The sequence below is a fragment of the Mesocricetus auratus genome, unplaced genomic scaffold (genome assembly GCF_017639785.1).
Source record: "Mesocricetus auratus isolate SY011 unplaced genomic scaffold, BCM_Maur_2.0 Super-Scaffold_100007, whole genome shotgun sequence".
NCBI lineage: Eukaryota > Metazoa > Chordata > Mammalia > Rodentia > Cricetidae > Mesocricetus > Mesocricetus auratus.
Window position 1 is genome coordinate 37,377,407 of NW_024429191.1, and position 284,817 is coordinate 37,662,223.

Here is a 284,817-nt window from a genome sequence, read left to right on the forward strand (position 1 = left end):
CCGACCACCTCGCTACATTCTCGGATGCAGGCTGCACAGCAGGTGTGACACCTAACCAAAACTTCTGGCACCAACTGGATCCACAGTTTTCCCAACGATAGTGGAAAATGTTGAGCCCCTTAAAGTGGCCCATGCAGCACAGGGCTCCACAACAAACACCCCACAGATATGCCCCCCCCAGAGGGCACACACTCCTGGGTCAACACTGAAAGCAGGGGAAGGGAGTAATGAGGTCCCTGGAGTGAGGCTGGAGAAAGGCCTGGAATAGCTCCTGGCTTGGGTCCCTATGTCAGGACAGAACTGGCTGGTTACTGAAACTCACAACCGCAAACATAAAAAATGAAACCAACCAGGCCAGCTTTGATATCTTGCTGGGCAGTGTAAGCATTTCCAGGAAAAGAAAACTGTTTTGGTGATTTTGCAACCCAGGCTCAGAGGATGACCTGAACTTGGGACTCTTAAGCACCTAGGCCTGCAGTAAAATGCATCCTGAGAATTTACAATCACACGAAATTGATTATGAACAGTTACAAAAAGCCTGTAGGCAGATAAGGACCACCCACAGTGATAGCAGGACATCAAAGGGACAAAGGTTGATGGTGAATTGCTGGTTACTTCCCACAGGACTGCAAAGCCCCTCTTGAGCTCTGGAATGTAAAATACTGACTCGAGAGTACTTATGAGAAGACTGTGGGTGAATTGTACATGTGTAGCAGTGCAGGGAATGTGTCCTAAGTGGATGCACCTGCTGGTAGCTAGATGACTTGCCATCAACTCTGTGCTCTACCCTTCCTGACCCATAGTGTGTGTGGATGGTCCAGGCTTTGGTGTGGATCAGGGAGAAACTGTCACAACTGCAGACTAGTTTGGGTGATACTTTTTTCCCCCTTGAGATACACACACAGTGACAGCTTGAGGTCAGTTGGTGCAGCCATATTTGATGGGAATGACAAAAATCATAAAGACAGCACAGCTGCTTGACAAAGATCCAGCAAAGCTGAGCAGCATGAGGGCTGCCATGACACTTTTGATTTTGATCTCTGAGTGTTGCATGCTTTTTTATATTAGTGCAACTTGGGAATATCAGATTGATGGAAATTTGTGTATGAATCATTATGCCTTCTCCCAGAAGTACTGCTTTTAAGTCTCCCCAGGAAAGTCCTGAGCATACTATCCCTCCCACTTTCATGGAGATACCCTTATCTACTCAAAGGTTTTCCTGATGCCTGGGAAGTTGTGACACACATAAAGAAGCCAGAGGTCTCTTTCTGAGGCTCTGAGATATCCTTGAAACATCTGTTCCTGTACTTATTCAGGAAAGAGATAATCAAAACAAAGGAATTTTAAACAGGCCAACAAGATTTGGTGGGCTAGAGGAGCTGGTCTCCGATCGGCCTGCCTCTTCCCACTCGATACTCAGGCTACTATGCAGCAAATGCAGCAACAAAGTTAGACTAGCTGAAGTTACCTCTGTTATATTGAGGGACAAAAATGGTATGGAAAGATGAAAAAAGAATGAGGTGTCAGGAAGTCCTTTTCTTAGAAAAGCTAACTTGTACAGAGTTACTGGCCAAGGAACAGCAGAATGCCATGATTAGTCTTAGAAATGAATTCCATAAAGATATATAAACTCCATAAAGACATAAAATGTAAACATTGTATCATGCCAGAATTTAAACAATAGCTACAGCAGCTTTGGCTTGAGGATTTTCCTTGGACACTCTTGACTATTAAGAGTTAATACATTGTTGGGGTCATGGCAATTTTCCCGGACTGGCTTGGAGGTTTTCTTTCTATGTAGTGTCCTTGAAGACACAAGAGCTACCAGTCTGAGAACAGGCTGTCATGTGTCTCTAGATTTTTAAAAACTGGGCTATGGGGTTGATGAGTAGAAATTACTGTAAAAGATAACTCTGTGTAGAGAGAAGCCTTTTCCTTGCCAGCCAATTTGGTTTTTCCCCACCAGTTGCCTGGGCTCTGCCATGTTGTAGTCCCTAAATAACACACAAGACGCTGTATTAATTATGAGGCTGTTGGCCTTGCTTGTTTCTTACTGGCTAGCTCTGACTTAAGTATTTAACCCATCTAAGTATTTCTCTTACTGGACAGACATCTTACTTCTTTGGTGGGCTACATGATGACTCCCTGTGTTTCTCCTCCCCAGAGTCCTCCTGGACTCCTAGTCCCACCTATCTTGCTTCCCTACTGGCCAACAGTGCTTTAATTGACATATACACAGGACTTTCCCATCATCTCCTCTTTTCCGTATAAACAAAAGAAAGGTCTTAACTTTAACATAGTCAAATTATATATAACAGAACAGTTATCAAGTAAGAACACAGTTACAATATTTTGTCTATCAACATTTAGCAAGATTTAAAGAAAATATCATCCATCCCATCCTTGTGAGTCCAAAGTTCTATATGTAGCTTATCTTTTATCAGAACTAAGGAAAACTATAATTATAACTATCTGTCTTCAACTCCATCAAAGACCACAGAAGGATAATATATAAACACTAGGATTGACAGAGACATCTTGCTGCCTGGGCAGTCACCTGAAGTTTCTCTGTAATGTTGGGGCATCTATCTTCAGCCCATAGGCCACAGTGTGTCTGGAAGACTTCTCAGCAAAGCAGGAAATTTCAAACTGTCCATCTGCATCTCCTGGGTCAGGGATGTTTTACAACTGCCAGTTGATGGCCATCTGTCTTCTTTAGGACAGAGAAATGTCCTAAACACACAGTCAGGTGTGTTATCTGGTCTTAGGCCTCTAGTCATGTACCCAATCCTTCGTTTAGCCTTATCTGTTGGGCTGCATTTTGGAAGCTTGGAAGTTTTCTTTTTCCTAATATTCTAAGATTTTGGACTTTTATTAATTTTTCCCATTTCCCTAGCCAGTCAGGTTTTGAGATTCTCCTACAACCTGACAGTCCTGTATCCCAGTTCCTTACCTCCTCTCTGGGACCTGGCCATTGCCAGGACTGGCCTCCAGCAGGTAGTGTTACACAGTAAGCCTTTCTTTCTTCTGAGAAAGAGAAAGTAGTTAGTTGCCTCTTAACTTGGAAAACATGGTTCTATTTGTGTAGCAGGGATAAAGAGCTTGAGTCACAATGAGATTTATGGCATAAACTTGCACAAGCAAACATGTATGCATCAGATAGCAGAGCACACCTGAAAGTCCTTGTTTGTGGATTGGTTTATTGCTCTTTGTTTGATTTTCATGTTCAGAAGCTTGCATTATATTTAATGGAGACATTGTTAAAATAAAGTGCATGGGGGACCTTAGCAGATTTCATGGCAGGTGAGGGTGACCGAGGTGGAGGGACAAACATGCCAGGCAGACAGAGCTTAGTGAAAAGTTTTATTAGAAAGGGGAGGGAGGGGGAAGGAAAGAGAAAAGAGGTAAAGAGACAGACAGAGAGGACAGAAGAGAAAAGGGAGACAGGAAAAGTCCTGTCTGCCCCAAGGGAACAGCGGGAAAGAGAGTAGGGGAGAGAGGAACCAGGAAAGAGAGCACAAGTGGGAAGGGATCTTTCTTTTAAAGGGGTCCTTTGCACCTATGTATAGACTAGGCAATCATGGAACCTTGGGCTGACCAGAGAGCTGCCTGAGTGCATTCTGCCAGGTAACAGGGGCAGGCCAGCACAATGCCTGAGTCCTTACAGACATTGTTTTATTTTGAATATTTTTATTAGCAAACTGAATTGCCTACTTTCTCATTCAAATTACTGTATTTTCTTTTTAAAGGTTTTATTTTTTTTAAATTATGTGTGTTGGAGTGAGGATTTGACTCGTGAGTAAATATGCCTGTGGAGGCCAGAACTTTTAGATCCCTTGGAGCTGGAGTTACATGTGGTTGTAAACTGCTTGATGTGGGTTTTGGGAACTGAATACCAGGCTTCCTCAGAAGTCATATTAACAGCTGAGCCATCTGTCTATCCATGATCAAATTATTTAGAAGGTTTGAAAATACAGTGTGTGTAAATGATTTCGTTTGCATGTGTAAAGCAAAAGTTAAATGGAATGGATAACCGCACGAGTAACTGGTACACAAATGAGAAAGATATGTTTTAGAAGCTGACACTGTTTCCCTGCAAAAGGAACATGGTCTGTTGATTTCTAAAAACTTTCGTTTTGGGTTTGATTCCTACCACCCACATGGCTCACAACTGCTTGTAATTCCAGCTCCAGATGTGACTCCTCTGGCTTCCTTGGGCACCTGCATGCACATAGTGCACATAAACACTCTATCTCTCACACACACTCTCTCTCTATATATATATATACACACTCTCTCTCCATACACACACACACACACCCCAAAAGATCCATTCAACAACTAATGCTCAGGAGACAAGTGACACACAGTGAGGCTCTCACAAGGTTACTAAAGAGAGTATAAATAAGTGGGAGTGCCGGGCAATTGCAAAGGCATACTGACTTATCAGGAAGCTTAGGCCACCTAGGACAGCTCTGGAGGGGTAGAGTACAATAGAACAGCTCAGCCCTGGAGGGAAAGGTATCCTGACTGAGCAGGAAGCCAGGCTTCCTGAAGCTGGGGGGTGGGGGGATGGTCTCCACACAGGATATAGCAACCCTGCTCCTCTCCTAGAGAGCCATCTTCCATCAAAAAGCTGTTCCTTTCTCTGCTACGGCCTTGCTCAGCCACTTAAGGGAATGTCCCAGCAAGTTTCTTCTGTTCTTCTGAGCCTGCTCAGTCCCTCCACCCCCTCAAGGGGACATCTCAGGCCGTTCTTCTGCCCTGCACTGGCAAATGAAGATCTTCACCTAAGACTCTTCATAAAGAGATTTATTTGGGAAGGGAGGAATCCAAGAGAGTGGCTGCCTCTGCCAGGGTGGTGAAGGACAGCCAGCAACTGAACAGGCAGATGGGTTTATATAGGGCTTCTTAGGGGTGGAGTTTTCCCAGGGAGAGGTTTTTCTGCTCAGGGATTGGTTAGTTTTCCTGTTCAGGGATTAGTTTAGTGGGTCAGGGGCACAGAAGGCTCTGATTTCAGGGCATACTGATGGGGAAGTCCTGTGTATAGGTCAATAAAGCACTGTTGGCTAATAGGGAAGCAAGATAGATGGGACTAGGAGTCCAGGAGGACTCTGGGTAGGAGAAACACAGGCAGTCAAGATGTAACTGCCATAGGGGGTAAGAAACCCATACCCTTTTCTCCAGTAGGAGAAATACTTAGATTGGCAGTTATGGGGTAAATACTTAAGTCAGAGATAGCCAGTAACAAACAAGCAAGGCCAACAGCTTCATAACTAATACAGCGTCTTGTGTGTTATTTGGGGACTACAACGTGGCAGAGCCCAGGCCACTGGTAGAGAAAAACCAAAGCAGCTGGCAAGGAAAAGGCTTCTCTCCACAAATAGTCATCAGGAGTGGGATCATGAATTTCCACGTAGAATGACAAAAGCTTTAAAGGAGTTTTAGAAACAAAAGAATGGAGAAAAGCATGGGTTCTTGGTAGCAGCATTTTTCTCAGGTGAGCTCTGTTTTGCCAGCAACAAGCAAAGACTCATGTGGCTCGCTTAAGGGAGTCTTCTTGGCTCAGCATAAGCAAAACAAACAAACAAACAAACAAAAATCCAGCAAGGTTCTTTTAAGAGGCTCTTCTAACAATTGAAAAGTTGTACATACAGCTGGAAGTGGCAGTGACCGTATCTCCAAGCCGGCAGCTTTTGCTAGATGTCAGCATGGACTGAAACAGTGAGCTGGAATCACGCTTACGCCCGCCCGCCATCTTGGAAAAACTGCAGTTTAAACAGCCGCGGTTTTAACAGATAAGACACGTGGCCAGAAAAACATAAAGATTTACAGTAAAGTCAGACTTGGATAAAGAAAAACCTCTAAAGGTTTACAGTGTGTTTAAAAATATATGTAGAAAACAGTCATCGTGTGCCTATAGCACAAAAAGGGATGCTCTCTCAGCCTGGACTCTTAGGGGAGTGCCTGGACCCTACCCAGAGTGAAATGACAGACTCTAGATATCCCCTATGTGGAAGGATTTGGCAATAGGGTGGGAGGGTGGGGGGGAAGGGGAGTGCAGGAGGAGGGGAGGAAGAGGGAACTGGGATTGACATGTAAAACAAACTATTTAAAATTAAAATAAAAAATGATAAAAAAATATATATGTAGAATTGAGAGAGAAAAAGAAACGACATAGTGGTAAATAGAGAAGCCGGCTGTGGTGGCGCACGCTGGTAGGAATTGCTCCAGAGGCAGAGGCAGGTGGATTTCCAAAGAGAAACCCTGTCTCAGAGAAATAAATAAAGAAATAAAAGTAAAAGAAATAGAGTAATAATAATAGATAAATAAATAAGCCATGTAAAGATGAAAAATACACAGAAAATCTGGATACTGTATGCTATTGTGTTTTTCAGTTTTTTGATTGCTAAGGAAGGAACAACTACTAAAGTACACTTGATAATAAATGCTGCTGAATTAATCCAACTTATATCTTTTAAAAATGCCTTGACTTCAAAATTTAAGTCTAAGGATATGTTACTTTGGAAAAGAGTTTTTCATTTATGTTTCTACAGAAAATGGAAAGCTATGGATTCCTTCCAGGCTTCTGTGGTTTGATGAACCAAGACCCCCGGAAGCAATGGCCCGAGTGATTCAACATCTAAAACAGCTAAGATGATACAGCTTTACAGATCACGAAAATAAGGGCTTTTACAGGTTTCTGAGTTTTGTCATGATCCCTATGGTATGAACAGCTCCCCCTTCCAGCACGAAGCAGTTTGGAATGAGCGACGTCCAAATCCCCATATTGTTTATAAATCTTTGTTTTCATTTGAATGGGGCTGCTTATAATTGGTTAATGATCCCAACCAATCTCTTTTTAAAGGAAAAAGGGGATTATGATATGGAAATGAATACTTTGTATTGGTATGGTTTTTCATTTATTGATAAATTCAAGGTCAATTTTGTGATGTGTATATTTCTCCTCTTGATTAAGTATTGTGTTTATAATAATCTTTTAAAACATAATGCATAATTAAGTACAGATTATAGATAGTTACTTATAATAGTCAGAACTTTTAGGTAGGTAAGTCAGGTTTTCTAGATATACAGAGATATATTTGAGATAGATAGTCTTCAAACCTTTCAAAGACCTTCAGAAAATGGCATTTAAAATGTTTTAGGGTTTTCTTGACAATGAGAAATGTCTGCTCCTGGCAGCACCAATTACGTCTGAGAGAAAGATGGGCATCGAAGAAACTCGTTATGGAGTTTGCTTTCAGCATGGCAAGATTAGCCATTTGGGCAAGAAACTGCTCTTGCCTGGACTACTTGACTGTTGCTGTATAAGCTGGACATGCAGGACCCACAGGAAAGTGACTGCTGAACTCAAACAGTCCTTCAGGGTTCCTGATTCATTAAAGAGTCTACAAGACTTTCTGCAGGACACAGAAAAATGACTGACAGACTGCTAATACAGATGGACATTGCTGTGGATCTTGGATCAGGTCCCTAGTCAATGCAAGTCCCTCTCTGCCCTGTCTCTGGAGTTTGTCAGTTTCCTCAGTGAGTGTGAGAGTCTGTTCCCTGATATGCTCAGGTTTCACCAGGCCTATGGTGTGTGGGAGTGGGGGTGGGGGATGACACACTGATGGCATGTCAGCATCTACAGAACAGAGAAGGGAATTATATAGAGCTGCCTTGACCCTGTGCAGGCACCTATGCTCCCCTCTTCCCTTCCCTCCAAATTGCATTTCCTGGAAAACTCCTACCTTCCTTGGTGGTAATATCACAGAGGTCTGTTGTGTAGCGAGCTGCCAGTGTGTTCGCAGCTACAGTGCTACCATATACTTCACAACGATCTAGGCTAAGGGCTAAGGATAAAAATAAAGACAAAGACAGCAGCTCATTCTTACAAGGAGAATGGCATTTATTATTACAAGGGTAGAATCTTATATACCAAAGTCAGGTATGGTGGAAAAAACACCAAGGTCAGAAGCCTACCTTCCCAGGAACCTCCAGCAAAAGGTGGGCCAAAAACAGGAATTAGCTTTTTAGACAATAAACAGGAACTTGCATGCAGGCCTTACTAGGAGGGGGGGCGAGAAGTATTTTACTAAAAGCTCCTAGTAACCAGCAGTCAACAGACCCCCATGGGGGAAGGGTACAACACTATTGTTTCTAAGTTAGGTCAGTGTCTCCAGCCCCCAGTCCTACTCAGAAGTCCATGTCAACTCTTTTTTAAATTAAATTAATTTTTTTTGAGAGCTGGTTTCTTTGTGTAGCCTTAGCTGTCCTGGAACTCACTCTATAGCCTAGGCTGGCCATGAACTCACAGAGATCCACCTGTCTCTGCCTCCTGAGTGCTGGGATTAAAGATGTGCTCCTCCACTGCCTGGCCCATTTAGACTCTTATGAAATGGAAATTTCCCTGTGGCCCATCAGTGCCAGGAGTCTGCTTCTTGTTCTTGCTCCCATGACAGTGGGGAGGCAGAGGCCAGCTATAAGCGCAGTGGCCATCCTGTCGGTATCCCCTGGTGCTGAATGCTACTCACACAGGAGAGAGCATGGGGAAGGTCCCGTGCCCAGTAGTCTCCTTGGGGTCACAGGATTAGAGACAGCCTGGACCTAGGGACATGTTATACCTTTTTTGTAAGTTGTTGTGTGTGTGTGTGCACCCATGTGGAGGCTATAGGGCAGCCTTGGCTGTTGTTCCTCAGATATTTTCCACCTGATGAAACGTAATGAGAATAAAAGTCCCCAACTAAGTCAAGGGAGTTTGCGATCAGAAGCTCAGACCCACGAGCAACTGCAACAGCATCACATTGGCAGCTGCTCCCTTAGCCCACAATGTAGGATGTGCTCCGGCTGTGGAATCCCAGAGCACAGGTGTGCCAATTAATTCTGCTTAACCAAATGCAGTCATTGTCTTCTCAAGGCCCTTCGTCCTCGAGATAACTTTGTATAAAAACTTAGTGTGCTAAGCAATCTTTGAACTATAAAAACTCTACTGAGACTTACAGCCTCAGGACTCCTCCTCCTCTCTTCTCAAGGCCTTCAAGTCTCTTGATAACCTCTGATATGCTAAGTAATCTCTGTAACCATGGGAACCCTGCGGATGGGACTTGCAACCTCCGGACTCCCCCCTCCCTTCCTGTTTTTCTTTAAAAGTGTCTTTTGTGGTTTGGGGCTTCAACTCTCCTGACAGAGTTGAGCCCCAGCTAGCTGGTTTTCTGGAAATAAACAGACCTTCTTGTACTTGCATTCGGTGTTGTCAAACTCCTTGAAGCTTTGGGGTCCTCTCTGAGTGGGCACAACACACCGTATATATGGAGTTAAGGTAATTGGCACTGTTTATTGAGGCACTGTAACTGGCTTGCCAAATAGACTAGGCAGGCTGGCCATCAACCTGTCTCCATCTTCCCAGCACTGGAATTACTAGCATATATCACCATGCCTAACTTTTGAGACCTGGGTTCTGGAGGACTGATCTCAGGGCCCTGTTGCTTGCACAATAAGCACCTTACTGGCTTCATCTCCCTGGCCTGTCAACTATCTGTAGACTGAGATCATCAGCCAGGAATACTCCAGGGCAAGGGCATCTGCCTGCGGTCACTTTCAGAGTGACAGAAGAGACACATCTCCCTCTGGTGCTCCAGGACCACAGAACCCTTATCCCAAGGCCCCTCCTTTTCCTGACTCCAGAGAGGTTACCCCACAGATTCCCAAGCTAGAGCAAGGCTTTGAAGGGCTAGAGAGATGGCTCAGTGGTTGAGAGCCCTTGTTCTTGCAGAGGGCGTGGGTTTAATTCCCAGTACCCATATTGTGGCTCACAACTGCCCTTGACTCCAATTCTAGGGGATCTGACAGTGTCTTCTGACTTCTGTGGGCACTAGGCATATACATGGTACATAGACACACATGCAAACAAAACATTCTTACACATAAAATAAGTAAATCTTTAAAAAGTGTTTTATTATTATTACTGCTATTATTATAAAGAAGAATGAGGCTGTGACTTACATGGACAGCTGGCCAGTGGGACCCACTTTGGGGACAAAAGCCCTCTGCTCATATTGTCAGGTGACCCAGTCAGCACAGCGCAGCTCTTAGCTCCACTCCAGACGTAAGCGTTGGGCCCTGCAGCGGTTTCTGAGACTGCCGCTTGAATCACAGACACTGAGAAAAAGCTACTGAAGTGGGGTGTGGGTGCCTAGAAACCTGTTCCAAGAAGGGGGCAAGGAAGTACAGGGAATCAACAAGCAGCCGGGGCGTGGAGGCGTTGCCACGCCGTGCTGCATTGGGCCTGTGGGAAGGTGCAACCGGGAGGACCTGTGCTCTTCCCACAGTGGAATCGGAGCGCCTGACAAGAGTTATGATTCGGAAACTTGGAGGAGGGGCTGGAGCTAGTGCTCTTGCTGAGGATCCAAGTTCGGTTCCTAGCAGCCACATGGTATGGTACCCACATCTCACAACTGCCTGTAACTCCAGTTCCAGGGGCCCCAACTGACCTCTGAGGGTCACGCATGTGTGTGGTGCCCATACATACACTTAGGCACACACACTGAAAGAAGAGGTGGGGGATGGAGGGAGGCAGGGAAGCCCAGACACAAGGAGTCGGTGAAACTGAAAGTTCAGGTCAGTAAAAGGTATCAGGGCCACCTAGAGTGCACGGACTGTGCTGACAACTGCATTCTCCTCAACAGCCAGTGTGTCTTGTTCTGCTAAACAGCAACTCAGGGGAAGCAGCTCATTCCCCTCTTTCTGGGTACCTTAGTGGTTCAGTGCAGGCTCCTGAACAAAGATGTTGACCAGACAGTGGCAAATGAGCTTATAAAGGAAAGAGAATTTTCTTTTTTTTCTTTTTTTGGTGTTTTCGAGACAGGGTTTCTCTGTATTGTTTTGGAGGCTGTCCTGGAACTCGCTTTGTAGACCAGGCTGGCCTCGAACTCACAGAAATCCTCCTGACTCTGCCTCCCGAGTGCTGGGATTAAAGGCATGAGCCACCAATGCCCAGCTTGAATTTTCTTTTTTCTAAACTTGGTGAAATGCACAAGGAGAAGGCAGAAGGAGGCCAGGTAAAGGTGACATATTCTTTTGGGACCACATGCCTTGATCCTGGCTAGATGACAGGATTGGAGCTGGTCAGAGAAGTTTCCGAGTAGGTGGAATTTCTGCACCTGGGCTGAGTGGGGTGGAGGGAGCAAGTGAACAAATGAGCAGGGCCAGCAGCCTCAGGGAGCAGCATTTGAAGGCCCACAGGCCCAGCCGACCAGGCTCACCGGGTCTCAACAGGGCGCCAACATCTGAGCAGGAGGGAGCTCCAGAAGAGGAGGCAGCAAGGTCACACTAGGAGGCCCTGACTGCAGCTTGGATGTCCCTGGTCCTGGGCAGACTTCCCTCCCCCGAGCCTGGCCATCCCACAGAACCCGCCCCGTCCCCGTCCCTGCCCGGCCGCGCCCCCACCCCCTCCAGTCTGAAGGAGAATGTGGAGCCTGCAGCTGAATTCTGAAAAAACCAGCCATTTCCAGGAACTGAAACTGAAAGCAGCTCTGGCTGCAGGCGCCGCCCCTCGGGGGAGGCTGGCAGAGCTACTGCCTACAAGTGAGGGGTTGAAACAAGGTCCAGAGTGGAGCAGGGTCTGAGAGGAAACCCAGGAGCTCAGGCTGCCCTTCAGCTTCCCCTCTTCGGTGCGCTCTTCCCAGGAGGCCCTCTGGCCTCGATCTCTTCCTCCTGACCATCTCGGACCTGGATTCCAGTTTTACAAGACTTCTGAGCAGGTAGGCGAGAGGCTCCTAAGGGCTGCTTAGCTTATTAACCAGTCTTGGGTCTGGTGTTTCTGTCAGGGATTGAGTGCAGGAGGCAGGGATCCTCCCTGACTGTCTTTGGACCCACACAGTACCTCGAGTTTTGGCTGTAGAGTTTTTCCAACTCACCAACAGACCGGGGCAACGTGCCCCTTTCTTACCTGCGTATCCCTGGTTTGTGGGTCTTCTGATGGGGCCTAGGTTAGAGAAAGCAGGTGGAGTTTCACTCAAATTCTCTGGGCCACTCTGTTGATGTTCCTTTGGGGCCAGAGTCTAGGGTCAGTACTTCCCACTGGCAATATTGGGGTGTCCTGGAATTATGTGTACTTCATGTGGAATACCCAGGGCCTAGGACTCCTGACTTGCATGGCTAGCTTCTTAAGTGATCTTTTTTTGTCTCTCTCAGTGGAGAAGCTGGCTCTTCAGCAGGGTGCCAGTGTTCATCTTTAGTCTTTCAGAAGACAGTATAACAAAACACAACTGGACAGAGCACAGCAATATAGAGCAGACCAATGCACAGTCACATAAACTGTGGGTGTGACTTTCTCATGCAGTTGTGAGGGTGCATTGCTTGTGTGTGTGTGTGTGCATGTGTGAGTAACTGTGTGCACAAACCAGTGTGCATGCTAGTGTCTATGTATTTGTGTGTGATTCAGAGGCTGGTGTTGGGGGTCAGGATGTCTTCCTCAGTCACTCTCCCCTTTATTTTATTTTATTTTTTTGAAATAGAATCTGTCTATGAACCTTTTGGCTATGCTGGCTAGCCAGCAAGCCCCCCCTGGGATCCTTCTATCTCTACATCTCCAGTGTGGGTGTTTTAGTTAGACATGAGCTCTTTCATCTGGCTGATTTTAGGTGGGTGCTGGGGTTTCAAACTCACATCCTTTTGCTTGTGAGGCAAGCACTTTCCTCATTGAGCCCTCTCTCTTATCCTCTTCCCCTAGAGTATTTAAAGAGATCTGGATCCCTATGGAGGATTATGGTCAGGGTTAGACCAGTCAGAAGAATGATCAGGAACTACCTTGTGTAATTCAAGACTTCTTTCTCTTCTTATTTCTCCCTCCCTCCCCCCTCCTCCCCCCCTTCCTTCCTTTCTTGCTTCTTTCAAACAGTTCGAGGAGGCTTTTTATTTATGTATTTTACATCTCTAGGAAAAGAATCCCAGGATTTTCTCTCCTGTATGTTTTTGTCTTGCTTTTTCATGGTCTATGAAGGCTGAGGTTGTCAGTAAAATGAAGCCAAACTGATGGGTTGGGAACAGATTGTTTGGCCTTTTTTCTCCCTAGGTCTTTGAGTTGTACATCAAATTCAACCTGTCTATGAGGTTCACAACAAATTTCCCAGCTCTGTGATCATCAGTGACTTAAGATTTACCAGTGTGACCATCTTCATCATCAGTTAGGAACAGAATGGTGATTTAGAGCAGGGCCTGAGGGGGACCTGGCATTTGCCTCTCTTCTTAGCACTGTTGATGCTTTTGAGAGCATCTGCCGGGGCATTCATGTGCACCATGGCAACGGTGTGGAAAGGCAGAAAGAGCTCCTTGTTTGTTTCTAAGAATATATTTCTCCATCTGTAATATCACTTTTGATATTACAGGTGTTGCAATATCACTTTTCTGATAGGTTCTGAAGAAGATCATTAAGGCCCACCAACATAGACCTTCACACTGCATGAAGTTGAAGGGAGAAGGAAGAAGCAGAGGAGCACCAACCCAGAGATCTGAGTTGAGACTAAGGAGCCTTCACCCAGACAGCAGAGAGCTGTGAGGAGAGCATCCCATGGATTCAGTCATGATGTGGCCACCCAGGCTCTGGAAGGTGGGTTGCACGCTTGCCCAATGCATGGTAAGAAAACTGAGACTTCAGAACCTTGTCTGGTTTGTAAGGAGCAGGGTGAATCTTCAAACACAGCTGATCCCTTCCATGTGAAGCTCATGTTCAGGCCCAAAGACTGCTGTGTAAGAAGCAGCAGCAAGTGCTTGGGAGGACAGTGGGACCCATCCCAGGAGGGGAGCAAGGGGAGGAAGTGCCAGGAAAGGATTGAGAGGAGGGTCCATCCCAGGAAAGGAGAAAGGGAGAAGCCACCCCTGGAGGGGGGTGGGGCCACCAAAGGAAACTCACATCACTCCGAAGCTGTACCTGGAACTGGCCCCACAGGTGGAACAGTAGGCCTTATACGGCAAACACTTGGGCACTTCAGCATTAGGACAGCAAGTGTTCAGTTGCTTCACGGGATCCCAAGGGGTGGGTCTGGCTGGGAGCTCTTCATGATATACACTGTGTGGATTAAAGAGGTGGTCTTGAGGGCTGGGTGGTGGTAGTGCGTGACTTTAAGTCCTACACTTGGAAGGCAGAGGCAGGCAGATCTCTGTGAGTTCAATGCCAGCCTGGTCTACAGATTGAGTTCCAGGACAGCTAATGGTGTTACACAGAGAAACCTTGTCTTGAAAACAAACAAATAAACAACAACAACAATAGAATAAAAGAAAGAAAGAAAGAAAAGAGATGGTCTTGAGTTTTGATGTTTTTGTTTGTTTGTTTACTTTCTTGTTTAATTTTGAGACAGGGTTTCTCTGTGTAGGCCTGACTGTTCTGGAACTCAGAGATCTGCCTGCCTCTGCAGGGATGAAGGGCATTTACCACTACATCTGACTGAGTTGGTGATATACACAGAAAGGATTAGATTTTCTTTCTTTCTTCCTTTTTTTTTCTTTTTTTGAGAGAGGGTCTCAAGTAGTTCAGGCTAGCTTCAAACTTTCAAACTTGCTGTGTAGTTGAGTATGCCCTTAATTTTCTTATCCTCCTGCCTCCAACTCCCAGATGCTGGGAATACGTGTGTATGACATCATGTCCAGTTACTATGGCATGCGGGATTGGCCCCAGGGCTGCATACATGCTAGGCAAACACTCTCACCAACTGAGAACACCCAAGCTTCTTGTGCTTAATTTTTAAAACATTGGTGGTGATGCACCAAGAAGAGTTTTGATTTCTAAGCAATTCCTCCTTTTTTCCCCCTTTAAAGGAAATAAGAGCTGGTGTATTCTGGAGCCATTTTGAGTTATCATGGCCCAAGAATAAAGATTTAGGTTACCACACATTCATGTTATACCATGGAAGCTTCGTGAAGTTTCTTTTTTTATAGTTTTATAGAACAAAAAATAAAAGTCATAGATCAAGGTAAATTTAAAGTACATTGGTGGGGACATCAGAGAGGCAGCTACAACAAGATAGGGAAAGCTTTTCTATGATGTTGAATACAAGCCACTAGGTCTCCCCACCCAACTCTCATCACAACCCTGACTCACAAATGCTTCAATCTCGTGGTAAGAATATTCAGCCAGCCCCTGGTTACAGAATAGTCTGGATCCTCATATTAGTACCAATGCCACCACATAGGGACACACAAATCTTGCTGCTTATTAAGAATCAGTAGGTTTGGGCTGGAGAGATGACCCAGCAGTTAAGCACACTGGCTGCTCTTGCAGAAGACCTGGTTTCAATTCCCAGCACCCACGTTGTGGCTCAAAACTATCTGTAACTTCCCTCTCAGGGGATCTGACACCCTCTTCCAGCTTCCGAGGACAGGAGGCACACACATGGTATACAGACATATATGCAGGAAAAATATGCATGTATAAAAAAAATCTAAAATCAAACAGACAAAAAGACCTGAATCATTAGGTTATTTGGGAAGTTTGGTTTGAGCTGTCTGCTGAAATTGATGGGTTTCAAGTGTTTCCTGTGCAGGGAGTTACTGATGAATGGTATCCAAATTTCCATAATATGACTAGAAATAACAAATTTCGTTGGGCTGGGGAGATGGTTCAGTCAATAGAGTGCATGAGAACCTGAGTTCAATCCTCAGAACCCACATGAGAAAAGCTGGGCATAGGCCCACGACTTTAATCCCAACATTCAGTGGAGCAGAGGCAGGTGAATCTCTGTGACTTTAATCCCAACATTCAGTAGAGCAGAGGCAGGTGAATCTCTGTGACTTTAATCCCAACATTCAGTGGAGCAGAGGCAGGTGAATTTCTGTGAGTTTAAGACCAGCTGGGTCTACAGAATGAGTTCCAGCACAGCCAGAGCTATACAGTGAGACTCTGTTTAGAGAAAAACAAAAAACAGAGCAAAACAAGTAACACAAAAAGCATACGTATGGCAAAATGGATTTGTTTTTTTTTTTAAGATTTATTTATTATTACATATACAGTTTTCTGCCAGAAGAGGGCACCAGATTGAATTATAGATGGTTGTGAGCCACCATGTGGTTGCTGGGAATTGAACTCAGGACCTCTGGAAGAACAGTCAGGGCTCTTAACCTCTGAGCCACCTCTCCAGCCCCCGGCAAAATGGATTTGTAATCCTAGTGCTGGAAGATCTCTGGGACTCCCTGGCCAACCAATCTAACCTAATCAACGAACCACAGGTTCCAGTGAGAGACCATCTTGACAAAGGCTAGAGAGAAGGAGCAGTGGTTAAGAGCACTGGCTACTGTTCCAGAGGATCAGGGTCCAATTCCCAGCACCCATGAAAGCAGCTCACAACCACGTATAACTCCAATTCCAGCAAAGCCAACACTCTTTTCTGGCCTCCTAAAGTGTCAGACACACATGTAGCACATATATACACATAGGCAAAACAGCCATACACATTAAAGTAAAATAGTTTAACAACAAACAAGAAGAGAGGACTCCTCAGAAATAACACTTAAGATTGATCCTTGGCCTACCCCACCCCCCACGCAATACATACATGCACATGTGCGCAATGCAGACACATACAAACACAAAATTAATCTTTGCTTTGGAGGCAAGGTCTCACTATGTAGTTCTAGTTGGCCTGGAACTCGCTGTGTAGGCCAGACTGGCCTGCTGAAACTTGCAGAGATTCACCTGCCTCTGCCTCATGAGAGCTGGGGTTCTAGGCGAGCACCACCACAGCAGGCTGAATATTTGACTCTTAAGGAGAAGCACAGTGAATGGCTGGCTGTGGAGAGCTGGCTTTTGTACGGGTCAGACCTGCCTACCCACTTTCCCACCAAGGGACCCAGCTCATATCCATCCTGCAGCACTGGTTCAAGCATCTGCAGTGCATCTGTGGGTATGCCCTGTGAAGGGCTGTGCGGCTGCAGAGCAACCCCATCCCGGAGGACGGTGCCACACTCTGTTCAAGTGAGGTGCCTTTGCTGTCTCAGTGGCAGATCTGAAACCCATGGCTGGGGTGTGTGACTTCTGTGGATTCCTGTGTCATCCTGTGTATTCTTGTCTCCTTCAGGGTTTTCTATCCTTCATATACGTGGTAAAATCCTTCTTCATTCCATCGTCTAAATCCATCACTGCCAGTGAATCTTTCTATACCAATCAAATCCTTTACTCTCAAGAAGTCAATGAGAGAATTGCTCAGGCAGTGAAAGAGGGGAACCTGTGGAATGTGATCTCTATGGTCAGAAATATAATAATGCAGCGTAAGTCTAGCAACCCAGTAAAAATTGTTGTGACTGGAGACTCCGGCAACGGCATGTCATCCTTCATCAATGCCCTTAGGCTCATTGGACATGAGGAGGAGGATTCAGCTCCCACTGGGGTTGTGAGGACCACCCAGAAACCAGCCCTTTACTTCTCTTCTGAGTTTCCCAATGTGGAGTTGTGGGACCTGCCTGGCACAGGGGTCACATCCCAGAGCATGGAGAACTACCTGGAGGGGATGGAGTTTGACAAATGTGACCTTATCATAATCATTGCTTCTGAGCAGTTCAGCTCGAATCATGTGAACCTGGCCAAAGCCATGCAGAGGATGAGAAGGAGGTTCTATATCGTCTGGACAAAGCTGGACAGGGACCTCAGCTCAAGTCCCCTCTCAGAACCCCAGCTACTGCAGAATATCCAAAAGAATATCTTGGAGAACCTCCAGAAGGAGGGGGTGATGGAGCCCCCCATATTCTTGGTATCCAACTTTGAGCCTTTGTCACATGACTTCCCAAAGCTTAGAGACACCCTGACAAAAGACATCTCTAACATCAGGTACACAGATTCCTTAGAGACCCTTTCTGGCATCTGTGACAAGAACATCGACCACAAGGCCTTCTCTCTGAAGGAAAACCTGCACTCAGAGCACCTGCAGATGACTGTGAGCTACTGTGGTACTGCTGACCTCCAGGAGAGTTTTAAAACCTACCAGAAGTCCTTTGGTGTGGATGATGGGTCACTTCAGCAGTTGGCTCAAAGGACAGGGACATTGGAGATGGGTCACAGGGCCATGCAGTTCCAGGACTTGCACAAGATGGATTGGAGGCTGAGACTCTTGATGAGTTTTCCCGTGTACACGTTCTTCAAGCTTCTTGCATACCGGTGCTGGTTTGGCTTGTGGAACTTTGTTGTCCGTAAATTCAGACACCAGAGACAGAGGCTCATCATTGAAGTAGTTGCTCAGGACACCAAGAACTTCTTGAGGAGAGCCCTGAAGGACAACACCTTCCCTACTGAAGTCCTTTGAGGAGGGTCTGGTTTACCTTCAAGTGAAATTCAGGCTGCCTCAGGGTATTCTTTTTTCTTAAGGCCCTAGCCATCCACCAGAAATCAAGAACTATGGCAACTCTTTGTAACAAGACTTAGTATTGTTAGAGAAGTTAAGGAATCACTCATCTTCCTACGCTCAACTCTAATACCCTGTTCCTTCAAAGAACAAGTATCTGCCAAGATAATCAGCCATGTTTTCCTAGCTCATCATACAGCTTTGATGCTTTCAGTTTTCGTGCATGTTTAAATCAAATGGTCCCCTCCAAACAATTAAAGTTGCTTTCATTACTACTGTTTTATTCTTATCTTTCCCTAGATACCCCTGGTGGTGCCTCATCTGGCACAGGATGGCACTTAAAAATTTGGAGGGTGGAGAGGATGGTAGAAATTGTACCTTAAAATGTCCTGCGTGTTGGGGCTGTGTGGGCATGTGTGAATGCATGTGTGTACATGTGTGAGTATATGTGTGAGTGCATGAGTGTGGTTGCATGCATACCACAGCATGTGGAGTTTGTTTTGTCCTGCAGCTTCTAGATTCTGGGGATTGAAGTCAAGTTGTCAGGCTTGTTGGCAAGCATTTCCTGCTGAGCCATATTGATGACCTTGTTGCTAAACAGTTATCAGTGTTCAAGGAGATCACCAAGGGTATTGATCCTGTCCCAGCACAAAAAAGAGTGACTTCCTCAAGGTCCAGACATCAAAGTCCTTATATATTTTCTTGTGCTACAACAAAGTCCGTCAGGATATAGGCTTGGGCAATAGGGAAAGATAGCAACACAGGAGGTTCTACCCCTGACCCTCTGCAGATTAAGTTACCAGGCAACACAGGAGGCTCTACCTCTCCCACTGACCTTTTGCCCTGACAGCTTCCTTGCAGCTGTGGTCATCACCCCCATTCCCTCCACTCCTCACATCCTCCTACAGCCCTTAAAAACCCCTTGGAAAGAATAAAGTTTTGTCACCTTGATCAGAAACTTGTCTTGCTGTCCTTCCTCATATCTCTTGTCCTTCATCTCTCTCCTAGGTGTCCCCCAGACCCACGTTGAATGTCTCACGGGTCGGGATGTTTGTTCTGGATCCTGGTAGTTCCCAGTGGGTGACCCAAGTTGGTGAGGCCATCACAATGGCAGGAGCTCATGTGGAAGAGACCAGAACATAAAAGATCCAGGGGCCAGGCTCTTTTTTTATTTAAATTAGAAACATGCTTGCTTCACATGTCAATCTCAGCTCCCTCTCCCTCCTTTCCTCCCTTGTCCTTCCACCATCCCCCAGTCCCCCACCCAATCCCCACACCATTCCCCGGGGAGGGTGAAGCCTTCCATGGGGGATCTCCAGAGTCTTGTCATTTCATCCAGGGCAGGACCTAGGCCCTTCCCCACATGTCCAGGCTGAGACAGCATCCCTCCATCTGGAATGGGCTCCCAAAGTTCATTTGTAGGCCCTGGTAAACACTGATCTACTACCCAAGGCCCCAGAGATTGCCGAGGCCTCCTCACTGATACTACATTCAGTGGGTCTGGATCAGTTCCCTGCTGGCCTCTCAGCCATCAGTCTGGGGTTCAAGAGCTCCCCCTTGTCTGGTCTGCTGTCTTTGTGGGTTTCACCAGCACGGTCTTGACCCCTTTGCTCATCACTCTTCCATCTCTGTCACTGGGTTCCAGGAGTTCAGTTCAGTGTTTAGCTGGGAGTATCTGCATCTGCTTCGATCAGTCCCTGGATGAAGGTTCTAGGATGGCATATAGGATAGTTCATCAACCCTATCATCAAGGAGGGGCTATTAGTGTAGTCTCTCCACTATTGTTTAGTTTGCCAGTCGGTGTTAATCCTTGTAGATCTCTGGAAATCTCACTAGTGTCAGTTCTCTCCTCAAACCTATAATGACTTCCTCTATTATGGTATTTCTCATCCTGTTCTATTCTTACCCCGACTCAAACTTCCTGCTCCCCCATGTCTTCCTCTCCACTCCTCTTCTCTCCCTCTCTTTTTCCCGGTTCCCTCTCTCCTTCCCCCCATGTTCTCAATCTGCTCAGGAGATCTTGCCTCATTCCACTTCTCTGGGGTATCATGCATATCTCTCGGGAACCTCCCTGTTTCCCAAACTCACTGGCAATGGGATTGTAGGCTGACATTCCCCTGATCCATGTCTAAAATCCATATATGAGAGAGTACATGCCATGTTTCTCTTTTTGTGACTGGGTTACCTCACTCAGAATGGTTTCTTCTAGTGTCATCCATTTGCCTGCAAATTTCAGGATTCCATTGTTTTTTTCCGCTGAATAGTACTCCATTGTGTAAATGTACCACATTTTCTCTATCCACTCTTCAGTTGTGGGATATCTAGGTTGCTTCCAGGATCTGGCTATTACAAATAATGCTGCTATGAACATAGTGGAACAGATATCTTTGTTGTAGGAATGGGCATCTTTTGGGTATATGCCTAAGAGTGGAATTGCTGGGTCTTGTGGTAGACTGAGTCCTATTTTCCTGAGGAATATCTATACTGATTTCCAAAGTGGCTGTCCAAGTTTGCACTCCCACCAGCAATGGACGAATGTTCCTTTTTCTCCACATCTTCTCCAGCATAAACTGTCATTGGTGTTTTTGATTTTACCAATTCTGACAGGAGTAAGATGGTATCTCAGAGTTGCTTTGATTTGCATTTCCCTAATGGCTAAGGATGTTGAGCACTTTCTTAAGTGTTTCTTGGCCATTTTAGACTTCTCTATTGAGAATTCTCTATTTAGTTCTGTACCCCACTTTTTAATTGGATCCTTTGGTGTTTTGGAGACTTGCTTCTTGAGTTCTTTGTAAATTTTGGAGATCAGCCCTCTGTCAGATGTGGGCTTAGTGAATATCTTTTTCCATTCTGTGGGCTGCTTTTTTGTCTTGTAGGCTGTGTCCTGTGCCTTACAGAAGCTACTCAGTTTCAGGAGGTCCCATTTATTAATTTTCGATCTCAGTGCCTGTGCTATTGGTGTTATGTTCAGGAAGTGGTCTCCTGTATCAATTCGTTCAAGAGTACCTCTCACTTTCTCTTCTAAGAGGTTCAGTGTGGTTAGATTTATGTTGAGGTCTTTGATTCATTTGGACTTAAGTTTTGTGCATGGCGATAGCATAGACATGGATCTATCTTCAGTCTTCTACATGACAATATCCAGTTATGCCAGCACCATTTGTTGAAGATGCTACCTTTTTTCCATTGTATAATTTTAGCTTCTTTGTTGAAAATCAGGTGTTCATAGGTTTGTGGGTTAATATCAGGATGTTCAATTTGATTCCATTGGTCTACCTGTCTATTTTTGTGCCAATACCACGCTGTTTTCGGGACTATAGCTCTATAATAGAGCTTGAAGTCAGGGATGGTGATGCCTCCAGACGTTGCTTTGTTGAGTAGGATTGTCTTGGCTATCCTGGATCTTTTGTTTTTCCATATAAAGTTGAGAATTGTTCTTTCAAGGTCCGTGAAGAATTGTGCTGGAATTTTAATGGGGATTGCATTGAGTCTGTAGATTGCTTTTGGCAGGATTGCCATTTTTACTATGTTGATCCTACCTTTCCAAGAGCATGAGAGATCTTTCCATTTTCTGGTGTCTTCTTTAATTTCTTTCTTTAAAGACTCAAAGTTCTTGCGATACAGGTCTTTCACTTGTTTAGTTAGTGTTACCCCAAGTTATTTTATGGCGTTTGTGGCAATTGTAAAGGATGATGTTTCTCTGATTTCTTTCTCAGCCATTTTATTGTCTTGTATATAGTAGGGCTACTAATTTTCTTGAGTTGATCTTGTATCCTGCCACTTTGCTGAAGGTGTGTATTAGCTGTAAGAGTTCCCTGGTAGAGTTTTTTGGGTCACTTATGTAAACTATCATATCATCTTCAAATAGTGAAAGTTTGACTTCTTCTTTTCCAATCTGTATACCCTTGATCTCCTTTTGTTGTCTTATTGCTCTAGCTAGAACTTCAAGTACAATATTGAAGAGGTATGAGGACAGGGGACAGCTTTGTCTTGTTCCTGATTTTAGAGGAATTGCCTTGAGTTTCTCTCCATTCAGTTTGATGTTGACTGTTGGTTTGCTGTATATAGCTTTTATTATGTTTAGGTATGTTCCTGTTATCCTAGATCTCTCCAAGACCTCTATCACGAATGGGTGTTGGATTTTATCAAAGGCTTTTTCAGCATCTAGTGGGATGATCATGTGTTTTTTTTGTTTCTCAGCTTGTTTTTATGGTAGATTATATTGATGGATTTTCGTATGTTGAACCATCCCTGCATCCCCGGGATGAAACCTATTTGATCATGGTGGATAATTTTTCTGATGTGTTCTTGGATTCAATTTGAGTATTTTTGCATCAATGTTCATGAGGGATACTGGTCTGAAGTTCTCTGTCTTAGTTGTGTCTTTGTGTATTTCAATGTTATTGAAGCCTCATAAAAAGAGTTTGACAAAGACCCTTCTGTTTCTATTGCATGGAATACTTTGAGGAGAATTGGTATAATCTGTTCTTTGAATTTCTGGTAAAATTCTGCACTGAGGCCATGTGGCCCTGGGCTTTTTTTTGTTGGGAGACTTTTGATGACTGCTTCTATTTCCTTAGGTGTTATAGGTCTATTTAAATTGTTTATCTGTTCTTGGTTTAATTTTGGTACATGATATCTATCCAGAAAATTGTCCATTTCCTTTAAATTTTCAAATTTTGTTAAGTATATAAATATGACCTGATGATTGTCTGGATTTCCTCACTGTCCGTTGTTATGTCTAACTTTTCATTTCTGATTTTGTTAATTTTCATGTTCACACTTTGCCGTTTGGTAAGTTTGGACAAAGGATTGTCTATCTTGTTGATTTTCTCAAAGAACCAACTCTTTGTTACATTGATTCTTTGTATTGTTTTCCTAATTTCTACTTTATTGATTTAATTATTTTCAAAGGCCCATTCTTAAGGGAAGCAGCTGAATCCTAGAGAACGTGCATGATTGGTCCCTTCCTAAAGCAATGACACTATGACATAAGTATCTCTCTAGAGCACATGTATGTGTGTGTATGTGAGAGACAGAGAGAGAGAGAGAGACAGAGAGAGAGAGAGACAGAGAGAGAGAGAGACAGAGAGAGAGAGAGAGAGAGAGAGAGAGAGAGATTGCATTGTATGTGGGTGGAGATGGAACAGGTCCCCAGGCCTTATTAGCACAACTGATTCCATGATGGAAGTCCATTCAGGTCTTAAAACTCAGCACATAGACAGCACCATCTGTCAAAGACCTCGTCTGTCAAAGTAATAGTTCTGGCAAAGTCTCTAAATTCGAAGACTGGGCGGTGTTAGTGCATACCTTTGATCCCAGCACTGGAGAGGCCGAGGCAGGCAGATCACTGTGTCCAGTGAGACCAGTCTGGTCTACAAGAGCTAGTTCCAGGACAACCTCTAAAGTCACAGAGAAACCCTGCCTCGAAAAACCAAACAACAACAACAAAAAAGTCGCTAAATTATTAACCGTGATATTTGGCTCCCATAGTTCCACTTCTGGCTAGTGATCGCCCCACCCTCACCCCAGACAAAGTTTTTCTGTGTAACAGCCCTGGCTGTCCTGAAAGTCACTTTGTAGGCCAGGTTGGCCTTGAACTCAGAGATCTCCCTGTCCTCTGTCTCCTGAGTGCTGGGATGAAAGGAGTGTGGCACCATATCGGGCCTGGCTAACTATTCTTTTTTGTTTTGTTTTGTTTTTTCGAGACAGGGTTTCTCTGTATTCCTTTGGCTGTCCTGGAACTCACTTTGCAGACCAGGCTGGCCTCGAACTCACAGAGATCCGCCTGCCTCTGCCTCCCGAGTGCTGGGATTAAAGGCATGTGCCACCAACACCCAGCTAACTATTCTTATTAACTGAAGTATATTAACCCAGGATACAGTTTTTGTGCTTAAAAACTCACCCTGAGAAAGGCTCCTGGCCACTCTGGGATCCTGAACACACAGTACTGTCAGTGTCTAGCTGATTGACTTTGAGGACATACAGGATGGATGTTCTGCTGCCTATGTGCTCAGGTGGGCCGTGCTTCATATGTTCTTCAGTAAGAAGCTTTCAGAAGTTCCTTTTCGCCCGGCGGTGGTGGCGCATGCCTTTAATCCCAGCACCCGGGAGGCAGAGGCAGGCGGATCTCTGTGACTTCGAGGCTAGGCTGGACCGACAGCCTCCAAAACAATACAGAGAAACCCTGTCTCGTAAAAACAAAACAAAAAAAAAAGTTCCTTTTCTTTTCGCTGCTGCTGCTGTTTTGAGGAAGGGTCTCATGTATCCTAGGATACAGTGAAAGATGACCTAGAATTTTTGATCCTCCTGCCCCTACCTCTCAAATGTATGATTACAAGTTTGTGTCATCACGCCCAGTTTAATGCAGTACCAAGGATGGAGCCCTGGGCTTTGTGCAGGGAGAGGACCCTGCCTCACACCCCCAGCATCCCGGAGCTCTTTACAGGACATATTGCTTACCTGCAGAGGGAAGTGCGCTTGGTCCTATTTTCTTTTTATTTGTCATTTGAGACAGGGTTTCACTATGTAGCCTTGGCTGTCCTGGAACTTTGGACCTTTACCAGGCTGGCCTTGAATTAACAAGATTCACCTGCTTCTGTCTCTCAAGTGCTGGGATTAAAGGCAAGTACCACACATCTGGCCATTAATTACATTTTTAGTGCCCCTACTTGAGAACAGATATGGAAGAGGGTCCACTCTGATCCAGGGGTAATAGGAAACACCTCTGCCCAACAACCCAGGTCCTTATCTGCAGCCTGTCAACTGAAATCTCTTCTCTTGCTGCTGATGGATGCCTGGAACTGACTCTGATACAAGGAAACATATTCAGAGAGCATGCTCGTTTCCCTGTCACCAACTTCCTAGAAGTGTTTAATTCTGAAAATGGTGCTTGCTAGGAGGTAGGTCTGCTCTTTTAGACAGTAACTTAAAACTCCCTCTCTTTCTCTGTCTCTCAGTGTGTGTGTGTGTGTGTGTGTGTGTGTGTGTGTGTGTGTGTGTGTGTAAGTATCCACAAAGGTCACAAAGGTCAGAAGAAATGTCTGGCTCTCTGGAGCTAGAGTTACAGATAGTTGTGAGTGGCTGATGTGGTTGCTGAGAACTGAACACTAGACTTCTGGAAAAGTAACAAATGACATTAACCCTTGAGCCATCTCTCCAGCCTTGTGGACACTTAACTTTGGATTTTCGCAATTTTTCCTGAAGATAGGGGAGACAGTGCCTTTGAGTTACAGGCTAGTGTCCCAGAACAAGGCAGGGAACACTAACCACCCTATGATCTCAACCCTCATCGTGGGTCCGTAAGCTCACACAGAAGAGCAAGGGTGGTTCATCTAGATGTGCCCTCTGGTTCAGGGACAGGCACAGCCCAGCCTGCAGGTGTAGGCGGGCCTGGCTGTCTGCAAAGAGTACTCCTGGGCTGAAGGGACTCCCCCAGGAGAGGCCCTGGCCCATCCCTCACTGTTGTCTACTATTAAAGCACATTTAGCAGCCTGGGATAATTTTGTCCCTCAGCTGTTTGGTCACGCAGGGCTTCCTAACTCCTTACTGACATCTGTAGTTTCTCCGAAAGGCAGCAGGAAAGAAACTGCCGTTGTCACTCTGTTATCATTCTATTCTGTTTTATTTGTGTCACCCTGCCATCATTATTTTCCTGTCTACAAATGCCCTACATAGATTTTTTTAAAAAGATTTATATAGTTACTTTGTATACAGTGTTCTGCCTGAATGTATGCTATGCCTGCATGTCAGAAGAGTGCACCAGATCTCATTATAGATGGTTGTGAACACCATGTGTTTGCTGGGAAGAGTAGCCAGTACTCTTAACCCCTGAGCCATCTCTCTCGCCCCACAGACTTTTTGTAAAAGAAGAATTATTTTATTTATGCATATATGTCTGTGTATGCCTTGGTATATGGGTGACTTCAGAGGCCATCAGGAGTTAAAGGCAGGTGTGAGTTGCCTGACATGGTTGCTGAGAACTGAACTCATGTTCTCTGGAAGAGCAAATAAGTGCTCTTAATGTTGAGTCATTTCTCCAGCTACCTCCAACCCCAAGCAGGAGTGTGTGTGTGTGTGTGTGTGTGTGTGTGTGTGTGTGTGTGTGTGTGCGCATGCATGCACTGCGCGCGCACTAGGGTCTCTTGTATCCCAGGCTGGCTTCCAGCTATGTATTCATAGATGGTCTTGAATTCCTGACCCTTTTACTTCTACCTCCGCTTGTGTGCTGGGATGAGATACATGCAGCTCCCCTCCCCAGTGGATTTTGTTGTTGTTTCAAGATATGGTCTTTCTATGTAGCTATGTAGAGCAGGCTGTCCTGGCACTCATAGAGGCTTACCTGCCTCTGTTTTCAGAGTGCTAGCACTGAAAACATGCACTACCATGCTGGGTTCATACCCAGCTTTAGGTGGCACTGAGGATAGAACCTGTTACCTGTGCATGCTAGCTAGCTAAGTTCTTTGCCACCTAAGGCATATTACCGTCCTAATTATTAACACACATTAGTTGCATAAATTAATGAGCTTCACTATGAAGTATCCCCAGGGGCATGGTCATGCCCAAGTGCTGCCCTCAGATTAGAATGAAGACGAGAAATCTGTGGAGAGGTTAAAGAGCTCTTGGGGATCTCACAGGCACTGCAGAGCATGGAGCCGCTGCTTCTTTTTTTTTTTTTTTTTTTTTTTTTGGTTTTACGAGACAGGGTTTCTCTGTATTGTTTTGGAGGTTGTTGGTCCAGCCCGGCCTGGAACTCACAGAGATCTGCCTGCCTCTGCCTCCTGAGTGCTGGGATTAAAGGCGTGCGCCACCACCGCCCTGCAGAGCCGCTGCTTTTAATATTTCCCAGAGACTCAGTCGACCTATTTTGGGTCCAAGGCATGTGCATAGTAAAGTCACCCGTACTCAGATCGCATACACAGACATACGTGCATAAATAAATGTATGCACAAGCATGTGTGTTGTGTGAGGTAGGAGTGGCTGACTGCATAAGCATGAGGACCACAGACCCTAAGTTCTGGGCTGGGTGCTCCAGGATGTTCTGGGAAGGAGAAGCAGGCATCCAGGGAATGGCTAAGAGGGTCCTGGTATGGTGCTGCTGTCTACTGGAGGCCACCCTGGGCTGAGGCCGGAGGGAGGATGAGGCTTGTGTGGTGGTGGGAAACATCTCTCCTTGTGCTGGAACAGCAAGACAGGGGCTTGGAGGAGCTCAGAACAGCCCAGAGACTGAGAGAGGGAATGAGAAGCCAGGGGTTGTGAGAAGGTAGTCATGCCACCTGGATACCCTCTGGATCTGGTATTTATCAGCTTGTGCTGCCTTGCCCTGAAAACACCAAACCTGTTCCACCATGATGTAAAATATGGATACGGGCTCAATAGTTACAATTCCTCTACCCCCAGGGTCATCAGTAGCCAGAGTACAGTATCTGAAGAAAGATATTACCTAGTACAGTGGAAAATGATCATGTGATTAGAGTAAGTGTGAGTCAGGCACTGTGTCTCCTGAACTCAGGAGCGACAGCAGTAGAGGCATGACATTTTGGAGAGGGAGTAGACGCACTTATAGTAGATTAGAAAGGCTGGCTCCCTGGTGGAGGGGGTCATGTCTCTGTGCTGAGTGGTGTGGCAGGAAGCAAGTGAACAAGTGTGCAGGCCCAGCAGCTGTGTGAGCAGTCTTACGAAGGGTCTTCAGTTCTCTAAATGCTTCGGGCCAGGAGAGGAGGCACCAGGAGGCCCTGACTGTAGCTTGGATGTCCCTGGTCCTGGGCAGACTTCCCTCCCCCGAGCCTGGCCATCCCACAGAACTCGCCCCGTCCCTGCCCCGCCGCGCCCCCCCAGTCTGAAGGAGAATGTGGAGCCTGCAGCTGAATTCTGAAAAAACCAGCCATTTCCAGGAACTGAAACTGAAAGCAGCTCTGGCTGCAGGCGCCGCCCCTCGGGGGAGGCTGGCAGGGCTACTGCCTACAAGTGAGGGGTTGAAACAAGGTCCAGAGTGGAGCAGGGTCTGAGAGGAAACCCAGGAGCTCAGGCTGCCCTTCAGCTGCTCCCCTCCTCGGTGCGCTCTTCCCAGGAGGCCCTCTGGCCTCGATCTCTTCCTCCTGACCATCTCGGACCTGGATTCCAGTTTTACAAGACTTCTGAGCAGGTAGGCAATAGGCTCCTAAGGGCAGCTTGGCCTATTAACCAGTCTTGGGTCTGGTGTTCCTGTCAGGAATTGAGTGCAGGAGGCAAGGACCCTCCCTGACTGTCTTTGGACCCACACAGTACCTCGAGTTTTGGCTGTAGAGTTTTTCCAACTCACCAACAGACCGGGGCAACGTGCCCCTTTCTTACCTGCGTATCCCTGGTTTGTGGGTCTTCTGATGGGGCTTAGGTTAGAGAAAGCAGGTGGGGTTTCACTAAATCTCTCAGCTACTGGCCAGAGTCCAGGATCAGTACTTCCCACTGGCAATATTGGGATGTCCCGGGATTATGTAAACATGTTGGTTCTTTATTCAGAGCACAGAGACTGGGACTCGAAAGATTGCAGTTCTAAGTAAACTAATTATTTTAAAAACTGTTTTTGTGTGTGTCTGTCTGCATCTGTGTGCCTGTGAAGGTCAGGGGATCTTTGTGGGGCTGATTCTTTCTACAAATGAACTCGTGTTGCGAGGCTTGGTGGCAAGTGTGTTTACTTGCTCAGCATTTTCACTGGTCCCTTTAAAACAGACAAACCAAAACAAACCACCAAAAGAAGAAAATCAAAACAAGGCAAAAAACAGTTCAAGTATTTCATCTGCCCTGGAGAAACTGGCGCACCGTGGGCCCAGGTCAGTCTTTCATGGGTCATTACAACATGTGTGTATGTGTTGGGCGCCTGTCAGAGCATGTATGCTGGGTCCAATACTGTTCCCAATAACCAAAGCGGTGGATCACACTTTCCTGGGATAAATAGCACCTGGCCCTGGGAATTCCCTGTGTCCCTTAATGGTGAAGAAAAGAAGGACAAAGTGAGCTTCGAGGGCCCAATAGGATCTGTGTTCACAAAAGTCCTTGACAGCTCAGAACCGTAACTAGTCCAGGCTGGTTCCCACTTCTCTGCGAGCCCCTTTGGGAGGCTCAGGTCCCTGGATGAACTACACAGAGTCCTATGTGGGCATTCTCTTCGTCAATGTGATTTTTCAATGTTTGTATTTTTAGCTGGGTGAGGTGGCTCACACTTATAAGCATAGCACTTGGGAGGCGGGGCCAGAAGCTTCAGTTTAAGGTTACATAGTGAGTTTTAGATTAGATGTAGAGTTTGGGCTATATTAGACTGTGATTTACATTTTAAAAGGTATACTTTTTATTAGTCTATAATAATTGTATAAAATAATGGGTTGTGCGCCAATGAGCTGGCTCAGTGGGTGAAAGTGATTGTTCCCAAGCCTGATGACCTGAGCTTGACCTCAAGGACGCACATGGGGGGAAGGAGAGAACTGACCCCCACGAGTTGTCCTCTTACTTCTACATGTGCATCTGGCACGCTCGACACACCTTCAACACATATAAATGAGCAAATGTAATAACAATGTTTTTTATAGTAACAGGTTGCACGATGGCATTTTCACATGTGGATGAGGTCAGTGTTCATTACTGTCCTTGGCTGTGGTCAAAATCCCGTCCGGGAAGCAAGTTAATGGAGGAGGGCTTATTGTGGTTTATGGTCAGAGAGGATGCAGTCCAGCAGAATGGGAAGGTGTGGCCACAGGGGCTTGAGTCAGCTGACTGCAGGCATCCACAGTCTGGACACAGAGAGGTGCATGCTGGGGCTCAACTTCATTTCATCTCTTTGACTTTTTTTTTTAATAATTTATTTATTGTGTATCAGTATTCTGTCTGCATGTATGCCTGCAGGCCAGCAGAGGGCATCAGGTCTCATTACAGATGGTTGAGAGCCACCATGTGTTTACTGGGAATTGAACTCAGGATCTCTGGAAGAGCAGCCAGTGCTTTTAACCTCTGAGCCATCTTTCCAGCTCCCTCTTTGTCTTTTTATCCAGTTCTGGACCCCACTTTTAGTCTCATCACTCCGGAGGAAGAGGCAGATAGATCTCTGAGTTTGAGGCCAGCCTGGTCTACAGAGTGAGTTCCAAAAAAGCCAGGGCTATATAGAGATTCTATCTGAAAAAAAAAATAATAATGGGTCTGGAGAGATGGCTCAGAGGTTAAGAGGCTGTTCTTCCAGAGGTCCTGAGTTCAATTCCCAGCAACCACATGGTGGCTCACAACTATCTGTAATGAGATCTAGTGTTCTCTTCTGGCCTGCATGCATACATGCAGGCAGAACACTGTATATATAATGAATAATCTTTTTTTTTTCAAGACAGGGTTTCTCTGTGGCTTTGGAGGCTGTCTTGGAACTCACTCTGTAGACCAGGCTGGCCTGGAACTCACAGAGATCCTCCTGCCTCTGCCTCAGGAGGGATTAAAGGCGTGTGCCACCACCGCCCGGCAATAAACAAAAAATAAAATGAAATAGAAGTCAACTCAATCCAGTAGAGTCACATGTAGCCTCGGTGAACCATATCGAACAACCTCTCATCCGTGTGTGTGTGTGTGTGTGTGTGTGTGTGTGTGTGTGTGTGTGTGTGAACTTGTGCATTCCTGCATGCATGCATAAGTGTGAGAGCATTCCCTGGCTTCTGTGAAGTGGACCTCTTTCTGTATGTTAGGAAATTCCTGAGTCATGGCTCATAGGTTCTTGTTCTCCTCCCAGGCTTGACTGTTCCTCTCCAGTGAATTGGCTTGTAGGGCTCCCTTCAGAGGCCAGGAGGATCTGCTCCTCATTCTCCTGGATCTCTGATCCATGTTCCCAGGAGTAAACCAGAGATACCAGAGATATATATTGAACAGTGACCTTAAATAGGGAAGTGTGGGACCACTTGAACTCCAAGTTGAACTCTTGGCAAAGCCTTGTCAATGTCTGGCAGCTGCCCACATGAATACCTGTACAGGATTCCTCTTGGTATTTTGTCACAGGAGAAAAGTAACTAATCTAGTAATCTGCAGAAAACTATGGGTTTAGGAAGTTGCCCACAATTCACCAAGACAGTTGCTTTGGGGACTCAGGAGGGGTGTCAGCCTGCTCTTTCCATGTGGAGACTGCCCCTGGGGATTGATGAACAGAGGAGCCTGGGGAGCAGCACTGTGCTGCAGACAGGACAGCCCATCCCAGAGGATGAGCAAGTAGGCAGAGGATGCTCCCACTGTGATTATGGAAAGCAAAAACCAGTACCAAAAGACTTAAGTATGGCTGAGAAGCACCTTCACAGACAAGAGCCCTGGATTTCTAGGGTATATGGTTCTAGTCATCACACTGGACCCATGAGTAAGTCTGGCAGGGAGCTCACTCTCTCCTCCCTCCCTCCCTCCCTCCCTCCCTCCCTCCCTCCCTCCCTCCCTCCCTCCCTCCCTCCCTTTCTCTTTCTAAAGACAGGGATCTCTTTGTAGCCCTGGCTATCCTAGAACTCATTCTGTAGACCAGGCTGGCCTCGAACTCACAGAGATCACCTGTCTCTGCCTCCTAGGTGCTGGCTGGCAGGGAGCTCCTTGAAGGACAGAAGAGATATGTGAGACTCACAGGAAATCTCTCAAATATGTGGTGTTGAGTTTCAAATGGTTTTAGTCTTTCAAACACACAAAACAAGAAAATAATACTTCAAGAAAAAGGGCCATATCAGTGCTCATGACTGTGGAATTGCCCCCACCTGTCCCACCAAGGGCCTTCATTTAAGAACAGTGGGATGAGGGTTATGCTGCTGTCCTGCATCATGAGATTTGGTGTGGTCTTGTGAAATGGTTGGAGCCCTGTCCTCACACTGACACGTCCAGGTGTCCATTCCAGAAGGCCAACACTGTAGTGTTTGCATGTGCCCTGTATAGGTTTATGCATTCATTACACATCCTCCTTTTAAAAACTTTTTTTTTTGGAGAAAGTGTCTTGTTATGTAGCCCTCACTATTTAGCCTGGAAGTCACAGACATTCTCTTGCCTCTGCCTTCCAGTGCTGGGTTTAAAAGTATGCACCACCATGCATGCCTCTGGGGCTGGAGTTACAGGAGATTGTGAGTCACCTGATATGGATGCTGGGATTCAAACTCACATCCTATGGAAGTGAAAATAGTGCTTTTTAACCCCTGAGCCATCTCTCCAACCTCCACATCCTCCATCCTTGGTGTTGGAAAATATCTTTCCCAATCCTTCCCCACAAAATGCTTTCAGTCTCATGGCAAGGATTTAGTCAAGAACAGAAACATGATTGAATACCCCATCATAAGTGGGACAGCTATATCGTTTTATGAAGCACCCCATGGCTCAAGGAATATTTTAGAAGAAGACATGGATTTTTGTAGGGTGTCAGGTTCCTGTGGGTCTGTGGACGTCACTCATGGATATTTTAGTTTTTACAGCTGCAGGGGAGTCAACCTGTGGTGAACTAACAGACTCTTACTTTGCAAAGGGATTTTTTTTTTTTTTTTTTGGTTTTTACGAGACAGGGGCAAAGGGATTTTTATTGTTATACAATTCATTCCTTTAGCAAGTCAATCTTATCTAATCTCCCCAAAGAGACGAAAGCCAAAGCAATTCCCATGGTACAGGACATCTCAGTTTTCTGAGTCCTCCCACAACCAAGTTTTGCTTAGGCTTCGAACCTTTAGGGAACTCTCAGATAAGATCTGCATACTTCAAACAGAAGATACAAACATAAGAGGAAGCAATCACAAAAAGCAGATAAAAGCTAGGTGCTAGCACTCAGGAATCAAACCAGCTGCACGTGGGCAGCATGTAAAAACTGTAGGGTGCGTGCGTGCGTGCGTGCGTGCGTGCGTGTGTGTGTGTGTGTGTGTGTGTGTGTGTGTGTGTGTGTGTGGTGTGTAGCCACTGATAAGATGCACATGCTGCTGTGAGCCAATTCTCACACCTGCTTTTGTAAACAATAAATGAAACTCACTGGGCCACAGAAATAAAAACTCACAAAAAACTAAGAACCTACCATGAGCGTAGAAGCGGGCCAGGTTGGGAAGAGGAAAAACATCACTGGAACAAGAGGAGGACTAGAAAGGTTAAAGGGTAGGGGAAAATATAATAAAGGCACGTGATGTTCATGTATACAGATGTCATAATAAAACCCGGTATTATAACATTAATATATATGAAAAATGCTGAGCATGGTGGTGCATGCCTTTAATCCCACGATTAGGGAGGCAGAGGCAGGTGGGTCTCTGAGTGTGAGGTCATCCTGATCTACAGAGCAAGTTTCAGGTCTGCCAGGGCTATAAAGAAATCTTGTATCAAAACAGAAGCAAAAACAAAAAAATACATGTGCTAATAAAAACATTAAAAAAGAAATGTGCAGAGAGGAATTTCAGTGTCTGTGTTAATAAGAATAGCAGCAGTGGTAACAGACAACCCACACACGGACTTATAATTGGTGGAATTATTATTATTTTTAATTTTATGTGTATGTGTGCCCAAGTTTCTGTATGTGCATATGTGCATATGGGTACTCTTGGAGTCCATTAAAGGGCTTTGCAGTTCCTGGAGCTGGAGTTACAGGTGGGTGCAGGAACCAAGCGCAGGTTCTCTGCAAGAACAGCCAGTGTGCTGGGTGGTGGTGGCACGCATGGGAAGCAGAGGCAGGCCGATCTCTGTGAGTCTGAAGCCAGCCTGGTCTACAGAGCTACTTCCAGGACAGCCAGGGCTACACAGAGAAACCCTGTCTAGAAAAACCAAAAACAACCAATCAAAAAACCAACAGTACTCTTAACCGCTGAGCCATCTGTCTAGCCACAGATGAGATTATTTGGAAAACATGAGGCTTCGCTGTTGAACCTGATGTGTAGCAGTGTATTAGTTATGCCTCTACTACTGAACACCACTGGGGAGAGTAAAAACACTTTTCAGAGTGCCACAGGAATAAACAGCCACTGATGTAGAAGGATGAGTGAAAGGAAGACCTGTGGGTCCTCCAGACAGGGAGCTGGCATGGGCTCTTCCCAGCTCTGAGTGCACTTCCTTGGTAGTCCTGACAACCAGGAAGGGGTGAGTAAGAGAACTGCCTGACATCCCAGTGCTTAGCTTTGGGGTTTAGTGTTGCAGTAACAGCTAGAGAGCTATCCTTACCCTCCAAGAATGTGCTCATGCACAGGAGGGCTCAGCTAGCTCTGTCTGTAATCAGCAGGCCTTGATGTAGGATTGGCTGTGGATCTGAAAGCCTGGACAAAGAACTGGGTTCCCTGTGGGTATCTGTATTTACAGCCATCCTAACTCCCTTCCTAATGTGTCTGCAGGTTACTCCATTGCTCACCAACATGGAAGAGGAAGTTGGGTCCCCCAAGGATAATCAGCAACTTACATACTTCTCTGCTCCTGCAGTCATTGACAAAGACAGCATTGTTTTATCTGTAGAAGTTATCAACAAGGTTCAGATGGTTGTGAAAGAAAATGATTGGATAGAACTGGTCTCTGAAGTCAAGGATATCAGAAAGAAAATATCAATAACCACAGTGAAAATTGCTGTGACTGGAGACTCCGGCAACGGCATGTCATCCTTCATCAATGCCCTTAGGCTCATTGGACATGAGGAGGAGGATTCAGCTCCCACTGGGGTTGTGAGGACCACCCAGAAACCAGCCCTTTACTTCTCTTCTGAGTTTCCCAATGTGGAGTTGTGGGACCTGCCTGGCACAGGGGTCACATCCCAGAGCATGGAGAACTACCTGGAGGAGATGGGGTTTGACAAATATGACCTTATCATAATCATTGCTTCTGAGCAGTTCAGCTCGAATCATGTGAACCTGGCCAAAGCCATGCAGAGGATGAAAAAGAGGTTCTATGTCGTCTGGACAAAGCTGGACAGGGACCTCAGCTCAAGTCCCCTCTCAGAACCCCAGCTACTGCAGAATATCCAAAAGAATATCTTGGAGAACCTCCAGAAGGAGGAGGTGAAGGAGCCCCCCATATTCCTGGTATCCAGCATTAAGACTTTAGCACATGACTTCCCAAAGCTTAGAGACACCCTGAAAGAAGACATCTTCGGTATCAGTAATGATGACTTCTTAGGAACCCTTTTCTCTATTTGTGATGAGACTATTAATGAGAAAGTAGAAGGCATTAAAGGGTACATAGATGCAGATACTCTATGCAGTCGTTATGAAATCTTGGATCCAGATAATCTGGAAGAGTGTGAGAAAGTCTTCCAAAAAATCTTTGGTGTGGATGACAAATCCCTCCACCAGGTGGCTCAGACTATGGGACAGCCAGATGCTTTTTACATGGATGCCAAGCAGTCCCAGGTTATACAGATGTATCCACAAGATGGCTCGACACTGTCTTGGCTGTATCATTCTGGATCCCAATTTCTCTTTATAAGACTTGACTCTGTCTACTGCTGTTTTAACTCTAATTATTATAGACACAAGCAACAGAAATGTGTACTTGGTAAAGTTGCTGAGGAAACCAAGAAAATTCTGAGGAAAATCCTGAAAGATTCCATTTTCCTTCCTGAGGTCCTCTCCCCAGCTCTCTACCCTACATCTACCCCCAGTTGAGCTTACCTGCCCTATGGGTTCCAAGTTCCGTGAGGTCAATAGGTCTTCTTTCTTGATGGGTGTTCCCCTCAGGAAACACCATAATGGATTTTGCTTTGTACCATTTGTTTAACTTTATTAATTGAACTATCTGTGTTTCCAATACAAGAGACATTTCCTTTTTCTTTTCTTTTTTGAGACAGGTTTTCTCTGTATTGTTTTTTGGAGGCTGTCCTAGAACTCACTCTGTAGATCAGGCTGATCTTGAACTCACAGAGATCAGATTGCCTCTGCCTCCTGAGTGCTGGGATTAAAGGCTTGCACCACCAATGCCCGGTGACATTTCCTTTTTCTAATTACACAGAATTTCACGTTTGCTACATAGTCACCTTAGCACCTATGATTCATATTGTTTCTCTTAGAGGCCTCTTGGTTTTCCCTAATCTCTTTCCCCTCTCTTCTTCCCTTTCTTGGGAAGTGGAGCATCCCTTCTGGAATGAGGAAGAGCTTGTTTTGCCCATTGTCTGGAAGCATGGCTAGTAGAGAGGCCTGTTCTCTGACCTCTTCTCCATGTGTAAGGAGAGGGGAATTAGTCTCATTGGTAATAGGATTCACAAAGTGCTGCATAAAAGAATTCCAAGTCCCTGGCACTACCCCTAATGGTGTCATGTCTAGTCATGGCCCTGCACACTCTGTGCGCCCACAGTCTCCTATTGGGTTTGAACTTCTTCAGCCACCCCTGACTCCACAGGTCAAACCCCTGTCTAGATACACAGGCTCTTCTCCCTCCCACAGGGAGTTTTCCATTTCGCTCAGTTTGTGTGTTTTTGTGTTTACCTAGGACAGACGCTACTCCATGTTCTGCCACATCCTTCTCTCAGTCCCACTCTCAACAGATGTCAGAGTGTTGTCGGCCCAGTCTTGTAACGTCTCACCCCTGTGCCCTCCATTCTTTCTTTTCAGAACACTAAATACCTTCCCACCTCCAACCATTGCCACTGCCACATCCCAGCATGCGCACCTTCATGCCACTTGTTCCAGAAAGGGCTTATTTTTGCCTCATAGTTTGACAGTGCAACCCATCATAGCCGAAAGTCATCACAATAGGAACGCAGGGCAGCTGGTCACATTGTGTCCACAGTCAGGAAGCAGAGAGGGAGAAATGAATATCGTTCCTCCTTTTCATTCAGCCCAAGATCCCAGCCCATAGAATGACACCATCCACATTCAGAGTGGGCCTTCCAGCCACAAGGAACCATGTCTAGAATCTCCATCATTAATGTGCCCAGAGGTCTGTTTCCATTGTGATTCTAGATCCCGCAAAATTGACATTCAATATTAACCACACAGGTACTGTGATAGCAGAGGGGTATATTTGAGTTTTATTGACTTATAGTGGGAAGAAGGTTGGGTGTGGCTCAGTAGTACAGTGCTTGCCTAGCACATGGGAGGCTATGGTTTTAATACCCAGAAAGAAATAAACAAATCAGTTTAAGACGGAAAGAAAATGTAACTGTATTTGTTGAGAAAAAAGCATCAACTGTATCATCTTGAAGGCACAAGTACTTTGCAAAAAAACATCACTTAAATGTAAAGGGGAGGTCTCCTTTATATGCTGGGGGTAAAGATGGGGTGAACTAAGAAGTCTCGGTGGTGGTGGGATTGGCACTGAGGGTGAACAAAGCTCTCCCCTGCCTCACTTCCTCCTGCTCATTCTCTTGTTAACATAATTGGATAGACTCACAGGAAAAGTCTGCAAATGTTGGGCCACAGCCCCACGGGGTCTCTGTGAGTTGCTGGTCAGCCTACAAGTGCAACCTGTTTTCCAGTCCAAGTGCTTCCTGTTTTCTAGTCCTGGCTTACTGCCCCGCCTTGACCCCCTGACATCAACATCTAGCAGGAGGAAAACATGTTGTCTTCCACCTGGGGTTTTTCCACTGTGCTGTAAGCCTGTATATAAGACTGCTCCCTCCTACAAGAGAGAGACCTCTCAGCACTTGCAATAAAGACATTCTCTCTCTCTCTCTCTCTCTCTCTCTCTCTCTCTCTCTCTCTCTCCCTCTCTCCTGGCAATAAAGGCAACACATGCATTCTCTTAGTACAAACTAGTACAAACAGCTGGACGTCTTGTCTTTCTTTTCTTGATACTTTGGACTTGCTTGTGGTGCAGTGGCTTATGCAAAGAAGTCGCAGTTTTGTTTGTCATCCTGATGATGCTCAGAGGTCACTTTTGAGGTCAAGTTTATATTATAGATTATGCTACAGTGTGTTCACTGTGAGAAAGCAAGCTTGCACTTTAAAGTAATATGACTGTTACTGCTATGTGTTTGTCACAGGGACTCTAACTCAGCTCCAGCACTGAGGAAACTGATGTGCAGACTCTGATTCACTGTGAGCCTGCTGGAAAAGCAGGGTGTAAATTCTATGTCTTAGAACATAGATGTAGTTTTCTCTTTGCTAGGTGTATATACATACCTATCTATATCCAGATACAGAGATATATGTACATGTTACATATTCATCATATACATATATTATGTATTGCATGTAACATGCATTAGTGTTTATCATAAATTAGTAAGAGTATATTACATAAACATATGTATTTTTTATAACTTTGTACATGAGTACTATATTTATATCATTCCCACCCTTCCTTCCCCCACATACTCCTCAGGTATTCCCCCAAATGTTTTTAATAAACGATTTTTTTGGAGACAGGGTTTCTCTGTAGCCCTGGCTTTCCTGGAACTCACTCTGTAGACTAGGCTGACCTTGAACTCCACCTGCCTCTGCCTCCAGAGTGCTGGTATTAAAGGTGTGCGTGTTGTTAAAACATTTAGGTTTATCCAGTAAGGAGACACAGACCACGACTCAACGATCCCACGTGGAGTTTATTGGTGGACGGGGAGGGAAAAGGGGAGCAGAGAGAGAGAGAGAGAGAGAGAGAGAGAGAGTAAGAGCAAGAGCAAAAGAGTAAGAGAGAGTAAGAGAGGAAGAGGAGTAAGAGAGAGTAAACGGGCAGGGGTCAGCCCCTTAAAGGGGTCCTTTGCACCTGCCTCGTTCTCACGGAACTCTGGGCTGGCCAGAGTGTTGCCTGAGCGCATCCTGCCAGGTAACAGGGCAGGCCAGAGTAATGCCTGAACCTTTCAGTGCGCCACTACCACTCAGCAATAATGGATTTTTTAAAGATATATTTTATTTGTGTGTGTGGGGGGGGGTCATATAAGTAGGGATGCCCAGGGAGGCCAAAGGCATTGAATTCCCTTCAGCTGGAGTTGAGAGGCAGTTGTGATCCTGAGGTAGGTGCTGGGAACAGAACTTGTGTCCTCTGCAAGAGCAGTATACACTCTCAACCTCAGAGATCCCTCTCCAATCCCTAATCGTGGCTTTTTAAGGATACAGTTTCAGGGCCTGGGGAGATGCCTCAAAGGCCATGCCACTGTATAAGCACGAGAACCTGAGTCCGATTATCTAACACCTATGTAGAAGGCCAGGTGTGGCAATACATGCCTATAAGGAGGTGGGTGGAGATAGACTGATCCCAAGTTCTGTGAGAGACCTTGACTCTGAAAATAAGGCAGAGAGGAAGAGAGGAAGAACACACACACACACACACACACACACACACACACACACACACGCATACACAAACAGAGGCACACACACACAGAGGCACACACACTTTTTTTTCCTCCAAATTTCACTTGTTACATCAGAAGTGTCAAAATCTGTTTCCACAACCACCGAGGCTCCCCACACAGCAGACTTCTCTCCCCTAACCAAATCCCAGGGTCTCTTCCATCTTTATTTACCAGTGAGGAACTGACACAAATAAATAAACTGGGTGCAGGAGGCTCAGCTAGTCCAATTGTAAGTATTTGCGTTTACTCTTAGGCATTACCTCCCTGGAAAAGACTGTTAGGCTTTAGCACGAACACACAGCTACTTTCAGTTACAGCTCCAAACAAACCAGAACGAGCTACAGAGTCAGTATGAAAGAGCTCTGATTGCCCAGGAGCCGGAAAGCTGCTGAGTGTCAGATTTACAGAGCTTGGGAGTGCGGTTCTGCTAGAGGGACAGTTACTTCCGCAGAATTGACATGTCCCCTCCTGGGATGCTCACAGGCTCCAGAAGTAATCAACATCCACAAGGCCCCTCTCCACAAAGTTATACAAGTAGTAACAATTTTGGAGCTGCCTGTCAACTCTGGGGATACAGCTTTCATGACCCGCTGACCCATGCTGGGTTTGGTTTTTCAGTGATGTAGCCTGCCTGAAACACTGGTTTTTGGCTTCTGTAACTTGCTTATTCAGACACTCAAGGACTACCTACCTAGTCTTGGCAGAGAAGAATAGCCTTGGCTTGCTTGTGCAGATGGTCCAGCCCTTCTTGGGGTTTTCCCCTTTCAAATTCCTTCTCTGACTGTTTCACATGGCAATCTCAAGTTTGCCTCAGAGACAGCTAGCAGTAATCAATAAATCTTTTAATTATAATTGAATTGATCCTATAGTCTTTTCTCAGGCGTCACAAACTCCACAACATTTGGAAATCACAGAGTGACCCCAGACTCAGGGCCAGGGGTCCTGGGGAGTCCGAGACCTCTGTCTAAGATCTCCCCCAAAATAACTCCAGATATGCCTGCTTAAAGAATCAGAACTGAACTTGTTAAAATTTGTTAATATTCCTGATCTGGCCCCGCCCACCCGGCGTCTCTGCACCTGTCAGAGCCGGCTCCAGCCATGGTGCTGCCCAGAGTTTTGTAAGTTGGCAGCAGAGGCTCAGGACTTGGCGCAGGTCCCGATGGCGGCGGCGGTCCTGGTGGCGGCTGACCCTGCACCCGCGGTGCCACAGGCAGCGGGGAGCGGAGGTCCGACCTCGCTCCGAGACTTCTACTGGCTGCATTCCTTCCTGGCCGGAGGTATTGCTGGGTACTGTGCCAAAAACCACAGTTGCTCCTTTGGATCTAGTAAAGGTCTTATTACAAGCTCACAACCACCATTACAAACATTTACGGGTACTTTCTGCACTGCGTGCTGTTCCCCCAAAAGAAGGATACCTTGGACTGTATAAAGGAAAGGGTGCAATGATGATTCGAATCTTTCCCTATTGTGCAATTCAGTCCATGGAAGTTGAGCATTACAAAACGTTCATTACCACAAAGCTGGGAGTTTCTGGTCACGTGCACAGATTGATGGCTGGATCCATGGCAGGCACGACAGCAGTTATTTGACTAACCCTCTTGATGTGGTTAGGATGCGTCTAGCCTTCCAGGTGAAAGGAGAGCACACCTACTCAGGGATCATTCATGCGTTCAAGACAGTTTATGCTAAGGAAGGGTTTCCTTGCATTCTACAGAGGTCTGATGCCTACTATATTAGGAATGGCTCCATATGCGGGAGTGTCCTTTTTTACCTTTGGTACCTTGAAGAGCGTTGGGCTTTCCTATGCTCCCGCCCTGCTTGGCTGACCTTCATCTGACAACCCCAACGTCTTAGTTTTGAAAACTCAAATAAACTGACTTTGTGGTGGTGTTGCTGGAGCAATAGGACAGACTATATCCTACCTATTTGATGTGACCTGTTGGAGAATGCAGTTAGGAACAATTTGAAAAGTGCCTTACGATGCGGGAGACCATGAAGTATGTCTATGGACACTATGGGATTCAGAAAGGGTTGGCTTATCTCTGAACTACATCCTCTGTATTCCCTCCCAAACTGTGGCTTTCACAACCTATGAACTTAGGAAGCAATTTTTCCACCTTAACTAAAAGAAAAAGATATGATGAATATTACCTTAATTGTGAGGGAAACATTACTTGAAGGGGACGCTGACCCTGTCACAGGAACCACTGGGGTTTTGATATTTGATTTCTGTTGGTTTTTAAATCATAGATCGAAAGTGCTGAGCATAATTTTGTTTTTGTTTTCTTTTTGGTGGGATCTAGAACTTACTGTGGAGACCTGGCTGGCCTCAGACTTGTGGCTATTCTCCTGCCTCTGCCTCCCAAGTACTGAGATGCTAGGCATGGGCCACCATGCCTGCTCTAACATACTTTTTAATGCCAAACACTATACCTTAGAACACTGACAAATCATCTTACACTGGTGGTGGTAACCTGTTGATTATTTGAAAGTACTATTTGGAAGGAGAGGTAGGTTGGAGTTCAAGAGATTGTCATTAGTTTTATCACACTTAACTGTTATTGTGGTTATTGTGGTGGGGAGGGACTAGAACCAAATCTAGGGCCTTTTGCATGCCAGGTACTTGTTGTGTCCACTAAGCCACATCCCCAGCCTGTAATTATGATAGTCTTTTTTTCAGTGCTGGGGGAATTGAGGCCATGGCCTTGCACATTCGCAGCAAGTGCCATATCCCCCCTTTTTTTAGTGAGGTGCTAGGGACCAAACTCATGCATGCTGGTTGCACACTACCGATGGCCTACACCCCAGCCCCCTAACACTGCTGGTTATTTACCCCACCCCTCCAGCCTTCTGTTCCTTGTGCTGGGGAGCAAACTCAGGGTCTCTCTCGCCTATCTCGGTAGATAAGCACTCTACCTCTGAACTACATCTCCAGCACTCTGCCATTATTTTGTAGCATCATTAAATCAGCAGACTTAGTTTATTATAGCAGAGTGAGAAGTGAATATTTAAGTTCTGTGAAACATAGCCAGCAACAAAGTTGTGCTCTTGTTATGTTTCTTTTTAGAATTCTTCTCCAGTTAATAAAAGGATACCCTTTCCTCCATTGTTTTCAAAAGTTTTTCTTTATTTTTATTTTCCTTTCTTTGGGTGTCCCGACCTGTAGGACGTCAACCTGGAGCAAGAGACCTAAGGACCAGGGATGGGGACAAGAGACACGAAAGAAGGGCCACAAGACAAGTATTTGATCAAGTGGCCAATTTTTATTTTTCTCAGGGCTGTTAATATACTTGGTAGAGCAGGAAAATGGGAGGGGGTGAGAGGGTTGTTTTGCGCAGCAGGTGTGCATGTAGCAGGGTATTGTTTAAACATATAGAGCAGGATATTGGCAAAGTAAAAAGTACAGGAGGGAGAGGAATGGGTGGGCTAACGGCTGTTGTCTAGGTGATGGTTAGGGCTGGCTGGGTTTGGACAAGCTTTCTGGGTCATGATGTTCCTATGCTCTACCTATGCTGTTTCTCTTCTGAGTACCCCCAGAAGGCTCCTTTGTTAAGGCTAAAGGCCAATTACGCAAATCTTTAGACTTTAGAAAGCACAGGTTTGGCTCCAAAAGATCAAGGTACCTGAGGGGCTCCCAACATTTGGGGATTGAATCTAGGACCTTGTACATCCCAGCAAGTAGAGGCAATAATAATGAAAATTAAATATCTCTGCTATTAAAAGGAGAGTAGCATTGTAGATGTTTATCTTAAATATCTTGATGTGTACTAGAAAACTTAAGTGGACCATGAATATAACTGAAGCAATGTTTCTAAGATATTATGTCAAGATACAAGTTCTTCCATGTAAAGTAAATTTAGCGTGTTATACTCCTAAGTGTAAATATAAAACATGCTTTGATTGTTACATTTTAAAGAAAGTTGTTTAGGATATAAGGAGTCTGATCATTGTGTTAGAGCACTTTTTCTCTTTTGCTGTAAGCATGACACATGGAGTAGAAGTGGTAGACCCTCTGTCTTTAGAGGCAGCGATTTGTAGAACTGATGTGATTTTAAGACATTAAATCTAAGCTGCTAATGTTATTTCTGCATTGTGGAGGATCCTAAATAAGGATGGCATAATAAAAGCCATCTTAATATTCCTACTGTATTCTTAGAGACTAACACTTAGTTAAGTTTCTATGTCTCTGTGTCTGCTTATCCTCCTGTACAGCACATTTTCAAGGCCTGCACTCCAGACTCCCCCACCCTTCTGCCACCTGGCCTGCAGTCCAGACTCCCCCAGCTGCAGACTTGTGTCCTTGGAACATACCCTGCCAAGGAGAACTTCTGCTCCCCTGCCCTTCTGCTACCTGCCCTACTTAAGCCCTGTTGGTACTTTCAATAAACGAGACTTGATCAGAATCCTGTCTTGTCTCCGTCTCTCTTGTCTCTTGTCCCCCCATTCTCACTCCCTCCCCTAAGGTCCCCGTTGACTGACCCTACGGGCTGGGGCACTGCATTTTTTTTTTTTTTGCCTGTAAAGATTTCTTGTCATATCTTGGTAAAAATTGGATGACTTAGTTTCATTTTTATAATCTTTACTTTAAAAATGAACCTGTACTTTGTGACTTTAAGTGTACCAAGAGTAGGGATAAATCCGTTTATAAAGTTCTTTTGTATATTTTAATTTCTGGACCATACTGTAGCTAATTATTCCATTCAATCTTAAGGTAATTTAAACCTATAAAATAAATATCTCAGTTATATTATCAAGAAAAGAGAACTGAAAATATTTTTTAAAAATATTTTTAAAGTAAGAAATTGCATAAGATATTAAAAGTAATTTTTTTATCCTTGAAAAAAAAGTTAACATTCCTTCAAAAGGAAAAAAAAAGATTTACAAGGTCCCCCAAACACCCCTTGATTATGCATCACTCCTTCCAGCAGGTTGTATGATCAATCTCTCAACTATAGGTGCTGCTTTTCAGCCCTGCTTATCCCTGTGCTCATAACAGACCCAAATGCACTGTGCTAATGAACATTTTAAGGATTTCTGAAGCCACCTGAAGGCTCTGGCAGGCCTTGCCCTTCTCCCCCATTCCCTCAACCTTGCTAAAAACTGTTAGATTACACTCCTAAAGCTAGCCCCCAAGGTTTATTGGCCACTTCCTCCTCCTGAGGCTGACTATCAAGTTCCAGCTATCAGAGTATTGAAGTCCAGCAATCAAAAGCCCCCTTTGGCTCACTTAATTAACATTATTGTGCCCAAATTCTGAACCCCAAAATCACCAAGAGGCCTATTTCAATGCAAAAGCAAAGAGTCTTTTATTGTAGATGTTTAACAAGCCAACCCCATCAGCTTGGGCCCTTCACCCCACCACCATGGCGAATGGCTGGAGAAAGACCCCAAGCAACCTCGAGGCAGGGACCTTAAAGGGCAGCGTAAGGGGAGTGTCTAGAGGTATGAAACAGTCTCAGGATTGGAATCTGTTGGCTACTGGCAGGGCCTGTTAACACCCCTTTGAGGCCCTAACAGGCAGGATTCAAGATTGAGTTCTCTCATAGGTACTTTGAGAAGGGGGGGATGTAGTGACCAGCTTCCCCATTAGCTCGGGCCCTTCACCCCTCCACCATGCTGCTCCTGTCCCGGTCACTAGGAGGTCAGATGCCCTCCTTGTGGCAAGGAGCCAATCAAAAGTTAGCTGGCAGGGCTGTGCTTTATGGACAGTGCACAACAGTGACGTGCAGAGCATAGCAACCACCCTGGGAGGACCTAAGGGTCATAACAACCAGTTGACCAATCAACACAGGGCGGGTCACCCAAACCTGGAAGCGCACCAATCCTGATTAAAATTAAATACCTCCATTCTATCATGGAGTTTCCTGTTTACAAACTTCCATTTTCCCGTGGGTCTCCCTTCTATCCAGAGGCAGGCCTTTGTCCTCTGGGACAAACATCCCTGCCTCATCTCTCTTTTTCCCTCCCTGTCTCCCTAGTTCTCCATCTCCTGTGTTTGTTTGTTATTCCCCTGTCCCTCTGGGGTAAATAACTCTCCTCTGTGCCAAGAACTTGGTTTTAGGGGTCCTAAGCCTGTACTTTTCTGCCTGTGGCCACTCAGAGGAGCAGCAGGAGGCAACTGAGTTTCAGGAGGTCGGTCTGCCAGGAAGCAAAGCCCTGATGGGAGTCTCAGATAGGCAGGTCCCTCCCCAGGACTTTGGCTCCAGGATGTCTCTTGCTTCCGCTGTGCCTTTTATGTTTGCATTCCTGCCCTGCACAAAAGCCAATACAAAATGCATCGAAGACATTAATGTGAGACCTAAAGCTTTGAAACCACTAGAGAAAAGCAGGGAAAAACATGTCAAGAGACAGGTAAGGACTTCAGGGAAAGGACTCCAGAGCTCAGGGGATCATGTGAGATTTGTGGAGGGGGAGGGTATGAAAAGGCTGCCTGGCATCCGGAGAGTAAAGGGACAGGGACAGAATGGGAGAAAAGCGTCACAAGGTATTTGTGTGACAGAGGGTGACTGGCTCATCCAGGGTTTATCAAATTGCACACATTCGCACACACAAACACATGCACACGCCACACAAAGACATCCTCTCCCACACACCCACATACATATGCACGTGTACAAAAACAGATGTGTGCTGAAAAGACAGCGTTTGTTATGAGGCTTATTTTTGTACAATAATCTAAACAAGAATAAAAGCTTTGGGCCGGGCGTTGGTGGCACACGCCTTTAATCCCAGCACTCGGGAGGCAGAGGCAGGTGGATCTCTGTGAAGACAATACAGAGAAACCCTGTCTCGGAAAAAAAAAAAAAAAGAATAAAAGTTTTGAAAACGAAAAGATGAAACAAAAGCCAGGACACGCGCACTTGTAGATGGCCTTTCTGCTGGGTGACGTATCTTTTTGTCCCATCACAATTCTCTCAGGTATCTGGTTCCTCAACTGGCATGCTATTTCCTGAAGGACTCTTAGCTCGGAAAGCTGGCACTCCACCTTCCTCCTTTCCCTCACCTGTTCATAAATCTTTAGGTATTCGGGGCTCTGGGATCCCAACGCTGAAAGGCTGTGTAGATTCCATCAAAGGCACTTGCAGCTTATGGACAAACAACTACAAAAATGCAACCCCAGCCTGTGTCTGAAAATGGTGATGGAGCGAGACGCTCCCCCTAGTGGAATTATTAGCAACCTGCAGAAGGAACTCTGATCTGAGCTCCGCTGGTTTTCATTTGGGAAATCTGATATAAATAATTCCGTTTTCAGCTGGATACTTTCCCACTCTTGTCTCTCAACAATCTGTCCCCTCAAAATCATGGTTAATTAACCATGGTTTGCTTTGGCTCCTTGTGACAGGCGACTTACTGAGCAGGGGGAGACAATGGCTGAATGGAGACCGTTTAAAAAACAAAACAAAAGAAAAAAAAAGTCTGTCCTTGGCCAAATCTGCTCAACATAAGGAGAAGTTTTGAAAGTGTGTATCCCTTAAGTACATGCCACAGACCTTCAGACTTTGTGCAGAGGTTGTAATATTATTGCTTATTTGCCAGTCAAAAGTAAATGACTTACTTTTTAGGTATTTACAAATAAGTGTATCTCAAGGCTGGAGAGATTTCTCTTCCTCAGGAGCCACATCAAGTAGCTTATAACCAGTATCAGGGAACTTAACATTCTCCTGGCTGTTAGAACTCACTCTGTATACCAGTCTGGCTTCGAACTCACAAGAGATAGGTATGCTTCTGCCTCCCAAGTGCTAGGATTAAAGGTGTATGCTGTCATCACCTGACTAACAACAAACTTCTTGATAAGAAATATTGAAAGTGCCATGGGCCTATCTTAGCCAGGGTCCATGTTGATGTCTGTGGCTCCTAATACCTTTGAAGGTCATGCTGATGCCAGGGGTCTTGTTAATATCCAAGGGCCACACTGCCATGGGGCCATGCCAATTTGAGTGGCCTGTACTGCCTGGGGCCATGGTGACATCAGGACCGCATGGTGAGGAAGACCATGCCTGGGTCTGTGGTCCTATCACAGCTGATGTCTGTGTCAATATCCATGGCCCATGGTAACATCAAAGGCCACATGGATGCCCAGAGTCTAGGCTATAACCTGAGGCCATGTTGGTGCCTGAGGGCTGTGCCACCCCCTGGCCCTGCTGATTTGGGTGGCCTGTGCTGCCACATGGGGCCATGGTGTCATCTGGGTCTGGGCTACTGCCTAAGGCCACGTCTGGGTCCATGGCCCAGCAGCAGCCAGGGTCTGAGTTGATGTTCATGGCTCCTGGTTCCACTGAGAGCTGTGCAGATACCTGGGGCCTGAGCAGCCAGCTGAGACCTTGTTGGTGTCCAAGGGCCTTGCTGCCACCAGGGCCATACTAATCTGGGTGGGCTGTGCTGCCACTGGAGACACGGTGATGTCCAAGCACAAGGGTCAGGTCTGAGTCTCTGCTCCTGCTGCATCTGGGGTCTGTTATGATATCCATGGCCTGTGTTGCCACAGGAGGTCATAGGAACCATGTGTATTGAAATTCAATGGCTGTGCTGGGCCTGGGATGTAATGAGCATTCTTCTCACCAGCCTGGTCCCAGAGCCATACCAGTCCCAAATGAACATGCAGGATGCTACATTAATTATGAAGCTGCTGGCCGTTTGCTATGGTTTCTTATTGGCTAGTTCTGACTTAATTATTAATCCATAACTGCTAATCTGAGTATTTCCTTGTGGTCTTCTCTTACCAGAGAAAGGGTCTAGACCTCTTACTTCTCTCACTTCCTACATGGTGACTGTCTACTCTTGACTACATTTCCCAGAATCCTTCTCTAATCCTAGTCCCACCTATCTTGCTTCCCTATTGGCCAACAGTGCTTTATTTATCAACCAATAAGACAAACATATACACAGAAGGACTTCCCCCCTTACTGGGGTATCTGGCCTTGCCCCTTGCTGGACACTGCAGCAGGAGAGCAAGTTCCATCCCCCATGGGAGAGCTGGATCCCCACACACTCTGGAGCAAGGGACCCACTCCTCATCATTGTCGTGGGAGAACTGACCCTGATGGCATGGGCCTAGGAGATCTGGCTCTGCCAGCTCAGCTACCACCCAGACCCTCATCCTGGGTCTTGGGTTGGCCCACCCTTACATCTGCTCCATCTGTGACCTGCTGGAGTGTGTGAAGGGCCAGGTCCTGCCAAACACTATCAGGGGATCTCCATGACTTGGGGCAACAGCAGAATATCCAAGAGGAGTTTTGGTGAGAGTCCGTGAAGATGGTGTGTTAGAGGCCTTGAACCTTGAAATGAACATGTTGTGGGTGGGGCGGATTAGACAATATACCGTGTGACACATGGCAGCTCCAGACAACACTAGGATGAAGAGGTGTTGGAAAGACAGAGCAGTGAGGTGTGTTTTGTTGTCATTGTTTGTCTTCTTTTGAATTGATTTTGGAGGGACTTTTTTGGGGGATGCTGCTAGGGTGAGGGGAGGTTATGGAGGGATTGGGTGGTAAGTGGGATTGGGGTGCATGGTGTGAAACTCCCAAAGAACCAATGAAGAATTACATAAAAGTATTGAAAGTGTCTAGCTTAGATATCTTTTTAAAAGTTTAAAGGTACACATCTTTATATACATATCACATAGCATGTGTGTGTGTGTGTGTTTGTGTGTGTTAGTGTTATTAGCAACTGAAAATATTGACCCGTGATCAGTTCCCTGGACCCCATATGGCAAGAGAGAACCAACCCCTGTAAGTTGTCCTCTGACCTTCATTCATATGCCACAAACAGGTGTCCCTCAAATAATAATAAATGTAACAAAACAATGCACTTCAAGTGCTGCCATCTCTCCTGCCCCAGGCTAGATTTCTAAGGAGGAAACAATGCCTCACATGCATGAATATTGTCCTAATGTGCAGTCTGAAATGACTTAAGATTACAGAAAGTCTCCACCATTTGACTGGCTCCCTTTATCTAGCTTGCATAGATGACCAGTGTCCAACTATCAAAGCCAGGGAGTAATGTGTATAAATACTGCAAGCTAAACTACATGTTTTTTCCAACCTTCATCAGCTGTTCTAGTGTTCTCTTTTGTAAGACTTTTGGTGTGTGTCAAGCTAGCATCACACCTCACATTGTCTCACATCCTTGGTCTGATATAACTCTGGGCCTTCTCTTGTCTTCCAAGGCCCTTATATTTCCCAAGGGTATACTCAAGTGCTTTGTAGAACATTGCTCAATTTCAGTCTGCCAGTTTGAATTCAGGCTGTGCATGCTGGACAGGAGTATCATGGCACACCGTATTGGGAGCAGGAGTGTTGGGGGAGAGAAAGATTGTGATGTCAGTATCTCTAGTGGCACTGAGGCTCGTCAGTGCTGGGTAAACTCAGGTGCTCTATAAGAGCAGAAAGTACTCCTAACTAGCAATCTCTCCAACCTCATTAGGAGAGCATTTTTATCAAGCAAATATGAGCTTTGCAGCTCAGCCCTCTGAGTAAATGCACAGCAGATTATCTATGTCCCCATGGTCTGACAGCTATGGGCAAGTGTGAGATAGCTAAGGTCAGGGAGCTTTTCATCACATGCTAGGATATCTGTATCTTTCTGTCTCTGCCTTAGAGCACAGGTCATGCAAACAATGGCAAAAACATTTCTGTAGGGAAAAGGGACCAGTCAAAGAAACACACCCTGAGCAGAGCCAAAGAAACACACTTTAGCCCTGCAACCAGAACTAAAGAAATGTACCCTGACCCTGAAACCAGTGCCAAAAGAACACACTTTGTCCTTGGAATCAGAGTCAGTGAAAGAAATGCACCCTGGCCCTAAAATTGGAGCCAAAAGGCTAAAAAGGACCAGAGAAAGAAACACACTTTGGCTCTGAAACCAGAGCCAAATCTGACCCTAATCCTGTGCAGAAAACTAACCAATCCCTGAGCAGAGCTCTAGCCAATCTGAGCTCAGCACTAAAATCTGACCAATCCCCACCCTGGAAGCCCTATATAAACCCTGTGTCTGTTTATCTTGTGGCTGTTCCTGCTACCCGGCTGTCCTCTGCCACTCTGGCAGAGGGCAGTCACTCTCCTGGATTCTTCCCTCCCAATAAACCCCTTGGGTGAGCTTTGGGTGAAGATCTTTTGTGGCTGCGGCGATGGAGCAGAGGCAATCCTGGGCAGAGTAGAACAGAGCAGAGCAAGCAGGGCTATAACACTTGCCGGGGAAACCTTCCCTTGGCAGAGCTGAGTTGTTACACTACACTGGGTGAACATCCCCAGCTGGAAGACCCTGTCCTGCCAGAGCAGAGCCGATACACTGCGGAAGCCTTTCCCTGAGGCTGGGCTGTAAGCTGCTAAGTTTACTGCAACCTGTGGTAGTCCTTGGCTCCCGAGCTCCAGGATACCTTTCCACCTGAGCTGTGTAATTATTTTACTTTTTGATACTCGTACAAGACTTTGGTTATCTTTACCCAGACTCAAATACATACTAAGGCAAAACATTTGTTTGAATACATTTAAATAAATAAAATATAAAATACAGGTCTGCAAACATGTACAATTACTAAAACAAATACTAATTTACAGGACATGTAGGCATAATAGAATACATAAAATACAGAACCGTGATGGGTGTAGGGAAAAGGGACCAGCCAAAGAAACACACCCTGAGCAGAGCCAAAGAAACACACTTTGGCCCTGCAACCAGAACCAAAGAAATGTTCCCTGATGACCCGCGCTACCGTCTCGCCAGCAAGAACGACGCGGCACACTTAGGATCCTTCTGCAGAACAGCTTTAATGCGTCTTGAGAGGGAGAGCATAAGCTTACAGAGCGGAGACCCGGGGAGCGAAAAGCCCAACCCTTATATAGCTCAGCAGTCCCTGCCTTGGACGTGTCATCTCCTGACTGGCTCCTGCTAGTCAGCCCATATGACGCCACAGGAGAGGCAGAGAGTAAGGGATAGAAAAGTAGCAGGCACATGCGCACCAAGGTTGTTTACTCCGACAACAGATGTCAGCGCCATCTTGTAACGGAGAATGTGGGGGCGGCTCCCTACACCCTGATTGTTGGCATTTGGGGCTGGATGGGTCAGGTATTATGGCACTCAGGAGTCACAGAAAACTGAGTGTTACACAGCTCAGGTGGAAAGGTATCCTGGAGCTCGGGAGCCTAGGGCTACCACAGGTTGTAGTAAGCTTAACAGCTTACAGCCCTGCCTCAGGGAAAGGCTTCCCCAGTGTATCAGCTCTGCTCCAGCAGGACAGGGTCTTCCAGCTGGGGATGTTCGCCCAGTGTAGCAGTTTTGCTCCGCAGGAGGTTTCTCGGTCGGAAGTTGCTACAGTTCAGCTCTGCTCCTGGAGAGCCGAGTGTAACAACTCTGCTTCTTTCTGCTCTGTCTGCTTGCTCAGCTCTGCCCAGGATCGCCTCTGCTCTGTTGCTGCATCCACAAAAGATGATCTTCACCCAAAGCTCATCCAAGGGGTTTATTGGGAGGGAAGAATCCAGGAGAGTGGCTGCCCTCTGCCAGAGTAGCAGAGGACAGCCGGGTAGCAGGAACAGCCACAAGATGAACAGACACAGGGTTTATATAGGGCTTCCAGGATGGGGATTGGTCAGATTTTAGTGCTGAGCTCAGATTGGCTAGAGCTCTGCTCAGGGATTGGTTAGTTTTCTGCACAGGATTAGGGTCAGATTTGGCTCTGGTTTCAGGGCCAAAGTGTGTTTCTTTCTCTGGTCCTTTTTAGCCTTTTGGCTCCAATTTTAGGGCCAGGGTGCATTTCTTTCACTGACTCTGATTCCAGGAACAAAGTGTGTTCTTTTGGCACTGGTTTCAGGGTCAGGGTACATTTCTTTAGTTCTGGTTGCAGGGCCAAAGTGTGTTTCTTTGGCTCTGTTCAGGGTGTGTTTCTTTGGCTGGTCCTTTTTCCCTACATTGACCCTGAGACCAGTGCCAAATGAACACACTTTGTCCCTGGAATCAGAGTCAGTGAAAGAAATGCACCCTGGCCCTAAAATTGGAGCCAAAAGGCTAAAAAGGACCAGAGAAAGAAACACACGTTGGTCCTAAAACCAGAGTCAAATCTGACCCTAACACTGTGCAGAAAACTAACCAATCCTTGAGCAGGAGCTCTAGCCAATCTGAGTTCGGCATTAAAATCTGACCAATCCCACTTTGGCAGAGGGCAGCCACTCTCCTGTATTCTTCCCTCCCAATAAACCCCTTGGAGATGAACTTTGGGTAAACATCTTTTGCGGGGGCCCGCAGCAAAGCAGAGGTGACTCCGGGAAGAGCAGAGCAGGCCTGTAACACGTTTTTTTGCAGGGGAAACCTTCCCTTGGTAGAGCAGGGCTCTCTGCTCTCCACTCTCAGGGAGCAGAGCTGAACTGTAGTAACTTCCCCTGAGAAACCTCCTGCTGAGCAAAACTGCTACACTGGGTAAACATCCCCAGCTGGAAGACCCTGTCCTGCCAGAGTGGAGCCAAAACTTTGGGGAAGCCTTTCCCTGAGGCAAGGCTGTAAGCTGCTAAACTTACTACTATAACCTGTGGTGGTCCTTGCCTCCCGAGCTCCAGGATACCTTTCCATATGAGCTGTGTAACACTCAGTATTCTGTGACTCCGGAGTTCCAGGAAACCTGTCCAGATCCCACCGAAATGCCTCCAAGGGGCCCAGGAGAGAATACAAAACTAAGTCATCAGTGATTGGCGTCAAAAGCACCACAAAGCTGCAAATGGTCCCAGTGATGTCACTATAGCTAGAGAAGACAGGTCTCGGGTCTCAGGGAATGTGGTACTCCCGAAGCACTTGGCATCGACACCCTTCTGGCACTTCTCACAGCGGGTGATGGTCTGTGAGTGGCAGAGGGCACACCGGGTCCTCTTGTCCTGATGGACAATCCAGTGTCCAATCATATGAAGCGGCTCTCAGTTTCCACCCTCCGGCTCCGCCTCCTCGGTGAGGAAGTGTCCACATTGCTCTCCAGATACACGCGTACCACGCACGTACCTGCGGAAGGCGAGGAGGTCCACCCGCGTGTCCTGGCAGCGCGCCCTGTACAGCTGCCACGCATTGTTGAGGGCTGTGTCGATGACGTAGCTGACGAAGCTCAAGTACCACTTCATGTGGCGAAATCTTCACCTTGTACTTGGCGATGTTCTGGTCCAACCGGTTACCCCGTCTGGCCTTCTGATAGAGCTTCACCAGTGATGGCTGGTGGACCTGTGCCCGAGCTTTGGCTGCCCCCAAGCGGCGGCTGGTCAGCCTCACTGGCGCTGTGCCCACCGCATTGGAGCAGATGTTCACCACGCGGTGGTTGTGCCAGCAGTACACAACGATGTCCTCGCTCTTGTCCACCTTGAAGTCAAACGAGCCCTTTTTTCATTTTCCTCAGTTCTTTGGGATCCTTGAGGAGACAACGCTCAGTTCTGCACTCACAAACCGTTCCTGTGACCTTCACCCCCTTTTCCCTCAAAATGGACATCAGTTTGATGCTTGTAAAAAGACCTTGTCAAAAAGTGTGTGATATGGCAGGCCATGCTCCTGAAGTGCGTCCACAAATCTGACCACCATACTGCCTCCTATATCCAAGCCCTGTTCTGGCTTGGTGAACAGATTGCCCTGTGAAGGTTCAAACCACACTAGGCAGACTCTGCTGGTCGTTCCACCCCACATCTTGTAGCCTAGCCGGACTGGCTCCCGAGTGCAGCGGCTGGGACCGCTGGTGCCCAAAGTATTCACAGATGAATTCACCAAAGCTGTAGAACTCTTCCAGGGACGCATGCTTCTGGAGGTTACAGTTCATACAGACGACAAGGGGCCTGACCTTGGCAAACCTACTGCTTTCATTGAGTTCACTATTACCTGCAAAAGCAGGTATGAGAAGATCAGTTCAAATTTGTCCCTTCTAATAGCATCAACCACAAGGCGATGTGAGTCAGGAGTTGTCTCCCAAAAGAGACGTACCCACTTAAAATCAAGATGCCCAAAACACACTTCAGTTCCTGGGCTGTGAGATCGAGGGTGATGTTTTTCTGTAGAGCATAATGGTTGGCTTCATTAACAATGAAACTGATTGTCCCATCATCAAAAAACAGTTCCAAGAGGCCCACAGGACTCAGCTCCTTGGTTTTGAGGTCCTCTATATGAGGATCTGAGGCTGTTCAGCTACCAAAGTCTGGCCAGATGTCTCTCTTGGTCCAAACCCGTTGAGTCTCCACTGCTGACTTCCACCTTCTCTTGGCTGGCTGCAGCTCTGACTTGTCATAGTTCCCCCTCGTGGTGGGTCTGAGTCCTCAGACACGACTGAAGCATGCAGCACCCGGTCAGGCAGCTGGGCACCATTCCAGCCACTGTCTTCCTCCCAGAATCCTCGTCAGTGAAGTCCCCAGAGTCGTTGTCGGGAGGTACAATGAAAACCTCCCTGTGGCTGCCAAACTCATCCTCCTCAAGAGCGCTCAGGGCCTCAGCCTCCTTAACTGCTGAATAAAATTCCAGGGGCTGAAAAGATAGCTCACTAGGTAAAGGCTTACACAGGCCTGGCAACGTGAGTTTGGTCCCTGGAATGCATGTGACGGTAGAAGGAGAAGAATGACTCCACACGGTTGTTTTGACTGCCACACACTTGGAGTGGCACTTATATACCACTCCAGCACAATACCAACATGACAAAAATCTCCAGACATTTTGATGTGTTCCCTGGCATGGGGGCACAAAATCATCTGACTTTTCTGTGAAGATGCAATTGTTCTGCCTTAGAATTACCCAATTTGGCAACCATGGGCCACAAGTCTCTACTGGGCACTTGAAATATGGCTAAAGATGCGAAATTTTTAATTTAACTAGCCACACATGGTTAATGTACTAGACAATGAAATTCTAAATGTACTAAGAACTTATTTTGCGGGCTCAGTGGTTAAGAGCGCTTGCTGCTCCTCCAGAGGACCTGAGTTTGGTTCCCAGTGCTAATGCCAGGGGTCTCACACTTGCCTGTAACTCCAGCTCCGGGGAAGCCAATGCCTCCTTCTGGTTTCTGTGGCACTTGCAAACACACACACACACACACACACACACACACACACACACACACACACACACCCCACACACACTTTAAAAACTTTTTAAAAAGCCAATCATGAAAAAGCTAAAATTTTAAACTTTTTATTTGTAAGTATTTTATTTGAGGCAAGGTCTCATGAAATCCAAGGTTGAACTTGAACTCACTTTGTAGCTGAGAGGTACCTTGAACTTTTGATCTCTTTGCCTTTACCTCCCTGTGCTGGGATTACAAATATGTGCTACCACGTAGTTAAAAGTTTTTTTGTTTGTTGAGATAGCGTCTCTCTCTCTAAGCCTGGCTTTCTTGGAACTCACAGTGTAGACTGAGCTGGTTGGAACTCACAGAGATCTGCCTGTCTCTGCTTCCTGAGTGCTGGGATAAAATGTCATGCCTTGGAAAAAATTTTAAACTTGTGAAAAATGAATGAACCCAGTATAGGGAAGTTGTTTTTTTTTGTTTTTGTTTTTTTTTGGTTTTTCGAGACAGGGTTTCTCTGTGGCTTTGGAGGCTGTCCTGGAACTCGCTTTGTAGACCAGGCTGGCCTCGAACTCACAGAGATCTGCCTGCCTCTGCCTCCCGAGTGCTGGGATTAAAGGCGTGCGCCACCAACGCCCGGCGGGAAGTTGTTGTTTTTAAAGAACGTAAAAGTAAGAAAAACGAATTGTCCTCGGCCTTTCTACGTTTCTGTAGTAGGCAGCCTCTATGATAGCCCCAGTGCTCATTCCCTTCCTGGTGTCTACACCATGATGACCCCACCCTCCTGCTGTCTATGCCCTGGTGTGAGAAGGGGGACTGTATAACTTACTTCTTTCAATCAGAATATGGCCGTGTGGTGAGATGTTACTCTGAGAAGAGGCCAGAGAGACTGGCCTGCTATACTGTCTCTGTCTCTACTGAGCACTTTGAGGGAAGCCAGCTACCACAGCTAAACTGTCCCATAAGAAAAGCCTTTGGGACAAGGACCTGAATCTTGTCCCTAGCCAATAGGCAGAGATAACTGAGGCCCTCACTCTAACACTGAACAGGGACCCAACTCCAGAGGAACTATGAAGAAAATGACTGGAAAATTCTATTATATTTACAGCATGACATAGCTCTCAGTGACAGAGTGCTTGCTCAGCATGCATGAAAGCCCAAGTGTATCCCCTGTACTGCAAAGTAAATAGTAATAATGGTAAATTTAAAAAGAAATCAGGAACTTTCCTGTTTATCATGTGACAGTCACAAATAGAAGTTATCTGTAGCAAATGTAAAAGATTTATATTTTGGTCTTTTAAAGAATCTAGAACATGCAGAGGGGGAATTTCCAGCAACTATCAAGAAAAAAAAAAACCCAAGCAAATCAACAATACAATTGGAAAATGGACAAAAAGATTTATGGGGACAAAAGAAACATAAATGTGAAAACACATTTCATCTCCTCTACTCAGGAAATGAAAATTAAAACCACTAGATATTATTTTAGAGGTACAAAATTTGGGGAAAAACAAAAAACAAAACTCTAAAGGCCGGTATGACCAGGACCCGGAAATGGATAATGAGAAGCTAAGCAGAGGCTGCAAGGCCACTGAATAATGAGCTACGCTGACCGTGCAAGCTGAACGTCGAGCACCCGACCGAGCCAAAATCCATTCCACATATTTAAGACCGGGTTTCCCAACCAGGCATAGGAGCTAGGTAATTTTTTGTGTGTGTTTGGGGCGGGCCTCGCAGTTGTGGGAATCACGAAGCTGTCTTGTCAATTTCAGGATGCCCAGCATGTCCCGCACTTGACACTAGATGGCAGTAGCACCCCAAAACAGCTGCGCAGACACTGTGGGGTCCCTCATCACACCTTTAGAGAATCCTCTCCTAGAGGGAGTACTGCTCTACGCTCAGGGCAGGAACAGGAAGCCAGATGTAGTCCAAATGGCTTACAGAATGGATGTAGTGGATACAGTAGGAAAGGAACGAACCTCAGCTACACAAGCCATTGATGATTCCAAAAATACACTATGGTTGGAAATGATGTAATCCCAGTACTTGGGAGGCTGAGACAGGAGGATTATCATGGGTTCAAGGCCAGCTTGGGCTACACAGTGAGTTAAAAAAAAACAAACAGACAAACAACACCATCAAACATCCTCTTGCTTTTTACAAGGACCAAAACGTTAAACAAAACCAGAATCATATTCTCTGGAAATACATACAGATCCACAGTGAAACCATCATGAAAATGATTAAGTAGAACTTCAGAACTGAGCCTCTATGTACTGACTGGTTTTGTGTGTCAACTTGACGCAAAGTAGAGTCATCAGAGAGGAAGGAGCCCCGGTTGAGGAAATGCCTCTATAAGATCAGGTGTAAGGTATTTTATCAATTAGTGATTAATTCAAAAGGGCCCAGCCCATCTTGGGTGGTGCCATCTGTGGGCTGATGGTCCTGGGTTCTATAAGAAAGCAGGCTGAGCAAGCCATGATGAGCAAGTCAGTAAGCAGCAGCCCTCCATGGCCTCTTCATCAGCTCCTCCCTCAATGATTCTGCCGGGTTTGAGTTCCTGTCAATGAACTCATTGAATGGCAATGTGGACGTGTGCCTTCCCCCCCCAACTTGCTTTTTGGTCATGGTGTTTCATTGCAACAGAAACCCTGACTAAGACACTCTAAGGGAAAGGTGCAATCGTGGCACCCCTTGAGTGTTGGCCTTTGTATCAGGATCAGTTTCTTCTGAAATGACATTTACTTGTGAAGCAGCGAGGGGATACACACCCGTGGAACACATGTGGAGGTCAGAGGTCAGCTGTCGGGATTCAGTTCTGTCCTTCCGCCATGTGGGTCCTGGGAGCCAGGCTTGGTGGCAAGTGTTGTAACTCCCTGAGCCGTCTCACTGGCGCTGAATTTCTACTCCTGTCTCAGGACCCATTCAACCGCTCCTCCTTTCCATAGACCCCCAGCACAGGGCACAGCACAGGGACACTTACACATGTGACCACACTGAGTCACTATTGCCCAGTGGGAAGCCTGCGGCCCCACACAGCACTGGGAAGGGTACATCAACCTGTGGAGAGATTTCACAAAGGTAAAAGATGACAAATATTTAAGAGTCACCTCCCCGCTCCACAGTCCCCAGGAAAGCGTGTGCCCGAGTTACTCAGAGTCTGGCCAGCTGGCATCCTGCCTTTACTCTGCTCTGCTGCTGCCTCTGCTTTGCCTGTCATCAATCACACTTAAACTTCCTCGTGGCTTGTGGGAAAAGCCGTCATGCGATTAAAGCCCTTACACACGCCCCCAGTGGCCTCCACTCATCTGAGCATGTCTGTGGGGCTCCGGCCTCTTCTGTGCTCACTTTTCTAAGCAAGTGCCAGGCCTCTGGGAAAGACCTTGATTTTCCAACTCTACCCCCTCTGCCACATAAGCCTGGTGAAAATGTGGACTATGGAACCCCAGCAAGAAGCTGGGCAACATTGACAAGTCACTTACCGCATCTGGGCAAATGGCACCCACTTTTCCTGGGCTGTGAAAACAGGGAGTCTATGTGTGACGAAGGATGATGACATGACTTCACGGTGTAGGTGACTGCTTCAGATCCCAACCTCTCCCATGCAATGACAGAAGTCAGAAGTGCTCTGAAAGCTGAGTTGGCCACACACTTTTTGGCATTGCATCCTGAGCAGACTTAAGGTTCTTCATAATCTCTACCCCCTCCCATAACTTGCTTTAGACAGTCACATGTGTACTTTGAAACACTGTTTGATGATGAGGTGCTTTGGATGAGTCTGGTAAAAGATACCTGACCGTCTCCCCACTTCTAGTCGTGTTCAGGACAGGGAGTATGCCCTGTCTTTTATTCATTGGCTCATGCCTTTTCCTCTGCTGTGCCCAAGGCAGGAGATTACTTGCCAACAGGCTGCTTGACAAGCCCCAACCAGCCATTCTGCCACAGCCTGTCCCGGACACCTGCCCAGGCACAGTTGAATCAGGGTTGAGAGTGAGAGTGCTGTGAGTTTGGGGGTGTCACCTGGCCTGGCCTTAGGAATGCGTTTGCTCTCAGGATTTGTGGACAGCACAAAAGGGCACCCTGGATGGAAGCTCAGAGTAAAGGGGAGGACTGGTGAAGAAGGGGTCTTTAAAGACTGGTGGAGGTGATGGAAGGGAGGGGCAGAGCCCTGCAAAGCACAGCGCAGAATGAAGGGCAGGGAAGATGGGAAAATGGGTGGAGGATAGAGCTGTTCCAAGATCCAGTGGCTGTGTGTAAGTGGTGACTCGTGAAACCTGGAGCCTCAGGAACCATTCTGAAGGGTCTTAGGGAAAGGAAATCAGCAACTGTGCTGTTTGATCCATAAACTTCTTCAAGGAGACAGGGTATTTTAATGTAATTAGATACCCCCACCCCCACCCCGAGTAGGGATTTCAACAAGGCCTGTACAAGTTTGTTGTTCTGTTAAATTAGGCAGTTTAGTGGAGGGCTTCAAGTAATCTGGGCGAGTCAAAGATAGATCTTTATAAACTTGTTTTGTAACATTCTTTTAAATTGGGAAAGTTTCTTAAAATAAAATATTATTTTAGGGCTGGGACTAGAGATCAATTGGTAGGATGTTTGCCTAGCATGTACAAAACCCAGCACTGACTAAAGTGCACTTGGAGGCAAATGTCTGCAGTTCGAGAACTCAGGAGGTAAAACAGAAGGACCAGAGGTTTAATGAGTCTGAGGCCAGTCTGGTATCTAACAAATAGAACAATAACAAAAAAATAATTTTAAGGTATTTTATACCATCAATTATATTTTCACTATCAATTACAATACAAACAAGAAATAACTAGCTGGGTGATGGTAATACACACCTTTAATCCCTGCACTCAGGAAGTAGAGGCAAATGGATCTCTGTGAATTCGAGGCCAACCTGGTCTACAGAATGAGTTCCAGGATCTTCCACAGAGTGAGTTCAAAGCCATCCTAGTCGACAGAATGAATTCCAGGATGGCCAGGACTGTTACACAGAGAAACTCTGTCTCAAAAACTGAACAAACAGACACACACATACACAACAAAACACCCACCCCCTCAAAAGAAGAAAGAATTATGATGTCACGTCTGCTGCGCGGCCTGTGTCCGAGAACGTGCGGAGGGTGTCGGGGATTGACAACACAGAGACTCGTTTAACGATATAAAGAAAACTTTAAACAGGCTCCAAAAAGGTTTAAGAAAACCTCCTAAGAAAAGCTCCCACCAGAGAAGCTTTTGCTCTCTCCTTTACCCTGGCTGGTTCTGCTCTGACACCAGAGGTGGATGTGTGTGGGTTTTTGAAGGTGCAGTTAGTCTTTGGACAAGGTCGAGGTCAGGGCTGTTTTCATGGGAAGGCCTTTTCCAGGAACTTATTGTATCGTTTTTAGTAAACATGTTTTTACTAAACATTGCCTACAGCTGCCTACTCCCAGGCAGAAGGGGAAGTGGGTCTCTGCTCAAGGTCTGGTGTTCCCACATTATGACATAATTGAAACTAGAAAAACAAAAGTATAAAATCCCGAGGAAGCTCCAGGGCTTCAAATGGTTGTTCTAATCATATAGAAGTTCACTGAGAAATAGACTTTAGAACTGGGCTAGTGTTTGTTGAGTGGCTATATTAATATAGCTGTGTGACTTTTGTGGGTTTATTATAATAAAGTGATTTTTTCTTTTTGGTTTTTCAAGACAGGGTTTCTCTGTGGCTTAGGAGGCTCTCCTGGAACTAGCTTTTATAGATCAGGCTGGTCTCGAACTCACAGCGATTCACCTATCTCTGTCTCCTGAGTGCTGGGACTAAAGATGTGAGCCACCACGGCCCGGCTACAATAAAGTGATTTTTAATTATAAAGGCATTGTGCAAATACAAATGCCTCAACCCTAAGTCATGTTCAAGAGGGCTCAAGAGAGTTTTGGTTAACATAAGTGCCTTCCTTTTTTCAAATTTCTGTATCAAAGAAAACAAGGGGCTAGGTACAGTAGCACCAGTCTATAATGCCAGCCTTAGGAGGTCGAGGCAGGAGAATTGAGCAAAGTTCAGCCTGGGCTAGCAGGTGAGACCCAGTCTCAAAACAATAACCGAAAAAGGCGGGGTCGAGCAAAGACCCTCGCCTACGGAAAAGCAGACTCAAACCAAGCCTGATACGCCTGAGTTCACCATTAAGGGACTTAAGACACGCTCTGCCTCCATCACTCTGACCCAAGCTCCATCCTCCTTTCACAAGACCCATCCCGATCCCTCCCACTTTAGCTTGTACCTCAGCCTGACCGCGCCTACTTGACACACCCCAACCAAGTAAGAACGCTCCTGACTCGTCCACAAACCAATTCATCCTCGCCAGACTCCGGCTCCAGCCAGCCATCCACACCCATCATCCCCACTCCGCCTCAACCCGCCCCGCCCATATCACGCCCCACCTCAGCCTGGTCACCAGGACTCTGTCGGCCCTGCCATCGACCTCGCTCACAGATCTATCACCCTAATCTGGCTCCTCCCCTCAGGCCTGTCGCCGCAGCGTCCCCTGGTGGCACTCGGAGCTCAGCGTTTGCGGGTCCATTGTCCTGGTCTGGGTCCAAACAGTCCACCATCCACGCACAAGCAATGACAGCGGACGACTTGGGGAAGGCATCCGGGCTCGCCGCTGCCGCAGCACTAAAGCCAGAAGCTTGCTTGGAGCACCGGCTGGGCGACACCTTCCTGGTTGGCTCAGATTGCAGCCGCGATAACTGTTAACAACTTCTGGGCTCACCTCTACGCCACGCCCCCACTAGGCCAAGCCCCCAGGACAGTCACGCCTCCTACCCTTGCCATCATCGATCAGCCAGAGCACGGCCTCCCAGGTGCCTAGAGAGGATCGTTTTGCATCTACGACCTGGACCACCTGCGGTGTTGGCCCAGAAGCTTCTTCAGTATCTCAGAGCGCGAATACTTTTAGTTCAGGCAATGATACTATAGCATCACCTGGGAAGAAGGCGGAGCTGAGGATCCTGGACCTCGCTCACATTTCGGACCTGGAAGTGTCAGCAGTCTGAGCCTAGCAAGGTTTGGAAGTGATTGTGAAGAAAGCGAATGTTGACCGCTATTGGCGGGTCTCTCAATCCCCATACTCAAAATGTCCATGCTTGGGTAATTATTCCCTGTCAGGAGCCGTTTTCTTCATTATAGGTAGGGTTGTCAAACAAAATAAAGTGAGATTTGTTTTTCTGACAACTGTGAGTCTCCATATACCATCTGGCAACCCCGTTGGTTTGTTTAAAATACAGTGATTAATTATAGGACGTGGAGCACCCCAGGATTCTGAGAACTACAGTTATGGTAACTGTTCCTGTCCCTTGGAAATCAAAAGTCCAACCTCAGCCCAGGCTGCATGAGAGTCGCTGCTCTGTTAAGAACGTTATCCCATGGAATCCTGCCATGAAGTATATAGAGGAGAACTTTACGGCTCTGCTAAATGTTTTGGGTTATTTAAAAAGAGGATCAACCTACGTTAACACTGAAGAAGAGGACCAGTGGCAAAGGCTTAGTGTTTGTATAACTAGAGTTTAGGAGACAAACACCCGAATTCGGTGGTCCCAGCAGATTAGCCTTGGCCGCTCACCCCCATATGCCTTTCATACACCCCCAGCAATGCTGTGATGATGAAAGGCAGAGGGAGAAAGGTTCCCCAACAGAGCCACATTGGGCAGAGGAACAGATAGATACAGGGGCCAGGGACCCCAGTTCCATCTTTGGGGGGTACTACATGAGCCTTTGGGTTCTTGTTTTTTTTTTTAATTTTTAAAGTTTGATTTTATATTCATGACTGTTTTGCTTGCCTGTATGCATATGCACCACAATGATGCCTGGTTAAACCCTTTTAACATACCAATTTGCGTAACACAATGATCACCACCAAATTACTCCTAAATTATTCATTTTTAATTGCACAGGTCCCTGAGCTTCAGTCCTTCCAACAGAAACTTCTCCTCCTCCCAGAGGAGGATTTCCCTATGAGTTGACTCCCTCTCCCGAAGATGAGACTCTCTCTCCACCCTCCTCCCCATAGTCCTTGTTCTTTGATTCTCCTTCAATTGTTCTTCCTGCTTGGAATGCTTCCTGACATTGTTCTAGGCAAGGGCAACAAAAGCAAAGAGAGAAAAGTGGGATTGCTGAGGAGATAACTCAGAAATGGAGGCTTGCCTAGCCTAGCTCCCTGGCTCAAATCCCCAGTACTACAGAGAGAGAGAGAGAGAGAGACAGAGACAGAGACAGAGACAGAGAGAGACAAAGAGACAGAGACAGAGAGAGACAGAGACAGAGACAGGCAGAGAGAGACAGAAACAGAGAGAGAATATATGTATGTATGTAGGCATGTATGGATGTATATATGACATGAAAATAAAAGTAAAACGGGTAAAAACTGAGACTAATAGGTGGGGGAGAGGTGAGAAAAGGCATTATGGGGGTTCTGGGAAGGAATGTGCTTGACATACAGCATATACTTGTATGGAAGTCTAAAGAATAAAATTCAAAAGATAACACATATTGGTGAAGATATAAAGAAAAGAGAACCCTTACAGTGGTTGGTGAGAATGAAGTTATAAAGAAGAGAAACCCAAGCCGGGCGTTGGTGGCGCACGCCTTTAATCCCAGCACTCGGGAGGCAGAGGCAGGTGGATCTCTGTGAGTTCGAGACCAGCCTGGACTACCAAGTGAGTTCCAGGACAGCCTCCAAAGCCACAGAGAAACCCTGTCTCGAAAAACCAAAAAAAAAAAAAAAAAAAAAAAAAAGAAGAGAAACCCAATAGTGGTTGGTAAGAATCTGAATTAGTAGCCATTGTTGACAATGATATGGAGGTATCTTAAAAGATTAAAATATGACTATGATTCAGCAACAGGACACATATCCTAAGGAAATAAACTCAATATACAGGAGAGCATCTGCCTTACCATATTCATTGCAGCATTCTCAGAGCCAAGAAATGGGAATAACCAGCACCCATTAACCAAAACATAGTTAACAAAAACGTGGTACACAGGAGCTAGGAGATGGCTTCGTCTTCAGGGAGCTTGTTCTGTAGTTATGCGAGTGCAGTCATCCCTGCAACACCTGTAACCGCAGCTCCCACAGGAATGGAAAACTGGAATATTGCCAGAGCCTGCTGGCTTTCAGCCTAGCCAAAATGTGAGCCCAGTTCAGGCTCTGCCTCAGAGGGAGAGGCAGAGAGTGATGGAACATGACACTGATGCTCTCTTCTGGCCTCTGTGTGTAGAAGTAACCTGTATTCTCATGTGCATATGCACACACACACACACACACACACACACACACACACACACGAGCACGCGTGCATTAAAAGAATAGAAAATGTGGTACACATAGACAATGGAGTACAATACAGCCTTTTAAAGAATGAACCTGTCATCCAGGAAATGGCGAGATGGAAGCCAGGCTGGTCTGTAGAACGAGTTCCAGGACAGCCAGAGCTACACATAGAAACCCTATCTTGGTTAAAGAAAGAAAGGAAGAAAGAAAGAAAAAAGGGAAAAAGAAAGGAAGAAAGAAATTGTCAACTGTGTCAAGATGGATGGACCTGGAGGACATTATACCAAGAGAAGTGAGCCAGGCACAGAAAGACAGACACTTCACGATTCCACTTCATGAAGAATGTTTAAAAGGCTGAGCTCATAACCATGGAGTCAAATGGTAGTTGCCGTGGATGGGGGAATGTGGAAGACTGGTCAAGAGGTAGAAGGACTTCAGACAGGATAACCGTGTTCTGACCTATTGCTCAGCTCAGTGGCCACAGTAAATGATACGTATGGTGCACTTAAAATTTGCTGGGAGAGTGTCTTAGTCTGTCTTACTTCTGTCCACACTACCACAGATTGGGTAATGATAAAGAAATTAGGGGTGTTAGGACTCACAGTTCTAGTTCTAGGCTGAGAGTGCCTCATCTTGGTGTTGACAGACCTAAAGCGTTCCATGGTGAGAGACAGGGCAAGAGATTTAGCCAGACTGGTTCTGATGTCAGCCACTTTCATGATGATCCTTTCACTTATTAATCAACTAATTGCAAGAATGGATACTACTTAGGGCCAAACCTTAATCTCCTCTTAAAAGCTAACTTTGCCCCCCTTAATAGCCAGTAATGATGCTGAGATTTCAGAGTTTCCGGGATGACTCATTCAAACTCATGTGAAGGGCAGAACTAAAATGTTCTTGATGCAAAAAACCTGATTCGTGGATACGTGCGTGAGAATGGTGATTGATTAAATGTCGAGACCAAGTCAGGCTTACCCAGCTTGTAAGCACAGCCCAACATAAAACCATAGAACTGCTTAAAACATTGTGAAGGGAGCTTTTTTTTAAAAAATGGATTTCAAAATAACTCACTTGCATGATACTCAAGCATAAACCTTGACGATAAATGATCATGTTGCAATCTCAAAAGTTTGGACACTCCTCAGACAATCCATATATCCAACAGACACAGTTAATATATGAAATTTTATTTGTCGCCAGATTGTAAATGTACCCCTTAACTAAGGAGCTGTGACAGTTGATGGCTTCTGGGGAGGGAGTCTGTTTTTCTTAAGGGTGTAGCTCCACACCCAAGAGTTATAGTCAGCACAAATTAGACTCTGTGGTTATCCAAAAAAGGAAAAAAAAAGATGAAGACATGAAATTGAGGGTAGGGAGATGAAAATGGATATGGGAGGAATTAGGATGAGTAGGGGGTAAATATGACCAAAATGCATTGCATGAAATTCTCAAGGAATTAAAAAACGTTACATTCAGGTAGGCAATGGGGAGAGACGGGGGGGGGGGGTCCTTTTATGACCTGGCTTATGCTTGTGGCCTTTTAGCAGGTGAGGGGCCACATGGTGTGGGGTACTAGTCCAGGAGGCCTGAACTCATTAGACACTGCCTCTTAGAAACTTTGGCTATGAGAAATTCTCTTTCCCTCCCTGCTCCCCATCTTCCTTCCTTTTCCTTTAAAAAAGTTTGATTGTCAACCTGGCAGTTGTGGCACATGCCTTTAGTCCCAGCACTTAAGGGGCAGAGGCAGGCAGATCTCTGTAGTTCCAGGCCAGCCTGGTCTACAAAGTTACACAGAGAAATCTTGTCTCGAAAAATCAAAAAATTTTGATTGTCAAATAGATTTGTTTTAATTTTTTATTTACATGCATGTGTCTGCAGAGGCCAGATTCAGTTCTGGGAACTGAACTTCAGTTCTCTGGAAAAGCAACAAGTGCTCGTAACTGCTGAATTATGTCTCTGGCCCTTCTGATTTTTTTGTTTGTTTGTTTAAAAACAGGGTTTCACAGCCGGGCAGTGGTGGCACACTCCTTTAATCCCAGCAATTGGGAGGCAGAGGCAGGCGGATTTCTGTGAGTTCCAGACCAGCTTGGTCTACAAGAGCTAATTCCAGGACAGCCTCCAAAGCCACAGAGAAACCCTACCTTGAAAAACAAAACAAAACCCAAAGAAAACAAAGAAAAACAGGGTTTCACATGTATCCCAGGCTGGCCCTGAACTAGCAACCCCCCCCACCTGCACTTCCCAAGAGCTATGATAAAAATATAAAGCAAAACAAAAAACACTGTGTCTGTGTGCCATACAGACATACTTTTCTATAAATCTAATTTTTTTGAGGGACTAGAAAGATTGATCAGTGGATAAGAGCATGCACTGCTTCTTCCTGAGGTTCTAGGTTGAGGTTCCAGAACCTACGTCTGGCTGCTAACAATTGCCTGTATCTCTAGCTCCAGGCAATCTGATGCCCTCCTCTGATCCCTGTGGACACTTCTTTTGTACCTTAAAGTTTCAACTGATGTGATAAAACGTCACGACCAAAAGTAGCTTGGGGTGGAAAGAGTCTATTTCATTTTACAGCTTGCAGTCCATCATCCAAGGAAGTCAGGGCAGGAACTCAAGGCAGGAACCTGGAGGCAGGAACTGAAGCAGAGGTTATGAGGAACACTGCTAGCTACCTTGCCCCACATGGCTACCTTAGCCTGCTTTTTATAGCACTCAGCACCACTAGCCCAGGGATGACACTGCCCACCATCAATTAAGCAAATGAACCATAGGCTTGCCCACAGGCCAATTCAGGACATTTTCTCCTTTGAGGTTCTCTCTCAAAATTTCTCTAGGGGCTGTAGAGATGGCTCAGTTTTTAAGAGTACTTGTTCCTTTTGTGGAGGACCAAGGTTCTATTCCCACAGGCAGCTCACAACCATCTGTAACTCCAGTACCAGGGGATAACTTTTTCTGACCTCCAAGGGCACCAGGCACAGATGTAGTACAGAGATATGCACATTAAATAAAACAATCAAAATGACTCTTGCTTGTATCAAGTTGGCATAAAACTAGCCAGCACAACTCATGTGCACAAACCCCCTCTACAAGAAACACATAAACAAAATATTTCAAAAGTAAATTGATTATGTGTATACATCCATGCATATGTCTCCATTTAAATGAATAAATATGATCTAAGGATTTATCAAAAGTCATTCAACACACCATGAAAGCTAATTAAAATAAGCAAGAATATAATTTAATAAAGTTATATCATGTCTGGCTGCCAAGCCACCCTCATGCTGCAGAGCTGTGCTTTCTTGAGACTGTCTCATTAGCTAATGTGTAGAAAGTATATTCCTCTCATTTTAAGTTCCCTGTTGACTGCCTTCATTATTGTAGGATGTAAACACCAATTACAAAAAAGTTTCCCATAAAACCCCCAGGGAGGATCCCAAAAGGCGTGGGTTAATGAGGTCTTGTTATACTGCTCCCTCTGCCCCTGCCAACACTCCCCGTTCCCAGAAAGCCAAGCTGAGCTCCACAGCCCCACCCATTTGCAAGAACCAGCAAGTGTCAAGAGGCTAGGATGGGCTCATGGGAAGGTGGGCAGTTCTTAACTGCCTAAATGCATCCCTCTGACTTGGAAACTGGATCTCTCAATCCTCACCCATCCCAGTGCCCAAGAAAGATCTTTCCTAAGGTAGCTGTACTTTATACTCAATACCTGAGTTGGCTATTATTTGAATCCGATGAGATGAGGCTTTCAATAGAGCAGGAAGATCTCCTGAAGGAGGCCAGAAAGTAATGAGTCCCTTGCTACTGAATCAACCATCATTCTCACTTCTCAATGAGGCCAGAGGGTAATTAACCCCAGAGGCAAGGACTCACTCAGGTGGCCCCATTAGGATTGATCACAGGTGATAGTATTTCTATTAATGGGCACACTCTCAATTATCAGGCTTGCTATAGCAATAGTGGTAATTCACACATGCCCTATGTTCACTCCTGTACTCTGTCTCTATGCTAATTTCAGGTAATCCTCCTGAAAGAACTGGGACTAGCCTGTCTTCATCACTTTCCTACTTCAGAGATGAAGCAAGTTGGAATAATTTCAGCCAGGTCTTTGACAACCATTGGTGGCACAAAATTCCTTAAGAAAGATGGTAGCCACAAGTTCACAGAGGTCCTCAAGATCAATGGACTTCTGGTGTGAGCCCAATAAAGACTGTTTGTTTAAAAAAAAAAGATGGTAGCCTGCAGTTTATACACAGGCTTGTCTCCTGTGAGGAAAAATCCTGTGCTTCAACAGCATACTGTATCACAGACCAGTTGCAATGGCTGGTTGTGCCAACTGCCACTGCCATATATAGCCAGGACTGCAATGGGCTCTTTTGCTTCCCTTTAAACTGAGTTGCCTCTCTGAGTGGAAGTCGGAGCTCTGAATGCTGGGACTCGGAAGGGAGCTGGTCTCTGCTTCCTTCCTTATCAAATATGTAAAGAATGAGCTGGGGGGGGAAGCAGAAGTAAGGTAGGATTATTTTTACCAGGCATTGTCCCTTCAGTGGAGAAGGAGTGGGAAGAATTTACCTGCATTAGTTCCAAGACTAATTTAGAAGGAGTAAATTTCTGGACAAGACTGGATTTAGGTATGACAATGATAATGGCTTTGTTGTGCAGCAGTTTCCTCAGAACTGAAGCATTCCACCCAGAAAGAAGCTCCTTAATCCTAGAGAAGTTCAGCACTTGGGTGTCAGTGGCAGGCAGATCTCTGTGCATTTGAGACCAGCCTAATCTACAAAGAGAGTTCCATGACAGCCAGGGCTGTTACACAAGAAAGCCTGTCTTGAAAAAACAAAAACAAACAAACAAACAAACAAACAAAAACCCCCAAACAAAACAAAAATCCCAACAACAACCACAAAAAACCCCCAAACCCAAAATCTAGGGAAGTTCTAACGAGAAACCCACTGAGACCTGAGAAGTAAACAATTCACAAGTCTCAGGAAATCCCTAAAACTTATGATATTTATAAGTCTCTCTATCCTAGAAAGATTCCAGTAGAAGGGAGACTCCCCTGCCTGTTGAGCTGCCTTGACTCCTGCAGAGCACTAGGGCTCATGAGTAGTCACCCATGCTGGGTAGTGGGGAGGGCCTTTCAGTGATGCAACTGTCTTTGAGTCATCTATACTCTTGTAAGTAACCCCTCACTTACTCTCTTGTTGATAACTTAATGAACTCACTGGTTCATCAAGTCAGACTTTAGTGGTATTGTTACTTGGATCTGTTGTTGGAGTGAATAAATGTTCATTCCAGTGATGTAACAAAAGAACATGAATTTGGTGGCTTAAAGAAAAGAGGATTTACAAACGTCTTAAAATTCTATCCATCAGAAGTCAGGGTGTTGGCAGGCTGCGTTCTTTTTTTTTTTTTTTTTTCCAAGACAGGGTTTCTCTGTATTGTTTTGGAGGCTGTCTTGGAACTCACTCTGTAGACCAGGCTGGCCTCGAACTCACAGAGATCCACCTGCCTCTGCCTCCCGAGACCCTGGGACACAGCATTGCTTCCTTGCCTTGTATTCCCTACCACCCTTCTCCTTCAGGTTTATACTTGGTTTATCCTCCACCTGCAAAGCCAGCAGTGTGGGCTGAGTCATTGTCACACCCCCACACCAGCTACTCTTCTATTTCCTTCCATATTCAAGGACCCTGTGATTACATCTGGCCCAACCCAGGGCTCTGAACACCACGTCTGTAAGTTCTGCTGATAAGCAGCCTCAGTTTTTGTGCAGCCTTGATCTTCCTTACCATGTTAGGAAACACGGGTTCTGGGGAGTAGAATGTGGACAGTATGGGGAGTCACTCTTCTGTCTACCACAGGTGCCACAGTGCATCAATGGCCTGGGGACCACTTTGAAATCCTAGCCATGGATTGGAGCTCACTAACCTTCTATACATTTTTTAAGGGACAGTGGGAGCATGTAAAAATGTGCTTTACCTTTAAAATGTGTCTAGCTTCTCACGAATTGTGAAAACGGCCATTCTGTGGCTGCCAAAAGCAAAGAAGCCAAAAAGCAGCCTGCAGTCTCGGGAGTTGGCATTAAGGTGGGTGTGGCTGCAGGGACACTTACAAAGTCATTAGTGAGTAAGTGTGACTAAGGTGGATGATTACACTTAAATGGTGCGGAGGAGACTGTAGGCTACAAATACAATGCAGACAAGCAAGGAGCTTAACCAGGCCTTGTAATTACTGAAGCTGGTTCTGTAAATTTTTTATAGAATAGTTTTTCAGTTATAAGTGTCATAGACATTCATTATAAAAAACATACACACCCATATATATTTAATATGTATGTGTATATCATGCAACAACAAATATATGTTTATACACATTTATATATGCATATATATCAGAGGGCTAACAGATATGTATAGAATGAAGTCAGGTAGCAGTTAAGGTGAAGTAACCCATTATCTTAACTTACAAAGACTTCCTTAATGAACTCCTAATGCGTGAGTCGTGTTTGTATTTTTTCTAGGTTTCTTATATAAATGTGCTTGTTCCATAAGGTGCTGTGAGAAGTGTTAGAGTGAACATGGGTGTACAATATGTGTACCCTGGAGTGGTGTAGCTGGATCACACAGTGCTGCCATTTTTGTTTGTTTGTTTGAGGAAGCTCCAAATTGATTTCCTTAGTAGTTGTACTAATTTGCATTTCTGCCAACAATACATAGGGATTATTCTCCTCCCCTGAATGCTTGTCTGTCTTGTCTTGTCTTTCTCTCTGTCTCTTTTAAAAAAGATTTATTTAGCTAGCCATGGTTCCAAATGCCTTTAATCCCAGCACTCACAAGGCAGAGGCAGATCTCAGTGAATTCCAGGGCAGTCAGGAATACAAAGATCTATTCATTTCTATTTGATGGGTATGAGTGTGTGTGTGTGTGTGTGTGTGTGTGTGTGTGTGTGTGTGTGTGTGTGTACACCATGTGTTTGTGGTATCTGAGAAAGCCAGAGGTGTCAGATCTCCTGAGATTGGAGTGACAGATGGTTGTGAGATGCTATGTAAGTGTTCATAATAAAACTGGGGTCCTCTGCAAGAATAGCAGGTTCTCTTAACCACTCTCTAGCCCTTGTCAGAGTTTCTTGTCTGCCTTCCTGATGACAGTCATTCTGACCTGAGTGAGATGGCTCCCAGTGTAGTCTTGATTAACTTTTCTCACCTATTTATTGGTCATTTGAAGAAATGTTTAAAAAGGTTCAAGATTCTTAGCCTTTGGGAAAATGTAAGTGAAAACTGCACTGTAATATTTGAATTTCTTGTTTTTCTAACCATATATTCAGCTCATTTGTCCATTCATTATTATTGGTTTGTGCGTTGTTGTTTAATTTTTGGGTATTAATGCCCTGTTAGGTTTGCAGTTTGTGATGATTTTCTCCCACTCTGCAGCTGTCTCTTGGCCCTGGCGATTGTCTCCTTTGCTGTTAAGAAGCTTCTTAATTTCATGCAATATCATTGCCAACTCTTGAGGTTATTTCCAAAGTTACTGGAGTCCTTTTCAGAGCATCTGACTATGCTTACACCCCCAAAGTTGTAGTTCTTACATTAAGATCTCTCTCCCTCCCTTCCCTTCCTTCCCCTCCCTTCCCTCCCTTCTTCTCCTCCCTTCCTTCTTCCTTCCTTCCTTTCCTACTTTTTGGGACAAGGTCTTGCTATGTAGACGAGGCTGACCTTGAATTCACAGAGCTCTGCCTCTGCCTCATGAGTGCTGAGATTAACAGCCTGGACCACTGTGACTGACATGTTGTCTTTGCTCCATTTTCCACTGAGTTTTGTGCATGGCGAGAGACAGGAATTTGTTTTCATTCTTCTAACCCAAACTACGTTCCTCTTTTGGATGCGGTAGCCCATCTCCACAGAACCATTCATAAAGAAAGTGCTGTTTCTACAATGTCTGTTTTTGGCTTCTCTGGGGAAGCGATGGAGGATGTAACCACGCATCTATTCAGGGTTCTTTGCTCATTGGCTTTGTGTGCTGTGCCAGCACCTTGCTGGTTTCCTCACTGCAGCCCTGAAGTGTAGTTTCATGTAAGATGCTGTGATTTCCACGGTCTGTTCTTCTACTTGCGGTTGCTTTTGTTATTTAGAATCTTCTGGGCTTCCATGTATGTTTTAGGATTGCTTTCATTTTCTTTGAAGACTCCTTTGTTATTGGATTTTGAATATTGCACTGTATTTTCAGATTGCTTTTGATAGTATAACCTGTTAATATTAATTCTGCTAGTTTATGAGTGTGGAAGTTCTTTTCATCTTCTAGTGTCTTCTTCAATTCATTTTTTGTTTTATTATCAATTTTCACTGTAGAGGTCTTTCACTTCTTGGCTAGGTTTATTTCTAGATTTTTCTTTCAAGGCTATTGAGGATGGAATTTTTCCAGATTTCTTTCTCAATATGTTCCCTGTTGGAATGTAGAAGAGCTTCTGGCTCCTGGAACTTGGTCCTGTTGCTTTGCTGAGCACTCTAAGGGTTTTCTGTAGGAGTCTTTAAAGGCTTTTAAGAATCACATTGACTGAAAATAAAGAGAATTTGACTTCTTTCTTACTTGTACTTTAGTTTTTATTTTACCTTATTGTTCTGGCTAAAATATCTAGCATAATACTGAATAAAAACTAGGAGAAGGGACACCCTTGACTCACTCTTTTTAAAATCTGCTGAGAAAACTCATATTCCACAGTTGTTGGGAGGAATATTCTGTAGATGTTATATAGGTTCTTTTGATCTATGGTAAACCTTACTTCTGAAGATTCATGGTTGATTCTATCTATCTATCTATCTATCTATCTATCTATCTATCTATCTATCTGGCATATTGAAGGTACCTGCTATTGTTGTATTTGGATCCATCTTTCCTCTCTGTTCAGTGTCTGCCTTATGAAGTCTAGGGCGATAATGTCTGGTGTGTATATATTTGCAATTGCTGCCCCTTTTGATAAATTGTTCCCTCTGTAGCATGTAGTGACCTCTCCACCTTTTTTGACTAATTTTGCAAGTGGATACTCTTGCTTGGCTTTGCTTCCTTTAGCTTGGTATATCAACTTCCATTCTACCCAGTCTGTGTGTACCTTTGCCAGTGAACTGTGTTTCTTGGAGGCAGGTAGTTGGATCTTGTTTTCAGTCTCATCAGCTAGTCTGCATCTTTTAATTGGATAATTAAGACTACATTTAGGGTTATTATTGAGATCCTGTAATTTTCCTGGTTGTTTTTCTGGTTGGGTAGACAATTGTTGGTGTATATTTATTTGGCCAAGGTCTTGCAAGGTAGTGCTACGTGACCTGGTACTCACTATGTAGCCCGTATGTGCCTCAAACTCACAGTAATCCCTCCTGAGGGCTAGGATGCCCAGCTGAGCCACCACCGCCAGCTCTCTTTTGTACTTTCTGATTCTATTTCTCTCTTGGTCTCTTCAGTGAAGAAAGGGGGAAGGGTTGAGCTGTGGTGTGAGCACCTGGACATGGACTTGCCCCTTCTTCCTCTGGTCCAGAGCTTCTTGGAATTCTATGAGTGACAGTGGTGAGGACAATGGGAGTTAATTTCGTTATTTGTAAAAAGTCCCTGAGGAGCTGGGGTTTAGCTCAGTGCTGGAATGTTTGTCTAGTATGAACAAAGTCCTGGGTTTGAACTTTTACACCTTCATTTAAAAAAAGTGAAGCTCTGGCTTCAATCCCCAGTACCAAATAAACCCACCATAGTGGTCCATCCTTGTAATCCAACTACACAGGAGGTAGAGGCAGAGAAATCAGGAGTTTCCCAGCATCCTTAGCTACACAGACAGTTTGAGGCCAGCCTAGGCTACATTAGACCTTTTTCTCCCACCCAAAAAAAAAAAAAAGGTGAAGTTTTGAAACCTGGGTCTACGTATCTGAGGCAACTCAAAATCATGAGGGCATCTCAAAGTTCATGCAGACTCCCCATTCCAGGCTCAGGCTCTCTGTGCAGCCCAGCTTTCTGTCTCCGCCATCTATCTCAGCATGCTCCTTTCATGCCTCTGCCTAGACTCCACGTCTCTGCTTTTCACTCCTGCTTGGCCAACCCTGCAGTTATCACAGCAGCACTACTTCACGAAACTCACTCTTGAAACAGCAAGGATAAAAAGAAAAAATGACACCCAATTGTCTCCCTCATCCCTGGGTCACAGTTTTATTTTAAGATTTGTTTTCATTTTTATTTATGTGTGTCTCTGCATGAGTTTGTGCACACAGGGCAGATGCTTGCAGAGGCCAGGAGAGGGAGGGCATCAGATCCTCCTGGAACTGTAGTTACAAGCAGTCTTGAACCACTCAATGGGGGTGCTAGGAAGAGGACTTGGATCCTCACAAGAGCAGCCAGCTATCGTAACCATGGAGCCAACCCTCTAGTCCCTGAAAGCCAAAAATAAAGTGATGGTTCAGTAGATGATAATGATATATATTTGTGCTATACCTATAGACATTGAAACTATGTTTAAAAAATATATATATTATGGCCGGGTGGTGGTGGTGCATGACCTTAATCCCAGTACTTGGGAGGCAGAGGCTGGTGGATCTCTGTGAGTTCGAGACCAGCCTGATCTACAAGAGTCAGTTCCAGGACAGCCTCCAAAGTCACAGAGAAACCCTGTCTTGAAAAACAAAAAGTATATATTATTTCATATTCTTCATTAGTCATTTTACTGTTGTATCAGTGTTCTTAACCCCATAAAACAAAAACAGGACCTGTTGAGAGTGTGACCTAGTAACAAATACTAGTGTAATTAACAAACGATACATAAGGGAATAGCATATATAATACTTTTTGGCATTTTTTTCTGGTCTTTTCTGGAAGAGCTTTAAAATGACTTAAGATGGATATTTGAATTTTGTATGTGTGCCTGTTCATGCGTGTGGGTGTGCATGTGTACAGGTGTACATGCATGCAGATGTGGGTGAAGTCCAAAGGACAACCTCAGGGTCCATAGCTCAGGGCTACCTATTTAGTTTCTGAAACAAGATGTCTCATGGGCCCAGATCTCACCAAGTAGTCTAGGCTGACCATCTACCAAGACCCCAAGACTCCTCCTGTCTCAGCCTCCCTAGTCCTGGGACTACAAGAGTGTGTGGCCCCTTGCCCAGGCTTGTTTTCACTTGGGTACTGGGGCTCTAACTGATCCTCCTGCTTGTGTGGCAGGCACTTCACTAACTGAGACATCTCACCAGCCCTGATATTTAAATTCTGTGGATTATGTTACTATACTTTGTGCTTTCTCTAGTCTCAAACACTTACCCCTGAATGGCGGAACATTTTTGAATCTGTGGGAGGGACACCCAGATGCTATCTTACCCTGACCCACTGTCACAATTATCCCTTCAAGTGTTTCTTACATTAAATGTGTGTTTTGTTTTTTGTTTGTTTTGTTTTTTTGAAACAGGGTTTCACTGTGTAGCCTCGGCTGTCCTAGAACTTGCTCTATAAACCAGGCTGGCCTCAAATTCGGAGATTCACCTGCCGTTGCCTCCTGAGTGCTGGAACTAAACCTGGCTCTCTTCACATTATCATTTAAAACTATTTTTGGATGTCTTCTGTCACAGCAGGGTTCCAGACACAACTAGAAACTTTTTTTTTTCCAGCTGTGATAGTTTGCCTCTTATTTCAACACACAACTTATGGTTTAGCTTTACCAATCTTACCCAGTCTGAGTGCCATTTCCTTCCTCGTGATATGGAGATTAGGCTGCTGAAAGGTGACAGTGGAAGAGATAATGTGGCTGGGTGAGGTGTGGAACGAGGCATGTGTGTGGTTTAGCGAGGACCATGAGGAAGTCTAACCTTGGCACAGAGAACAACCAGTACCCAGGCTCAGAGGTTGCAGCCTGCCTGAACCACTTAGTGCCCTGAAGGAGGCCAGAGCAGAGGAGGCTGAGGAGCAAGAGGGGCCAAGGCATGTGGGCCCCCGTCCCTGACTTGTCCTCTTGCTGAGCGAGAAGGTGAAGCAGGCGAGGGCAGCCCAAAGTCGCATTCCATGGCCTAACATATTCACAAGCCATCCCTGTGGCAGCTTTATGCTTAAACTTGCTTTCCCCTTCCAAACAGGTCTCACTGAAAGCAGAGAGGTGAACACTCTTGGATGTGCTGGGTAGGAAAGCCATGCAAGGGCAGGCCACACCCAAGATTAGTGACAGAGGAATGGGGACAGCTGCTGCCAGAGACACTTGTATAGATGCCCAAGGCAGAAGCGTACTAGCTTGAAATCCCCAACAGAGCTCAACCCCAGGTAAAACTAAACCACATCTGCTTCCTCCACACACGCTCCTCCACACACGCTCCTCCACACATGCACACACGCTCCTCCACACACGCTCCTCCACACACGCTCCTCCACACACGCTCCTCCACACACGCTCCTCCACACACGCTCCTCCACACACGCTCCTCCACACACACTCTTCCACAGGTGCCTCCACTGCAGTAGCCTCCTTCATACCACATGAGCCTCCTTCATGCATACTTGGACCACACATACCTCTGTCATGTGCATAGCCTACCACATACCCGCCTCTGCTACCGACACCACAGCCTCCAAGCATTCCACATCATCTCTAGTCACAACTTCCTAATACTCGGAGTTTCCTAATTTGCTTTGATTTTCTGCTAACAGGATCAGGGATGCTTCCCTCTCTATTTGTCTTCATTCCACTGCAGAATGGGCCCGTTGTCTGCTTCTTTACTCAGCTGTTAATTAAGTCTGTTTTCCAGGGGGAGATGAATGCATGTAACAGGGATGCTGGACTGGTGGGTTTCTTGCCCCTCATGACTCTCCACGTGTGCAGATAGAGGCTCCTGTAGGCCAGGACCCGTCTTTTCAGTCATTTGATAAGAACTCTCCTGTGGGGCTGGAGAGATGGCTCAGAGGTTAAGAGCACTGACTGCTCTTCCAGAGGTCCTGAGTTCAATTCCCAGCAACCACATGGTGGCTCACAACCATCCGTAAAGATATCTGGTGCCCTCTTCTGATGTGCAGACGTACATGGAGGCAGGATGTTGTATTCATAATAAATAAATAAAATCTTAAAAAAAAAGAACTCTCCTGTGCCCACACTGTGGCTGACACCAGGCCTTCCAGCCCAGTAAGAGTGCAGTGTCCTTTGCATTTCTTCCTGCCTCCAGGTCTCCTGGAGGCGTGCAGGGGGTTTGTTGATCATTTACTCAATCAGTTCTTAGTGCTAGTGAGGGACTGTGGAAGGAGGGAGAAGGTCCAGAAAAATGAGAATTTTCCCCATAATCCCCTTTGCTAATGAGTCCTTTAGGCTGCTCTAAGGGAGGGTTCGAGGATACGGGTCAGCCTAGACACAGGTGGGCAGTTCTTGCAGTAACTCTGCGGAGAGTCAGGGTCTCACTATGCGGTGGTCTGGAGAAGGCAGTGGGAAGGAAAAAGGCAAGAGAGGTCAAGAGCAACAGGGAACGAGCCAGGTGGGGGCCATGACCCCTGATGAGGAGCCGTAGCAGGTAGGAGGAGAGGGAGATCAGAAGATGCAGACATTTCATGAATAATCCCCAAGGCAGTTCCAAGGCTTGAACTTCACTCTGGCTTCGCCGGTACAGGGCTCGCCGGGGCGGGCGTGTGGAGCTGTAAGTCCACCACTCCGTGTAACCCTCATTTGCAATCTTCTCCGGCCAGCGTCTGCCAGGGCAGGGAAGCCCCAGCCTCCACGCTCACTGTCGCTGTCTCTAGAAAAGAAGCTTGCCCAGGGAACTGGGGCCTGCCAGGGAGGGGCTCGCTGGCCCAGCTGGTCCTACTACCCACCAGTCTGGCTGAGTCCTAAGAGGGGGAAGGCTGCCGGCCCTCTTGTCCTCAACAGGGCTGATTTTCCAGATGGTTCAGCCTCATGGAGGATGAGGCTCACTGACCAACCGTGGGCCTGGAGTGCACGCGAGTGGGGGTGGGGCGGGTGGGAGTAGGGGTGAAGGATGGGGGTGAGGGTGGAGGATGCAGGATGGCATGCGAGTGCTGAAATTCCAGCAGCCAGGAAGGTGGGGCCAGGGCACCCTGAGCTCCAGTCATGGGAATTCCCAGTGAGCCATACCAAAGTCAGTGATGCAGGGAGAGGGACTCACCCTTGCCTTTGTCTTACCACCGTGACAGCCACCCCCAGACAGTGATCGCCTCTGTGTCCCTCTCTTCTCTCCCCTACTGCCGTCTACTTTCATTTCTGAGATCAGCAATCAATTGTTTTGCCAACGTACTAGTCTAAAATAGGATTTGAATAATCGTGAGTGAATGAATGGAGAAACACACAGTGGGATATGACTAAGCCCTGGACAGGAAGGAAAGTCTTTCACATAGCTGAGCGCTGCGGACATTCAACTAAGGAAAACAAAAAGTCTCTCTCTCTCTCTCTCTCTCTCTCTCTCTCTCTCTCTCTCTCTCTCTCTCTCTCTCTCTCTCTCTCTCTCTCTCTCCCCTCCATCCTTCCCTCCCCCCTCTCTCTCTCACACACACACACACACACACACACACACACAGAGTCTATTTGTATAAGGTGATGCGAGACAGACATTACTGCAGAGACACTAAACACCATTGATTTGTACACTTAAAAATGATTACAACAGGGACTGGAGAGACGGCTCAGCAGTTAAGAGCCCTGGTGGCTCTTTCATTGTACCTGAGTTCTGCTCCCAGCACTCACAGTGGGCAGCTCACCACCACCTGTAACTCCAGCTCCTGACGCCCTCTTCTGCCCCGTGTGGGCACCTGCATTCTTGTGTACAAACATACACACAGATATACCCACACAGAGACACACAGACATACACACACGATTCAAAATAAGACAGATCTTTTTAAAAAATGCATGAAACAGGGCTGGAGATGTGGCTCGGCTGATATAAAATGCTTGCCTAGCACGTATGAAGTCCAGAGTTCCATCCCTAGCGCTGCAAAAGCAGGCATGGTGGCACATGTCTGGTCTCCCAGCACTCAGTAGATGGAAGCAAGAGGAACACTAGCTCAAGCTCATCCTAGACAGACAGGAAATTCAAAGGCTGGTCTAGGCTACCTGAGACCTTGTATAAAAAACACATTTCAAGTTATGTATATTTTGTTGCAAAAACATTTATATTTTCCCCCATTCCTCCCTAATGTTCAGCTTTCTGTCCCGGTCCCACCAGGGGAACAGATGTGTCAAAAAAGTCAGCGGTCACACTAGGGGCTTTCACTGGCCATCTTTAATCTCACCCATAGCAGACAAGGTCAACAGTGTCAACTGATGCTCACTGTCCACATTAGCTTTCTGTTGCTGTGACAAAACAGTATGACCAGAAACAATTGGGGGGGGGTTATTTGGCTTATACTTCACCATTAAAGTCCATCACTGGGAGATGTCAGAGCAGGAACTCAAGCAACAGCAGCAGCAGCTGCAGGGACCAAGGCGGGAAAACTGCTTACTGGTTTGCGTCCCTTGCCTGTGCTCAGCCAGCTTTCTTCTACAACCAACGCCATAAGCCCAGGGGTGGCCCCACCCATAGTGGGCTGGACCCTCCCACCTCAATCATCCACCAGTCAAGACAGTGCCCCACAGACCTGCCCACAGGCCAGTCTGGTGTAGGCAATTCCTCAGTTGAGGTTCCCTCTTCTCTGGTGACTCTAGTTTGGGCAAATCGGTAAAAACTGACAAGCACACTCTGATATGTCACGTCATGTCGCTGGTGAGAAGTCAACGCTATCTTCAGACTTCACGATGCCAGCTCCTCGTTGGCGTTTGTTTGTGCAGCACCTCTGGAGACTCATGCTGGAAGGCAAGATGTGGCGGTGTGGCCTGTTTGAACGGATGAAGACAGTGGGTGGCTTGGAGTTGGGGGTCCAGAGATAATGAACAGGGCTTCCAGGACACAGATGCCTTGGGGCAAAGTTCCAGAGTCCTGCTCCTGGGCCTCATAGACTTGGGCAAGGGCTTCCCTACTCAAAGCTCCTGCTGCCACCAGGGAGGTGAGAAATTCTGAGGGGCTGCCCCCCAGGGCCTGCCATTCCCAACCATCCTGGTCCTATGGTATCCCTGTGTACAGGAAACGTCACAGGGAGGCAACATGGCCAGTCTCTGATATCCCTGCATATGGAAAAAGGGAAGTACAGGATGGTGGCAACCCAGGAGGGCCTGGAAGTTGGGCCAAGGACACAGCTATGGCAGGCGTGCAGGATGGTGAGGAAGGATAGCATCAGACTCCAATCACCTGAGGATCTGGGGATCAATGGAACCAAGGCACACATATGTCTGTGCCTTGTGTGATATCCATGACCTACCCATTGGGAAGGGCAACCTGCTGTACAGACTACCCATTTAATTAATATCACCTGAAATGTCCTCACAGTCACACCCAGAAATATGCAGGTAGATGGCTAGGTCCACTCCAAATTATGCAAAGAATTAACCATCCCAGAGAGAAGCTGCCATGATGATATTTATACACTTGACAGAAGAATCTCTGAAACTGTCTTTAATCCATCAATGCCCATGCTGTCCTGTTATCGCGCGGGAAGCCATATTTTAGGTTATTATTTCAGCTGCATGTCACAAAACAGCCAAATCTCCTTGTCTGTTATGCCACACTGAGCTCATGCCACATTTTGACGCATGAGCGTGTGTGTGTGTGTGTGTGTGTGTGTGTGTGTGTGTGTGTGTGCTCGCGCGCGCATGCGCACATGTATGTACATGCACGTGGATGCCAGAAGTTGTTGTTAAGTGTCTTCCTTCATAGCTCTCTACTTGATTCTCTCTAAAAAGTTTTTTAATGTGTATGGGTATTTGGTCTGCACGCAGCACTCACAGAGGTCAGAGGGGGTGTCAGATGCCCTGAGACAGGAGTTACAGAAGATTATGGGCACAAGGAATCCAATCTGGGTCCTCTGGAAGAGCAGCCAGTGCTCTTAAGTACTAAGCCATCTCTCCAGCCCCCATCTTGTCTTCAGAAGCAGTCTGTAACTGAACTTGGAGTTCATTGATTTAACTATGCTGGTTAGCTAATGTCTCCAGGGACCCACCTGTCTCCACCTCTTCAGCGCCAGGATGCAGATGTGCGCCACCACACCCAGCTTTTAACGTGGGTGCCAGGGATGAAACCCAGGTCATTACACTTGCACAGCAAGTGCTCTTATGCACTGAGCCATGCATGACTGCAGCCTAACCATGGCTGGTTGCAGGGTTGCTGTTTTGATTGCTACTGTGTCCTCACAGAGCCTCTGCCGTACTTCGCTGTCTTCTTGCTTTCAAGTGAGATTGCAGTGGCTATCTTTCTTCCTGTCTGATAGCTCTATAATGTGGAAGCGCTACTTGAGAATTCTTGTTTTCATGAACACATGGCTATTTTCATAAGGCCAATAAGGGGCTGTCCTCACCGTAAGAGGGCAAAGCTGGAGATGTCGCTTACATTGCCATCGCTTGGATGAGAAGAATGTATTTGATGATAACTCACGAAGTGTGGTACGGGTAGGCAGATTTAAAGAGCTAAGCTTGACTCCATAGAGTTTATACTTGCAAAAATGGGTGTGGATTTTACCATGGAGTAGGGAGGGGCATCACGAAGCCCCACCCCTCCTTGAGGACCTGCCTACACACAGCTAATGGTTTCTGGAAAAGAGACATTTTCGTTAGTGGTGTAGCAGCTGGTAAACTGATCATTCCTGCAAGCAACCCTAGTGAAGTTCACTGGTCCACAAAAACAAACAAACAAACAAACAGACATGAGTAGAAGAGGGACTAGTTGGGAAGAGGTGGGAGTGGGGACGGGACAAACAAGGGTGAATATGATTAAGATACATTATATACAAGTGTGATAATATCGTAATAAACCTGTTATTATGTGTAACTAATATATGCTAATTTTTAAGAAGCTAGTTCGAAACCTGCTTTTCAGAATTCCCAGCATCTCAGGTGAGTAGATTCACTTCCTGTGAGTCCCAAGCCCCGGGAGTCTTTTGGAAAAGAATCACCCAACCTACCAACACTGAAGGAGAAACCTAGGGGAGAGTCCTGGGCTGGGTGTCCTGGCCTCAAGAGGCTTTGCAAAAGCTGATCTCAAGTCCCTTGTGTGACTTTGCAATAAAGTAACGTTGGAAAGGCCTGTGAGGTTAGCTGCCATTCTTGATATGTTCCTGAAAACAAACAGAACTGCCAGGTGTGGTGGCCCCTGCCTGTAACCCAAGCGCTCAGGATGCTGAGGATGGAGGACCGCTGTGAACTTCTGGTCAGCCTGGGCTATCGAGCGAGTTCCTGGTCAGCCTGAGCCACAGAGTGGGCTCCAGGTTAGCTTGGACTAGGGTAAGATTTTGCCTCAAAAAAACAAAACGAAACAAACAAACAAATAAAAACAAAAACCCCACAAAACCCCCCAAAAACAAGCAAGTAAACAAAAACCAGTTGCCAAATACAATGAAACTAGACCTATTTGGTAAATAAGAATGACCTTGTATTGGTTATAGAGGTGATGGAGGCTAGAAAGATGGCTCAGTGGTTAAGAGCCTGTGCTGCCCTTTCAGAGGACCCTAGTGTAGTTCCCAACATCCACATCATATCAGGCAGCTCACAATTGCCTGCAACTCGAGCTTCAGAAGGTCTGACGCCCTCTTCTGGCCTGCGTGGGCACTGTGTTTATATGCGTATAGCCCCAAACAGACACACATGCATATTCACAATTAAAAACAACGGAGCTGGCCAGGTGTGGTAGCACACGCCTTTAATTCAAGTACTTGGGAGGCAGACACAGGTGATTTTTGAGACCAGCCTGCTCTACTGAGTTCTAGTACAGCCAGAGCTACATAGTGAGACTCTGTCTCAAAAACAAAACAAAACAGAATAAACAAATAAATAATAAAATAAAATGAATAAAAATGATGAGACTGGACAGATACTTCAGTGGTCAAGAGTGCTTGCTGGACTTACAGAGGACTCAGGTTCAGGTCTTTCATAGGACCTGAGCTCAGTCCCCAGCACACACATCAGGAGCTTACAAACTCCTCTACCTCCAGTTCCAGAGGACCCAATGCCCACTGGCCTCCAAAGGCACCTATCAGCATATGGTGCACACAAATGCACGGGCACACATACAGCTACATACACACATAATAACAAATCTTTTTTAAAATAGTGTGACTGTAAGCAGAAATTGTATGGTTCAGTGGAAAGCTACGGGTCTTCCATGGAGTCTCTGTTCATGTAGCTTCCTTTGGAGTCTGGTTCCTGTGCTCCAAGCTGACATTTCCAGTTTCTCTCCCCACTCCTGATTTGGAGTCAGTTCTGACCCAACACAATAACTGCCTGCTTATCTGTCTGTCTATCATCTATCAAATGAGAGTGGATGCTGTCGTTTCCTCCAAGTCCTGAAAGCTGATGCTGGGTGACTTGATTGAGGCTTCAAGACCTCATCCACTCACATAGGTGAGCCTGCTGCTCTGGGGGCACTTGGAGAACTAACAGGAACCCTCAGCACTATGTCCAAAGTGTGCCTCTGCTACCCTCACTCTGACCATTGAAAGATGCCTAATAGTAATCTCACCCAGCTGTCCTCTGTGTTCAGCAATGCACTGTTCTCCTTTTATTTTCATAGAAACTCGCCACTTCATGAAGTTGTCTGTAGCCCATTAAATGAGAAATTGACTCATATTGTTTAAAAGAAAGATGTCTCCTCTTAAAACAGGGGACTTGAGCTCAGGCTGTGCCCTGCTCTAAGTTTCTTCTTATGCAAAACAGTGATTTGTTTTTCAAATGCTGCTCCTTGCCCTATCAGGAGGCAGCCATTCGTGTGTCATCGTGTCGTCCCCCCCCCCCCCGCTTTTTTTTTTAAAGACAGGTTCTCATTATGTTGCCTTGGCTATTCTGGAACTTACTTTGTAGACCAGGCTAGCCTTGAACTCATGGAGATCCACCGGTCTCTGCTGGGATTAAAGGCATGAGCCACCATACATGGCTTTGATTACATTTTGAGAACGAGGGTAACTCCACAGCTGGGTGGACAACACCATGTGTTTGGTACCACCCATATAGCACAAGCTGATACATGACTCTTTCCTAAAAGTACAAATGGTGCCAGATTGGGACTGTAGGAACACACCTGTGTATTAAGATTAAGTAGAAAACCTTGACTTGAGAATTTAGTGGACACACAAACTCCAGAAAAGGTGCAAAATGCTCACCTGGACCCCACAAAGAGAAGGGTACCTAACACTTTAGAAGCCCCACCAACTTGCCAAATGACCTGCTGGTATGTGTGTCAAGTGACTTTCAGGCATAACACTCTCCACTGTCTCAGGAACTTCTGCTCAGCTTCATCTTGTGGTAGACATGGCCTAATGAATTGTCATCTGCCTGTTTGCTTGCTCATCCATCTGAATCTGCTGTCTACCTGTCCATCTGATAGTTTGTCTGAATGTAGATGTTTTTATCCTGCCTGGTCCTGCAGCCATTCAGTTCCAAAGAAACACACAGAGGCTTATATTAATTATAAACTGTTTTGCCTATTGCTCAGGCTTATTAATAACAAACTCTTACAACTTAACTCATAATTCTTATCTATGTTTAGCCACATGGCTTGATACCTTTTCTCAGTAAGGTATTCTCATCTTGCTTCCTCTGTGTCTGGCTGGTGATTGCTTCTCTGTCTTTCCTCTTCCCCAAATTCTCCAAGCCTGGTAGTCCCACCTATACTCCCTGCCTGGCTACTGGCCAACCAGCATTTTATTAAACCAAATGTTTACAGGTCTCACTCAGTAGACCTCTGTGTTCATCAATGCACTGTTCTCATTTTATTTTCATAGAAACTCCCCACTTCATGAACAAGTTCACTTTATAGTGAACAAGAACATTATCCCACATCATCTGAACCTGGTCTTACCCTTTATCTCCACTGCCTCTATCAAAACACCTCAGTCCTGTAGTTCACAAACTGTGGCATCTTGAACATACAGAACTCTGTCATGCCTCCTGAAACCCCCTTTAATTCTGTCTTTCAGCCATCTGTAGTCATTCTGTAATCTACATACAAATATCAGATAGATGATAGATAGATGATGGGTAGAAGGATGATGGATGAATGGGTTGGATGATGGATGGATGTGTAGATGTATTTACTGTGTTATATACTACGTGGTTTGAAAGTTAATATTAATCATTAAGATTGTAATGAAAAAACCTGTGTTTGTCTTGGTCAGGTTACCAGGGAAAGCTGAACTGTTTGGCAAGTTGCTGGCAATGAACCGAGTGTACCTTATGGATTTATTGTTAATAAATGATCAATAAACCCTGACGTTATGGAAAAACACAAATGTGTTTGTTTTAGGCAGCATGCTTATGGCTGGGGGTGCCAACGAAGACTCTCCTCTTTGACCTAACAAGTCTGAATCCTCTTACCCTCTATGCCTCTTTTCATCATTTTCTTTTTTGTTCAATTTGTATGTGTGTGTATTCATGTTACTGTGTGTACATGCATGTGGAGGCCAGAGAACAATCTGTGTGTCATTCCTCAGGAACCACTGACCTTACTTTTTTTTTTCTTTTGGTTTTTCAAGACAGGGTTTCTCTCTGTAACAGCCCTGGTTGTCCTGGAATTTGTTTTGTAGACCAGACTGGTCTCAAACTCAGAGATCCTCCTGACTCTGCCTCCCAAGTGCTGTGATCAAAGGCATGTGCCGCCGCCGCCACCGAAGCCACCATCACCACCACCACCACCACCACCGGGCCACTGATCTCACTTTGAGGCAGGCACTCTATGTGGCTGGGAGCTCACTAAGAAGCCTAGACAGGGTAGCCATCGACCCACAGAGAGCCATGTGTCTCTTCCTCTCCAGTACTGGGATTCAAGCCTGCACCACCACTCCTGCCTTTTGTTATTATTTCATGTACTAACAGTGTGTGTGGGGTGAGGATGAGTGCCATACATGCGCGTGGCAGTCAGAAGACAACTTTGTGGGTTAGTTCTAGCCATCCATCTTCACCTAGGAATGAAACTCAGGTCTCAGGTTTGTGTCACTGGGTGGCAAACACCTTTGACTGCCAAGCCATCTATACTGGCCCTGCTTCTGATTTTTTCACGAGTTCCTGGAGATTAAGTTCAGGTTCTTGTGGTTGCAGAACAAGCACTGTAATGACTGATATATCTTCCTAGCCTGCTCTCCCTTCTACCTACATTCTTTCCTCCTCTCCACCTCCCATTTTCCCTCCACCCTCCCTACTGTCCTTTTCTCCTCTTTTCTCTTTTTCTCCTCTCCTCTCCTCAGCTCCTCCCTCAATCTCTCTCTCAAAATTTGAGACAGGGTCTCATGTATCCTAGGCTGGCTTTGAACTCAATCTGTAGTTAAAGATGACTCCTGATCTCCCTGCCTCTACCCTCCAAGCACTAGGATTCTAAGCATGAGCCACCATGCCTGCTTTATGCAATGCTAAGGACCAAACCCAGGAACTCCTGCATGCCAGGCAAGTGCTCTACCCACTAAGCTATACCCCTTGCTGTATTAAAAATCCAGTCCAGTCTCTACTGTACCACAAAACCCCATTGCAGGGTAACAAGAGGATGCAATGGGGAAAGGATGTTGCTTACACAATGTTATTGGGAAAATGTACTTCTATGTGCAAAACAGTAATGAGCTGGCAATCTCCTTCCTGAATGCTTACACAAAGGAGATAAAAACACCACCTCTTCTTTTTCTTTTTGTTTTGTATTTTTTGAGATATGGTTTCTCTACATAGCTCTGGCTGTCCTGGAACTCACTATGTAGACTAGGCTGCATTCACCTGCCTCAGCCTCCTGAATGCTAGGATTAAAGTCATGCACCACGATTCCCATCTTGAAATTATGACCTCTTAAAGATGTCTGCCCTGAAATATTCATTGCAGACCTGTCAAAATAACTGAGCTATGGAAATAAACCTCAATCAACAGATGAATGGATAAAGAAAATATACCAGTTATACCCATGATATCTATCTATCTATCTATCTATCTATCTATCTATCTATCTATCTATCATCTATCTGATATATCTAAGCATATGACATATATCTATGCTTATCTCTCCATGCATACACATGTTCATGTACATGATACACACGTACATACACATATATACAGGCACATATGCATAATGGATTTTTCTAGACTGGGTTTCTCTGTCCTGGCTGTCCTGCAACTTACTCTATAGTCCAGACTGGCCTTTAACTCACAGAGATCTGCCTGCCTCTACCTCCACCCAAGTGTTGTGATTAAAGGTGTGTACCATGACCTCCTGACATATAATGGACTATTTTTTTAAAGATTTTATTTATTTACTATGAATACAACATCCTGCCTCTACGTATGTCTGCGCACCAGGAGAGGGCACCAGATCTCATTACGGATGGTTGTGAGCCACCATGTGGTTGCTGGGAATTGAACTCAGGACCTCTGAAAGAGCAGTCAGTGCTCTTAACCTCTGAGCCAACTCTCCAGCCCCCCATATAATGGACTATTAAACATGAAAAAAATAATATTTCCTGAGCTCATTTGTTTGTGAAATGTATTTTAAAATCTCCTAAATCTCAAACATATGGTGATAGAAAATGACACAATGGTTCTCACTAGTGGGGCAAGGGGAAGGGAGAGGAGGTTAAAAGTTATATAATAGGGGCAGATAAGATGAACAAGTTTAAAGATCTAACATACAGTATGAGGGCCAAGTTCATTACATTGTAACAGGGATTTTTTTGTTGTTGTTGAATAGATTTAGCTGTTTACGTCACACACCACACAGGATGTAACCCATGTAAGATGACAGACAGGGAATGTTACCATGCCCCCAGAACAGTATGTATGAACCTCAAATCCACAAAATAAATTTTATTTGTTAAAAAAAAACATTGTAAGATGCTGAATTGATGGGCAAGATGTTCCCTCTGGTGCAATAGTGGCATGGCAGTTTTGAGAGGAACTAACTGCCTTCTGGTTGGCGATGAAACCTGCTCACCTGCAGGGATTTCATGCCTGGTACTGGTTAAAAACTCCATGACTGGGGAGATCAAAGGCCACAGTGGGGAACTTACTATAGTTGTCATGTTAAGTGGCCGTGCTTTCGAACTTGCTTCTGAATCTTTAGGTTTACATCCATGGATTTGTGTTGTTCTCAACTTTGGTCAGAGAAGCTTCCTTCTGCAGTGACTAGTGAATAATGCAGACACTCATGACTGGTCAAAGAGTCCAGTATCAGTAACTGTGAGTGCCCAGCTGTGGAAGGAACATCTGTATCAACCACTGTCCTTCCTTTGAGGAAGAGGAGGTAGAAACAGTCTAAGAGCTGGTGGATGGGGAGCTGTGAAATGGGGGCTTCTGGACATGACACGCCTATTGAAATCATCAACCCACAGCACTTTTGGGGGCCTGCAAAAGACCCGCACAAGACCAAGCCAGTTGACATCTCAGTATGGCTCCTTGGTGGAGGAGCTTTCGGTCATTGATGGTGCTGAGGGGAAAGAGCACTCCCCTTTAGGGAGATGGGTGCTGGCACACAGCCAGTGCCCTAGACACACACCTATGCACATATAGATGGTACTAATGGACTCGGGAGGTTATTAATAACAGTGACAAAGGTGGACCTGAAGTTGGGTCAGAGGTGGGGTTGGAGCACTAGGAAGTGTTAGACAGAGGCGCTGGAAGATACAATACATTGTATATGTCTATGAAAATTTGAAAGAACAAATGAAAATTATATATATACATACATATATATATAATGATAACATTCTCCTGAGTTAGCTCTGCCGTGCAGTCTTTAGTAAGGGTCATTAATAGTTTTTATTTAGTAAGAACCAGACTCAGAATTAAGAAAGACAAGAGCCAGGTTGCCCCCATTGCTTCTAGCACCACATCTGCCACGAGAACACAGCTCTGTGTAAAAGGGCAGAGACAGACCCATGGGAGATGGGACCATTGGAGGCGCAGAGCAGGCTCAGGCTCGGGCTGTAGCCCCTTCCACCCAGCGGACCCTCTGCTGTGCCACCGTCTCCCAGGAGACACCTCAAAACTGCTAGTCATGCTAGAACACTCTCTCCTTATGCAGCTTCGAGAAGGGAAATACCAGGTGCAAAGGTGGGGACAGAAGCATCCCCACAGGCACAGCAGGTCACAGCAGGACATGAGGCTACAGAGCCTAGGACTGGGTTACTGATGGTCGGAGGCAGAACTGAGGACCCACCCCCACCCAGCGGCTGAGGTGCCAGGTCCTGCTGAGCCACTGCCGGGCACACCCTCTTGCACCATGCCTCTGCTTGCATCAGGAGAAAAGCTTTGCCCTGGATGTCACACAGAGGCATACACATCTGGTCTGATCCCACCCTCTTCTCTGTTCTTCTCCAAACTTCACTGGCAGGGCCTGTTGGCAGACCTGGAAAGTAGGGACACACCAAGGGAGCCCAGGGTTTTTCATGCAGGCTATGGGCTCATGATGGAGGAGCACAGATGGTCACTTCCTGGTCACAGATGACCTCCACACCCTCCTCAACATTGACAACTTACCCAATCTCTGGCTCTGAGGACATGGATGCTACCAGCCCCAGGCAGGCTCCCAGGTAGGTTCTCTTGCCCTCTTTTCCAGGATGGAAGACCCTGGAAATAATCTCTCTCCCAGCTTGTCTGCCACCCTAGAAGGGTGTGCTTGTCTCCACTGCCTGTGCTAGGTCCCTCTTTGCCTGGGCACAACAGCCTAAGACTAGTTTCTCGGTAGCAACTAGGCAGGACACCAGGACACAGGAAAGTGAGGGTCCCTTTGGGGTGAGCCCTGACTTCAGTAACACAGGATGGGACCCATCTCTCCTTCTGCTATGTCATAGGAGTGAGATGGTCTAGAGTCATTCCAAGGAGGAAGAGGAGGAGAGACAGAGTCAGAGACAGGGAGACAGACACAGAGACAAACAGAGAGAAGGGAGTGAGCTGTGTGTCCCCCTTCCCTGGGCAACTCTCCATTTTCCTGGGTTTCTGGTCTCTCTGCCTTCTCCCTTATCTGTATATTTTCTCCCGCCCCCACCCCATCCATCACGATGCTTTTGAGCTTCTGCACTGTACATGCAGTGCAGGCCCAGACTCCTGACCCACATACGGACCTGTTGTGCCTTACCTGGCTGACTCTGTCCAGGAGGAACCTGGGCTCTGCTCGGTCACAGTGTCTTTCTGTGTGCAGGGCATGGGTGATACCCACATGGCCAGCGGAGTGGGTGCAGAGGCAGACTCCGGAGGTGCGAAAGGAGAAAGGTGGGCTGCAGGGGCGGGGAACAGTGCAGGCTCCCAGCACATTGAGGCAGGGCTACCCACAGCTCCTCATCCCGATTTTGTGCTTCCTGTACTCTTAGAGGTTCTACTCACAGTAAACAGACTCAAGGGTTGGGAATAGGGGACAGCCGCCCCCATGGCATTGCAGAGGAATCCTTACCCCAGCTGCCAGCCCCCCCCCCCCACCCCGTCAAAGAATAAACAGAACTGCACATGGTGGTCCACACCTTTAATCCCAGCCCTGGGGAGGCAGAGGCAAGAGGATCACCGTAAATGTGAGGCGAGTATGGTTCCCACAGGGAATTCCAGGTCTAGTGACACAGACCAGGTTATGTAGACTCTTTCTCTCAAAGAAGGGGGAGGATGTGGCTGGAGAGATGCTCAGAAGTTACACACTTGCTGCCTTTTGTCAGGATCTAAGTTTGGCTCCCTGTATCCACATTAGACAGCTCACAAATGCCTGTAACTCAGCTCCAGAGGACCTGACACCCTTTCTGGCTTCTGTGGACACCCATACACACATAGCATATACTCAGACAGAGAGGCAGATGGACCTCAAGACAGACCTCATGATAGACCCCAGGACAGACACCCTCAGATAGAACCTTAGGACAAATCTGGAAGCTAGACATTCAGGACACACCCTCAGATTGACTCCCCCATCACAGGCCCTAGCACAGACCTTCCTAGACAGATCCCTGAGAGCAGACATCCTGGGACAACCATCCACAAGACAGTATCTTTCACACAGAGATCCATGCCAATCTTCCAAGCGCACGGGGACGCCTCTCAGGAATTTCTTTGTTACTGCTGGTCAGAGTCTAGTTTAGGAGTTTCCAGGTTCTTGGCATGTTATTCAGAAAACTGAAATAAAGACACACAAAGTGAAGAGGAATTTATTCAAAACAAAATGGTAGTGCAGGTCAGAATGTGCCCTCAGAGAGCTGTGGGCCATCTGAGTGAGGGTACTCAAGGTCTGAAGTCACTGTTTGGGGCTTTCCTTTTATGAAGTTCAGTAGAAGGAGGAGTTTAGTTGCTAGGCGGTGTTGTGTGGGTGGTTCTTTGTTTTGATTGACGGACTTGGGTTATGTAAGCTCACTATGCATATTCTTTCCCATAATGCATCTGATTCTAATCATATTTATGCCCAATTATGCCTAGGTATAAGATAGTACATAGCTTACTCAGGGAACAGTTTGTCTTGTTATGCATGTCACCCCAAACTGGTCTTCGGTGACTCAGCCTATTTCTCTTGGTTTCAGGATGTGTTCTAGGATATGTATAGACACGGGGCATTATCAGGGATGGCAAATAAGAGGAATTTATTTCCATTGCTTGAAGCAGGTATACATGAAGCCTGGCACAGATGGGGTCCTGGCTTGCTAAGCTAGTCCCTATTTCCCTATTTGTGTCAATCTCATGTTGACCAAACTCTGCATCCCCAGGGCAGCATAATCCCGTCCTACAGATGGAGCAGAGGACAGATGCCCATAGCAGATGTGATTTCCTTTGTGGTGCAAGTGATAAGGAGACTTGGCAGCCCTGGCCTGAAGATAATCCCTTGCGTCAAAACACATCCCAGTTCGCACTAGAAGCATCCCAACACTACCTGACATTCTATTCAATTATTATATTTTATTTTTATTTCTTCTACCATTGCCTTATTGTCTGTACACACCCATGTGTGTGTACATGTGCATGTGTGCTCATGCAATATACACTTTTTTTTTTAAAGAACTGAGTTTCATTTAGTGCAATCTGTCTTTGAACTTGACATGTAGCTGAGGCTGGCCTTGAACTTCTGATCCACAGAAGGCTTCGACCTTGTGTCTTAGTTAAGGTTTCTATTGCTGGGATAAACACTATAACCAAAAGCAACTTGGGGAGGAAAGGGTTTATTTCTGCTTACAGCTCTTAGGTCCATCCAAGAGGAAGGTGTTAGGTCCACAGGAAACTCCAGTTCCCCAAACTCTAAAAGGCAGTCCAAATACCCGAGAAATGAGCTCAACCTGGATGATAGGAGGATTTCTGGCAGTTGATAAAACCTAGCCTTTCTCAGGAACTTGTGAAACTGGTTCCCACCTACTAAAGGAGTCATTTCTCTTTCCTCTGGCAGAAGGGACATATGGCTACTTGTATTATCAATTAGCACATCAAAGCACATACTGGCCTCCAGGCTCCTTTTGTATCACAAAAACCTGTTACACCTTTCAAAGTCCATGCTGGTATCCTAGCTCTTCTCAGCTCCTTTTCTACCCTAACCCCACTCCAGCTCATGCCCCCCAGCTTCTCATTCTCCTTATACCCCTGCTATTCTTGCTATGTGCCCCCACCCCTGTCTGCTTTGCTCCTGTCCCCCTCACTATGTATTCTCTGTCCCCTGTTTCTCTCCCCTCTCTTGCAGATGTCCCAGGCCAGGTCCAGTCTGCTGGCCGTGTTTCTCTTTCTGCTCTGGACTCTTCCAGATGTCTCCGGCTGCTCTCTCTCTTATATCTATAATAGAAACCTTTCCCATGGGGTGGTCATGTCATCAGTTTATCCAGAAAGCCACGGCAGAAACCTGGAGACAGGAATGAAGCAGACTTCGGAAGAATGCTGCTTATTGGCTTGCTCCCGATGGCTTCTCAGTCTGCTTTCTTACACAACCCAGGATCACCTGCCCATAGGTGGTATCACCCACAGTGGCTGGGCCCTCCTCTACCAATCATCAATTGAGAAAGTGCTCCCACAGACTTGCCTACAGGCCAATCTGATGGAGGCATTTTCTCAGTTGAAGTTCCCTCTTCCCAGATACCTTGGCTTGTGTCCAGTTGACATAAAAACTAGCCAATACACCTTCCAAGTGCTGGGATCAGCCCCCACTTTTGAACCTAGGAAAAGCAGTGTGTGTGTGTGTGTGTGTGTGTGTGTGTGTGTGTGTGTGTGTGTGTATGCTCAGGTGGGAAGGCTGGAAGAGGCTGTTGAATATTCTAATCTATTGAGCACCATTTTATTCCCTTGAGACACTGTCTCTTACAGAACCTGGAGCTAGAATCCAGCCAGTGAGCCCCAGTGAGTCACCTTCTGTAATACTGGGGGTCACAGGTGCATACAGCAACATCTGGCTTTTCACGTGGGCGCTTTGGATTTGAACTTCCGTCCTTATGATTACACAGCAAGTGCTCTTACACACCAAGTTGTTGCCTCAATCCCTGAAAGAAAAAAATTAAGCCAAGCATATATATTTCTAATTGAGCACTTGGGAGCCAGAAGCAGGAGAATTAGTAGTTTAAGGTCAGTCTTGGCTATATAGTGAGTTTGGAGCCAGTCTTAGCTACATGAGGCACTGTCTCAAAAATTTTTAGAAATGTAATTTTAACGTTAGCATTGGGTTTACTTTTATGGTTTAGAACTGGCTTTTGAAATTTTTATAGAGCATATACTGCCCTGCACTCTTGGCGGCACACTCATGTGACTACCACTCAGGTGACATTGTAGAGAATTTCTCCTAGGCCCAGGAAGGTCTCCCATGTCTGGTCTCAAATAATCTTCCAGAGATCAGCCCTGTGATCACTTCTGTTGTTGTTAGAGATACAGTGACCCTTAGCCCAGCTGGCCTGGAATTCACCGTGTAGCTCATGCTGACCTCAATCCCATGGAGAGCCTCCAGTCTCTGTCTCTGGAGTGCAGGGATGGCAGTGTGAACCTCCAGTGGTCATATTATCTCCGTTCTCAAGTCTGTGGGGAATCGCTATAGCTATGTCACCTGATGTTCTAGTTCGCGGTGTTGCTGGGGTCCTCTGGAGACTCTCAGGTCACTGTAGGAAGCAGACTGCAGTGTTGTCTTGACCGGCACTATGTCTGTCTCTGATGATCCCCTCCTGCTGTAGATCTGTCTGATTAATGAGCATGGGAGGTAATTAAATTGGAATAGCATGAGATAGGATTTGAGTGCCAAAACTCAGAGCCTGGTGATGTTCTTGCTGGATGGAGTCGAGCTTCAGGAACCCTCATGGCTCTAGATTTCAGAGGACCAGAGCACGGCTGTGCCAGAGCAAGGCTGTGCCGGGCACCAGGTGCCTGTGCTTGTATTTGCTCTCTTCACCCACCTCTGCTTCCCACCAGGTCCAGGCTCGCTCCTTCTGCAGGTGGTGGTTCTACAGGTGCACCAGCCTTTACATAGATTCCACCACACCCCCAAGGCTCTCCATCTCCCAAGGGGAGAGACAGAGAAGGGTGACAGTTCTCAGAAGGGCTCCAGGAAAAACAGGCTCAAGTTCTGGAAGCCAGAGGTGTGTCAGAAGAACAGCACGCATCAGGGAGCACCAAGCAGGAAACGAGCTCAACCCTGGAGTTTCTGTTCCCAGTGCCCTGGAGCACTGGAGGAAGAAGGAAGAGGTGGCCTTTCAGGATGAGAAAAATCTAAGAAGAGGGGAAGGATGATAGTCTGAGGCTAGACTGGGATACACAGTGAGCTCCGGGCTAGCCTGGGCTACATGGTGAGACCCTGTCTCAAAAAAAGGGAAAGAGAAGAGGGAAGAGAGAGGAATGGATGGAAGAGAAGACACACATACACACACACACCGTGCCTCCTATGACAGAGTTGTGATTTGAGTCTCAAGACGGGAAGCTCTGAGGTGGGAGCGAGGCATGCCCTGACTGCCCATCCTCAGACAGACTACAGGACCTGGAGCCAGCTGGCCCCTGGAGACCCGAGATCCTAGGAGCTCCCTAGCAGGCCAGCGCTTGGGACCACATTCAGTCGTCCTTGTCATTCCCACTGCCCAGCTCTAGACCCAAGGTGACTCTAGCTTCCAAACCAATAACAGAAATGAAATCACCTGCCAGGTGTATTTTGAAGTGGACAAAGAGACAGAGTTGGTTTCATTTAATTAATTTATTGTTTTGTTTTAGTGTTTTGTTTTGGTTTTTTTTTTTTCCAGACAGGGTTTCTCTGTGTAGCTCTGGCTGTTCTGGAACTTGCTCTGTAGACCAGGTTGGCCTTAAACTCACAGAGATCCATCTGCCTCTGCCTCCCAAGTGCTGGGATTAAAGCTGTGTGCCACCAATGCCCCACCATGTTTTAGTTTTTTTTTTTAAAGACAGGATCTCATGTATCCCCACCCTGGGTTCAAACTATAGCTGAGAACCATGAATTCTTGGTTCTCCTGCCTCTACCTCTCAAGTGCAGGGATTACAGGTGTTCACCACCTTGGCCAGCTGCTTTTTTTCTTTTTAATTGCACATAATGATCACATATATTCATGGAGCACAGTGTGATAATTTAGTATATAGTACAGTGTGTAATCATAGGGCAGAGGCAGTGTTTTCATCCATTTACACAGTTACTGTTGTTCAATATCTTTTCAAATTCCCCTCTTCTTGTTCTTTACAAAATGTGCAAGAAAGCCAGGCATGGCAGTAAACGTCTGTGGTCCTGTCACTTGGAAGGTTGAGGCAGGAGGATGGGGAGTTCAGGGCTAGTCCAGGCTACAGAGTAAGACCCTACCTCAAAATTAAACTAAAGCTGGGTGGGCATGGTGGCTTGGCCTGTGATCCCAGCACTTGGGAAATGGAGGCAGGAGGATCAGGGACTCAAGGCCAGCTTTGGCTATCTGAGATACTGTCTCAGTAAACAAACATAGGAATGTTAGTTAGGTGGTCGGTTAGTTACCTTATTGTAAAACACTAGAACCTTTCTTTGCCCTCTTTCTCTTTTTATATATATGTGTGTGTATACACACACACACACACACACACACACACACACGTATGTTTTATATAAGAATGTTTTGCTTGCATGTATGTCCTGTGATCATGTGTGTGTCCTCTCGTCATGTGTGTGTCTGATACCCATGCAGGCCAGAAGAGGGTATTGGATCCTCTGGAACTAGAGTTACAGATGGTGGTGAGTCCCTTGTGGGTCCTAGGAATAGAACCTAGGTCCTCTGCAAGAACAGCCAGTGTTCTAACTAATGGGCCACCTCTCCAACTCCCCATTTGGTAGATTTTTTTTTGCTGTTGTTTTTATAAGACAGGGTTTCTCTGTGTAGTCCTGGCTGCTTGGAACTCCCTCTGTATACTGGGCTAGCCTCAGATTCTAAGATCTGTCTGCTTCTGATTCCTGAATACTGGGATTAAGGTGTATGCCACCATGCTCAGTCATTGGTATATTTATTTTATTTTATTTTTTGAGGCAGGGTCTCCTGTAGTAACTTCCAGACCAGCCTGAGCCGCTTTGGGTGAGGCTTTATTTCAAAGAAACAAATGGATTCAGGGTATGAGATTTCCATGTCCTGTTCCCCACTTGCAGACTTTAACCATTCCTCCAACAAAGTCATTAAACATGTAAACACAGTATTTCTGTGGCCACATAAGGCTTAGAGTTGGTGCAGTGTGGCTAGGGCAAGCATGGCTCCTGACTCCAGCAGACACATGGGTTTCTCAGTAGTCATCCCACAACAGATACAAGCCACACTCTTTAAAGTCAAGGGTGGGTGGAGGGACGCTAGGGCTGTGGGCCTGGTGTTGGCTTCACCTTGTACAGTTAATGCCTGTGGTGGCCTGGGCCACCACAGGCTTCCTGACTCCATTCTTTTTTTTTTTTTTTTCTTGCAGTAGTTGGAGACTGTGTGTTGTTTTGGTAGCTCCTGGAGCTCAAAGATACTTTGTTCTCCTCTGCTGTGTTCTGTAGTCACCCTGTTGGCATGGCTCTCCAGGGCAGGGCAACTGACAGGAAGATGAGAGCAGGCCAGTACAAACTTCCTCCACTCCGGAAAACAGCTCAAGGTAGCTGTGTTTCCCAGAGGGCCCAGCCTTTTTAAAGGGATGGTTGCTGGGAATTGGAAGCACCACTTTCCAGCAATACAGCAGCGCAGTAAGGTGATGGGTGCATACCATATGTGTGTGTTACAGTATCATCCTGAATCATGCGCATATGTACAAGGAATAAATGTAAATAAGTGCATCCCAAGGGGGCAAAGAGGGAAAACCCCAGACTTCCGGTTTCAAAGTTAGAATCCACTTCCTTAGTCCTAGAGATGGGGGAATCCAAGGGGTGGAAGGAAGGCTGGGCTCTGGTCACGATGTGTGTGTGTGTGTGTGTGTGTGTGTGTGTGTGTGTGTGTGTGTGTGTGTGTTCATTCCTCAACGATAATTAGAAAGTTAAATGCCCAGTGCACAGGTTCACAGAGGGAGTCTGGAGTCAGGCAGGCCCCGAGGAAAGCAGACAGAAGGAGGTTGTAAAGCTGAGTTGAAGGATGAGCAATGACAAGTCCAGACGAAACCCCAGCCCCTGACCCTGGCCCCAGGCCTGGTGTCTGTGCCGACTGCAGAGGCTGGAGGACAGCCTCTGTCCATGTGTCCTTCCCTCTGCCTGCTCATCCATCCCTTTACCCACCACCTTGCCCTCTGTTCACTCCTCCACACCCATATTCCTCAACTGCGCTGAGAGCTCCTAGGAGCCACTCTGGGCAGACAGAACTGATTTCTGATTCACGCCGGATAAGACAGGTTGAGTAATTATCTAACGTACCGAGTACTAGCATTGGACAGGAGCACAGGGACACGGTGATGGGTGGAACGGGGTGAGAGAGCAATCAGTCATACACAGGTGGCAATCCCTCTGCCTCCATTTTCTGTAATGCTACTACATGTTTCAGTGGTAAACTATGTTCCTGGAGAAAGGTGCCAAACTGATTTCTTTCTCTGCCAACATGGGGAAAGATGCAGAGGAACAGCCTGTATTAGTCAGCTCAAACTGTATTGGAAAATTATTGAGTATGGCATGTCTCCTAGCAGATGGATGTCTCAACAAAGGTATTGCTGATGGGCCTTGGTCTCTTACAGTTTCTCATCATGTCCTCATGGGTATTGCCTTTCTGTGTGGGCATCCCTGGTGTTCCTCTTAGGGTTCACATTTCCTCTTCCTTTTTGAAAATACAATATTATTATTATTACTTTTTTGAGAATTTCATACAATGTAGTCACTGTTAACACCTCTTCCTGACTTCCCAGACCCACTCTCTCCTCCCACCCCCACTTCCTGTCTTTTATTTTAAGACACTATCTCAAAGTAGATGTCCTGGTCCTTTGACTCTTACAATCTTTCTACCTCCTCTTTCTTGAGCAGTAGCTGTAGGGACTGTGTTGTAGATGTATCAGTTGGGGTTGGGTACCTATAATCAGTTGTTCTCCTCATTGTGACCAGCTGTGGCTTCCTGTAATGGTCGCTGCTATAAGAAAAAGCCTTTTTGTTGAGGGATGAGGGCGCCACTCGCCTGTGGGTCTAAGGATGAGTATTTAGGATGCACTGAGAAATTATACTGGTTTAGGAAGGAGGCAGTACTAGTTCTCTTGTAGACTCCATGGTCTACACACTTCTACTTCTTCTGAGGACAGCACACTGTGGAAGTCCCACCCTCACAGCTTCATTTTACCTCAGGCATCTTTCCAAAGGCCACTGTCCCTAAACAGAGTCGAACTGTCAGGTCTTGTGGGTTAAAGCCTCAACATAGGAGTTTTGGGAAAACACAATCCCATAACACAGACAATAGCTTTGAAACCAAGAGCTCCAGTACCACAAAACACACATTTTTGATGGGCTCTCAGAGAGAAGGTGTGGCCTGCCTCTTGCACAGCAGAGCCAGAATTGACAGAAGCGCATCAGAGGAGAAGGGTGAAAACACAGGCTCACCGCCAGGCAAACTCTAACTTCAAGGAGCCGTGTCCATCTCTGAGAGGCAACCCTGTGAAGATCTTTTGGGTCTGGGAACCTGGTGACCTATCGCGCACATCTTGGGGACTGTTGCGTTACTATATAAGGTTTCAGGCTTCGAATCTTCTGTCTTTCACAGTGGTAGTGAGTTAAGGGTCTTCACGTTGCAGCAGACAGTCTATCCACCTCAGATGGTGGTGGAAATGGGGAAAGCCAATGTGGTGGGCAGGTCTACCTCATTTGTGTGCATGGCAGTCCCACTGACTGAGGGGAGGGAAGGCACCTTGGGCAGACATGCACATGTGTCACTCCCTGAGAGGCTTTGGTACCTGAGGGGCATTTGTGGGCTAGCAGGAAGAGTGGCAGGTAAACTTGGGAGGACCCGTGACTAAGGCTGTCTTTGGTAGGGGAGTGCCTAGTATGTTGCATCATAGGTCCAGTGATAAATCTTCTTCAGATCAAGGCTTATGGCCAGTCCTCCTTCATCCCTAGTCATTCGCCTAACTGCCATATCCACAGCTATGTTCCCAAGCTGGCTGGCTCTCACCCTCCTGTCTGTGCTGAGCTTGGACACCCAGGCCTTCAACAGCCAGCTTGTCAAGTGCTTTGAGGATCCCCGGTACGAAGAGCTGCTGCAGCTGGCTCGAAATGGACTGGGGCAGACAGCAGAGAGGAAACAGGTGGTGGTGATTGGAGCAGGCATGGCTGGGCTCACCGCTGCCAAGATCTTGCAGGATGCTGGCCACCAGGTATGTGGTGGGGCAGGGGAGAGTCTCTTGTGGGAAGACTGAGCTTTCAACAGGGAGGTAGAAGACCAAGCGGTGGACATCCCTGGGGACTTGGGGCCAAAATGAAGCTCTAGGGCTCTGGGGGAGCTGGGGTTGGAGAGCAGGTAAGCTCACCCAGTAACAAAGAGCAACTTTTAGAAAGAGGCAGGATGAGCCTAGGGCTGTAGCTCAGTGATAGAGTGAGGCGCACCCTGTGTTTTCCATCCCAGCACTGAAAAACAAAAGAAAGAAAGAAGGAAGGAAGGATAGAAGAGAGGGAGGGAAGGAGGGAGGGAGGGAAGTAAATCTGGGTTTGCCACAGGGGAGGAGGGTGTTGTATGGAGGCTATGTGACAAGCCTCATTGACTTTATTAAAGAGCTGCCTGTCTTTCCAGGTGACTGTTCTGGAGGCCTCAGGGCGTGTAGGTGGCAGAATTGAAACCCACAGAGTTCCTGGAGCACACTGGTACATAGAGCTGGGTGCCATGAGGATCCCTGTCAACCACAGGTACTCCTGAGAACGGTAGTGGCAAAGGGGGAAGGCTAGGATGAGGACTGTCACACCACAAGGACAGTGGGTAGAGTTCTTTCCTGGAAGTTCAGGGATTAGGGTCTAACCCAGCTGATTTCACAGCCCTAGTGCAGCCCAGGAGCATCTCCCAGTCTCAGGGCTTAATCCAAGTAAGGAGGTAACTGTGCGAGGTTGACTGCCAGGGAGGATAGGTTGAGGGTCATAGAGACAGGTGGTCCAAGATAAACCTGCTGGATAGTCAAAAGCAGCCTTCTGGGTTTGCAAATGATGGGAAGCCTGGTATCCTTTCAGGAGGTTCTTTCTGAATGTGGGAGAAGTTTGGAGACGTTCAGGAGTGGTGAACACAGCCTCCAGGAAGGATGGTGCCACAGACACACTCTGCACATCACCCCTCATTGTGCCTCCAGGAACTGGAATGTTCACATTTGGCAGTGTGAAGGTTGCAGGTTCCACGCAGAGCGGCAGAGATCTCAGCCATCATGGAGGGCCACTGGCAGGATGTCCAGCTCCCTCTTGGCCTTATGGCCTCTAGTCTAGTGTAATGACCAGGGTGCCCAGCATCCCTTTCATGGAGGAAGGCCAGGGATGGTCTTGGTGAATCCAAGGGAGGCAGGAAGTAGGCCCAGGAAACAAGAAGGGCTGTTGGCTCTCAGCCTGAAGTTTCTGGCTCCCTTCACAGGCTTTCCCATGAGCTCATCAGGAAATTTGGGCTGATGCTAAAGGAATTCTGCCCCTGCAACAACCAGACCTGGGTGCTGGTGAACGGAGTTCGGCAGCGCTCTGGAGCAGTGCAGGCTGACCCTGGCCTGCTGGGTTACCCAGTCAGAGCTGATGAGGTGGGGAAGACGGCAGAACAGCTCTTTGATAAGTCGCTGAGGAAGGTAAGGCAGAGTGGAGAGCAGCTCCCCTCTTCCCTCAGGGCCACCCTTCACGAAGTTCCTCTGATTCCCCAGGGAGGAGCTTTAGGGAATCCCAGATCCTTGAGTGCAGGAAACCTATACCTGGTTGACCATTACTGGCCTTCACTCCCTCTCATGACTGTCCTGTGTCAGCCACTGGCTCTGCAACCAATATATATATATATATATATATATATATATATATATATATTTATATATATATACACACACACACACACACACACATATATATATATATATTCTCAGACTCCAGACACCTGTGCATGTACAGAGATGTACAAAGTAGCTGCCATGAAATTATCATGCTGGGACCCGGTTAATTCCAGAGAGAGCCCTACAAATTCTGGGTTTGATGTGCTGTGTGACTCCAGGCAAAATACTTGCTGGCTCCCTTCTCTCTTCTCCATTATTCCCAGAGCCTCTTGTTTTCGGATTGCTGTAAGGATTAGGTGACAGAACCTGTGACAGTGATAAAATAGTGGTAGGTACAGGACCAGTGCTCCCTCTACAGTTGTAATGATTGATTAACTAATGATTGATTAACAGTTTGCCGAGGAAGAGCAGTTAGCACTCTGCCCACCCAATGTTTTCTACCTGGCCCAGCAGTGACATTGCCTTTGTCTTCTCTGACGACAAGGAGGTAGACTTCCCATGTATAGGAACCTCAAGGCTAACAGAGGAGCCTGGACACCTACATTTTGTATACTTGGTGTCCATTCAAGAAGATGTGAAATTCCCACCATCCCAGATTTAGGATACAGTTTCGGAAGCTAGGATTTATACAAAGTGTCACATACACATAGGCTGTTGAACAAGTGTGGTGCATGGGGATGGATGGGGAAGGGTTGACAATCTATATGGGCTGATGCTCACCATCTGTCTTCCCTGTCTTCTTCCCTCCCAAGATTGTGGAAGAGCTGAAAAACAGCAGCTGCCGTGATGTCCTGGAGAAGTATGACTCCTTCTCCACCAAGGTCAGTCCTGAGACCTCATGGCCCATTGTGCCCTGAAACCACACCAGTGAGAGAGTTACCTGGGGCATATTGTGCTGCAATTTACTTTTTTAGCTTAACTGTCTGCCCTGATAGAATGCACGCTTCATTAGGGGAGGGAAGGAGGGAGAGAAGGAACTAAACGGAGACTCTAAGGAGGGCAATCAAGGCCACTTATGCAAAGCTTGCTGTATCAAGGGGTCAACTATAACACAGAGTCAAAGGCAAATATATATAGTTGTACAAAAATCACAATGTTTTCTTGCATGAACCAAGATGGCTACAGTATCACTTGGCTACATACTCTGGGGATCACTGCTATATGCAGGTCACCACTGAAGAAAACATCTTTCGTAACACATGACCATAGTGAACAGCAGGAAAGGCTGGGCTTGTGGTATAGCCCAAAGGTGTAAGAACTGATCTGTCAAGTGTGAGGCCCTGGGTTCAATCCCCAGGACTGCAGATATAAAAACACAAGGAAGGTTCCAGATGGGGTCATATTGGAGGCTGTTGGCTCGTGGGTGCTGGAGCCAGCTCACTCATGGGCCTGGGGAAGGCAGAGTGGTAGGCATTCTCCAGCTGATCCTGAGAGAGAAGCTGATTGCCGTGTCCAGGTCTTGACCATGCTAAGTAGGCTGTGGTTTGCCTCTGAGGGCTGCTTGCTTCCCATGTTGGGTGGATCAAAGCCTGTTGTCATATGTGGTCTGACCATTGTTTACTCAAGTGTGTGAAGAGAGAGATTAGAGAATAGAGACAAGTCAGAGATCACCAGGACCCACACCCAGTGATCACACCCTCAGACTTGAGGCAGAGATAATCTCTTTGACCCTTGGTGTTGAAGATCCTAACAGATCCAGCATGCTTTCGGGCATTCTGGTGTTGCTGTTCCTAGGATTTCATGGCCCTGCTATTTAACCTCTGGTTTATACAAATATGTTGAATAGGGGCATTTTCCCCAACCAGTGGGGAACCAGACATCTTAGCAGATTCTTTCAGTGTCCGGCCTCTAGCCCGGCCTGTGCTAGTGACAGAAAACAACGCAGCCCCAGGCAAACTGGATGGCCACCCACTCTGACTGGTGAAGACATTCCAGCCAGCTTTGTCATGTCCATGCTGGCTATATCTAAGACAATGAAGAGACAAAAACCACAAGTCACAATCAAGGCTACAGGTGCAGCATGAGCCAGCTCGGAGGTCACTGGCTGGTGGAGAGGCTGGGTTAGCACAGCAGGTGATGTTGCAGGGCTGGGAGGTCAGGATAGGTTGAGGAGATTTTGGTACTCAGGTTCTTCCTACCCTAGTCTTCCAGAGAAACCAAGCTGGGTCCAGAGATAGGCCTCAGTTTCCCCATAGGCAAAGCAGGAATCCTCACCATTATTTCGAGGATTACATGAATGAAAGGCTGAGTATGGGCTGAAAACTGTACCTAGCGCTAGCTATTTCCCCTATACAGGGAACCAAGGGATCATGTCCGGACACATGTACAAGGCAGCCTTGGGACCCAGAGGGTTCACACTTGTCCTCCTAACCTGTTCGGGTCTGTCCTTTGCTGTCCCTGGATAGGAAGCAAGGCACCATGTTAACTCCTTATACATTCTCATCTGCTTGCCTTATTTCCTCACACTCTTGGACAGGAGTACCTGATCAAGGTGGGGAACCTGAGCCGTGGCGCTGTGCAGATGATCGGCGACTTGCTGAACACAGACTCTGGCTACTACGAGGCCTTTACAGAGACCTTGCGTGGCATCATCTCCTTCTTCCAAGAGCCCCGGTGAGAAAATGGTGCAGGGACAGGGGGTCACTTGTTACTGATGAGGATGATAGTGAAAGGAGGGACCAGAAAACCAAGAAAAAAATCCCTCCAAAATGGGGAGCCAGGTGTGGTCCTGACACTACCTTTAGTCCCAGTACTCAGAGGCAGAGGCAGAGGCAGGGGGATCTCTGAGTTGAAAGCCAGTCTCAAAAAGAAACAACAAACAAACCAGGGAAAGAAGGAAGGAGAAAGGAGGGAATCCTGACTCCAAGACTCTCAGAGTCATTGGAGCGGATGGAGGCGTTAAACACCTAGGGTAGATGCCTTCTGATACGCTGCCTACCCCAGGACCCCACTCTGAGAACCTCTTGATAGACTAATGAGTGTGAGCCTCATCTGTTCTGAGACAGGGACTGTGGCCTCAGCCCTGCTTCAAGGGACACTTGTCATCTTTCAGCTCAGGAAGACTTAACAGGGATGCAAACCTGAGACTCCAGTCACCACCTCTGGTCACTGGACTGGCCATGTGATCTGCAGCATATAAAGATAAAAGGGCGCCAGGCAAGGTGGCGCACACCTGTAATGCTAGCACTCACACGAGGTAGGGGTGGGAGGATCTCAAGTTCCAGACCCAACTTGTCTCAAAAAACAACAACAAAAAGATAAAGATGAACTGGCTTTATAATATATATATATTTCAGGACTGAACTGAAGTGAAGCCCGGGGCATTGATTTATTTAGACACTCTGGTCTTCTGGCAAGGACTCCTGCCTTCTTATCAATTTGAATACAAGCTTTCAGGGAGCATGGGAGGAAGGGTGTTTTAGGACAGACTAAGTAAAACAGCTCCTGAGTGTTTTGCTACTTTCCTTGAGTAGCCCCTGAGGGCATTGTGGAAGGGGCTGAAAGAACCCTGAGCCAGGGCTGGGGTTCTGGCTTAGTTGCCAGACTGCTTATCTAGCATGCATGAAGTCCTGGGTTCCATCCCTTGCACCACGTAAAACTGGGAGGAGCAGCCAATGCTTGTAATTCCAGAACCTGGGAGGTGGAGGCGGGAGGATCAGAAGTTCCATTTTTGTCAGCTCGTAAGTTTGTCAGTTTATGACCAGGCAATAGGAGGTAAGTGACCCAGAGGAGAGGGCTGTGTGAGCTCAGAGTAGATGCACGTTTCTGATTTGGTACCCCAAAGCAGTGCCTTTGTCTAGTTCCCTGGAGCTAATGGACAACCTGCTTATCCTTGCTCTTTGCCAACAGTTTGTCCCTTTAAAATATGGCTGGGCCATGCCCATGAAGGGACTGAGGCACTGTGCAGTTCCAACAGCCTGTCCTCTGAAAGCCCTGTCCATCAGCCCACTCATCTCCCTCTCTGCTGATTCACTCTTAGGTTTGATGAAATCGTCGGTGGCTTTGACCAGCTCCCCCAGGCCCTACACAATTCGCTCCTCCCAGGAACTGTCTGGTTCTATTCGGCAGCAGAGGAAGTGGAGATGTCTGGAGACTGTGTCCACGTGACCTACAGGACACCTGACCCTCTGCAGCCCAGGGCCCGGCTGACTGCAGATTTTGTGGTGGTAGCCACCACTGCCAAGGCTGCCCGGCTCCTCCGATTCCAGCCGTCTCTCTCTCTCAGCAAGCAGGATGCTCTGCGCTCCGTCCATTACAACAGTGCCACCAAAGTGATCCTGGCCTGCACACAGCGTTTCTGGGAACAAGATGGCATCTTCAGCGGAAAGTCTAGCACTGACCGGCCTTCCCGCTTCATCTACTATCCCAACCACATCTTCCCCAATGGTGTGGGGGTTGTCCTAGCATCTTACACCCTGGATGATGACTCCACGTTCTTTACAGCCCTGGACCACACCCGAGTAGTGGACATTGTTCTGGATGACCTAGCTGCTATTCACAACCGAAACAAAGAAGAACTCCGTGCCCTCTGTCCCTATTCCTCCATCAAGAGCTGGAGCCAGGACCCCTATTCCATGGGTGGCTTTGCCTTCTTCACCCCTTACCAGTATGTGGACTATGCCCAGGAACTCAGCAAGCCGGAGGGGCCCGTCTTTTTCGCAGGTGAGCACACAGATATGCCCCATGGCTGGATTGACACGGCTATCAAGTCAGGGCTCAGGGTGGCAAAGGACATTCAGGAGGCTGTGGACTTGGCTTTGACAAGGAATCCCAGACACACAAAAGAACACTTCCCCAAAAGTGAACTGTAAACAATCATATGGACCCCAGGAACTTGGGTGACTCCAAACAGGTTTGTCCATCAGGAGATGATGCAAAACCCACTCTCACCCACCTTCAGAAATTTGACCCAAGGCCCATAACTGGATCCCCAGAATAACAGACTGCCATGACCCCTAGATTTATGACAGTATCTCAGGAAGAATGTGTGGCACAGAGATAAAAGCAATAAAGCAATTGTTGAATTCAGCTATTACTGTTTTATTTTTATTTACAAATTTTTAAACTTAAATTTAATTTTTTCATTGTGTGTGTGCAAACATGTGCAAATGTCGTGGTTTGAGGCATGGAGGTTAGAGTGTAACATTGGGGAGTCAGTTCTCTTCTGTGGGTTCCAGGGGTTGAGCCCAGACCACTGGCTTGGTTACAGGCATCTTTAACGTCTGGGCCATCTGGCCAGCCCAAGTGCTTCATGACATTCTAGGGTCTCTAAATAATTTTACAGTTGAGTCCTGAGGGCAGGTGAAACCCTTGCCTTTCTTGGGCCTCTTCCCAGTGCTGGGATTAAAGGTGTGCTCCACCACTGCCCAGCTCCATGACTGAATTTTAAGGGAAGTTGAGATGTTGGTCACTTGAGGCCACTGTGACCAGCACTGTGCTCTATGCTTTCTGTGTTGTTCCAACAACCTCAGTAGACAAATTACAATAGTGTTGTTCCTGTGATTTTCAGGGTCAAGACTTAAGCCCCAATAAGTCAGGCTTGTCTACCCATCCTTAACAGACTGTTTAAGGAGACAAATAATGGGGCCAGCAAGATGCCTCAACAGGTAAAGGCACTTACCACAAAACCTGATGACTTGAGTTCAATCACCAGGCCCCAAGGAGTTGGAGAGAACTGACTCACAAGTTGTCCTTTGACCTCTGGACATGACCCTGGAACATCTCTCTCTCTGTCTCTCTCTGTCTCTCTCTGTCTCTCTCTGTCTCTCTCTGTCTCTCTCTGTCTCTCTGTCTCTCTCTCTCTCTCTCTCTCTCTCTCTCTCTCTCTCACACACACACACACACATACCCTGGAACTCCATGTTCAGAGGATCCAATCCATTCTCTTGGCCTCCACAGGCACTGCACGCATGTAGTGCATGTCCATACATACATACATGCAGGCAAATACTCAAATACATAAAAATACCTTTAGAAAAGACAGAGTAAGCCAGGTATGGTAGTGCACACCTTTAACTCCAGCACTCAGGAGGCAGAGACAGAGGAATCTCTGAGTTTGAAACCAATCTGGTCTACATAGAGAGTTCCAAGCCTGCCAGGGCTACATAGTGAGACCCCGGGAAAGGGGGAGGGTAGTAATAGCTTAAAGCAGAGAAAGGAGATTTATTCAGTGTAGCCACACTGGGGAGAATAAAGTCAGTTCAGCTTCAGGGCTGCTGATAAAAGCGTAAATAGAAGGCACCAGGTTTGCATAACTAAGCAATCCTGTCAAGGTGTGGCCCTGCCCACACTGACCCATCAATGTCTCAGCTCTTCCTGGGAGACAAGCTCCCTCTCTGCCTGGCACCAGGCTTTGGCTTTGCCCTCTCCCTTAGGAGACATGGGAGGAATTCCATTTTCTCAATAGTTTAATGGCCAAAGGGAGGACACCCAGGCCTCTCTGCAGAATACCTTCATTCTTACCAGAACCATCTAGCTGTCACTGCAAATCCTCAGTTCTGTCTTACTCTCCTTTGTACTCATATAACTAGTAATTCACATTAGGGACCCGTCACAATGAGTAGGTTAAGTGTTTGATGAATACAGTGTCTCAGAAGGCACAGGGCTGCATCCCCTCCCTGTCCCCAGACCCAAGAGGGGGAGTGCAGAGATGGCAGAGTTGATGCTGATGATGCCTTTTCATCAGAGAGATAAGAAGATGAAGGGCGTAGAGGTGGGTGCGTTCTAGAGGAGCCCATCATTTGGCAGTGACTTGGCCTGAATTTTGTCCTGAAGGGAACTCTTGGGGTTGTGAGTTAGTCTCCCTGAGGGTCATAGGAAGAGACCAGGTGGCTACATAGTGAGGTGACAGTTCAAAACCAAAGGCAACTAGGCACTGTCAAGAATCTGCTGAGATAAAGTTGGGCGGTGGTGGCACACACCTTTAATCCAGTGCCTTATTTTCTCTTTCCCTGCAGAGAGCAGTGAGCTGTGTCCTCCACTTCTGTAGTTGGGTCCAAAGCAGCTTAGGAAAGGTAGGGTCTAAATTATAGCCCATCACTGCAGAGTTGCCTAGGCAAGAGCTTGAGCACCTAGTCATAGTCCAGAGCAGAGAGACAAGACCTGGAGAAATGGCTCAGTGGTTAAGAGCACTTGCTGCTTACTCATGAAGACCAGAGTTTGCTCACCTGGAACCATGTTAGGTGGCTCACAAACACCTGTAACCCCAGCTCTGAGGGTCAGCACTCTTCTGACGTCTTTGGGCACCTGCACACATATGTGTACATACATCCAAGAATACACACACTCGCATGCACGTGCGCGCACACACACACAGACACACCCAAAACAAAACAACATGAGGCTAGAGACATGGCCCAGTGGTTGCTCTTGCAGAGGACCCATGTTCTGTTCCCAGCACCTACATGGTAGCTCACAACCATCTGTAACTCCAGTTCCAGGGGGGATCCAATGCCTTCTTTTGACCTCTGAGTGTACAAGGCATGCTCATGGTGGACATACCTACCTACCTACCTGCCTACCTACATATATACATACATGGAGACCAAACACTCATACAATAAAATAAATAAAACTAAAAATTTTAAATAAATAAATATTTTGAAAAATCTTTTCATAAAAGAGCACAAAGAGAATAGATGAATGCTTGCTTTTTGCTGAACAGCTTTCTCTGTTCTTAGAGTTCAGGGCCCCAAACCAGGGAGTGGTGCTGCCCTCCTTCAACTGGGGCTTCCCACATCACTAAAGTAATCTCCAGTAGACATGCCCACATGAGTTGTTCAGAGAGGCCTTGGAGCTTCTTACAATACAGCTTCTTGTTACTCCTCTTGGGTGTCCAGAACTCCTTAACAAGACCCTGTTGCTGAAGACATTACATGCTCTCAAGATAAGTTACAGGGGAATTAACTGGAACTGAGAAATCAAATCTGCTGGCCAGTTTTCATAGTGCAGGAAGGTGCAATGCAGAAAAAGCATCGATGGTCTCACCCAGCTGAGAACCCTATGAACTAAACTGCCAGCCTTCTGGGTAAGACGTGCCTACTAGTGCAGTAGTGGCAAGACTACTGTGGGGCAAATCAAACTCTCTGATAGGTTTTGAGGCCTGCTCCACAAGAAGGAATTCATGCCTGGCCTTGTAAACTCAGTTAAAAACCTATGACCAAGGAGGTGCTGTGTCCTAGGCAGAACTTGCTACTGCGATTTAGCCGAATCAACACAATGCCAAGCTGCCTTCTATGTATTTACATTCACATTCATAGACAAATGCTACTCTCAGTCCTAGAGAATCTTTTAATGGACGGTGGTGAAGGCAGAGACACATGGCTGCTCATGGTGCTGAGAATACGTGGTGGTTGAATGCTCGGTTCTAAACAGCGTTGATACCACCCCCTCTAACAATCAAAGGGAACAATGCGGAAGAGGGGGTAGAAAGACTGTAAGACCAGAAGACATGGGAAAAGGCTGTGAAATTCCCTCTTCTGAGCATGACATAACCATTGCAACCCTGGTCTCAAAGCACAGTGCTGACTGCAATGGAAAAGCATAAGGCTGGGCCCGTACAAGATGTCAGTCACAGGTTAGGGAGGGGCCGTGGAACGCTATATCTTCCTGTTGAACAATGGGGTACTGATGGATTCTGGGGGTGGGGCAGAATTGTCTTCAGTCTTGTACCTACTGATAAATCCACCAGGCTCTAAGAACACTTTGAGACACATGGTCACACAGCCCTAGTTAAACTCAAGGGTAACAACATAACAGAAAGGCGTGAATGGGAAAGAGACTTGGGGGTGGCAATAGCTGTGGGAAGGAGGGAAGAAAGGACCAGGGAGTAGTTGGGGTGCATTATATGCACTATGAAATTGTCAGAGAGCTAAATGAATAGACTAGTTAAGGGGGAAATAAGGAACTGCCTTCCTAAAGTCTTTCAAACACAGCTCCACTCACAGGGCCCAGTAGGCCAGGCCAGGTGACTTCTCTCAGTTGCCATGAAAATATGCCAGCCCCTTTCAAGGGAGTGATTGTTTATTAAAACTTTTATATCAACTCTGATCTGGTAAATTATTTTGCCCCCATGCTCTGGGTCGCTCCACCTTCAACAGTCTCCTTGGATTTCACCTTGTGCCTATTACACAGTGCCTAGTAGACAGATCCCTGTGTGCTGAGGTTACCCCTAAGTAGGAGAAGTCATTGTGAGGGAACCAGCTTGTTCCCTCCAGCAATAAGGACTTCTTCGAGCTGTCCTGCAGAACCAGGGTGCATTACGGATCAACCAGACCACACCTTGATCTCACTTCGTGCCCCACTTCTCCCCCATTTAACCCCAAAGCTCAGTGCCCAGGGATGGGCTGGAATGCTCACCTTCCGCCTTCCCCAGACGTGCACTTAAATTTGTGTTTTATTATTTAAAAATATTTTAGATTATTTTTCTATGTTGTGTGTGTAAAACAGAACAGTGGTAAATATGACTGAGCAGGTATCTCTATTGTAGGATGCAGAGTCCTTTGGGAATACATCCAAGAGTGATGTGGTTGGGACATGTGCAAGTGTTTTTGTGAAATCTCCATACTGGTTTCCATAGTGACTTATACCCCCACTACCAATGAGTAATGGCTCATTCTCCCCACATCCTTGCCATCATTTATTTTCCTGATAGTCATTCTGACTGGGGTGACATGGAATAGTTTTAATTTGCATTTCCCTGATAGCTAAGAAGGTTGAACATGTCTAAAAACTTTTATTGGCTGTTTGTATTTCTTCTTTTGAGAACTCTCTGTTCAGTTTTTTAGTCTATTTTTAAAAATTGGGTTGTTTGTTTTCTTGTTTAGGTTTTAATTCTTTGTATATATTGATCCTCTATCAGATGTACATCTGGCAAAGGTTCTTTCACATTCTGTAAGCTTTTTGGCTGTAGAGAAGGTTTTCAATTTCATGAGGTTCCATCTATCAATCCTGGCCTTATTCCCTGAGAAACTGGAGTCCTGTTTAGAAAGTCCCCTTTTCTGTCTACGTCTTGAAATGTTTTCCCTATCTTTTCCTCTATTATTTTCAGAATTTAAGGTCTTAAATTAAGGTCTTTGGTTCATTTGGAGATGATTTTTGTGTAGGGTGAGAAGAAAAGGTCTAGTTTCTTCTATAGGTAACACCCAGTTTTCCCAGTACCATTCACTAAAGAGACGGTCTTTCTCCAATACAGACTCTTGGCATCTTTGTGGAAAATCAGGTGTATGGGTTTGTATCTAAGTCTTCTATTCTGTTCTTTATATAAAGATCTGTTTTCTGTTTGTTTCAGTACCATGCTGTTTTGTTACTATGGCTCTGTATATTATATCAAATCACACTGTAGTGTAATTTGAAGTCAGGTTTAGTAATGCCTCCAGTGTTGTTTTTTGCTCAGGGTTGCATTGGCTACTAAAGATTTTTTTGTGTGTGTTTTTAAAAATAAAATTCAGATTCCCTTTCTATTTCTGTGAAGAATGGCATTATGATTTTGATGGCAATTGCACTGAACCTGTAGATGGTGTTTGGCAAAATAGCCAGTTTTGCAATATTGATTCTTCTGATCCACGAACATGGGAAGCATTCCCATCTTTAGAGTCTTCTTGAATTTCTTTCTTGGCTGTTTTTAACATTTTCGTTGTAGAGATTTTTTATTTCATTGGTTAGGTTCATTCCAAGGTATTTTAAAAAATTGAGCCAATCTTGATTTCTTTCTCAGCATGCTTGCAATTGGTATGTAGGAGGCTCCTGATTTTTGTGTTAATGTTGTATACTGCCATTTTGCTGAAAGTGCTATCAACTCTAAGTGTGTCCTGGGGAGTGGTTAGGGTCTCCCATGGATAGAATCAGACCACCTTCAAGTAAGATACCTTGTTTCCTCCTTTCCTTCTTGTATACTTCTTATTTGTTCTCTCTGACTGCTCTGGGACCTCCAGCTTTATACAGAATAGGAATGGAGGAACAGAACACTGATTCTAGTGGAAAAGCTTTATGGTTTCCTCCAGTTAGTATAATGGTGGCTGCAGGTTTGTCACATGTAATCTTTATTATGTTGAGATATGTCCCTTCTATTCAGTATTTCCTTAAAGCTTTATCATGAAGCAATGTTGGATTTTGTCAAAAGCCTTTTCTACATCTTACTGAGATAATCACATGATTTCTGTCCTTGTCCCTTTATACAATGTTTTATATTTATAGACTTGCTTATGCTGAACCATCTCTGCATCTCTGGAATAAAGCCAACTTGATCGGGGAGAATGATGGTTTTCATGTGATTTGGAATTTGATTTGCAAGTACTTTGCTGATAATTTTTGCATCCTATCCCCATCAGAGATGTTGGTCTATAATATTTGTGTGTGTGTGTGTGTGTGTGTTTGTCTGGTTTCAGCAACAGGGTAATAGTGACCTATTAAAAAGAACTTGGAGGTGGTGCTTCCTTTCTGTTTCTTGCAGGAGCTTGAAAAACACTACTGTTAGGTCTTTGAAGGCCTCATAGGATTCAGCAATGAAACCATTAGGACCTGGACTTTATTTAGTTAGCCAATTCTTTTATTTATTTATTGAGTTAGGGGTCTCACTCTGTAGCCCTGGTTAGCCTGAAACTCACTATTGTAGACCAGGCTGGCCTTGAACAGAGATCCAGCTGTCACCTCTGGGTACTGAGACTAAAGGTGTGTGCCATCTTACCCAGCAGATTTTTTTCATTTTCAATCTTACTCTTTTCTAGGTTAGTCAGGTTGATATCCAAAGGCCTCTTAGATCTGAATTGCCACACTCCTTGGTTTGGGAAAAATTCTACTATGATTTCATTGAAATGTTATTACAATGCTGTTAGAATGGAATTCTGCTCCTTCCATGGCCATGCTTCTTAGACTTGTCTTTTCAGTGTCCTTCCACCTAGGAAGCACTGCTTACACTTCCCAGGTCTTGTACCTCATCGTCCAGCTGTGCTAGCCTTGATCTGTCCTACTGGCGAGGCTTCCTAAAGCATCTTATTTAATTTATTGTGGCTTTCTTTCATCTCCAGTATTTCAGTTTGTTTTTTTCTTCAGTATTATTATCATCTCCTTGTTGAATTTCTCTTTTTATTTGCTGTGTTGATTTAATTTTTTTCACTTCGTGTTTGTGTTCTCTTGAAATTTGTTCAGAAACTTATTTATGACTTCTTTCGTTTCTTCAAACATAATCATTATTTTTTTAAAAATGGGATTCAGTTCTACCTGGAAATCAGAGTCACAGCTGCTCTATTCTGTGTGCCATACCAGGCAGGGGTACATCCAAGGCACAGGGCACAAGGCAAAACAGGCAGGCTCTAGGCTAGCAGGTGAACTCACTACGTAGCCTTGACTGGCCTGGAACTCGAGAGGTAGACCAGGCTGGTCTCAAACTCAGAGGAATCTGCTTGCTTCTGCCTCCCAAATGCTGGGATTAAAGCTACCACCACACCTGGTCCCTGGGAAGCCAGTTAAGTCCTGCTAGTAATAGGTCGGGGATGTTGGATGGGGGGGTGATACACACCTTTAATCCCAGCACTCCAGAGGCAGAGGCAGACAGATCTCTGAGTTGGTGGCCAGCCTGGTCTACAGATCGAGTTCCAGGACAGCCAAAGCTACACAAAGAAATCCTGTCTCAACTGCCTTAGCTCTCCCACCCAACCCCAACCCCCACCCAAAGAAGAAAGAAAAAAAGAAAGAAAAAAGAAATGGGTTTGGAGGTATCTTGGCAAGACCAAAGTTTTACTGTTGCAGAAGGGTGCAAAGCTATGGCAAAGAAAGCAGCAAGCTCACTCCGGGTCCCCGCTGGATTTTTAACTCCTAGCACAAAGGGGTCAGAGCCCAGCCTCAAAATCTTATACAACTGGCTAATTTAAGCAGTGCAGTTGATAGGCACTGCTCGACCTTGATCACAGAAAGCAGAACACTGTTCGGAGGAATCATCGACAAATGGTGGGTTTTTCGTTTTTGTTTTTGTTTTTGTTTTTAAATGGTGTGTCTGGGTGTGGAAATGATGGCTCAGAAGTTGCAGAGTTAATTCACTAGCACAATACCTATGTCAGGCGGATTGTAATAACTCCAGGGGGCTCCTGCCTGCACATGTACATATCATCCATGTGCATGTACGCACACATAGTTAAAATAATTTAAAAATTTTAATGGCATTTCCCTTGTCTTATTTAACCCTGGTAGAAAAGACGGCATAGGTTTCCCACAGTCTGTACAGTCCTAGGCGCACAGTGTACACAACACGGATCTGCAGAGCTAGAAAAGGGGCCTCGGGAGAAAGGAATATTTTGATTGATAGCAACAGAAATTATGATAGAGGCTCACAATCTTATGAAGATGGTGAAGAAGTTAAGAAGATAAACACGTGAGGCCTGGAGACATAGCTCACTGAGAAGCACATGTCTACTACTTGGAGGTTTTTGGCTGAGCCCTAGCACTGAGGGGAAAGGAGCCTGATATTTAGAACGCAAGTGTCGCCTAAAAACTTGCACTTGTTAATACAAACTATTTCCGCAGGCAATGGAAATTCCTGGAATGAAAAGCATGAACACCGTGGACGGCGCTATCTACACAGCCAGGAGGAGCTTGAATGTGGCTTAGTTTTGACTGAAATTTTGCACTAAAATCCCAAAGAATGTAGGAGGACAAGCTAATGTCAATGTCCTTTGGTGTCGTGTGAAGTAACAGTATGCAACTTTCAAATGGTAGGACAGGGAGAAGGACAGCTGTGGCTATTTAGCTATCTGTCATCCGTCTATATGTATGTGTGTCACCTACCTACCATCTGACTATTAATCACCCGTTTATCAGTTATTTATTACTCTTCTATTAATCTTTTTGCTATCTTCCAATCACTATCATTCATTTATCATTTTATTTATTTGTTTGTTTATTTATTTATTTATTGGTTTTTCGAGACAGGGTTTCTTTGTGTAACCCTAGCTATCCTGGAAGTTGCTCTCTAGACCAGGCTGGCCTCGAACTCAGAGATCCACCTGCCTCTGCCTATGCACCACCACAGCCCGGCTCATTTTATATTTATTTTATTATTTATCATTTAACTAGCATTCATTTTCTATCTGTCTGTGTGTCTGCCTGTCTATCTTCTGTTTGTCTATCATCATGAATAATCTATCATCTGTCTACCTATCTTTTATCTGTTTTTTATCTTCAACAATCTATCTTCAGAGAGGCAAAGAATGTGACAAAATATTGACCAGCATTGATTGTAGGTAAAGAAAACACCAGTGTTTGCATCACTGTTTGAATTATTTCTATTTATTTTCTAACTCGGAAGGCAAGCGCTGGCAGAGGAGCTGCAGTGAGGGCACCCTGGTAGCCCAGAGAATCACAGTTTCGAGCAGGAGCCGGGTCGGCAGGGTGTGCTGCTTTGGGTTGTCGGAAGATACTGTATTTCAGCGTCAACGCCAGGTTGGCTGGTCTGCTGGTGTTCACAACCTTAGTACTGGTCTCTGTTAAAACAGAAAGTACAGACCTCTTATGCATTTTTATTTCTTAAGTGAACTGTATTTTCCCAAATAGTGGAACTTCAAAAACATAAAGAAAATAAAATAGAAACTTCCCTGACCGGGAATCGAACCCGGGCCGCGGCGGTGAGAGCGCCGAATCCTAACCACTAGACCACCAGGGAAGGCATGCTGAGCTTTCTTTCTAACGGCACTAGAGACTAGATGACGACAAGGCTGACGGGTAACTGCAGTTAACCCAGGGAACTGGCACCTAGGCAACCTGGCGACTCGCCGCCCGGGAGGACCTGACAACACCAACAGATGAAAGAAATTTTTGCAAGGGAGGAATAGCCTCCTGAGCGGAGGAAAATAAAAATAAACACACCAAAAGGTACATGTGTCAGAAGTGGGATTCGAACCCACGCCTCCATTCGGAGACCAGAACGCCCGGAGGGAAGGCTCACGCCTTGAGTCTGGCGCCTTAGACCACTCGGCCATCCTGACACCTGAGAAACTGCCGCTTCTTGCTTATCCTGAAGCCTGTGCTGTGCGCGCTCGCTGCTACGTGCGCGGGCCCTACATTGTCCCTCCCAGTTGGCTCCAGCGTCCAACAGTGAGCGAACTTCACGCTGTCGCCGCCTGTAAACCCAGAAATGCGACGCGGGAGAGAAGCAGGCAGCTTGGGGCAGCAGCCGTGGACCGCAACGTCACCCTCGTTCCCCTGCAAACGCCCTCAGCGTTCGGGGTACATCCGGAGGCCAGACTGGGAGCTCCGTGCTTCCCTCTCTGAGCGACCTGGGTTAGGTGAGCGTCGCTCCACCAATGGCGACACAACTCTGAATGCGTTAGCTTGCCAAGGGAAGGCCCAAGACCTCCTGGCAGAACAGTCCTGGACAAGCCGGAGGGTGGCCCAGTGAGTGCCTTCCACCCATGCCCCCCTCCGCCCCGCCCCCGCCTCTTCCTCCTCCATGTAATCCCAAAACTTATTTCCCTTTGCCCTGGTGAAGTGATGATAATCAGTACAGCTATTCAACTCCCGAGAAAACAAACAAGCAAACAAACCAGTCAACCACCACCAACAAAACCACACAAGGCTATGAAAGGGAGAGGGCCAGAACTGCTGCGGAAGACCTACTGAAAAAGTTCCTATCGAAAAAGTATTCCTCAAAAATAATATGCGCAGCAGGACGTAGCCTGCAATCCCACTGCTCTGAGATGGAGGCAGTGGGATTGGTTCAAGGTTATTATTCCCAGTGAGTTGTGGAAAAGCGAGACCTTGTCTCAAAAAACGAAATGAAGCAAAAGACCAACAGAGGATCCTTCCAATCACACACACACACACACACACACACACACACACACACACACACACACACACACACATTGAGATTTCATTTAATTAACGAATGACGCTAAGGAAAAATACCCTGCCCTGTTCAAATGAAGAAGGCTGTTCTATTCAGACTATCGTAGAAGCAGACAGAGTTAAGGCAAAGACAGCCGGGGGTTGTAGCCAGGGAAATGGTGGCCAGCGTGGGTGGAAAGGTCTTAAGGGCAAATGTCAATCAAGGGCAAGGGGGCTCCCACTAAAGAGGCCCTACGGAATTCTTCCAAAAACCAAGCCAAAGGTTTGGACGTCAAAGGTGAGGGATGATGACAAAAGGCTATCTCTTGGGCAGGGGTAGGGAGTTCTCCATAGACTAACCCAGGAGGGTGGCTAGTGCCAGAGACAGGTGGTGAGGGGCAAGGTTCAGGCCTAGTCAGAGAAAGGGCTCACAGGCGCGGAATTACAAGTTGGTTAATGATGGATTTGTAGGACGTTAAAACCACACAGAGGAAAGTTTTACGAGGTTAAAAAAAATAACACATGTACCCAAATTAGTGAATAAATAAATAAATGGTGTAAAGAGATTGCTGATAGATTCGGGTGAGTTCATGTCCCCGTTGTGATGTAATAAGTGATGTTTGACTGCTTAACCTTTTACGGCTTCTTTGAAACATCTATGTATGTATGTATGTATGTATGTATGTATGTATGTATGTATGTATCTATCTATCTATCTATCTATCTATCTATCTATCTATCTATCTATCTATGGTTTTAGAGACAGGGTTTCTCTGTGTAGCCCTTGGCTGTCTGGAACTTGCTTTTCAAACAAGGCTGACTTTGAACTCACAGAGATTCTCCTGCCTTTGCCTCCCCAGTCAGTGCTGGGTTTAAAGGCATGCCCAACCACCTCCAGGCAAAACTGTCTTTTTAAAAAATGTTTTTTAATGCCAGAGTAAAAAATCTATTTATATTATACATTTATTGGTTGATTTGAGACAGGGAGGCTCTCTCTACATAGCCCTCTCCACAAGTCTCGAAACTTATTAGGTAGATGAGGCTGTCCTGGAACTCACAGACATCCTCTGGCCTCTGCCTCCCAAGTGATTGGATTCAAAGTGTTTGCCACTGTGTTTGGTAACCATGCCTGACTGCAGGGGAGAAAACTGGATTTAAAACATCTTAATTTAAGAAATTATATAGGGCTGTGTCTGGGTGTGGGTGTGGGCAGAAGCTCAGTTGCCCTCAGAAACCAGAAAAGGGTATTAGGTCCCCTGGAGCTAAAGTTTCAAGTGGTAGTACCAGGAACCAAATTCTGTAAGAACAGAAAGTACTCCTAACTACCTGGCCATTCTTCCAGCCCCAGGAAGACAGTCTTTTAAAATTTTTTTGGAGACAGAGTCAGTCTTTAAAAATTTTTTTTGGAGACAGGGTCTCACTCTATAGCTCTGGTTGGCCTAGAACTCCATATGTAGACCAGGCTGGCTTGCAACTCTCAGAGATCCATTTACCTCTGCCTCCTAGGTGCTGGGATTAAGGTGTGCACCACCACATCTGGTAAACATCTTTAAAAATAAAAAGTATTATTTTGTATGTATGTAACATGTGTGGACATGTGTGCCATGGCTCATGTCTGTTCTCTCCTTCGACCCTTATGTAGTTTCTAGGGGTTAGACTGAGGCCTCCAGACTTGCTCAGCAAGTACCTTTCCCTGGTGAGATACCTCACAGTTTATGATGAGGGTCTTGCACACTGAAATAGTCTCCCCAAACATCCATGCTCTAACTACTGGACTCTATGAAAACTGCTTTCTGTAGCAAACACTTTGCAGATGATTGTTTGGAGCATTGAGATGGGGAGATTATCTGGATTACCCAAGTGGATTCTATGCTTAAAAAAGGCAAAGGAAGGCTTGCCCCAAAAGGAAGCCATGTGATCATGGAGTCAAAAGCTGATGTGACATGGTCAGAAATCAGGGAATGCTAGGAACCACTGGAAGATAGGAAAGGCCCTGTCAGCACTTGGTGCTGGTCTTCTGACCTCCCAAACTGTAAGGGAGGGAACTTCTGATGTTTTGAGCTGTCAACTTCGTAGTGATTTGCCACAGAAAAGCAGTCAATAGTGCAGGTGGCTTGGAGTGAGGTTTGTGTTCACTGGTGCAGCTGTTCACTGTTGATATCCTTGTACTAGGCAGTACCCTCAATTTTTTATCTGAATGAAGTGTATTAAGTCAGTTAACCTTGGAGGGTCAACTAGGCAGTCAAACGAGTTTGGAATCCAAAGAGGGTAGCCAGAAACAAAAACCTGTGGGCCATCAATGGGTGACCTAATTAGATCACCCCCAAACATGATATCCAAAAGAGAGGCTTGCCGGGTCCTGAGCTCGGTACACTCCATCCTTTGATAACAGAAGAATCCAAGAGAGAAGAAAAGCCAGCGAAGAGGGAGGAAACCAGCGGTGGGTGAAGTCAGAGAGTGAAGCTGAAGAGAAAGTGAGAGGAGGAGAGAGCTAACGTTTCCTGCAGCTTAGGGCAGAGAGGAAGCAGAATGGACACTTTATTTAACAGCACAGAGGTCTGTAATCCCAGCACTTCTGAGGAGGAGGCAGGAGTTCAAAGTCACCTTGGCTACATAGTGAATTGGCGATCAGTCTGGGCAACATGAGACCTTGTTTTAAGCAAATAACCAAAATAGTAACCCTGGAAAGCCCTGTTGCGGTTGCTGGATGGAAATAACTCCATCAGAGCCATTTGTAGCTAATGTGAAATGAAAGCATCTGCACAGAATCTAGGCAACTTTTTGAAGGAATGTATTGATAGTGGCAGGTTATGGGCTGCAGCTGGAGGGTGGTCTACGGTTCAGAAAGGACACTTCTTGACTTCAGGCGACGGATACTGCAGTTCGCGTTTGCTTTGTGGCAAATAAAAGGCAAAGATGCTAGTAGAAAAAGGAGTTTACAGTCGGATCTGGTAACAGTCACACAAGACCAGAGATAACTACAATTCCCGGCAGGTTTTGCGCGGGGATCACGGCGCGCAGGCGCAGGCCGCTGGCCTCTGACGCTGCAGCCTCCGACGCCAATGGGGACGGTTTCTTCTTAAAGGAGAAACAGTGGCGGCGGCGCGCGGTGGGCCCCAGTCTTCCCCGGGCTCTCGGAGGGAGCACGCGGGACCCGGAGGCACACGCGCAGTCTAGGCGAAGGCGGATTGGGGCGGGCAGGTAAGACCCCAGCGTGGGCCAGTGCTGGGCGGGCGTCCTCTGCATGGGAGGCAGTGAAGAGGCCGATGCGCGGCTGCATGCAGACCCCACCACCCGCGGACAAGGAGGGCAAGTTTCCCAGTGGAGGTTTCTTGCCCCTGCCTGCGACTCCCGTACCCCGAGTGTCCACCCTGGCTCTAAGAATGGGTGACTGGATCCAAGGGCCGCGAGTGCTTTGGAGGCAGTGTGGTCTGGCCCCCATTCAGCGCAGACTGAGCTGGGGCTGTGACTGCCCAGCACATCCCGACTGCACCACGTCCTCCCGCAGGCCCGGGTGCGCATGGCCTCTCCGGTGGCAGATGCATCCCGCCGACGGCGGGAGAAGCGTAGGCAGCTGGACGCGCGCCGCAGCAAGTGCCGCATCCGTCTGGGTGGCCACATGGAGCAATGGTGCCTCCTAAAGGAGCAACTGGGCTTCTCCCTGCACTCACAGCTCGCCAAGTTCCTGTTGGACCGGTTAGGGGCCGGGAGGGACTGGGGTGGGCACCGAGGCAGAGCCCCCAACCTGTTCTACAGCCTTGGGTTTCTCGCTTAGGCTGGGCAGGCTGCTCCTCCCCTCGCAGCCCCAGCGAATAGGAGGTTTATAGGGTTGGCCCCATAAGTCAGTGAGTGCCTGGATGAGGGTGGTTGGCTTCCTAGATTCCGAGCTCACCCCAAGCTCTTCTCTGGCAGGTATACTTCTTCAGGCTGTGTCCTCTGTGCAGGTAAGTAAAAGATGGCAACAGGCAGTGGTGATGCCAGTTCCCAGAAACTTATGCCCCAAGAGAATTGGATCAGAAGTTTGGGAAAGGGAACCAGCCCGAAATAACTTAGTGCTGCGGCAGCCTTTGGGAAGGATGTGTGCCTAGACTTAAAGTCAAACCAAACCAAACAAACCCCAAACTCTGCAGGGACAGGAGAGATGGCTAAGTGGTTAAGAGCGGGTGCTCTCTGGCAAAGGACCCAAGTACATTTCGTAGCGCTCACGGCAGGGGCTCACAACTGCCTGTAATTACAGCTGCAGAGAGATCCAACACCTCTGGTCTCCAGGAGCACCTGCATTCATGTGCACCCTCCCCTCAACACATAAAGCTAATTAAAAATAAGATTTTTTTTACTTTAAAAAAAGATAAACCAGATTTGGGTTTAGAGGGATTAGGATTCTCTGCGTGGCTTTCTGGGTGAGAGGGGTTTCCAGCCTTGTATGACTGTATCATCTTACCTCCAGGTCCAGAGCCTCTGCCCCCAAAGGGTCTGCAGTACCTGGTGCTCCTGTCTCATAGGCACAGCCGGGAGTGCAGTCTAGTGCCTGGCCTTCGGGGGCCTGCAGGTGGCGATCGGGAGCTTGTGTGGGAGTGTTCGGCGGGACACACGTTCTCCTGGGAACCTTCTTTGATTCCGACACCTGCAGAGGTGCCGAAGCAGCACCCCCTTTCACACACTACTGAGAGGACCTGGTGTTCAGGGGCCAGGAAGAAGGAGCCTGAGGGTGAGTAGAAAAGAAGGGTGGAGAAAGCAAACGGCTTTCCAATCTTCTCTGGTCATAACTAGTTTATAAAAATGAGCTTGTCATTTGTTCAGTTATTGGTTGAGATAGGGTCTCATGTAGCCAAGGAGCCTTGAAGTCCTGGTCTTGCCTCCACCCCTAAAGTGCTGGAATTACTAATAATGATCCTTTCATGCCAGCAAGGAAATAGAGTCTCCCATGGGCTGTTAGGTATACAAAGCGAAACCGCAGAGTGACGGTATGCTACCTTTGACAGAGGCTGGAAACAAGGTTTAAAAGAGAATGCATTTGTAAAAAGTACCACCTGGCAGACTAGGTTGCCACTGGGAAGAAATTGCCCTCAGTCTTTGAGCACAGGCCTCCTCTTATGACCTGCTTGTGCCAACAGGTTTGGAATGTGAACAGCATGAAAAGACTCAAGAAGCCAGGCTGTCCAGGTGAGGATGGGAGGTACGGGATGGGACAGACCTGCAGATGTAGGGAGTGCGGTGGCAGTTTCTCAGGAGTGTCTTTCTTGAGCATGCAGGGACGTAGAATGCCCATTGGAGACCTTCCCAGCCCCGGGAGAGGAGCAGGATGTGGAAGAGGATGAGGATGAAGAGCCGCTCAGTGATGCCAGCCCATGGACCTACAGCTCCTCCCCAGATGAGCCAGTTGGGATTGAGGGAGGAGGCTGAAGACTGAGAGAGGGAGGAGGCAGCTGGCCCCTGATAATTCAGAGATGTGTCAGCTGGAGGGATGGATTTGCTGCGGGGTGGACAGGGCAGATGTTGGGGAAAGTGAACTGTAAGCTTTGAATTGGCAATGTGGAAAAGGGATTCAGTCAGGCTCTGGGAGAGGCTGAGGGCATGAGAGCCTGCTGTGGGAGCTGGAATCTTTTCCATTTAGGGGTTAGGGCTTAGTTAGGGCTGACTAATTGCCCAGAGGGATAATGCCCTCCTCCTCCTCCTTCTCTTTCCAGCAGTGAACCAGATGTTTCTAAGCCACCTCCGTCGCCTGCTACCCACACACCCAAGGAGGGAGAGACCCCGCCAGTGCCTGCAATTCTCCCTGGCCCTTGTGCTGTTCTTGCCTCTCTGGGTTCTACAGCTGCTCTGACATCAGAAGCTGAGGTGCCCCTAGAACTCAGTAGGACCCCTCAGGCCTCTGTAGAGCTGCAAATGACCGAGTCTTTGGACAGGTAACCTGATGGCTGAGACCGAGAGGGCAGGGGTGTCCTGGGATGTGTCACTCTTGAGGTCCTTGGCGGCTCTTTGCTACCCATAGCCCTGGGAGTCAGGCCCAGTCTGCTCCGAAGCCCACCTGGGATGAGGAAGGTGCCCAGATTGGGCTCAGGAGAATGAGGTAGGACTGGGGAGATGGGGCTCTGGGGAGGGTCAGGAGTGAGGCAGAGCAGGTGAGAGTCCTGCTTTCATTCTCCCCACAGGAAAGCTGCCAAAAGAGAGCTGATGCCCTGTGACTTCCCTGGCTGTGGAAGGATCTTCTCCAACCGGCAGTATTTGAATGTGAGGGACACAAGTTGAGGCTTGTGTGACCACTGGGGTTGGGGGGGTGGGGAAAAGATACCCCTGGGCTGAGGTGTAAATTTGGCTTAGTTGTAGTGCAATTGTCTAGCATGTACAAGGCAACACACACAGCTTTTGGTGTAGAGGCGAAGGCCCAAGCTCCATAGTTGGTAACGGCCTCTGGCCCCAAGTATAGGGAGGGCCAGAGAGACGGTGAGGTGTAGGTGAACAGGATGGACCTGAGAAAGATATCTACAGGTTAGATGTGAGCCTTTTATGCAGCAGACTGCAGCAGCTGCTCGCACTAACTATGGAAACACAGGGTTAGGATGCAGGCAGCATTCAGGAATGCATGCTCTAGGATGTGACTAGATCACCTAAGAGGGACTTCCTCGTTGGGAAGTTCAGTTCTAAGCACCATCTGCCAGGTGGGGGCGTAGCTCAGTGGTTAGAACATCTGCCTGTCATATGCAAGGTCCTGGATCAGAACCCAAACTGGAAAAAGAAAATAGAAAAAGCAAACAAGAAACTCCCCAAGCCTCCAAAGAACCCTTTTCCCTCAACAGTGCTCTCTTCTGGGAGCCTATGAGGTCTGTGTATTTTCAGAACAGGTATAAGAGAAAACCCCACATTGGTATATATAAATAGCATAACCAGAGACTACAGCATATACTAATGTGGGTCATCATGTCCACCTAAGCTATGTTCCTTCCCAGACAGACAAGGTAGGATACACCATGAGTGTCATGCGGACATTGCAATGATGGTGTGCAGCGGGTAGGCATCCAGAGGGAACAGACGAGGGCAGTCAGTGGTCAGGGTGGGAGGGCAGTTGTGCTGCTCAGGGCGTAGGTGAGGGTGGGGCCAGGAAGGTGGCCCAGACAATGATAGACCTGTGGTGAGGAGACAAGGGTGGAAGAGGAGCCTGCCTGCTCACCCCGCTCAAGTCAGTCTCCTGGGGAGTAGCCATTCTTTTGCCTCTTATCTCTGTCCCCCGTTCTTAGCACCACAAGAAGTACCAGCACATCCATCAGAAGTCATTCTGCTGCCCCGAGCCAGCTTGTGGGAAGTCCTTCAACTTTAAAAAGCACCTAAAGGAGCATGTGAAGCTGCACAGTGGTGAGTGCTGGGACCCCTTCAGCTCCCCTGGGAGGACCGCATCCCTTAGTCCCCGTATTGCCTCCTTGAGATCATTACTAGGTTCTGGGTAGCCTGACCCTTGTGAAATGTCAATTCTAGTCATGTAGGACCATGAAGAGATGCGAAAGAAGGGGAGGGTAGACAGCAGGAAGGGCAAGCTGCTTCTGTGGCCTGAGGAATAGAGGGTAGCACATGTAGGAAGCATCTGCGTGTTTCAGGGATGGAGAGGAGGCCGCCAAGGCCGCAGTAAGAATGATGTGCTTTCTACTTTGGAATGAGACCATTGTGAGGTCTTACACTGTGGGGAGATAGCTGACTGCCAGAGATGGCTATAGCAGCTCTGTGGAGAATCAGGGACCACAGATGAGTAGAGATGGGTGTACCCTCATAGTGATGGCTTGGGTTTGCCCATCATAGTTGGTGAGCAGTGGCTGAGGCTCCTATGAGAGTGTAAAAGGGCTGTGTGAGAAGGAGGGGTGAGCCAGGGTGGGACTGGCAGGGAGAGAGGGTGACTAAGAAGATTCCAGCTGGGGCAGCTGGGTCATTAGACCCTGAAAGCAAGGAAAGGGGCTGGTGGCATAGGACTCTAGGTTAATATGTGTTAATTAGAAGTCAAGATTTGAGTATAGGGTTTATAGAGTCAACAGAAATCTGTCATGAGCATGTGTGTAATGTTTGGATTCATGGGGCTGGAGTGTGCTTGCACAGGATGGGAGGGAGGTCTGACATGGTGCATCTGCCTTCAGAAGGTAGGCCGGGGGGGAAGAGAGGAAGGCAAAAAATGTGGACTGGAGGAAGCAGGTGCAGAAACTGCTCCAGTAAGGAAGGAGAACAGGTTGATAAAAACTGCAGGCCAAGGAAGGAGTGGGGACTAGATAACAGGACAGTGTTATCTAGTGACAAGAGCTTTCCTCTGGGGATGGCAGCCAGAGTGGAGTGGGTTCAATGCCAAGCAGAGCTGAGGAGGGAGAGATGCAGGAGTGCTGCTGGGCAGATGAGCAGAGGAGTGAGGTCTCATATGGAAGGCTAAAAGGTTAAGGCGCAGAGTGGGAAAGGAAGGCTTACTGACATCAGGGTGTGTGGAGACTTTGAGGAGAAGAGGTGAATTCTGAGAGACACGGGGAAGGCATCCACATATTCACATTATATGAGCAGGGTACTAGGTAACTGCTGGATTTGAGGGGCAAGAATGGTACTGGAGGTGCAGGCACTCTGAGAGGAGATTGGGGGTTTCCGGTTCTGCCAATCCCTCTCTTCAGTGAGGTAGCTGAGCAGTAGACGCCAACATGCAGGTGTTTGTGAAGACCCTGACGGGCAAGGCCATCACTCTTGAGGTTGAGCCCAGTTACACCATCAAAAATGAAGACTGAAGATAAGGAAGGCATCCCCCTGACCAGCAGACTAATATTTGCTGGCAAGCAGCTGGAGGATGGCTGCACCCTGTCACCTGCAACTTCCAGAGAGAGCCCGCCTTCCACCTGGCACTTCGCCTTGTGTTGGCATCATCAAGCCATCCTTTCGTCAGCTTGCCCACAACTGTGGCAAGATGATCTGCTGCAAGTGCTACGCATGCCTGCACCCCGTGCAGTCAACTGTCGCAAGAAGTGCGGCCACACCAACAACCTGCATCCCAAGAAGAACGTCAAATACAGCTGTGGCAATACCTGGCCCATGACGCTGGGACCAAATAAAGCCCCCTTCCATCCAACTGGAAAAAGAAAATGGTACTAGGAGCGTTGGAGAGAGCAGATGCTCTTCGGGCTTCTGGATGGTGGCCACTGCACAGCTCATCAATGACAGTAAAGACCATGGGGAGGGTTGACTATTCATGCCCCATCTTAGAGGTCAGGGATTAGGTTTGGGTTGAGTTGGATTTTCACCAAGCAAGTACTGGTAAGGGACAGGGCAGATTGGTAGTGTGAAAGGCCATAATGACAGCTGTGAAAATGCAGCTGAGACGGGAAGGCGCTGGAAGAAGGTAGCAGGGACAATGGATGGTAGCCTGGAATCATCAGATTGTCACACAGGACAAGGCAGGAGGAACTGGTTGGAAGCGGGATGCTTGAAATGTTTAGGTGGCACGGTGCTTGGGAGTGATGTCTGAGTAGGTGGAGGAGGAAGTGACGAGGGTACAGGTACAGTGCTGCTGTATGACAGCAGATACGGAGGACCTGAAGCCACAGCTTGTGGTGTGACAGGGAGTGATGGAGATAGCATCTGCAGGTGATGGCCAGGTCTTCAGAGAGCTGGTGAGATAGTCTGAAGGGTACCACAAGAAGCAAGGACAATGTTTCTGTAGGCATTTAGGTTTAGTGGCATAGGAGAGGAACCACAGCAGCCTGAGAGCTGTGATCAGCAATGACAGTGACAGCAAGTGCTGTTGGGACCCGCAGGTTCAGTAAAAAACTGGCCACTGGCACACATGGCACTGGGGGTGGCAGGTAGAATATGCATGCACCTTGAAGATTTCTGGTTCTGGGGTATCCTTGGGGGTTGGACTGAAACCCTAACTTCTGCTCCAGGCTTGTATGTGGCTGCTACTTGGTTCTTCCTGTCCACAGAAGGCTCTAGCTCTCCACTCATTACTCCTTTGACAAAGACAGCCCAAGGCCCCAATAGGGAGGTATGCCTATGCCCTAGGAGACAGTTGGAGCTAGGGACTAAAGGTGACAAGAATGCAGTTTTAGATGCCCCATTGTCTCTCACTCAGTTTTCAGGACCAATCAGATACAGGATGTCCAGATGCTTATTAGGACACAAGACTCCTGAGCCCCAGTACTCACCTGTTGGGGATGGTGGGCTAAAGCCTGAAGATAGATGACTGAATGTCCCTTGTGTGCCTACAGATACCCGGGACTACATCTGTGAATTCTGTGCTCGCTCTTTCCGCACCAGTAGCAACCTTGTCATCCACAGACGAATCCACACGGGAGAGAAGCCCCTGCAGTGAGTGCCAGGGGCCATGGAGGGAGCTGTTATCTGGCAGCCAGAAAGTGGGCAGCAGAAACTCCAGGGAGGTGAAAGTGGACCAAGGCTTCTTCTGTTTCTGGCTGCAGGTGTGAGATATGTGGGTTCACTTGCCGTCAGAAGGCCTCTCTAAACTGGCACCGACGCAAGCATGCAGAGACTGTAGCTGCCCTGCGCTTCCCTTGTGGATTCTGTGGCAAACGCTTTGAGAAGCCAGACAGTGTGGCAGCTCACTGCAGCAAAAGCCACCCAACCCTGCTCCCCACACAGGAGTCACCTGGCTCTTTGGAGTCTAGTCCCAGCATCTCTGCTACTGAACCTCTGCAATCTCCGGAGGGGGCAAGCCTTTCCTCCTCTTCTGACTCTAATCCTGCCCCTTCAACAGCCAGCTCTTCACAATCTGGGGTACCAGACCCCAGGGATGCAGAGAAACGTCAGATGGTGGTCCCCAGGAACTAGGTATTAGGAGTAAAGTTTAAGGTAGGGCATGACTGGGCTCCAGATACCTTGCTTTAGCCTTCCTCAAGGAAACAATAAATGTTTTTTGTTTTTTTATACAAGTGTGGGCAGAGTATATGCTTTGGTGCTACAGATTTAAGATTCTGGGAATCTTTTGAGAACAGGATGTTAGCTGTGCCAGAATGCAGAACCCCGTGCACATGCCCAACTTCTTTCTAGACCTTTCTTGTACAGTGTAACATCTGCCTTGGTTTAGGGGCAGGCTGGACCAGGAGGCAAATGACCTTCTCTTGTCTAGCATTTGTCTCTGGTTGAGCCCTGCAGTTTGGTCTTCTGGCATAAAACCAAGCCCTACAGTAAAACAACTGATCTACAGTGGCTGGGCTTTTGAGAGGACATGACTTGTCAATGACTTAATCCTTTGATAAGTTCATAACAGAAGGTCTATTAGGCAGTGAGGCCAGTCCCTGGGGAAGTGCCTTTGAAGGGTAATCTGGTTCTGTATCCTTCCCATATTTCCTTGCCCTGAAGTAGGTAGCCTCCCATGCCTTTCTGCTTTGCTTCAGGCTCACAGAAGTGGAACCAGTTGACAACAGAATGACACTACTGAAACCACGAGCCAAAATAAATTTTTAAGTTGATTTTCTCAGGCATTTTGTTACAGCAATGAAGAAACCATCACCAAAAGGGATGAGAACTTGAAATTCATTTTGACAAAGGAGTTCTTGGTATCACAAACCCAAATAAGTAACAATTTCACCAGCTATAAACAGTCATTGACCGATTCCAGACTTTACATCCTGCCCTTGCCCAGGACTCCAGAGAACTTGTTTCCTTGTGCCTTGAAGCTTCATCTGGAAATAACGTTCTTTTGTTTCACATGTCGTCAATGGGCTTTATGAACCCACACAATCTTGGGCCGCATCCCAAGGCAAACATTTCTTACCTGGCTAGAGAAAACTGTCCCAAGAGTCATTTATTGGAAAAAAAAGTTACTTCTTTGTGTGTGCGCACATGTGCCATGGCATATGTGGGCTCAAGGGGTCAAATTCAGGTTGTCAGTTGGTGCCTTTACCTGCTTTTACCTTTTCAAGGGAGTAACTTGCAACAGATCTCAGACCTTTAATGAAGGGAGCTATTCTACCCTTCCATACCATACTCTGCAACTATGTGTCTCAAGCAAGAGAAAGTAGGAGCGATTAACAGGCAGATGCAAAGATACCTAACTGACCAAATAAGTTGCCTGAAGAGCCAGGAAAGAAACTGAGCTCAGGCCCACACAACAGAGATCAGAGTGGCAGCCACAGACCTGGTTTGTCTTGGACAGGAGTTTGGTTTTGGCTTCCTGACTCCTGGTATTCAGGGTTGGGGAATACAAGGGTGGATGATGGAAGAGCTAGTTGGGATCTCGGTTTGGAGGCAAGCTAGGTGAGCACCTAGCAACAGCAGGAGGGCTGGCTTCCTTGAGGTGAATGTGTGTTCACCCAGCTACCTCTTAGCAAGTTTCCTGAAATGGAGACATTAAAAGCCCTGATTTCTCCTGTTCTGTCGGCCCTGTGAGGGCAAGGGGAGGACCCACTGTCACCTCAGTGACTACAGTGGTGGTGGTAGTGGCTGCCATTGCAGCTGCTCGAGCACGTCTGTGGGACCGCTGGTGCTGTGACAGTGACCGGCCGTGGCTAAAGAATTTGCCACACTCTGTGCACTCTGCTGTCCGCTCACCCAGGTGTGTTTTTCTGTGCAGTGCAAGCTTGGAAGCAACACTGAAGGACTTGCCACACTCTGGGCACTTGTGTGGTTTATGGCCTGCGTGATTGCGCAAATGCACATTGAGGTTGGAGATGCAGGTGAATCGCTTGCCACACAGCTCACAGTGGTAAGGCTTTTCGCCAGTGTGTGTGCGTAGGTGTTTGGTGAGGTCCGAGCGGTCTGTGAAGCCTCGTCCACACTCTGGGCACGGGAAGGGCCTCTCCCCTGTGTGGCTGCGCTGGTGCACCACAAGGTCATATCGCTGTCCGAAGCCCTTGCCGCAAGTGGGGCACACGTGCGGTCGTTCACCCTGGTGGCTGCGCTGGTGGCGCAGCAGTGTGGAGCTCTCACTAAAGCAGCGTCCGCAGTCGCTACATGAGTATGGCTTTTCCCCAGTGTGCGTTCGCTGGTGCCGCACCAGCGTGGCACTCTCCAAGAAGCCCTTGCCACACTCTGGGCACTTGAAAGGCTTCTCCCCTGAGTGCCTCTGGAGGTGTCGCGTGAGTGTGGAACTCTTGCTGAAGCTCTTACCACACACACTACACTGGTGAGCCTCAGCGCCAGGATCGCTGAGGCTGAGGACTACGTGGATGCGGGAATGATTCCTCAGCCCAGCACTGCTACGGAAGGCCCGTGGGCACTGTGTACAGTGGTGGAGCGGGCTGGGGGGAGGGGCAGTCTCAGTCTCTGGAGGATGCGCCCGTGCCAGGTGAAAAGGAAGAGCACTCTGCCGGAAGGAGCGGGTACACAGTGGGCAGCGGTGGGGCTTCTCAGGTGGGTGCTGACGGACCCGATGTAGCAGCAGTGCAGGGACGTGAGGGAAGCGACGGCCGCAGAGGCGACAAGGGCAGGTGCGGCTACGCCTCCTGTGCGTTCCTAGGTGCAGGTCCAGCAGGCTGTTGTGATTGAAGCTCTGGCCACACTCACTGCAGACGTACAGAGTCTGGCCAGCATGGGTCTGCCTGTGTGCACGCAGGTCTGAGGCTCGAGCACAGCGTTCACCACACTCTAGACAGCGGAAACGCTTGTCACCACCGTGAGCACGTTCATGCCGCAGCAGCACTGCACTGTACCGAAAGCTCTTGCCACATACACTGCAGGAATAAGGCCTCCCCCCAATCGCTGCCAAGCCAGGTGTTGTGAACATGATGTTCGCCCTTTTCAGCCAATAATTGGCAGTTTTAAGGCCTGGAAAATACCAGAGGGAAAAGGCTGTGGTCTTGAACACTGGTGGACAGATTCTTAGGTCTCTTCTTTCAGTAGACACCCTCGCTGTCCCAAAGGCAGGCAGCAGCAGAATTCATCACCGTGATCTCTGTAGAGAGGTCACCCTCAGTTCAGCATTGGCTGCAACAGCTCTGGCTGGGGACATAGAAAAGGCACCTTGAACTCTCTAGGCCTGTATTAGCTAGTGTTGCTCTTAAGAGAGGAAAGCCACAGAGTCCCAAAAATTCAGAGGGGTGTCTCTGTAGTGCCTGGAAAGGAAAGAGGGACTGATCACACCTGTCCAGGAAACAAGCAGGTATGGATTTCAAGGAGTGTGTATGGGTGGTGGTGGGGGTTCTTTGCTAGAACTAGGAACACTCAGCATTGCTGGAGAGGCCGAGAAGGAAGTACTCAACCAGTTTTCCAGTGTGATTTAAGCCCCTGGGGATTTCTCATTGCCTGGCATCCTCCTTGGTCATTTCCTAATGCATCCCCTATCTACCAGAAAATAGGTCTGGCACAATGGGTGCCACGGCTATACTGACTCATACTGTATGCCCTGGGCTAGTGACAAATCCCAGACCCTGAGGGAATAGTCATTTAGTAAAGACAAACAGTTGAGAGATCAGTCAGCCTTTGTTTTTATAGGCATGGGACATGACACAACCTCTAGTTAAGTGTGCTCTTGGATCATCTAGAAAAAGCAAACAAAATGGCCAGCAGTCATTTTCTTGTGGGAAATGGAAATGTACCCTAAAAGTCCAGTGATGTTGGTTTGGCCGGAGAACCCATGGACTGGGCATCTATTTCTATATGTAAGTGGAGTCAAGTGGATGCAATGTTTGGCCAACAGCAAACCTGGGCAAACTCTGCATCTGCTGCGTCTCCATGACTGGTGAAGGACCACCAGGGAAATGTTCCTCTCGTTCCTTTTCTGAAGGAAGGACTTTTTAAAAAAACTTTTGAGGCAGTATCTATCTATATAGTTCTGGCTGCCCTCAAACTTAGAGATGTACCTGCCTCTGCTTTCCCAGTGCTGGGATTAAAATGTTATATCACCACACCAAGCTGAAGGAGTGTATTTCTTAAATAGTTATTTCCAAGTATCAAAACTGGGGCTGGAAAAATGGCTCAGCAGTTAAGAGCACAGGCTGCCCTACCCAAACCTGGAGTATTTTAAGCCCCAGACACTTTATTCAAAGGCAGTTTTTAAGCCATGCAAAGCATGGGCACCTTTACAGCCACAGAGCAGAATTCAGAGTTAATTTTTTTTTTGGTTTTTCGAGACAGGATTTCTCTGTATTGTTTTGGAGGCTATCGGTCCAGCCCGGCCTAGAACTCACAGAGATCCGCCTGCCTCTGCCTCCCGAGTGCTGGGATTAAAGGCGTGCGCCACCACTGCCCGGCAGTTACTTTAATTTTAATATTTATCTTATGTTTATTTATGTGTATGCATATATGTCTGTGTAAGGATATATACATGAGACTGCAGGTATCCAGAGACTAGAAGAGGGCATCGGATCCTCTGGAACTGGAGTGACAGGTAGTTCTAAGACACTTGAAGTGGGTGCTGGAAACGGAACTTGGATCCCATGAAAGAGCAGTATGTACTCAAGTTCTGAGCCACCTCTCCAGCCTTTATTTTTATTTTGGAACCAGGTTCTTACTATGTTGCCTTGGCTGGCTTTGAACTCATAGAGAACTGCCTGCTTCTACCTCCTGAGTGCTGGTCATTTAACGGAGTATTTGCCTCATGAGACTAAAATCCAGTAGCTGGTTTCAAATGTCCAAGAACAACACTCTGACTCTGAGAGGCCGGCACCTCTCAGCCAGTGCTCATTCTCTCCTAGGCCAAGGCTTCCCAAGGAACATGCCAAAGGAAAGTAACCCAAACACACAACACATACATGCATATAAAAGGTGAAAACAATTCCATCTCTTCCATATAACAGACATATAACAGAGTGTCGGGTGTAAGCTTGCTGTTGGACCTTTCACATCTCTTCCTTACCTCATCCCATTTCATGAGCAAAGAGGTCTGTTCCTGGGTTAGAAACCTGTAAAAAAAATATTACAATGCTTAGAATACTTAGAAATCACCCTAAATATCACTGGTCTGAGAATGAGTCTTTTTAAAAATTATTGACTCTTTGGGAGTTTCACATCATGCACCCCAATTCTGCTCACCTCCTGGTCCCCCGATTTCATCTTCACCCCTCATACAACAAAGTAAGCAAGCAAACAAAGAAAAAAACAAAACCTTTGTTTCTCCTTCTTTCTTGCCTCTCCAACACCTCTTTATTTGTTCTGATGGCATTGGAGGGTTTCGTGTGTCATATAGTATATGCCTTTGTCCCTTTACCAGCAAATGTTCATTGCAATGAGTCACTGGTCTGATTCAAGGCCGATGGTTTCTGGTACACCATCATCACTGAGTTCCTAAGGCCTACTGAGGTGACACAGGCCACAGACATCTATGAAGACTCCAGCTGCAGCTGGACCATAGATTCGACATGACCCTTGGTGGCAGCTTGGGGATGGACGACATCCTGGCTGTGGGTGCAAGGGTTACTCAGGTGACCGCCAGACACCACCAAGGTCCCAGGTTGAAGCCCCAACCCTGTGTCTCTATGTGACCTTTGGTGGCAATACAGGCCCCAGCAGGGGTAGGACCACAGACCCCAACATGGTCCTTGGCAGCAGCTAGGTACGGATGTCACCACTGCCCCAGCAGCCTCGGCCAGCAGCCATATGGCCCTCAGACATCAACATGGCCTTGATGGTAGCACAAGCACTGTACATCAGCACAGACCCAGTTGCAGTAGGGCCACAGACACTGACATTACTCTCAGCTGCAGCTCTGGCCCAGATGTCACCATTACATTGAGAAGCAGCACAGACCACTCAGTTCTGTATGCATCCTGGCCCTCTAACACCAACCTGGACTCAGGTGGCTGATCTGACCCTGGGCATCCTCATGGTGCTTGGTGGCAACACAAGCTATGTGTCAATCCGGACCCTCGCTGTATATAGGACCATGGAACCAGACATGGTCCTTGGCAGAAGCCTGGGACTGGATGACACCATCCTTGGTGAGGGCCATTATGCTGATGTGGAAAGACCACAGAAAGTACAAATCAGGAGAGATCAATTACGAACTCTTCATGATTTTCAAAAATTGCTGGGAGATATTAACTGGCTACAGTCCACAATTGGGCTGACAAGTCAAGAACTAAGTAATTTATTTCAAACCTTACAAAGTGATAAGGACTTAAATAGTCCAAGAAAACTATCAGCTGAGGCTGAGAGAGAACTGGCTCTGGTAGAAAAGAAACTACAGGATACGCACATGGATCACTTGGATCCAGAGCTTGATTGTGTTCTTGTTATTTAACTTTCTATAATTCTCCTACTAGAATTCTGATGCAGAGAGAAGATAGTATCTTAGAATGGACATTTTTACCACACAAAGAGTAAAAAAATTAAAGACCTATGTAGAAAAGGTTTCTAAGTTGATTCTGAAAGGCAAATTAAGACTTCACCAATTAGCAGGAATAGACCCAATTAGCAGAAATTGTGGTACCTTTTATAAAACCTGAAATTTCCTTATTATGGACAGAAAATGAACATTGGCAAAGAGCTTGAAGTAACTTTTTTGGGAGAGATTAATAACATATATCCCAAAAGCAAGAGACTTCAGTTTATAAAGAGAACTAACTGGGTCCTTCCTCACATTGTATGGGGAACACCAGTTTCTGGAGTCTCTACATTCTATCCTGATGCAAACAAACCGGGAAAGGCTGGCTACAAATCAGAAAATTTAAGCAGTGACTAAAGCCCTTATGATTCTGTCCAAAAGTCAGAATTATATGCTATTTTTCATGGTGTTATTAGATTTTCCAGAGCCTGACACTCGATATGCAGAATTGTTTTACATATTGAAACTGCTGAACTTACTCCAGATGATTCAGAATTAACTTTGTTATCCATTCAATTACAAGAAATAGACAGAAATAGAAACTATCTCTACTATGTAACACATATCAGATCCCATATGGGTCTACCAGGCCTTCTAGCACAAGATTCTTTTCTTTTTTTTTTTTTTTTTTTTTTTTTTTCTTTTCAACGCGAGCTAACCGACGGGAATCACACCGCCCCAAGACTCCTCCTGAGGCAGTCCCGCCGCCAAACCAGCGGAGCCAAGCCGGCCCGAAACCGACGGCGCCCCCCCGGGAGCCCGGGAAGACCCAACACGAGAGACTACCAACGCCGCCGCCACCGCCGAAGACCCCCGAGCGGGAAGTGGGGCCCCGGCACACGTCCAGCGACACGCCGGGCACGACCGACCGTCGTTCCCCAAAGGCCGCATCCGAGAGAGAAGTCAGTCAGTCCCGCCACACCCGGAACACCCTGGCCCCGTGGAGGGGAAGGTCACCGATGATCCCCAAACGTGGGAACGCTGCCGCGTGGAGGAGGACGAGGCGGCCCTCCATCGACGGCACAAGCACGAGCGACACGCACGCGTGGACGCGCAGCGGCATGTCCGCGCCGCGGGAACGGCGATAACGGGGACGCGCGGGAGGGGCCGTTCGCGGCGGGCAGGAACCGCGGGACCTAGGGGACGACGTGTGGGACCCGGGAGCCCACCACCGCCATACCGTTCCCCCGCCGGTCCGCGGCCCGCGGCGGCCCTCGGGGAGGCGGGGCACCGAGGCACGCGGGCGTGCACACACGGTCCCCCCTCGCCCTCTCCACACCACGGCAAAAGCCACGTGGCTCCAAGCGACACCGGGGTGACGACGACAGCTCTGCCCCGCGTGATCCCCCTCGGACTCGGAGCGAGGAGGCGCGGGCCGCGGTTGACGAGAGAGAGGAGCACAGACGCTCGGGGCGAAGCTACGCGCATCGGGCGGTCGGGGCGAGCAGCCGGTCGGGTCGGGGGACCACGCGGGAGGGAACCCCAAGCAACCCGAATCGGACACAGCACGCCCTTTCCTCGGATCGCTAGAGAAGGCACTTTTCTCATTGAGGGCGGGACGGAACCGACCCGACGAGCCCCCAGCCGCGGCGGCCAAGAGCGGCGCGTGCTTGCGGGCACGGAGGGGGGTCTGCGGCATCGGTAAGGCTTTTTTTTTTTTCGTTCCGTGGGCACACATCGAGCATTCGCGGACAGGAGGAACCAGGGCCAAGAAAAAGGTCCCCCTAACAGCCGGGCCTCTGAAACACACCGCCGGGTCAACGGCGATGAGTCAAGTTAACAAGGCTTAAGAAGGCTTAAGCGAAAAGGCCGACCGCGACCGCTCAGCCACCAAACCGACGCACGAGCCTACGGGAGAAGGCACACAAGTACGCGGCGGGCGCTCACCCAAAAACGTGAGTCTCCAAACACGCCAGGGGCGCGGGAGAACCCACACATGCAAACGTCACACTCCCCCAACAGAGGGGGGAGGCACCGCAGAGCCTCTTCTACCGCTCTCCTCTTTTCCTCGACCCCCAAGGCGAAACCGCCTGGCAAAAACCAGAGCGGCAAGCACCCATCCGACCGCAAACCGGATCCGAAGACGCACGCCACCGCAGAGCCAGACCGAGCACACGGGAGGCAGCACGCCGGGGAGCGGGAAACGACGCCACCGCTCAGAAACGGGCACCTTTGGGGTCCAAACCTGGAGCGCTCCAAGAGCACCACGAGGATGGCGAGCGAGGCACACGCACATGCCAGTCGGGAAAGGCATGCAGCACGGCAGACAGGCCAACCCCTTTTTCCCCGGTCCGGGAAGGAGGGCCAAGCGCCACGGGAGCCCCACGAACCACAGCGAGAAGTGCGTGGGGATAAAGACAGGGCTCAGACCGGATAACCGCACCCCTGCCTTCCACACACCACACCGAGCGGTGGGGGAGGAGAGGCGAGGGGCCCGCTGGCAGAACGAGAAGAGCGGCCGCCATTCACCATGAATGTCCGTCCCTCGCCTGGCGCGGCTTAGGCTCCGGCCCGAAGAGAGTTTGAAGGTACCACATCGATCCATGAGTTCTAGCACAAGATTATGATAAAATTATCAGCTAATGGCAGGAAATATACTAGAAGCCTCACAATTTCATAAGAAACATCATGTTAATAGCAAGAATTTGAAAAAAAAAACTTTTTTGGCAACAAGCCAAAGAAATTAAAGGAAATGTCTTACTTGTTTTTTTTTTTTTTTTTTGTATAACTAAACTTCATTACCTACAGGAAGTAACCCAAAGGGTATTCAAACAAATGAAATTTGGCAAATAGATGTGTTTCATTTTGTAGAGTTTGGAAAGTTAAAACATGTACACCACACCACAGATACATACTCTGGATTTCAATGGGCAACTGCTTTGAGTTCTGACAGGGTGATTCTATAATTGCACATTTATTAGAAGTTATGGCCATCATGGGGACACCTGTATAAATTAAGACTGACATTTGTCTCCAGTAAAATGAAAGATTTTTTTGCATATTACAAAATAAAGCATGTTACAGGATAACAATCCTAAAGGGCAAGCAAGCAGTTATAGTAAGATCTAATCAAACATAAGAGGTGTAATAAAGACCCCCAGAGATAGAACGCACAACGCTTTATTAACTTAAAAATTTCTAAATGCTAATGAGAAAGGAACAACAGCTGTGAAGAGACGCTGGGCGGTAGAAAAAAAAAAAAAACGGAATCAAATCAGCCTGTATATTTTTTTTTTCTTTTTTCGGTGTTTCGAGACAGGGTTTCTCTGTGGCTTTGGAGGCTGTCTTGGAACTAGCTCTTGTAGACCAGGCTGGTCTTGAACCGCCTGCCTCTGCCTCCGAGTGCTGGGATTAAAGGTGGGCGCTACCACTGCCTGTATACTTTAAAGATGCGTTTACCTCAGAAATGAAACCAGGATATGTATTATGCTAGGAAAGAAGTTTTGCTTTTGTTTCCACAGGAGAAGAAAACTTATGGATACCATCTAAATTGATAAAGATTAGATCTGAACAAGAGACCTCTTAATTAGAAGAGTTCATCAAACAGCATGACCATTCAATCTAAAATAGCTTGTAAGACTAGCAAATGATTTTTTTTTTTTTTTTTTTTTTTGGTTTTTCGAGACAGCATTTCTCTGTGGCTTTGGAGGCTGTCCTGGAACTCGCTCTGTAGACCAGGCTGGCCTCGAACTCACAGAGATCCGCCTGCCTCTGCCTCCCGAGTGCTGGGATTAAAGGCGTGCGCCACCAACGCCCGGCTTAGCAAATGATTTTCATTTGATCAGATGTAACTTGCCAAAAGGGAACCTCCCCAAAGTTAGGGTTGAGGTAGGGTTTTGTTTTTGTGTTTCCGGGTGAATGAAGGCATCTAACTAAGGAATCTGAAGACTACTGGACAAATGAGACATCTGAGGAAAACGGTCGAATCATCCAAAGAAAATGTCCCAAGAGAGAGAGTAAATTAGCCTATTGGCGTATCACATTTCTAACAGGATAAAAGTTCATAAAATTTCCCAAATATTTGTTTCTGTCATTCTCTACAGATATAAAGTACAAATGGCTTTTCTGCAGTCCCAGTTCAATTAAAAATTAAAGCTGGCTTTGGAGTTGGAGTGTGGCTCTCTCTTTTTCTAAACCCAAGCATGCTTGTCAAAGAAAATCCAAAATCTCTGTCTCATGAGAAGAGCCACTTGACACGGGACAGAAGAAAAATCAAAATTAAGGAACTATTCTATTGCTACTAATCTCATAATTCTTTGGTTTTACTTTGATTCTTTAAAACCTTCCTTTCTTCTTTTTCTTTCTGAGATAGGGTTCCTCTGTGTATCCCTGGCTGTCCTGGAACTTATTATGTAGACCAGGTTGGCCTTGCAGAGATCCACCTGCCTCAGCCTCCTAAGTGCTGGTATAAAAGGCATGCAACCACCATTGCCAGTCCAAAACTTTTCTTAAAGTATAAATATTATCTCAAAATTTGTATGATTAATATATTTACATATTTAAGCTTTTTGTTACTATATTAATGGTCATATAGAGTACTAACTATAAACAAAGGCTTCATCTAGCTTCCTGTACATGATTTTGGGTTATTGATATTTGTTATTGTTTAGGAGGTTGGTTACAAGTTGTTACTGGCAATGGTCAAGAAAAAAGCAAACAAAGGAGATTAGAATCAGGGATCTTGTTCTGAAAAGAAAATGGGGGAATATAGAAATGACAGGATAAAAGTGTATATTATTGAACCTATTTTTAAAGCAAAAAAGCAACGATTAGTCTTAAATATTTTACATTGGTATGGATTTTTATATATTGATACAAATTTTAGGTTATTCTTGTTATACTGCATACATGTTTAAGAGTAGAAACATGGATACAGTATAATACAAATCTAAGGCTATTTTTGTTAGAATCTACTGTACCTACATTTCTACTCATTGAAGGTATTGTACATATACAGCTCATTCAACAATGTAACGTAAATTTCTAGTCTTTGAAAGTCATTAGAAACTAGGATAATAAAGAAATACAGGCTAGTAGTTAGTCACTTACTACAATTAAATTTGTAGTCATGTTAGGTATGTTTTCAAGGTCAAACATATATTTTAGATAGACAGGTGACCTTCAAACACTTCAGAAATCTATAAAATAAGGTGTTTAAAATGTTTTAATAACATAAGGTTTTTTTATGACAATGAGACATTTCTGCTTCTGGTAGCACCAATCTACTTCAAGAAAAGGATGATGGGCATCAAAGAAAATACACGGAGTTTGCTTTCTTTGTGGCAAAAGTTAGCCACTGGGCAAGAAACTGCCCTTGCTTTGACTGCTGACTGTATGGTGTCCAAATTGGACAAGCAGGACACAGAAGAATGTGAGTGCTGAACTTTGCTAAGACAAGATGGGACAATCCTTCAAAATTCCTTCAGAAAAGTCTATGAGACATTCTAAGTCTATAGGCTGAAGATGGATGCCCCAACATTATAATTGGGTGGTTGTTCAGGAAGCCAGTTTTTTTCTGTCATTTCTTAGTTTTAGAGTTGTTTACTCTGCACTTCTTATTTACTCGTGTAATATATCCTTCACAGGTCTCTGATGGAGTTGAAGACTAGGTAGTTTTCCTTGTTACCAAATTCTCACAAAAGAGGTGTAAAGTGTGTAAGACTGAGAGACATAAAGAGTTTTGAGTTGGCAATAAAAGTTAGGATACAAAGTAAATTAAGTACACCACTTTGGACTCACCAAAATAGGATAATGGAGTATTTTCTCTGAATTTGTCAAATGCAAATGAACTGGACATTGTTAATGTAATTCTTACCTGTATCTATTTATATATGTTTATAATTTTACTATGTTAGTTAAAAATCTTCCTTTTCTTTTTTTAAGACAAAAGGGAAGACATACGGTGTGATACTCTGACTGTGCTCTCTGGCAAATAAAACTTGGCTTGGACTCAGAGGGTGGAGCTAGCCACTAGCCAACCAAAACTAACCAGAGGTTTTGCAGGATAGTAGACAGACAGGACAGGAAGTAGTAAAGCAGGGCAGAGAGGGATCTTAGCCCTTCTGGAAGAAGGAATGGAGCAGGCAGGAGAGGACTGGTAGCTTCTCTTCTTCTCTATTCCTTCAGGTTCTTTCCCCGGTATCTGATTCCTGAATTTTCATTGATAAAAAATATAATTAGAATAACGCTCACCCAAGTTTCAGGTACATTAATCTTAGGGCCGTGTCCCAGGAAATGAAACTCAAATGACGGACAGGAACTAGGAGGAGGAATGTGGACTGTGGCTCTTTCTAGGGAAGTGATTCTTCTGTTGGATTCTTTCTACCTCTGGGAAGCAGAGAGATACTATTGTCCTAGAGGTACTATGATCCTGACACCTGAAATTAGGTAGAGGCCAATTACCCATTCTTTATTGAATGGTATGTGAGTAGAAAGCTTTATGACCAGTGTGATATATTCAAGGAGCTGGCAAAAAATAGGAGTGACGAATGCTTTCACCTCAAGAACCAAGTCTGATTGATCGTGATTCAAATACAAAGTTCTTCTTTTACAAAGATTGTGAAATCTGGGAAGGTTAGAGATTAGTATGTAAGTAGTGAGAAACTATAGACATCAAGAGCTTATCTTCTGTCTGACAAATGAGCAAAACTGAAGGCTAGAACTCTCAGAACAGGGAAAACATGGAAAAGACTAGTAGGTCTCTTGTACCTTTTCTAGGACTACCAATGAATTGGACACAAGTAACACACTCTAGGCTGTAAAAAAATGATGTGTAATCATGTGTCAATTGACAATGTGATGAGTCCAGAAAATGTGGGCTTGTCATTGTGAATATCACAAAATTTACTTATACAAACTCAATTATGACAGTACCAAGTGACTGAATCTTAAATTATCACCATACAAACAGACTAAGATGCTTTATGGCAAGTAGTTGCATTAGTCTAGTATCCAGCTCTTTCAAATCTGTCTCTTTCTCTCCTCTGTGTGTATGTGTGTCTTGGATAGCTGAGTTGGGATTATAACCTGTGGAGTTCCCTGGAAAAGCTACATATATGCAAAGTAATTAGAGCCTGCATGATTATGAAGACTTGGGAATGCAGCAGATAGAGAGTCCAAATCATCTTGTGTCATCTTTAGCCCTTATAATAACCATTCATCACCCACCTCTGCATCTGACTTAAGATCCTTCACAATGTATCAATTTAGGAGACTGTTATCTTCTAACTTAGAAGCTAAGTATGTCACCAGATAGTACCTAAAACCTATAACATGGGCTGCTAAGATGGCTCACTGATTTTTAAGAGAGCCTGCTATTCTTGCAAAGGACCAAACTTTGGTTGGTTCTGAACACCCACAGAGAGTGGCTCACATGCCTGTAACTGCAGCTCTAGGGGGCCTGATGCTTTCTTCTGACCCCCATAGAAGAGTTCATGAATACACATACACACACCCAACCACATAAATAAAGATAATTCTTAAACCAAAATCAGTCTTCCCATTCCTTTTATTGGCAGGTTTTCTCATCTGCTACCTTTATTTTAGGTAATACTTGTTTTGGAGACAAGGTCTCATGTAGCTGAAAGCTGTCCCTCAAACTTGCTACCTGATCATGGTGGCTAATAACATGATACAGGAACTTGTTTCTTAAATTTTTCTTTCTTTTTTTTAAACAAACAAACAAAAAAATCCAACTGGCTGGGCACTGGTGGCACACGCCTTTAATCCCAGCACTCAGGAGGCAGAGGCAGGAGGATCTCTGTGACTTTGAGGCCAGTCTGGTCTACAAGAGTGAGTTCCAGGACAGCCTCCAAAACAATAGAGAAACCTTGTCTCGAACCCCACCCCCAAATAAATAAATAAATAAATAAGCAAACAAAAAATCCAACTGTTACTCTGAGGCTGTAAGACTGGTAGGGGTGAAAAATTTATCTTGGTTATCTTTTTTTCCAAGGCAGGGTTTCTCTGTGTAGCCCTGACTGTCCTGGAACTTGCTCTGTAGACCAGGCTGGCCTCTGACTCAGAGATCCAGAGTGCTGGGATTAAGGGCATGTGCCATCATTGCTCCATCATCTCCAATTGGCCTTAATAGTCATTTATCTCTCACCTCTGTATCTAACAGTCTTTGAACCATCAGGTAAAGCCTTTGGAAGACATTAACTTACACCATTAGCTTCCACTAACCTGAAAGCTAAGACTATAATCACATAGCATCTAAATCTTACACTAATTCTACTGTAGCCTGCCTACATCTCACATTACCTTTGAAGAGTTTCGTTTTATGTTGACAAACCTGCTTAGAAGGACCAGAAAGGCAAGCTTCCAAACTTTGGCTTTCCATGATTAATTGTGCGACCTTGAGAACAGGCTTTAGGTTACCTGTCCTTACAACCTGGGATAACTCAACATAGGAAACCAGCATAGTTTTCTATGAAAACAGAAAGGTCAAAGCAGCCATAAACCTGAGAACTGAAGTTGTGCAGCACTCGCGATTAACTCTTTAGGACCGTTCTTACTTAGGCGGGCCCTGAGACGGAGGCTTAACTTACTGGCCGACAGCCTGCCAGGTCTGACTTTCTCGCTCGGCCCCAGAGCCCTTTTCCATCGAGTATGGAACGCGGGCCTTCCCTAGCTACAGGCGGGTGCTGGCGCCTGGGTGACCTAAACTGCGGGACGCGTAAGCACTGAGGCAACACGGCGCGCAGCACCCGCCTCCTCAGGTCTCCTGAGGCTGTCACTACAGGCCGGTGGCTGTAGTCGCCCCGTGACCCGCTCCGGCAGGCAGACGATTTCGCGGACGCGCGGCCGGACAGCACGGCCGTCCCGAAGCGGCCTGCACAGGCGCACTGGTCCGCCGCGCGTGCGCCGCTCGTCGCCCTCCGGTCCGGGCCGCTTGACCCGGGGTGGAGGGGAGACGGCGGCCGTCGAGGGTCGCGGCCCTGCCCGCCCTGCCTTGTGGCCCTCAGACCCCTCACCAGTCACCGGAGGGCCGCTCCAAGCCGCGTTCGCCTCAACGCGTTATGGACGGTGCTGGACTCAGCGTGCGGAGGAAGGGGAGGGTGCAAGCAGGGCGGGGCCAAAAGACAGCATGCTGATTGGCTTGCTCTGCCTGCCCCCGGTCATCACACTGCTGTTGCTGGTGCATCGATCCTGCGCAAGCGCACTATTGACCTGACCTGGCGACTGTGTCACTTGCTATGCTCAGTTAACCTGCCTCCCGTTTCAGGTGCCCATACGTGGGTCCCTTCCTGCCATTCGGAAGAAAGTGCGCCGAGCTCAGGGACACCTGGAAATGGGTCAGGGCCGTAGCCGGTTACTCGAGGGAGGTCATTACCAAGTTAGTGCCTTCCTATACAGTGAGGCCAGACCGGATGTCGGCTATCTTGACTAGTCTTCCCCGTAGATTAATGACCTGCCCAAGAGCACTCACTGCCAGGGACAGCCGTACTCCTGTTCTGCTGGCCAGGTGCCTCAGGCTTAGACATGTGTGAGTGGAGATGGCTCCCAACACTGCAGAGCAAGGATGAAAGCAGTCTAGGACCCTAGGAATGCGGCTCAACCCCAGACCGTAAATCTCTCAGTTGGCAGACTGTTGGACTAGTCAAGGTCCAGAGTTTATTTACCAGCACCACATAAAACGCGTCGGCGCTACGCAGACTTGAAAATTCAAGTACACCAAAAGTGGAGGCAGGAGGATCAGAATTCAGTCATCTCTTGCCTCTGCAATTCCTAGCTAGTATAGTCTCCCTGAAACTTGTCAATTCTGTAGGACTGTCAATTCGATAGGATGTAACATCACCTGAGAACAGTCTCAACGACGACTGGCTTGACACCTGGGCAAGTCTGTGAGACATTTTCATGGAGGTACCATTTCATGGATTGGGTTCTGCACTATGCAAGTGTTGAGACGTCACTGAGAAGGCAGAAACAGATATTTATGTATTAGGTCTCCAAATATTAGATCATCTGGGACCTGCCCAATGATCTTCAGACCCTCTGAACAGAATGCTGCATAACTAGAATCATTATGCAACACATTTTGTTTACATATGCTAGCAGAGATCATCAAAATTGTACACGGACACCCCCACTTTTTTTTTTTTGCTAGTGTTGTGTATCTACTAAGTAAAATGATAGTTCTTGTCTAATGTGGACCAGAGAAGACAAAAGGTTAGATACCAGCTGTAGAGCAAGAAGAGTGGAGCAAGGAAAGAGTTCTAGGAAGTAGAGTTGGTAAAGATTTTGGGAGAGCTAACAAATCATGGGACCCCTCTTTTTCAGTAGGGCAGGACGTGAACCCAGATCCTTAAATATACTTGGCAAGTGCTCTATCACAGAGCTACATCCTCAACTAACTTTTCACAAGCTTCTACTGGTGCCAGGGTGTCTGCACATGGCTGGCTAATGGAATATAAATAGAACATCACATGCCCTGTCCCATATCCAAGAGTGTGAGCATCCCTCGGTGGAAATGGCAGAACCAGCTGCATCACACGAGCCCTGTGAATGTAGGTTTGCTGTTACTACTGTGTAAGGGTGGAATCCAGTTTTATTCATCATGTTACCACATGCCTAAATATGTTTTCCATTATGTTTCAATTTCAGTTCCTCATGCCAAACATGTCTGCCTCCTGCTTCTAATTCTTTTCCAAATAACTTGATAGTGGTCAACTGAGTTTCCAGTGGTGGAAAGAACCAAGTAAAGTAAAATCCAATGTAACAATTTAGAACTAGAACAGAAAGACTGGGTTAACTTTGTCCTGAATTGCAGAAAACCTCAGTTGTTTTCTTTTTTTTTTTTTTTACAGAATGAAGGCTTTAATTAATGTCGTTATTAATGGGAAAGCACATCAAAATAGATTTCAGGAAATTAAAGAAGATAAGCAAAACCTACCAATAACATCAACAATACAAGTGATTCTAATGACTTGGCAATTATCTTTTAAATTAAGTCAGACAGTAATCTTTTTATGAAAGATTTTCAACTGTCTATGTGAGTGGGTGGGTATGTGCATGTGCACTGACTCTGCTAGTGCTGTAATTGTGAGCTTCCTGACACGGGTTGCTAGGAACTGAACTCATTCTGGAAGAATAGCATGCTGCTTTTAATTGCTGACCCATTTCCCCAGCTCTTAGACAGTAAGCTTAATAGAAACTGATTGGGTTCCTGCTGCTTATAGGGTTTGTTCAACTTCAAGGTGTCAAACACTTATTCCAACACAAAGACTAATGTTTCCTTTTACACCTTTGCAAGTAAACTAACTGTGAAGAACTACCATAAATTAGACAGGTAAGCACCATGAACTTGGTGGGAGGATATAACATTGCTAAGGTATTTAAAGATCGGCCCCTTTGAAAACAAACTTAACGGGAGTTCTTTAAGGATGAAATTAAGCAAATAGTAAAGTTGGGGAAAACATTATGTCCCAAACTAATGTATACACCAATGTTTACAACACTGAGGCTAGGGTCATGGCAGTTTCCAGGGTTAGAGTATGGGGAAACCATCTCAAAAACTTTCCAACAACTTGCTACTGCTGCTGCTAGCCCTCTAGGGTCCTTCTTTTCTGAAGCTCACCTGACACAGTTACACCCCCCCTCTTTCTCTCTTTAATGTTTTAAATTTTATCCAATTTTAAAAAATTTATGTATAAATGCATGTGCATCACATGCATTTGGTGCACACAGAGACCAGAAAAGGGTCAGGTCCCCTAGAACTGGAGTTACAGAAAGTTGTGAGCCACCTTGTGGGCTCTGGGAATTGAGTCCTGTCATAAAACAAATCAAGTTGTTAGGGTTGCACAGCAATGCCTTTATCCATTGGGCCTTTCAGCAGCCCAGACCGTTGTCATCTTTTATTTCCCTCACAACATACCCTGAACTATCTTCATTAAAAATTAGTTTTTTGCCGGGTGTGGCAACTCATGCCTTTAATCCCAGCAGTTGGGGAGGAGTCAGAGGCAGTCAATCTCTGTGAGTTCCAGGGCAGCCAGAGCTACAAAGTGAGACCCTGTCTCACAAAACCAAACATAATAACAACAATAGCAACTAGTTTTTCTTGGGCTGGAGAAATGGCTCAGTGGTTAAGAGTATTTGCTCTTGCAGAGGACCTGAATTTAGCACCCAGCACCCACATGATGGCACACAACATCTGTAACTCCAGTTCTAGGATATCCAATGGTTCTTTTGGCCTCTGAAGGCACCAGGCATCCATGTGGTACACATACACACATGTAGGCAAAACACTCCTAACACAGAAAATAAACAAAATCTAAAAAGAATTTAAAAACTAAAACTTGCAACTTTTGCAGTGCTAGAACTGAACTAAGAACCTAGGGCCTTCCACATGTTGTGTCCTGTTGACAAGTGCTGTATCCCTGAGCTGTATTCGAACACTCCATTTTTTACTTATTTTGGAGACAGTATCACATTGTTGCCCAATGTGGCAATCCTCCTGCCTTAGACTCCTTAAGTTTTAGGATTCTGGGTGTACACAACTCACTTAGTTCTTTCTTTTTACATTTGTGTGTATAGTCGAATGTGCTGACTCATGGCAGTAAGAACTCTCCTCCACTGTTTGGGTTGTCAGATCTGGCAGCCGGTGTCTTTTAACTGATGAGCTATCTCCCCAGTCCGTACCTTTTTACCTTTCCGGAGGTGAGTGTGTGGTGGGGGTTGAATCAAGGGTCTCAGGCATGCTAAGCAATCAGGGGGTTACATCCCCAACCTTTGAGTGGCTATTTACAAAGGTAGAATGGAAGGAGAGAGCTGAGAACTGAAGAACTCCTGCACCTGATATTTCCACCCAAACCTATGTGCTACGAGATAGCCAAATCTGCCCAGGTTCTTGGGAGGCAGAGGCAGGTGGATCTGTGAGTTTGAGGCCAGCCTGGTTAATAGAGTGAGTTCCAGGAGAGGGGGAGGAGGGTGGATGCAGGGAGAGGGAGGGAGAGAGGAAGAAGAAGGGAGAGAGGGAGGGAGGGAGGAAGGAGAGAGAGAGAGAACACACCAAATCCTACCATGGTTTCTAGCACCAACAGTCCTATCCCTAGGATGACCCAGCCCCTTATGTCCCATTAAAATGCCTGTCTGAGAAACCTCAATGCTGTCAGGAGAGTGTACTGTTTATTTTGGGTAACACCTGGTTGCCAATAGCAGGTTATCGACTGACTTTTCTTATAGCACTTACTAAAAAACAATTTTGAATCCATCCTTTTTCCCTTTATGATAGTGTACGTTATTTCTTACACTTTAGGAGTGTCCTTCTCAAAGAGCCAAGGGCCATATATATCTTTGCAATGTAGTCATTAGGAAAAGACAGGCGGATCTCTGTGAGTTCGAGGCCAGCCTAGTCTTCAAAGAGGGTTCCAGGACAGTCTCCACACCTACAGAGAAACCCTGTCTTGGGGGGGGGGGGAGAAAAAAAAAAGAAAAAAAGAAAAAGAGAAGAAAAGGAAAAGACAGGGTCTCCATCTCCTAGTCTTGGAGACAAGAAAATGATTCTTTGGTTTAACTTTAGTCGGGTTTCTGACCTCTTTTCTAGGCCTACCTTTGCGTAGTCAGGCTCCTCAGTATAGACATAAGTCTTCCAGGATTGTATTCAGCAAGAATCCAGTTAGGTTGGCTTAACAAGCCCCGTTTTACCCTACTTTTTTCCTCTTATCAATTTTCTATACACTGACTCCAATACTGATTTTGGCTACAAATTTCATTTTGTTCACGCTGTAGTTGGAGTCCAATCTCCCCCCACTGTACTAGCCCCATATCTCGTTCTACAATCCTTATACAGTCTTCCTTGTCATTTTTTAACAAACCACATAATACTTTGTAACACGGAGCAGAATCCTAACGTAACTGCCAACTAGAAGCACGCTGACCTTATAGCACCGTCAGTGACCAGCCCTGTAAATCCTCACTTCTCTGACTACGGGACCCCAGCTCTCTTTCTTCATTCACATTCCCCTTAAAGCACTAGAAGACCCCCTACACAAACAGAAATGCAGTTCTTGACTAAACAAAATCTTTTCTTAACCGCTTCATCAAACACGGGTTGTGTTCTACAGACCCCAAGGTGCGTGCTTCATCTCCAGGGTAAAGCCTGATCCGGCTGAAGCCGCCAGGCTAATGTACCAAGCAAACACTCCACCTCGCAGCTCTTAACCTCGGTCCTTCTTGCCTAAGTAGCAGGGGCACCCAGACCACCCATTTACGGAGTAGGGAATGATACACTGGGCGAAGTTCGAGCCTCCACGTCCTCTTGAAAGCGAGCTAGCGTTGAGATCCTCGACATTCACGGCGTAGCTGGAATCCGGTGAGGCCCGCTACTTAGCCGGAGCGATGGCGCCAGCTGCAGGTATCGGGAGAGGTTTGCTCACCTTTCCTGACCCAGTCCGCCAGCACCACCAAAGCGAGAGAAACCACCTTTGTTATGATAACGACTGTTGTTTTTATAGCAATCCCTAGAGAGCAGAAGCCACCGAAACCGGAAGTCTGCAACACCACTTCCTGTTTACGACTGGAAGTGACAAACTACTACAGCCACAGCCTCTATACCGTAAAGCAAGATGGCCACGCTCTCTTACGACACTATTGCTAGCCCGTCTCTTGTCGGGAGGGACTGTAGGTCTCCATCACCCGCTGTAGTTTTCCTCGGAATCTCATATTCATGCATTCATCTCACTTAGACTCGGTGGGGATGAACTGGAAGCTAGGAAAGGCGACGTTGGAGATAGAGTAGCGCCATCTTGTACGGACGCTGAAAGCCAGCATTCCGGGTGCTGAGCCCACACGGGGCAATGTTTGTCAGTGACGATGGGAGGGATAGCGTTTTTACGGGATGGCGTATTTCCGTTTCCTCTCCGCCTGGGCGTTTTTGGTTGGACAGTCTTGTTGCGGGGAGGGAGGGGGAAGATTGTTTGCTCCCTAGACGTTCCCCGCACAGCAAGGTAAACTGAGGTAAAGCCGGGAAGGGGAGTTTTTGCTTTTGGTCATATGGGATGGCTGGGACTCAGACCTTGGGACTGCGGCAGAGTGAGGGGTTGGAGCCTGGAGGCTGAGATGGTCCGCAGGACTGGTGAGGCGGGGTTGAGGATTAGAAGGTGAATTGCTAAGCCGGAGAGGGTGGTGGGGGACCGGCTGAAGAGAAAGAGGGTGTGGATGAGAGGGTGGGGGCTCAAGTCTGGGAGGGGCTGGAGCGAGAGGAGCAGGGACAGGAGCAGAGTCGGACCTAAAGTCCTTGAGGCCTGAGGAAAGAAGTTGAGGTGGAGACAGGTCTGACCACACAAGTGTGTGTTGGGGATTCAGAGGTGTCTTTGGGAGACCCAGGACCTGGAGGAGGCTTCTGGCCGAGGTTCTGATGCTGACATCATATGTAACTTGGCCTTTGTTTCTCCTGCAGCTCCCCAGAGGCTTGTCTCTTAGCCTCTGCTCGGACTTAGCCTTCTCTCCATCTGCCACCACAGCCTGGAGGCGCTTGCCTCCACCCTCCCGAATGGTGCTCCTCTTTGCAGGCCTCGGCCCAGGATCCAGGCCCCCTTTGCTCCTTGGTTCGGAGCTGTTGCTGCTGGGGTCTCTTGGTGGACTCCCTGTTGTGGGGTGTGAAGAACTTTTGCACACACGAGGCTTTAGTTACAGGGACCTTACCAACACTTTGAATCTCAGCCTCTAACCTGGCTCGAGGCTCTTCCTGTGCCCCTTATTTTCTGCCTTTGAGAAGAGGAAACCCTTCTGTTTGACACCCAAAGCCCAGGAAGCCTCAAGCTGGGGCCCTGGTCCCAGCATGTCAGCCCTCTCTTGTGCATAGGGCTCTGCCCTCTTCCAGCCAGCATGGCTGATTTCAAAAAGGCTCCGGGGGGCCGAGAGACTCCACAGGGGGAACTGCGACCAGAGGTGGTTGAGGATGAAGTCCCTAGGAGCCCTGTCGCAGAGGAGCCTGGAGGAAGCATCAGCAGTGAGACCAAATTGTCCCCTAGAGAGGAGGAAGAACTAGACCCCAGGATACAGGTGAGAACACTGAGTGGAAGGGGGGGAGGGAAGCCCAGATTCCAGACTTGCAGAAGAGCTGACAGAGAAATGAGGCCTTAGACTTACTCTCTCAGGGGGCTGGGATGGAGAAGGAAAACAAAAAAAGTGCTGACGGGAGAGTCGGGACCCTGCCTGAGTGCTTAGGATATACTTTAGGGCCTGAAACCGTTGCTCATTCTGAGTAAGTGAGGGCCTGGTAGCCCAGATATCTTGTATGTACTGGAGTGACTGAGATTGGGAGACAGTTTTGACACTGAGTAAGGGGATCTTTCCATTTTTTCTGCCTTCTCATCAGTGTCTCTCAGAGTCTAGCTGTGAGACCTTTCAGGTATTTAAAAGGCACTATAAGCCTTGGACCTGTAAGGAAATTCCTGTCTGTATGTCTTCTCTCTCCTCTCTCTCTCTCTCTCTCTCTCTCTCTCTCTCTCTCTCTCTCTCTCTCTCTCTCTCTCTCTCTCTCTCTGTCTCTCTCTCTGACCCTTCCTTCCTTCCTTTCTTTGTTCTTTTGTTTTTGTTTTTGTTTTGAGCAGGGTTAGCTCTGTAGCCTGTCTGGGAACTTGAGTTTTAGATCAGGGTGGCCTAGAACTCGAGATCTGCCTGCCTCTGCCTCCCAAGGGCTGGGATCGCAAGTGTGCACCATCATGCCCAGCAAGAAATCTCTTATATTGCAAGTATTTTGACCAGTTGGGATCAGTCCCTAATGTATATTTTTAGATCTTAGAATTGTGGATTTACCAGAAGAATGGCAGAACAATTTATTGCCATGGAATATGCCAAGTCTAGTTGGTAAGACAGGAAGATGGTTGTGTAAGAGACAGCAGGGAAGGTATGAGGAAGCCTGGGCATTGTGAGGGAGATGAATGGCTAGGTTACCTGTAGTGTTTTAGGGTACTGTCTAAGGAGGACTCTATGGTGAAGTGTCTTGAGCAGAAGATGGCCTGCATGTGCTTCTATGTTTGCCGCCCAAGTATGCCATTTGGGTAGGTTGTATCTCTGAGGTTCTGTTATTTTGGGCAATGATTTAGCTCCTTCTAGGTAGCCAGAGCATCCTAGAGTTTGAATTCTTGGGCTTCTCTGTCAACAAACCTTACTGGGTAATGACAAGGAACTGCAAAAAAGCCAAGCTGGTCCTGTGTGTGTGTGTGTGTGTGTAAAAAGGTTCCTCTTGGGCTGTATGTGTGATTGTAATGGAACATTGGTGACCCATTCTTTTCTGGCATGAGTCAGTAATTTATTTCTGCTGTAGTTTATGGTACTGAATTGAAAACAACTCAGCTTCTCTTGCTCATTCTAAAGCCTTGTTCTCACTGAGAAACTACATTAAAAAAAAGTTCAAGCAACTTCAGCCTCATGATTTGTGATTTTTTGAGAAAGTTAACTTCTTTGAGCTTCAGTTTGTCTGTAAAGTGTGGGATTTGATTTGTCTGATTTGCACAGCTCCCATTCACTGTGCACAGACGTCTCGAATTCTTTTACAAATGCTTTTGCTTGTTTTGTTTGGTAGACTTTATAGATTGTTAAGAAGGAGCTCTCTCTGTTCCTTGAGGAGAAGGGCATATGACACACTTCTTACACCTTCCTGAAAAACCCCCTGTTCTGCTCCGGAAAAGCCTTCTCTCCTGGCTTCCTCCGTCAGCCTCTTGTTCTGTGGACTTTCCCAGGAATCATGTAGGCAAGGGCACACTGATGCTGTACTGCCCCAAAGGTAACCACCAGAGTCCTCAGGTAAATATAGTCAGATAAAGTAAAAACCGAAGTTCTGCCCTGTAATGATGGCGCTGATACATTTCTGCCATCACAGTTCTGTCAGGTGGACTCTGGGGGTGTTGGAGTACCCTGAGGATGCGTGAGGTCTGCTTGGCCTCCAGGGACCTTGCAGTGTGACTAGTACTAGAAGGGCAAACTAGACCCTTGTTTCTCTTGCTAAGCTGTACAGCGCTTAGTGGAGGGTTGTAGGCTGCCCAGGGACAGCCTGATTTAGTGACACAGGCACAGACAGGTCAGTTCTTCAGCCTCTCCAGGGATTTAGAGTTTGCCATGGAACAAGCAACCTGATGGTGGAGGCTGCAACATTTTGTGTTGTTCTGGGTGCCGAGGAGGTGAGGTTGTGTGTGGTTGAAGTTTGCTTTAGTGTTGATAGTGAGCCATATGACGTGTCTTGAAAATGTGCTTCAGCCCTTTCAGGGAGTGTCTGTTTAATGTGTTTCCATTAACAGATCCATCAAAATCCACTAGGGAGTTTTAAAAACCATTTTCATTTACTCAGCTGAATAGGATAAGACGTGAAATCAAAGCACAGGCAGGGCTGAGTCCACTAGGCAAAGGGTAGCCCAGAGGCAGGGCTCTGACCAATTTGGGAATTTTTGAATTTCTCGGAGATGCTTATCCTCAGTGTGAGGCTTCGTGGCTGACAGGCAGGTAGCTCATGTATGTTGTCTGGTGGGATGTCTCTGGAAGTAGACGAGCCCGTACCTGCCTGTAGTATGTGTTTACTCCTTCAGAAAAGGCTGTGTCTCCATCAAGGCTTAATTGGATCATTGGAGTTCCTCAAGTCCTCCAGATTTTGGAAAGGGGGTCTTAGTCGATGGAAGTGGGGTGTGTTGGTCAAAGGGGTTAATGTTGCTAGGATGGGCCTGGCCCGCTCTCCAGTTTTCTCTGCCTCTTTGGTTTTTTCGTTTTGTTTTTTTTGTTGTTTGTGTTTTGTTTTGGTGAGATAGTGTTTCATGTAATCCAGGATGGCCTTGAATTTACTATATATATATATATATAGCTCCTGCTGACTTTGAACTTCTGATCCTTTTGTCTCTGCATCCCAAGTGCTGGGATTATAGGTATATGCCACCATGTTTGGCTCTCCTTCCTTTTTGATGGATACCTTTTTTTTTTAAAGCTATGTTGGTCACACTTGCTTTACTCCCAGTTCTTCAGGGTGACTTTGCAATCTCAGCGTCCTCATCTTCAAGTGTTGGTTTAAAAAGTACAGTCATCATCATCGCAGCACTATTTATTCATCATTTGCTTGGGCCTTTGGTGGTTTGTGGAAGAGGACCAGGAGCATCCATGGGTGGAGCAGAAGCGTTTGTAGTCAAGCACCCATGCTTTGACTCAGTGGCTTGGCATTCTGGGAATGCACTCAGAGTGCCCCAAGAAGGTCATCCTCCTGCTGGCTGCTGGCTTTCTGATGGATGATGCATGCTGACTCAGACCCTGTCCTCCCTGAGTTCCATTTTCGCTGAGTGCCAGGAGTTCCTGGTGGAGCAGGCCAAATGGAATGTGTTGCTGACTGCCCACAAACAGCAATTTGGGGGCTCAGTGGCTTCCCACTGTGCTTTGCCATGATGCTTCAGCTTGGCTGGTCCTCCCTGCTTACCACATCCATCCTCTGTGGGGGCTTCTCTTTGTTCTGTTTGAGCTTGTGAGCGATAGTTAGACCTGTCAGTAGGCCCCTCCTCTCTCTCTCTCTCTCTCTCTCTCTCTCTCTCTCTCTCTCTCTCTCTCTCTCTCCCTCCCTCCCTCCCTCCTTTCCTCCCTTCCTCCCTCCTTCCTTCCTTTCCTCCCTCCTATTCTTCCTTTCTTTTTTTGAGACAGGGTTTACTTGTGTAGACCAGGCTAACCTCAAACTTTTGAGACAGGCTTTACCCTGTAGTTCAGGCTGACCTTGAACTTGGGATCTTTCTGCCTCAACTTTCCAAGTGTTGGGGTTACAGGTGGGTACCACTGTAATTGGCAGCAGGTATTTAATTTTTTTTCTTTTTGATTGCAAGTGGTGCCATTTCCTATAGTTGAGCTATTGTTATTGATATGTCTGCCTCTGCCTTCCGAGTGCTGGGATTAAGAGCACGAGTCACCATACCCAGGCCTGTTTTTACTTTTTAAAGGTGAGGTTGATAGTTCAATGTGGTGGTGTACATTTTTAATTTCAGTACTAGGGATACTAAGCCAGGAGGATCAAGAGTTTTAAAAAATGGCTTTTGGAAAACGAACCATTCCATGTAAGCTCACAGTATTGTTCTGTGACTGGCTCTATCAAGGACAGTCATCTCTATTCATGGTTCTTTTGAGGTAAGTTATGTACAGTTTCGTGCCCTTGTTCCTAGTTCCACTGTAGGCCTCTTCATTTGTATTATTATTTTTATTTTATTGGACGCATGGGAGCAACTTCCTGTACTTTTAGTTTTCCAGTATTTTTTCAAAGTGTACACTCTTGGATAAGTGAGCTCTTTTATTCCAGCTCCCCACCACCACCACTGGGTTGCTAGAAGGGGCAAGCAAGGTGAGTGGTAGCCAACATCACATCTATGCTGATGGGACAAGATGGTGGAGTTTCTGTTCAATGCCTGCCATGGATGAGCAGCAGGCAGACTGCATGGACTGGTGGAGGCAGTGCCTGGAGCTGAGCACGTGCCCTGTGGAGCCTGTAGCTTATGTACCTAGCATTTCCAGATGCAGAGCCCTTGGCACAGCCCAGCACTCTAAGGAGTATCCTCAGATCACCAGGATCTGGAATTGGATGTATTTTCTTAGGCAAGGAGAAATGATTTGTGGCCAGCACCCTTCCCAGCTCCCTGCCCCATTGCTAAAAGATGTAGGTGATTCCATGCTTTTCTCTCAGACCCAGGGACCAGTGAGACATTCAAACTAGTAGGTCTAGTGATTTTTCCCTGAGATTCCTCCTTGCTACTACGAGATCATTGCACTGGGGGCTTCTGAGATGACTTAGTGGTCAAGAGCATGTTTTGCTCTTACAGGGACCTGAGTTAAGTTCCCAACATTCTGTTAGGCAGCCCATAACCACCTATAACTCCAGGGGAATTTGATGCCTCTGGCCTCTGCAGGCACCTGCACTCACATGTGTACCCCTTCCCCCATACTCATAATTAAAAAAATGATAGATAAGGAAAGTTGTAATGCATTGAATGGTATCTGGCCAAAAAACCTTACCTGGTGATCAGCCAGCAATCCCTTGTGTTTCTGTGTCCTGCATTTCCTTGGAGTCTTTCCCCTCTTCTTCCACTTAGAACATAGTACATAGCTTTTACTTGTGTTTCTGTGGTCCCTCCAAGCTTTCCTTCCATTGCTCAGACTTGCTGTCTAGCATCACAGACTGAGTGGCCCCAGGCATTGCTCAGACTTGCTGTCTAGCATCACAGACTGAGTGGCCCCAGGCTCTGGGGACTTGCTTTGCCATTGGCATCTATTTTCTGCTCTTCCTATGGTGCTTGTCTCACTGATCTTTCTTTGTGCCTCTTACCTTGTCTCCTTGGAGCACGTGCTCCTCTTGCCCTCTTGTTGGGAAGATGTGCTCTAGGCATCTTATCCTGGCTTTCTCCTGCCCAGTAGGTGACCCTGCTGCCTATAGGGCACCGGTGACCATCTTCACACAGGTTTACTGTTGCTGAGAGCCTTTTGCTCACTGATGTGAGTCACCACCTCTGTGTGCTCTGTGTTCTACATTCTTTTTAAAGATTTATTTATTTTATGTATGTGTTTTGCCTGCATGTATGTATGTGGACCATGTTCATGCAATGCCCTTGGAGGCCAGAAGAGGTCACTGGATCCCCTGGAGCTGGAATTGGAGATGGTTGTGAACTACCATGTGGGTGCTGGGAATTGAACCTGGTACCTCTGCAAGAGCAACAAGTAGTCTTAAACCCTGAGCCATCTCTCCAGGCCCTGAGTTCCACATTGCTCTCAAAGTACTGAGCAGTGAGTGTGCAGTAAGCATGAGCTGAGGGAGTGGCCTCCTGGCCCAGGCAGGAGAACCCTCCCCCAGCAAGAAGAAGTGGTGTGTCCTGGTGGAGAGTGAGGCTCACTGCTGCTTGCTCTGTGTGTGGTAGTACTGCATTCCCTGAACTGGAGTTCCTCATCCTTGCAGTGGGGTCTGATTACTCGGTTAAGTGGAACGGTGAAGATTACATGAGACTCTCCTCCGGCCTACACAGGTGCCATTGGAACAGTCCCTCCTGCATTTCTTAGCCCTTTTCCAAGTGACTCACTTCACTCCCCAGTCTGCTGGAACTTTCTCTCCGTTTTTCTCCCTGCCCAGTGTAGTGCACTCAAGGCTGCTTGCGTCTGTTCTAACTGACACCCTTGTTTGGCAGGAGGAGCTGGAGCACCTGAACCAGGCTAGTGAGGAGATCAACCAGGTGGAGCTACAGCTAGATGTGAGTGTCTCATTCCTCACGCCCTTGGGTTGTCTCTGGAGATGTCTCCAGTTGTGTTTTCCTAGATTGAGACTGATAGAGAAGTGGATGTGACTGAGAAATGAGGTTCTGAGACCTGGATGCCTGCTTCCTATCTTCCCTTCCAGGAGGCCAGGACCACTTACCGGAGGATCCTCCAGGAGTCTGCAAGAAAGCTTAACACACAGGGCTCTCACTTGGGGAGCTGTATTGAGAAGGCCCGGCCCTACTATGAGGCTCGACGACTGGCTAAGGAGGTATGCCAGTGTTGCTACTGCTGTGACAAATACTAAGACCTTAGGGGGAGGAAAGGGTTTATGTAACTTACAATTCCAGGTCACAGTTCATCATTGATGGGAGTCAGAGCAGCAACCTGAGACAGAACCATGAGGAACCCTGCTTGCTGGCTCACTTGAAGACTTATACTCAGCTAGCTTTCCTATATAGTCCAGAACCACCTGTTCAGGGAACATGCCACATATAGTAGGCTGGACCCTTTTACATCAGCAGTCAAGTCAATGCCCTACAGACATGCCCACAGGCCAGTCTGCTCTGGGCAATCCCTTAGCTGAGATTCCCTAGGCTGTATTTAGTTGACAGAACCAAGTAGTAGGGCCGTTTGACCTACAATCAGAGAGGGCTTCCTGCAGGGTCTCTCTGGACTCTCCAGTCTGTGTATAGAGTGGAGAATAATAGCCTGTGAGTTGAGGAGGTTCCTACAGTTGTAGGAGATGGGTTCAGGGGGCTCAGTGGATAAAGGCACCTCCTCCTGTGCCTGATAACCTGAGTTCATTCACTGGGATCCACACGGTGAAAGGAGAGAACTGATTTCCTGTGTATTGTCTTCTGGCCTCCACATACATGGTGTGGCGATTGTGCTAACACACGCACATACGTGCACGTATTAATACGTAAGAAAATGGGCTCATGGTCAGTGGTCATGTGGAGGCATTGGGTCTTGCAGGGAAATTTGTTCAGTCTCACTAATGACTTCATTCTTTCCATCCTTCTCCCTTTTCTTCTCTTCTTCTTCATTTCTCTCCCCTGTCCTACCCTCCCCTCTCTATTTCCTTGGGCTGGGATCAAACCCAGGGTCTAGGGAATACCAGACAAGAACTCTACTGCTGAGTTCCATCCACAGGCTCCACCTGCTGATGTTTAGATGTCTTCTGTGTTTAAATAGTTAGGATTCAGGGTGTATCTAGAATATCCACTCTGGCATCCTACTGTTTTCTCTTTCTTTGTTTCTCCCTCCCTCTCTTTCCCCTCTCCTCCCCTCCTCCTTTTGGTCCTTCCTTTTTGAGACAGAGTCTCTCTGTGTAGCTTTGGTTGTTCTGAAACTTTATTGAGACCAGGCTGGATTCAAACTCAAAGATTTGCTTGCCTCTGCCTCCTGAGTGCTGGGATTAAAAGCTTGGGCCACCACACCTGGTTCAGTAATTCGACTACTGTTTTTTTGTCATTTATTATATTAATATTTATGATTATTAATGGGAATTAAATGTGACCAATATGGTTTCTATACTATATTATCCACTTAGATACATATTATCACTAGGCTATATTCAAATTTCATTACAAAATTTCATCCAACCCTGCCAGTTTGCACTTATATTTCGCATATGTGAGCCACTTCTTAGTAACTTGCATTTTTTCAGAGTTTCATTTTGAACCAAATTTACATTTGATGACAAAAGAGAATTTCTAATTATATATAAATTAAACAAAATATAGAAATAGTAAGGGGAAAACTGATGTTCTCCTCTATTCCTCTCAGCAGACTATTTTTTTGCTCTCCAGATATTTCTTAAATTTGCATATATGATAGATTTAGCTTTAAATAATATAAGTTGACAATTAACATTCATTTGAAAACAGACACATGAACAAACTGTGCTTGGGAATTTTTACTATTATTTCTTCTTGAGTTTATAAAATTTTATTGACACTGCCAAATTTGGTAGCGTTGTCTTTTTCTATTAAAAAGCCAGCTCACGCACTAGGGATAGATCTTGGTCCCATTCCCCCAAAGGTGTGGGGAGGAAAGGGGGGGGAGAACTGGTGGGTATGTAAAATGGATAGAAAAATAAAAGTCCTCATTTATTCTACAATCTCTAATAAAAAGTTTGACTTGATAATTTATGGCATTCACTTGGTCAAATGTGCAAATTGTTCCTGTTTTTTAGAGGCATGCAGGAGATTGATGAGGTTGAATGAGAAGTCTGATTTTTTAAAAAGTATATCCATGTAGTATTTGATGAGTTGAACTGATTCCTGATTCGTGTGATTGCTTAACCCTGTTTGAACCCAGTGTATATCATACCAACTCTTAAAAGCCAGGGTGTTAGTTCTTATGAATGTGTTTCTTTGTATGCTATAAACAACTAAACATGTATTTTTCCCTTTACTATTATTTCTATATTTTGCCTTTTTTAAAAAACTTTGTTGAATACTTTACAAAAACAGTGTCATATAATATGTGCTATCTTTGTCCCTTCATCTTATCTGTGTTACTGTGTTATGACATAATAGCAAAGCTGTAGACAGTCACCTTCTGGGGATGACGTGTTTTGTGGGGCTGGAGAAATGGCTCAGTTGGTAAGAAGTGTTTTGCTATTGAGTCACACCCTTAGCTCTGTGTCATACTTTATAAAGCCCAATAGCTATTTTGAGACAGGGTTTCCATGTAGTCTGTTCTGGAGCTTATTATGTCAACCAGGCTGGCCTCAATCTTAAACTCACAGAGATCTGCCTGTCTCTGCCTTCTGAGTGTTGGTATTAAAGGTGTGTGCCACCATGCCCAGCTGTGCTGTTTCCATTTGTAAGACATGTTCTTTTAATTCATTTCCTGTAAACCTGGAAGCTTGGGTTTACTTCCAGGTTTTTGCATGGCTAGTACTGGTTGAATATCCTTTATCTTAATATTTTGGATAGAGGATGTATCAAATGTTAAACTGATAACAGATGCTGTGCTTGATCTTAGCCAGTGAGCTGAGAAGCAGTCTTTATCTTAATTTTGGGCTAAGAAGTAGATTTTTCCCCCCAGATTTTGGAATATGTACCTATATATAATGACATACCTTAGAACTGGCAATCCAACCCAAATAGGGAATTCATGTAAATTTGATAAGCATCCTCTACATATAACCTGATATATGCAAATTTTTATTTAATAATTTTGTTTTTTTTTGTTTGTTTGTTTTTTGTTTTTTTCGAGACAGGGTTTCTCTGTGGCTTTGGAGGCTGTCCTGGAACTAGCTCTTATAGACCAGGCTGGCCTCGAACTCACAGAGATCCGCCTGCCTCTGCCTCCCGAGTGCTGGGATTAAAGGCGTGCGCCACCAACGCCCGGCCAATAATTTTGTTTTTATATATGTGTATACATGTTGGTCTGGCTAGATTTCATGTGACCACCATGCACTGGCAGTATCTTCTTTTCTAATCTGTCGAGTATTGCTTCTTTGATGGCATCTATCCTTAATGTGGTTTGGGATATGAAGCTTGCATTATAAGTGGGTCTTCCTCTTTCTCTTGTCTTGAGGGATCTCATGGGTGACTGGGATCCTTCAGGGCTCTCCATCCTGATGGTCTTCTTCGCACAGGCCCAGCAGGAGACACAGAAGGCAGCATTGCGCTATGAGCGGGCTGTGAGCATGCACAATGCGGCACGGGAGATGGTCTTCGTGGCTGAGCAGGGTGTCATGGCTGACAAAAATCGACTGGACCCTACATGGCAGGAGATGCTCAACCATGCTACCTGTAAGGTAAGGGGCTGCTGGGAGGTCCCATTCACTGCTCCTCCACTCTCCTCTTTCCTCTGGGTGGGGCTGACCCATGAGCTTCTTCCTGGCAGTGACTCTGGAGTCAGTATTTACGTGTTAGGTTCAGCCATGTGATTCCTTGTTCCTGTTTCCAGGAAGTTTACCTTCACTGGTCTTGCATTCTGCCAGTGTATCTTGGAGGTTTAATTTATGTACCATTTCCAGGCTTCTAAAAGTAGACTGGGAATGGGGACACCCTGGCCTGGGCTCATTCTGCCTCCTTCAGTTTGTTCATGGCTTGTGTTAGCTCCTGGGTAGTGAGTGACTGTGTCTTTCAGTTTTTGGAATGCCTAAAGAAGACACTTTGTCCTATTGGGGCCTTATGAATGGGTGTAGGTATGCTGGCTAACCATAGGAATGGGGGCACCCATGAGGGTGGCTGATTCTGGGAGACAAGGGAGTGGAAGCCTTTGCCTGTCTCCTGGTTACATGCTGTTGTGGGCTACACACAAGTAAGGAGAGTGTGGAAACTAGGAGAACCCAGCCTGCCTTTGTGGCTTTCCACAGGCAGTGCCTTCTGCCCCTGACCCTTAGCCATTGGCACTGAGGGGCCCTTCAGGATTATTTGGCTGCACATTCGCAGTGTGCTTGAGGGCATTCAGCCATGCTTAGGGAATAAGCTGGCTGTAGCACCCTTCCATGGTATCTGCAAAGCTGAGTGGCAGGTCATACAGGTGATGACAGGCGAGACAGTGGGGAAGAGGTCTTTACAGAGGCATGTGCTTCAGATCTGTGACCAAAAGAGATGGTAAGAAGCTCTTGTTGTCTCTGAACACCTGTTGTCACTCTGTAGACAGCAGGGATGGAGGAAGGGTTTTGCAGACAGTGCTATTCAGCTTCCTCCAGGGCAGTATGCATATTGGCAGCCTAGGGCTGATCCTAGGGATGTATGTGTGCCAGCTCATTGATGTGTGTCCCCCTCTCAACCTGGACCAGGTAAATGAGGCAGAGGAAGAGCGTCTCCGAGGTGAGCGGGAACATCAGCGTGTGACTCGACTGTGCCAGCAGGCTGAAGCTCGGGTTCAGGCCCTGCAGAAGACCCTTCGACGGGCCATTGGCAAGAGCCGCCCCTACTTTGAGCTCAAGGCCCAGTTCAGCCAAATCCTGGAGGTACTAAGCGGGGAGAATGGGCAGGTAGAGAGCGTGCTGGTGTGCTTCTTTGACCAGTGCTGGGGGCTGATGAGGGTACAACCTTGTTAGACTAGTCAATACTCAAAATGACCCTGCAGGTGTGGTAGGCCGGGGTGAGAGTTTGGGCTGGTCATTTGATCGAGAAGAGCAAAGGTGAATGAGGAGAGTGAGAATTGATAGAAGCTGGGAATGGGGGGAAACCAGTCAGATGGAGAGGAAGAAGGGAGAGAAAGGGAGGAGGAGCCAGTGGAATGAAGACCTGGGAGAAATGCTGGGTGGGACTCAGGTCAGGAGGGACATTGAGAGGGTATAGTAGAACTGGACAGAGTATTGCAGTTTAGAGGTGCCGATGACATCTGGGGCCTCTGGGGTAGGGGGCCTGACCTTAGGGAAGAGTGCTGAATGGGTTCAAGACATCTTAGAGGTCACCTGTCTTCCTCTGCAGGAGCACAAGGCCAAGGTGACAGAGCTGGAGCAGCAGGTGGCACAGGCTAAGACCCGCTACTCAGTGGCTCTGCGTAACCTGGAGCAGATCAGCGAGCAGATTCATGCCCGGCGCCGGGGCTTGCCTCCTCACCCTCTGGGCTCACGGCGATCCTCCCCTGTAGGGGCTGAAGCTGGGCCTGAGGGCATTGAGGATGGGGACAGTGGGATTGAAGGGGCAGAGGGTGGGGGCCTGGAGGAGGGCAGCAGCCTTGGGCCTGGTCCAGGCCCAGATACGGACACACTGAGTTTGTTAAGCCTTCGCACCGTGGCCTCTGACCTGCAGAAGTGTGACTCAGTGGAGCACCTGCGTGGCCTCTCGGACCATGCCAGCCTAGATGGTCAAGAGCTGGGACCCCAGAGCCGGGGACGCCGGGGAAGTGATGGTGGAGTCAGAGCGGGCCGGCACCAGCGCAGTGTCAGCCTGTAGCTTTGTGGCCAGTGTGCTGGCTTGACTTCTACTATGGACAATCAGGGCCCCACAGGCCTTTTTCTCGAGTCCTGGCTGCCCCAGATTTGGTCTGCAGCCTTCCCTGGGCAAGGTCAGCTGTGTCTCAGTCCTGTCTCCCTAGCTTTCTCACTGTTGCGTCTCTCAGGAGGCAGCTCTCTCTTTGCCTTACCCACCCAGAAGGCTTGCGCTCTGGCCCTGTCTCCTCATCCCCTCCTGGCACTTGAGTCTCTCTGATGCGCTGATTTCCTCTTCCGACCTGACCTCTATCTGTCTGGCTTTTCCCCTCAGGGAACTTGGTCTAGAAGACACAGAAAGGTCACGTGAGAACCCATGTCCTAGCCCAAGTGGTTGGACAGGCCCTCACCTGTTGACTACTGGCACTGTCTTCCCAGAAGGCACCCTGGGTGCCCTGGATATGCTGCTGAGTCCTGGTAGCCTGTGCTCTTGTCCTGTCCTAGCCTGCCTGTGAGCAATGTGTAAAATGTCCATGTGCCTCTGGAAGACACTACCTTTGTCAGTGCACCCCTTGTGACCTTAGCTGCTGTGCTGTGTCCATAATTCAGTGTCAGGTCGGGGAGCCAAACCCTGTTATCAACGCGGCGATTAGGACCAACTCCAAATGGCCCCTGTCTGTGATTTGTCTCCAGCTGGGCTGGGCCCTTATCATTGCCAAGGTGCTAGTAGGTCCCTGATGGGGTCTATGCTGGAGGGTAGAGATGTGAGATTCTCAAGGCTGAGACCTTGCCCCCCCCCACCCTCCCCCTCTTGTGGCTCTGGGCTTGCTTTTTTTTTTGGTGGAGGTTGAACTGGAGCGTGGCGCCCTCCTCCAGGGTGGCATTAGGGAACTTGGTGCTCAATTGCTCTCTATCGCTCTTCCTCACACCAGATAGTACCTACTCCAGGAACCTTTTGGGAAGTGCTTTAAGCATGGCTGCAAAGCCTCCCTTGTTTGGGAGGAGTTGACCTGACACGAGGGGTCCCGACCTCAAAGATCAGCTCTGGGTGCTCATGCTCCTAGGTTGTATGAAGGGAAACCACAGATCTTGGTGCCTTGGAGGAGCTGCTGACCTGGAGGATGGGGAGAGTGCTCACCAGGGCTGGGAGAAGAGGGCCCATGTCTCAGATGGGGTCTCCCCGTTTTCAGGTTTGAGGATGGTCACAATGAGAACCTGTGGGGTTTGAGGTGGCTGTTCAGAAAGAACAGGCGAGGGCACGAGTGTGCGAGCGAGTGCATGTGCTGGCGTGAGTGGGAAAGGGTCAGTCCTGGGTTTATTTAAATAAAATAGTTTGTAACACTGATGATTACTGTCTGTTGAAAGAGAAATGAGGGTGAGATAGAGGGCTCTTTAGACCATGCAGTCAAGAAGTCAAGACTGCACACACCAACTAAGAAGAGGGAAACACACGTAAGTGGACAATGCTTGGGAGCCAGCGCCCAGAAGGGTGTGTTGTGCAGTAATGAGTGCCGGGGGTGGGTTTGCTGCAGAGGACCTGCATAGTTAGAATGGCCACTGTCGGAGCTAAGATCCTAGATAGTTATTATGGCACATAGAATCCTGGGTGTATCTGCACATAATCATTAAGGAAGGGGAGGGATCAAAGTAGGGACACTTGATTATTAAATACAGCATTGCACTGAATCTTGAATTTCCAGTAGACGTGGTCTCTGTCTACTGCAATATCATGACACATTCACATAGATAGTGAATCCTGAGTTGGAGCATGTCTGATTATAGGTGGGAGATGTCTGAGTGCATTTAGACAAGGATGGGAGACACCTGTGAGACATCAAGTAAATTGTGTTCACAAGGAGCCATGGAGGTGAAGATTGGGCTGGAACTGAGTCTTGCCACTCCCAGTGCCTTGTAAACAGATGTGGCCCACATCTGTAATTCCATCATTCACGAGGAGAAGGAAGGAGGATCAGAAGTTCAAAGTTACATTCAGCTACATAGTGTGAGGCCAGCCTATGCTACATGAGACTCTTAAAAACAAAGTGATCAAAAGGCTTTGTGCTTTGTTACAGGGAAAGCATGTTAGCCTTTAGAGCTGGATGTAGGTGAGCCCAGGAGAGAAAGAATTACCAATGTGATGGGGCTTTGGTGGCAGGGAAGGGCAGGTTGGGGGCCAAAGATGAGAGATGCAAGCAAAACAGTCATCCTGTGGACACTGGAAACCCAGGGTCATTGGGAGCCAGTACAAGTGAGCATTTACTGTACCTTTTGACAGGCACAGTCCATATCTTCCTTTGAGGCCACCTTCCCTGATCTATCAGGAATACCGTGAGTGCATGGTTTACACCTTTGGGTGGACAGACTTAAAAATTCGTTGTCTTCATTGAAGGTGTGGAACAGGGTGTTCCACTGGATGTAGTGAAATAGTTACTGTAGTTAAGCTTAGTGAAGTATTTGTGTGGTTATATTCTCTTGTTTTTTTTTTTTAAACAAACTAAAATGACTTGTAGCAAACTTAATTCTAGTTCTCAGGAGTGAGCTTTTGAGATGGTGCTGGGGATGGGCAGGAGCCTCAGAGGAGAATGCTTGGGCTCTTTCCTTGCAGTTTGTTCTTGGCTTAGTCACCTGCCAGATAAGGTAAGTGAGCAGAAACCAGGAAGGTCAGAAAAGTGTTTTCTGCAAATGAAAAGACCAGCCTATTCTGAGGTGCTCCCCCTCAGCAAAGCCTGTAAAGGTGTGCTCCAACTTTGCTAACAATGGTGCTTTTTACTTAGCCAGTGTATCTCTAACCGGACACACCCATTTGTGAGGTCTCACCCTTATTTCCACACTGTCATGCTCCACATGCAGCAAGCAGAAACCACCTGACATCGGAAGTCCCCTTGCATTTTGAGCATGACTGCCCTGATGGTCTGTGTGCACATGGATGAGTTACTCAGCTCTCAGTCCTGAACTGGAGAGGACTGGACTAGGTAGCAAACCTCAGGTAGTCTAAGGCACCGAAGACTAGACCTTGTGGGCATTTGATGGTTGATGTAACGTAGTGAATGTGGTCATGCAGAGAATGGGGATGGGCAAACTGGGAAGACAAAGTCCAGCTTGGAGTAGTAGCGGCTGCTGAAGAGTCAGCTTTTTTTGTGTGAGGCGATGCTTGCTGGCATTGAGTGTTTCCTTTCCTGGGGTGGACAGGTGGTACTCACTACACAGTATGGAAACAAACAAACAACCAGTTGATATGTTGAAATATAACTCGGAGGAAGGGGTTGTCAAGTTGAGTTTCTTTCCTAAGTAGGAAAGAACATTCTAGACCTAGGATGCATTGAAGGAGCAGGGCCCTGGGGTTGAGAGAAGGGGATTTCACCTGCTACCTCATTGTCCAGGCCACAGTCTATCCTTTTTACTCTTTTAAATAGATAAATGTATTTTGAAACAAGAAGATATTGTCTACTTGTCCGGGGAAAAAACACCACATAAATACTTTAATCCACAAAACATGAAAAACATTCAGATTGCATATTGCTACTAAAATGGCTAACTCCTGGCTACCCTAGATTAAAAATATAGCTGAGGGGAAATATTTTGCAGGCATCGGGCATTCTCTTTTATAGTACTGGGGATTGAACCTGCTGAACTCAAGTGATCTACTGCTGAGCCACACCCCACTCCCTACTACTGATGTATACCCCATGCCCCATCACTGAGCTCTGCACTCATTCTGCCTAAGCCTTTATGTTAGGAAAACACTTGGAGTTCAGATTCCAAAAGTAACACCTGCTTATAAAAAATCCGAACAGGACAGAATGAAATAGTGGAGGACCCATGAGTCTCCTCTATGGCCCATCTGTCATCCTCATGAAAAGCCACATCTTTGCGTGGTTTATTTGGGTCTGGGCTTTCCAAATCTTTTCTTCCACGCAGATGCAAAGTTCACCTCCATTTAGCTCACATCACACACTTTTGTAACCTGCAATTACATTTCATGTCTTTGACATCTTTACATGTTGGCGGCACAGTCGTCTATCTTTAGACATCCCTTTAAGGTTGCGTGTGGGGAAGCTGAAGCAGGAGGATCAGAGTTCAAGATCAACATTGGCCACACAGTGAGTTAGAGGGCTACCTGAGCTACAGGAGAACTTGTCTTAACAAACTAAAACCAGGGGCTGGGGAGACGGCCCAGCAGTTAAGAGCACTGTGAATGAGTGTGTGTGTGTGTGTGCACGCGCGCACACACATGCTGGGGTGGGGAAGCAGCATACGTGCCACAGCTTGTGTGGGGAGTCAGAGGGCAACCTGTGGGAGTGGGCTGTCTTCTACCATGTAGATCCAGTTTATTGAACTCAGGTCTTCAGGTTTGGTGTCTCTAATGCTGAGCCATCTCACTGGCTCTCCTGGTAGGATGCTAATATGCTTATATATATCTACAGTCTCAGTCATCCTGATAAATTAATAGGTGGTACCCCCTTTGCTCCCAGGAGTAAGTCATTTATCAGCATATGTCCTGTGGGTGGAGCAGGACAGATGGTTTCATTGCTTATCCTCCCAGGTACAATGGAATAAAAAACTACTTACCCTCTCGTGGCAAGGCACAACCTGAAAAAAGTTTTACACTGTATTGGAGTGACTTACAGCAGGACACAGGCTGAAGTTAACACATAATATTTTTTGTGAGATCGCCAGAAAATGTCTGGGAGTTGTGAGACCTGCCTGACCCGAGGTCATATGTATTCTGGCTTTAAGCCTAGTTAATTGTCCTTTAGCATTTTTGCTTGAAAGTACGTTCATATAAGAGAAATATTAACCCTCTGCCTTCAACTTCAGACTAAATGTTAATCGTGCTGCTGTCTTAGGAGGCTTCAACTAGATTCAAGAGCGAAGGTCTCTTTTTCTTCTCCATATTCCTATAAATCTCCCCACCTTTCTATCTTGCCTTTGAGCCTTAGCCAGGGTTTCTATTGCTGCAATGAAACACCATGGCCAAAGAAACTTGGGGAGGGAAGGGTTTGCTTGACTTACACTTCTACATCACAGTTCATCATCAAAGGAAGTCAGGACTGCAACTCAAGCCAGAGAGGGACCTGGAGGCACTAGCTGATTTAGAAACCACGGAGAAGGGCTGCTTACTGACTTTGTAACTCATGACTTGCTCAGCCTTCTTTCTTAGAGAATCTGGGACCACCAGCCCAGGGATGGCCCCATCCACAATGGGCTGGGCCCACCCCCATCAATCACTAATTAAGAAAATTGGGAGCATGAGGGGAGGGGAGAGGGAGTTAGGAGAAAGAGAAAGGAAAAAGAGGAGGGGAGAGAAGGACATGAGGGAAACGGAAGATAGAGTCAGGGGAAGAATAGAGGAGAGCAAGAAAAGAGATACCATAATAGAGGGAGCCATTATGGTTTTAAAGAGGAATCTGGCACCAGGGAAATGTCCAGAGATCTACAAGGTTGACCCCAACTAACAACTAAGCAATAGTCAAGAGGCTCCCTTAAATACCCTTCTCTAATAATGAGACTGATGACTATCTTATATGCCATCCTAGAGCCTTCATCTAGTAGTTGATGGAAGCAGAATCACACCCACAGCTAAACACTGAGCTGAGCCCCGGACTCCAGTTGCAGAGAGGGAGGAGTGATGAGCAAAGGGGTCAAGACCAGACTGGAGAGACCCACAGAAACAGCTGACCTGAACAAGGGGTTGCTCATGGAACCCAGAATGATAGCTGGAAAACTAGCATAGGACTGTTCTAGACCCCCCTGAACAAGGATGTCAGTTTGGAGGTCTGGTTAATCTATGGGGCCTCTAGTAGTGGATCAGTATTTATCCCTAGTACATGAATGGTCTTTGGGAACCCACTCCACATAGAGGGATACTCTCTCAGCCTAGACACATAGGGGAGGGTCTAGGCCCTGCTCCAATGATATGACAGACTTCGAAAATCCCCCGTGGAAGGCCTCACCCTCCCTGGGGAGCAGAAAGGGGATGGGATGGGGGGGTTGGTGGGGGTCAGGGGAGGAGAGAAGGGAGAGGGCACTGGGTTTAACAAGTAAAACAAGCTTGTTTCTAATTTAAATTTAAAAAAAAAAGGGAAAAAAGAATAATGCCCTAGAGCTCCATCTTATGTAGGCATTTTCTTAATTGAGGTTCCCTCCTCTCAGAGGATTTAGTTTGTATCAAATCGACATAAAACTATCCAGTACTCTTAGGTTAGCTCATCCAAATTTTATTTTTATTTATGTATGTTTCTGTGTGTGCCAGAAGAGGGCACCAGATCCCTTGGGACTGGTTTACAGGTTATTGTGAGCGGCCCTGTGTAGGTGCTGGGAACTGAACTCACATCCCATGGAAGAGCAGCACACATGCTTAACTGCTGAGCCGTCTCTTTAGCCCTCGTTGGACTTTTTAATTGACATTTTGAGTTTGGGTGGCAGAACCTAGCTGGTTGAGGCTGTCAGGTTCAGGCTTGATGGAACTCTAAAAATAAACAAAAACCCTGGCAACAATTGAAGAGAATGCAAAGTATGTTTGTGCACCAGCAGGGGAAGCGAGCCCCAAGACATGTGTGATTAGCTGGTAGAAGATTCCTTAGGGAAACGCCTAGTGACCTGCAGCATAAACGGTGCCAGTACTGTACACAACCACACTAGCTTTATTAGCCTTGCTTATCTTGACTTGCCTTAGGTTCCTAGGTGTGGGGCTGTTTCTGGTCCTTACTGAAATTCTTCAGCTGTTGATAGTCAAGAGGTTTATGGATCTGGTGTTAGAGTTTTAGACAGGCCCCACCCTCTGTTGGCTCCAGTGGTGTTTGGTATCTGATACTGTAACAGGAAGTCAGACCCCATGAGAGAAATAGAGTATGCAGTATACGGAAGGTATGGGGGCAGGAATCACGTTCCTGGGACATCTTTACAATTCTTCCTGGCTGCTCTTCCAGAGGACCTGAGTTCAATTCCCAGCAACCACATGGCAGCTCACAACTGTCTTTAACTCCAGTTCCAGGGGGATCCGATACATTTACACCAATGCACATAAAATAAAGTTAAATAAATTATTAAAAAATATGAGGTTTTATTTATATACTTAGGGCTTTTTATAAAAAAAGATTGCCAAAATTAAAAACAAGCAAACAAACAAACAAAAACATTTTCCCTGGAAAGAACACTTAGGAAGAGGACCAAGAGAATGCACCTGGGGATTTGCCTGTCAATTCCACAAGTCACATGCCTGGAACTCAGCCAGCTTGAAACATGCCATTTTCTAGTCAAACAAAATGCAGTTGCTCAGTATAGAACTTTCATGTTTTGTGAGATTTTTATTAACTATTTCATTTTATTATGTGTCTTTTATCTGCAAGTATATCTGTGCCCCATGTGTGAGCAGTGCTCATGAGGCCAGGCCAGAAGAAAGTGTTGATCCCCTGGAACTGGAGTCACACATGGTTGTCCCCATGCAGGTGATGGGGGCTGAACCCAGGTCCTCTGCCAAAGCATCTCTCCATCAGTTTATTTAAAAAGGATAGATGTGTGTAGGTATGTGTATATTGTATGTGTCTCTCCCCCTCTCTCCCTCACTCTGTGTGTGTGTGCGTGCGCGTGTGCGTGCATGTAGGGCATTTGTACATGAGTGTGGGTGTTTTCAGAGGCCAAGAGAAGGCATCAGATGTCCTGGAGCTGGAGTCAGAGGCAGTTGTGAGGTGCCTGATGTGGGTGCTGAGGTTCCAAGCAGGGTCCTCTGCAAGAGCAGAGAATTCTCCTAACAACGGAACCATTTCTCTAGCCTCTGTTTATTTTTTAATGAAATGTGTTAGATGTCTCTGTTATGGATGCAGAACATACTAATATTATTGGTATTTTAACACACACACATATTTTGAAGTTTTGAAAATTTAGTTGTGTTGTCAAATTTGGTATAAAAAAGCTTCCCATTGTACTGTGTTGAGAAATTAACAGATGTATTGGTCTAGACACAGTTAAACACCCCCCACTGCCAGAATAGAGCTAATTCAAGAGGCACTAAATACTTGCCATATCTATGTGGGCTTGACTACAGAAGCTAATATTCCATTTTCTAAATAATGAAGAAAACATTGCTGATCTCTGGAAGACTCTCAGGCTGTAAGACGTCTGTGCCACGTGGGATGCATTTTTTCAGAGTTGAACATCCAACGCCCACAGCGCAGTGATCTGCAGCCCTCAGCTGGGAGCTGCCAGGAACGGAGGCCTTGCAGGCTTGCCTGCACCCACTTGGAGTTGTTTTCATGCTCCCTGGGCTGGGGATAAAACAAGTGAGTTTTCCTCGAAGTGCTGCAGGTGCTTGCTGTCCTCAAACATTCTAGAGGATTTTCTTGCATAAATGCCTCTTCATCTGCAGGCTGTACCTGTTCAGAGATGGCCGTTTGGTTGTTGGTTAATTTCCCCTGACTCAGCTGACCTCCCTTGGGAAGTGTGTGCACAGACTCCGACACTGCTGTCGCACACATGGTGCCCACCTCTGCAAACAGGGGCTTTAGTGGCCATGGAGTACTCGTGCCAGGTACTTTGAATTCCTTTCATCCCTATGAGCATTTTTGAGGACATTTGAACCACAAGATAGCTTTGGAAAGGCTTTTTTTTCCGAGGCAGGGCTTTTCTATATTGCTTTGGAGCCTGTCCTGGAACTTGCTCTTGTAGATCAAGTTGGCTTCGAAGTCACCGAGATTCACGTGCCGCAGCCTCCCGAGTGCTGGGATTAAAGGCGTGTGCCACCAATGCCCGGCTTGGAAAGGTCTTATGATTTTGGAAAAGTCCACTCATGTTCTACACAAGCCAGATGGACATATTTGATATAAGGAAAAAAAAAGACTTAAATTGGGTTGGAGTTGTGCACCAGAAGCTAGTCTGAACTCTGGACACACCAGCAGCTTTATTGGTTCTGGATCAAAACTCAGATGTAAATACCTGCTCTCTGCTTTCCATACCACCAACATCATGTGTTGGTGATTCTCACACAGTTCCTAAAGGAGCACTATAGTCCAGAGGAAGTTATTCCAGTGCTTCAGAAGGTACTGGAAGCTGGGGGTAGATCCCCTTCATGTTGCCTGCCCTCATTGGTTTTTCTGGTTATTTTTTTCTTTAGACCTGCTAGCCCTCCACAATTCTCCATTCTAGCTGTTGCCTTTACAACAAACCAAATAAAACAACAAAATGCAAACATTTATGGCCCCCAAATAAAACTCTTGAACTGTTGTAAAGTTTCTAAATTTATTTTTTTTTCTTCCCTCCTTCCTCTTCCTTCTTTGCTTGGCTTTCTTTCTTTCTTTCTTCCTTCCTTCCTTTATCTTTTTTCCTCCTTCCCTCCCCTTCCTTCCTCTCTCCCTCCCTTTCATCTCCCCCTCTCTCTTTCTTTTTATTTGAAACAGGGTTTCCCTGTGGAACAGCCCTGGCTGTCCTGGAACTTGCTCTGTAGACCAGGCTGTCTAGAAATCAGATCCTACTGCTTCTGTCTCCTGAGTGCTGGGATTAAAGGTGTGAGCCACCATGCCTGACTTTGGCTTTCTTTCTTAAAAATTATTTATTCTCTCTGCTGCCCCCCCCCCCCCCGTGTGTGTGTGTGTGTGTGTGTGTGTGTGTGTGTGTGTGTGTGTGTAGTGTTGAAGTCACAGCACATGTACAGTGGTCAGAAGACAACTTTCAGGAGTCAGTGTGGTTCTTTCTTGCACTTTTCTGAGGTAGCATCTCTCAGTACTTGTTGCTGTGTTGTGTACACCAGGCTAGCCGACCTACAAGCTTCTGGGAGCTTCTCAATGTCTTTGCCTCCCACTTTGCCATAGGAATTCTGGGATTACAGATGCATGGCATACGTCCAGCTTTGTATGTGGGTTCTTAGGAATGAACTCAGCTCATCAGGCTTGTAGGACTAGCATTTTTACCCCCTAAACGGTTTCTCAGGCTTTTCCTTGTTTTTCTCATGTAGACCGGGCTGCCTCAAATTCATTATTAGGAGAGGTTAGCCTTGAACTCCTGACCCTCCTACATCCATCTCCCAGTGCTGAGATCCCTAGCCTTCAAGCTCCATTCCTTTCTTCCTCTTCCTCTTTTCTTCTCTTACAGAATTTCTGCGTAGCCCAGGGCAAGCCTCAAATTTGTAGTCCTCCTGCCTCTGCCACTGAGAGATGGAATTACAGGCATGGGCCACCATACTCAGACCTGAATTTCTTTTTTTTCCAATAGATTGCTTATTTTATTTATTGTGTGTATTTGTGTGGGTGTGTACTTGAGGTCATAGTGTATGCATGGTGGTTAATGGACACCTTATAGAGTCTATTCTCTTCTTCTGCCATGCGGGAGCTAGGATTGAACTCAGGTCATCAGTGTTGGCAGCAAGTACCTTTATCTTTGGAGCTATCTTGAAGGCCATTTTTTTATATTCTTCTCTCATATATTGCATCCAGACTGCAGTTTCCCCTAACTCCCCTCCCCTAGTCTCTCCTCCTACCTCTCCTCTCTCCTAGATCCACAGAAAAGAACAGGCCTCCCAGGGACATCAACCAAACACAGCAAAACATGCTACTATAAGACCAGGCATATACAGTCATATCAAGGTTGGATGAGGCAACCAAGTAGGAGGAAAAGGGTCCCATAAGTAGACAAAAGAGTCAGTGCTCCACTCCCAATTTTAGGAATCCCAAAAGAACACCAAACTACTCAGCCATAACATATGCAGAGGACCTAGGCCAGATCCTTACAGGTTCCCTGATCTCTGCAAGCCCACATGAGTCTGGTCAATTGATTCTGTGGACCATGTTCACATGGTGTCCTTGTCCCTACTAGTTCCTCTGATCCTTCCTGTCCCTCCTCCACATGATCCCCTGAGCGCCACCTAATGTCTGGCTGTGGGACTCCCATCTGCTCCCATCAGTTGCTGGGTGAAGTCTGTCTGGTCTCTTTGATGAGGATTCTGCTAGGCTCACAGAACACTGCAGGCAGGACAAACTGTAGGTTGAAGGTTTTGTGGCTGGGTTGGTGTTCCAATCCCACTCGAGACCTTGACTGGTAATAGAAGACGCTGGTTCAGCCTCCGTGTCCCCCATTACTAGGAGGCTTTGCTAGGGCTATTCTTGTAGATCCCATGCAGTTTCCTTGCACTAGGTTTCCACCTCATCCCAGAAATGCCCCCTCCCCAATTCCAGTTGTTTCTCTCAGCATTTATTCCCCCCACCAAGTGATCCCTCCTGTTCCCAACTCTACCCATTCCCAGTCCACTCACAAAATCTATTTCCCCTTTCCAGGGAGACCCTCGAATCTGCCCTTAAGCCAGGTGGATCTCTGAGTTTGAGGCCAGCCTGGTCTACAGAGAGAGTTCCAGGACAGTCAGGACTACACAGAGAAACCCTGTCTTGGGGAAAAAAAGAGGGGGTGTGTGCTGCTTGAGGGCCAGTTCTAGACTTCTTTTATAGGAGTGTTGTTAAAGACAACACAAGTAAAAACAGCAATGCCGCCAGTCATCACCATTGGAGCAATAGGAAGGTAGTGTATGGCTTGGAGACAGACCAGGCTCATCCACCCGCCTTTGATGTGGTATCCATGTGACTCCCACACAGGGTTGCCCACAGGTGACAGAGGAGGAGAGCTCAGAGCCACCCTTCTTCTTTCTCACCCCCTGCCTCTCCTTGCTCCTCCCTGGCTCCCCACCCCCACCCTGCCTCCCACTGTGAAGTCTTCCTTCTTCTCTTCTTTCTTTCCACCCCCCCCCCAACCTCTGTGGCATCCCAAGGCACCTGGGGCCCCACCCTGTACTTTCTTCTGGAGGTTCTGGTGCCTGGACCCTGGGATCCGAGCAGGTGCAAATACAGCTGTTACCTGTCCATGCCTTCTGGGTTTGGAGGGTGGGTCCAGGTTGGGCTTCTCGGCTGTGGAGCTCACATTTCCTGGGAAGGGGAGGTGAGTATTTATGGTTGTCTCAGCACATCTTTCAGCCTCCTGTGAGGGAAACAAGCTCTTCCTGTTCTCTGACTTTGGGCCCCACATGGGAAGACCGCCCTTGAGAGGACACCGGACTTCCTCCTGGGCTCGGCTCACCTGTCTCATTTGTTCGGGATGTGCGGCCAATGGCAAATTTGCTTCCTGGACTATTTCATAAACGAGCAGGGTGAGGCACATCTCATTTCTCCCTAGGTAAGTATAAGTGAATTTAAAACTCACCATTTTTACAGATTATGAAGGTGTGACTCATAGAGCAGTGAGCACATGGGAAATAAACTTCCACATTGGATTCCAAAGAAGCCCGTGGCACTTTGCACATCATCTTAACAGCTTGTGAAAAGAAGCAACAAAGAGACTCAGATAGGGCTCAGCAGGTGTGAATATTGACCCTGTGACATCCCAGCAAGCTGGTGTTCCCTCCCTCGTTGGTGCTCTGAGCAGAAGCCCTCTTCACCAGTGGGAATTTTAAATATTTTATTTTATGTATGTGCCTGAGAGAGAGAGAGAGAGAGAGAGTGTGTGTGTGTGTGTGTATGTATGTATGCATGTGCTTCATACATGTGTAGGTGTCTATGAACCTATAGTCTAGTTGGAGCTTACTGACGGATATTGTTGTCTTGATCTGGTGTAGGTCTTGGGTTCTAATCATAATCCTAGTGAGTTCAGGAGTATGACAGCTGTGTCGTGTCCAGAAGACTGCATTTTATAGCACTCCTATCCATCTTTATTTTTTTAAGATTTAATTACTTCTATTTTGTGTGTATGAGTGTTTTGTCTGCAAGTATGAATGTGTACTGTGTGCATAATTGCTGCCCTTTGAGGCCAGAAGGTGTTGCTTATAAATTCCAGCACTCAGGAGGCTGGGGCAGGAGAATTGTGAGTTCTGAGATAGCCTGGGCTACATAGCAAGATGAAACACTGTGTCAAAACAATTACAATAAAAAGAAAATCCTCTCTAGTGTTCACTTACTTGTAACCATAGTTATACTCAGTATTATATACTTTTGGTAACCATAGTTTTATGCTATTATGGACTGTTGATAACCATAGTTACACCCTGTACTATATGTATCCTGTTAGAAGTCATTTCTTTTCTTTCTTTGTGCCTAAAGACCTAATTGATAATGAAAGTGTAAAAGCCTCCAGGAAGCTCCACAGCTTCAGAGTGGTCATTCTGACTGTATAGAAAATGTTCACTAAGACAATTGGAGTTTCGGACTGGACAAGCGTTTGTTTGAGAAACTGCCTTAATCTAGCTGTGTGATCCTTTTATTTGTGATTTCATTAAAATAAAGAGATTTATTCTGATAGGAGTTAACTTGAACCTATAGGTGGGGATAGTGGTCCTTACTGTTCAGAAAAGCCTCCCCGGAAACACCTTCCTAGCCACAGCTAGAGGTGAGTCTCCTGGGTGGTTCTAAGTCTTGTTGACAATGAAGACTGACCATACCAACAGGGTGACAAACAATGGAAGTTTACTTCTCACAGCCTGGGAGACTGGAACCCCAAGAGCAGGATGCCAGCCTGACAGTCTGTGGTGAGGCCTCTTCCAGGTTGTGAACCATGCACTTCCTGTTGTGTATCTCCCCGGGAGAAGGGTACTCATCTGGGTTTGCTTTTGTAATGTCCCCACCCTCATGACCTAATTGTCTTCCAAGGACCCCCACCTCCGAATGCTATTACATTTGGGGCTAGGGTTCCAGTATATAAATTTGAGGTGATTGTCTGCCATGAATCTATCTACCAGATTGCTTCCCAATGACTTTTCTCAACAATCTGCTCTGTTACCCTGTCTGTTTCTAGAGCATCCTTAAGCTCAATGATCTCTCAACTTTGTATGTAAGAGAAGTTTGTACTTTAGAGGAACACACACCTTTAGTCCCAAGAAGGTCTGACTCTTTCTGATGGCTGGAGTCTTTCTTTCACTGTCTCCTATCTCTCGGACACATGAAAGGGATTCTAGAATTTGGTAGAGAGATCTGGAGGTCAATGAGTACTCCTTTTCACATCTATCTGTCTGTCTGTCTATCTATCTACCTATCTATCTGTCTACTTATCTATCATCTGTTGATGTGTGGGCACTCGGATGTTACAGTGTGTGTGTGTGTGTGTGTGTGTGTGTGTGTGTGTGTGTGTGTGTGTGTGTGTGTGCCATATGTGTGCTGGTGTCCTTGGAGTCCAGAAAAGGAACTGGCTCTCCTGGTGCAGGATGTACAGGTGGCTGTGAGCTGTCCCATGGGTGCTGGGAACTGAACTCAGGTCCTCTTCAAGCCATCTCTCAAGTCCTGTTTTTATTTATAGGCTCACCCTCTGTGCCTGGAAACTCCCATATTCCTCCACTCTCTCCTCCTCTTCCTCCTCCTCCTCTTCCTTCCTCTTCCTTACAAAAGGTCATTTGCATTGAAGTGTATAATGTACTTTGGGCATATTCTCCACACACCTTAATGTACTCTCTCTCCACTCTATCTTTTTTCCCTGAGGTACAATTTAGTTCCCCACCCCACTGCACTCTGCCCCACCTTGACATGTGTGTGCTCATGCGGGAGCTGGGAAGCTCTTTCTGGACATGTGAATCAGTAAGTGGAAACCACAGCTTTGAGGCAAGAAAGCAGGCAACGTCAGCCCTTCCTTTCAGGTCCCCAAGGTACCTGCACCTTCTACCTAGGGTTTCCTTGATGGGCCATCTCAAGGAAGCAGCCTGGTGTTGCCACTCTGCCATGCCTTGGAACCGTGGTCTCTCCAGGTCACCTTCAGTGACGTCCTGCGTGATACACGGGACCTGCACCTGTGCATGCCATCACCAGGCTGCCTGCTGCTACCTCCCGATCTGACTCCCCGCTTTTTGGTAAGCAACTGCAAGCCTTCTGATGCACCTTGGTCCTGGACCTCCATGCTGTGGCACTCTTCTGAGCTCAGGTTTAGACTCCCCAGACTTTGTTTGGTGGCTCCCCTCACCCAACAACCAGCTCTTCATTTTTTTAGGCTCCTGAAAATGGGGCTTCCACAGTGGTTTGTGGGCCCAGCTGAGTCGCCTGCATCTTCCCAGCCTCAGGCTCAGACCAACCCTGACAGGCCAATTAGACGCTCCACAGAAGCACTTGACCCAGATAGTGTTGGGGCAGAAGCAGCTAGAATATACCCAGAATGAGTTATATCAGGTCCCTGGCTCTACTCATAGGCATTCTGGAACTAGAGTTCATGTAAGAAAATCATATGCTTTTATCTTCCCCTGTGTCTGGGCTCTTATAAGTAGCTTCATCTGGCAAGTTCTTGGGGGCTCCTGAAGCCAGGAGAAAGCCACACGGTTGATTGCTCATTCTCTGGTGGGTCGCATCAGAGCATTGTCTCCCGTCCAGCTCAGCTCTCCCACCTCCAGGCCCTCACACTTTGACTAATGTTTCCCGGCCATTGCATGTTGTCCAGGAAGAACATATTCAGATGACTTGGCTGGCTGCCAGGCATATGACTAGTGTCATAAAGAGGGACTGAATGTTTGCTGAGTCTTATTTCCTCTTCCGCCTTTGCACGTCACAGGCCTGTCCTTGAGAGATGCCACCTGTCCTTTGTTCTTGTGAGACCTTAGACACCCCAAAAGATCTTGTTATGCTGGGTGTCAGGATGCTGGAAGCTATAAAAGTGGTGAGTGAGCCTAGGCAAGTGTGACATCAGCACAGCTCTGCGTTTCATTGGCCCGTGTCTATTGGCACAGTATCAGGAGTGGGAACTAATAATGTTCCTCACTCAGGAGGATGGTGATTAAGACTTCCAACCAATTTCTCTTTCTCTGTCCACTCCTCTTAAGGATGAGGAAATTGGCTGTGACTCCCTTCACTAGACTAACCTATGTCAAAAAGGCTCCCTCGTTAAGAAGAGCTTTCCTTCCCAGCCCAGAGCATGACGCCCTTGGCCTCGGTGATTGCAGTTACACAGCTGTTTCTGCCTTTGCTTATTAGCTCCTTCCACTGCAGGTCTGCATCCTGCATCTTGAGGTTTTAGAATACAGAAACACATTTCTTACCTTTGCAGATGCAGTATTATGGTACCTTCATAGCTGTTGCCAGTAGTGTGGATAACAAGGGAGACCAAGTTTGACATCAATGGGGCAGGACTGTACAATGTATCCCAGGTCCCACACTCTTCAGCCCCTGCTTGGATCTGAGAGTACAATTTTCCCCTTAGAACTGGGACGTGGATCTGGAGCAAGGGTCATACCAGCCCTTCTCTGGATCGCCTGATGTTGACTCACCTCTTAGGCCCCAGTCAGAATTCACCCCAACACGTCTTCTCCCTGATCCTCCAGGCTGGCCTCTGGGGTGGGCTGTATTGACAATAACACTGTATTAACCCACAATACACTCCAGGCTGGCCTCTGGGGTGGGCTGTATTGACAATAACACTATATTGACTCACAATACACTCCAGGCTGGCCTCTGGAGTGGGCTGTATTGACAATAACACTGTATTAACCCACAATACACTCCAGGCTGGCCTCTGGAGTGGGCTGTATTGACAATAACACTGTATTAACCCACAATACACTCCAGGCTGGCCTCTGTGGTGGGCTGTATTGACAATACTTAGAGAGAGTGATTCAAGAGGATGGAGTGGCCTCAGCATGTTTGTGGAGGTATGAAGTGGAGGCAGAGACCGTAGGAAGGGATGGCTTTGAAAGTCCTTCAGTGGAAGGATTCTTCAGTTTTGTTCTTAGCTAATTTTTATTAAGTTTGTCTCAACATGCCTCTATGCTTACTGGAAATGTGTAGCAAGCTGGTCGAGATGTTGCCCTAGATTAGCGGACTAACTGCATCTTTGTGTGTGTTTGTGTGGTGGTTTATTGCAGGACACAGACAGCAAAACCCATCTGAGAACAGCCTATGCCAAGAGACCTACCACTCTTCTACCAGCTCCCCCACTTATCACCACACCCTTCCATGACGAGGTACCATTTCACCTAGGGCACCATAAACTAGATTGCAAGGCTCTTACTGGGGATTTCCGAAGGTGGCTCTCCATGGGTTGGAGTCCCAGGTTACTATAGTGGCTGCATTATAAATCTAGAGAGAAATGCAGTTAGTGATTCACCTCCCCTGTCAGTCTTTGGAACTGACTGTAAGCAAATGCCACTCATACAAAGATTAGGGGTGGGAGGACTGGGGAAGCATGGCATGCTTCTTAAATTCTCCATAGAAGCCTGTGGACTATGCCATGAGTTGTTGGCATATATGTTGGGGCCACTGTAGAACATCGAGAGGACCCAAGCTGGGTCAGTCCATTGTGTAGTGGTGTTGATGGGTCTTGGGGCCAGGGTTGTGGGGTCGTGAGCCGGTTGTGATGCTCAGGCTGTGGTATGCAGGCTGTGATGTATAGGGGTATGGTATTCAGGTTGACGACAATCTCAACACCATTCAACTTGTAGAATGCAGGGCTGTGGCAAGGCTGTGGTGTGCAGGGCAGTAGTGTTCAGGCTGTGATGTGCAGGGCTGTGGTGTTAAGGCTATGGTGCTCAGGTTGGTGGGTATAGGATTGTGGGGTACAGGGCTGGGGAGTTCAGGTTGCGGGGTACAGGGCAGTAGTGACTTGAAGTCAGAATCCTTGAATATCTATTTTTTCTGTACAAGGACTAGTATGATCTCTTTCATGGGTAGATGGACTGGAATAAATCATTCAAGGGTGGCCTCTCAGTCTGACTTAGCGACACCTGTCCTTCCTGCACTCATGGAAATGATGCCTGTACTTCCAGGTGAGACCACAGACATGAGCAGACGTGGCCAGAGTGACTAACTGCAGTAGAGCTGCTGGTGACCCACCTTGTCTTTAGATAGCCAAAGAGGAAAAATGAAAATCCTTGATATTTTAAGAATAATTTATTCTTTTTTCCCCCCAAGACAGTGTTTCTCTGTGTAGTCCTGGCTGTCCTGGAACCTGCTCTGTAAACCAGGCTGGCCTCTAATTCAGAGATCTGCCTGCCTCTGCCTCCCGAGTGCTGAGATTAAAGGAGTGTGCCACCAAAGGTGTATGTGATACATTCTGGTCACATTTATATCCTCTCTTCTTCCCACACACCCACCTCCTGCTTTCCCCTCTTCTCATCAAGTCCTTTTTCACTTTTGTGTTTTTTGGTTTTGTTTTTATTTTTTTATAAGCCCATCAAGTTTAGTCAGACAACTCATGTGGGTATGGGTGTGACACAATCCACTGGAATGTGAGAAAATCACCAGGGCTATGTCACTGAAGACAATAACCTCCTCTCTCCAATCAGCCCTCTACTGCTATTAGCTTCCCTGGGTGGGATTGGGCCTCACAAGACCCTCCCCCATTCATAATTGAATGAAAAACCTTGGTTTTGAGACCTAGCTTTTTCCCTCCACATCTTTGAGGTTCTGGAGGCCTGGTGTCTCTCTTTTTCAGAGCTGTTACCTGCATACCCAGAATTGTTACCTGCATACCTAGAGCTCTTACCTACATACCTTTTGGAAATACAAGGTAGTTTCCTATTGCTCAGAGACCCACCATGACATGAGCAGGGAAAGAGGCAATCTGACTCCCTGAGTTGTTTCCATAGCCACAGGAAGCAGAGAAGCAAGGATTGACAGTTGAAGATGCTGTGGGTGGGGCACAGAAGGGAAGAACCAGGTTTTTGGGTCATCCACCTCTGTTATCCACCAGAGTCTTTATGTATGTATGTATGTATGTATGCATGCATGCATGTATTTTTGGCTAAATTAGACTGAAAGAAGTAGGGAAAGGATCCTGGGAAGTGTTTCCAAGGAAATTCCCCTTTGGAATTGGAGAATCATGAGACTCCATTAGCAAGTAGGCTATAGATGACCCCCTTGAAGGGACAGTGACTTGCGTCTACCTGTCTCCAATAGTCTTTCAGGATGAGTACCAGGTAACTGCGTGATGACCTCATACAGGACGTGGGGAGGGGTTCTTCCTGAGGATGAGCTTGGACGTGTGAAGCCAAGGGATTTGGCCAACGTCTATGACACCATGAAGGCTCTGGGGAGAGGATGGATGGTGAATCCTAGGACATAGCATCTTCCCTTCTCCAGATTCCTGCTGCAGAGCAAGGGTTTGAGGACAAATGAAAAGAATTGAGTGTTCACGTATGTTGTGATAATTTTTGTAAGACTTTACTTTTAAAAAGATATATTTTTATATGTTTGTGTGTATGCCTGTCTGTCTCTGGTCTTTGCCTGCCTCTCTCTCTCTCTCTCTCTCTCTCTCTCTCTCTCTCTCTCTCTCTCTGTTTGTGTGTGTGTGTGTGTGTGTGTGTGTGTGTGTGTGTGTGTGTGTGTGTGTGTAGGTACTCATAGAGGCCAGAAGTAGGCATCAGATGCCCTGGTGCTAGAGGTACAGGGAGTTTTGATTCACTTGACATCTCTCTATTCCCAGGAGCTGGTGCATGAAAAAGAAATCAAGCAGAGGGTGCAAGGTTTCTATATGCTTTGACCCACTGTTAACCTCCCCTTCAAAGGGGACACTCACCACAGGTGAGAAGTCTACGTTGATTTACATAACATGGCAGCTGACAGTCATAGTACAGATTAAGGTGCTGCAATAGTGTGCCTTTTTTTCTCCAGTGTACATTTTTGTTGGACTGACAGCCCCCCCCCCAAGAATGAAAGGCTGTGAACTCTTAGCTCTGGCATCTCTGAAGGATGGCTCGAGTTTTAGAACTTGTATATATCCTCCCCGATCAGAAAGATCAGAAAGGGTTGTTGGGAATCGCTGGGACAATTATTTCAGCTTATAGACGAAGAGTCTGAGGTCCAGAGAGGGTCAGCGGTGTTTCCAGGACCATGCAGTTAACCAGAGCCTGAATTTGGGGGTGGGTGGAATGCTCTTCTCTGCATTTTCTTGAGTGCTGGTGAATTACTGCAGGGTGATCACTGTAGTCACCTGCTGTGTGATGTCTAGAGGGTGAGACATGGAGAATGACATGCTGGAGAACAGTCAGGTGTTTTTTTTTTTTTGGAGGGGGAGTGGATGACCTGCTCACCTCACACCAATGAGGAGGTGGGGTGTATGTGGGTTACCCTTGCATTCACTAAAGTGAACCCTAGAGAGATACACAGGCATTTCCAGATACCCAGGCTTATGGCAGGTGGGTCTGAAAATCAGGATGGCTTTCAAGGACCATGGTTGCCCCACCCCATGCTGCCCAGATCTCCATTTCCCTTGCCCTTTGACCTCTGACAATGCCTGTCCTTTTCCTGCTCCCGGAAGAACCTGTCTTTGAGGAATTTCCAAGGGCTATTTAAAGTTGGTGGCAGGGTGGAGGAGTACCTTATTCTTCCTTGAGAGAGAAACAAAACTAGTTTTCCTCCTGCTTCTCCTTTCATGCCCCAGAGACTGTCCCCACCCTGCCTCTTCTCAAAACTCTAGAATCTTCCCTTCTCTTGTCTTTCAGAGAGAAGGAAAAATGTAAAACTGTGTGTCACACTTAGTACCTTCTGGAGTTCCTTAGTGAGGGGGCAGTTCTGTCATTGCTTGAAATTCCTTTCATGCTGCATGACATCTGTTTCACTAACATATCCAACAACTGGCCCAGTATAGTATCAAGGCTCCTCCAGGTACCCATGCCTGCATTTAATAAATGACTGATCACCAAATATGTAAGTGTGGTAGTGTGGCTCAAAACTACCCCGTTTCTCCTTTCTTTAGGTGGCCACTACTAGACAAGTTAGTAAAACTTCATAATGTGCCCATCTCATTGAATCTGTGAGCTTTGGCTTGTCTCGCTAGATCAGGACTGTATTCTCAAAGCCTGGAGACCGGATCTGTCAGTGTATAAATGGCCAAGGTTCTCCTCAGCTGTGTTATAGTCAGTAGGGACTGTGGGGGTATGTTGTTGGCAGGAGGTAGGCTGTGAAGATGCAGGGGCAGATCTTAATATGTTATGCACTGTGGCAACAATGATGTGGTAGGAGCTGAGTCAGCCTCAATGTACACAGAGATGCTTAATGTTTTAATCAAACACATTTCTTCTTTAGGAAGTATGTGGTTGGTTTATGCAGTGGCTTAAATGAGAGTGGCTCCCATAGACTCATGTGTTTGAATGCTTAGTCATTAGGGAGTGGCCCCGTTTGAGAAGGATTAGAAGGATTAGGGGGTGTGGCCTTGTTTGAGTAGGTGTGGTCTTGTTGGAGGAAGAGTATAGCTGGGGGTGGGCTTTGAGGTTTCAAAAGCCCACACTGGGCCCAGCATCTCTATCATTCTCTTGACCTGTAGATGAGGATGTAACTTTGAGCTACTTCTCCAGCACCAATGATAATAATGGACTCCACCTCTGCAATTGTAAGCAAACCCCCAATTAAATGTTTTTAAAATGAAGAGTTGCCTTGGTCATGGCGTCTTTTCATAGCAATAGAAAGATGACTAACACATAAATATTTTTAGATGTAGGAGTTGTGTTGTTACCACTCCCTCTCAAATTCATGTCCTCTTCTTTATTACTGTTATTCTCTCTCTCTCTCTCTCTCTCTCTCTCTCTCTCTCTCTCTCTCTCTCTCACACACACACACACACCATGGTACATGTGTGGAGGTCAGATGACAACTTCCAGGTATTGGTTTTCTTCTTTTGCCATGTGGTTCCCAAGGATTGAACTCAGGTTGTCAGGTTTGGCAGTAAGCACCTTTTTCTGGCTTAGTCATCATAGAGATTAAAGTGTATATTTTAGATGCATGCATATATGTGCACCATGTATGTGCCTGGAGGACAGAAGAGGGTGTTGGATGCAGCTGCTGTGTGTCACCCAACATGAGTACTGGAAACCAAACTGAAATTCTCTTCATGAGTAGCAAGTGTTCTTGACTACCAAGTCATCTTTTGCTGGCCCTAATCTGTGGATTGGTGTGTTTAATTCATTCATCCTCGCATCATACTGGACACAGGTGGTATGCACATAGAAGAAGGGAGTGTCTTGTTTGCACTTCTCTGGAATTCAGCTTCTGCAGTATGGGATGTGCTACATCTCCCCACTCCACAACTAGGTTGGATCTGGGGAAGCCGCAGCCATCTTGGTGTCAGACTTCTAGCATGCAGAGAATGAGAAGGAGTTGGGGTGGGGTGGGAGTGAGTTGGGGATGGAGTGGGGGTGGGGTGGATGTACACTCAAGGCTGCAGGTACTTCTGCTCTTACAATGTTTTGCTAGACTTTCTTGAATAAATATTCTTTAAAAATTAATTGATTTACTGTGTATGTGTGTGTGCTTGGGAGTGACCCACCTACATGCAGGTGCCTATGATGGTCAAAAGAAGGTGTCAGATCTCCTTGGAACAGTTGTGGGTGCTGGGAACTGAACTCCAGTCCTCTACAAGAGCAATATGTGTTCTTAATCACTGAGCCATATTTTCAGCCCTGAATAAATACTTGTTCATTACAGAATTTTGCTTAGCTGGTTGTCAAAATGGTTTTCAGCAGTTCACTTATTTCAGAGGGCGGTCTGTGTGCTGCTTCAGAAAGGGAGTCCCCCTTCTAGAATATTGGCTTCATTTGGAAATTGAATGTACTGGGCTATATAAGGTGTGCTAGTCACAGTTATCTAAAGGAACAAAATTGATAGAATGAATACATATATATTAAAAGAGGATTTATTAGATTGGCTACACAATGTGACCTAGGTAGCCCAGTAATGGCTATCTCATTCTGGAGAGGTTGAGAACCAGCGATTGCTGGGTCCATGAAGCTGGATATCTCCATACTCCCCACCTGTTACTGAAACTGGAGGGTTCCTGGAGAGCCATTGGGCTTCAGTCTACTTTGGCGTTGAAGAGGATAGTGCTTATATTGGTAGAGGAATGCATCAGCAATAGGGTAGATGTACTCACCAGCAAGAGTGAGGACAAGCAGGCAAAAAAATGTTTCCATGCCTTTTAATCTGGGCTGTGCCAGAAGCCCTGATTTAGTGTGGGTTTTCCTGCTTGAAATAATCTGATCAAGAAAATCCCCCACAGAAGTGCTCAGTGGCTTGAGTTTTAATTGATTCCAGATCCAGTCAAACTGTCAGCAGTGATCAGTCAACACAGGCCATTTTCACAAAAGTATATGAAGTACTTTGAGCATAGGACATCCTTAGCACTACCTCCCTCTCTCATTTCTCTCCCCTCTCCTTAGCTCCCCCTTTGTTCCCTAGACCATCTCCTTTCCACTTTAATGTGATGTGTACACACATGATTTCAGGTATCTATGTAAAATTTAGGTCCACACATGAGAGAATATGTGTGATACTCATTTTTTTTGAGACAGGCTTAATTCGATCAGTATGGAAATCAGTATGGAGGCCCTTTACATAACTAGTAGATGTATATAACCCATCTACAGCACTGCTGCATATCTACCCTAAGAACCCCAAGTCAATGTCACAGGTACATGCATACCAGTGTTTACTATAGCACTTTCCACAACAGCTTTGTTAAAGAACCAACCTAGGCGTCCAGAGCAGAGGAATGGGTAAAGAAAATGTGGGTTATGCACACAGTTGAAGCTTTTCCAGCCATAAAGAAAAGTGAAATCATGTTGTTTGTAGGAAAACAAATGCAACTGGAGATGGTCAAATTAAATGTTATTGAGCTATGTATCTCTCTATGTGTCTATGTATCTACCAATGTATCTATCTATTATCTATCTATCTTACCTTTGTTCTTTCTCTGTGAACATTTCAAGAACCTTTAAACTCACTTTGAAAGGCCTTGCATACTAGTGTCACGCATGTGTGGTCTACACAAAGCCAATATCCAATATCAGTGACCATTTTTTTGGATTCAGGAGAGAGACAAATAAAAGACAGAAATGCAAAAGGAGCTGCTGGCTCTGGTGGAATAACACACCTAAAACTAGACTAATAGAACTGGCAGCACCGTTGGCCATCACCCTCAGAAAGGCTGGAGGCAGGGTCTTGCTCTGAGACAGACAGCCTCCGATGTGGTACCCATGTGGCTCCCTTCCTGAGTGGCATGGCAGTGGTGAGAGGACAGGGGAGGGCTCAGAGCTACCCTTCGTTCTCCCCATCCTCTGTCTCACCTTGCTCATTTCCAGATTTCTTGCCTGTCTCATTCTATGGAGCCTTCATTCCTTTCTCCCTTCTTCTCACTTCCCTAGGAACCCATATGCCATCCCAGGGAACCAAGAACTTACCTTTGGCTTCCTCCTGGAGTTTCTGATGCCTTGACTCTGGAGAATGGTCAGTTGCCATTGCAGGCTGTCATCTAGTCTTCGTCCTTTGTCAGTGGCTTCTGGGTCTGGAGGGTGGGAGAGAGAGTTAGAGGACATTTGGATGCAGGCCAGTGCCCTTGGCAGTGGGGAGTTCCTCACGTGGGAAGAGTATTCTTGACACAGCATGAAAGGATGTTGGAGTCTTGGACCTGAGTCACATGTCCCATTGGTTAGGTTTGGTGGAGTCTGTGGCCAACTGATTATTTTCCAATCTACCTCACAAGTAAGGGGTGATAAGATGCTACACATTTTCTCTCAGATAGATACATTTTCTTGTTCCTCTTTATTATTGTCATTTGACACATAACAGCTATACGCATTTATTGGTACATACAAATTGAGATTTTGCTGTGTGAATATGAAATGTAACAATCAAAGGAAGGTAATTGTTATGCCCATCAACTCAGGCACTTATTATTATTTATTTCATTATTGTTATTTAATTATTTATGTGTTTGGGTGTCTCAGAGGCCAGAAGAGGGGGGTTCTGGAGATGGAGCCGCATGTGCTTTGGGTTACCATGACACTGCTAGGAACTGAAAACTGGGTCCCGTCAGAAAATGCTCTTAACCACCAAAGCTATCTCTTCAGCTCTGACCATTTCTTTGTTTTGGGAACCTTTAAAGCCTATTTGTTTAACTATTATGGGATATGCAATCACTGTGAACTCCACTATTCCCAAATGCCACTGGACTCCAGGACTGATTCTATACCTGACTTTTCTAGTCTCACCTCCTTCGTGTCCCTTGTAAACTCACTAGCCCATATTCTACTCTGTATTTCCTTTATTTTTCCTAAATAGCCAGTATCTATCTATCTATCTATCTATCTATCTATCTATCTATCTATCTATCTATCTATCCCCAGCATAATAGTTTTATTCATTATTTGGGAACTTCACACAATGTACCCTGATCAAACTCACTTTCTATTCCTCTCGGGTTCACCCTCCTTTTTTCCTTTCCTCCCCCAAAATTTGCCAAGTTCAATTTGTATTGTGCACATATACTCATTGGAGTATCCCCTTAAAGACAGCTGAGTCCTCTACTCCCCCTGTCATCAGAAGCTATCAACTGTGAAGAGCTACACTTCAGCATCCCTATCATGATTTTCAAGGACTCTTTTCAGTGGCTTCTTGTCTAGACTGTTTCTTTTGGGGGCATGGGGAAAGGTTGTGACAGATGTCTTCAGTGTCTCTCTCTTCTCAACTATGTGTCTGCAGTCATTGGTGTCACTGTAAAAGAAGCTTCCTTGCCCATAACAGCCAGCATCGGCACAAATTGTGGACTTCCACATGGTTTCCAGTAGCAGCAAAGACCACAGATACTCACATGGTGTCTGGCTGCAGCATGGATTACGGACCTCAACATGGTCTCCAGTGCCATCCCTGATCATGGACATCAACATGGCCACCTGTGATAGATCTGATCATGAACATCAACATGGTCTCCTGTGGCAGCCCTGATCGTGGATGTCCCCCATGGCAGCATGGATCATGGACATCAGCATAGCTTTGTGCTACTCTATATTTCTATAAAACCAATTTGGTAAGTTCCCATGTATGAGTGAGAACATGTAGTGCTTCTTTTAGTTAATACAATTCCCTTCATTTATGTTGCCACAAATGTCAGAATTTCATTCCTTTCCATGGCTATCATTCCATTGTGTATATACACTACTTTTTTCTAATCCCTTCATTGATGAGTGACCATGTGGGAACACCAGACCTTGAGCAGAGACCCACTTCCCCTTCTGCCTGGGAGTAGGCAGCTGTAAGACAATGTTTAGTAAAAACATGTTTACTAAAAATGATACAATAAGTTCCTGGGAAAGGCCTTCCCACAGAAACCGCCCTGACCTTGACCTTGTCCAAAGACTAACCGCACCTTCAAAAACCCACACACATCCACCTCTGGGTCAGAGCAGAACCAGCCAGGGTAGAGGAGAGAGCAGAAGCTTCTCTGGTGGGAGCTTTTCTTAGGAGGTTTTCTTGAACCTTTTTGGAGCCTGTTTAAAGTTCTCTTTATATCGTTAAACGAGTCTCTGTGTTGTCAATCCCTGACACCCTCCGCACGTTCTCGGACACAGGCCACGCAGCAGACGTGACAATTGGAGGTCCCACTGAGATCGTGAAAGCGAGGTAAGTGGACGGGGTTAAGAAACTATGGGGAATAGTTCCGGGAAGCTAGAATCATTACAGTATCAACTAAAAAAGTTACTTAAAGGACATGGGACTGCAGTCAAGTCTAAAACCCTAGAAGGCTTTCTAAAATCGATCGAACGAGCCAGTCCATGGTTCATTACTGGGGGAAGCTTAAATATTCCAGATTGGGAGGAGGTTCGCCGTGATCTTCATAGACTTTTACGAAAAGAGGGATCTGAGTCCTTGCCCCCTACGACATTCTCCTTATGGATATTAGTGAGGGGAGCACTTTTGACAGATAAGGTTCGTCACCGCCAGGTAGTTCAGGACACAAAAGAGGCTTTTTTAGAGTTACAAGAGACTGAGACTCAAGCCTCCTTGAGTTCAGGGGCAGAGAGTGATGATGAAGAGACTGTGACTGAAACTAGAGGCTCCATTGTTAGTGAGGATGAGGAGGAGTCTCTTAGTAACAACAAAAAAACGGGTAGAGGTCTCCGGGCACGACCCAAAAAGAAGGACTCCGGTCAGAATCGGTTATATCCTTCTCTATCAGACCTAGAAAATGGAAGTAGCTCAGACTCAGACTCGTCACAGTCTGAAAAGGAACGGTTACTTGCTGAGATCGCGGCCCTTAAAAAAGAACTAAAAAAGATTCTAATTAAGGAAAGACAGGACAGGGAGAGAAACCCTTCCCCATACTCTGAAAAAAGGGACTCCTCCTATGAGATAACCCAGTCCTTCTCGGACCTGGAGGGAAGACCCAGAGGAGGGGTCCAATGCTGCCCGGTGGTGGCCCCAGTAATGGAAGTTCCAGATCCGAACAATTCTGGACAGGTCATTCGGCATCATAACCCTTTAAATTTTAAGGATATAAAACAACTTAAAGAGGCAACTTTAAATTATGGAGCACAGGCTCCATTTACACTTTCCTTAATGGAATCTTTTGCGTCTCTTAATTTGACACCTGGCGATTGGCAGCAGCTTTGCAGAGCAGCTCTGTCGGGGGGAGATTATTTGATTTGGAGAGGTGAGTTTCAGGAAAGATGCAGCCAGACAGCCCAAAGAAATGCACAGGCCGGACAGCCCCAGAGAAATGTGGAGATGCTTACTGGGAGTGGTCAATACGCCACCATTCAGCAACAAATACAATATGACATCGCAGTCTATGCCCAAGTGGCAGCAGCAGCCCAAGGGGCTTGGAAAGCATTGCCTTCCAAGGGAGGAGGGGATCATCTGTCCAAAGTCCTTCAAGGACCTTCCGAACCTTTTCAAGACTTCGTAGACCGTCTCAGTCAGGTAGCAGAAAGAATATTTGGGGGCATTGGGCCTGCGATGCCAGTCATAAAGCAGATGGCATTTGAAAATGCAAATAAATATTGTAAGGAAGCCCTTCGCCCCTATCGCAATAAAAGTCTAAATGACTATATCCGGATCTGTAGGGACATTGATGGGAACTTCATCCAGGGCCAAGTGTTAGCTGCTGCTATTCGGCCCCAAGTGGGGAAAGAAAGACCTACTCTGGGAGGGAGAAAAACATGTTTTAGCTGCGGTAGGGAGGGACACTTCCGTAGAGAGTGCCCTCAAAATAGTACTACGGGTCTCAAGGGACCTGGTTTATGCCCCCGTTGTCGAAGGGGATATCATTGGGCCAATAACTGCTACTCTAAAACTGACCGGGAGGGAAATTTCCTTTCTGCTAATAATAATCAGGGAAACGGGAGGAGGGCCCCGCCCCAGGGCCCCAAAACCAATGTGTACGGGGCAATGACCCCTGCTCTGGGCAGTGGCAGGACTCATTTTCTCCCCCAGAGCAACCCCTTCATATCTCAGACCTCCTTAGAGCCACCTCGGGGAGTGCAGGATTGGACCTCGCTCCCTCTGCCCGGGCAATCCTAACACCGGAAATGGGGATCCAGGCCCTCCCTACTGGGGTGCATGGGCCATTGCCCCCAGGCACGGTCGGACTACTTTTGGGACGGTCCAGTACTATTCTTCGAGGCATCCAGGTACACCCCGGTGTTATAGACCAGGATAGTGAGGGGGAGATTAAAATAATGACATCAGTGGGCAGTGGGGTTGTTGCCATCCCTGCAGGAGAACGGATTGCTCAGATACTCCTTCTCCCTACAGCTCCTTGTGAGGCTAGAAAAATTAAAGAGAAAAGGGGCAACCAAGGTTTTGGACGTACCGGCCCGGCAGCATTTTGGGTAGCCACTATGGAGAACCGCCCCCAGCTTACATTAAAGATAGAAGGCAAGTCCTTTAGGGGCGTCTTAGATTCTGGGGCAGATTTTTCTGTCCTCTCAGATAAATTCTGGCCCCCCGCCTGGCTGAAAGAGGAAGGGACAGTGACCCTCCAGGGAATAGGACAGGCTGTGCCCCAAAAAAGCCTCACAATCTTAAAGTGGCAAGACTCTGAAGGCCACACAGGGCTTTTCCAGCCATATGTTTTGCCTGGCCTCCCTATTAACCTCTGGGGACGGGACCTCATGCAAGAAATGGGAGTGGTCCTCACCACTCAGGCACCCAAGTCCAAAAGCAGGGGCCCCCAGATGATGCAAGGGAGGGGCTGGAGCCCGGGGAGGGAACTAGGTAAACTAGAACAGGGAGAGGTTTGCCCTGTGGCATCCCTCCCTTTGGAGACCAGGGCCCCAGGGGATAGGAAGGGTTTTGGCCATTTTTGATGAGGGTCACTGTTGAGCCGACAGCCCCCATACCCATCACATGGCTATCAGATGATCCGGTATGGGTAGAACAGTGGCCCTTACCAGCGGAGAAACTAAGGGCGGCTCACCAGCTAGTTCAAGAACAATTGGAGGCAGGTCATTTGGTTCCTTCCACGTCCCCTTGGAATACCCCTATATTTGTAATAAAAAAATCTTCAGGGAAATGGAGGTTACTACAAGACTTGAGGGCCGTGAATGCGACCATGCAGCCTATGGGGGCTCTGCAGCCTGGCTTGCCCGTGCCTGTGGCCATTCCTAAAGACTGGCATTTGATTGTCATTGACTTGAAGGATTGCTTCTTTTCTGTTCCCTTGCATTCTCAAGATAGTCCTTGGTTTGCGTTTAGCCTTCCTGCGATTAACTTTAGGGAGCCTGCCCTTCGCTTCCAATGGGTGGTGCTCCCCAAGGGATGGCTAATAGTCCAACTATATGCCAGATTTATGTAGCTGCCTGTTTAGATCCCCTCAGACGTAAGTTCCCTGATCTTTACATTATCCACTACATGGATGATATTCTTTTGGCCGCGGCCGAAGAAAGACAATGTTACATAGCCTTTGCAGAGCTACAGGAACTTCTGGAGGCCCGCGGATTTATTTTGGCTCCTGAAAAGATCCAAAAGAGACCCCCTTATACTTATTTGGGTCTTCAAATTCAACAAACTGGCCTCCGGCCACAAAGACTCCAAATTGATTGTTCAAATTTAAAAACACTTCATGATTGGCAGAGATTCTTGGGAGAGGTGCAATGGTTTCGCCCTTCTCTTTCTATTAAAACAGGGGCTCTTAAAGCGCTTTATGATATTCTGCCTGGAGATCCTGCTCCAACTTCCCCTAGACAGATTACCCCAGAGGCCAGGGAAGCCCTACAATTGTTGTTAAGAAGTATAGAGCAAGCCCACCTTTGGCATATAGATTATGGGCAGCCCCTTGTTCTGGTTGTACTTTCATCTAGCTTTTCGCCCACTGCCGTGTTTTGGCAGACTGGTCCTATTTATTGGGTACATTTGTCAGCCTCCCCTAAGAAGGTAGTGACCCCTTACTATGATCTCATTTTACAATTGTTGTGGAAGGCGCACAAGTTTAGCATTCAAACCTTTGGAAAGAGTCCTGATAAAATTATCCTTCCTTATGGTAAGGAGGAGGTGGAACATCTACAGATCTTCCATGATGGGTGGACCCTGTTTATTACATCTACAGGCGCCCAGTTTGATAACAATTATCCCAATAGCCCCTTGATGTCTTTTTTTAAACAACACCCTGTGATCTTTCCCAAGATTTTAAAGGAGAACCCTCTAGTTGGAGCTCGCTCAGTCTTTACAGACGGCTCCTCCAAGGGTATTGCGGTGGTGGTTTCTTCTCAGGTACGGAAGAGGGTACCCATAGGGCAGATGTCAGCACAAGCCGCCGAGTTGTTTGCATGCTTGATGGCTTTCCAAATGTTTGAGGGAGAGCCCTTTAATTTATATACTGATAGTGTTTATGTTGCCAACATTGTTAGATGTCACGTCTGCTGCGCAGCCTGTGTCCGAGAACGTGCGGAGGGTGTCGGGTATTGAAAACACAGAGACTCGTTCAATGATATAAAGAGAACTTTAAACAGGCTCCAAAAAGGTTCAAGAAAAACTTCCTAAGAAAAGCTCCCACCAGAGAAACTTCTGCTCTCTCCTCTACCCTCGCTGGTTCTGCTCTGACACCAGAGGTGGATGTGTGTGGGTTTTTGAAGGTGCGGTTAGTCTCTGGACAAGGTCGAGGTCAGGGCGGTTTCCGTGGGAAGGCCTTTCCCAGGAACTTATTGTATCATTTTTAGTAAACAGGTTTTTACTAAACATTGTCTTACAGCTGCCTACTCCCAGGCAGAAGGGGAAGTGGCCAGGAACTTATTGTATCGTTTTTAGTAAACATGTTTTTACTAAACATTGTCTTATAGCTACCTACTCCCAGGCAGAAGGGGAAGTGGGTCTCTGCTCAAGGTCTGGTGTTCCCACAATTCACCCCTTTTTATTTTCAAATGAGGCACTCCTGGCTTAGGTCAAGTAGGGTCACCCTCCCTTTCCCGTCTTTGGGGGACCTTGAACCCCTGTTTTAGGTGGGAGGGGTCTTCCCCACAGGTTGTCTGTCATCGGAGATACCCCAACCTTAAATTATCTGTAACCAACCTTCATGGCTATCGGGATTGCCATGGGCTAAGCTAAGCAATACTTGGTTACGGATCTCTTGTCTCTGGAACAAGGCACGTTTGAGTTTGGCATAAAGCCAGAATGCCTACCGCCACTGCCACCATTTCCAGGACCCCCATTGACATAGCGCCTCTCCATCACCATACCCATCACCAGATCTGGGCCATAACATTCTACCAGCCTTTATCTGTTACAAGGGTAACCCGCATGTGATTTACATTTACAATTTGATAAAGTTTTCAATCGTTTCAAGATCTGCTCAGGAAAGCATTTAGAAAGTGCACTTGTACAGATACATTAGGTATAATCATTGATGTTACACATGTAGCATTACGAAAAATATGAACAATAGTTGTCGCATTAGGACAAGTTGCATTTCTCCAGAAAAATACACTGGCCTAGTCGTGATTCCAGAAACAGGAACCATCAAGTGACCATGTCCTGTTCAAATACTGAAAAGAGGCTTTTGTCATTCATCATAGTCCATACCAATGTCCAAATGCTTTAAATGGGTCCTTTTTTCTCTGTTAGCTTTATGATGAAAACTCATGGGTCCGGAAGGTTGATGCAGCAGGTCTGTTGAGAAACTGGAAATCTCGAACCGACTGTTTTCTTTCTTTTTTTGGGCTGTAGATTCGATGACATCAAGGGTCAGGAACACTGATTTAGGAGATCTCACTCAAACTGGCTTAGGTAGGCTCCCATGGTCTCAGGTCCAGTTTTTCTCTGCTCCATGCCGAAGCTTTTATTCTTTTCCTACAAGAAAACACAAACATGTCCTTGACCCCAAATTAGGGTCTTCTCCACTGTCTAGTGTATGGATGTCTCCATTTGACCTGAGCAATGATAGCTCAGGTTTTGTCATGCCAGAATCTGTCTGAAGCTCACTGGCATTTACATTATAAAATTTTTAAATGAGGAGTGTATTATTTGATGAGTCATGTGGGGACTGGGGGCATTATTCCCCCTTTTTTATTTTCTAAAAAAAAGTTTTTTTTTTGAACTGTTGAAGCTGGACCATAACAGTAGAAGGATTTGTCTACCCTCCTTGGTTAACTATCTAGGTAAATTGGGATTACTATTTAGATTATTTGTAGATGCCCATTAAACAGGACATATCCATTAAATATTTTTTAAAAACTTCTGAAAATCACTCAAAGATTGTAAACTATACTGTGTCCAAATAACTTTTGAAAATTATTTGAAGTCTGTGAGTAGTCTTTCCCAATCTAACCTGTAGAGCTCTCACTAGCTGACAAGGCCTCATTTGTATCTTAAAATTTTTTTTTAAAACATTAACAGACTGGCTGGATGTTCCTTTTGGCTATATTTAAAGCAATCTAGGTAGCTTCTTAACTATTTTTGAAGGGATTTAAGTATCCTTTTAATCATATAAGCAGTTCATACTCACACATTTGCAATCACATTTCATACATACTGGTGTGGCCACACCATACATTTAGAATATACATGCATCTTTTAGTCATCCTTTTTTCCTAGGTCATGATTAGTCTGTTGTAATGAAGCTTCCTTAATTGAAATCTATGTAAAAGAACAACTCCAGCCAATCCTTGAACTAAAAAGGTTAAAAAGTCCTATATGTTTTTATCATTTTTCCATTTGAGTTACAGTCATGGGGTACAGCCGTACCTACTCCTTGTAACTTTGTAGATGTAAGGTAGAGAGGCCAGGCTTTTGGCCAAAAGTTTTTAGAGATGACTTACAAAATAGAACTTAAATGTAAACAAAATTTTTCATTTTATATACCTTTGTCTTTTTTTTTTTTTTTACTTAATATCAGTACCTCTTTTACTGTTACCAAAAAAAATTTTTTTTTTGAGTCAGGGTTTTTCTGTATTGTTTGGAGGCTGTCCTGGAACTTGCATAAAGGTGTGTTGGGATTAAAGGCGTATGTCGCTGGGAATCTCTTGGATTCCCCTACTTCCTGACCCTGGTATCAGGCTTAGGAGGGGGAAACTCAGAATGTCTAGTTTTTGACTTTTTAATCTCATTGGCAGCAGCCGCTTTTAATGTATTATTGGTGTTATAAAAATTGATGAACAGGGAGCTGGAATGACTAACTGGCATTAACATGGGGGGGAATCCTCACCAACGCCCATATTTCCCTTACCTGAGTGTTTAGCAATGATTGGATCTTTATCATGGTGAGCATTCCTAGTATCCGGAGTAGTATTGGGGTCGACATGCCTGATGCACCGTTTGGGGACCCAAATGGGCTTCTCACTTTTTGGAACTATTTCCCATAGTTTCTTAACCCTGTCCACTTACCTCGCTTTTACGATCTCGGTGGGACCTCCAATTGTCACGTCTGCTGCGCAGCCTGTGTCCGAGAACGTGCGGAGGGTGTCGGGTATTAAAAACACAGAGACTCGTTCAATGATATAAAGAGAACTTTAAACAGGCTCCAAAAAGGTTCAAGAAAAACTTCCTAAGAAAAGCTCCCACCAGAGAAACTTCTGCTCTCTCCTCTACCCTCGCTGGTTCTGCTCTGACACCAGAGGTGGATGTGTGTGGGTTTTTAAAGGTGCGGTTAGTCTCTGGACAAGGTCGAGGTCAGGGCGGTTTCCGTGGGAAGGCCTTTCCCAGGAACTTATTGTATCATTTTTAGTAAACAGGTTTTTACTAAACATTGTCTTACAGCTGCCTACTCCCAGGCAGAAGGGGAAGTGGCCAGGAACTTATTGTATCGTTTTTAGTAAACATGTTTTTACTAAACATTGTCTTATAGCTACCTACTCCCAGACAGAAGGGGAAGTGGGTCTCTGCTCAAGGTCTGGTGTTCCCACAGTTAGACCTTTAGAAACTTCTCCATATGTTCTTCCAACCTCCCAGGTTCGTTCCTTATTAGTTCAGCTCCAACATCTTATTTGGCAGCGCATCCACCCTGCTTATGTGGAATTTATTCGTGCACATACTAACCTTCCAGGACCCCTTGCCCAGGGCAATGAAATTGCTGACTCCTTGACCCGCCCTAGGGTCTTATTTACTCAGGAGCAGCTGGCCCACCAGCTCCATGAGAGGTATCATCTAAATGCCCGCTCCATTAAATTTCACACTGGGTGCCCCTTATCCATAGCTACACAGATTACCTCTCAGTGCCCTGATTGTGCCCCTTATCATAATTCTCCCAATGAGGGGGTAAATCCCCGGGGCCTCAGGGCCAACCATCTCTGGCAAATGGATGTCACTCACCTGCCACAGGCAGGGAAATTAAAATACATGCATGTCTCGGTGCTTACGTATTCTAAACTGATTTTTGCCTCTCTCCACTCAGGAGAGAAGATTAAAGATGTTATTTCTCATTGCCTGCAGGCCTTTGCCTACATGGGTGTTCCAGATGCCCTAAAAACGGACAATGGCCCTGCCTATGCCAGCAATCGCTTTGCTGCCTTTTGCAGGGAACATCACATTGTCCATTCTTTTGGTATTCCTCACAACCCCACGGGACAGGCTATTGTGGAGCGCACCCATGCCACTCTCAAACAGTATTTTAAGAAAATAAAAAAGGGGGAGTATGTTACCTCCCCCCAATATTCAGTTATCCACCATACTTTACATTTTAAATTTTTTGACCATAGACCATAATAATTTGTCTGCTGTGGAGAGACATTGGAACAAACCCTCCCAGTCCTTGGGATGGGTCAGATGGAAGGATTTGATTACAGGAAAATGGCAGCCACCCACTCCCTTACTAGCTAGGGTCCGAGGGGCTGTTTGTGTTTTCCCTCTAGGAAGTGAGAAGCCCATTTGGGTCCCCGAACGGTGCAATAGGCATGTCGACCCCAATACTACTCCGGATACTAGGAATGCTCACCATGATAAAGATCCAACCATTGCTGAACACTCAGGTAAGGGAAATATGGGTGTTGGTGAGGATTCCCCCCCCATGTTGATGCCAGTTAGTCATTCCAGCTCCCTGTTCATCCATTTTGTAACACCAATAATACATTGGAAGCGGCTGCTGCCAATGAGATTAAAAAGTCAGAAACTAGACATTCTGAGTTTCCCCCTCCTAAGCCTGATACCAGGGTCAGGAAGTAGGGGAATCCAAGAGATTCCCAGCGGCATACGCCTTTAATCCCAACACACCTTTATGCAAGTTCCAGGACAGCCTCCAAACAATACAGAGAAACCCTGACTCAAAAAAAAAATTGGTACTGGTATTAATTAAAGAAAAAGACAAAGACAAAGGTATATGGAATGGAAAATTTTGTTTACATTTAAGTTCTATTTTGTGAGTCATCTCTAAAAACTTTTGGCCAAAAGCCTGGCCTCTCTACCTTGCATCTACAGAGTTACAAGGAGTAGGTACGGCTGTACCCCATGACTGTAGCTCAAATGGAGGAATGATAAAAACATATAGGACTTTTTAACCTTTTTAGTTCAAGGATTGGCTGGAGTTGTTCTTTTACATAGATTTCAATTAAGGAAGCTTCATTGCAGCAGACTAATCATGACTTAGGGAAAAAGGATGACTAAAAGATTCATGTATGTTCTGAATGTATGGTGTGGCCACACCGGTATGTATGAAATGTAATTGTGATTGTGTGAGTGTGAACTGCTAATATGATTAAAAGGATACTTAAATCCCTTCAAAAATAGTTAAGAAGCTACCTAGATTGCTTTAAATATAGCCAAAAGGAACATCCAGCCAGTCTGTTAATGTTTTAACAGAAAAATTTAAGATGCAAATGAGGCCTTGTCAGCTAGTGAGAGTTCTACAGGTTAGATTGGGAAAGACTGCTCACAGACTTCAAATAATTTTCAAAAGTTATTTAGTAAGCCCAATTTACCTAGATAGTTAACCAAGGAGTAGAAGACAAATCCTTCTACTGTTATGGTCCAGCTTCAACAGTTCAAAAAAGAAAATTTTTTTAGAAAATAAAAAAGGGGGAATAATGCCCCCAGTCCCCACATGACTCATCAAATAATACACTCCTCATTTAAAAATTTTATAATGTGAATGCCAGTGAGCTTCAGACAGATTCTGGCATGATGGAACTTGAGCAACCATTGCTCAGGTCAAATGGAGACATCCATACACTAGACAGTGGAGAAGACCCTAATTTGGGGTCGAGGGCATGTTTGTGTTTTCTTGCAGGAAAAGAATAAAGCTTCGGCAACTGTCAGACCATTTAGTGAGATGCATGGAGCAGAGAAAAACTGGACCTGAGACCATGGGAGCCTACCTAAGCCAGTTTGAGTGAGATCTCCTAAATCAGTGTTCCTGACCCTTGATGTCATCGAATCTAGAGCCCAAGAAAGAAAGAAAACAGTCGGTTCGAGATTTCCAGTTTCTCAACAGACCTGCTGCATTAACCTTCCGGACCCGTGAGTTTTCATGCCGAAGCCAACAGAGAACTGGAAAGACTAACTGTCTGCCCTTGACACACCTTGAAACAACAGAATTCATTTTGCCAGTTTTCCCTTTAGGGGAAAAAAGGACCCATTTAAAATATTTGGACATTGGTATGGACTATGATGAGTGGCAAAAGCCTCTTTTCAGTATTTGAACAGGACATGGTCACTTGAAATATCAGACTTGATGGTTCCTGTTTCTAGAGAAATGCAACTTGTCCTAATGCGACAACTATTGTTCATATTTTTCATAATGCTACATGTGTAACATCAATGATTGTGCCCAATGTATCTGTGCAAGTGCACTTTCTAAATGCTTTCCTGAGCAGATCTTGAAACAATTGTAAACTTTATCAAATTGTAAATGTAAATCACATGCGGGTTACCCTTGTAACAGAATGTAAATCACGTGCAGGTTACCCTTGTAACAGACGAAGGCTGGTAGAATGTTATGGCCCAGATCTGGTGATGGGTATGGTGATGGAGAGGCGCTATGTCAATGGGGGTCCTGGAAATGGTGGCAGTGGCGGGTAGGCATTCTGGCTTTATGCCGAGCTCAAATGTGCCTTGTTCCAGAGACAAGAGATCCGTAACCAAGTATTGCTTAGCTTAGCCCATGGCAATCCCGATAGCCATGAAGGTTGGTTACAGATGATTTAAGGTTGGGGTATCTCCGATGACGGGCAACCTGTGGGGAAGACCCCTCCCACCTAAAACAGGGGTTCAAGGTCCCCCAAAGACAGGAAAGGGAGGGTGACCCTACTTGACCTAAGCCAGGAGTGCCTCAATTGAAAATAAAAAGGGGTGAATTGTGGGAACACCAGACCTTGAGCAGAGACCCACTTCCCCTTCTGCCTGGGAGTAGGCAGCTGTAAGACAATGTTTAGTAAAAACATGTTTACTAAAAATGATACAATAAGTTCCTGGGAAAGGCCTTCCCACAGAAACCGCCCTGACCTCGACCTTGTCCAAAGACTAACCGCACCTTCAAAAACCCACACACATCCACCTCTGGGTCAGAGCAGAACCAGCCAGGGTAGAGGAGAGAGCAGAAGCTTCTCTGGTGGGAGCTTTTCTTAGGAGCTTTTCTTGAACCTTTTTGGAGCCTGTTTAAAGTTCTCTTTATATCGTTAAACGAGTCTCTGTGTTGTCAATCCCCGACACCCTCCGCACGTTCTCGGACACAGGCCACGCAGCAGACGTGACATGACCACTGCTGGGGACTCTATATCCTGGCCGAGTAGTGCTGCAATGAGTTTGAATGACCTGGCATTTTGTTTCCTTGGCAGATGTACCTAGGGCCAAGACAATTGGGTTACATGGCAGTTTTATTTCTAGTTTTCTGAGGAGCCTTTGTTCAGTTTCTATACTAACTGCATTCATGAGTTTTCCATTCTCCTCATGGTGGGCAGCATTTATTTGTTTATTGTTTATAACTCTTGTTATTTGTTATCAGCATTATTGTCTTTTTCATTCCATGGCATCTGGGGTGAGACAATGTCTCATTGTGGTTTTAATTTGCATTTCCTTGGTTAGTCATGCTGATAGCATTTTATAAATGATATTTCATGGCTGTTTATACAGCATTTTTATGAAATGGGTACTCTGGTCATTTGCCTATTTTTGGCTGGACCACTTTTTCAGCAGTTGAATATTTTAGTCCTTGTGTTTCTGGATACCAGTTCTTTCTCAGATGAACAAATTGTACATCTTTCCCATTGTGTAAACTCTCTTCTTATCCTTTGTTTCATTTGCTGACCAGACACTTTTCAGTTTGAAATAATTCCATTAGTCACTTTTTAATTTTTTGTTTTTTTCTTTTGCCTTTATTTTCCTTTTCCTTTTATTTATTTATTTTTACTTTTTTTCCTACATCAGGTTGGTATTGCTTTGATGTGGTAACAAAGTTTGTGGGAGACACATGCTACTCAATGGTGTGGACATTCAAGCTTCACGCTGATGAACCAAAGAAAGGATCCATTTGTCAATTTTTTGCTTTTGTTTCCTGTGCTTTAGAAAGTTGTTGCCTTGGGTAGGTGAGATGGTTCTGCAGGTAGCATGATAGAAGGAGAAAACTGACCATTGTCCTCCTACACACACACACACACACACACACACACTAAATAAATGCAGTAAGAAGTTGTCTTTGACAATGTCCTGGAGCTACCATTGGTAGCTTTGAATTGAATGGAGGCAAGGCTCTACTTTAATTGTTCTTATGGATGTCCAGCTTTCCTATTACTACTTATGAAAGAGATCATCATTTCCCCAGTACATATTTTGGGACTTGTATTGCGAATCAGTTGTGGGGGATAAATGCATGGGTTATTTCTAAGGTTTCAGTCATGTTCTTGATTTGTGTGTTGATGCTTATGCTAGTGGTGGTTTTGTTTTTAGAGTTTTGCCCTATGCTTTAAAGTCAAATGCTATGATTCTTTCAGACCTTGTTTCTGTTCAAGACTGATTTGGTTATTTGAAGTCTGTTATGCCTTTATATGAATGTTAGTATTATCTTCTCTAGCTCTGTGAAGTCTCACTGGTATTTTGATGGGGACTGTATTTTGCAATGAATCTGGAGTTGTTTTGAATAATGACATTTTACCAATATGAGTTCCTCCAATTATCGATCAATCGCCCATTCCTTGAGCTTTCATCAGTATTTCATAATTCTGTTATAGGAGTCTGTATTAGTTACTTTTTTTTAACTTCTGTGAGAAAATACCCGGCAAGCAACATAAGAAGTAAAGGTTCTCTTTTGGCTCACTGTTCAAGGGTGTAGTCCATTATAATGGGGCAGTCATGTTGGCAGGTGCTTGAAATGTCCAAGAAGAAAATAGATCATAAGACATGAAACTTATAGAAGAAAATATAGGGGGAATGCTTCAAGCATCAGCATGGGTGGTCAGGAAGCAGAGAGAGAGAGAGAGAGAGAGAGAGAGAGAGAGAGAGAGAGAGAGAGAGAGAGAGAGAGAGAGAGAGGAGAAAGAGAGAGAGAGGAGAGAGAGAGGAGTTCTGATCTTCAATTCATTTTCTCCTTTTGTTCAGTGCAAGACTCCAGCCCATGGAATGGTGCCACCCACATTTAGGGTTGACTTTCCCACCTTAAATGACCCAATCTATAAGCCCCTCACTGAAATGCTGAGAGGTCTGCCTATTAGGTGATTCTAGAAGCTGTCAAGTTGACAGCCAGTGTCAACCACCACAGAGTTCTTTACTCACTCCATGAACTTTATCCTTAGGTATCTTATTGTTGTGTGTTTTGGTGGGTATATGAATGTCATTTCTTAAATTTTCTCCCATGTATGCTCATTATTGGTGTGTAAAGACACCAATTCTGATATACACCATTTTATGGAGAAGGAAACTGTAGCCTTGGAAGAAACGTTGACTCACAGACCATAAATTTCTCTAGTGTGTTGCAAGCAACTCAGGTACTCTTTGCCCATAGTCTAAGCTGATTATAAGGAGAACAAACATGGAATATTTAAATGAGCTCAGGAGGAGGGTGTGAGCGCAGTCCTGTAAATTCTCCATAAACTGGTTTCTTTTATGAATTGATAATCCTGTAGTAAACTTGGTTCCTTAAGCAAGTCATTTTCCAAAGCCAGCGAGACTTTTGGGGGCCATCCTGCCTTTTTAATTCCCATCCTGACTTCTTTTCAGTTTTCAGAAGTCTTCCTTGCTGGAATTCTGTGTGCCTGAGGGGTCAGCCCTGTTATTTCCTGTGTTTGCTCCATTTTAATTCTATAACACTATGCATCAGTCTGTACATGTATGTCTGCTTGTAGTTGTTTTCATTAGATTTTAAAAAGCTAAAGTGGGCAGGGAATCGACTTGTTTATTTTTTCTTTTCAGCTTTATGTTAGTGCCTTGTTGAATAAATGAGTAAATTGAAAACTTGCTGATGAGGATGTGTGGGGGTGGGCAGTAAAGGTCAATGGTTAGAGAAAGGGAAAGGAGCGGGGAGCTGCCACTTTTTAAATGCGAACTTTTATTTGTGTGTCTGTGTGTCTGTGTGGATGTATGGCATAGGTGTGCAGGTGCACAAAGAGGCCAGAAGAGACTGTTGAATCCCTTGGGGATGGAGGTGGTTGTGAGCTAGCCTAACATGGGTGCTGGGATCTGGGTCTTCTGAAAGAACAGTGTGTGCTCATAACAGCTGAGACATCAGTCCAGTCTTGTTCACAGGTTTTGCAGAAGTGTTATACTGAAGATTTCCTCAATGGTTAGCTGATTCGCTCCTAGACACATGCTCACTAGAAAGGGTCTTTGTTGGGTTTTCCCAAGTCACTGACAACACCGTGAAAATTCTCTTGGGCCAGTCTTATTGTTCTTCTGTGCATTGTGCATATCAACATATATTTATCTCTTTATCTTTTGTTTGTTTGTTTGTTGCTTTTGCTACTACTTTACTTTATTTGAAGGGTTGGTACAAATGACAAAACATTAAGTGAGCAGCATTTTGGCACAGCTTACAGAAATGACAAAGATAATTCCCAAATCTCTTGATCTTTACAACCAGTCAGATATTGCAGCTTCCTTTTTTTTCCCCTCAGGGGAAGAACCAGAGACTCAACTAGTGTGTTAGCTTCTACTCTCACCTAGCTGGTAGATGGCAGGGTGCACTCTGAGTCTGGGCTTCACCCAGACCACTATGCTTTCTGACCTTCTGTGTCCCTCTAGGCTGAGGGTGTGTGTGTGGGGTCTCAGGTGTGAGACTGTGGCTACAGAGCTATCCATTGCTCCTGTGGCCCCTATGACCTGTGTGTGTGTGTGTGTGTGTGTGTGTGTGTGTGTGTGTGTGTATGAGTGTATGTATGCCATAAAATTTACTTACTTTTTTTTGAGACAGGGTTTCTCTGTGTAGCCCTTGGCTATTCTGGAACTCACTCTGTAGACCGGGCTGGTCTCGAACTCAGAGATCTGCCTGCCTCTGCCACCTGAGTGCTGGTATTAAAGGTGTGTGCCACCACTGTCCAGATTAAAAAAATATTTGTTTGTGTGGATAAGTGTTAGTGTGTCTCACACAAGCAGTATGCTTGGAGGCCAGAGGACAGCACTGGGTCTACCAGAACTGGAGTTACAGAAGGTTGTGAGTCACATGAGGGTTCTGGGAACTGAACTGGGGTCCTCGGCAAGGGCACCCAGCGCTCTTAACCTCTGAGTATTTCCCTCTGTTCCTATGCTCTCCGTTAGTTCTTAGAATAACTTAGGAAGTGAGTGTCGATGTTTTTCTCATTTGGAAGACATGAATGGAAGTTGAGGACCTTTTATCTCAAAGAGAAGCGTGGGCCATAGGTGAAGCTTATGTTTCAGGACATGCCTGGGTCCTCTGTGAAGTGACTGGGGTGGGGGTAGGAACATTGAGGGCAGTGATTTTGATGATTTTTTTGCCTGTTCTAATATGACAGCTGTAGGATTAAGGTAGCCATGAGAGCTCCCAGCGGCAGACAGAGAGCAGGTGGGACAAGGGTGGTCATTCTGGATGGATTCCTCAGCTGAACTTGCATCTTGCTCCGGCCTGTCTTCCCTGATTACTCTGCACACTATTACAATGGGACTCTTTGGGGAGCTCACATCCATGCTGGAGGCTGAGAGAAACCCTGGGAGGAAACCACCTCCACAGTTGCTCTAGGCTTACATACTGGTATGGCTTTCTGGGACCCAGCTAGGCTCTCCTCAGCCGAACCTGGCATAAGAATGGATGACCTCATCCTCTTTCCCAGAAACGGTGGAACCAGTGTGTGTAAGCCACTCTCTGGGAGTCTCACCTCAAGTGCAAGTTGGACTGATCACTGGGTCTGGCTTCTCTTGGGCCCTTGGCTTCTTAACTAGTTAGACCGAGGGTCTGCTTTAGGAAAGTGACTTCTCATAACTTCTGGTGACTGATGACAGAGGTGTTACCCCTAGGATCTTATTGAGTAGAGTCAGTGTTTCCAGCCCTTTGGGTAGAGAGAGACTCAGTACTACCTGAGATCTGCTGGGATGCAGGGAAACCTGGCTGGCTGAAGGTCTAGAAGAGGCCCTCTGGGCCTCAGTTTCATCAACTGTCAAAGGAAATGTGACACCCATTTTTCCTATTCAGGACCTCAGGGGCACTAAACACAGAGCTGTGATTAGTGGGCATACAGAGCTGCCTGCCTAATCTGGGGCTTGCTATTGCCTTCAGTGTTGACGCCGAAGAAGGAGTATGATTGAGATCATCTGTGTGACTCCAAAGGCTTAACACCCCTTTAACATTCCTGATAGAGGGCCTTGGAAAACATGGTGGAATGGCAGGAGGGCTTCAGGAGCAAATAAACAGCAGCTATTTTATTAGGGCTATAATTGGGATTTCACACAGGTAGCTTGGGTGGTGAACAAGGTTAATAAGTAACGTATGAGACATGAGGTGCAAAGTCTGGATTCAGCCCATATCTTTTTGGTTGCCTTTGTCTCTATGGCCTGGGAATCTAGGCCTCTTGGGAGAGCCTTAGCTTTTGTTAGTCTATCTTCATCTAACACTGGATGGGGCTTCTGAGCTGCCAAACAAATTCAGGCACTTCAAGTTCTCCATGTGCATCTGGGGCAGCTCCATGCTTAGGACTCCTTATACATCCCTATCCTTGATCATTCTCCTGTATCCCACACCTGATTCTGCACGCACATTGCTAGCTGATTTTGTTGCGTGTGTGTGTGTGTGTGTGTGTGTGTGTGTGTGTGTGTGTGTGGCTGGAAACAACAATATTCTGTGTGACAGGGAACCTCCTTCATCAAACAGCCTGAGGGAGGATAGGGCAGAGAGAATAAGAACTGGCCAGAGTATCTGCTTAAATACTCAGGTTGTGCCTTCTCTACTGGATCACTCTGATGTTTCTACTTAAAACTCTGTCCTGAACTCCCATTTCATTGATGAATTTTGCTTGTTTATCATATTTATTTATGTTCTGTCTTTCTCTCTAGAGAACACTTCAGGAGAGTAAAGGTCACAGGCCCTCACAAATGGCTAGAGTCAGCATGACATCTGGAGGATGCTCCAGGATTGTCTAGGGATGTGTGTGTGTACGCGTGTTGTGTTGGTAGGACAACAGGAAGATGAGGAGAGTCACAGTATCACATGAGGGGATGGGAGGGGGTTTCAGTGCACTCGACCTGGGCTCTAGCTAATGCTGGCTGCCAAGATTGACTTTAGGAAGCTGCCCTGGCTGTCAGACAAGGCAATAATCCTGCTGGGGGCCCTGACCCTGTGTAGAGCCATCATCCCATGCAGCTGCACAATGGCTTTAGCTTTTTCTTGGCATAAGACTCCAAAACTTAGCCAAGTTAAGTCATTTGCCAGAGAGACTCGTTTCTGAGTGGTGAGGTCCTCCTGTGATCTATCTGGCTCTGTCCAGTGACCTTCCATGGGCAAGCCTGTTACATTTTTCTTCTGTAGCTGGGATTCCTCTTCTATAAATGTGGATTTTGCCAGAACTAGGAATTGACTTTTTTACCAAGCTGCTATTATGGAATGCTATTTCCAGGCTGTGGTAGTGAGTCAGTGTACTATGGCACACACTGGAAGATGCCAGAAACACGTTGTGTCCCCTCATACACTGTGGGAAAGGCAGGTACTTCCAATTCCTGCAGGTCTCAGAGAGAACACCACCTACACTGGGGCCAAGGGTTAAGTAGCCAGATCACTATGGTTGGGCAGGGCACCATCTAACAGCCCTAAGCCTGGGCTTGGATGACAAAGAGGCCCCTCCCCAGAAGGCAACTGGACATTTAGAGCATACAGCCACCTGCTATATAAGGCCTCTCCCCACACCTGCCGCAGCACATTACCAGATTCACCTTCCTCAGGAGAGTGCCCCTGACTGGACTCAAAGGTGAGGGGCTGCTGAAGCCGGAGCCTGATGCTACAAGAAGCTTTATCCTGGCAGAGGTGGTGGCACTGGGGGAGTCGGGCTTGCTCTGGCTAGCTTCCAGAATGTTCTTGAGGTTCTTTTCTCTCAGTGCTGCCCAGGGTGTGCGGGCTGGAATAGAGGTTGAGGTTAGGGGTGTGCTTGCTTGGCATTCTGTTGTCGGTGTGGCACTGTGTCTCTGAGCTCTGGGTTCCTTGGCAGATGTCAGTAATTGTGGCTGCCTGCTGCTAGACTGCTGAAAGATTTAATAGTAGATTGCTGCAAGTCAGGAAGGGGACTGGAGAGGTAGCTCAGCTGGTAGAGTGCTTACCTCAGAAGTAGGAAGTGTTGGGTTCGATTCCTAGCGTCTCTTAACCTGGGTATGGTGGCACATGTCTGTCATCCCAGCACTCGGGAGGCAGAGGCAGGAGGATTAGAAGTTAAAGGGCATCCTTGACTATGTAGTCAATTTGAGGCTAGCCTGGGCTACAGGAGACCCAGTTCTTCTGGCAAAAGAAGTGATTAACAGGCCTCCTGTTGCATCACATGATTATCTCTGCCTCTCTGTTGTCTGTCAGCCAGGTCCCAGCTTCTCTGGGTCTGAAAATAGGACACCATCGGGCTGGTGGGAGCTGAGGTGATCTGTGCCGTGAGTGTCCTTATGTGATTGCTTCTCCCCCAACTTCCGTCTCCCTTCCTCTCCTCTGTCACAGGAATCATGCTCTAGAGGTCTTTTCCCAGAAGCTGGGGTCTCAGGCCTGGAGAGGGGTCTTGGTATTTGGAGGAATGCATAGTTGAGTGCAGAGCCCGTGTGTCACATACTCTACACAAGACGTACTCGATGTGTCCTCTGGGTTTCTGAACCATGTGTCCACTGGGAAAGCATGTGGGTTATTTGTCTCTCTCTCTCTCTCTCTCTCTCTCTCTACGAGACAGGGTTTCTCTGTATTGTTTTGGAGGCTATCGGTCCAGCCCGGCCTCGAACTCACAGAGATCTGCCTGCCTCTGCCTCCCGAGTGCTGGGATTAAAGGCGTGCGCCACCACTACCCGGCGGTTATTTGTCTCTTGACTGAGCTAGTTTCCCTTATTTTTTACTAGTCCCTGGTAAGCCAACCGGAAGGCCATACTAATGTGTGTTCTATGTGGTGGGATGTGTGTTTGGTCTGTGGTATGGGATGGAGCAGGAAGAGGGATGTTCTCCCTGAGAAAAGGTCAGCTCTGCTTCAGTCTGTGGCAGCCGTCATGGGGCAGCCAAGCTTGAGAGCAGGAAGCACCTGGATTGTGCCCTGCTTTGGGCCCACAGGTGAGCCTGGCCGCTTCTGCTTCTGCCAGAGGTTGCTTATCTGTGAGGAGTAGACACTAGCCTGTCTTGAGGCAGCACTTGGGACTCCATGGGATGCAGGTGTTCTGCCTTCCATGGCTAGAGGCAGCTGCTCAACACCTGCAGCTGCTGGCCATCGAACAGTGGTTCCTGTGCCGAGGGATGGATGTTCCCGTGCCTGTACTTACCTTGAGTGAGCTAACCTAAGGAGCCACATTTGACTATGGCTGGCATTTATTGGGTCAGTAAGAGTACGATCAAGGAGGGCTCTGTGCAAATGTCTGCTTCTTGTGCTGTATTGCTACACAGGCAAAGAGAAATTCCTTGAGCTGTGACTTAGGATCTTAACAAAGGTGGCGAAAACATAGCAAGCCCCAAAATCTAATTCAGATGATTTGCAGGTAAGGAATGCCAGGCACTAAGAAGTTGGTGCTACTTTAATCCGCCGCAGGAGCTTTGGTGTGTTCAGGCCCTGGCTTCCGAGGTGTGTCACATGTGTTGGATAGCAGACTGGAGTGGGAGTGAGGGGTCTGCATCGTACCCCAGTTCCGACACCTCTCAGGAGTAAGATCTCGGTTTTGAGTCCATCATTTCCCTCTTCTACGGCTCAGTTTTGTCCAGATACTAAGAATAGTACCTGGTTGCTAAGGTGGACAAATAAATTAGTGTATGTAAAGGGCTTGGAACAGAGCAAGGGCTCACAGGTGTCTGGATAGGTGGTGGCAGCAAAGCTCCTGTGCATCAAAGTGAATGTAGGAGTTGTCTGCATTGAGAATAGACATTGCACTCTGGAGTGGTAGGGGACACAGATCCTGTGGCAGGGAAGGGAGGGGACCATAGACCCGAGGGAGGAGAGGAGGACATAAAACCCAGGGCTGTTCTTTTTATCTGGAACCCTGTTAGGATTTGGATCTCAAATATGCCACAGATGCCCATAGCCTGGTCATCAGCCTGCGGCTCTTTAGTGAGATGCTGGAGCCTTTAGGCGGGTGGCCTGGGAGAAGGAAGTTAGCTAATTGAGGAAGACATTGGGACACTCTGTTCTATCCTTGTCACTCTCTGGCTGCCATTAGGTGAGCAGAGCTCCTTGGTCATGAGCTTCTGCAAAGTCCCGCGTGATGGGTCAAAATGACTGACACCTCTGAAGCCATGAGCCACAATAAATCTTTCTTCCTTATAAATTGATTATCTCAGGCATTTTATCATAGTGACAAAAAAACCGACGGACACATACCTCGGCCCCAGAAGACCTGGAAATTGGTCTGTCTGTCCATTGCATCTGAAACTCAACCTTGCCTCAGGACAGGACTGATTTGTTCCCCCAGAGACAAGGATAGACCCAGTAGCAAGCTAGTTGCAGTGTCTTTAAGACATCTTTGACGCCGGCATCCCTTCAAGGTCCTAGGCTGCATGCACTCTTTGTGTCTTCCCAGGTTTGAGGCTCCGTGTCCCCATCCTTAGGAGAAGTCAGTCCCAGCATCATGAAAGGCATCCTCATTGCTGGTGTCTTTGCGGCATTTGCCATCGCAGTTATAGGTGAGAGAAGTCCCCTTCTGGATAAAGTCTTCTTTTCCACCCCATCAGAACATCCTTGCTCTCAGCATCCTGGTACCCACCATCTGGCCTCTTGTGCTGTGTGTCCTCTCTGCCTTCAGAAAGACCACTCTGCTGCTGGTCAGGGTTGGCTCTTCCTGTTGGTGAATGGAGAATAATGGGGAGAAACTAACGGGCATTGCTCCATCTCATCGCATCAGTGTGGGGGATCTTCAGAGGGTGGTTGGGCATCCCATCTGGATCTTTCTTCCTGTGGTGGGTGTGGTGCTCTGTGAATGTGTACTGGTTGTTGACTACTGTGAATACTTTCTCCCCTCAGACTCCCTGAATTGTACAAAATGTGAGTCATTCAATAGCACCTGCCATGAGGAAGCTTCAGAATGTGGCGATGGCTTCTCCAGTTGTGTGGAGTCCTCAGTCAACTCCACTCTAGGTGAGTGGGGGCTGCCTCCATCTCTGGGACTCGTGGGAGGTGAGAGCTAAAGAGGGTGGGCACAAGAAGGACACCTGAGCTGGGGCTGGGCTGTGCAGTGACTCCAGAGGGTCGTGGAGACAACTCCCCAGGGCTGAGGTGAGCAGGAACTGCATGGCAATACAGGCACAGAATCAAACGAGCGGATAAGCCCTGCTGTGTCTTGGGAATCAATAACACGGATCAAACCCTCCCTGTGGATACGTTTGTTTTGTAGATGTAAACAGCAAGAACAACTCAGAGCTAAATAAGAGGCTGGGATTTTGCCTGGGACGTGGGTTTATTCAGCCATCTCTTTTTCTCAGCCTCCTGGCTCCTTTCTCTTCTGGATGAAATATGTTTCTTTGGTGAACTCCTAGGCATTCTGACTATTAGGAACCTCTCGGGGCACTTAGAGTTCTTCCCCACACTAAAGCGGGAAGGACAACAAACTGACATCTAAACCCTGGCCTTGGTCAACAAGGGGGTTCGGGAGATGGGTCAATCAACAAAGTGCTTGCCACACAAGCAGGAGGATCCGAGCTTGTCCCTTAGCATCTATATAAAAAGGCCATGCATGACAGTGCAGTCCTGTAATCTCAGTACGGGGCAGCCCAGACAGGACGATTCTGGAGCTTGTCAGTCTAAAACTGGTGAGGTCCAGACCAGCTAGTTCAAGCCCCTTTATCAAAAAATAAGTCAGAGAGCCATTGAGAAAGCTGGTGTTGATCTCCACCTTTTGAATGCTGTGATTACAACTATATGCCAACATGGCCAGCAAACTTAATGTTTTTTTTAGTGTTTTCTTTCCCCCCCTCTCTCTCTCTCTCTCTCTCTCTCTCTCTCTCTCTCTCTCTCTCTCTCTCTCTTCCTGTCCTTCTTTTTTTTTGTGATGTAGGTCATTACACCCAGGGCTTTGTGTGTGCCAGATAATCAATTGCTCTACCACGGATTCACATTCCTGGTCCCTTAATTTATAGCTGATGGCTCCGTATTGGATAGCTCTGACTGGATTCTCATGGTGATGCTATATCATATACCAAATCCCACTGTGTCTGCCTTATTATTTTTTGAGATGTTAAGACAAATTAGTGACCTGGGAGGGCTTTATATGTGCTAGACTAAGCCAGAATTTTCTAGTGTCCCTCCTGACTTGTATTTGTACCCAACCTTTAGACATCATGATACAGCATTGTCACCCACAGAGTTCATGTGGTTAAGAGATAAGATTAACAACAACAACAAAAACCATGAAAACTTTTAATGTGCTAAATAAGTTTACAACTTAGTTCTGGGTCTCATTTACATCTCTCCATATGAGGCTCACAAGGTGTAGGTTAGCTAATGGCAGAGTTTAACCCATCCCTCTGTTAATTTGATGAAGAAAAGAGTTCTCTGATGGGAAAGGGTTATCTTTTTGCTCTCCCCCAACCTTCTGCCTCAGACAAGGTATCACTATGTAGCCCTGGCTGTCCTGGAACTCACTATCTAGATCAGACTGGCTTTGAACTCACAGGAATTCACCTGCCTCTATGTCCCAAGTGCTGGGATTAAATGCAAGCATTACTACACCCCACTGGGTTCTTCACATTTTAAGGAGCCTCCAGTGTCTCCCAAGATGTGCTGAGCAGAGGTTCAAGTCAACTGTCCCTGTCTGAAGCACCATCTCCTCTGGATGCTGCTCTCCCTGGAGCCTCTCCAGCCACTAACAGTCTGCATTTGCCTTGATGTAGGAGGGTCCTTGTATTTGTACCAGAACAAGTTCTGCTCAAAAGATAATTGCATCGAGAACAAAACCACCCAAGTGGCCTTCACAGTGCGTGTGTCTGCTAACCAAAGCTATCATTTTGCAAGTCAGTGCTGTCAAGGAGAGACATGCAACGACACCAATCCTGGTTTGTACTGGGCCCAGAAGCCTGTCCTGTGTCACCCTCCATGTTCTGCCCTTGATTTTCTATCTGCTATGCTTGGCTGGGGGTGGATGGATGTCTCAAGTTCAGGCACTTCAGAACACAGCTGGATGATGTTAGCATCTGACTTACAGCAATCACATAAGAAACATGGGAGATGGCTTAGCCAGCCCAGATATCATGTTTTCTTCCCTCTTTTCAGTGAAGATTCCATTTGTGTGGCAAGCGAAGCATGCTCATTAGTCATTCTTAAACTTTGTGATTTCAGGGATCAACTACAAGTTTATTGTAGACAATATCTCCTGCAGTCTAGGCTCACCTCAAACTTGCTATGGAGCCAAGGATGGCCTTCACTCAGTCTTCCTGCCTCTGCCTCCTGAGTGCTGGGATTATAGGTGTGTGTCACCACACTTGGTAACATTCCAAGTGTGAGTAGCAAATCTTTTGTTTCTATGGTCCCTACCTGCTAACATTTACCAGTTTAGAAATAAAAGTGAAGCAAATTCACAAATATTAATTTATTTACTCAAAAGTAAAAATATCTAGCCAGGCATGGTGGTACATGCCTTTAATTCCAGCACTTCTGAAGTAGAGGAAGAGACATTAGTTGAAGGTCAGCCTGGGCTATATAGTAAGACCCTGTCTAAAACAAAGTAAAAAACAAACAAACAAAATACATATTAATACTAATAGAGTTTTACATAGAAATAACTTCCAAAAACATTTAATGAGATGAATAGCATTATTCCATATATATGTATATTAAAGATTTACTTATTTTTATTTTGTTTGTGAGCTTACATGACGTGTACCATGCATGTGCAATGCCCACAGAAGCCAGAAGAGGGCATCAGATCCTCTGGAGCTGGAGTTATAGAGGGTTGTGATTTGCCACATGGTGGCTGGGCACTGAACCTGGGAACCGAGCCTGTGCTCTTAATTGCTGAGCCATCTCTCTAATGCAAACCCCCAAACACATATTTTGATAGAGTGTTTTAACTTCTGGTTTAGAAGGAAGCTAGGATCTCATGTTTCCTGTGTGTTTAGTCTGTTTCAGTCTCACTCATTATGTGGGGCTTCTGGATAATTCTGCTGCGAGCACACAAGGCAACAGAAGAAAAAGGAGCAGATAACACCTTCGTGTTGTGTAGAAATGGTTTTAACATTTTGGAATCCCTGAAGGGCCTTAGGGACCCAGGAGTTCCTGGACTGCAATTTGAGAAGTGGTCTTCTACATCAAAGTCTTCATTTGGAACACTGGTTCTCAACCTGTGGGCTGTGACCACCAGAACATACTTATTTCTGATGGTCTCAGGAACCCACAACTATAAATTTATTTTTGTTGCTGCTTCATAATGGTGATTTTGCTACTGATCAGTGTCTCTCAGTTCTTAAGACCATTGGGAATATGTTGACAACTTCTGGTTACGAAAAAGAAAACTATGTGGGCAGAGATGGTGAAGTTCAATATCATAATCACAGATAGTTAGGAACAAAGTGTGCTGGTTCTCAATGTGATTTGTTCATTTTTAAAATTTTTGCTTCATCACATTATGAAAATGGACCATGTTCATCTGCTCAGGACAAGTTGTCTAATGCTTCAAACAGCTGGCTGTCCTTGACGTTGACTTGAATTCTTTCCTTTCTTGCTCATGTCTACTGCAGATCACTGTGAGCCACCATTCTTGCAAACTGGCTGCCCCTTAAGGGTGGGCCTCAGGGGTTGTGCATAGGAAACCTTTGGGCAAAGCCTATGTCTTTAAGGCTAGATCTGAGGTTCCCCAGATGCAGACTCTCCAGCAGCTTCTCTGCCTGCCTATCCCCTCCTTGCTAGGGTAGTGTGATAACATGATTGTAAGTAATGGCTTTCCTTTACCCAGACTCTCCATCCCAGGCTGTCGGCAGCATCAAGTGCTCTTCTTGCTACAGCTATAACACAACCACCTGCCAGGAGACAGAACTGCTGTGTTACGAAGGAGAACAATGTGTCCATATCATTACTATTCCTGTAAATCGTAAGTCTGGACTTCAATTCTTTAACAGGGATGGAGATGAACCACGTCAGGCCTCGATTCCAATGCTGAGCTAAGGAGGGCAGAATGGCTGGGGAGGGCAGAAGCAGAGCAGAGACTAACTCAGGAGGCCTTTCGGCCAGAGACGGCCAGGAAGCCTCCTGCTGGTTGCCACTTCTGCTTTCAGCAGTGTCCTCCTCTCTACATTGGGTGCAACTAATGTGTCCATCCTGGCTAAGGGGACTCTTGGGAATGTGGTCCAGTGACTTCCAAGAAGGAAATACAGAGGCACAAAGCAAAAATGAGTAACCAGCCTGTCTCAGCTAAAACACAGCTCGGACTAGAAGGGTTTAAGGCCTGCAGCCAAATGTAAATTTCATTTCAATTTTTGCTTAGTGCCAACTTCAAGCCTATTTTTTAAAGCCTTTAAAATATTTTAAAAGAGATATCTTAGATCTACAGCAAAGCTGAGTTAGAGACATAGACATTCCTCATGTACCCTCCCTCTGCCTAGCCCATGTGTAATTGTCGTCACTGTCAAAGTGATTGCCCCACAGTGACAATAAGCCTACACAGGTACTCATTGTCACCCGAGTCCGCAATTTACTATGTCAGGATGTCAGGGCTCACTCCTGATAGAAGCATGACAGCGTCACATAGAGGAAGGCCCTCTGCCCTGAAAGCCTGTGCTCCACCTGGTCATGCTTTTCTTCTTCCACATAGGATTCTGGTAGCCACTGTTTTTTTTCTTTCTTTCTTTCAGCACTCTATCTTATTCTGGAAAGTCCACTCTCCCCCTCTCACTTTCTTAGTCTCGCTGTGTTTCTGTGTCTTTCTGCTCTGTCCCCCAGGGCCTCACACATGCAAATCATACACCATACCGCTGAGCTGCACCGCAGCAAAAGGCCTCTTTCCTTTAGAGATGGTTGAAGTGTTCACACAGCCCTGGTTTTTAATTCTAAAGTTGTGCCTACAGGCAGCTCCTCTCATCCCTGTGTCTCCAGGTGGTGTAGTCTCATTGATGCCGAAAGCCAGGCAGGTCACAAATGAACCTCTTCTTGCTTGTTTTGTCCAACATCACTTTTAAAATCCCATCGAGATGTGCTAAGCACCCCACTTCCTGACTCCAGTTAGCTCAACTCTCAGCACTGATACCTAGATGAAAGAACAGCAAACTTCTCTTCCTGGGGTTTGGAGGTCTCTGACAGACCATGTCCGTTCATACCGTTGAATCTCTTCAGTCCTCTGGCAGCTCCCCGTTTCTTAGGGATGCTCCCCGTTTCTTAGGGGCAGCTCCCCATTTCTTAGGGGCAGCTCCCCGTTTCTTAGGGGCAGCTCCCCGTTTCTTAGCGATGCTTGAGTTGCAGCTGACAGACCCACAAGGGCACAACCACTCACAAGTAGCTGCTCTTTGTAACTGCATCTTTGAAAGTTATGGAGACCTTTTTCTTTTTTTTCCCATCATTTAAAAAATTTAGTTTACATACCAACCACAGTTTCTCCTCCTTCCCCTCCGCCCCATCCACTCCTCCTCTATCTCCATTCAGTTGGGGCAAGACCTCCTATAAGAATCAACAAAGCATGACATATTAAGTTGAGGCAGGACCAAGCTCCTCCCCACTGCATCAAGGCTGAGCAAGGCCTCCCACCAAAGGGAATAGGTTCCAAAGAGCCAACTCATGCACCAGGGACAGATCTTGGTCCCACCGCTAGGGGCCCCACAGAAGACTAAGCTACCCAACTGTCACTCAGATGCAGAGGGCCTATGTCTGTCCCATGCCGGATCCCTAGATGTGGGTTCAGAGTCCATGAGCTCCCACAAGCTCAGGTCAGCTGGCCGGTGACATTTTTCTACAACTCTGTCTAAGTGGACAGCGCTTTGAGTTAAGATCAAGATGCTGAGCATTTGCTGTCCACTTTCTGTTGGTTTTTCTTTTTCTTTTTCTTTTTTTTTCCTCAAGGGAAACTCAGACAGGAAAAAATCAGACCCAGAGGAGTGAGATCTGAAAGAAAATGCTGGGAAGGGGGGTGGAGCCCAGGGTGCCCACTGATTCATTCCTTTCTGGAGAGGTGAAAGAAAGAACTGCCCCTGAGCCTGTTACCCATGCTTACCTCCCCCTCCCCATTCCCTCCTCTCTGTGTTTTTCTTGACGGAGTCTTGCCACATGGCTGAGGACTCATGATCTTCCTGCTACAGTCTCTCAAGCACTGGGCTTGCTGGTGTGTATCAGCATGCCTAGTTTGTTTTTGGCTTTTTGTCTGACAGCTCCACACAAGACACGGGGCATCCAAGACCCATCCCGTCCTTTCTTTTAAGCCTGGCTTTGCAACCCACCTCTCACAACCTCAGTTGCTTTTGGGGTTGGGTGAGGAGGGGTCTGGCCCTCATCCCCATAGTTCTGGTACTGCTATTGTCTGGTATTCTTAATTATGGACTTCTTATTGAAGGTGGCTGTCAGAAGTGTTGGAGCCTCCATGGGACCGAGCTAGGCCCTCTGCATGTGGGAGACAGTTGTGCAGCGAGGTCTAACTGAGGGCCTTCTGACTGTAGGAGTAGGATCTATCCATGGTGCATGAGCTAGCAAGCTTGTTGGAGTCCATTCCCTATGGTGGGATGCCATGTTCAACCTTAATGCAGGGGGGAGGGCCTTGGTCCTGCCTCAACTTAATGGGCCAGGCTTTGTCGAGCCCTCCATGGGAGCCCTAACCTTGTGGGAGGAGTGGATGGGGGGATTGGTTGAGGGGGAAGCGTCGGAACAGGAGGAGGGGTGGGAGAGAGAACTGTGGTTGGAATGCAAAAGGAAATAAAAAAATAGACTTAAAAATGGTGGCTGTCAGAAGCAAAGGGGCTGTTGCATGCTGCTCAACTGCTTGCAGATAAGTAACTCTGCATGGGCTGGGGCATGGGCAGTAAGGTTGTAGAGTTTTGATTGTGACATTTGTATCTTCAGGCTCTGAAAATAGAGTGGAGCTGAAAGGCTGTTCTGATATCAGCCAGTCTTCTTGTGATATCCTGTCTCCTGTGAACACAACATTTGGAGGATTCATTTTCCAGAGTGTTCAATGTGCAAATGTGAGCACCACAACCCAGCCAGTCACTGTCACTACCACCACTCCGGACAGTGCAACCATCAAAGCTTCCTTCGCCTCTGTGGTCTTCGGCAGCCTCCTTCTTCTGAAGCTGCTATTCTGAGGTTCCTGGGCTCTGCCCCACCCAGTGTCCCATGGGCGTTAACACCCTTTCTGTTCACATACCTTCCAATTTAATTGCTCAGTGGGTTGTAAGTCACAGGACTCCAGGCAATGCTAGCAGCCACATCATGTCCTTTATTAAAGTGTTGTTTGACTTCTAGATGGTCTGTCCTGTTACGATTGGGGCTGGATGTGGTTCAAGTCACTGCCCACTTTTCTTATCTTGGGTGGAGATAAGAGCTTCTTTGCCTCTGAACTCAATGGTATCCCTGCTCCTGGTCCATCTTGCTTCTGAGAAATTGAACCTGTGGCCTTGCTGGCCTTCTCCTGGCATTCCTGTACTCCGGCATTCTACTTGCTACTGCTTGTACAGTCACATGCAGGAGGTGCCCCAGCTGAGCCCTGTTGTGTCCTGTGCTGCTCCTAGTACCAAAACAGACGTTAAACAGCCCTTCAGTCTGACACGACATCACGACATCTGGTTCTTCAACAGTTGTCCAGAGCCCCACAGCAAATAAAGAAAAAAATGTTATCCCAGAGGCCTGTCACTATGAAGGCTCAAGAGGGACATATGCAGAGGGACTGCTGAGGGCCAGAGTGTTCCCCACTGGCTGCATAATCACATCTTCAGGAAGACAGAGGACAGAGGGGCTCAGAGCCTGGGATTAGGAGGTCTCCTGTAACACCTTGCAGAATGGAGTGTGGATGCAGAGCCCTGGTCCCTTCACTCAGAGAGTTGAACCTGTTCATTCATTCCACATCAGATACTCAGGGGGCAAGACAGCCACTCAAACCCAAGCTTGCTGGGTTCAGGTTTAATAGTAAGGTGGGTGTTGAGCTAGTTTTTGGATAGATGGGGCTTTCTGTAATAAAGAAATCAAAAGGCATAAGCCAGCAAAGGCCTTTATTGTGAAGAGCTGACGCCAATGAAGCAAAGGCAAGTCACCATGAGGGCTGTGATGGTGCCCACAGCTGTGTCCACTCTGACTTACCTTGGCTCTTTAAAAAAAACGTTTATTTTTACCATTTCTGTGCACACAGTGTGTGCGTGTCTGTGTGTGTGTGCATGTGTGTGTTCGTAAGAGCACAGTGCTCACAAAGGCTGGAAGAGGGTGCCAAATCCTCTGAAACTGGATTTGTAGATGATGCTACAGCCTGATATGGCTGCTGGGTAGGGAATCCAGGTCCTCTGCAAGAGCAGCAAATACTCTTAAGCACTGATCAGACTCTCCAGCCCACCTTAGCTCTTTATTTACAAAGCCAGGAGTGTTTGAGAATGCCTTCACTCAGTGCTTGTCTGTTGCTGTGATAACATAATCTCTCTCTCTCTCTCTCTCTCTCTCTCTCTCTCTCTCTCTTCTCTCTCTCTCTCTCTCTCTCTCTCTCTCTCTCTCTCTCTCTCTCTCACACACACACACACAGAGTTTAGGAGATGAAGGGCTTATTTCAGCTCACTGTTCCAGGCTACATTTCATCACTAAGAAGTCACAGTAGCAGTAGTGTGATACAGCTAGTCACACGACATCCACAGTTAAGAGCAGAGAGAAGCATATGCACACAGCATCACTTGTTGACGTTGATTTTCTCATACAGTTCAGGACCCCCTGCCCAGGGAATGGCACCACCCATAGTGGAATGGGTTTTCCCGTATCAATTACTTAATTAAGACAGTCTCCCCTACCACAAGACATGCATACAGGCCAACCTAATATGGACAAACGCTGATTGAGACTCTTGGCCTAAGTCAAGCTGAAAGTTAAAGCTAATCATCATACTCCACCTTTTGTCAACTTGTCATACAACACAACACTTTTAACCCATAATCTTTCACTTCTTTAATTTCTATTTTTATGTGTGTGGATGTTTTGCTTGCAAGCATGTCTGTGCACTGTGTGAATGCCCTCAGTGGCTCCAGAAGCCAGGAGAAGGCGTTGTATTCTCTGGGACGGGAGTAACAGATGGTTGTGCACTATCACAGGAGCAGTAGTTATTGTGGTCCCAGGATAGCTCATTTCACTTTCTGTTCTCCAGCCAACAGAAGTGACAGAAACACACAGAAGGAAACACAGAGAGACACATAACAAGGACAACCTGGGGTAGCCACCACACAGACTTAAGCCAGGGGACTCTGGTGATGTCTCACACAGATCCCAGACACTAGTGCTGGGTCCAGATTTATCTAAGTGCCCACGCAGAAGGTACCATAAACACTCACCTCCAGAAAGGACAGATCCAGGTGACTTTCTGTAGTTTCCTGTTTAGGGTGGAGGCATCTGGAGCAGAGGTGGGAGAAGGTCCCGGGGCCCAGGAATGTCTTAGGGTGCATACTCCCTAGGAATTGTCTCAGTTCCTAGGGCAATCAGTCCAGAGGATCTGAGGCCCTAGTGTCTCTGGGAATCTTGCTGAGAATGTTGCTAGGCTACTCCTTTAAAGAACACAAACTCTTTTTTTTTCGAGACAGGGTTTCTCTGTGGCTTTGGAGGCTGTCCTGGAACTAGCTCTTGTAGACCAGGCTGGTCTTGAACTAACAGAAATCCGTCTGCCTCTACTTCCCAAGTGCTGGGATTAAAGACATGCGTCACCACCGCCCAGCTAAACACAAACTCTTAAAGTCAACAGAAAGTCTTTACTTGCCCCCAGGAGGGCTACAGGGAGAACTTGTCCAAATTGTGTAACCCTAAGCCTCACAAATAAGATACAAACCATGCTTATCATGAAAACATGTATCTTCACTTCCTTGTGACCTATGTACAGTAACAATGCTGTTGTTGACCTATGTTTTTATACTACCAGTCTATATAACCATAGAATGCACCTCATAAACCTTATGAGCTCATTTACAAACGAAATGTTCCATAGCTAAGAACAAGCCTACCAACACATTTTAATAGTTTTAGTCCTATGAACAGTATACTTAAGAAGTTACGATGTCATATGTATATAACTATTGTTAAGGTGAGTCAATATGACTTCCTTAGACACTCACATCTATTATAGAGCCACTGTCTTTATATGTCTCCATCTGTGTCTTAATGACCTCATATATATAATATATATATATATGAAAACCTTTTCTTAAACTCTTTGCTTTAAAAAGCAAAGTGGGTGGGGAGTGTGTAAAAACCTTTCTTGGTCTGTTGGAGATGCTGAAGATGATTCCTCCTCCCTCCTCCCCTTACCTCCCTCCCTCCCTCCCTCCTTCCCTCCCTCCCTCCGTCCTTCCCCCCCTTTGCCCCTCTTCTCTCATACCTTCTTTCTGGATTAAGTGTTTTTCAAAACACACAGCTATAATTAGACTTATTATTTTTTTTTTAACCTTTCTTAGGCAGCAAATCCTCTGTCTGGCCACACTGACTGAGATCAATGTGAGACCCAGCAGACCTACATGGACTCTGACCGTTTTCAGACTTAGGGCAGACTTGGTCTGTTTCAACAGTGGCTCCAGCTCAGTCCCAGTCTCCCTTGCTTTTCCTACCAGCTTTGCCTGTCACAAAGCACTGTCAGGGTGGAGGGACAAGGCGGAAGGAGGTTTTGTCTTGAGATGTGATGGTTTTCTCTTTTAGTTTAAGTTGTCTGAAGCCCTGGCTCCATCTGCCTTTGAGTCATGTTACTGTCACCACCTGTAAATGCAATTTTTCCTTGTTCTTGCATTGACATGGAAGAGTCACTGAGAGTCCTGTCTCTAGGGGGAGCTATTGAATTTAGTAGTGCCATGATGCAGTTCTGTTGTTTCCTTTTGCCCCATTTGTTTCTTTGGCCAACATTAAAGCTATATTTTCCATATGAGAAATCAAGATATCCAACCCCATGGTTCTTTGGGGGAGCTTTCTGAGATAAGGTCTCATATAGCTCAGACTAGCCTCAGACTTGCCACGTAGATCAGGACGATGACCTTGAACTCCAGGTGCTCCTACCATTACTTCCTCAGTGCTGTGATCACAGATGTGCTCAGTGGGGTTTGAATTCTATATGTCAAGACAGAAAGTACTTTGGATAAAGTTCTCATATTCCTTTTAGTGAATAATGTGCTAAGATCGTCTTGGTTTTCTTGTGGACACTATGTACTAGATTGGAGGGCCCAAACTTGTGCTATTGACGCTGGAGGCCAGATGCATTGAAAACTGCACTGTAGTAGTAGTCACAGAACAAGAGCAAAGCAGAGTGCCCTCACTGTAAATGCCTGCTGTGGGTTTAGAGAGTGACAAAGATGCCCACAAGCATTTGTGTTAGAGTCGTTACTACAATCTCGTGTGTGTGTGTGTGTGTGTGTGTGTGTGTGTGAGAGAGAGAGAGAGAGAGAGAGAGAGAGAGAGAGAGAGAGAGAGAGAGAGAGAGAGAGAGAGAGAGAGAGAGAGAGAGAAGGATCTGGAGTTGAGGGAATGACATTGGAAAAAGTACTGACAGCAAAGACTAAAGTATCTGAGTCTGAATCCCCAGAACTCACATAAAGCTGGACATGTAAGGCATACGTGTACTTGCGTGTGTGTGTGTGTTGTGTGTGTGCATACACACAGAGATGCATATATATATATATATGTATATGATTTTTCCAAGACAGGATTTCTGTGTGTAGCTTTGGAGCCTCTCCTGGCACTCACTCTGTAGGCCAGACTGCCCTTGAACTCATGAAGATCTGCCTATTTCTGCCTCCCAAGTACTGGGATTAAAGGTGTATGCCATCACCATCTGGCTTTAACCACACAATTTCTGACAAAGCCTCAAAAGCACATATTGAAGAAAGACAGACTTTCTTTGACACATGTTTTTGGGGAATTTGAATTTCCACATTGTTTTAGTCAATGTTCTCATGTTGTGCAGAGACACCATGAGCGTGGCAAAGCATTTAATTAGGGCTTGTTTAGATTCAGAGCTTTAACTCACTGTAATAATAGAAAGAAACATGGAGGCCATGCAGGCAGACATGGTGCTGGAGAGGTAGTTGAGAGAACTGCATCCTGATCTACAGGTTGCAGGAAGAAAGAGAAAGCTACTGGGCCTGGATTGGGCTTCTGAAACTCCAAAGCCCACCTCCAGTGACATACTTTCTGCCAACAAGGCCACACCTACTCCAACAAGGCCACACCCCCTAATAGTGCCACTCCTGGTGACCAAGCATTCAAGTCTATGAGTCTGTGGAGGCCATTCTTACTCAAACCACCACAAATGTCTCTCTCTCTCTCTCACACACATACACTTCAAATGAGTGAAAGACCTTAAGGTAAGAAACGGAAACTTTGAAAGTGCTAGAGAAAAACGCAGGGAAAACCCTCTAAGATACAGACATAGGCAGAGTTTCTGGAAAAAACTCCAACAGCACAGGGAAGAAGTCAAGATTTAACAAGTGGGAGGGCATGGCAGCGAGGAGCTGCTGCACAGCAAAGGGGACAATCACCCGAGAGAAGAGACAGACGGTGCAGGATTCGGGGACAATCACCCGAGAGAAGAGACGGTGCAGGATTCGGGGACAATCACCCGAGAGAAGAGACGGTGCAGGATTCGGGGACAATCACCCGAGAGAAGAGACGGTGCAGGATTCGGGGACAATCACCCGAGAGAAGAGACGGTGCAGGATTCGGGGAGCTTTGCCAGCTACATAGCAGACAAGGGATTCCTATCTAGGAAATGTAAAAAATTGCAAAAAACAGAAACGCACCCAATCAACAGGTCGGCCAACAATAGAATTAGAAATAGAAATGGCTAATGAGTACTTTAAAGTGGGTTTTCATCATCCTGAGCCATCAGAAAAAACGCTTTGAGGGGCCATCTCAGCCAGTGAGAGTGGCCCTCATGGTGATGACAAATACTGGTGAGGGTGTACAGAAAAAGAATCCTTACTCTCTGTTGGCGGGAACAGAAACTAAGGTAGACCTTAGGGAAACCAACATGGAGGCCCTCAGGAAAAAGAAAATGAAAATAGTGCTACTACGTGTACCAGCTATCCCAAACCGGGTACTTACCCGAAGGACTCTAAGTGAACTTACTACAGAAATGCTTGTACACCTGTGTTTACCCATGATCTTGTCACAGTAGCTATGAAATGGAAGCAGCCCGTATGACCATAAACAGAGGAGCAGTCAATGAGAATGAGGCACATATACACAATGGAATTTTATTCAGTCACTGGGCAAGGCCATTTGGAGGAACATGGTTATCGCTGGAAACAGTGTTAAGTGAAATGAGCGAGACTCAGGCGGACACAAGTCTTCTCTTCTGTGTAAAACACGGAAACAACATAAAGCGTGTGTGCATGTAGATCATTAGAAAGAGGATTATGGCCGGGCGGTGGTGGCACACGCCTTTAATCCCAGCACTTGGGAGGCAGAGGCAGGCGGATCCCTGTGAGTTCGAGGCCGGGCTGGACCGATAGCCTCTAAAACAATACAGAGAAACCCTGTCTCATAAAACCAAAAAAAAAAAAAGAGGATTATGGGAGGGAAGGAAGAGATCTTGAGAAGGTGGGAAATGGAGATGGCAGTGAGATATGCCTCACAAGGAAGCAGACGAGAAGACTAACCAGGAAGACAGGGAACTAGCTGGGGAGAGCGAGAGGGTCGCAGTGAAGGGCCATGAAGAGGGAAGTAGATGAGAACAAAGTATGATGACGCATAAGTATACGGATGCCATCATTAAACCCATTACCTTGTGTGCTGACCTAAAAACATTTGTAAAAATTTGCATAAATAAAAGAATATGCCCTTGGTCCCGTTGGAATTCATTTACATACTAATATAGGAGAAAGTTCTATAGTGGCAACTTTAGCACAAATGTAAATGAGCAGAAACAGCTGTGTGTTCTCCTAGCAGAAGATGACCTTGGCTATTGATGGAATCACTCTGTGCTTACAGGGGAATGGTGGTGTGGAATGCCTGCAGTGTGCAGTGATGCTCAGGGACAAAGTTAGGAACCAGGATGTGAGCCTATATGAAGCAGATTTCAAATAATTTGAAAACAGACAGAAAAGATATTTTAAGTTTTAGTAAATTGTCAAGGGTCATTATCTGATTAGATAGCTTATAGTGGTTTTTTTGGTTAACTCTTCTAAACTTGCTTTTAGATCTTAAAAATAAGCTTTCAGCTCCACCCTGGACCAGGAAGGTGATATGGCTGGTTCATGTCTGGCCTCATTTCATGTGCCATTCTCCCTTTTCAGAACCTGTTGGGCTGTAATCTATTGCTTATGTGGACCTGGGCTCACATCCGATCATTGGACAGATGTGAACGTGGACTCTTGGGGATAATCTGGAAATGTACAGAGCTTGGGCATGTGTGCCCTTACTGTTCAGTCTATATCCTGTTAGTGTCCTTTTCAGTGGCTAGAACAAATAAATGGCCAATTGTAATTGCCATCATAGTTCATAATGGGTATGAGTAAGAGCAAGGATCTCTCTCTCTCTCTCTCTCTCTCTCTCTCTCTCTCTCTCTCTCTCTCACACACACACACACACACACTGGAATAAAAGCTCTAACACAAATGCTTGTGGGAATCTCTCACGCCCTGAGCGCCCCCTGTAACATTCTTATACTGTGTTTTAAAATATTCTGTTGGTGTGTGTGTGTGTGTGTATGTGCGCGCGTGCATACGTGTGTTTATTTTGAAACACGGACTCTCCATGTACCCTTGGATGGCTTAAAACTCACTATGTAGCCCAGGCTGGTCTCTTAACATGTGGGAATTGTTATGGGTCATTCTGAGGTCCACAATGACCTTGAATAAATTTTGATAAAACGAGGTTTTAATTTAGGAACTGATACCAGGTAGTTGGCACCAGGTTTGCACCTGAAGGCACTCCCAAGATACATCACTTAGCCATAGCAGTCCAGAGCTTATAAAGGCAAAACCTACAAAGTTATAATTTTGGGTCTTGCAATTGTCTTTTTGAGCAGAGAAAGCAATCTTGATTACAAAAGCAGAAATAGCAGTCCTATGACTTATTATTATCTTAGAAGAACAGCAAATTTTACAAGATCAGTCAATTTGCGAAGAGTCTTCAAAGTCTGGGAAAAAAGAAATGTGGGCTGCTAGAGTACAGTCAGTACAAGTTAGGGGATTACATGTTGGAGAGGTATTTATAGTTATTTGTCATCCATCCATCCATCCATCCATCATCTATCTTAACATGTCTATATCTTGCTTGCAGTAATTAAAACCTTACATGTAATTTAATAACCACATTCTCTTTTTTGAGTTGTGTCCTGAATCAAATCTTTGACTTTGGGGGGTACTTGTTTGTATTTCTAAAGTCATATAATAATGGCCACCAAAATGTAGTTGCTGGTTTTTTATTCTTTGGGCTCTTTATCCTGTGTTCTTTTATTTCTTTAGGGTGGGGGAGTGCACCAGCCACCCAGCTCCCAAAGAATTCACACACATGGAGGCTTATTCTTACTTATAAATGCCCAACCTTAGCTTGGCTTGTTTCTAGCAAGCTTTTTCTTATCTTAAATTACCTATCTATCTTTTACCTTTGGACTTTTATCTTTCTCTATTTCTGTATACTTTATTTTCACTCTTATTCCATGAATGGCTGGGTGACTGGCCCCTAATGTACTCCTCTCCTTGTTCTCTTGTTCCTTCTTCCTCCTTCTCCCCACATTTCCCCTTCTATTTATCCTCTTTGCCCACTAGTCACACCTATTCTTTTGCCTGCCTTGATATTGGCTGCTCAGCTCTTTTTTTTTTTTTTTTGGCCATCAGGTGTTTTAGACAGGCAAAGAATCGAAGCTTCACAGAGTTAAACAAATTCAACATAAAAGAATGTAACATAGGGCCTGCTTCCCGCCCACCTTCTGGTGCCCTGCGTGCAACCAGCTGAGGCCTGGGGACTCAGAGACTGCCAGCTTCCTAGTCTGGAAGGAAATCCTGGTCCCGTACCCACCAGGAGAGGAAGAGACTCTTTCTGCACCCACTGGAAGAAGGGATGGGAAGGAGACAATATAAAAACATACTCAGCAACAGAAAAAACCGATATGACACTGCCAGAGTCTAGAGACTCTATACCACCAAGACCTGAACATCCCAATACAGATGAAGCAGAAGAGAATGACCTTAAAAACAACTTCATGAAAATGATAGAGGTCCTCAAAGAGGATATGAGAAAATCCTTTAAAGAAATGGAAGAAAAAAACAAACCAAAAAATTCAAGAAATGGAGGAAAAAATAAAGCAAAACTTGCAAGAGACAATTCAAACAGTGCAAGGGTTGAAAGCTGAAATAGAAACAATAAAAAAGCACAGTCTGAGGTAATGCTGGAAATAAAAAAGCTGGGCAAATGGTCAGGTACTACAGATGCAAGCATAACAAACAGAATACAAGAGATGTAAGTGAGAATCTCAGGTGTTGAAAATACATGAGGAGAAAAAGGTTCATCAACCAAAGAAAATCTTAAGCCCAACAAATCCCTGACACAAAATATCCAAGAAATATGGGGCACTGTGAAAAGATCAAACCTAAGAATAATAGGTATAGAAGAAGGTGAAGAAACCCACCTCAAAGGGGCAGAAAACATATTCAACAAAATCATAGAAGAAAACTTTCCCAACCTAAAGAAAGACATGTCAATGAAAGTACAAGAAGCTTACAGAACACCAAATAGAGTGAATCACAAAAAGTCCCCTTGCCACATAATAATAAAGACCCCAAAACATACAGAATAAAGAAAGAATATTAAGAGCAGCTAAGGAAAAAAAATCAAGAAACATATAAAGGCAAACCTATCAGAATTACACCTGACTTCTCCATGGAAACTCTGAAAGCCATAAGGTCTTGGATAGATATTCTACCAATATTAAGAGACTATGGATGCCAGCTCAGACTACTACACCCAGCAAAGCTTTCAATCACTATATATGGAGAAAACAAGATATTCCACAAACAAAATCAGATTTAAACAATATACATCCACTAATCCAGCCCTACAGAAAGTTCTGGAAGGAAAACTCCAACCTAAGGAAGTTAACTATAACTAGAAAAACATACGCAATAGATAATACCATTTTACCAACAGCCAAAAGAAAAAAGGGGTGGAAATCCACATGTAATTCCACCACCACCACCAACTCCAAAACAAACAAGAATGAGCAATCAATAGTCATTAATATCCCTCAATATTAATGGTCTTAACTCGCCCATAAAAAGACAAGGCTAACAGAATGGATTCGAAAACAGAATCCATCCTTCTTCTGCATACAAGAAACACACCTCAGCTTCAAAGACAGATGTTACCTCAGAGTTAAGGGTTGGGAAAAGATTTTCCAATCAAATGGATGCAAGAAACAAGCGGGAGGGGGTAGCAACCCTAATATCTAACAAATCAGACTTTAAACTAAAATCAATCAAAAGAGATGAAGGATCTCATTTTATACTCATCACAGGAGAAATCTACCAAGATGAAATCTCAGAGCATCTATGCCCCAAATACTAAGACACTCACGTTCCTAAAAGAAACATTACTAAAACTCAAATAACACATAAAACCTCACACACTTATAGTGGGAGACTTCAAAATCCCACTCTCACTACTAGACAGGAATGCCAGACAGAAACTTAACAAAGAAACAAAGGAACTAATAGAAGTTATAACCCAGTTGGTTTTAACAGACATCTATAGAACATTCCATCCAAACACAAAAGAATATACCTTTTTCTTAGTGCCACATGGAACCTTCTCAAAAATGGACCATATACTTGGCAACGTAGCAAACCTCAACAGGTACAAAAATTGGAATAACTCCATGTGTCTTATCAGACCACCATGCTTTAAAGTTAGAATTCAACAACAGCACAAATTGCAGAAAACCTACAAACTCATGGAAATTGAATAATGCACAATTGCACTATTCCTGGGTCAAAGAAGAAATAAAAAAAGAAATTAAAGACTTCCTAGAATTCAATGAGAATGAAGACACAAGATACTCAAACTTATGGGACACTTTGAAAGCAGTGCTAAGAGGAAAGTTCATAGCACTAAGTGCCCACATGAAGAAACTAGAGAATAGTCACAGTACAGAATTAACAGCACAGTTGAAAGCTCTGGAACAAAAAGAAGAAAATTCATCCAGGAAATAACCAAATTGAGGGCTGAAATCAATAAAGTAGAAACTAGGTAAACAATGCAAAGAATCAATGTGATGAAGAGTTGGTTCTTTGAGAAAATTAATAAGATAGACAAACCTTTATCCAAACTTACCAAAGGCAGAGTGTGAACATTCAAATTAACAAACTCAGAAACGAAAAGGGGGGCATAACAAAGATTCACCAGGCCATACTTAGAAAACCTGTACTGCACAAAATTTGAACATTTAAAGGAAATAGACAATTTTCTGGATAGGTATCACTTACCAAAATTAAATCAAGAACAGATAAGCAATTTAAATAAACCTATAACCCCTAATGAAATAGAAACAGTCATCAAAAGTCTCCCAACAAAAAAAGTCCAGGATCAGATGGCCTCAGTGAAGAATTCTATCGGAAACTCAAAGTACAGCTAATACCAATTATCCTCAAAGTATTCCACACAATAGAAGCAGAAGGGTTATTTCCAAACTCTTTTTATGAGGCTTCAATAACCTTGATACCCAAGTCACACAAAGACACAACTAAGAGAACTTCAGACTAATATCCCTCATGAACATTGATGCAAAAATACTCAATAAAATACTGGCAAATCAAATCCAAGAACACATCAGAATAATCAATCTACCATGATTAAGTAGGCTTCATCCCAGGGATGCAGGGATGGTTCAACATATGAAAATCCATCAATGTAATCCACCATATAAACAATCTGAGACACAAAAATCACATGATCATCTCACTAGATTAGGCGTTTGACAAAAATCTAACACCCCTTCATGATAAAGGTCTTGGAGAGATCAGGGATGTCAGGAACATACCTAAACATAATAAAAGTTATATACAGCAAACCAACAGCCAACATCAAACTAAATGGAGAGAAACTCAAGGCAATTCCTCTAAAATCAGGAACAAGACAAAGCTGTCCCCTCTCTCCGTACCTCTTCAAAATTGTACTTCAAATTTTAGCTAGAACAATACGACAGCAAAAGGAGATCAAGGGGACACAAATTGGAAAAGAAGAAGTCAAACTTTCACTATTAGCAGATGATATGATAGTTTACGTAAGTGACCCAAAAACTTCTACCAGGGAACTCCTACAGTTATAAACACCTTCAGCAAAGTGGCAGGATACAATATCAACTAAAAAAAATCAGTAGCCCTATTATATACAGACGATAAATGGGCTGAGAAAGAAATCAGAGAAACATCACCCTTTACAATTGCCACAAACAACATAACTTTGGGGTAATGCTAACCAAACAAGTGAAAAGCCTATATCACAAGAACTATGAGTCTTTAAAGAAAGAAGTTAAAAAAGAAACCAGAAAATGGAAAGATCTCCCATGCCCTTGGATAGGTAGGATCAACGTAGTTAAAATGGCAATCTTGCCAAAAGCAATCTACAGATTCAATGCAATCCCCATCAAAATACCAGCACAATTATTTACAGACCTTGAAAGAATAATACTCAACTTCATATGGAAAAACAAAAGACCCAGGATAGCCAAAACAATCCTGTACAATAAAGGAATGTCCTGAGGCATCATCATTACTGACTTCAAGCTCTATTATAGAGCTATAGTCCTGAAAACAGCTTGGTATTGGCACAAAAATAGACAGGTAGACCAATGGAATCAAATTGAACACCCTGATATTAACCCACACACCTACGAACACCTGATTTTTGACAAAGAAGCTAAAATTATACAATGAAAAAAAGAAAGCATCTTCAACAAATGGTGCTGGCATAACTGGATGCTGGCATGCAGAAGACTACAGATAGATCCATCTTCATTGACATGCACAAAACTTAAGTCCAAATGGATCAAAGACCTCAACATAAATCCAGTCACATTGAACCTCTTAGAAGAGAAAGTGGGTGGTACCCTTGAATGAATTGGTACAGGAGACCACTTCCTGAACATAACACCAATAGCACAGACACTGAGATTGACAATTAATAAATGGGACCTCCTTAAACTGAGAAGCTTCTGTAAGGCAAAGGACACAATCAACAAGACAAAAAGGCAGCCCACAGAAAGGGAAAAGGTATTCACTAACCCCACATCTGACAGAGGGCTGATCTCCAAAATTTACAAAGAACTCAAGAAGCCAGTTTCCAAAACACCAAAGGATCTAATTAAAAAGTGGGTTACAGAACTACATAGAGAATTCTCAATAGAGGAGTCTAAAATGGCTGAAAGGCACTGGAGAAAGTGCTCAACATCCCTAGTCATCCGGGAAATGCAAATCAAAACAACTCTGAGATATCATCTTACTCCTGTCAGAATTGGTAAAATCAAAAACACCAATGACAGTTTATACTGGAGAGGGTGTGGAGAAAGGGGAACACTCCTCCACTGCTGGTGGGAGTGCCAACTCGTACAGCCACTTTGGAAATCAGTATGGAGATTCCTCAGGAAAATGGGAATCAATCTACCACAAGATCCAGCAATTCCACTTTTAAGCATATACCCAAAAGATGCACATTCATACAACAAGGACATCTGTTTCACTATGTTCATCGCAGCATTATTTGTAATAGCCAGAACTTGGAAGCAACCTAGATGCCCCTCAACTGAAGAGTGGATAGAGAAAATGTGGTAAATTTACACAATGGAGTACTATTCAGTGGAAAAAAAACAAAGGAATCTTGAAATTTGCAGGCAAACGGGTGGCACTAGAAGAAACCATCCTGAGTGAGGTAACCCAGTCACAAAAGACAAACATGGTATGTACTCACTCATATATGTATTTTAGACATAGTGTAGGGGAGTGTCAGCCTACAATCCCACTCACTGCCAGAGAGCCTGGGAAATAGGGAGGACCCTAAGAGAGATATGCATCTTACCCCAGAGAAGGGGAATGGGACAGGATCTCCTGAGAGGATTGGGAACATGGTGGGAGGGGTGAGGGAGCTGGGAAAAACAGAGGGGGAGAAGAGGAGGGGAGGTAATGACATGGGGGAGTATGAAGGTTGAGTCAGGGGAAGAATAGAGGAGAGCAGGGTGAGAGATACCATAATAGATGGAGTCATCATAGGTTTGAAAAGATATCTGGCACAAGTGAGATTTCCAGAGATCTACAAGGATGGCACCAACTGGCAATCTAAGCAATAGTGGAGAGACTACCTTAAATGCCCTTCCCCGATAATGAGATTGAGACTACCTCATAAGCCATCCTAGAGTCTTCATCCAGTGGTTGATGGAAGCAGAGGCAGACAACCACAGCTAAACGCTGAACTGAACTCCTGGAACCCAGTTGCAGAGAGCGAGGAGTCATGAGCAAAGGGGTCAGTCTGGGCTGGTGAAGCCCACAGAAACTGCTGACCTAAACAAGTGGGAGCTCATGGACCCCAGACTGATGACTGAGAGGCCATCATGGGACTGATCCAGACCCCCTAAATTTGGGTGTCAATGAAGAGGCCTCGGCAATCTATGGGGCCTTGAGTAATAGATCAGTATTTATCCCTGTCATAATATGGACTTTGGGAGCCCATTTCACATGGAGGGATGCTCTCTCAGCCTGAACACATGGGGGAGGGCCTAGGCCCTGCCCTGGATGAAATGACAGACTCTGGAGATCCCCCATGGAGGGCCTCACCCTCCCTGGGGAGTGGAGTAGGGATTGAGTAGGGGGCTAGGGGATTTGGTGGGAGGCCCGGGAGGAGGGGAGGGTAGGGTGCTGGGATTGACATGTGAAGCAAGCTTGTTTCTAATTAAAATAAAAAAATAAAAACAGTTAACCAATGAAGTGAATCAAGAAATTAAAAATGAAAGTTGAAACAAACTGTGGAAGGAAAAAGTACACTTTACATATAGTTATAGCTTAAGATTACAAATGTTCAGGAAAGATGGAACTTCATGAAGTTAAAGAGATTCTTTGCAAAAAGGAAACTCAATTTATTGAAGGGGGCACATAATGTATATACACACAGAGAATTAGAATTATATACAGAAAAAATTGAAAACACTTATAAATATAATGTCAAATGGCTGTCAATTTGTACAAAATGGCAGAAAATGATTTTAAAATATTTTAACTCATATATACATGAGAGAGGTACAACTTGAAACTAATTTGATAATGCATCTCTTCCCAGATAAAGTGCCTATCATCAACAACAAAATGACAACAAAATGCTAGCATACTTGTGGTGAAATGGGAATCCATTTTCTTTGCTTGTGTAACTTTTGGTTTCTATGGCCACTTTGTAACTCAGCATGGAGTTTGCTTTGCAAAAGGATAAGAATGGATCCAGCATATGATCCAGCTCTACCACCCCTTAGCATATATCAAAGATACCTACACCTTTCCAGGGAGATAGTTGTTTGTCCACGTTGATTACTCTTTTATTTAAAGTTACGGAGCAGAATAAGTTAGATGCACATCATCAAACTAATAGACCAGGAAAATGAGATTCATATACACAAAAGATTTCTATTTAGGATGAAAGAACAACAAAATTCCATGTAAACAATTTTTATTGTTAAATATTATACTGAGTGAAGTAACCAAGATTCAGAAAGACAACACTGCATATTCTCTCATTCACATATTCCAGCTTTGATTTTTTTTGTTTAATTTGGAGATACTGTGGAAGCAGGAAAAGCTAGACAGGACTTGTAGCCTATGGATGGAGAAGAGGTACTATAGCATTAGTAGAAAGGGTTGAGAAGTGCTAGAATATATGTGATACATGTGATATGAGAAAAATGGGAAGCTATCTGCTTGGACCGGGCTAGTCAGGGATGCAATGAGAAGGAAAGGGAGAGGTGAGTGAGAAAAGGTATGAACCTAAATCAAGGACACATGTGAAAACTTGTGACAATAAACAGCATGAGTTAAATTTAAAAACTGAGTATTGAAGATGATTTATCAGTGCAACTAATACACTTTTCAATTTTACTATGGGGATACTTTCTATACTCCAATTTCTTTATTATTTTTAAAAAATTTTGATATATGTTACCAATATCTATTCCTGGATATCTATGAATTAACTTTGCCAACCAGGATGACCTTAAAATCATCCTATGACTATTTTCATAGACCCTAGAGTTTGGGGTTACAAGTAAGTCACACTACCTGGCGAATAATCTTGTTTTCTTTATGAATGACACTTCACTATCTGTTATCAGTTTTGAAAATTGATATTGATGTGATAACTAAAGTAGAATGATACCAGAAAGTTTGTATGATATTTGCTAGTTTAGAGAAAATAGCTTTTCTATTCTTAAGAATGAAGTATTTGTCACCTGTCTGTAAGAGACCATCCTATTTCACATTATTCTTTACTCCCTCTTCTGAGATCAGCATTACTCACACCCTTGCCTTTTTTGTGTCTTAGGAATATCATCTTCCTAAGAAAACCTCAAAGCAACTGAAATCTTTTATAACATCCTTCAAAGCCCATATTTGGATATTAGGATACTCTGCTTTCAATAGAATATTGCCCAACTAGTACGCCATATAATTTAATCATTTACCACATTTATAGTTTATCATCTGTAATATTCTGCTAGAGCATAAATTATATGAACTGAGATTTTCCTCTTAGTGTTCAGTGTCATTTACAATGATACATACTAAAATATGAGTAGGTAGTTTTTTGAGTTTGTAAGTCTTCTATACAGCTGTTATAATCTACGGAAAAACTGACAGCGGAGAGAATGAAATTGTTGATGATAATTACCAAGAATATGGAAAATACAACAATGTGGTTACTGCCGTGGTGCTTCTGCACTTAATGCTTTAGCTTTATCATTTTCAAATAATAATTTTCAGTACTTTTTCCCACTCTGCTGTATTGCTTGATCATATTGTTACATCAATTGTTTTCTTCATGGGCTTCAAATAATAAAACCTATCATAGTCTATTTGGTCATTGGAAAAAAAAGAATGCAGCACATCTTTGCATCATTAAAACAACTTTTCCACAGCATAGCCAAATGTAACACACCTTAAAATAATATTCCACAACGTTAGCGGGGAACTAGCTTCCTTTGGACCTAATATTCCAACTTTTTGTTGAGGATAAGGAGTAATGTATTCTTGTCTGTAACAGCTTCTTAGTTGAAATTAAGACATCATTGTGAGGGCCCAGGAAGGCTGGGATATTGGTCAAAGACTGCAGGTGGATTCAAGTGATGGCGGGGAGCATCCATCAGATGCCTCTGGTTGTTGACCCAGTGGAAGAGACAGGTATCAAGTCACACAGGCTGGACTGGCTCACATCAACTTCCAGCAAGTTTAGGGCTCTTTGGTTTTAGAGCAGTTTGTAGTCCACAGCTAATTCCTGGATGGAAATCTGCTGGGATAGATATAGACTGGGGGCAGAAGTTAAAGTTTAGGACCTTAAAGGAAGTTTTTACCTTTGGAACTTCCCTCTCAGGAATAAGCAGTAGGTGGGGGACTTAGGCTGTTGACTGACAGGAGTACTTTCTGGAGTCCATTTGATTGTGACAGGTGGATGCAAGTTGTGATTTCCTGAAGCTTACATGATTTTTTTTATGTATGAGGCAGGGTTTCTTTGTATAGCCTTGGCTGTCCTGGAACTCACTCTGTAGACCAGGTAGATCCACCAGCCTCTACCTCTCAAGTGCTGGGATTAAAAGCATGCATCACCATTCCTGGGAATTACATGTTTTTTCTTTTAAAGTTTATAAAAAGAGATAAAAATTTTAGATACATTAGCATTACCATTGTTTGTAATTTGTACTGAAGTCCGAATTTTAGAAAAAGCAGTAGACTCATGCCTTTGAGTCGCCATAGCAAAAGCTTGTGAACCCAAAAGATAATTTTGTGTTAAAAACATGAATTTGTTTTTCTCTGTCCAGAGGGATAGAAATGCAAATACACACACACACACACACACAGAATACACACACACATATATGTATGTGTGTATTTAGATTGGGCAGATGCTTTTAACATAACAAAAAGCATCTTTAAGTCTATGTTTAGGCCGATAAGGTATAGCCTGTACAAGTTAGGGGCTTACATTTTAGAGAAAAAATATTTATATATCTTTAGCATAGTAATCAAAACCTTAACTGTAATGTTGACCATCACAGTGCTCTTCTTGCTTCAGCCTCCTGATGGCCCGTATAGTAGGCATGTGTTCTGAAGCTTGGTCACTTTATTATTATCGTTATTACTGTTACTAAATTCTTTCTAGTGTGGTAAGATGTAAGACATGCATATATAAGTACATAATAGAATATAAAATCATCATGGTCTCTAGTCTTGGGTGAAATATGAAGGTGCCTGGCCAGAAGTTGTGTGTCTCAGGTTTAAGATGTCCACCACAGCTTTGGTGTCCTCTCTACTGATGACAACAGTAGGGTGGCAGCCTAGCTTGAGGGGGCAGAGGAGCTGCAATTGCTTTGTGGTATCTGCATTTAGAAGGTGTTTAGTGAGTAGAGAGAGTTCAGTTTCTTGTTCACTATTGTCCATGCCAGACTAGTGCTTGACTCCCACCTACATCCAGTGCTGTAGACTAAGTTGTTCATGGAGGGCTTCTGGAAGGACAGGGGGTTGAAGCAGTGGTGTTCATCTTTAAGGAGTGTGTCAAGGGCCTTGAGTCTGTGGTGTCACCAGCTCTGGTTGTGGTGTTCTGGTACATTTTGGGAGTGAGATGTAGCATGCAGAAATGCAAATGCAAAAGAGAGAGATGGGGCTGTTTCTGCAGCATCCACCATTATGCTGAGGAATGAGAGCTTCTACTTCAGCTCAAAGGGCACCACTTTTGTTAAAGTATCAATATGTGGTAGCCTCATGTTGCCATAGGCCCATTAGCTCTCCAGCTCAGAGAAAGCCTGCCTACTTCTTGGAGGATCTTGGGACAGAGTGCTGAGAGGTTGGGAGCAGCTTCAGTCTGTACAACAGACCATGTGTTTTTTTTTCACCACAGTGAGCATCCATTTAGAGTGCATAGCCTATTAACCATGACATTTTTGTTAACTAATGATGGATTTTATGGTGTGATGTGAATTCCTGCTGGAAGATTGGAAATTAGTCTAAACCATAGCTTCTTAAGTCATCAGTCTTGACCCTAATGGAGTTGTGTACTGAATATGAGGTTTGTAAAAACAAATAAACAAACAAACACATTGGCAACTGTAAAGGCTTCTCTATACAATGATAAAAAATTAATTATAAATCTAAAATGCAGTGAATCTAAGATGTTTGTAGGAGTACTTACTTGCCCATGTTGCATTCCATATCTTCACTGTCACCTGGGTTCTGTACACATATGTGTCTGCTCTTGCTGTCATGCCCTATGACTCTAACAAATGCTGTCTGAAACACGTCAGTTCAGATTTGAGACTACTGCATATGATGAACTGTGGTGTTTTCTTTATACATATCAAGTTTCCCACTCCTATAGTAATGTAATTATTTAATTACAGAGATGAGACTTTTAGTATTTTCTAGCATCATTCACAAGCATGTAACTATTAAGCTATTCAGCAACCCTCTCAGAATTTGTGAATATAAAATCTGTCTCTATATATTAAAAATGCCATTTGTCCTGCACTATCCATCTAAGATCTAATTCTTAAAACAAAACAAAAATTATTATTGTATATATGTTCATGTGAGTGCATGTATTCCATGATGCTTGTATAAGGCTCTGTGGTGGTTTGAATAAGAATGACCCCCATAAGCTCCTGTATTTGAATGCTTAGTGTCATTAAGGAGTGGCACTATTTGAGAAGGATTAGGAGGTGTGGCCTTGTTGGAGGAAGTGTCACTTGGGGTGGGTTTTGAGGTTTCAGAAGCCCAAGTCAGGAACCATGTCTCTCTCTTCCTGTAGATCCAGATGTTGAACTCTCAGCTACTTCTCTAGTATCATGTCTGCCTGTGTGCCACTATGTTTCCTGCCAACATGATCATGGACTACCTCTGAAACTATAAGCTAGCCACAGATAATACTTTCTTTTGTAAGAGTTGCTGTGGTCATGGTGTCTCTTCATAGCAACAGAACATTGGTTAAGACAAGGGCAGAGGGCAACTTTTGAAAGTTGTTTCTCCCCTTCCACCATGTTAAGTCAGGGTCTCTCTTGTTTTTGTTGCTATGCTGAATAATCCACTAGCTGAGTACTCCATTAGCTGAGTATTCCATTAGTTGGGTACTCTATTAGTTGAGTGCTCTATTAGCTGGCCCATAACATTCTTGGTGACTCTATAATTTCTGTCCCCCATCTTGTCTTTCAGATTGCTGGGATTATAGATGTACTTCACCATATGTGGCTTTTTCATTTGGGTTCTGGGGATTGAACTCAAGTTTGTCAGGCTTGTGTGGCAGGCACTTTTATCTCACAAACCAGATTGCCAGCCTTATTTGATTTTTTATATAAAATAAACAAATTCATTGTTAGAGCCCAGACCCTTCAGCTACAGTCTCTATCTCCTCTCAGAGGGCCAGATGTGCCCTTCCCACTTGTCCTTTCAGATAGCAAAACCCTAAATGGGGAAAGGCTACAGGCAACACAAATGACCATTTTCATATCCTACACTAACTAGCATCTCCTTGTCCAGGAAAGTTTTTGGGCCTTTTTGAACACTGGCATTAATCAGAACTATAAGAAAACATAAATGTCTCTTAGTCTAGTGGATGATGTCACCTGACTTTGAACCTATTTCCTTATGACACAACATCTTCTCCTTCCCTGGTCCCTTTACAGATTCAGGAAGTTCCTTGTGCCTGATGGTACCTGCAGCAGTAATTTAAACAGTGGGACTTTGTCTTTTCTTCATAGTCAGAGACCTGCCAACTTAGTCAGAGGTTTCCACTAGATGTACCTGAAATTGCTGTAGTACACATAGCAAGAAATGATATTGGTTCCACCACAGTTAAGTGCCCTCCATAAAAACAGGTTCAGTGAGGCAATATGCAAATAATCTCAAAAGCTGCAAACTTAGTATTATTTAGTTCCTACAGGTTAAACAAGAAAGTACCTTGAAGCACCTGAGGCTGTTGCAATCATGTGACAGGTGACAACGTGCTGCCTGTCCTCCTCAGGAGAACATCCGTCATGTGCCTGGGAAAAAGATTCCATATCTCAGCTGACTGGGGTTTTTGCTTTACACAGTCTTATGAGCCATCTCCAGTAGCATGTATAATTCCAATGATGTCTACCGTGGACAAGAAATAAATAGAGAAATGGAGGCAGGACCTGAGTGTGAAGGAGCAATGGGGGTTGCAAAACAAACTGGTAGCTCCCAGAAAATGACTTCAGGTGGAGCCTCAGGCATTAGAAGTTCATGTTTTCCAGGCCTTCAGATGTCTTGGATGACACTCAGTTCAGAACCACAGCCTGGAGTTCACTTCAGTTGTCAAATTCACAAGTTCAACATTGCTACAGTAGCTCTAGACCTAAATGCTCAGGGTATGTTGAAATGCTCTTATATGTTTGCACATAGATGCTCTCCCTCCATCTGTTTAAAGTATTGTGGGGAAGTTTAATCTCTGTTCTGTACAACTATAGATACTGGTGGGATTGGAGTTGGCTGGCACCCCCCCCCCAGTTTAACCCCATTCACTGCAGTGAGCCCGATTACCTTCCCAACCTGGTCCATGGCTTCCTTATCTCACATCTAACCTAGGAATCAGCATCCAACATTCTACCCACATCTATCTGTCCATTACCCCATGGTTTGAACTGTCGCCACTGTCTCATTGATGAGAGCTCATAGTCCAACAGCATTAAACCAACCAACAAACTAACCAGCCAATCAACCCAACCAATCAAGCTGAGAGCAAAGGAACAATTCTTTCAAATGGAATCTACTTAGAATCTCCAGCATTTCTTCTTTAACCACATCTTTATAGAGCTCAGCCTGTTGTTGACATGGATACCAGTCCTCAAATAGTATTGAGGTGATGCTCCATAGTGAACTCAAGTTCTTCAATTTAGCTAAAGCCATTGAAAATTGAACAGGTGTTGCAGAATCAGTCAACACTAGATCTCAGAGTTCCAGCTCCCAGGATCATGAGAACATACGTTCTGTTATTTTCACCATCCCTTTGTAGTATGCTGTTGGTGGCAGCCCTTGCAAACTCATGCTTTGATGGGCCAGGAGACTAGAATAAACAAGCTGCAAACAAAATTCAGAGTTCTTAGAAGGAGTTCTGGAAACGTATGACATCAATGAAAGAGCTCTAGGCTAGCTCACAGCTTGGTGTAAGTGCAGTTCCATACCATAAACAACAATTCTTGAGCATGTCTGCCTTTATTGAAGCTGTGTTAGTCTCTGAGAACCAGGCAAGGAGATTGGACTTTTTTTCAGATCCAATTGTCACAGTTTTGGAGGGCGTTTTATTTTGAATCTTATTTTGTTATATTATCCTGTCAAGCCTGGTACTTCGCTATGTAGTGTAGACTGGCCTCACACTTGTGGCAATCCTCCGGCTTCAGTCTCCTGTCTTGGATTAAAGATGTATGCCATGGTTCCCAAATGAGTATCACATATTTAACTCTAATAACGTATTGAATAATTGGACCTGTTTTATTTTTTTAGGGTTACATAAGGCCATTTCCATGCAAACGTATAATGTACTTTCAGCATTCCTTCCGTACCACACCTCCCACTTCTCACTAGCCCTTTGTTCCTCTACATATTTTATCTTCTGCTCTCATGTCAACTGCATATGTATGATTTCTATGTAGCTATAAAATCTGTGGCCCACAATGCAAGAAATTATGTGATATTTGTCTTTCTGAGGCTGCTATCTCACTGAGTGTGATCATCTCAGCCAAAACGGGTTTTCTGCAGATAGTATAAATTCATTCTTCATGATGGCTGAAATAATTACAGTCACACTCTCTTTATCCTTTAGTCTGATTTGGGAAATCTAGGCTGGTTCTATGACTTAGCAGTTGTGAACAGTGCTGCAGTGAACATTAATGTGCAGATACTTCTGTGTCCCAAAGGAGTGCTATAGCCAGGCCACATGACAGACCAGTTTTAGTTTTTGAGGAATATCTACACTGATTTCCAGAGTGGCTAGGCGGGTTTATATTCCCCTCAGCACTCTAGAAGCTATCATTAGTTATTATTTATTTTGGGGGGGCATGACGGCATCTCAACATAGTTCCTTTGTGTGGATAGAGTTTAAAGTTTCCTTGATGGATTCTGCAAGTCAGTCAGGTCTCTACTAGACACTCTTAAAATCACATTGGGGTGTGTGCTACCCCAAGGGCTGCTGCTGCTTAGATTGTTTGTCTTTATTTTTTTCCAGCTGCGTAACCTGCCCCTCCCATCCCAGTTTCCTAAACCTTGAATGTGTTTCTTCAGAACATATGAGATTTTACGGCTTAAAACACTTTCACCGCAGCTCACAATGGTTGCTCATGAGGAGGCAGAATAGTTGTGAGAGCTCTTGACAAAGTTTGCACTGGGAGTTCCACTGTTTGGATGGTGAGATCTTATGATATAGACTTATAGACTCACACTCATCATTGGGATGAGAACATTGACTCGCAGACTTGAAAAAAGTCCAGTTTCTCTGACAAGGTCTTAGCTGTCAGCTTCTCAAAGACTGCCATGTTTGAGTGATCCGTTAAAGACATAGGAGTTTATCAAGACCCTGTGAACTAGTCTGTGGTTATTGATTCCCACATTGCAGCTTACCCACACTTCTCTTTAAAGCTGTTCTACTTATCTTCTAGTCTACCTAAGCATGAACTTGAAAGCTCCATCACAACCACACACCACAGCAGGATGACACACAACACACAGTCTGTTCCCACGATCCCAGAGACTGGAAGTGTGACTGACATCCAGGGTCAGTAGGTCTGGTTTCTCTGTGTCCTTGTTCTTGGACTGTGGTTAGCATCTTCCCCTATCTTTATATGCTGTGTACTTGGCATCCATTGAGTCCTGACTTTTGTTGGATAAGGACCCACAGGAATCATCTTGTTTTGACCCATTTCTAGGAATATTGTGCTTTTAAACCAAGTTACATTCTGGGATGCAGGAATTCTGCCTTTTATATGTTAATTCTGGGGACTCTTTTTCTTGCCAACAACAAGTTGAATTTAGTCTCCCTCTACTATTAGCTCACCCACATTAGCCCAAGGACTGGTGAATACACCCTGTTCACAGATCAGGGAGGGTCAGAAAGTTTGAAAGTTCAAGACTAGGACACTACCCTCAGGTCAGAAACCTGTAATTGAGGAAGAGCTGGAGAGCTCTTGCCAGTTTCCGGACACCAGGGAGGTGGCAATAAGTAGGAAAAAAAGGTCATAAAGCACTTGAATGGATACTTTTATAAAAAAGAAGAGAATGTGCCAACATTTGTAGAGATGAAGAGTGATGGCTGATTCTGTATCATTTGCTCTTTTTGGTGGATTTAGCTGAAACCATCTGAACTTGAGTTGACTGTGGGACATCCTCTCATTACTGTCTTGGGCCTGGTAGCTGTGTATGAAGTTCTGTTGCACAAAGCATAAGTGTTGAGATTGAAAGTCCAGGAAACACCAGTAGACATAATTAACCCTTTATGGAAGTTGATGTTTGCTTTCTCTCTCTCTCTCTCTCTCTCTCTCTCTCTCTCTCTCTCTCTCTCCCTGCTCTTCTCTAAGATGGGGTTTTATTATATAGTCCTAGATGACCTGGAAGTCTTTATGTAGACCAGGGTGGTCTGAAACTCACAACGATCTGCTTGCCTTTGACTCCTAAGTGGTAGGATTAGAGACGTGCACCATTATGTTGTACTCATTCTCCCCCCTCAAAATTTGAGTGATGTGTTTTGTTAGCTAATGCACAGAGAGCTTGATCTTCCAGATGGATGACCTGATGTTTACTGACCTGGCCATATGCAGACAAATTGTAGCCTCAGCATTCTTCAATGCTCAACATAGTGGGTTCCTAGGTGGGTTCCTCCTGATCTCCATGCCTGCCACACAGTCCTGGATTTTGAGAAAATGTAATCAAGATCTGGACAGCTGCAGAAGGATAGATGAAGTGTGAATTTCTCTTGTTAAGAAGTCTGGTATAAAGCTAGCAAGAGTTTTGCATAAAACCAGGAAGAATGACAAAGAATATGTTACAGAGGAACATACCCAGTTCCTCTCCAGCAGAGAAGCACGTGAGTCCTGGGGCCTGGTTCTGGGTAGGAGGAATTCAATCTGTGAGAGGGAGTGTTGGGAATTTTCACTGAGGAAAAATGGGGACTGGTGTGGGGCCAAGATCCTATACAGTGCAACTTTCAATTGCCTAGAGTCTTTTCTGCAGTTTAGTGGAGGTCTGGGACCCTCATAACCTCCTCCTCTTCTGCAGCTCAGTGGAGGTCCAGAATCATCATAGCCTCCTCCCCCTCCCCACCAACCAGAGGTCAGGAAGAGCTCTTCTCACGGTATCACTTTCTTTCTCTAGGAAATTCACCGCACTTGGCTTCATGTCAAAATATTATCTGTAGTGACTCAATTGCCAGGCAATAATAGTTCTCTGGGATATAAGAGTCAGTGACAGTGAGGGCAGAGAAAGCATTGCTTTCTTCCTCTCCCTGGTGAGATCACTGGCCTTCATCTCCATCTCAAGGCAGACCTTTCAGAACAGCAGGACTACTTCTTGGTGAGCATTTCCAGTGTGGGCTGTGATACCTGGTGTTGGAGCTGTTATGGGGAAGGTGACTTTAGAGTGGTGAATCCTTAGCTGAGGGGCAGATTGCTCTTGAGCACCATGGCCCAGAACTTTCTAGCACATAGAGAGCCTCCACCTGCTCTCCAGAGGAGTGGCTTCTTGATTCAGCCATTTCAACTGTGGAAGGAGAACTAGTGCCCTCCAGACCTATGCAAGAAGAATCCCTCCTGGGTGAAATTCCTCCTGGGTGAAAGGAAGACCCCGCCCCCCCCCCCGCTATCCCCACGACTTGATAAAGGCTATGGTATCTTTTCCTGTTTTGCATCCTTCCAAATGACCACATCTAGCATAAAGCCAGCATAAAGTTTGGCTCTCAGAAAGAGTGAGTGAATGAATACATGGGCAACAACACAGTCTGGTGTGTGAGTTGCTGGATTACAGGTCTGAGCCCCATAGTTATGCCCCATTGCCATCACTTGCATCTCATTTCGCGTTCACAGAAGTCACCATGGCCTGGTCTGGCAGCCTGAAGAGTCTCCTCACAGTCTTTGTCTTTACCATCCTGGCTGTCTGCTCTGTGGGTAAGAGTAAACAAGGCATTCCTTTCTCCTAAAGATGGGAGGGGGAGGTAAGCAGTCAAGAGCCTTGTGGGGTGGTAACCAACCACATGAGACTCCAGTGGTCTGTCTACCCTCATAGCTTGACTGCTAGGAAGCATCAACTACAGGGCTCTGGGGTTACCTTTTAAATGACGTACATTTCCTCCTGGCAGACAGTTACCTGTGTACAGTACAACAATGTGAAGATGCATCATGTCCTGGCAGTACAAGTTCTTGCACAGCCTCTAAAGGCTGCTTCAATCAAATGCAGCAATTTGATACACCATGTAAGCCAACCCTCACACCCTGACAGTCCTCCAGTTTATCCTTGCTTCCTTTCCAGGATGAGACTGGTGGGAGCCTGGGGTTCTGGGAGGTGGTGTAGATGGAGCATGTGCTTGTTGTAGAACCTGGATTGTACATGATGAGGACCATTGGGATGTGACTCCACTCTTACTTTTCCAGCGTCAAGGATCAAACTCTGGTATAATTCATGCCAAGCAAGTACTCTACACCAGTCACTCCCTTTGTAGCAAATGGTCCCTGTGTTGGTTCATTCTCTGAAACAAACCATTGCAGAGGGACTCTTGGAGAAGTGCAGTTCTCAAGGCAGGGGGGATGAAGGGACAGGTTCTTTACCATGAGCTCAGGAGGAAAATTTACTTGGTGGTTCAATTTTCTGCAGCTACGTTTACAGACCGCATTTTTAAGAACAAAGGGTGTGTTGGAGAATCAAACACATGCAATGATGAGTCATTCTCAGCAACGCTGGGTGATCAACGGAGATTTATCTTTGAAAACCGTTGCTGCACATCTGAGCAGTGCAACAAAGATGACATAACAGGTGAGTACAGCTCATGTTTGCGCCCCGGCACCTGCTGAGGGCTCCTCTGCCTTTCCGTGGGTCCATCTCTCTGCTGATGGGCTGCAGCCTGACACTTGCTTTCCCTGTTTGAAGCTTTCATTTATAAGGGTCTGGGTTGGATGCAAGCCACTCTCTTGGGTATGTGCGTACATACTTGCATACACAGACTGAGTGACAGCTGGGCAGCAGTGATTGGTCCTGGACCTATTCTCTAAGGAGGATATTGCATCTGCAGGTTTAAATGCTTTGCTCTCTGCTCTTCCAGTCTAGAGTCTTTCCTCACCCATCTTATTCCTCATCTCGGATTTTTGTATTGTTGAGATGGAGTCTTGCATGTATCCAGGCTTTTTTTATTACTGGGATCAAATAATTCTTCTTTAGCCTCCAAAGTTGGAGCAGCTGGGAGTACAGGGGTGTGTGAACAACTTTATAGGCAATACTTGGAGACCAACGGATATTTAGATATAACCAGTGATAGTATCTGTATTGCTATAATACTGATAAGTGCAATCATGAGGACATAAAATATGAGTCAGGTTCATCTCTGCACCCTTGATAGCACATCGTGGCTCCTCTGGCTATCTGTGGACTCCTGTCTGCACTGGGGTGCATCAGAGCTGCATGCTCGTCTTTCCTTTTGCCTGTGGCCCCTGTCCTTGGGAAGTGAAAGTGTAGATAGAAACCTCTTGTCTGGGTGGGACAATGAGTGATAGCTGAGTGCCATGAATTGGTACTCATTCTTTTCTCTGAGTCCAGTGATTTAAAAGTGTCCTCCTCATCCTTTAACTGAGATGTTTTTCTAACCTATTTAATTCTTCATCTTTGTTTTTGATGTCTCACTGCGTTTTCCGGGCTTGACTTGAATTCCTAGAGTCAAGTAATCATCCTTGATATATATGGGAGGCTGAGGCTGTCCCTAAAATTCCTCATCCTTTGGTCAGCATCTTTTTAGATGGCAAATTATCTCCTTCCCAAATGTCTAGGAACTTGTCTCCTGCTATGGTAAAGAGATGAGGAACTAAAGAAAGGCGAAGACAGCTGTGTGGACAATTATTACCAAAGGATCTCAGATACCTGCCTCCTGTTCCCTCCTTCCATGGCATTTTAGTTGTATTTTTGCTGTTGTTGTTGTTCAGTCATGGAATAATTATATGGTATTGGATTGAGTGAGGTAGTGATATTCTCAGCTATTGTTTCCTGCCTATTTCTCAATATGACATCTTTTCCTCTCCATTCAGTATCTCAGGAGCCCGCAGAAGCCAATGGTGTTCAATGTGTTGCCTTCTATTCGGATCTAGGCACACTTCATATGCCAACTATCAGAAAGTGCACGGGGGCTGAGAAAAAGTGTGTTATGGCTATTGGCACAGGTATGACTATTTATTCATGCATTGTGATGTTCATATTGCTAAGGGTACAGTGTATCAGCCATTTATCACTACACAGATAATTGCACCACAACCTAACAGGTGCAAACGAGCTATTTATCACCGCTCAGTATCTGAATGTCTATATACTGAGAACAGCATTGAGGTGTGGCTGTCTTAGGATGTCTCATCAAGCTGAGTTCTGTTGTTGGTGTAAGCCAGATGCCCATGATTCTTCAGATGGAGGATCTGCTTTCTAGCTCATTCTTGGCTTTTGGTGGGTCTCAGTTTCTCTTCCTATGGCCTTTTTATAGGCTACCAGTGTTCTCATAGCATATCCTCTTGCTTCTCTCTTGGAGAAGTGATGAGAGACAGACATAGAGTAATTGGTGGAGCTGAGGTAGTCAAGCCCTCAACTTAGAAGTGACATATCACTTCATAGTCACATAGATTAACCCAGATGTGACATAGGTAGATTAGATAGATCCAACACTTGGGCACCTCTGCCAGGAGATGGGCATGATGGGGGAGATCATCTTAGAAGCTGTTTCCCTCATGGATCAAGGACCAAGTGTGTGGTTGTTCCTTTAAACCTCAGATGGAACCATTTATCCCAAGAAAAGAGTTGACAGAAGAGTTGAGGTAAGGGTTGGGAACTGAAGGAAAGAGAAGAACAAATGTAACTGCTTCCCACAAAAAGTCAAGTTTGGGCACCTGTGTTGCCGTGATATTCTGGATTAGGATCTTGACTCAGAAGTGCAGGGAACGATGACACTTGAGTTGAAGAAGCCATCATCACTGCTGTTGTGATGACTCAGATCCCATTAACAAGCACTCAAGTTTTGCTTAAAGCCACTGACTTTAGTGAAATATTTATAATTTCCCATGTAGGAGAAAAGTATGTGTTTGCTGTGAGGGGCATAGATATGTTTCAGGGATTAATTGCAAAAATAACTCTAGAGTTTTTCTTCTGGACTGTATGCTGTGGGGATGAGCTAGCAAATCCTCATCAAAATATGAAAATTTGTGTGGAATTTAGGAGTGGGTTAAGTGGTGGATGGAGAGCTTGATGGATCTGGAGGCAAGCTATTTTTTGTTTTGATAGGTTCTGGGGTGAGTAAGGGAAAGGCCCTTTGTTTAGATAAGTTGGGATGAATAAAGAAAATGGAGTGTCACAGAATACAGAGGAGGGTTGAAGTCCTCCACGGTGGGACAGGCTTATGCCTCAGTTTACCCCAGGAAACAGACATCCAGTTTGTTCCGTAGTTATACAGAATCTAGAGCCCTCAGAAGAGATGTCAGTTGTGAGGGATCTACAATATTTTCATCAAGGGAGCCTGGGTAGAGAAGTCAGGGACCTTAGAAGGGTTTTAGTCTACAACTGAGACCCTGCATCTGGCCTTCTTCGCTGTGAGCAACAAGCTCATCTCTCCTAGAGAGTATGCATTCACTCCAGTGTTAGTCCCAGTGTTAGCCTTGTGTCTGAGATGCAATGGTCCCTATAAGGTTTCTTCTATATTGGGGAGACAATGGGACCACAAGACACTAAAGTTGGATGGATGGAATGGAGCTGGGCTCATGCATCTCAGCCAAGAGGCAGAAGCCATGGACTCTGGACCATTTTGAGCATAGTTTCCTTTCTCAATGGATGTAGGTGAGGAGAGCAGAAGAGAGGGGAGAGGAAACTAACTCTTGGGTCTTTTTCTTAGTAAAGGGAAGCAGTAATCCCTTTTCCATCGTGATGGCTGGAATGGGCTGTGCGACGGAAAGCTCCTGCAACCTGAATGTGACTGTTCTCGACAGCATAAATATCCACACCGTCTGCTTGAGCAATTTCCCTGTATTTCTACCTGGCTCATCAGTTCCGGATAGTACGGGCCTTCGACCTACATCCATCTCAACAGTACCATTTCTGATTATTCTCCTCCTGCTGAAAATCTTGTTTTGATCTCCCAGGCTCAGGCAGTCCAACAGTCCTACACACACACACACACACACACACACACACACACACACACACTTGGAGGGTGTCCTTCAATGTGGGAGAAATTAAAAGCTGGTGATTGTCTGACTTGCTTGTATTTAAGTGTAAAAACTCCAATCCATTTTCAATTTTAATTTCAAAAATTGTGCATGAATGCATGAATGTCTACGTGAGTGTGTGTGCGTGTGCATGCATGTTTGCGTATGTGTGTGTGTGTGTGTGTGTGTGTGTGTGTGTGTGTTGCTGGTGGAGTCCAAAAGAGGGTGTCAGATCTCCTTTAGCTGGCATTACAGGTGTTGTCAGCTGCTTGATGTGGGTTCTGGGAACTGAACTCTGTCTCTGTAAGAACATGATTTTAATTGCAGAGCCATCTCTCCAGCCTGCTATGATCCATTCTGAAATGAACTCTGCCTTCACTCTTCATAGCATGTCCAAGATGTCTGAGATGACAGTCATGAGATTCTCTTTAGTCCTACTGTTTCCAACCATCTCTTGCGCCACATGTCCTGGAACATTTTGGTTATATATGACTTATGATTTAATAAAGCTTGCCTGAGGATGCAAAGCCAACCACATTAGTTAACTATAGAAGTTAGGCGGTAGTAGTACACACCTTTAATACCACGATTCAGGATTAAGAGATAGACGGATCTCTGGTAGTTCAAGGCCACTCTGACTACATGAAATTGATCCAGTCCTAAAAGAAACAGCTCACACAAAGGGTATCTCAGCACTAGGGTACAAACACCTTTAATCCCAGCACTAGGGAGGTGGAGACAGGAATGATATGGCTGGGTAGAGAAAGGAATCAAATGCAGGAGAAGATAGGAACTGAGAGCTTTTGCCTGTGAGGATTCTTGGAGACAGGATTGACATTTCAACTGGGTAGAGGTAAGATCTACTGGCTTGGCTGCTTTGTTTCTCTGATCTTCACTTGAAGCTTGGATCTCAAATCTGTCTCTGGGCCTTTTATTTTTCATGTTACAGAACATATCTTTTCAAATTATTAATTTTCATTCATAATTTGTAATTGACCCTTGCTAAGAAAAATGAATTTGAATGGATAATTCAGAGCCTTGGAGGATCATTTCCCACAGTTCATCATAGCACAGCTCAAATATATAGCTAGATATGGTGTACATATAGCTCATAGCACTCAGGATGTTGAGGCAGTAGGATTACTGCATGTGTGAGGACATCATGTACTTTATAGTGAGTTCGAGGCTAGCCGAGACTACATAGCAAGACCTTGTTTACAAATATAGAATAAAATAAGATAAGATACAAATAAAAGAGGAAGTCAGGCACCCCTGAAACTCTCTCACCTCAGAATCATGAGCATGGAACTGTCACCATCCACTCTGCACACCTCTGTATCCTAGGGGGGTGGCGCTCCAGGGTACGGGCAGTGCCTGTCTGTTAAGGGAGTTGTAAATACTCACTTTAAATTATGAAGATATTTTCCCCAAGACCCCAGAAAGCTATTTCCTCTCACAGCAGGGTTTGGGCCATTGCTAGCTCCCACCACTCTTCCTGTATGCCACTGAGGCAAGGGAACTCCAGGAGGGAAAAGTTTGCATAGAACCTAAACTTCACCATGTTCTCGGGATGCTGACTTACAACAGAGTCATCCTGAACAAATGGACCCCTCAGTTCTTAGATTAGTTTCCAACAGGTCTCAGCACATCTCCCCAGGTTTCATGAAGAAGAGTGCCCCGGTGGCTACCTGATATGTGAGACCTGTCTCTCTGCGCCCACCAGGCCTTGCTGTAATTCCTCTGCTGCAGACTTCCTCTTTCTTTTCTGGTGCAAGTTATGAGGCTTCTCTAAGCTTGGTCTACAGTCCTCTGTGGACTGAAGGGAAGACTCTTCCTCAGGCCTGTCCACAGCCCCTCACACTCTGGATACACCCAATCTGCACAGAGTGGATTTTATGTCCCAGGAGGGAGCTGGATATGAGAGAAGACCAGTCCTTTGATTGTTTTTTGGAGGAGATGCACTTGTTTAAACCAGCGACGTCCATTATGTGAACCATGGTGTGTGTGTGTGTGTGTGTGTGTGTGTGTGTGTGTGTGTGTGCATGCACACAAAATCTAGTTATGAAGGATTTGGGTTATATCCATTAGTTTGTTGGACTAACCCATTTTAATTTCAATGGGAGGACCAGAGATGGTTGGTCCCATCTAAAAACTGCAGTCTCTAAATGACCCTCGCAACCTTTAGGTTATTCTTGTTCTTTGCCAGGAAGTTGTAATTTATGTTAGCTTGATTAAACCAGGGGGAGTCTAGAGCAAACACAGTCCCTGGGTTCTGGTCCAGGTAAGGGAGTAAGCTTCTCTTAGCCTCTGTCCTTAGGGCTGTGTGAACACTACTGTGGAGTGTGCTCAGCTCCTACACTGCTGTGGGGTATGCTCAACTCCTTCCAGAGATTCCCCCACCACCAATACAGAACTTACACATCCATGGAGCCACAAAACTCACCTTTCTTATCTTGCTTGGAGCAGGGAAGGGCAACTGCATTCATTGTTTGGTGGAAATAGAAAACAACATATACACATGAAAGGACACAGGGAGGCTTAAGGGATGAGATGATTCAGGGTTAAGAGCACTTGCTGCTCTTACAGAGGGCCCAGGCTCCCACACAGTGATCCACAACTGCCTGAAACTCCAGTTCCAAGGGACCATATTCCCTTCTGACTTCCCGGGCATCAGGCATGTATATGGTGAACATATATGCATGCAAGCAAAAACATTCATACATGTAAAATACATAAAAAGTTTTTAAAGACACAGAACTTTTAAGATTTTGCATATTAACCAGGCAGTGGTGTCTCACACCTTTAAACCCAGCACTCGGGAGGTAGAGGCAGGTGGATCTCTGAGTTCAAGGCCAGTCTGGTCTACAGAGGGAGTCCCAGGACAGCCACGGATACACAGAGAAAGTCTGTCTTGGAAACCAAACCAAACAGAATTCGCATACTGTTTTCACTTGTTTCAAGGCTGAAGGAGTGGAAGTGGTGTGCGGGTCTTCCCAGGATCCTACTCACGCTGGTGGCGCATCAGTAGCCCCTCTGTCTCATGACCAGAGAGCTGAATTTTGTTAATGGTGGTAAAAGTTATCGATGTATTCTGGGGGTATTTGAGGAGCTGTCCACCGTTCTCAGCAGTTTCCAAAGATGAACTCAGCTACTCCTGGCTCTGTTGCTTATGATGTGTGTACTGTCCTCATCCGCAGATGACAGGCAAGGGAGCAGTCAAAAGAGGTGAGCAGAGTTGTCTTGCTAGTAGACAATGGAAACATGAGTTCAACCCGATCTACCATTAGGGAAAAGAGTCAAGCTACCTGCTCTAGTAGTCATAGAAATATAAAATCTCAGAACAACAAGTTTTTGTTCACTGTGTTAGATTTCTGTTGTGGCCGTAACAAATCACAGTGAAAGTGGTGGCTTGAAACAGCACAAAGTCACAGTTCTGGAGGAGAGTCTGAACCGAGTTTTCCTGAGCACAGTTCAGGTGTCCACAGAGCTGGTTTCTCTGTGGTTGACCACTCCCTGTTTGTACTGTGGTCAGTAATCACTCACATTCTTTTACTCTTTGTTCCTTCCTGCAGCTTCTACAAACATCCCTGCACTCTGAGTCTGGCTCACAGCCTCTCCCTCTGGTGCCCTCTCCTTCTTTCTTCTGGGGATCCTTGTAGCTCACGCATGTAATACAGGGGATGTCCCCATCTCAGCAACGTCTCTTTGACCATGTAAGAATGACACAAATGGTGTCTGGGGATTAGGGCATGTGCAGATTTATCGGATAGTATTCAGCTGATCATACAACCTACCAATTAAAAAATATCTCAACATTCTGTAGGGTATTCATAAGCAAGACTGGTTGGAACCGGGTGCAGTTCTGCAGATGGTCCTGGGTTGGGGGCTGTGTCCATCTTTGAGAACAAATCCAGCTGACACAAAGCAGATTAGGCTATCGTGAGAGCAATCCTTTGAGAGCATTATTGTTGGAGATTTTCTTCAAGGAGCTCTGGATGTGAAACATGGTGTTGCATACAATGTTTGGCATAAACAAGGAACCCCTTTCCACTGTCTCCTGATGAAGCAGTGAAATGCCGTGTGACACATCACAGACCATGCCAAGAAGCTTGTGAGACACCGTTTGTTTCGGTGGCCTAAGGACTAGGGAAGCAGTTCCTCTGTCTGCATTTGTCTCTGGTAGTTGCCACTCCTTCCTCTCTGCACACAGAGGGACAAGGTGGTGGCAATCAGCAGGTTCTCTGTCACCACCTCTGGTTCCTTCTTGGGTGTGTTCCTCCCAGGCTTAGTGTTCTCCCAGCTCCAATCCCACCCTTCTGATCTGTCCAATGATACATGAAGCATGCAGTTGTGAAGCTCCCTTTGTGCCTGTAACTATTGCCCACTTTAGCAACGCCATGCCTGACACCATGTGGTGGTTTGAAGGAAAATGCTCCCCATAGGCTCAGAGGGAGTGACACTATTAGGAGGTGTGGCTTTGTTGGGGTAGGGACGGCCTTGTCTGAGGAAGTGTGTCACTGGGGGTGCTCTTTGAGGCCTCACATGCTTAAGCAGTACCCAGTGTGGCATCCTCTTCCTGCTGTCTGCCGATCTGGATGCAGAACTCTCATCCCGTCTCCAGCACCATGTTTCCAGCCATGACAATAAAGGACTACAGCTCTGAAACTGTAAGCCAGCCCCAACGAAATTTTTTCCTTTATAAGAATTACCATGGTCATGGTGTCTCTTCACAGCAGTAGAAACCCTAATTAAGACACACCAGAAGCCCCTGACCAGTCTCTGTGGCTACCACGCCCTCCTCTGAGTACCCCCTGCCCACCAGCTGTTGGGTCTGTGAAGATGTGGAATGAGCTCTGTTCTTTGGGAGACAATACCTCGCTGCCTGTCCTGACTTTTCCCCTCTCTCTGCTGCCCACATGCTCACATGTGTCACTGCAGTCCCTTTTGTGATGCTTCAGCTAATTAGTCTTCCTGATCCCAGCACTCCTCAGGTTTGTCTGTCTCTGCATTCACATCATCTGCCCAGAAGATGTGAAGCAATTTCTCATTTGTATCACGCTGGCGCCCTGTGCTCTGTAAAGCTGCCTCACAGAGCTTGCAGACACCCATTTAGTTCACAGGTAAGGACAGAATAAAGCTGGGCCTTTCTGCCTTCTGGTGGCGTCTGTGTCCCTGATGTCAACTCTGCTGGTCATATTCCTGCTCAGTCCAGCATGAAATATTTGGGTGTCTCAGAATGGGCAGCACGCATTGTTAGTTCTTAATTTGCAATCCTTGGCCTCTTCAAATGAGACACGAAGAATAACCAAGGCTTCTGTTGGCCAGCTTTCCCATCTTATTCAGTCCTCCCGAAAGGCACTTCTCCGTCCTTGTCCAGAGCCTATAATCACCTTGGGTTCCAGCAACAGCAGAGCCTTGCAGACCACCCCATAGTGAGATCAGGCCACAAATGGAAGCAGTTGCTCTACAAGAGAAGCAAGCTGGCCTAAGTAGAACAGTCATTTCATGGAAACCGGATTGTTCCCATAAGACATAAAGACTTCCACTAGATGGCGCAGGTGGATCTAGTTATATAGTGTTAGAAGCTCAGATTTTAGAAATTGCTGTTTGAGTTGCTGACTCAAGTTGCACACACACACACACACACACCACTAAGTGAATTTTGACTTGGGATTAGGACAGAATTTATGATGACTTCTGAAGTGTCCCTAAACACATTTTTATTGTTGACCATAAAAATAAAAAAAAATATCTACCAACTCTGGAAAACCCTGGAGTCACTCTGTTTCCACGGCAGGTTTTTTCTGTATGCAGGCTCAGGTTTCTGGCCTTTCTCATCTTCTAATTGTTCTGTGTACACACCGACGCTTCCCTTCTCCATTTCCGGAGCAAATATACCCAGTAAGCAAACACTTACTGCTGTCCAGACCATAGCAATCCTTGTTATGTGTAGGGGTAGCAGTGGGTACTTCACAGTGTTTGCTGCCTCCACAGCCTTTTATCACCCAAACCGCATGCTATGCTATTATACAATGCTGCTTTTTTTTCTTTTGAGATGGGGTCTACATGGCCCTGGCTGTCTTAGAACTAGTTATAGACCAGGCTGGCCTGGACCTCACATGACCACCTGTCATAGTAGCCCTGACTAAAACATTGTGTCTATCTGAAGGTTCTATTTGAAACTATTGGATGCTAGTGTTCGGAGCTTCCCAAGTACTATGTGCAAGGACTGTCACCACAGTGTACCACAGATGGATGGCAGAAACAAGACCTCACATTCTCTTAATTCAGTGCTAGAAGTATGAGCTTTGGTGCTGGAAGATCTGGTTTCCCTGAGGATTCTGTCATCAGATTTTAGCTGACCATCTTCTCCCTGTGCCTGCTGCACATCTATTATCTGAGTACTAATCGCTGTCTTTTTTTTGTGTGTGTGTGAGTTTCAAGACTGGGTTTTTCCATGTAGCCTTGACTGTACTGGAATTGATCTGTAGACCAGCCTGGCCTCAAACTCACAGAGATCTAACTGCCTCTGCCTCCCAAGTGCCAGGAATAAAGGGCCTGCCACCACACCTGGCCTAATCTCTGTTCTTACAAGGCCACTTGCTGTATTGAATGAGGACCCCACACTAATGACTTCTAGGAAGACTGTCTCCAAATGCAGTTATGTTCTCAGGCATGGTAGGGGCAAGGTTAAGCTTTCATATTACTTTTCCTGGACATTGAACCTCTAACACTTCCTCTTTACAGACAGACTTTTGTACCTATATATCTGACAGAGGATTTACATATATAATTTACAAAGAATGAGGGAAGGAGATAGAGAGAGAGAGAGAGAGAGAGAGAGAGAGAGAGAGAGAGAGAGAGAGAGAGAGAGAGAGAGAGAGAGAGAGAGAGAACGGTGAAGTTATGGGTTTAGGGAGAAACCTGGTGCTAGGGTAACTCCCAAGCATCCGCAAGTAGAACCCCAGCTAAGATTCCTAGCAATAGTAGAGAGGGTGCCTAAACAGGCCTACCCCTGTAATCATATTGATGAATAACTCAAACATCATAGAACCCTCATCCAATAATTTATAGAGCCAGATGCAGAGATCCACAGCCAAGAATCAGGCCAAGCTCCGGGAATCCAGTCAAAGAGAGGAAGGAACATATGAGCAAGGGAGGTCAAGATCATGATGGAGAAATCCACAGAGACAATTGAACCAAGTTTGTGGAAATTCATGAACTCTAGACCTACAACTGTGGAGACTCCAGGGGACTGAACCAGGCCCTCCATATGTGGGAGACAATTATGAAGCTTGGATTATCAGAGGGGCCCCTGCCAGTAGGACCACGATACAAACCTGGTACACGAGCTAGTTTGTTGGAGCCCATTCCCTATGGTGGGATGCCATGCTCAGCCTTACTGCATGGGAGAGGGATCTGGCCCTGCCCCAACCTATTGTTCCAGACTATGTTGACTCCTCATGGGAGCTATTACCCATGAGGAGGAGTGGACTGTGGGTGGGCTGGGGGGGGGCGAGACGGGGGTAGGAGGAGAGATGGGAGGGAGAACCGTGGTTGGGATGGAAAATTAAATAAAAAAAATGAAAAACCACCTTTACTGAATCTTATCACTAATCAAATCCCCTCCACAAAAAGAAAACAATAAAGAATGGGCGAATGAGCTGAGCAGAGTTCTTAAGAGAAGAAATGCAAATGGTATTCAACACTGTCAGCTACCACAGAAATTAGAGTTTATGATATTTAAGATACATTAGTTAGGATGGTTATTATCAAGAAAACTAATGCTGGAGTGGAGTTGAGAAAAGAAGAAACCTTACTTCTCATCATCCAGGTACAGAGTTTGTTCTACAAAATTGGGTGGGCCCATGTTTGCTGAGTACATGTTTAAGAATTCTAAAGTCCTCTTGATGAATCATTTTCTTAATTGGAATGAGGTGACTTTATCTCTTCTGACTAGCTGTGTCTGAGGTTTATTTTGTCAGATGTTAAAAGAGTGACAGACACCTGTCGGTTCCTAGCTCCGTTTGCTTGGAGCACCTTCCCATGCCTCCTCGCTCTCACTCTAAAAGTAGCATCCATCTTTCATCAAGAAGCATGTCCTTTGAGGTAACAAAAATAGGAACCCCAACCTTTTTTATTTTTTTATTTTTAAATTTAAATTTAGATTAGAAACAAGGTTGCTTCACAAGTCAGTTCCAGGTCACTCTCTGTTTCCTTCCTCTCCTCCCCTGCCTTCCCCCAACCCCCCCATTATCCCCTCATTTCCCCAGGGAGGGTGAGGCCCTCCTTGGGGGTGTCCATAGTCTGCCATTTCATCCAGGGCAGGGCCTAGACCCTCCCACAAGAGTTCAGGGTGAGAGTGCATCTCACATTGTTGGATGGGAGTCCAAAGTCCTTGTGTATACTTGGGATGGGTACTGATCTACTGCCCAAGGCTCAATAGATTACCTAGGCCTCCTCACTGACACTCCATTCAGGTGGTCTTGATGAGTCCCATGCTGGATTCCCAGGCATCAGCCTGGGATTCAAGAGTTAACCCTTGTCAGGTCAGCTGTTTCTGGGGGTTAAAACAGCCCAGTCTTAATCCCTTTGGTCATCAGTCCTCTCTCTCTGTTACTGGCTTTCTTGAGTTCAGCTCAGTGCTTAGCCGTGGGTGTCTGCCTCTTCTTCCATCAGCCACTGAATGAAGTTTCTGTTTCCCAGACTCTCTGGCCATGGGATTGTAGGCTGGCACTCCCCAGATCTATGTCTAAAATCCATATATGAGAGAATACATGCCATGTTTCTCTTTTTGTGACTGCGTTACCTCACTCAGGATGGTTTCTTCTAGTGTCATCCATTTGCCTGCAAATCTCAGGATTCCATTGTTTTTTTTCTGCTGAATAGTACTCCATTGTGTAAATGTACCATATTTTCTCTATCCACTCTTCACTTGAGGGGCATCTAGGTTGCTTCCAGGATCTGGCTATTACAAATAATGCTGCTATGAACATAGTGGAACAGACATCCTTGTTGTATGAATGGGCATCTTTTGGATATATGCCTAAGAGTGGAATTGCTGGGTCTTGTGGTAGGTTTATTCCCATTTTTCTGAGGAATCTCCATACTGATTTCCAAAGTGGCTGATCAAGTTGGCACTCCCACCAGCAATGGAGGAGTGTTCCCCTTTTACCACATCCTCTCCAGCATAAATTGTCGTTGGTGTTTTTGATTTTAGCCATTCTGACAGGAGTGAGATGGTATCTCAGAGTTGTTTTGATTTGCATTTCCTGGATGGCTAAGGATGTTGAGCACTTTCTCAAGTGCCTCTCAGCCATTTTAGACTCCTCTATTGAAAATTCTCTATTTAGTTCTGCAGCCCACTTTTTAATCGGATCCTTTGGTGTTTTGAGCCTTGCTTCTTGAGTTCTTTGTAACTCAAGAATAGTGAGTTAGTGAATATTTTTTCCCATTCTGTGGGCTGCCTTTTGTCTTGCTGACTGTGTCCTTTGCCTTACAGAAGCTTCTCAGTTTCAGGAGGTCCCATTTATTAATTGTAGATCTCACTGTCTGTGCTAGTGGTGTTATGTTCAGGAAGCTGTCTCCTGTACCAATTCGTTCAAGGGTACCACCCACTTTCTCTTCTAAGAGGATCAGTGTGGCTGGATTTATGTTGAAGTCTTTGATCTATTTGGACTTAAGTTTTGTGCATGTCGATAAACATGGATCGATCTGCATCCTTCTACATGCCAGCCTCCAGTTATGCCAGCACCATTTGTTGAAGATTCTTTCTTTATTCCATTGTATATTTTTAGCTTCTTTGTCAAAGATCAGATGTTCATACGTGTGTGGGTTAATATCAGGGTTTTCAATTAGATTCCATTGGTCTACCTGTCTATTTTTGTGTCAATACCAAACTGTTTTCAGGACTCTAGCTCTATAATAGAGCTTGAGGTCAGGGATGATGATGCCTCCGGACGTTGCCTTGTTGAAGAGGGTTGTTTTGGCTATCCTGGGTCTTTTGTTTTTGCATACAAAATTGATTATTCCTCTTTCAAGGTCTGTGAAGAATTGTGCTGGGATTTTAATGGGGATTGCACTGAATCTGTAGATTGCTTTTGGCAGGATTGCCATTTTTACTACATTGATCCTACCTATCCAAGAGCATGGGAGATCTTTCCATTTTCTGAGGGCTTCTTTAAATTCTTTCTTTAAAGATTCAAAGTGTTTACGATACAGGTCTTTCACTTGTTTGGTTAGCATTACCCCAAGGTATTTCATGTTGTTTGTGGCAATTGTAAAGGGTGATGTTTCTCTGATTTCTTTTTCAGCCCTTTTATCATCTGTCTATGGTAGGGCTACTGATTTTCTTGAGTTGATCTTGTAGCCTGCCACTTTGCTGAAGGTGTTAATCAGCTGTAAGAGTTCCCTGGTAGAGTTCATTGATGTAAACTATCATATCGTCTGCAAACAGTGAAAGTTTGACTTCCTTCCCAATTTTTATCCCCTTGATCCCCCTTTGTTGTTGTATGGCAATGGCTAGAACTTCAAGTACCATGTTGAAAAGGTATGGAGAGAGTGGACAGTCTTGTTTTGTTCATGATTTTAGAGGAATTGTGTTGAGTTTCTGTCCACTTAGTTTGATGTTGGCTCTTGGTTTACTGTATATAGCTTTTATTATGTTTAAGTATGTTCCTGTTATCCCAGATCTCTCCAAGACCTTTATCATGAAGGGGTGTTGGATTTTGTCAAAGGCTTTTTCAGCATCTAGTGAGATGATCATGTAATTTTTGTTTTTCAGCTTGTTTATATGGTGGATTACATTGATGGATTTTCGTATGTTGAACCATCCCTGCATCCCTGGGGTGAAACCTACTTGATCGTGGTGAATGATTGTTTTGATGTGTTCTTGGATCCAATTTGCCAGTATTTTATTGAGTATTTTTGCATAAATGTTCATGAGGGAAATTGGTCTGAAGTTCTCTTTCTTAGTTGTGTCTTTGTGTGGCTTGGGGATCAAGGTTATTGAAGCCTTGTAGAAAGATTTTTGGCAAAGACCCTTCTGCTTCTATTGTGTGGGGTTTCTGCCCTTTTGAGGTGGTTTTCTTCTCCTTCTTCTATACCTATTATTCTTAGGTTTGGTCTTTTCATGGTGTCCCATATTTCCTGGATGTTTTGTGTTAAGGATTTAGTTGGACTTAAGATTTTCTTTGTTTGATGAATCCATTTCTCCTAGTGTATCTTCAACACCTGAGATTCTCTCTTCCATCTCTTCTATTCTGTTGGTAAGGCTTGTATCGGTAGTACCTGACCATTTGCCCAGCTTTTCTATTTCCAGCCTTTCTTCAGATTGTGCTTTTTTTATTGTTTCTATTTCAGTTTTAACCCTTGCATTGTTTGCATTGTTTCTTGCAATTTTTGGTTTATCTTTTTCTTCATTTGTTGCATTTTATGAATTTTTTGGTTTGTTCTTTCTTCCATTTCTTGCATTTTTTGGTTTGCCTTTTCTTCCATTTCTTGCATTTTTTGGTTTGCTTTTTCTTCCTTTTCTCACATTTTTTGTTCGCTTTTTCTTCCAGTTTTTGTATTTTTTGGTTTGTTTTTTTCTTCCATTTCCTGCCTTTTTTGGGTTGTTTCTTCTTCCATTTCTTGCATTTTTTGCTTTGCTTTTTCTTCCATTTCTTGCAGTTTTTGCTTTGTTTCTTCTTCCATTACTTGCATTTTTTGGTTTGTTTTTTCTTCCATGTCTTACATTTTTTGGTTTGTTTTTTCATCCATTTCTTTGAGGGATTTTCCTATATCCTCTTTTAGGGCCTCTATCATTTTCATGAAAGTGGTTTTAAGGTCGTTCTCTTCTGCTTCATTTGCATTGGAATGTTGGAGTCTTGCTGGTGTGGAGTCTCTAGAATCTGGCGGTATCATATTTGTTTTTCTGTTGCTGAGTGTGTTTTTGTATTGTCTCTTTCCCATCTCTTCTTCTAGTGGGTACAGAATGAGCCCCTTACTAGTCTGGTGGTTAGGGGACCAGAGTTCCCTTTTGGTGGGTGCTAGCAAGTCCAATAATCTGGTAGTTCTTCTATTCCTTGTCCTCGTTCTGGTCCCGTGGATGGAGAAGAAGACCAGGAATCTGGGGTGCTTAGCCTCCCACCTGGTCCCCTGGTCCCTTTGCTGGATCTGCTGGTTTCCTGGTCTCGTTGGTGGAAGAGAAGACCTGGAATCTGGGGTGCATGGCTCCCGCTGGGATTGGAAGCTCTGTGCAGTTCCCAGGCAATTCCCAGGTACTGGAACACAGGCCCAGATGCAGGGCCTGTTTTACCTGGTCTTGCTGGAACAGTTGGTCCCCTGGTCTCCCTGGTTCCACTAGTTTCCTGGTCTCGTTGGTGGGAGAGAAGACCTGGAGTCTGGGGTGTTTGGCTCCCATCGGGATTGGAAGCTCTGTGCAGTTCCCAGGCAATCCCCAGGCACTGGGACACAGGCCCGGATGCAGGGCCTCTTTTACCTGGTCCCGCCAGAACAGCTGGTCCCCTGGTCTCCCTGGATCCTCTGGATCCGCTGGTTTCCTGGTCTCATGAACCCCAATCTTAACCCAACTGGATAGACTGTTTATTTTTAATATGGGGAATTAAGAGCACTGGTAATAAGGGGACTTAATTAAAGATATGGCATGTATTAATTTCTAGCATTTTGTAGATTTTGTATTGTTTGATGCTTTCTTACTCCTCTCTTACTTAACTACCATTTTCCAAATGTTAGGAAACCTATTGATATTACTTTACTAAAAATATTTTCTATTTCTTTAGAATGAAATTCTTTTCCTCTTCTATCAATGATTCCTAGATTTGGCCTGTTCATGTTGGGCCTAAGAAAGGCTCAGATGCGAGGCCCAGTGTAGGCTCCTGAGCTTGACTTGAGTTTAGGCCTGGATATGAGGCCCATTGTAACCTCCTGAGCCTGGCTAGAGTTTGGCGACCTGTCTCTAACCTGTAACTTCCATGTGGTGGTGACTCAGCCAGACCTGATGTAAGGTTGTCCCTGCCTAGTTACCTGCCAGCTTGGTGGAATACTATTGGCCCTTATTGCTCACATCACCTTACCCTATCCTAAGATTCCCATCCCCTACCTCAATCCTATATAAGTTCCTGCCTGTTGGATTAAAATGAGATCCTGCTTGGACAGACTCCTGACTCAGTGTGTTCTTTTTCTCCCAGGTAACTAATGGGGGGAGGGTCTGAGACATCGACACTCACCATCCCGCTCAGCCCCCAGAAAAAAGGCGGGCTGGACCGGCCCTTCCCCCTGCTCTCTACCTGCAGGAAGGACCCTGCATGTTCATAGTGTCTCATCCATTTTGAAAGCAGTGCTTGTAATAGCGGGTCTGGAATGGTGGCCTGCGGCCTCCACCAAAGAACAAAGGCGTCTTCCCTGCAATTGTGACAATGACAGCAGAACTTCTGGGGGGAAAAAACCCGAATTTATTGCACATTCTCATCTTTTCAGGGTGAAATACAGTGTGTGAATTACATTAATAAAAATGTTTCAAAAGCTTTGTTACAACACATATACAGGAATATACAATGACAGTAAAAAAGAAACACTGTTGCCTAAAGCAGGTTTCAAAAGCCTGCCCTGTTGGTGAAATGCCCGCCCATTCCCTGCACACCGAACAGATAGCACAGTCTCCTCCTGCCACCTGTGTGTTTAGGCACCAGCTTCACAGAGTTGAGGCATCTTCAGGAATGGCCAAGGATCCCACAGGTTCAGGAACTTTTTCCATGTGCACTGGTATCCTGAACATTAGCTTAAACACAGTGACTTTGCCCTTTTCTATTATTATTATTTTTATTTAAATCAGAAACATGGATGCTTCAAATGTCAATCCCAGCTCCCTCCCCCTTGTCCCTCTACCAGTTCCCCACCCCCCACCCCAGCCCAATCCCCATGTCATTCCCCAGCGAGGGTGAGACCCTCCTTGGGGGATCTCCAGAGTCTGTCTTTTCATCCAGGGCAGGACCAAGGCCCTTCCTCATGTGTCCAGGCTGAGAGAGCATCCAACTTTGGCCTTTTCTTTGCATGTACAGAATTTAATTTAAGGGTTTCATGCTGAAACTTGGGGTGGTCAGCCAGGTTTCCACAAGATGCTTTTGAAATCGCACTGAGGTATGCACAGCCCTGGGGTTGTGTTGCAACTGCACGGTCTTGACGGTTACCTGCCCCTCCTAGCCCAGTTTCCTAAACCTTGGGCACGTGTCTAGAGAACATTGTGGGTTTTGTGATTCAAAATACCTTCAAAACTTACACTGTGTGCAGTGGTCACTTACGCAGAAGCAAAATAACTTCAATGAGCTCTCAAACTCCGAGTCTTGAATTCTGCTGTTTGGATATCGAGATGTTGAAGCACACAAAACCCTACAGACTCACACTTGCTATTGTGAGGAGAACATGACTCTCAAACTTGAAACGGTCCATTCTCTCTGGTAAGGCTTTACCTGTCAGTCAGGAACAGTCTAGCATGGCTTCACTAAGGTGGACCTGTCCTTGAGTACTCACTTTGGGATGTTGAATAAGAACTTACCAGGATCCTGTGAGCTTGCTTGTGGTCTGTCTGGAATTCTCCACATTGTAGCCTGTCTAGAATGCTCTTAAAGCAAACCCAGGGTATTTGTGAAGCTGTACTGTTATTCTAGTCTTCTGGTCTGCCAGAGTTTGAGTTCTAGCAATGTGTCACAGAGGGATGCACAGTAGGATCTCTGTCCTTGTAATTCTGGAAGCTGACATGCAAGATCCAGTGTCAGCACATCTTGTTTTCCTGGGGACTGCAGGTGACCATCGCTTCCTCTATCATCATATGGTCTGTCCCCTGCCCATCTCAGGCCCCTGTTTCTTGCTTTTGGTGTTTCAGATGGGCCCCACAAAGATAGCCTCATTTTGATTTATTTCTGGGAAGAAGGTTTCTTTGAACACAGTTGCATTCTGCTATGTAGATGGTTAGTTAAGTCTTTAATAATGAATTTGTGGGATGTACTCTGTCCCTAGTAGCTAACAAAGTGTGTTCTCTCTCTAGTCTGTCCACATGTTAGAACATTGGCCCATGGGCTGGTGAGTAAGCTATTAGGAACGATCAGAAGGTTTGAAACTTCATGACAGGGGACACCTCCTTCAGCTCAGAATCTGTAATTGAGGAAGAATTGGAGAGTTTTCGCCTGTTGCCTCCATGGTGACAATGATAATGGGTACAGAAGTGGTTCTCAATCTATGGGTCGCAGCCGCTTTGGGGAGTTGAACAACCCTTTCACAGTGGTTACATATTAGATATTTACATTAAGATTCACAACAGGGTTATGGATTGGATTTTTGGAGCCTATTACCTATGGGGGATACTTTGCTCAGCCTTGATACAGTGGGGCGGCACTTATATCTGCCTCAACTTGGAATGCCAGACTTTCAACTTCCCAAGGAAGGTCTTACCCTTCTGAGGCATGGATGGGGTGGGAAAGGAGGAAAGGGGAGTAGGAGAAGGGCAGGGAGGGGGAAGTAGGGTTGGCATGTAAAATGAAAAATTTTTAATTAAAAAATTAATAAAAAGATTCACAACAGTAGTAAAACTATAGATGTGAAATAGCAACAAAAATAATTTTATAGTTGGGGAACACTACAATATGAAGAACTGTATTAAAGGGTCACAGTATTAGTAAGGTTGAGAACCACTGGAGTGGAGGATGGAGTCAGGCTAACAAACATTATTGGATGCAGATGCTCTAGTGTTTGTGTGGAGGGGGAGTGTGGCTGATGCTGCATTGTCTGCACATCTCAGAGGATGTAGCTGAAACCAAGAACTTGAGTTGGCCGTGGTGTTATTCCCTCATTACTGTTTGGGCCTGGTAGCCATGCCAACCACAGGCTGAGTACTATGATGGTCTGCCTCTTCACTAATGGAAAAGTAGTCATTTATGGGAGCTCAAGTTTGCTTGCAATGTTTTTCTTTACTTTTTTTAAACTTTTTAAAAGTTCTATTAAAATTTTCTGAATGCTATATTGGCTCATGGTCAGAAAGCTGTGAGCGTCCAGAAGGATGAACTAGTGGCTAGGGACTGGGCCATGAGCTAATGAGCAGCTTAATGTAAGAGGAAGCCTAGATGTTGGTCTGTCTCTTTGATGATTGATTGGGTTACATATAGGGTGTAGATGAAGGGTCTGTGGACCAGGCTGAGAAAGGACACAGGTCCCTGATGAGCATGGGGTTAAACTGAGGCACCATTTTGCATGCAACTGCCTACACCTGTGCAGAAAGGAGATCAAACTTCCCTCCAGTTCCTTACACTGGTGGAGAGATAGAGATAGAGACAGAGAGAGAGAGAGAGAGAGAGAGAGAGAGAGAGAGAGAGAGAGAGAGAGAGAGAGAGAGAGAGAGAGAGCACATCTATATGCGAAAGTGTGAGAGCATTTCTCCCAGCCAGGCATTTAGGCTGAAGTTACTGCAACAGTTTGTTTTGAACACGGATGTGGAGTGGACTAGCAGTCCAGGCTGTGGTGCGGAACTGTGTGTATTGGATGGTTCGGTGATTTCAGGCATTCGAAAACCTGGAGAACATGACCTCTTGATACCTGTGTATTCTATTGATGTCACTGGGAGGGGGTGCCACCTATGGTTGTCTCCGTTGTTCCTGTCTGTTTGGGTCCTGCCTTTGCATCTCTGTTTTTTGTCAGTGGTGTACGACTCTTTGGAACTGCATGCACATTCAGTTGGAGGGGGTCTGTGTTACTGTGTAGGTCAGAAACCAGAGAGCCATTTGAGATGTGGCACTTCCCCAGGAAGACTCCAGATGTTCTTCCCGGGAGCAAAGGGCAGGCAAGGCATCTCCCCCTCACACATGGCCTTCGTTACAACCTCTGGTGCCTCAGGATACAGTCTTGTATAACCTGTAACACTTGCAGATCAACTTAGTGGCTTTTCAAACTATTCAAATCTTGTTTGATTACTTAAATTCTAGGTGTGGGTGAAAATAGCTCCCATTTAAAGTCAACAATCCCCTTCCCACTCTCCCTTTCTTGAGACTTTCTCCCATGTAACCCAACCTGGTCTAAAACTTGCTGGGTACTGGAGGACGATGTTGGACTTGTGATCCTCCTGCCTCTGCCTCCTGAGTGCTGGGATTATGGGTGTGAGTCACTATGCCCAGGTTTATGAAGTGCTGAGAATCAAACCAAGGCCTTTGCACATAATGCTATACACTACCAACTTACCTCCATTCTGCCACACTCCCCTTTCTTTGGCAACCTTGTTGATATGATGGCTGCTGTAGGTTGAAGATGCTGCCTGGACATAGCTGGTGATCTCTGATGCCTTTGTCACCCCCTCTGCCCTCACACTGTATTCCAACAAATGTATACATTGTTTTGTGTTTAAATCTTGGTCATTTCTTTACGGTAAGTCTTCCTTTTTTTAAAAAAGATCTTACTTCCCACCTCCTTATTTCATCACTTTTTCTTCTTGTTTCATGAGTTTTTCCTATTTCAAAATGTTATCTGTTGACACCAACTCGCATGCATCCTCCCCTCCTTTTCTTCTTTTGACGGTCGATATTAGTGAAGTTTGTGGAAACTCTTAGGGCAGTTGTTGACTGATGTCACTTCTGTAGAGACTCAGTGTAGGTGCTAGGTAGTATGTGCTTGTGCACGAACCTGTGTGTGTGTATACATACATAATTTCATAAATAATTATTCTTTGACACGTTAAAAATGAAACAAAATGGAATGTCATTTGATCTGGGGAGACACTGACCCTTCGAGAGCAAACTAGTTCTTAGACACAGCAGAGTTATCGTCACATCAAAAGTATCTGTGAGCAGCAAACTAGCAGAGCAGCACCCCTCTGTCTGATCTATACATTCAGAGAGGGGGAACTTCTTCACCTTAATCATCACAGGTCAGGTTGGTCCCATGTACCAGGGACCACTCTACAGCTTAAAGCCCACCAAGGTTAGTCTAACTCACCAATTCCTCACTGCCCACACAGCCCGTGTTGCTTTCCTATGTGTCGCTGTGTGGCCAAGCACACCCTTGTTGATTTAGGACCTAGGAGCACAATAAGCAGACAGAGGAGGAGCAGAGAGGCTGGGTACCACTCCAAGGCCTAACCTATGTTTTACTCTGATGAGGCAGTGATGACCTCCCAAGTATGGAGTGATGTCATGCCTGGTACCATGTACTCAAAAGTTCACATGGGACACTGAGGGGCTAAGTTCCCCTCAGAGATACATGCACATAACACCACCTTCCTTCCTTCATAGTCTGAGTGATTCTAGCTAGTTGTGGAAGGGTTTCGAATGGGACCCAGGGCTCTTCTCCAGAGTTCCATCGCTGTGGTCAGTGACTTTCTGAGACACCAGATATCAAAATGTGGCCAAGAAAGAAGGGAGGCAAGGAGATCCCAGAGTCTGTAGCTACAGGACTCCATCCAGCTTTGCTATGCAGAACAGCCATCTAGAAGCCCGGAGCTGGGCTGGGTCATTTACCAGTCCTTGTCTGAAGCGGTCACTAACCCCAGTTCACGGGGGGGGGGGTTGGAAGCCCCACCTTTCTGGTGCTTTTGTTCTCACCTGCCCTCAGCATTTCCCTTGCACAACAGGTGCTGAACCCAAGAGGGGGCTTTTCTGTCTTTGCTGCTCACTCTGACTGGGCTGTATCCCTATCACCATGCTCTCTCCACTGCCTTCTCTCCTCGTTCCCTGGGGATACACTGTCCACTAGGAACAGGTGAAGTCTTGGATGAGTGGGGTTCCAGCCTCCAGCCACACATACCAGTGTAACTGGTCTGTTGGGTAGGAATGAGGATATCCGAAAGAGACACTTGAGTCCTTCCCTTCCACTTAGGATCCCCAAGTAAATGAAATTCCCTCAGGAATCCAATGCTGAGAGAAGGAAAAGGCTTTAGCCAGAGGCGAATCTTGTCCACTAGAAAGAGATTCAGTTTTGACAACTTACTAAACTGCCTTACAGGAGGGACTGGAGTCCAGACAGTGATTGGTGGGGCCACACTTTGGCCAGAACTGCTTATCTATGGATATAACTGGCACTATACTTAAGCAGAAACCTCATGCCAGGACCCTAAAGATGGACTTAGCAGGTAGGTCACCAAGCCTTTGTCCCTCTTTCAAGTGCACTGAATAAAACCCTTTTGTCTGTTCTTTATTATTACTTGCTTAGTTGTCTTTATTAATCAGTGTCAGACCTGGTTGATTAAAGCTGGCAAGCCCAAGCTTTTTAATGAGTCTAGTGCTTTGAAGTCTGTGATTCATACCCTACCTCTCAGTGGGCTTGGCTCTGGCATCCTGAAATCCAGGCATCTCCTAAGATCAGGCATAACCCTCTTCTATCCCTGCTTAGGCTCTAGGCTCTAGGCTCATGTATCAGATTCCTCTAACTATAGGCAACCCATAGAGAGGAGAAGAGCCCCTTCCCAGGATGGGACTCCTTAGGACTCCCATTGGATAAAGGGTCCCCTGCAACTCAGGGCTGTGAGGTCACAGGATAACACCACAGCATGGCTAATGAGAAAGACTGTCATCTCTGGGCACCTGGGTCTCTACAGATGCACTGTTGGCTGCTCTCAGTCTGAAGAATGATGTTTCTGGTCCCAAAAGTGAGCATTGGGTGGAGAGCCCTTGAAGAGACTGCAGAACCATTCTGAAGCCAAATGTGCAGGGGACATAAATCAGACAGTGAACTCTCTAGGTCCCCAGTAAGCATTGTGCCCAATTGTCTTTGACCACAGGTGGATGTCTGCAGTTAGCACATATCTGATCAGCTGTTACCGCAGAGATTTCACTGAGGCCTTGCCCTGTGAGCAGGAAGTTGGCACAGAATTGGGTGGTTCCTGGCCAGTGGGATACCATGTTTTGTTCTCACTGTCACTGTGACAGTGGGAGCTCATTTCTGACTGGCCTGCTGGGTAGAATACAGGCCACCAGCAGTAAATGACAGCCTAGCTGAGGTTAATCAAGGTCTCCTTCCAGGCTCTGCTGTAAGTCCGGCCTCTTGTCCTCACATCTTCTTTGCAGGAACCTTCCTTATCTCCAGCTCCTTCAGCTGGTCAGGAATCCATGGTCCAGGACTAGAAGGTTTGATAATCTGAGCAGGTAAGAGAAGAATAAATGTACAGTCTTGGACATTGACCAAAGATCCTGGAGAGGGTGTGAAGGCAAGTGATTTGGGACTGGGTTGTGTGGGAACTCAGGATTCTCTACAAGGTGGGGAGTTGGGATTCCTTCCTAGGCTGGCAATATTCAAAGGTACCCTGAAGACATACTCCAGAAAAACCATCAGAATCTGTACAGTAAGCCTTGGCCATCATTTTATAGGCCCTAACATCAAGTTTCTTTCTAACTAGCACTCTTTGGAAGGGAGGAGAGATTCCTCATCAGGGATCCATGGTCTTCAGCTGGCAATTGTTGGGGTGTGGCAAATTTCCAAAGAACATGTTTCTATGTCCTCTGAAGTTCATGTCAATATAGTATGGGCAATAGGAAACTTTCCCTTGCCCAGCATTCCAGGCCTTGGTAGATATTGCAATTGAGGCTCTGCTGACCTCTGGACCTGTCAAGGTGTCCCCCCTCCTGTAACCAACATCTGAGGCACCTGGACATGCCTGCTGCTCTTTTCCTACAGTCTCTGACCTTCTTCAATGCTCAGCATATTGGGTTCCCAGGAAGGAAGGTTCTCCCTGCCCTCAATTCTTTGGCACAGTCCTGGATTTTGAGAGAATGTGATCAAGATCTGGATGATTGCAGGAAGATAGAGGAAGAGTGAGTCCCTCTAGCTTGTCTTTTTTCTCCATTGAAAAATACACAGTACCTGTGCCCTAACAAGAGTTTGGCATAAAAATAAGCAGAAAGAGAAAGAAAATATAGAAAAACACATTCTGTCTGTCACCTGCAGAGATGAAAACGTATCCTGAGGTTTGACTCCCAGGAGGAAGGAAGGGTGGCACCTGACAGAGGAAATGTGGAGGATGCTAGGCACACACGGTGGGCCAAACTCTGTTTCATAATTGTTGAACACAGAAGATGCCAGAGGCCTCGTGATCCTCTCCCCTTCCTTCCTCCCTCTGCCAACCAGAGGCACAGAAAGCTGTTCTCATGGTGTCTATCTCTAGCAGATCAGCTTGTTTAGTGCATTTGGCTTCATGCTAAGATTCTATCAATTTATAATGTTAACTTCTGAGAGAATGACCACTAGGTTGCAAAAGTCAGGGACAGTAAGGCCAGAGCGAGCCCTTCCTCAGCACTCACTGTGTGTGCTCCCTTCCTCCTGTCTGGGTGTGAGAGCACTGGCTTCTCTCTCCTTCTAAGGCTCAGGAAATCTGAAATCTGGACTATTTCTTTTTTCCTCTAGATTTTTTAATTTAAATTAGAAACAATCTCATTTTACATACCAATCCCAGTTCCTTCTTCCTCCTGTCCTCCCATCCTCCTATCTTCCCATGCCCCCTGCCAGCCCCCTGTCCCATCCCCCTTCTGCTCCCTAGGGAGGATGAGGCCTTCCATGGAGGATCATCAAAGTCTGTCACATCATTTGGAGCAGGACCTAGGCCCTCTCCCATTGCCTAGGCTGAGAGAGTATCCCTCTATGGGGAATGGGTTCCCAAAGTCCATTTGTACACTGGGGATAAATACTGTTCTCCTACCAGAGACCCCATAAATTGCTCAGGCCTCCTAACTGACACCCACGTTGAGGGGGCCTGGTTCAGTCCTATGCTGGTTTCCCAGCTGTCAGTCTGGGAACCATGAGCTCCCCCTTGTTCAGGTCAGATGTTTCTGTGGGTTTCCTCATCCTAGTCTTGACCCCTTTGCTCATCAGTCTTTCCCATTCACCAGGGAACCCTGTGTATCTCTCTTAGGGTGCTCCTTGTTTCCTAGAATCTCTAGAGTTGTAGATTGTAGGCTGGTAATCCTTTGCTCTATATCTAATATCCATATATGAGTGAGTACATACCATGTTTGTCACTCAGGATGGTTTGTTCCAGTTCCATCCATTTGCCTATGAATTTCAAGATTCTATTTTTTTCTGCTGAGTAATACACCATAGTGTAAATGTACCACATTTTCTTTATCCATTCTTCAGTTGAAGGGCATTTAGGTTGTTTCCAGGTTCTGGCTATTACAAATAATGCTGCTATGAACATAGTTGAACAGATGTCCTTGCTGTATGAATGTGCATCCTTTGGGTATATGCCTAAGAGTGGAATTGCTGGATTTTGAGGTAGACTGATTCTCATTTTCCTGAGGAACCACCATACTGATTTCCAAAGTGGCTGTACAAGTTTGCACTCCTACGAGCAGTGGAGGAGTGTTTCCCTTTCTCCACATCCTCTCCAGTATAAACTGTCATTAGCGTTTTTCATTTTAATCATTTTGACAGATGCAAGATGACATGATAGTTTACATAAGTGACCTGAAAAATTCTACCAGGGAACTCCTACAGCTGATAAACACCTTCAGCAAAGTGGCAAGATACAAGATTAACTAAAAAAATCAGTAGCCCTACTATATATAGATGATAAATGGGCTGAGAAAGACATCAGAGAAACATCACCCTTTACAATAGCCACAAACAGCATAAAATATCTTGGGGTAACTCTAACAAAGCAAGTGAAAGGCCTGCATAACACGAACTTCAAGTCTTTAAAGAAAGAAATTAAAAAAAGAAACCAGAAAATGGAAAGATCTCCTATGCTTTTAGATAGGTAGGATCAACAGTAAAAATGGCAATCTTGCCAAAAGCAATATACAGATTCAATGCAATCCCCATCAAAATACCAGCACAATTATTCACAGACCTTGAAGGAACAATACTCAACTTTATATGAAAAAAAAAAGATCCAGGATAGCCAAAACAACCCTGTATAATAAAGGAACTTCTGGAGGCATCACCATCCCTGACTTCAAGCTCTGTTATAGAGCTATACTACTGAAAAAAGCTTGGTCTTGGCACAAATATAGGTAGGTAGACCAACGGAATCAAATTGAACACTCTGATATTAACCCACACTCCTATGAAAACCTTATTATTGACAAAGAAGCTAAAATTATACAATGAAAAAAGAAAGCATCTTCAACAAATGTCATAACTGGATGCTAGTATGTAAAAGATTGCAGATAGATCCATTATCTATCACCACGCATAAAACTTAAGTCCAAATGGATCAAAGACCTCAACATAAATCCAGCCACATTGAACCTCTTAGAAGAGAAAGTGGGAGGTACCCTTGAACAAATTGGTACAGGAGACCCCCTTCCTGAACATAACACCAATAGCGAGACACTGAGATTGACAATTAATAAATGGGACCTCCTAAAACTGAGAAGCTTCTGCAGGGCAAAGGACACAGTCAACAAGACAAAACAGCAGTCCACAGAATGGGAAAAGATCTTCACTAACCCCACATTTGACAGAGGATTGATTTCCAAAATATAGAAAGAACTCAAGAAGCTAGTCACCAAAAAAACCCAAATAATCCAATTAAAAAGTGGGCTACAGAACTAAATAGAGAATTCTCAATAGAGGAATTGAAAATGGTTGAAAGACACTTAAGAAAGGGCTCAATATCCTTAGCCACCCAGACTACTTCTTGGTGAGCATTTCCAGTGTATGCTTCTGACACCTGGTGGTGGAAGCTGGCTTTGTGAAACGGTGGCTTTGGAAATGGTGAACCAATGTCTTTAGCTAAAGGGCTGTTGAGTACCATGGCCCAGAACTTTCTAGCACAAAGAGAGCCTCCACCTGCTCCTCAGAGGAGTCATTTCTTGACCAACTCAGCCATTTCAGCTGAATCCCTCTCAAGTCAAAGTTCTTCCCAGGGAAGGATGACTGACTTCCCTTGTAGCCTCAATGATGGGTACAGTATCTTTTCCAGTTTTGCATCCTTCCAAACGGCCAAATCTAGCATCAAGTCAGTGTTTGATAAAGTTTGGCTTGCAGAATGAATGGAAACATGAACAGATAATGTTGCCTGCATTTGGGTTGTTGGATTGCAAGGGCTGAGCCCCTAAGCTCTGATTCCTTTGTCCTCTCTTATTCTTTGTGCAGTGTTCATGGGACTCACCATGTCCTGGTCCTCAGTTCTGAAGGGTCTCCTTGCTGTTTGCATCTTCACCCACTTATCTGTCAGCTCTGTGGGTAAGAATAACAAGGCACTTTTTGTTTCAAGGGTAGGAAGTAGGAGTTGGGCAGTAAGGTACTTTAGGGGACTCCATGGATCACTCAAGGCTTTAGGAATCCCTTTAAGATTCATGACTCCTTGACCCCTGGGAAAGTTTGTCAGCAGCTGCAAACCCCTGGAATGGTTTTCTGAGCATGTTCGTTTTCTCTTTGCAGAGAGTTACAGTTGTAAAAATGAAGAATGCTATAATAACAGATGCAACCCTATTCCGAGGACTTGTGAATCATCTAAAGGATGCTTCCACTTAGAGCAGAAATTTGAAGCACCAAGTAAGCCAACCCACATTCTTTTTTTTCAAAGTTTCATTTGCTTTTATTATAAATTCCCCTTCCATATAAAAACCTGTGGTTATTTGGGTGGATTTGGGGGCAGTTAATTAATATAAATATGAACATATTTATATTTCCTGGCATTGGAAATTTATATAAAATAATATATATATATATGAAGAACAAACAACTAATAGGAGCTTTTTTTAAGTTAAAGGGCACCATTATATCTTTATTTAGCTAAATAATACAAAGTTTATTATATACTATGTAGAAAATATACCCAAAAAAGGTGAAGAAAAACTACCCATCTTACTATTAAAGGATAACCACCATTACCCCATTCAATAATATTTTTTCAATATTTCAGTGCTCTTTTATAATCCTTTTTTCTTTTTGTATTTAAATTAGAAACATGCATGATTCAAATGTCAATCCCAGCTCCCCACTCTTGTCCCTCCACCAGCTCCCCCACCCCCCAGCCCAATCCCCACATCATTCCCAGGGAGGGTGAGGCCCTCCTTGGCCAACCCACATTCTTATAGCCACTTAATTTATCCTTGCCTTCTTCAAGGATGGGTCTGGGAGTGTGGGCTTCTGGGAAGTTATGGGGATGAGCAATGGCACTGGATGTAGTCCCTAGGAACAGAGCTGAGCGCTATCAACCTCATAGAGCTACTGGAGAGTCAGCCCACATTTATTTTTGCCATGCTAGGGATCAAATTCATGGCACCATCACGCTGAGCAAATACTCTCACTGGACCCTGGTCCCATTACAACAAGTGTCCCTGTGTTGATACATTCTCAGAAATAATAACAGAGGGACTTTTGGAGATAAGGAAAAATAAAGACAGAGGGAATGAAAGAACAGATTCCTTACCACCCAATGCTTCACTCTCTCTGTGTCTCAGAAGGGACCATTTCTGGGGGATTTGCTTCTCAACCCGCAAGCCTAAGGCTCGAGAAGAAAGGCTGTTCTAAAGATGAGTGTACTGAACTAGCATTCTCAGCAACAATGGGAAACCGTCAAATGTTTAGATATGAACAACGATGCTGCTACTCTGAGCAGTGCAATAACGAGTCCAAGCGGGGTGAGTAGCTGTCTCCACTATCTGCTCCACGTCTCCTTTGCCGTTCTGTGGGCTCGTCTCTCTGCGCTGGGACATAGCACTGACATTTGCCTTCCTTTTGTGTACAGCGCTCCTTGAAAATGGTTTGAGATATATACAGGCTCTTCTCCTGTGTGATAGACTGAGTGACAGTTGGGTGGCAGGGATGGTCTTGGGGATTTTCCTCCAAGTGTGAGTCTTTTGGTTTAACTGCTTTACTCTGACTTTCTGCTTTTCCCACCCATTTAATTCCTCAAGTTCATTTTTGTTTTGTTGAGAAGTAGTCTTGCTGTATTTATGAAGTTTGTTTTGAACTTCTAGGTTCAAGCAATCCTCCTGCCTCAGCCTTCCAAGTTGGAGTAGCTGGGAGTATGGGTGTGCATGACCACACCTGGTTCATTCCTTACCATATGAATAGCATCTTTCTAGAAAATAGATTCTCTTCTCCCATTATCTAGCCTGCCTGCCTGCCTGCCTCCCTCCCTCCCTCCCTCCCTCCCTCCCTCCCTCCCTCCCTCCCTCCCTCCCTCCCTCCCTTCCCTTCCTTCCCTCCCTCCCTCCCTCCCTCCCTCCCTCCCTCCCTCCCTCCCTCCCTCCCTCCCTCCCTCCCTCCCTCCCTCCCTCTCTCCCTCCCTCTTTCCTTCCTGGTTTTGTTTTTTTGAGACACGGTTTCTCTGTGCAGCCCTGGCTGTCTACCTGGGACTTTTTCTCCAGGAATGAGAGCCGAGTAACTGACAGCACTGGGTTTCTATGAGTCCCTTCATTGCACACCACACCAGTGTCTTTCTCCTGTGCCTCCGTTCAGTTTATCCTAGCTGTAATGCTCTTTGGTAGACTCGTGCAGAAAACCAGTGTTAGATGAGTAGTGGGTCGATACGCTCTCAGCTATTTCTTCTGCCTGTTCCCAAGATGAAAACTTTTCTCTCTCCATTCAGTGCCTCCACCATCTTCCCAACCCAATGGAGTTGAATGTCCTGCCTGCTACAGTAATAATGGCACCTGTAACACAGTTTCCCTGAAGTGCACAGGGGCAGAGACGGAGTGTATTGAGGTTATTGGCAGAGGTATGAGTACTCCTTCAAGCTTCTTGTTAAGAGCAAAACAAATCATTCATCACTATGCAGTGAATTATGGCAAATGTAGAAACAGCACAGTAACATTTATTACATAGCAGCATGTGTAGATCTGCGATCTGAGAATGGCCAGGTGTGTGGTTCTGGTTCAGTGATTGTCATGGGGGCTGTGTTCATTTGTCAGCAGTTGCTTCCCAACTCACTTGTGGTTTCTGGTGGGTTTCAATTCCTTTTCTTCTGGCCTCTTCATAGTCTACCATGATGTTCTCATGACTAACCACTGGCTTTCCTTAGAGCAAACTATAGAGACAGAGAGAAGGGAAGCCATGGATTTAACACTCCAATCTCAGAAGTGACACATCATTTCCTCCTATAGACTGTTGGTAGTTTAGAGAAACCCTGACTGCACATGGGTGGAAGCTGCCAGGAGATGGAAGATACTCTGTGGGGCATCTTTGAAACTTGTCTCCACATGGAGAAAGTGATCATATGGGACCATGTGCTTCTAAGGTTTGGAAGGAGTCATTTGTTGGGAGACAAGAGTTAAGGATGGAATGGAAGGGAAGAGGATGAAGGAATGTAACTGCTTCCTCTAGAAGAGTCAGGTTTGGGTACCTGTGTTTCTGTGATGTCCGGCAATGGGATGTGGCTCACTGGAAGTATAGGAGGTGATGGGACTTCAGGTTCAGATGTCTTTACCACTGCTGCCCTTGTGGCAACCAGAGGTTGTGATTAAGCACTCAAGTTTTACCTGGTGTCACTCTATATTTAGTAAAAAGATATATGGTTTTTTTTATTAAGAGAAAATTGTATACTTATTATGAAGGACACATATACCATTGAGACAGGAGCTGGAAAAACAATTGTAAGATTTTTTCTTTATGGAATGCACTGTTAGGGGGGAGAAGCTGGCAGCTCTTTACTGAACAATATATGGAAAGTTCCATGGAACATTGGTGTTTTAGGAGCCAATTAAGCAGTAAACCGAGAAACTGATAGGTCTAGAGGCAAGCCATGGTTTTACTTGGAAAGACTTTTGACAGAGGTTCTGGGGTGAGCAAGGGAAGGGCCCTTTGTCTAGATGAGTTGAGACAAATGAAGAAAATGGGGTGTCACAGAATGCAAAGGGGATTTAAAGCCATCCACAATGGGGCAGTTTGTCTTGGGAATAGTAGCTACCAGAACATTCCATAGTTACTCTCAGAGGGAGCTCAGAGCTCAAAGAAGGAACTTCAGTTTGTGGGGGGATCCACAATGTCTTCCTCCTGGCAGAGAAGGAGGGAAATGGTAGGGGAGGGAAGACAGGTACCGTAGAAGGGGTGTTAGCCAACAGTGGAGACCCTGCACCTGGCCTATTCCTTGCCTGCATCAAACTCATCCCTCCTAGCAAGGGGCACCCAAAGGCCTCCATGTTAGTCTTGTGTCTGAGATGTGAGAGCCCTTCAATATGGAGGAGACAATAGGACCAGAGGACAAGAAGGCCCAGCCTGCACGTGGATAGAAGTGTGCTCATGTTCTCATGCAGAGGTGGAGGTGGTGGATTCTGGACCATTCTGAGCACGGTTCCTTTTCAAAGGATGTAGGTGAGGAGGGGAGATGAAATGAGAGAGAAGAATAATTCCTGGGTCTTTTCATTTACAGACTTTATTTCCAGATCTGTGATACAAGGAATGGGTTGCGCCACTGAAACTGCCTGTAGCTTGAGGAATATGACCGTCATGGAACATGTAAAAATCGATACCTACTGCTTCAGTTCGAGCCCCCCACTCAGGCCCATCTCTTCTGTTCTGACCAGTCTCTTCCTGATGAGAGCCTTGCTTTGATCCTTTGGGGACTATCACTCCCACGATCCTTCTTCACATCTAAACACACCAGCAACCTTTCACAACTCCTTTACTGCCCAGGGGAGAAATAAAAACCACTGATTGTACTTTAGATAGAAAACACTTACTTTCTTTTTGGCACATGTCACATGTTTCACTGCTCTGTGATCTCTTTCATGTCCCTACCCACACCTTGAGCCCCACCCAACCCCCAGTATTCGATCTTTCCCAATATTATCAATTTACACTCCTAATTTGTAACTGTCCATTTCTAATAAAAATCTTTTTATTTTGGTGAGACAGGGTCTCACTACATAGCTCTGGCTAGCCTGTAATTCACTATGTAGATAGAGCTGGTCTTGAACTCAGAGATTTGCTTACCTCTGCCAGGTGCTAGGATTAGAGGTGTGTACCACCATACCTGACCTAGAAAAAAAGATTTTGAGTGAACACTTCAGAGCCCAGGAGAATCATTTTCCAAAGTTTGGAAGTCTCTGGATATGGTGGTGAGTGTTTGCCGTTCTACCACTTAGGAGGCGAGAGATTATTGTTAAGCACTTATAGAAAACACTTAACAATGTGGGCTATATGCTGAGCTTCAGGGTAGCCAAAGCTACAGACCTGGCAAGATGCTGCCTCAAAATATAAAGCTGAATACAATGAAAGAAAAGAAAAGAATATTGTTGGAAAGATAGCTCAGTTGGCAAAGTGCCTGCTTTCTAAGTACAAAGGTCTGAGTTGGATTCCTAGAACCCAAGTTAAAATGATCTAGCATGGTATTATGCCTGGTTCCAAGACCCCAAAAAGATCACAAAGGAGTCGACTCACCGATGCAAACGCACAAGGTTTATTGTTAAGTTACAAGCCTCGGCAGGGACCCTGTCCATCATACTGGCACAGAAGCTCCAGGAAAAGGGTTTCTGGTCTCTATCACAAGGGGTTTATAAAGGAAAAAAAACAGAAGCAGGGTGGCGCATGCCTTAGCTTCCCAGGATTGGGTAAGAACAGGTGACCTTTGGATTCATTGAGTGGGGTCTAGGGAAATTGCAAAATTGTTGCTAACAGTTGCTCACAAGGACAGTTGTGGTGAGAAAATGTTGTTTTCCCAGACTTAGTCCTTGCCTGACCATCCAGTGGGGTGGGTTTGACCAGAGCAGACATAGTTTCTGATTTCTCTCAGAATTGTTTATGGCTCCTTGGCTGGAGCTGAATCAGCTTTGTGCCATACAGGAAATTTCTCAAGGTGGCTTTTTCTTAGGAGGGAGTTAACTCCATCCTCTCTAGTTGACCCTGCTCTCTCAATGGAAGTATGCACTTGAATTCCAGAGCTGAGAAAACTGACATGAGCAGATCCCCAGACTAATGTAACGGGTGTGTTTCAGCCCAGCGAGAGCCCCTGTCTCAATCACGACGACAAAAATGGGAGACAGTACGTGAAGTACAAGAGATGAGGCTCCATAGCTGTGTGCACACACATACCGACCCCACCCTCACCTCGGAGCCACATGTGTGCAATCCTTGCCGTGCACTCTACATGGCTCTGCATCTTAGGAGAGATGGCACCAGGATACCGGTAGAGGCTGTGAAGGCTGTTATAAATGCTAAGCTTAGAGGCTGATGGTGCCAGAATCGAGGCCCAAGAATGCTATCCCTTCTCATGGTGGGTTAGCAGTCACCATCACACTTCCCGTGATGCCTGTGAAGAGGTTTAGGCTGAGGAGAGAAGCCTTCCTACAATCCAAGCTTATACCATGTATATGTGATGCTGATGCCACAAGCTTGTACCACATCCGTGTAATGCTGACGCCACAACACAGCAATTCTGCTTGAAGAGATCCCTTGGTTCTGTAGATTTGGTTTCTTAAGGGCCCAGTTCATCTCTGAAAATCACAGGAAAGAAGAGTGTCCTGGTAGTTATTTCTTATGTGGGGGCTGGCTCTCTACTGCAGGGCCTTATCCTGGATCTCTGGACACCTGGCTTCCTCTTTCTTCTTGGCACAAGCTCCATCATCGCTCAGTGTCTCTCAGTCTCTCTGCAGTGTGCGTGACTGGAGGAGCACCCTGTTCCAGGCGTGCCTACAGAGCCCTTTCACTGCCTTCATGCATTTAAGACTGTGTGGGGTAGATTTTGTATCCCACTGTGGGGCTGAGTCTCAGTATGAATGAAGACCTGCCCTTAGATTGCTATATGGAGGAGATTCACTAAGATACTGTCCAAATCACGATGTCCATTGTATGACCACTATGCAGAGGGAAATCTTACTGAGCCAATCTACTGGAATATGAAGGATGTGGACTATACCTACTAGCCTGATTGATAAACCCCATCATCTTAATAGCAATGAGAGGATCACAGACTGGAAAACTGACACCAGCCCAAAGGATTGTATTGTCTTTCTAATATAAGAAATGGGTCTCAAACTGTCTACTGAGATTCGTGGATTACTTTTATTTTTTCCATCGAGGCTGGGATTTGTGTTAGCTTGAAGAGGTCAGGGGAGTCCAGAGAAAATGCATTCATGTGAATTCTGGTCTGGGAAAGGGAGGATGTTTCTCTTAGCCTTTACCCTCAGGGCTGTGTGAACATTACTGTGGGGTGTATTTGACTCCTACACTGCTGTAGGGTGCGCTTGACTCTTACACTGTTTTGGGGTGTGCTCTCAACTCCTACACTGTTGTGGGGTGTGCTTGACTCCCACACTGTTTTGGGGTGTGCTCTCAACTCCTACACTGCTGTGGGGTGTGCTTGACTCCCACACTGCTGTGGGGTGCACTTGACTCCTACACTGCTGTGGGGTGTGTTCAACTCCTTTTAGTCATTTTTTTCTAGCATAGAATTTATAGATCTACAGGGTCATAAATGCCAACTCTCTTAACTCATTTGGAGCAGGGAGGGTACCTGCACTTATTCTTTGTTGAGAACAGAAAGCAAGAAACATGTTTTGAAAAGGTACAGAACTTTCTAGAATTCATGAGTTGTTTTCAATTCTAGTATTCCATAGTTGATTTGGGAAGTGATACATGTCCTTCTGAACTTACTGTTTAGTGAGGATTGGTTCCTTCTCCTTCTCATGGCCAAGAGAGCTGAATTTCAATAGTGAGACTAGTTCCTAGCCTTTGTTGAGGGTTTTTGATGAGCCAGTTGCTGTTCTAAGCAGTTTCTGTACTCAGTTCATCTCTGCAGAAGTTCTGCAAGGCAAGCACTTTTTCTTTTCCCAATTTACAAATAAGGAGACAGAGCCAGAGAAGATAAGCTAAACGGTCTTCATAGTAGATGGTGAGGTTGAGATTTCAATCCAAAATTTCATGCAGGTAAAAGAATCAACTTGCTCACTCTAGCAGCTATAGAAATGTAAAATGTGGAAACAGGATGTTTTGTTTACTTTTTGTTAACTGCATTAGATCTCGCCCTCTCTCTTTTATCCTGCTTCTTTTTATCCCCCCACCATCATCTCCCAGTCTCACCGATCTTTCCCTATATCTTGTTCTCGTCTGTGTTATGCAACATCGGGGTCTTTGAATTGGACAGATGACTGACACCTCAGGAGTGAGAGAGAGAGAGAGAGAGAGAGAGAGAGAGAGAGAGAGAGAGAGAGAGAGAGAGAGAGAGAGAGCAGGATGGCTTGAGGCAGCCACTGCCCCACCGTGAAAGCAGGAATGATGGTGTGTGTGTGAGTGTGCCTGTGAGTGTGTCTGTGTTTGTGTGCAAGTATGAGTCTGAGTGAGAGTGTGTGCATGTGTGTGTATACATGCTAACAAAAGGCTGAGAGTATTTGATGGCATTGCTTTCTAGTGTTGCTGGAGAGGGAAGAGGACTGGATTCCTTCCTCCCTCCCTCCCTCCCTCCCTCCCTCCCTCCCTCCCTCCCTCCCTCCCTCCCTCCCTTCCTTCTTTCCTCCCTCCCTTCCTTTTGTAAGGACTCAGCCATTATGGTGGCCTGCCCCTGTCACCTGGCAGAATGCACTCAGGCAGTACCCTGGTCAGCCCAGGGTCCCATGAGTACCAGTCTACACACAGACTCCGCCCACACACGCTCTCTTTGCTCACTTTCTGGCTCTTCTCTCCCCTCTCTTTCTCCTCTTTCCCAGCTCTCTTCCCGCTGCTTCCCTGGAGCAGTCAGGACTTTTCCTGTCTCCCTCTTCTCTTCTGTCCTATCTCTCTGTGTCTCTGTGTCTCTTTACCTCTTTTCTCTTTCCTTCTCCCTCCCTCTCCTTTCTAATTAAACTTCTCACTTAAGCTCTGTCTGCCTGGTGTGTTTGTCCCTCCGCCTTGTCACCCTTGCCTGCCATGGAATCCACCATGGTCCCCAACCCAAGGACCCCTTTAAGCTTTATCCTAACTTCCTTCCTTCCTTCCTTCCTTCCTTCCTTTCTTTCTTTCTTTCTTTCTTTCTTTCTTTCTTTCTTTCTTTCTTTCTTTCGTCTTTGGATGAATCTGAAGGTCCACCCCCACCCCTAGTCGCTGGGGTTACAGGCATGGGTGGTCATTCATATCCAGTGTTTTTTTGGTTTTGTTTTTTCCCCATGTATGTGCTGGGGATTTAAACTCAGGCCCTCAGTCTTGCCCAGCAAGTGCTCTTTCCCGCTGAACCATCTTTCTGGGCTTTGACTGTTACACAATATCAAGCTAGTCCTGGATGGAGGAGGGTATCACTGAAGTCCCACTCCTATCTGAGGAGCTACTGGCAATTGAAGGCTGCTGGGTGCAGGGGTGGGTGGGTAGGGGTGGGGAGGTTATTTTCTTCAGGCATTTGACCTCTGAGAGGCTCCCCACGCTCGAGTAGACAGCCCTACATCCATGCATGTGTAGTATCACTAAGAGGACTCAGTGGTTTCAAAACACACAGCATATGACGGGAGGGAAAAATGGTGGGCATAGGAGAGGAATTGGCAGGGATGGAATCGGGAAGGAGGGCGGATTTGATAAAAACATTACACACATATTTGGAATTCTCTATAAAATCTATTCAAATTCACAAGAAATGACACAAAACACAAAAAAGGAAGAAACACACACACACACACACACACACACACACACACACACACACACACACACACACACAGGAAGAGAGGAAAACCATCTTAGAGAAACCCAAAGCCCAATGCCTGGGGAGAGGCATATCAAGACAAAGGGGAAGTCATGGTGGCCCACAGAGGCAGAAACAGGCAAACTCTGTGAGTTTGAGGCTAGCCTGATCTACATAGTGAGTTCCAAACAAGCCTAGGCTACTTTAGCTCAACAAAACAAAGCCAACCAAAGACAAAGTAGGTACAAAATTTTGTTGAGGAACATCTCCATCTGCTGGCCATTCATGACATAACTGCTAATTTAGCTGGTTTCTGTTTTCACTCTGTTCACTCTAAACATGCTGCCTTTGGGCTCCATGATACCTCCACTCAGCTCTGTCACTTGAGGTCGGTGTGGATGACACCTCAGGGATCCCCGAGGCTCTACATGGATGTCTGTAGTGGCGACCAGGCCTGCTAAAGTCTTCAGGGGTGATAGCTAATAAGTTCCTCCCAATCCCCATTCCTCTAACGGGGGAAATTGGGGCTGCAGGTGGGTAGCATGGCCCTGACTGACTCTGAAACGTGAAACACAGATTTGTGGGGGAGGATGACAGCAACGGGGTCTGCAGATGGTGCGCGTTGGGGGGGTTCAGGAGCTCTTGAGGTGCGGGGCTTGTGCAACAGCAGAGAGCCAAGCATGGGGCTTAGACCCACACAGTTGGGGGCTGCTGGGAAAGAACCTGGGGTGTAGCCTAGCCTCTTGCAGTGACTCTGTTGCTCAGATCTGCTGCCAGATACCCCTGAGCTGGAGACTTCTGCATGAAGTAGCTTGCTATGGGCATGGTTCAGTGTCTGGCTCAGATCTGCTGCCAGATACCCCTGAGCTGGTGACTTCTGCATGAAGTAGCTTGCTATGGGCATGGTTCAGTGTCTGGGAGGGTCCTGGGGAAAGTGCAGCCTCAGCACTCACGTCTGGGCTGCTGCCACCTTGCTGGGAGGTGACAGCTCCTTTTGTGACATGGTTTAATGGCATCTGCTTCTTGGGGTGTGAAGCCTGGGGACTCATGGGTGTTTGAACGCATAGGCTCTGTGGGGGTTCTGACAGGAATGGCTGCTGGCTACCCAGTGGCAGAAGATGATGTGGCTTTTGGTGCAGGTCAATAAGGGGTGGAGTCATGGGGGTGGGTGGAAGGCAACTCATCTAATCTGATCTAGCCAGAGACACATTGTTTTCTCCATTGAATTACTGCAGATCCTTTACTGGGTCTTCAGGGTGTTTGAGAGCCATTCTGATCATGGGTAACTATACTTGTGCCATGGTAGGTAGACAAAGCTGGTGTCTCCTCTTCTGCTATCCTGGCGACACCACTTTGCTGATTTGATTGAATCAGAAGTGAATCCATTTCAAAGCTGATTGATTCAGTTAACTTCACCGATTCCTGTGTTCACCAGGTACCTCTTATAAGCAACAGTGTTAGGTGAAGTACTATACTTGAGAGGTGCCTTAGCCATTAAAGGCACTTTTGCCTTTGCTGAGAACACGAACTTGGCTCACAATCACTTGTAACTCCAGCTGCAGGGATCCAACACCCTCTTGTGGCCCCGTTGAGCACTACACTCTCATAGACAATTTTTAGAAAATTGTGTAAAGTCATTATTATTGATTTGCTTTATGGAAAGTTTCATCTTCAATAAAAATTCTCATATTATTTAGTAAGATTATGTGAAATTAAAAAATTATCACTTTTCTTCCAAGACAGGGTCTCATTACATAGCACCTGCTGTCCTGGAACTAACTATATGGACTAGGCTGGCCTTGAACTCATAGAAACCCACCTAAATGTATGTGTCCCCATGCCTGACTGAGTCTTTTTAAGGCTGATATTTAGCTTATGCTTGCAGTGGCAGTACTGGGAGAAACAAATTTTTACATGTCAAGACAAAACCAGTCACATTTAGCCCATTTTTTTTTTCTTTCACAGACTGAAAAGATTGAACAGGATTTAGCCCATGAGTTGGATTGACATTCACAAATTTGGGAAGTCTTGAGAAAAGCCATTATCATTTGTTCAGTGTGACTGACTCGTCTGAGGCTGAAGACCAATGTCCTGGTTTGCGTTTCTTTTGCTGATACAATGGCGACCAAAAGAAACTTGGGGAGAAAGGGTTTACTTTAGCTCATAGCTTACAATCTATCATTGAGGAAAGTCAGGGCAGAAACTCAAGGCAGGATTCCAGGGGCAGGAACCGAAGCAGACCCATGGAGGCTGGCTCCCATGGCTGACTCAACCTGCTTTCTTATAGCATCCAGGACCACCAACCTGGAGGTGGCACTACCCACAGTGACCCAGGGCTTCTTGTATTAACCATTAGTCAAGAAAACGCCCCACAGGCTTGCTCACAGGCCAACCTGACAGAGGCAAGTCCTCAGTCGAGGCAACCTCTTCCCAGGTGACTCTAGTTTGTGCTGAAAAACTCTAGGCAGCACAGCCAGAGCCTTTAAGTTTCCAAGCCAGGGTCATCGGGAACTTCCCACACTTCAGTGACCTTTTAAGACAACTTACAAGCAGAATCAGCGAGGCTGGGGTGTGTGTGGCTAAAACAATAACAATCAAAATGAGAGTCGGAGGGAGTGGGAGAGCCAGGCTT

At 45.8% G+C, this 284,817-nt stretch overlaps 9 protein-coding genes, 1 long non-coding RNA gene, 3 other non-coding genes and 3 pseudogenes across 31 annotated transcripts; 10 read left to right on the top strand and 6 right to left on the bottom strand.

Moving 5' to 3' along the window:
- Window positions 1-11,462: 11,462 nt before the first annotated feature.
- On the top strand, window positions 11,463-37,375 carry LOC101837226 (immunity-related GTPase family M protein 1). Of its 5 annotated transcripts, XM_040748705.1 has the most exons (4): window positions 11,466-11,762; window positions 13,415-13,636; window positions 17,070-17,378; window positions 34,952-37,375. In XM_040748705.1, exons 2-4 carry the CDS (start codon window positions 13,571-13,573, stop codon window positions 35,891-35,893), a joined length of 1,317 nt encoding a protein of 438 aa, XP_040604639.1. In that variant the 5' UTR covers window positions 11,466-11,762; window positions 13,415-13,570; the 3' UTR covers window positions 35,894-37,375. The 5 variants fall into 5 exon arrangements, with proteins under 5 accessions (XP_040604640.1, XP_040604639.1, XP_012967213.1 ...); XM_040748706.1 differs by lacking the exon at window positions 17,070-17,378 and having other exon boundaries at window positions 11,463-11,762; window positions 13,415-13,609; window positions 34,634-37,375; XM_013111759.3 differs by lacking the exon at window positions 34,952-37,375 and having other exon boundaries at window positions 11,513-11,762; window positions 17,070-18,598.
- A 1,523-nt stretch (window positions 37,376-38,898) lies between these two features.
- On the top strand, window positions 38,899-43,598 carry LOC110340464 (annotated as a pseudogene).
- Window positions 43,599-53,075: 9,477 nt separating this feature from the next.
- Pgbd2 (piggyBac transposable element derived 2) lies at window positions 53,076-55,083 on the bottom strand. The gene is given in 7 exon segments (XM_013111510.2): window positions 53,076-53,401; window positions 53,404-53,485; window positions 53,487-53,615; window positions 53,617-53,865; window positions 53,867-53,986; window positions 53,989-54,181; window positions 54,183-55,083. Coding segments are annotated over 7 exon segments (1,086 nt in total). The 5' UTR covers window positions 54,290-55,083; the 3' UTR covers window positions 53,076-53,195.
- A 35,077-nt stretch (window positions 55,084-90,160) lies between these two features.
- On the top strand, window positions 90,161-107,193 carry LOC101836430 (L-amino-acid oxidase). Its single transcript, XM_013111509.2, has 7 exons — window positions 90,161-90,401; window positions 100,313-100,542; window positions 100,956-101,068; window positions 101,772-101,973; window positions 102,918-102,986; window positions 104,642-104,778; window positions 106,145-107,193. The coding sequence occupies exons 1-7, from the start codon at window positions 90,374-90,376 to the stop codon at window positions 106,974-106,976; spliced, it is 1,611 nt and encodes a 536-aa protein (XP_012966963.2). The 5' UTR covers window positions 90,161-90,373; the 3' UTR covers window positions 106,977-107,193.
- A 9,550-nt stretch (window positions 107,194-116,743) lies between these two features.
- On the bottom strand, window positions 116,744-116,815 carry Trnae-cuc. The gene has a single exon. It is a non-coding gene; the product is annotated as a tRNA-Glu (tRNA).
- A 216-nt stretch (window positions 116,816-117,031) lies between these two features.
- Window positions 117,032-117,137, bottom strand: Trnal-caa. Its single transcript has 2 exons — window positions 117,100-117,137; window positions 117,032-117,077 (listed from the first exon to the last, which is right to left on the bottom strand). It is a non-coding gene; the product is annotated as a tRNA-Leu (tRNA).
- Window positions 117,138-121,037: 3,900 nt separating this feature from the next.
- On the top strand, window positions 121,038-128,871 carry Znf692 (zinc finger protein 692). 3 transcript variants are annotated; one of them, XM_005067888.4, is made up of 12 exons: window positions 121,038-121,179; window positions 121,487-121,674; window positions 121,891-121,922; window positions 122,426-122,686; window positions 123,093-123,141; window positions 123,231-123,353; window positions 123,666-123,884; window positions 123,971-124,048; window positions 124,131-124,209; window positions 125,214-125,328; window positions 128,196-128,295; window positions 128,406-128,871. In XM_005067888.4, the coding sequence occupies exons 2-12, from the start codon at window positions 121,499-121,501 to the stop codon at window positions 128,773-128,775; spliced, it is 1,602 nt and encodes a 533-aa protein (XP_005067945.1). In that variant the 5' UTR covers window positions 121,038-121,179; window positions 121,487-121,498; the 3' UTR covers window positions 128,776-128,871. The 3 variants fall into 3 exon arrangements, with proteins under 3 accessions (XP_005067945.1, XP_040604643.1, XP_012966988.1); XM_040748709.1 differs by having other exon boundaries at window positions 122,481-122,686; XM_013111534.3 differs by lacking the exon at window positions 121,891-121,922 and having other exon boundaries at window positions 122,481-122,686.
- LOC106020921 lies at window positions 126,118-128,187 on the top strand (annotated as a pseudogene).
- Window positions 128,872-129,388: 517 nt separating the features above from the next.
- On the bottom strand, window positions 129,389-149,721 carry Znf672 (zinc finger protein 672). Of its 9 annotated transcripts, none has more exons than XM_013111540.3 (3): window positions 149,584-149,721; window positions 133,742-133,787; window positions 129,389-131,886 (listed from the first exon to the last, which is right to left on the bottom strand). In XM_013111540.3, exon 3 carries the CDS (start codon window positions 131,669-131,671, stop codon window positions 130,271-130,273), a length of 1,401 nt encoding a protein of 466 aa, XP_012966994.1. In that variant the 5' UTR covers window positions 131,672-131,886; window positions 133,742-133,787; window positions 149,584-149,721; the 3' UTR covers window positions 129,389-130,270. The 9 variants fall into 9 exon arrangements, with proteins under 9 accessions (XP_012966994.1, XP_021081512.1, XP_012966995.1 ...); XM_021225853.2 differs by having other exon boundaries at window positions 129,389-131,999; XM_013111541.3 differs by lacking the exon at window positions 149,584-149,721 and adding an exon at window positions 148,758-149,577.
- LOC121141343 lies at window positions 145,490-146,119 on the top strand. The gene is made up of 3 exons (XR_005878225.1): window positions 145,490-145,716; window positions 145,814-145,907; window positions 146,017-146,119. It is a non-coding gene; the product is annotated as an uncharacterized LOC121141343 (long non-coding RNA).
- Window positions 149,722-150,045: 324 nt separating the features above from the next.
- On the top strand, window positions 150,046-164,598 carry Sh3bp5l (SH3 binding domain protein 5 like). 2 transcript variants are annotated; one of them, XM_005067727.4, is made up of 7 exons: window positions 150,046-150,153; window positions 150,606-151,210; window positions 157,333-157,395; window positions 157,542-157,670; window positions 161,016-161,177; window positions 162,171-162,344; window positions 162,811-164,598. In XM_005067727.4, the coding sequence occupies exons 2-7, from the start codon at window positions 151,034-151,036 to the stop codon at window positions 163,276-163,278; spliced, it is 1,173 nt and encodes a 390-aa protein (XP_005067784.1). In that variant the 5' UTR covers window positions 150,046-150,153; window positions 150,606-151,033; the 3' UTR covers window positions 163,279-164,598. The 2 variants fall into 2 exon arrangements, with proteins under 2 accessions (XP_005067784.1, XP_005067783.1); XM_005067726.4 differs by having other exon boundaries at window positions 150,067-150,163.
- On the bottom strand, window positions 160,311-160,416 carry LOC121141708 (annotated as a pseudogene).
- Window positions 164,599-201,727: 37,129 nt separating the features above from the next.
- On the bottom strand, window positions 201,728-201,832 carry LOC121141682. The gene has a single exon (XR_005878645.1). It is a non-coding gene; the product is annotated as a small nucleolar RNA U13 (small nucleolar RNA).
- A 5,757-nt stretch (window positions 201,833-207,589) lies between these two features.
- On the top strand, window positions 207,590-218,321 carry LOC101835920 (ly6/PLAUR domain-containing protein 8). The gene is made up of 6 exons (XM_005067887.2): window positions 207,590-207,705; window positions 210,476-210,578; window positions 210,916-211,029; window positions 212,781-212,942; window positions 214,838-214,972; window positions 217,921-218,321. Exons 2-6 carry the CDS (start codon window positions 210,524-210,526, stop codon window positions 218,160-218,162), a joined length of 708 nt encoding a protein of 235 aa, XP_005067944.1. The 5' UTR covers window positions 207,590-207,705; window positions 210,476-210,523; the 3' UTR covers window positions 218,163-218,321.
- A 25,388-nt stretch (window positions 218,322-243,709) lies between these two features.
- Window positions 243,710-248,629, top strand: LOC121141140 (protein RoBo-1-like). The gene is made up of 6 exons (XM_040747988.1): window positions 243,710-243,821; window positions 244,331-244,411; window positions 244,603-244,716; window positions 245,115-245,273; window positions 246,533-246,664; window positions 248,371-248,629. The coding sequence occupies exons 2-6, from the start codon at window positions 244,339-244,341 to the stop codon at window positions 248,607-248,609; spliced, it is 717 nt and encodes a 238-aa protein (XP_040603922.1). The 5' UTR covers window positions 243,710-243,821; window positions 244,331-244,338; the 3' UTR covers window positions 248,610-248,629.
- Window positions 248,630-268,540: 19,911 nt separating this feature from the next.
- LOC101835401 (protein RoBo-1) lies at window positions 268,541-277,454 on the top strand. Of its 4 annotated transcripts, none has more exons than XM_040748712.1 (7): window positions 268,543-268,685; window positions 269,330-269,466; window positions 272,750-272,839; window positions 273,038-273,151; window positions 274,066-274,242; window positions 275,196-275,324; window positions 276,975-277,454. In XM_040748712.1, coding segments are annotated over exons 2-7 (693 nt in total). In that variant the 5' UTR covers window positions 268,543-268,685; window positions 269,330-269,465; the 3' UTR covers window positions 277,157-277,454. The 4 variants fall into 4 exon arrangements, with proteins under 4 accessions (XP_021081523.1, XP_040604646.1, XP_005067942.1 ...); XM_021225862.2 differs by having other exon boundaries at window positions 268,550-268,685; window positions 274,063-274,242; XM_021225864.2 differs by lacking the exon at window positions 269,330-269,466 and having other exon boundaries at window positions 268,541-268,685; window positions 274,063-274,242.
- Window positions 277,455-284,817: the final 7,363 nt, after the last annotated feature.

What these genes read in the sequence shown, in the direction of transcription:
- Znf692 (XM_005067888.4), top strand. Translation starts at nt 121,499, where the DNA reads ATGGCCTCTCCGGTGGCAGATGCATCCCGCCGACGGCGGGAGAAGCGT. An exon ending in AGGCTGTGTCCTCTGTGCAG is followed by an intron (nt 121,923 to 122,425) that starts GTAAGTAAAAGA and finishes TCTTACCTCCAG; the next exon opens with GTCCAGAGCCTCTGCCCCCA. An exon ending in ATGACCGAGTCTTTGGACAG is followed by an intron (nt 123,885 to 123,970) that starts GTAACCTGATGG and finishes TGCTACCCATAG; the next exon opens with CCCTGGGAGTCAGGCCCAGT.
- LOC101836430 (XM_013111509.2), top strand. Translation starts at nt 90,374, where the DNA reads ATGCTACCAGCCCCAGGCAGGCTCCCAG. An exon ending in AGCCCCAGGCAGGCTCCCAG is followed by an intron (nt 90,402 to 100,312) that starts GTAGGTTCTCTT and finishes CCATATCCACAG; the next exon opens with CTATGTTCCCAAGCTGGCTG. An exon ending in AGGATCCCTGTCAACCACAG is followed by an intron (nt 101,069 to 101,771) that starts GTACTCCTGAGA and finishes CTCCCTTCACAG; the next exon opens with GCTTTCCCATGAGCTCATCA.
- LOC101835401 (XM_021225862.2), top strand. An exon ending in CTTATCTGTCAGCTCTGTGG is followed by an intron (nt 272,840 to 273,037) that starts GTAAGAATAACA and finishes TTCTCTTTGCAG; the next exon opens with AGAGTTACAGTTGTAAAAAT. An exon ending in TATTGAGGTTATTGGCAGAG is followed by an intron (nt 275,325 to 276,974) that starts GTATGAGTACTC and finishes TTTCATTTACAG; the next exon opens with ACTTTATTTCCAGATCTGTG.
- LOC101835920 (XM_005067887.2), top strand. Translation starts at nt 210,524, where the DNA reads ATGAAAGGCATCCTCATTGCTGGTGTCTTTGCGGCATTTGCCATCGCA. An exon ending in ATTTGCCATCGCAGTTATAG is followed by an intron (nt 210,579 to 210,915) that starts GTGAGAGAAGTC and finishes TTCTCCCCTCAG; the next exon opens with ACTCCCTGAATTGTACAAAA. An exon ending in CATTACTATTCCTGTAAATC is followed by an intron (nt 214,973 to 217,920) that starts GTAAGTCTGGAC and finishes TTGTATCTTCAG; the next exon opens with GCTCTGAAAATAGAGTGGAG.
- Znf672 (XM_013111540.3), bottom strand. Translation starts at nt 131,671, where the DNA reads ATGTTCACAACACCTGGCTTGGCAGCGATTGGGGGGAGGCCTTATTCC.
- LOC101837226 (XM_040748705.1), top strand. Translation starts at nt 13,571, where the DNA reads ATGGATTCAGTCATGATGTGGCCACCCAGGCTCTGGAAGGTGGGTTGC. An exon ending in GCACGCTTGCCCAATGCATG is followed by an intron (nt 13,637 to 17,069) that starts GTAAGAAAACTG and finishes TGTCTCCTTCAG; the next exon opens with GGTTTTCTATCCTTCATATA. An exon ending in AGGATTCAGCTCCCACTGGG is followed by an intron (nt 17,379 to 34,951) that starts GTTGTGAGGACC and finishes GCTCCCACTGGG; the next exon opens with GTTGTGAGGACCACCCAGAA.
- LOC121141140 (XM_040747988.1), top strand. Translation starts at nt 244,339, where the DNA reads ATGGCCTGGTCTGGCAGCCTGAAGAGTCTCCTCACAGTCTTTGTCTTT. An exon ending in GCAGCAATTTGATACACCAT is followed by an intron (nt 244,717 to 245,114) that starts GTAAGCCAACCC and finishes AATTTTCTGCAG; the next exon opens with CTACGTTTACAGACCGCATT. An exon ending in TGTTATGGCTATTGGCACAG is followed by an intron (nt 246,665 to 248,370) that starts GTATGACTATTT and finishes TCTTTTTCTTAG; the next exon opens with TAAAGGGAAGCAGTAATCCC.
- Sh3bp5l (XM_005067727.4), top strand. Translation starts at nt 151,034, where the DNA reads ATGGCTGATTTCAAAAAGGCTCCGGGGGGCCGAGAGACTCCACAGGGG. An exon ending in AACTAGACCCCAGGATACAG is followed by an intron (nt 151,211 to 157,332) that starts GTGAGAACACTG and finishes CTTGTTTGGCAG; the next exon opens with GAGGAGCTGGAGCACCTGAA. An exon ending in AGTTCAGCCAAATCCTGGAG is followed by an intron (nt 162,345 to 162,810) that starts GTACTAAGCGGG and finishes CTTCCTCTGCAG; the next exon opens with GAGCACAAGGCCAAGGTGAC.